The sequence below is a fragment of the Acanthopagrus latus genome, chromosome 22 (genome assembly GCF_904848185.1).
Source record: "Acanthopagrus latus isolate v.2019 chromosome 22, fAcaLat1.1, whole genome shotgun sequence".
Lineage (NCBI taxonomy): Eukaryota > Metazoa > Chordata > Actinopteri > Spariformes > Sparidae > Acanthopagrus > Acanthopagrus latus.
Genome location: NC_051060.1, coordinates 659,052 through 924,247, shown reverse-complemented (window position 1 = coordinate 924,247; position 265,196 = coordinate 659,052). Strand labels below are relative to the sequence as shown.

Sequence of the window (265,196 nt, the reverse complement as noted above, 5' to 3'; positions counted from 1 at the left end):
ATTACAGTGTCCATGGAAAAATGACTCTCCTGATTCAAATACACACAAATAACATGTGTTGTGGGTGTGGAGGTGCAGAATCAGAATCCAGAGAACTCCTTCTGTTGAAAAGAGGCAGATGGTTGGCTGAACCTGCAGGAAGATTGTGTTTACTGAAGTCATGTTTAGTGGTAGAAATAATCCCCCAAATTATCTGACCAGCAAACGTTGCTGTGTCAGTAACAGTTCAAAACACCCTCAGCCCCTATGCTGGACCTCAGTGAACATTTTGTATTCCCTTGATGCTTGATCAATCAACTCAACCCCCTTACAGGACTGCTAGGAATTATTACGCTATAAGCTCAATTTTCATGGAAGCACATCGGTGCCAGCTGCCTCACCTTCAGATTCTCCTGCTGGTTTTGGTATTGGTGTAACAGCAAGCTTAATTCAAATGAGGCGACACAGAGCAAGTAGCTGGTATTTGGGTGGAAATCTAGCCTAGCCTCCAGAATAAAAGGTTTGGAGTTGAAATTTCTCCAAACCATTAATACATTTACATTTGAACATGTCACAAGTGTCATACATCATTCATATTACATGTTTATAACTTGACTTTCATACTCAGGAGGATGGGATTGAAGTGAAGTTCAAGGCAAAAAGCTGCCAAACGAGGGAAACCATTTCAATCAAACACCCTCAAATCAGTAGAAGCATTTCAGTGAGCTTTAAAAATCTAAGTTTCACATGGTTGGAGCAGGTGTTACAGCATATTTTGTGACCAGCGTAAAAGAAGACTCCTCTGACTTACCATTGCATTCCTATAACATTTTTAAAACAAGGATAAAAACAAAGATACTGTATTTTTATTCCACACATTCTTCCTTGTCAAAACATGGCACCTAAATTATTCACAAAGCAACTTGACTGCTGACAGTTGTTATTTGGAGATTCAGGTTTGTTATGTCAGTAGTAGCTGATTTAGCCTGGAGCCTCTCGCCTGCAGGGGATGGGAGCAGCTACAGAGGTCTGGTCAGATCATTTATTTCTGATGTCACACAATAGATTCGTCTGATTCTCAAACTTGTTGTCATCCATTTCAACTGTTAATGACTCGAGTGACATCACTTGAGGACATTTATCAGACCTTTCATATGTTTCATATAAGCAGCAGGGCTCCCAGAAAGCTGTAAACAGACTTTGATGTATAAAAGCATTTCCTATTTAATGTGTGACGGAGTGGGATGCTGTTGTGAGGATGCTGTTTATTCAGTTTCCAAAGAGGTCAGAGGAAGGCTAAGGACCTAGAAATATTTGGATGCAGCATTTTTGTTTGATTTCCAGGTACAGTAGGGTCAGGGTCAGAAATATACACCCATCTTCTTTGCATCTGATCACTACTGGCAGGTATTTGGGTGTTGTCAGTTTACACAAGAAGTAACTGTGTGACATTTTTGACTACTCACTAGTACAAATTGTGCTAACTTCTGTAAACACACATAATGATGGTCACACAGCGTGGTGTAACACACAAATGTTGGTAAATTAGTATGAATGATTCATACAAGCTGCTTTGTATTGTAAAGCTTCTGCTTCAGTTTATTGAATCCCTGCAGCCGTCTGAGGTAAGCAGGACACATACTGTATATTGATAAATCTGCAGCCTGTGATTATTTGAAAGACATAGCCAAACACACCTCTACACACATATGATTGGTCAAACATTTGCCAGAACCGTGCCTGTTCAGGGACAGCACTTTGCCAGAGCTCATCAATCCTTTGCATCCGTGCCATAATCCAACTTTTTCAAAATGTCATGTTCTACTATGGTAATGCACAATGTTGCTATATCACATCAATTACAATATGATGTGACCATTTACAATTCAGTTCAATAAAATCAACTGTGGAGGACTGAAACTGCCAAAATCAGAAATGAAGAAATAAATAAATGGCTCTATGGGGAAATAAATAGATGCAAATTAAAGAAGAAATATGAATTTCATTTTTTTTTAATGTGTGGAACACAAACTATTTGTCACAAAAACATCCCTGAAGTTTGATTCAGTAATGAATTTATTACAGGTCTCCTGAAAATGTGACCAAATCTGCTGGATCATAAATACACAGGCAGCAAATTGAATGATCACATTGGTGATGATATAAAGTTGCGTGAATCAAATTTTCGTAGTAGCATGGTCTCTTAACTTCTTCTGCATGATTATGATTGATAACAGCTGATGACTTTTTTTAAGAAATGACAGGAAATATGATGAGAGTGGGGGGGTGACATGCAGCAAATGGCCACAGGTCAGAGCAGCACCTTGAAGCTGGACTGAAGTTTGCTGCCGATCACATGGACAAAGAAAAAAACCTTGTGGAGGAAAACTGTAGTCACATGAAACCAAAAAATATTTATGTGATGTACATGTTCTTTACAATGTGTATCTAAACTTTTGACTGTGACTGTATGTTCAATATTGTTTTGCTGCATTTTTTGGCATACTTATTTAGCCATTTACTTAATTCATTTCGGATTTGGCCAGTTTCAGTCCTCCATAAATACCAACGACATCTATATGAACCAAAGCTTCAGCAACTGAAGACACCCACACAGCGTCTGCTGCACATGCACCATTAAAATAGAACCCTGTATTGTGTGACTGGCCTGACCTAACAGGAAGTTTAAAACACAAAGTTTGAGGTCATTAAAGCAGGGACACACTGTGCAGATACTTCCTAATTAAATAATTACCTTGAAACAGAAATCCCCCATAAACATTGATATATCATAGTATTAATTAAATAATGAGAACAACCGGCGGCCCTAGGATAGACAATAATTATGTGGAAAGAGGACAAGTGGTGCGTGTGGCTGCAGAACTGATTATAAACACAATAAAGTTTCCCGTTTTTAAAAATGCATGACACTCTGGAGAGTAAAATTCACATTGATTAAAAGACACCCTGGAGGTGTGGTGGTGTGTGGAGCGCCTCCTCCGGAATAAAAGTTCCCCCTCAGCAAAGACTGAACCCTCTGCTGCCAAGCAGGGCGGGCAGAAAGTCAGCGCCACACTCTGTCTCGGCTCTGGTTCCATCAAAGTGGGTCATAGTTCTGTATGGGTGGAAGCAGGAAGGGCTGAGTCGAGGGTAAGAGGGGTGACAGCCTCACTGGTCACAGCTCGTAATCAAACTTGTACTCTTGAGCCAGGTAGATCCTGCGGAAGATGAGTGCAGCCAGAGCCAGAGTGAGCAACACAATGAGGACTGCAGAGCCTGCGTGGCTTTCATCCTGAGGCTGGCGAGCAGCTGGGGCGAAGGCTGGCCTGCTGGCTGGATCTCTACCCTCTCTCTGGCCCTGCTGGCTGTGCTGTTGAGCACGACGCTGCCGGGGGCTGAGAGGGCGATCAGTGCTGGGGGCTGCAGGGGCCCGGGGTTCCTCTACCCCTGTGATGGTAGAAGGCTCTGCCTGTGGGGGAGAATATAGGATCAATGGGACAAAATTAGGTATTAGAGGACAAAAAATTAATACTTATGCTTCATGTCCACTGGACCCAGCTGCATTGCATTTGGGTTGTGCTTCAGCTCCGTCAGCATCAGTTTTCCAGCACAAGCATTCATAATATAGTTTAGAGTTGTTTTGCCGACATCTTTTGTGATTAGGAGTACAAACAAACATTGTAGCTTTACATGTGCAATTTCAGAATAGTGTACAAACAATTAAGTATAAAATAATCTATAATGCGTTTTTTTTTTGTCACTTGGCCTGTTTTAAAACCACTTCTCACAGCAGTGAAAGACAATGGGATGCAACTGCATCAATGTGTGATCCATGAGCATCCTGGGACATCAAATTAAAAACCTAGTATAAACCCTTAGTGTCAGAATTGGTTAAAGCTAAAATTTATGATAGTTCATTTAAGGTGACCAGTCCGGATAGAATGAGTCATCTCTGGAGGACAGAAGGCTGTGAGGGGGATGACTAGAAAACATACATTCACCGAATTAGAAAATTGGCTTGAGGGAGCCTGCATAGACTGAGGAGAGGCAGTAAACAGTACACAGTGATCCAGCATCTCTCTGTACATGGTGAACAGCAGCAAGCCAGTATGGGATACTGTGGGCCAGCCTGCCTCATTCTGGAAGAGTTTTAAGTCCTCTCCCTCCAAGTTCAGCGGCAGATGGTGAGTACTATTTTTGACGTGGCCCTCCTCAGTTTATCCAAACTCAGAAACACTAATCTAACTTGACCCTCCTCTCTGCTTCTTCAGACTCTGTCACTGTGGTTCTGTGGGTAGCAGCTGGCGCCAAAATCAATCCTCTTAGGCAACAAAGCTCATCCACATCATCTGAACTGGTGAAAGGAAGCTGTGGAACTATAGGCATCAAGCTACCATAACACATCCACTATGATGTTTTATAGAGAGCGCTGGTGTGTAGCTGACTCAGTGCAACCAATACAGCTGGCATGGTGCTGCTATACAATCATGCATGATCATTTCCTTCCATCCACATTCAAAATGATTGTGGAACTCAGTGGGATGTCAGTAGGTGATGAAGCATAAAACCCAATTAAAAGGAACAATGTGAAAGATGGTTAATTGACTGCATAGTGACGGCATAATCTCCACTGTGGCACTTTAGAACACCCACTGCTTTGTTCAATAGTTTGGATCTTAAATGGATTGGAAACAATATGACAAACATTAGGAGGAGGGATCAGCAAAGCCTATATAATCCTAAATGTAAGCTGTTTTGCATGTCAGTGAATTAAATTTATAGTTTAGTGGTATACATGTCATCAGTGCTGTAAAACACAACGAGTAACAATTAGATGATAGGGTCTGTCCTTTACCCCTCATGTTTGTGGTGTTTGTGTCTTTGGGAGAAATCTTGATCCAAATTTCGGACAAATAATATGGTTTACTGAGCGGCTAATTGCATTAACAGACCAAAGCGAGCAAAAGATGCAGGTGTTATGGATTAATGAGCGACCCTGTGAGTGTTAACTGGTAGACAAGATGCCGATGGCCACAAACACCCCCTATGGGCTTCAATTTGGCTCGCCAGAAAACTATGGGTGACATCACGGTGGCTCTGTCCAATCATTTTAGAGTCCAAAAGCAGAGATCATTCCTCAACAACTACAAAGAAATGGATATGTGCAATGTCATGTCATATTCTCACCCAAACTTACAGTCAGCTATCTTTAAGGTGTGCAAGGACAAACAATAAAGGTTGCAGACAGTGATGGGAAATGTAAGGCTGTTGTTGACAGTGACAACTGCTTTCTTGTATACCAGGGATGAGAGATTCAGATCACACATATATGATGTTAGGTACCACAGTAAATGGATATCCATCTTCCACAAGCAGCCAAAACCTGTCTGTTAAGCCATGAGCTCAGTAGTGTTGAGTCAGATTTGAGTTTTGTTTGTGAGCTCACATTCAGCCCTGTCAGACTGTGGTCAGTGCCTCAATGTAAATATGCCACTTATTTAATGGTAAAGTAAAGGTGAACAACTACCTGTTCCCCGGGATACATTTTCATTTCACCCTGAAATTAACTGAGAGTAATGACTGGTTGGCAGATAGAAAAGCCATCTACACACAGAATAGTTTGTGAAGTGGTTGCCCTTGACATTGCATTTGTAGTAAACAGGCTAAAACAAGCACTGCCCAGTGAATGGTCTGTTCTGTAGGTGGTGGAGGCTGTAGACACGTTATTTGCTGTCCTGTGTAAGCCCAAAGTGACAGTTAAACACCTACCTGTTCAGCCTGGGGACTGTCAGCAGCTTCCTGGCCTGCAGACGTGGAGGTGTCTCCCTGGTTGGGTGTGGAAGGCTCGCTCTCTGCACCTCCGCTCTCACTTGCCTGCCTGGATATACTGGACTCTTCCTGCATTCACACACAGGGAACAACAGTTATCTACTCTGTGCCTTGACTCTTGTTACAGTGCTGGATAATATGACATCAAATATTTATCATTATAAACATTTAAGAACCACTGCAGAGGGTGGAGTTACCTGTACTATAATAGCTCGAATGGTTCCAGTATAATGTTTCCAAAGCTCCAAATCCATCAGTACAACATAATCATGTCATACTCTCACTTGCTTCTATTTAGATGCAGTTTTTCTATCAAACTTATATCAAGATTATTTTCACATTTCAGTCTATGAATTGATGATCTATTTTGACCAAACCAGAGGATGTAGAAAGACAAACTACGACTGTTTGGGTGAGTTTTTATTCTGTTTAAGTCCAGTTTGAATGATGTGTGTTTGAGGCAATTAAGCTCAATCAATCAATCAGCTCAGAGTACAGTTTATGTCTCTTTTATTTTTCTCTTGTTCCAGCTAAAACTAAAGAGAGCATCAACCTATCACTTCTAAAGGTATAAATTGGCAATAAGACAGGATGAGCCAGGGCCAGCAGGCTAGCACAGCAAATTCAGCATCTCTGCAATACATTAAATATCTTTCTCTGACATAATGTCAACTCTGTTGTTTCAGCACACTTTGCTGATGATGTTAGCTAAACGCTTTAAAAATAAATAAATCTGGCAGTATCTTACAAGTTGCCCCTTTAAATACACTGCTAAAAAAAATTAAGGGAACAGTTAATCGTCACAGTATAACACCAGGTTAGTTAGGTTCAGGGATATCAATCTGTCCACTGAGGAAGCACAATTGATTGTAAATCAATTTCACCTGCTTTGGTGCAAATTTAAGTGACAACCGGTGCAATGGAGAGAAGCAAAGGCAAGAAAACCCCAAGAAGGGCATGATTTTACCCGTGGTTGCAACAGACATTTGCTCACCCCTTATCCTTCCTGACTGATTCTTCTCTAGTTTGGTGTTCTACTAGTGTCCTTGTCACTACTGGTAGCATAAGGCAGTACCTGCAGCCCAGTCAGATTGCACAGGTAGTCCAGGGTGACACACTGATATGTAAAGTCACATGACAGTTCGCTGTGTCTCCCAGCACAACCTCAAGAGCATGGAACAGATGCGATTGGGGCTGAGGAGTGAACATCAGGATTGGCAGGTCCGCTGCTGGCACCCCATTCTCTTCACAGATGAGATCAGATTCACACTGACCACACCCGACAGATGAGAAAGAGCCTGGAGACGCCTGTAACATCATCCAGCATGACTGGTTTGGCAGCGGGTCAGTGATGGTCTGGGGAAGCATGTCCGTCTGGGTCGCACAGACCTCCATATCAGGGTCAACAGTATCTTGACTGCTGTTAGGAACTGGGATGAAATCCTCAGAGCGATTGTCAGACCTTAGACTAGTGCAGTGTGTCCGGGTTCCTAATGGTGCAGGACAATGCCTGGACTCATGTGGTCAGAGTGTGTGGGCAGTTGCTGGATGACAAACGCACTGATGCCATTGACTGGTTCTCTTGTTCCTCTGACCTAAATCCCAACTGTGCACGTTATGTATCGGTGCATTGCCAAGTACCGCCACAGACGGTGGATCAGCCTGTGATTTAAATTTTTTACTTAAATTTTGGGTTGATAATTTTGGTTTCCATTGACTGTCAGTCATTATGTTCTCAACAAATTATACAATGTACATCAGTATTTCAACTAGAATCATTCATTCATCCATATCTGATGTGTGATTGAAATGTTCCCTTAACTTTTTTTTAACAGTGTACATTAAAGTACACTGATAAAATGATTCTTTGGACAGAGAGAAAGAAAAAACAGTAGTCCTTTTTTATTAGCCTGTGCTGTCCACAGCTTGTCTGCTCTTCGGGGTTAAATGACTGAACTGTGAATCAAAAATGAATCATATAACAGCCAGCGTACGTACCTTGAAGTTGATTTGCTGGGCCAGTTCTTTAGCCTTGTGGTCCTCTGCGCTGGGGTTGCTGTTGGCAGTCAGAGCCAGGAGGGCAGAGCGCATGGAGCAGCCACACGTCTCACAGCAGAAGTCCTGGGACCTGCCAGAGAACAGACAGTGCACGGTGAGGTCATCCTGCTGCAAGAGGAATTCTCATTCCACAACAGACCGGAATTTCTTCAAAAGTCCCTTTTGACAGTATCAGGCCATTTGATGAATAACCAGGGCCCTCTGCTCTATGAAAAAAACCTGCTTCACAATGAGAACCGTAACAAAATAAATGACTGTTAATTATGAACAGCACCCATCAATTTTCTAGGACACTTCTGTACATCAAGTTTAGTTGCCAAGTTAACCTAAAAATCAAATTACAATTTTTTGTTGTAATTGTCAGCTTGTACAATAATGACAACGACATCACTGATATGTCATGCTACCTGAAAGCAATTCTTTCAATACAAGATATGTTCCACCACATCAATAGTATTGACTGAGACTGATGTAATGCAGTAGCATCCCATTAGACAGATGCAACACATTATCTACAACAACTGATTCATGCCTGAAGGAAAATTCTGGTATTTTTCAACCTAGATATTACTCTCATAATGTGCTCAGTATGTCTTTGGTTCATGCTACCTTTTCTGTCGTCACTTCCATTGTATAGAAAATTGTGATAACAACATATACAGTCAGGTCTAAAAGTCTGAGACCACATTAAAAATATTTCATATTTTCACAAAACCTGGAAATAAGCAAACATTTGACAATGCAGAAAGTAAGTGAACGTGTCAAATTAATATTCTAAGCAAAGAGGGGCTTTCTCAGCATCAAATCTTGGTTCAATCCAAGATTTCTCAGGGGCAGTGCAAAGAACTTGCTAAAATGCTTTGCAGAAATCAGGTTAGTTGTGTCCAAAGAATGATCAGACAAACCCAAAATGACCACACCCTCAGAAGATCAGTACATCACACTTAGCTCCCTGAGAGATAGAAAAACTATATGAATCATTCACATACTACAGTCCATATTATCCATTTCTAAGTGGGTCAGCAGGAAGTAGAAACCTCATCAACAATGACCAGTTTGGGTATTTTTCTGTTCTTTGTATCATCCTTCAAATAAGTTGGAAACCTGTATTGCTAGAACCAGTCAGATCATCTGACTGCTCATGTGTCTTGCTCCACTCCGTTAAGAGATGTTGCTCTGCTCTCAAATCTAATGGGACTCATAATGACACCAGACAGCCATTTTGTTCAACTTAATTAATTCAGTGCCACTGTGTTAAAATTAGTTATATTGTTATTTTTTCCCAACCAATCACTAGTGAGTGACATATCTGTTTTGCAGAGATCTTGTAAGGCACAATGCTCTGACAGGCATAGAAGTTAAGGTTGTTAATACTTTTCCATCTGTCTCTATTCAAGCTGTTCATCATTCATTCAGTCAGTACTTAGTTTGAAAAAGAGACTGGAGTAAAAGTTATTTAAAAAGTATGAACTGTTATATTGTTAGTGGCTTCTGTGTCAGTGCCTGATCTATGCCCCCTGCCTGATTGGTAGTATGCATGTGTACCTCACAACACACAAGAAAAAGAGGGGTGATCCATAATCAGTTTGGAAAAAAGGTAGGAAGGAACACTTATTTCACACAAGTTTTATTTCCTTTGGATGTAGTCTGATGAGGTGTACAATCTATTACTTTCTACTGTTCCCTGTTTTTCCAGCACATTAGTGATGACGATGGTTACATACAATAAAAAAAAAAAAAAAAAAAAAAAAAAAAAAAAAGAAAAGACAAATTCATCCTCTGGCAATAAAAAAAGAAGACAGCCCCCCTTTTCGTGTGTTTACCAGTGTTTACACAAAAATGTTGGTGTAAAAAATTGCATTAGTGAAGCTAGCTAGCTAGGTAGGCAGGTAGAAAGAGGACAATTCCATTCTCAATTCCGTTTACAGCACAAAGCTTTGATTTCTTGACGGTTTCTCCACCGGTTTCTTGGCAGAAATTATGTGAACAACTTCAGATCTTAATTTCAAATTAAAGCTCCCCATTGCCTGATTATAGTGTACGCATCTCTTAACTGTATGCGTTTCGGACAGCAAAGGAAGGGGTTAAATGTCATTTCCTGTGTCCAACATGTGGCGCTGTGACTGTGACTGTATATTGGCCATGTGTTCACAGCTGGACTCTTATCAAACAAGTTTGGTGCTTGTAGGAATGAGGAAGTACTTCCTTTATGATTTGGTGGTCTGCTCCTGCTGGTATTAAATAATGTACGCTGAAGTCAGAAGAACTCTCTGCAATCTACATAAAAACAAAATGGACTACAGGTGAAAAATCCCTTAAACTAATTTGTGGTCAGTTGTGTTTTCATTATTGATTGGCGGCGACGCTGTCGGAGGATGTGCTCACCTTTTAGTTGCATGTCATCTTGTAGTGTATAATATGGAGGAAAAAACCTATAAATGTCATGTAAATAGTATGTCTGTCTGAATTCCTGTGTCCAGTGGGTGGCGCTATGGATATGACACAGTCCTGATGCATGGAGGTATTGAGGGCAAGTTGCGATAATTAAACAAATACTTAAGTGTGCATATCAGCTTGATGTTAAGCTTTTAGCCAAACTTACCAAATTTCTGTCTGAAATGGAAAATGTAGGCCTACTTGTAACTCTGTAACCCTCTGTAGGCCCCTAGGCCTATTTAACATTATTAAGAATAAAAATATATATTTTTACTGCACTTTATGACTAGTGCAGTAATTAAATATTCAAGGGCTGTCGCCATAAATGTGTTATAATTCTGGCAATCAATTTGAAAACCTTAACCTTAAAAGAAAAATTTAGATTAATGCAATTTAATCACATTACCCTTTTTGACCCTAATCACCTCCCGTAACTTGATACGCTTGTTGTTTACCTTCCTGAGTCCTCTTGCACACAAACTGGGAGAATGATGAGCGAGCAGACATCCCCTGCTCTGCTGAACGGATCATTTCATTATAAATGGACCTTTTGATTAAACCAGTTGTTGCACCGTCGCAGTGATTAACACTCTTTACAACGAAGCATGTGAGCATGTTGCTAACATTAATGATGCTAGTGGTGTTTTCCCAGTGTGACAGAGCTGACACTTACTGCACCTTTACATCAGAGAACAAATGGAATATATCACCATATATCACCATATATCACCAATATATCACCACATTGTTGAAGACTCCTGTGACCGATAACTACTTGATTACTTTGAAACACTGTAACACTGGCCAACCGAGACCGTGACACTCCGTCTCTCTGTCCTGAACCCGCGGGTGCTCCTCCCCCTTCTGTGGGCCTCTATTAAACACTAAGCAGAGTCTCCCATGTATGTTCTCTCCATGTTGTCTCGCTTTGTCCTGCCGCTTACGGTGCTGCAGTCCACAGCGCGCATGGTGCGTGTAAATAAAATGATTTTTCGTACTCATTGCATTTCAGGCAGTCTTTTGCGATGTGTTTATAGCACATGTTCATATCGTGATGACGATGAAAATTCGATTTATTGTGCAGCCTTAAACAGCACTATGACATCCACCATGTTTGATGTAGGCGAAAGCTTTTGATAATGTTTCATCTTCAAGGTATGAGGATGATACTGAGTGAATTGAAAGTCTGTGGTGTTAAATCTGAAGGGGGAGTTCGTTAAAGTACGAGGCATGGAAATGGATCAAAATGGGGGTGAAATGGGAACTTTAAATCAAAATGGCCGACTTCCTGTTGGAGTGACAGTTTGGTTGTTTTTTTGTGTGTCTGGTCATGATATATATGCATACTGAATGTCATTCATGCGTATGCATGTAAGAGATTTTTAATATTCCAGGGGGCGCTATAGAGTCCAATGGTAACACCTTTCATCAGCTATCGTCAGAAGGGCATTGGCAATAATTGTAACAAGCTTCATGTTAATCCAAACTACTGATGTGGTGATATAAAATACTTCAATCTAAATCGGCCAAAATTTTTGCACAGAGCCTCAGGGGCTCATGGGGAAGTAGTAACCTGAGTTTCAAGTCATTTGTACACATCAGTGTGGAGATATGCAACACAATCTGCAGGAAGTTGGTATTCAGTAACTTGAGTATTGTTTGAAATATCAAAATTCTTTTGTCAGGAGGGTCCACAGATGCTGTGTGCAAAGTTCAGGCAGTGAAAATTGCGACCATTTGGGACAAAAAAGTCGTCACAACAAAAACCTTGAAGGTCAAGACCTGCTTGGGCCCTAAATATAGCCATTAATCTCAATCTAAATTACAAACGTTATCCATTAAAATCCAGCCATAGTCGTCAAACAGACTCTTCAATAAGTGACAACTGCCAGATCATCACTGTGAACAATCACAGAGAAATGTTGTAGATCAGTCCATTGGGCAGCCAACCAATAGTGTGATGCAGAGTCATAGTTAAGATTTGTTGGCTGATGTCCAAAGAGTGTGCTGTGGTCAACACTAACAAAGAAAGAGAAACAGGACAAATAATTCTGAGCATCTCAGGCATATAAATTGTACAATTCAAAAACTTGGCAGCCTGTGCCGTGGGTGGCTCATTGATTTACAGTATTTGCAAAAAAATGTACTGTCACCTGGTCCTTGGCCAGTGGTAATTTAGCATTGTGATTAAAAAGCTATAAAGATTTTTTTGATTGAGCTGCCCATACTTTCAGGGCTGTAAATGAATTCTACAAAGTGGCAGAAAAGCCAAATGCTTTGGGCATTGGCTGTCTGTGCTGCTGGCTGTCTCACACTGTATCCTCAGCTGACAAGTTTGTTTTTTGCTTTCACCACCTGTGGCACATTCACATCCTTGCTAAGGGCTGAGACTGTTGCGTGTACCTTTACCCCTTCAGGTCAGTCATGACAGTAGGGTTCAGTGAATATTGCCCAGAGAAGGATCACAGAGCTGCTTAGTGCAGTGATGAGGAAAAAACACAAAAATGCAACACATAAAAGAGATTTCTGTGAATTTGTCTTAGAGAAGCCAATAGTCCATTGCAAGCAGCTAATGGACCGATGTTACAGCTGTGAAGAGGAGGGATAAATCATGCACTGAGGAACACCACAGTATCACTTAGGAGCTCCTCAGGCTAAAGGTGACATGGATGGATCTGGATATATTATGGTACTAAATGATCCAAATCAGTGTATTCCTCCAAACTGAAATTGGATTTTATTCAAGTGACGTGAAGATGTTTAGTCATAAGACATTTTGTAAGGCACAGCAATCGCCTCTAGTCATCATGTCACTCGACTATGAAAGCTTAAAAAAGAGAGTTTATGTGTCCAAAAGCAGATGCCATGCAAATATCAGGTTACATGAATGATTGTAAGTGCTGATCATGAAAAACACATCCGAGCTTAAAGAGAAACGTCAAAACTGGAGATTTGATTTGTAAAATCTCAGACACTGAGAGGGACAGGAACATGTTTGAGACTGCTGATAAGACTGGCAGAGTGACAATCATGTTCCACCTCTCTTTTTGTTTACTTCTGTCTTGTGTTGTGTGTACATCCTAGTGTAACAGTGTAAATACTGTCAAGAAGAGAGTGCCCAAATGTACACACTGGTGTAGGAGTCTAAATTACAACGATATTCAAAACAGAGGTCATGGAATGAGACAGGGCAGCCAGTAGGACACAACCAGAAGAGGGGTATGATGTGTTATTTGCCCGGCTGTCAACAAAGGCCAGTTGGAGCATTTTTGCATTTGGCAAAGCACACCCATCCTTCATTTCATTGAAACAACTCTGATTGGGGTTGCTTACACTACATCTTGCAGGTCCCATACTCAATTGATCACAGCCAATAAGGGAAAGAAAGACTGACTTCCCGTTCTAAGTGAAAAGATGCTAATGATGCATATCATTCAAAAAATGTATGGAATTTCTGATGACATGGCAATTTTCCCTCTTACCTTCTTCATTTCTATAACAATAATGTACTGATATTCCTAAATTATCATAGGTAGATCTGTAGAAGAGAAGATTGAAAAGCTAGCTTTTCTTCTTCAGCTTCAAGATAAATCCAGTGTGGACTGACTAACAATGGCTAACATGGAGCTCCAGTTTTGGACAAACAGTCTTGGCTCATTAACAAAATCAGTGAAGCCCTGGTTGTCCTAGTTACTATAGTTCCACCACTGAGTTTCAATTAACATGAACAAAAGTTATTTCATATACAGTTTGTGCACTCCCTGTGGTATTGCTTCTGAGGATTTGGAGCAAAATGGATGATGTCACTGACAGATAGCGGATACATATTCTGAGAAGCTTGTCACCAATTATGAGCAATGAAAATAGTGTATAATATTGTTTAATTGAAATCTATTCAAACTATCCTTACTGGGTCAAATTCATTGTGTATTAGGCAAAAAGAAAAACTGAATTTGACAAATGTAATCCAGAAAAAATTGAAAGGCCCCTTCCCTCAGAGGCTGATCATTTTCAAAGCTGTATTGTCTTGAGTTTACTTTGTTAAGTTACCTTTAACAACTACGTATATCTCATAATATATGCCATGGCAGCTGGTCTCCTGCATATGAAATGTGCACTCAGGTGTCAGGGAAGAATGACATTTTTCATATTCTTTTCTGAGGGACCTCCACAGGGCCTCAGTGTGTTTGTCCTGTCACAAGCTGGCCAACTTCTTTGGCTGCTCCTTGTCAGCCAATCTCTACAGATTCTGAAAATATTGATCAGGAGTGTTTTCCTGCTGTGCAGAGACTGACAGTTCTCACAATCACTAGGGGCACAGAAACAGAAGATGAAAAAACAAAGTGCTGTCTCGGCCTTAGACCGAGAGGGAAATAAGTAGAAAAAAGGTTTTCCATCAAAGAGATAAGCAGCAATGTATTTATAGCAAAGTGTGTCTTCCGTGTCTGTCTCATCTACATGTGCTAATGAAACAGCCCACTGATCAAGACCCCAGTTTCATCTACTGTTGGAAGAGCAACTTCAGCTAGATTCTCTCCTGCTCTGGCTTTGTACCGTTTTCTCAGAGGGAAATGTGGTGTGAAATGAAGAGCAGCATGCCCATTCGTGCTCCCTCTGGAGACCAGGTACTTTGGTGATAATGAATTTGTCATCTTGCAATACCAGGATTGGCTTAGGCATGCTCCTTTCCCTTTGTGACTTGGCAGTTATTAGTGGCGGGCAAGTCAACCGAGGTTCAGCCGCTGATTACATCAAATGCTCTTTTGAGGTTTGCTGTGTTTATGCCATATAACTACAATCAGGCATGTAATGCTGGCAGAGAACATATCCCTAACCTGTGTGTTTGCTGTTCATCTATACGATACACAATATTCAAACACCACTCCCCATACTGACCACATTATCATTCTCTATCCATGGTGCAAACACAAAATATGCTCTGCAGAGTAAACTGGACAGAGTTTCAGAAAACACATCTTACTTTTTGGCGAGGGCCCTCCTCTCTTCTGGGGTATAATCAAGAGATCCTATTGCTCCTTCTCCTTTTGTTGGCATGAATCCAATAATAGCTATTAGTGCAGTTCGAACTGGAAGAGAAACAGACAAGAGGAGAACAAACAAAGGAGAGGAAAACATTTTTAAAACATTGCATGTTTAACATTGCTGTGTAAATCAGAGAAGGTTAAATTACATGACAGGCTGCACATGTCGTCATGCTCAGTACCCATGTTACATAAGTGGAATGATGCTTTGTTTTCTGAGCGTAAGCCTGGATTTACGCTGGCCTCTGTGAGGACATTCACCGTGCGCCTGTACTCACACATACTCCAGCTGGCACAAGCCACGTTTTACAATATGGTTAGGGTCAGGGGTGTGTTTGTGTCTATGTTATGACGGGCTGTGGTTTGTCTGTGCTCCAGTCTGATATACAGAATAAAGCATTTGGAATCCCAATATATCTGACTGTCTTCAAAAGATAAGCCATTTACATATATTGCCGTTTTTTGGCAAATCATTTTGCTTGTTGTTTGAAAGCATAACACTGAAAACACATATACCTTAACATAAACGGGGGAATTTCTGCTACTCAAATGCAGCATTTATTTTCTTTGGTCTGTTGCAGATTTCGTATTGTTTTGCCTGCAATGAGACTCTGCCACAGGTTGGGCCCTTGACAGGAGATGCACCACATGGCAATAGCTACAAGCAATGTTTAGTAAAAGCAAAGTTGATCATACTACTGTTCACTCCTGGCGGCAGTTAGACTCTCTAGAAATCTACTGAGTCCATCCAAACTACACACATTTTTCCATTATTACTGGCATTTGATTTCTTGCATATTTTTGCAGATTATTTCAAATGTACTATATAAATAAATATAAATATATAAATATAAATATATATATGTACATATATGGGCGGTCAGGCAATTAAAAAAAATCAATCTAATTAATCACAGGATTTGTAATTAATTAATCTAATTAATCGCATTTTAATCTCATATCTGATGCCCAAATAAAGAATTCAAATTCCAGGACATTACAAAATTGCATTGACTAATCAATTAAATACACTAAAAAGAGAAGATCTGAAATCTACATTTTTTTTTTTTTGGTAAAGTGCGTTTCATAAATGAAATTTAAAAGAAAATGGTCAAGCACATCCCAGCAAACCAATTAGGCCAGGTGCATTATTCAAAAATGCAATACAAATACACTTAAATAAATAAAAGTCGGAAATAAAGTAAGGCTGAGTCTCAAATAGGCACTTAAGCAGACTCTCAATTCAAAATGAGCACTAAAGCTGACTCAATACAGCAATTCAAAATGAATACCAAAGCTGACTAAATACGGCAATTTAAAATGAGTAGTAGAGGTATAAAGCTGTGACAACAGTGACATAGAATTTGCCTTCAAAATAAGAGCTTCACATTGCAACCCATTTAGAACTGGGTTCTTAGCGGGGGGCTTTTAATTTGAAAGTAGCGACCATCCTTAGCTTGCCGACACAACAACAAGCTAACACAACAAAACGACTACAGAGACCGAGGAGACGCTGCATCTCCTGGATCTCAGCAGCTGTCCAGTTGTTCATCTTAATGTCTGCAGATGAAGTCATGGACTGACTGCTGTGATCAGCTGTTTCTTGGTTTTAAAACTCCTCGGTTGTGGGTCGCACAACAGTGCAGATCATTGACACCTCCGCCCATGTCACGCAGAGGCCGGCACATTTCCGCCTCGTTTTTAGATAGCAGGCGAGGCGGAAATAAGTGTGTACCCTCCGAGGCGGAAAATCGGCGGACCAAAACAGACCGCCAATTTGCCGGCCTCTGTCTAAAACCACGGACCGAGCCGCCTAAAGGACGGGCAAATTGGCGGCTTGGTGCTCTGTATAAAAACGGCTCATGTCTGTTGTCACGCTGTTTAACTAGCGACACAGGTGGGAAGTGACGAACACGTGCGGACAAGTTCCTCGGTGCTAGTGCTACCCTGACGTGCCACTGCCAAGTAGCCTACGGGTCTTTCAATGGGCCAAAATTAAAATGCTCACGCATTGAATTACCACTCAGAATCTCAGAATTAATTGCGTTAATTTTTATAACGTGTTAATTTGCAGTGTAATTAATTAATCTAATTAACGCGTTAAACTGACAGTCCTAATATATATATACATACAAACACCCCAGGCTAGTCAAAAAAGCTTTAACTAAATATAGACAATATATTCAGAAAATAAATATGTATTCATTATTGGATCTAAGTAAATAATATGTAAAATTGATTAACCTAAATCTTTTCAAAACTGCCTTCAGAAATAGTGTTAAAATGACATATCTACACTTAATTGTATTAAATATGTAGTTGTAACATACATGTAACATATAGGCTGAAGCGTCAGCACAGTAGTAAGAATAACTACAGTTCGCCTGCCTGTGATGTGCAATTATCCGACCAGATCTCCTGCACTCATTCCAGACAGGCTGAGACACAACTTGTGCACAACACTTTAAGCACCCAGCAGGGGAAGTCAGATCCCTAAGGCATGGCCAGCCATGTGACATGCAGTATGTTGATAATAAGAGCTTCAGAGCAACCTGTCTCTGAATCAGTTCTGTTATTGAATTTTATGTATTTATTTATAATTATTTGTCTTGTATGTCTTTTTGTTTTTTTGAGGGGGGGGGGGTGTCATGTAATGCTGCTTTGTGGGTTGAAGTCTGTGTCTGACTGTGAAGACCATAAGGCTGTTCTGCACTGTCGGCTCTTCCATTCACTCAGATGTCAGCCCTCCTCTGCTGCGGCTCTGATACTACCTCCAGAGGTGGATCAGACCCTGAGTGAAACTATACCCCCCCTCCGCATCTGTAACTTTGACACAGATGGCGAGGCAGAGTATTGATATCCACATTGAAAGGGCAGTGTGAATGGGGCTATTGTTTAACAGCAATGTGCCAGGTTCTGGAGCATCCCAGCTCTTAAAGGGAATGGGCAACGATGACATAGATTAGTTTAATTTACCTTATGCCAAAAACACACCCATGACTTTCAGAGCCTTAATACAACCTCTTTGCACAGTGTGCCTTACTTAGCCAGATTATCTGGTTAATGAGATTATGGCCGTCATTTCTTCAGTTCCTTTATTGTTCAGGTTTATTGATGGCTTTTCAACAGTGCTAAAAAAAAGTCAAGGTTTTTAGAAATAATTAGTGAATAAAAACAGTCAGGAGAGTATGATTAGACTCTTGCTGTACAGATAACTGACCTGTGCAGTCCCCTTGGAGACCCTGTCGAGAACTAAGATAATGTCACGGTAATGTGTGTGTTATGGTGAGTGGTCAGTAGTGTCAATGTCACATTATTTTGTCATTCAAGATTTCTCTTTAGAATGCAGTAAGTAAAATAACTGTGCACTTGCCGTGACACGTAAGCACGGAACATCAAATTTTTTACGATACTTGTGCTGTAAATGTCTGCAACCGTTCAAATTTTCCAGCTCTACATATAAGAATAGTTATTGACACTTTTCCAGAGCCTCCAAACTAAACTTGAACAATGACCTATAGATGGAGAAACAACTACACTGAGAATGAGCAACATGAAGAGAACTTATTCATGATTATTAGGGGTACTCACTGCTCCAAGAGGGTTGCCAGGTTTCTGGATGGTGGCCAGAGATGCTCAAGCAGATCTTCTTCCCTACTTCGAATCTTCCATTTGGCTAGGAGAGGAGGAAGAAATATAAGGTAAAATGGGGATAGGTGGGTTGAGATTCATTAATAAAACAAACACTGCCAAAAGTTTTACCAAGCAGACTGACATGCAAATTTAAAAAAGTTGAGAGTGTTAAAAAGGAAAATGCAGGCCGATATTTTACATGAGTAGGATTTTTCAAACAATAAATGCTGAAAAAGAAACATTAAAAATAAAAAAGAGAAAAAGTAGTTTGACACAATCAAAAAGTGGATGTCACAACAAATCAGAGAACTCTGGCTTTCATCAGCCTGTCATTAGTGCAGGTGTCATACAGCTGTCTGAATATACTAAGACAGTCTCATATTCCCACAAAACCAGCACCATTCCCCCTGACAGTGTGATGACAGCCCAGGCTTTGATCTGACAACTGTCACTTCGTGTGCTGCAACCAGAAATGGCTGAGGGTTAAATGACTTGTCCATTTTCTACTCTTTGATCGTATGATTTGACATATTCCTGTTCCGCTCGAGTGGCAGAATAATCGAATGCAATTGAGATGTGGCCTTTGTCAGTGTCTTACTGTGAGGAGGATAATGCTTGGGGGCTTCATAGGGTATTCTGGGGGAAGCACGATTCTGCCGTGGTAAACCCCGCCATCGAAATCGGAATCTGGGGGCCCGCGTACGGAGAAGTGCCATTCAAAGAGGTTATCCTGCATAAAGAAAGACATGTCATATTGAGCCCATGTTACATACAGACATGTTCATCAGGATGGACACACCTGTGTGACTTCTTCTGCCTGGCTGACACTGTCAGTGACGTCCTGTGAAGCATTACCACACAGCTGTTGTGCTGATGTTGAGCATTTTTTTAATTGAGAAGTTTCCAATTAATAAAAAAAAGTCCATTTATATAAAAACATTACTATGTCTTGTAAATTATCAATCTGCATCTTTACTATTCATGCTTTTGCTTGTTTTTCTTTCATCTTTATTTCTAGCCTTTTGAAGGTATATCATCAATCTCTGTGGAGGATTCGCTTTACTGCCCCTAAAATTCACTCTCTGCTCCTTGTTTTCTGTCAAGCTTTTACTGCCTTTAACATATTTCTTAGTACCAATGAATACCAGGGCCCCACTGTAGAGCAGCTTGACGTTTTTTTAATAGCTCTTGCAGGAATATTTTAGATTCTGTAGTTCCTGTCAGATATAAAAAGTCCAAATCCTCTTCTCTGCCACAGTTGAATGAAGACAGAAGGATCTGAAAAGGATAATGTGGAAGCAGAAGTGGAAATTGAAGAGGGATAAACACAGTGCCTTCCTTACTTCTTTCAATGAGCTGATGTTGTTATACGAGTGTGTAATCAACTCTAATTTTATTTTATTTAAAAATCACATCTGATCTCAGCTGAATCCCAGAATTATCTGTACCATGTGATTGGCCTCCCACTAAGCCAAGTTGGCCGAATCATCCCAAGGGAATGAATAATTTAACTTCCTGTCATGATTCCTTTGTTAAATAATTTTCAAGGATGGAAAGAGTACTGAAAATCTGTACTCAAGTGCATTACTGAAGTATTACTCAATTACAGGTAAAACTACTGGTATCAAAATAACAGCGACCTTCAACTAAATGGGGTTTTCTGTTTCTCCAACTCCTCATTCTAAATTACTCCCAACTCCAGCTCTGTTCTGCTCGTGGTCACCTCTCCAAACATGGGCCTGCCATGCCGTTTGTATGTCATGGTTTTCACTGGCCAGTTTGTGATCTGCTTGTCTTATGGGCAAGAAAAGTACAGATGAAAGCTTTGGATATCATTTCAAATTGTACTCGGCACTCTATTATGATTTTAAAAGTAACAAAGTAGACAAAGATTTCAGAACAAAATTGTCTCCATATCACTGTGTCGTGGTGTAGACCTTAACTGCATGTCACTGTAAGCAAACAAAAGCTCATATACAGTGATCCCCCCCCCCCCCAATTCTGTAATTTTTCTATTATGATTCCTATTTGGCATGAACATTGGTCAAGGAACATCAGTTCCCAATATGCTTTGTTGTAATGTCAGTGAGTTAGTTCTAGCTTATAAATAGAATAGAAAATGTTAAAGTAATTTGGTGAAAGAAAGCTCATGTCATCTCTGTAAAAATGCTGTCACGCTGTCTAACAGTATCTCCAGTTCAGATATGAGGCTGTAAGGCCCTGGCAAATACAGTTCAATAAAGTAGAAGACATTGGTCTGTAAACTGTAATGGATGTTTACAAAGACTGTTGAGGAAATCACTGTTTCCTCAAAATAAGTCTGACTTGAGGGCTTTTATTTTGTCATGTCACAGTGTTCCCACATCTTTTTACTTTGGTGAATACAAAGTTATCAACAGTGATAGGAATTGGACAAAACTACAAAACTTAAGTAGAAAAATAAGACGTTGAAGTTGTATGAAATCAGAATGTGCCGACTTCTTGTATCAACTGTACATTTTTACGTAAATGTTGTGTTAGTCTACACAGTATTACAGAGGGTGTTTTAATGTGGTAAATATACTGGCACTATACAACAGCACAGTAGTATCCTGGTGAACTTACTTCCAGTGGCTGTGCGTGGTAGTGCTCTGTGGGATCCCTCAGTTCAGCAGCCTCTTTCATCAGCCTTTTTACTGCTGGTTATTCAAACGACACAAGGAAACAATTGAGGTCAGCACATGCAGGTTAAATATCATTCTTAGTATTTGAAGCAGTCCACCACCATGACTTGCAAGTGTGAAACCCTACAATTCCAATGCACATTTCTGATTTCCAGATGCAGAGAGTTGTAAATGTACTGCTTGGGTTACAGGATGTTAACACAGACAGACAGATGAGAAGAGCATGCAGATGGACTGGACTTCATGTGCTGGCAGTGAACAAAACTCTGCTGTCACACTCTTCATACAGCTGGGGTAAAATGACTGAAACAGAAACGTTTGTTTTGTGCAATCCCGAAACCTTGTTCTGAAACCACCTTCACATCTGTTTCTTCACAAGACACTGTGGAGTCTCACAATCTCCTTCTAAGCCTTTGGTGTGTGAACTGCCATTACAAAATGAGGCTGATTATCATAACATCCTCCATGTTTACCTGTTTTCATCCAACTGGGTGAATTAATAGTTTAGTTTGTTGATTGTCGGAACAGACAAACCAAGACAATTTTGGAGAGTTTTATTTTGTTCCTGTTGAAGTGTGCGAGTTCATTTTAGTGTGCTAAAAGACAAAAACTTGAATTCAGAAAGTGTAGGGTTGCATGAGTAAAATAAGTATAAGAGTACTCAATCTCTCGACATTTTGTGAATTAATTTTGTTTCTGATTTAACTAAAAACTTAGCAAATTTCCAGCGAGACAGGGGTGGGGGACACCTGCATAAATATACTGGCAATTGCTAGTTGTTGCATTGAGGGGTGGCAGTGTCTGGCTGGAAAAACAGATCATCCTAACATCTTAACATTCAGCCTTTATCTATTTGCAATTTACAACTATTTACTAAAATGTACTCTTCTAGGGCCACACAAAAAGAAAAACAACAACTATAAATGAAATAACCATTGGGAGATGATTTCTGAACAGTGCAAATGTCTATTTTTGCCTTACAATTTCCTTTTTCACTGGAGAATAATATTAAAATCATTAAGGTGTGACACTTGTTGGGATCTGTACCAAACACATGCTTTCTTAAATTTAATCTATAGGCCAGGGCATCTCCCCAGCACTGCAGTACCTCATCATAATGATGTTTTTTTCACACATTTTTCCTTCACACAAAAATGTGCAGCTTACTGTGATTTAGATGGCACTGGGCCATATTGTGATTTGACAATAATAAATTTGATCAATGTGCAGCCTTATTGTCTACTACAATGACTTCTACTTCTGTCAATAACAATAATGATAACTCACAAACTATGATTGCAAAGCACTCTGCAGAGAGAAAGAGAGGATGAATATAATCTTGGTATCAGCATACATTGCAAAGGTATTGACTTATATCAGAGCTGAAGCTGCTGTGCTTAAAAAAAAGATGAGCAGATGATTAGCAGATGACAGACAGAGTCTTGATCCTGCTGCATGCTGCAAATACAGCTGAACTTGTGACGCAGGCACAAGGCAGAGAAAAAGTAAACACATTTTTTTTTTCCTGTTTGTCTCTCAGGGGTCAATTTCTACCCATGGCAGCATTTTGTTGCAACACGATCTCAGAATGAGGCGCCGGAGAAACATCTGCTGGAATTAACCCTTGTGTCATGACCCAGCCCACAACACACTCAGGCCTGCTGGGTTAATCTGAATACAAACAACCTCTTCACTACTGGACACAGTTACACAAGTCTAGCTGCTGATGCTGGTGATGATGATGATGATGATGGTGATGATGATGATGACTGGGAGGGGGGGTTAGTCACCATCCTGGCCAGCAGTCAGAGGACAAGAGGTGAGTCCTCACAGCGGCCACATAAGAGTTCATCTTAGGCAACACCTGGGGTTAAAAATCCCCTCATGCTTTAACACAAGGTCATGAGTCCCAACAACAGGTGCTGATATAACAGGCCCAGCCTAATGTCGACAAAGTGCTCTTCACAGGTTCAAAGGAGCTGTTGTGTTGTGAGACAGCAAGGTCAATTTGCTTACTTTTGTTCTCTTATGGGCTGCTACTAGAGCTCCAGCTATCAGCTAACAGCCTGCTGCAAGAGGAAACAGGATGGGGCTGAAAATTGGAAAGTAATTGTGAAAAAGAAAGCGGAACTAAGAGGTATTCATGGAGGCAAAATTGGTTTGGAATCCAATCGAGTGCGGACTGCTTGGGTGCTGAGCTGGAAATGGAGACTGTGAAATGAACACAAGAAAAGGACGAAGGGCAGCAATGGGGATGGGTGGGAGAGCAAATAACAGGGATGAAGGCGAGGTGAGCTGAGAGGATGTGCAGGCTGCAGGGGGGAGTGAAGCAGTGGAGCAGAGAGATGGCCTGACACCACGCGGCTTTCAGGGCACGTGTTCGGTCTGATTCCGCCTGAGGACGGACACTCTTCGGTGAAGATGTGAATCAACCCCAGCAATCCCACATCAGATACACAGAATAGGGAACGAGTCTGTATGTGGGTGTGTGTGTTTGGCTTCCTCCACCTCTGCCTGTTTACACAAGAATACAGGGGTAACAGAGTGCTGGCAGTCTTACACAAGCTTAATATTATTAAGAGAAGGGGGCAGATGAGCAACCAATCCTATCTAAGGGGAAATTTCAACGTCCATGCATCAGCCTACAAAAGCATCGTGGCCCACAACTGATCAACATACACCTCATGTTCTGGCAGTTTTGCATTGCAAATAGCTTTAGACGACTGTCTCCACGGGTGATGAAACTCTGAAAAGTGTTTTCCAAGTTTTAACAGGAAATGAGATATGTCTGCTTTCTGTCTTTAATGCAAAACACTACCTACATTTGCCAGCTGTCAACAGTAGATGTCTATTTCACTGAGAGACAACTCCAAACAGAGAAGACAAGCTTGATTTCCATAAGAATGATGAAATAATGTGCTTTGGGAATGTTACTGCTTGGGCAGGATGGCATGTGCCTTTAATGTTGTATGTTTGATTCCAGCTTCTAATGTCATCTCAGCTCTCACTCCACATAAGTACGCATACATAATTCCACCTTCATCAATGACAATCTGTTGGTTTTCCTGAAAATGTTGAGCTTCAACGGAAACCCAAATTACAACAAAGCTGTTTGCCCATGTGGCACGGCACATAAGAGCCAACAAATTAAATAACAGACAGGAAGCTTAACTGTGCAGTGATCTGTGAACAGCTGAATATGCGGCTGCAGCGCTTCATAGTGAGAGCTCCATCAGTCATGAGCAGCAACATGACATTTCAAATTCACAAACGCTGAGCCAGCTGTAGGCGGGGCAGCCGACTGGTAAAAAAGACTAACTCACAATCAGAAAGTTGCAAATGTGACATACGTCGATGTAATCATGCTGTGTGTTGATCGAGCTGCTATTTGTACAAACCTTTCAAATTCTGTAATACTCCTTTACAGGGAAACACTAGGGGTGAATAGGGTAAACTAGAAGATATCACCATGAAATTGAAAACTAAAAGCGACAGAAATTTTGAAGGTATACAAACAACAGGATAATTTGGCTCCATACCATCTCCAATTTGTATTCCTACCCCTTGTTTTCCTACTTCAGAACAGAGTTACAAAGGGTAGTGGTTGAAATGTCCTGCAATAAAATGGGACAACCCTTCAAGACTCTCAACACTCATGACCACACTCTTCCATTCTGCTTTGTCTCTCATCTCTTGCATTACCATGGTAACCCTGGTATCACCACAGCGCCATTTGCCATTTCTCTGATCGAGACACAGAAGCATGGATGCCCCCAGTTCCATCAAAACTCCCTGTTATCAATCAACCAAAAAAATAATAAAATTACTGCCTTATTAACTGGTGCTTTATGCTACTACCCTGCCAGTCTGCACTGACTAGAGAGGTGGTTCCCAGTGCAGCAACTTCGCTGCAGGACTTAAATTACATTTCTAGTGCCACATCAAAATCCTGGACTGTCATGCACACATCAGCAATGATGATGTTAGCTCAGTTAGCTGCCAAGGCATCAGCAGACTACCAGCAAATGATGTACACTTGTTATTAAGGAAAGGACCATAATACATTGAAATGACAGAGAATTCACATAACCCTCAGTTTGAAGTGTGCCTCTGAAAATTTCTGTTTGGACACCATGTAGCCATAATACTTCACCCCACCCCTCTACGCAAACAAGAATGAGGACATCATACCCCTTGGTGTAAACGTGTAAAATGGAGAGGTAGGGCTAAATGGTACCTGAAAGGGGTGTATTGGGATAGGGGCTGTAATCAGAATCCTTTAATGTCCCGCAGACGGGGAAATTTGTTTGTCACAGCAGCGATATAACATTACAGAAACAGAAACATATTACAATAACAGGAACAATAGCAAAAAGTAAGCAATAAAATCAAAAGGGGAAGAAACAGACATATATACATATTTACATGATGTAGTGCAAAAATGTAATGTTGGCAAACACACCAGTATCCTCCTTAGAGTACCTATAAAGGCAGAAATACAAGCTGCTGATAGCTGGGAGAACCAAAGTGTCCTCAAGATGTTTGTGAGAACACACAATTGTTAAGCAAAAGAGAAGACGGTGGTGCTCTGACAAGAAATAAAGAGTGAAAAAGAACATTTTTGACAGCAATTAGAATGAAAAGAGAGGGTGGAGAATGAGGAGGTGATGTGAGGTACTTCTAATATGAGTTATTAACGATCAACAGAAGCTGCAGTCATTGTGACTAGAGAGTAAAATGTCATTCCAACATTTTCTACTCAGGAGGAAAATGAAAAATGCAGATTGATATGCTGGTTTTACGTTTGTTGTGACATGCTGTCAATGCAAATCAAGATGGAGAAGACGATAGCACATGTGTTGCATCGCTGCATGTAGGAAAGTAAAAGCTGTGGAGGTCTAAGCACTGTGTGCGCGTATGTCTTAGTCTTAGGCAGTTGGTGTACTGCATTTATTGTTGGGTTCCCATATACAAAAAGAAATACTTAAAGCAACATTGTGTGAAATTGGCCTTTTATGTGTTTTATGTGATTGCAACACCACTTGCCACCAGTAAAACACAAATACCACGTATTTAACAATTTGCTAACCACACACAAACCTCATTACATCATAACAATGTTATGTCTTGAAAATGTGTATGTTAAAATAAACATGTGTGTAATGCTGTGATCATACTGATGATCATACAATGAAATTACATTGTGTAGAAACAAGTGATCTGGGTAGAGTGGCTGTGAGAGAGACACCATTCACCCTACTATAAGACACTTCACATCACAATGACTTTAAGGCTGTTTTTTGAGGTAAAAAAGATAGGGCTGCACAATATATCGTCTTAACATTGTCATCGCGATGTACATGTGCGCAATAGTCGCATCTCAGGGCTTGTGATGTAGGAAGCAAATGAACTCCTCTAATTTCAAGTACCTGACACACACTGTGCATGCAGACTCTGCATGTGCAGCAATCCATCAATCACATTAGTTTTTATTCAGTGTGCCGAAGCAGACCACGCCCCTGCACATGGAGTAAGTCGCTGGTAACAAGATTGAGAAATGAGCAACGAACAAGAGAAAATCGTGAAAATGAAGACTTGGTGCCTAAAACGAAAGCAACGTCAGTTATCTGGAATTATTTCGGCAACAAGAAGGATGATATTGACCAAATACAAGTTCTTCGTCGACAGTACCTTGCATCTGACGCCACAACTAGAGGTAACACAACTAATTTGTTTGACCATTTATGTCGGTACCACATAGCTCTGTAGGACAAAAACAGGGAAGATCAGTGCAGGTTAACTGTCCACAAGATAGCGGCAGCGCAGCATAACATAAAGTTCTATTCAGGTCATTTGATGAATTCCCGTATTTTTTTCATATCACAATATATATCGCAGGGTTAAAAAAAAAATCGCAATGTCAGTTTTTTCCAACATCGTGCAGCCCTAATACACACACATATACACAATATGCCTTATGCAAATATTATCATCAAAATCAAATGTGGTGTTATCTTGAGAACAGCGACAGCCAGTTATTCATGTTATTATGCTCTTTTTAGAGATGTGTATTTTGTGTTTATTATTTTATGATCAAACTGTACAAAACCAAGTCATGTCTGACAAATCAATGTCAGAATTTGACACCAGGCTAATTTAAAGTTGTACTAGTTAGCGTTATGTCACGTGCATTGACTGAGTTCAGTCAGAGAGGAGATTACCAGTATCCAACTTCCTGTTGCACAGCATTGGTGTTGTCTTAGACCCACACCACAGTAATACACAGCTCATTTTCTATTCTTTCTGAGCATTACAATGACACAGAAAAGTGTGTCATTTTCAACAAAACTATTTGGTCAAGCACAAATTGCACTTAACCAGCATGCAGACAGCCTAATAACCCAACAACTCACAAGATTAATGTTAACTGTCTGAAGCTGACAAACTTTAACACCGAATGTTATCATTATATCTGACAAAATCCCAGTTTCCAATTAAAACTTCCATCTCAACCTCCAGGTTTTTCAGACATTGTTAATCATGTGTAATTAAGTTGCTTGCTATTTCACACTTTCAAATTGTGATGTAAAATTAACAGGATGAATCATTCAGCCCTATGCCTACTTTTCTGTTAGTTCTCAGCCTAAGTAGGAGGTCTGGAACATAGAGTTTAGCACAGTGAATGGCTCAGAGTGGCTGTGCATAATTTGTACATTCTGTATACATGCTGTACGCAGTAAGTACAACTTTAGAATATGGTACATGCCTGTGGCCCAAGGCAATAATGAGCCTAATGTGTGGCCTAAGTTGTCCTGACAGCACAGAGAGCAGTGGTCTCCTGAACAAATACCCAGCAGACCTTGGCACATGACAGCAGCACTGGGTCTCATTTCTATCAGCAGCAGCAGCAAATTAGGCATTTTATCAACACATTATGGCTGTGTAGGGGAGGACTATCAAGAAACACAGACGGCAGAGTGTGAATGCAAGCTGTTAAAAACTATAAGAACAATCTCCACATATGGTATGCTCATATGCTGTTCATCTGATTCCTTGTCTGAATACTGTGAGTGCTTGTTTTTTCTTACCTCATTAAAGAAAGTGGTATTTTTCTATGTTCTAAAAAATATTGGTGGCATGGGTCAGGTAGAAAGAAAGAGACACTTTGGTTGGGGGGAGGGTGCAGGATCAAGAGGAACAGGATGACTGAGAGAGCTATAGCTAAAAGCTTCTCAGGTTGAAAGATCCTCTCTATCGTCCTGGACACCAGTTAGTCATGATTTCTCCACTTGGGGAATCCTTCAGTGCCCCATAGAGTAGAATCAGAGCGCTCAGAGGTGTGATAGGCTATCAGGGCTGACCAGGCACTTCAGAATGAGAGATTAACCACTTGGGAGAGTCAGCTCAGTACCTCATGCACCAGTATCTTTTGGGATGGCAGCTGGGAGGTTCAGCTTTAATGGCAACACCAGTGACGACTCACTCTGAGCCTGGGACTCCAAGTGGACATGGGCAAGATATCTCAATGTCTAGACCACATTTCATGGGCGTTTTCTGATCTCTCATTTCAAGTCAGCTGTACATTGCCATAACTTCTAACTATTAACTTAACCTTAGCTTCTTAACATTTCAACTGAGTGCCAATTTAGGAATCCAACATATAGTTAAGAGCCACACAGGAAACCCTTTAAACCTAGAAAGACTTTGTGATTGGTCTCATAAAAGTGTTAACCTATTAAACTTCTTGAGCACTGAATTAATCTGTTATTAGATAAGGCAGATCACTTTATCTGTCTGCCGTAGTGCAACAAAGTAAGAGTTCCACATTAAAATGCCAAGTTGTCCGCTGGAATCACTAACTTCTGATACAAGCACTTCCGAGGTGCCTGTTGTTGTCATCCAACCAGCAGTTTTCTATAAATTGTCAGTCCTGACCTGACAGATTCACACTAGGGTTTGACACGATAGCAGAGTAGTAGCTCTGGCCAATACTGCATATTAATGGTTTATAGAAATAAGAGACCATATACGGTCAGGGGTATGGGTCGTCTTTTCCTGGTTTTAAAGGCTGCATTACAGTAAAGTGATTCCATTTTCTGAACTTAACAGACTATCCTACTTGTTCTCATACCTTAACCACTTAGTAATTACTGGATATCCACATTATAATCCCAATATGGTTGTCATGGTTCTGTTGCGACTGCCTGGTTGTTTTTGTTCTGTTTTTGTTTTTCTTCTTTTTCTTTTCTCCCTCCTTTTCTCCCTCACCTGCTCCCTCCCTGTGTGTGTGTGCAGCAGCAGAGTGGTACACCTGCTCCTCATCAACTCATTGCCCTCTGACTGTTTTACCCCAGTCTCTCCACAACTTCAGTGCCAGATTATTCCATCCCTAATGGTGACTACACTGTGCCAAGAACCTTAAGTTATCTCAACATACGACGTATTCTATGTTCCTGTGATTTGCTCTTCCATTAATGCTCAATTTGTTGCCTCGGCAGAAACCGCCAGCACATCCCCGCTCTGTTACCTGGACACCAACCTTCCTGTGCTCTTCCACAACCATTCCAAGAAACATTACGTGCTTCTGGCCTGCCTACCTGCCAGCCTACCAGTCTGGGCATCTCGCCAGCATGACGCACCATTACCAATAAACCTTTGACTTCCTGAAGTTATGAATCTGGTCTCTGCATTTGGGTCTACTGAAAACTCAACTCTAACAATTATTTTTTTGAATGAATTCTGCAGCCCTATTGGCCATTACAATCTGTCACTGGTCAGCCAATTAAAAAATCAATACCAGTGTCAATATCATCTGTTACAGTTGCTTTTGAAGATAATTATGAATTAAAGTCGCCACAGTGTGTAGTTCTCAAAGCTTTGTCTCAGCTGACTATTATACATTTTCTCTAACAATGTCCCATTTAAATCAAATTAAAGCAAGGCTGTCAGAGAGGCCTTTGGCTAGCTGCCTGATTCAATAGACTTCAGTACTGTCTAAGACTTTGCTCTTCTTTGTGTGTGTGTGTGTGTGTGTGTGTGGATCATTTTGTGAATATTAATTCATCATGTAAATGTTTTGCCTCAATCGCAAGACAGGGCTCAGGCCTCTTAGAAAGGTTAAGTATACTGCAATCTACTTGGCACCTGATGAAGTAGTTGCAGTTGGTAACATCTTAATAGTTAGGGAATAAAGCTTTGCAGCCCTTAGTGAATAATCAATCATTTGGACACATGCTTTGTTGTCAGTGCTAGCTACTTACAGCAATGTCCAGCTTTGAAGACAGTGTTCTTAGATAAACTGGCCCTGTTGTATGCTCAAGCATATTTAATAAAGCTGGCTTTAAATGGCTCTTGGAGGGACATTAAAAAAGGGCTGGAAACCTTAGTTGACAGATTCTATGTAGCTGGTCACACTGTGATTTATATTGATGGAAAGGTTTGAAATACGTAGGGGCATTCTGTCACAGACGGCAAGCTAGTGTTAATATCATTCTCTCAATCATGCTGTTGTTACTTGCACTTCCTTAGCTTAGCTTCCCCATTACAGCTATCCAACTATTTTTTTGTTTGAAGCCTCTGAGACTGAACACAGTTATGAGGTGCAGAGATGAAGACTCTTTAAAACACAGCACTTGGGCAAAAAAACCTGTGCTACTCCAGTTCCTATTGGTGGAAAAAGGCACCACACCAACAAATCGCAAAATTATATGGTAAACCACATGATTTGGTTGCTGAGGAACAGGGGGAAGTTGAGGGAGGGACGGTGGTGAAAGAGTGACAGCAACAATGATGGTGATAGAGACAATGATAGAGATAGCGAGTTTTGAGAGTTGAGAGATTTGTGACATTTAGCGTGTTTGGAGTGCACAGTTAATGTGTTACGTAGTGTTTGGTGTAGTGTGTTTAGTGTGTAGTGGAGTTGTTTTTTTGTTTAATGAGTCAAAACAATGAGGAGACTGCTGAATGTGGAGCAGGCAGTGCAGCTCTTCATTGAGCTGAAAGGAGCTGAGGGGGACCTGAGCTTGAGGCATTGCCTGCATTTAAATGTAAATAGTTACATATAACTTTGTACATTTCAAACACTTGTGCACACATTTAGCATACAACAATTTATATTAGCATTATAAGTAATATAAATGGTTCCTTAAACATATTTGTGGTTTTCACAAAAAAAATCTAACTTTTTCCTACTCGGATTTTATGTTTTTTGTGATTTTAGGTCGAGTGTGTAAAACAGTATGTCTAAATGAAAAAAATAACTATACAGTCACACACGTGAGGCTGTGCTTAAAACAATGACACCAAGCAAGGCAAGGTAAATAGGTAAATAGTTTTTAAGGTGAAATATAATGGCAAAATCAAAAATAGTCAAATATGGCCAATTATACCCTGGAATATCAAATTTCAAAACAAGTATCCCTGACGTCCCACTTTCAGACACAGCCTCATTTGGTCATGCATGAAAAAGCTACTTAACCTCCCACTTTTCTATAGGAGTACATACTTCCTACGGGCAATGCACTAGTTATATCAATTCAGGTTTGTCTCGGCGACAATCAGATGCAAAAACATCCATTGCCAGCATTTATTTTTGCGATTGGATTGTTCAGCTTTGTTGTCCTTCTTCTTAGCTGTTATGTATATTCCTGCATAAGCACATTGACTGCAATAAATAAACAGTCAAAATCCTTGCATCTAAATTTCCGCACCCTCTACACACTTCTGCCTCACAACATGAAGGCCATACTACTTCCTGCACTGTGCATAGATCATGCATTGCACATTCATCCAGTATGAACACACCTAGGCATGCTAAGCTGGAAGAGTAGAGGGCATTTCAGATCTCAGCACAGCATCCACTTAACACCACTGTCCCTGCCGATGCCTGGTTGCACTCTGACAGGCACTCCAGAACTCCACATCTGCTGCTGAATTTAATGTCCCATGCCCATATTCGGCTCTTACTTCCAGTAACAGTAAGCATAGATGACGTGGAAAAGCCCTTTCCCACACAAGTACCCCTGGCTTCTGTTGGGTCAGCAGAGGTCTGGTCACAGGCCCAAGGCGATAGGGTGATAATCCTTGTACGCCAAATCATATTATGCAACACATATTTTGAGCATTTGCCACCGGGAATGGTTTATAGTTTGTCCATATGAGAGGAGACACTATTGCGTAATAACAACAATCCCAAAGATGTGAAAGGCACAGATGAAGGAGGGAAAAGACTCCTCCAAAGTATAATTTTCCTCTTTGGTCTTTTGATTTGGCTGCTTCCACCACATTCGGCTAAAAGGTAACTCAAAAATACAAAGAGCGCTAACTCTCTCTGCGAGGAGGCTCCTGAGTTTAGTAAAAATGGAGGAGTATGATAAGTAGGGCTGCAACGATTTGTCGACATAATCGATTAAGTCGACAAAATTTGTCGGCGCAACATTTTTGCGTCGACGCATCTCATTTATTATTGTTATTATTATTATGATCATTTTTTAAAAAAAGATTTGAGCCGAAGCAAATCGCTTTAGCACCACTACTAGAATGCAGACCACAGTGTGGAGTAGAAGAAGAAGACGGTTCCACAGAAGAAGAAGAAGAAGAAGAAGAAGAAGACACTACAAGTTACCACTTCACTGTTGTTTGGTCCAGTAACATTGCTTAGTAGAAGCAGCAGCATTAGAAGAATATGAATGATGGCGGATCACGTTGAGGAGAGCAGGAAAGCAAACCAAGCCATCTTCACCGTAACATAACACCAGAGCAATACTGTTTACCCTCACCACGCCTCGCAGTTGCACCATGCCTGTTAAGAAGCGCAACATTGAAAAGGATCCGGTCTGAAACCGTGTCATGCGGCGCAGCGTAGCGTTTGGAATGTTGTGTAATCAAATATACCAGTAAAATTCATATCATAACGAAAATATACACCGGTTTTCGGTGTGAACTGGTATACCGCCCAACTCTAAAGAATAATATAAAATGGTGAATATGTGTTTAGATAGAAATAAGAGCCAAAATAGAGTATTCATAATTCATTTAACAACAATAATCATTTTTGTTTTGATCTAAAAAATTATCCAACCGGTTCCTCACAAAAGTGATGTAATCTAAATTGTGAGTTTTGTTATCTCTTGGTTGCACCCTTAGTATTAAGTAACAACGACAGTAATAATTAATAATGACATTTTCTATTCATTTTTTTTCACAGAGAGGGTCTGCTGGCCAATCGAGTGCTGTTGCCACTACATCTCATACTACCACTGTAACACAGACATTTCAGGACACGTTTCAAAAACAGGCCGCTTATGTGCCCTCATCACAAAAAGCCAATGACCTATTTTGCACAGCTCTGATACATTCTTTTATAATCATTTAATGTTGATTTTGCAGTGTTTTGTTAAGATTTTGGATTTGGACTATTTCAATACATAATAAAGTATTTAAATATAAATCTTGATGAAATTATTACAATTTATCAGTGTTTTTTCTACATTTTGAAAACATTTTAAAAATTCTGCGATATACCGATAACCGTGGTAATTTTGGTCACTATTACCGCAGTGTGAAATTTTCATACTGTTATATCCCTACTTGGAAGATATTGAAAAAACAGCAATTATTGTGTGTTGATTTATTTATGCAAAGAAATTTAATGACGGTCCCTGAATCAGTTTCCAGCAATTCAGTGGAGCTCTGCTTTGAATGAAGTTCCATTGTGAGAAATGAATGGACTACTTGCGGTGTGACATGAAGACATGAATCAGAGGCACAAAAACAGTGACAGCGGTGAGCGGTCATTATGTTTACCAATGATATGGTCATGAAACTCTAAATACCAAACTTGAAAACTGGACTCAACTGTTCCAACCTAACAGATCTAAACAAATAAATCATGCATGCCTGTGGGTACTGAGCACCCGCATGTGCGCATACGTGTGTGTCTGTCCTTGGAACAAGAGTACATCAGTGGAGCAAACATTTAGCTCACACTAATTCTCTATCAAGTACTCAGTGATATGTGGCAGGCTTTCACTATGTTTTCAATTCCTTGTAATGGAGCGCTGGCAAAAACAGCTACGAATGTGTTAGACCTTGACCTGGATTTCATGTTTGTCTTCTGGTTGTTGGCCAGGTGCAAACACACATTTAACTCAAGATCACCAGATAGACCTGTTACACAGTGGGACTCCCAGTGAAACTTTAAATAAGATTCTGATACGAACCATCCAGATGACAACAAAAACATTGATATACAACTAGCTACCACAGTGTGTGAAAAACCACCAAATTAATTTATGTAAAGTTACCTGTGTCATGTAAATTTGTCAGAAGGATTTGCTGCTTTAATAGAAACGAACTGGTCTATCAGCGAGTGTGTTTACATATACACTAGTATCTTGGGCTGAAAGTAACAATTATTCTTAAAGGTGTACTGTGTTGTTCTGGAAAATAAAATGAATACAATTCAGAAAGGTAACATTTACAATATAAAGAATTTAATAAAACAAAGCCAGAATTACAATACAGTAATTCTGTCTTCAGTGGGGAAAATGGTCCCAAGAATGCTGGCTGAGACTAGAAGGTTGACTACTTAATGGTTTGGCATATATAATCAAAGTAAAACAGAATGAAATTGTGTTGTCCTTTTGTTTGTTCATTCAGTTCATTTAGCCAGCAAAACTCCTTTCTCTTATGATTCAAATTTCTTCCACAAACTACATACTATGCCTTTATTTTTGATTAATCCCATGATTATTTTTTCAATGTATTGATGAATCATTTGGTCTAGGACATGTTGAAATAAAACACACAAAACAATGTGAGAATCGCAACTTTATAGTAGAACTTGGTCAAGTTATCATTTGGCCAATAAGATCAGCTGATACTAGCCTATCACAGAAATACAGGTATAAGTGTATATGTTGTCCCATAAGGAACAGAAGCACATTAGGGAGCACTTAAAATCTGTGGCTACCCAGACCTGGACGTTTGTCAAAACCTCTAAAAGATCCAGCAGACAGGGGAGGAGGAGACAAGAAAACATGACATCATCATTCCTTATGTCTGAGAACCTCAGGAGGATCTTTAATAAACATCATATCCCCGTTCACTTCAAACTTACCAACACACTGCCTCTGGCTACCTGCAGAACATTGTTTAACATGATGTTATTTCAGAAGTGGAAGAACGGCTTCTGTTCAGTGCTTTTCACACTGGCTGGAGGAAGTCTAACCCAGAGACTTCTACTCTGCTACTCATTCAGAACATAGCCGGCTGTTTGCGCTGTCCTGCTCTGACTCACGAGCTGTAGTGCTATGGCAAGTCGGCTGTGTTTCCAGCATCGAATCTCACAAGCTAGCCCGCGATTCCGGAAACACAGCCAACTCGTAGCTCTTCTTCTTGTTTACTGGCGGCTGGCACCCAGCTCAGTACCGCCACCTGCTGCTCTGGAGTGTACACGCTTCGCCTCGTTAGTAAATGAGAAAAAGAAGTTGCGCGTGCCTATGAACTGAACGGAACACACGCGCCCCGAACCGTGACAAGCGTACCGAACGGGACAGATTTTTGATGAACCGTTCCACCCCTAGTCTGCATGCACAGTGTGTGTCAGGTTCCTTTGAAATTAGATTTCATGTCATCAATTATAGTTCATTTGCCTCCTACATCGCAGGCTCTGCGATGGGACCATTGCACACACATACATTGTGATGGCAATGCGCAAACGATATATCGTGCAGCTCTAGTTGACGTGCTTGTTCTGTTATGCCAGTTCTGCTTTGAAGTAGACACGTTGCACTTTGTTATCTTCTTTTTTAAGTGTTTAATGATCCCAAACTTCGGTCACTCTCTGTCTTTTACAGACGGTTTCTTGGCTCTCCACCACTGCTTAATTCTGAACGTAGCGGTGTGTGTCCGCAATAACAGTCCGTGTGGAAAAATGTCCTCTGAGCTAAGCAGGCCACATAACACGGGTGACCGGAATTAAATGAATCCCAGAAGCAGGATTTTGCTTTGACCAATTTCTGTAGTCGAATTATTTGAGTTACTCGAGTAATCGTTTCAGCTCTAGTTCACAGCACTACCCTCAGGCCAGCAGTACAGAAGTGCTGAATCCAAGACCACCAGACTAATGAACTCTTTCATTTCCACTGCCATCAGACTCCTAAACAGCAGATAGGAGTTTACAATCCCGTATTCTACCTCATAATTGTCCCAACTCTTTACATTCTTACACATGCATATTTGCATAGATTTCAGATTTGCACTATTATCATTGTTGCTGCTTTTTTTTCCACATGTGCCATGTAAAAGAGCTTTATTTTGTATATTGTATATTTCGGTTGTATATATTTCTTTATAACATTGTTGGCATTCTGAGGACAGCAAAGGAAGAATTTCATTGTATAGAGGAACATGTTTCTATACTGTGCATATGATAATAACACTTTGAATCTTGAGTCTTCATATAGGTCCATGACTTTAGCTAGGTAATGTACGCAGACGGGTCCTAAACAAGTATAACGCTCCTCAACTGTGTACCACACACTCGTTCAGCCCGGAAGAAATAAAGAAAGCCAATGCACTTCCTGTGGACACTGAGCAAATAAAGGTGTTTTGATCAGATCAATAAATAATGCATAAAACGTAAATCGAAAGTAAAAACAGATGTAAAGTACATAGATATATGGATATCCACATGGAGTTAACGTTGTCTCTTGGAAAAGCCAACGGATGTTCCCTCACTAAGAAATGGAGCCAGAGCTGCACCCTGTTAGTGAAGTAGTTTAATTTCGGATCAGCTTATTTACAATTATTTCACGTTATTACCAATTATTAACGTGCAAATGGTGAACCTGTGGATTCCAGCTGTGTCAGTCATGTTAGCAAACTTGCCAGCAGCTGCAGAACAACAGAAAACTCGGTACATCTGAGAGAGAGCTTACCTGGACTCTTGAGGTTATATTTATTCTCCATGCTGACAGTCGCTGAGCTCTCTGTTTAATGATGAAGCCCTGCTGAGTTGCTCTTGCTTACTGGCTAGCTAACTACCAACTAGCTTGCTACCCTGCTCGACGTTAGCTACCACTAAGTAGCACCGGCTAGCTTGCTTCGTTCCTCAAATAATAGCAGGGCAGCTGACACGTTGGTCGTTCAGGCTCCCCGGTCCTCCGATATGAAGCTGAAATAGAAGATATTCGATTCCACTCGTCACAAGACTCTTTAAGAGTTGTTTCGCAAGTTAATTTCGGTTTCGGCTTTGAAACTGTTTATGAAATGTTATCCGCGTGACGTCATTTGGAGAATCGTAAACAGGAAGTGTGTGAGTACTGGCTAGCTTTCTTCTTCTGTGGAGATCTGTGGCAGCGCAGCCGCATGAGCCACGAAGAAAACTTTTCAGGACAGCTTGGCGTCTCGGTATTCAAATTCTCCATGCGGGGGCAAAACTGACCAGATGGAGCTGAAAAGTTAGAAACCACTGAATGTATACTAAGAGTATTTGTTCCCATCTCTGAAATGGACAGGATACAATTAGTCAATGTCCATAGTACTACAATAATTTGTTTCACAAACTCTGATATGTTAATAATTTTTAAGTTAAATTCTGTATGAAATTAAACATGTTTTAAAAATAGTCCTTGCAGTGACATGGGATGCATAGATTCAAGCAAGTCAGTCCTGATAACTTAGAATCTTCAACCAAGTTTTATCATAAGGATAAAAACTTATGTTCATTTTTCTGTTCTTCAGTTTTGTAATGTGATAAAAGCCTGCTTTCAAAGTTCATCTGGTTAGTTTAATGCCTACTTGACTCTTCTAGACTGTAAAATCCCTTAAGCAATTCAATGAAAACAACTTACATTTTAAGGTTAACCCATTCTAAGATACGCTTGAAGAAGAAGGATCAACTTGAATCATCTACTGTACTGTAGGTCACATTTAGAACATTTCAGTCCCTGATCACACTGAGTTGCCTAAATTCTTAACTGAGCCTTTATTAACTCAAATTAGGAACACTGTTAATGTATAAGCAAACTTCCTGGCACACACTGTATTGAATGATAACAACCTTTCTATATATCTCCATGCATTCTTCTCCCATTGGGGCGATTTGAGCGGGGGTGAGGGGCCATCCTCCATCTCCGTCCTCTGAGGCTGGGTCTGTGGGCCAAAGTTGCCCGCCTCAGGGTTTATTCTGCCCAGTGTGGTAGTGGAGAAAAAACAACTGAAATGAATTTTTAAAAAATCACCATCATGTTTACGCTGTTTTATTTTTGTTAGAGAAAAAATGCCCTAGGATTCCTGATTTTTAATTATTTTCTATAATCTGAGCATAGTGGACACAAATTCAGCCATTTAAGGGAACTTGGGATCCTAGTGCCATTCTGCAGTCTCAACAATAATAAACACTATATTAGGTGCTAGGTGCTTTAAACTCATGGCCCACCATTAAGGCTAAGTTACTGCCCTTCAAGAGAAAATGTTTGAGCACCCCTGCTGTAGTAGCAGAGACAGAGCAGGGGCATGGTAGTATAGTCATGGAAGAGCAAGAGGATCACAGAGATACTCTTCTGCCTGTATCATTCCCATGGTATTCATATAATATATAAACATCCCCAGACAAACCCACCAGGGAAACAAAATATGTTTGCAGTGGCATGACTACAGATGTATGTTTTTACTGTAGATGTTTGGTGTAACCTGAGATCATAGCAGGTACTACTTGTGTTATGTACATTTTGATGCTACAGGTCATGGCTGCAGATCAAAAGCAGCAGAATAGAAGCTACTGTATAGTCCCTATTCTTAATACATTTATACTCACACACCATAGCTTTGTCTATTTAAACTTAATGTTCCTAAGCGATGAGGGAAGCTGGTATACAACCAGGCCCTGTCAGCCATGCAGGGAACAAAGAAAAAAGACATTTTCTGTTCCATCTTTTGTTTAATGTTCCCTGCATGATATTGTTACTAAGATACAGTGGTTCTGTGACTGTGACCGCTATTTCCAGGTTGTTTATCGCGCCTTCCACCATGCTGACACCTTTCTGCACCACTGTCAGTCTGGCAGAGGTAAAACATCCTGTCATCCTCTACCTTCCACCAAACAGGTGAAGATGGTGAAGATTTTAATATGGCGCAAAACAAAAAACTGCAATGAAAAAAACTAATGTGTCTTTCTTTCTGGCTCCCCTCTGCCCCTTAACATTAATGCAAAAGTTATTCAAAGGCTGAAATGTCAAGCAGATGTCAGTGTTGGGGATGAAGCAATACTGAGAAATCCAGGACTCATGGAGCAGGTTGTTTTACAGGGATTTAACAGACATTCTACAGGTACTTTGGGAGCTTTATGGAGGTTAATGGGGGTTTCTTTCATCTTGATCTATTCATGGTTTTTCCCTTCAAATGTTAGTGAATCTGAACCAATGTATTAATATAAAAACAATTATATGAAGATAATTGATATAATAAAAACTAAATATTGTTATGGGACTGAATACAATGCCAGTTGAAGTATTGAAAAGTCATTTCGGATGTGTCTTTTTAATGATTGACCACTATCGCCTCAAGTGCACTGAACATATCTGTACATCAGGCCTGATAATGTCTTTGCAGCTCAAAAAATAATGCCTCTCCTGTACTAATGACATTCTGGCAATGCCTGAGCTTTATGTAGTCCCCTCAAGGGACCCAGCTCCATGTTGGGTGGCATAGATGAAAAAGTTCATTCTCTCTCTCTCTCTCTCTCTCTCTCTCTCTCTCTCTCTCTCTCTCTCTCTCTCTCTCTCTATCTATCTATCTATGTATATAAATATATATACATATATATAATCTCTCTCTCTCTCTGTTTATATATATAGATAGAGAGAGAGGGAGAGAGAGAGAACTTTTTCATCTATGCCACCCAACATGGAGCTGGGTCCCTTGAGGGGACTACATAAAGCTCAGGCATTGCCAGAATGTCATCAGTACAGGAGAAAGTAAAGGGGAAAAAAGGGACAGGTGGGGTAGAGAGAGGATAACTGGATACCTAGCTCAACCCTGACTCTCAGATCAAGATTGTGCATTTGATGTAAGGATAATGATAAGAATGATATATTTGGAAGACTTACTTGATCACATCTTATCTTGTTAAACACTTTAACTGCAATATTTCAGTAACAAGATTTTCTTGCAATATTTACAACTAAAACAGGGGGGAAATCAGCAAAGAGAACATTCTGTAACCGCCCCCTTGTTTGATAATCAGTTGTTTCTTGGATTAAAACTGATGGAAAATGACATCATGGCTAACGCCCTCAGACACAGACTATGTAAAAAGAAACAGAGAGAGTGCTCTCCCATCTTTTTATCCAGGTATTTATCACCCACCACCTGTGAAGAATTTATGAATGTGCATGTGACTCCTTAGAGATACTGTCCTGGAAACAAAAATGTCTTACATCATCAACATTTCCAGATAAAAGTATACAGTAGTCATGTTTTGGTCAAGTGACCTTCATCAAGCATTTCACACAGCAAGTACTAATGATCCTGCATTTCTTTGCACGCATTTTTTAAAAAGTTGAGGTCAAAGGGTTCAACGCAGGAACACAAAATAATTCATTCTCGATTTTGGCCACAAATTTGTTTTAAAAAATAAAATGTGAACCGGAGTACTTTGACTGGTCGCAATAGAGAGCCACTCTAAAATGTGCAGTTTTCTCACATAATACTACAGATATTGCTTTTTTTTAAATAGCACCCATAATATTCATTATTATATTATTCTCTGCTTGACAGATTTCCAGCACTTCATTGTTACTACTTGTACAAGATGACCATGTTTGGAAAGTGACACTTGCTGCAGAATTCTTCACTATACATAAAATCCAAGAAAACTGAATTTTCAGTCGCTAGACTTCAGGACGCAGTGCTTTGTCTTGTTTCAATGCAGAAACGCTTAAACAGCAAGCTAGCTAGTGCATTAGCTATCAAACTTGCTACCAGCTTGCTGACTAGATTGAATTTTTTTTAATGAGTTATTTTCATACTAAACAGGAAATAAAAGCAAATAATACTGGAAAAAGTAGCAGAAAATACTCTGAGGGCCGGATATGACTCCCAGCTTATTTGAAGAAGTATTCCCGTCACTGATGAATCCTGGGTTTTGCTGTACCAGGAACATGGCAGACAGCAAATATGTCATAGTGTGAGTGAGCTGTTTGCTAATTTCAAAATTGCCAACAAAGTACTCCATTGGTTTAAGACTACACATGAAGATGCATTTTATTGATGGTAATTTGAATGCACAGAGATCCTGAGGCCTATTGCTGTGCCATACATCCAGCACCATCAACTCATGTTGCAGCATATCATGCACAGCCCCATGTTCTGCACACAATTCCAGAAAGCTGGAAATCACACATCAGCCATTGAGCATGTTTAGGATGCTCTGGATGAAGCCGTATGATGGTGTGTTCCACCTCCTGCCGGTATCTAGCAACTTCAAACTGCCACTGAAGTCAAGTGACCGGATCAGCTCTATGCAAAGTAGATGTGTCGCCCTGCATGATGCAAATAGTGGTAACACCAGATTCTGACTGTGCCCCCCTAACTCTGCATATCTATAACCATTGTCATGTGAAGGCCATTTTTCAGTTCCTAATAAATTACGCATTTTTAGTGGCCTATTACCGTGACATGTCCAGAGCAGTGATCATGCTGTTTAATCAGCATCTTGATATGTCAAACCGTTGTGATGGATTATCTCAGGAGGAGGACTGTTCACTAACACAGATTTTAATTTTATTTCTGATCCAAATCTGAGCGGAATAATTATTTTGTTAAAGCAAAACAATAGAATCCCAATCCTAATGATGATCCTCATTTATTTCCTCCAGTTCCATAATTAAGTCTAAACACCATTGGGCCTACCAGTGAGTAAAACTGAGGAAAAATTGTGTTGAGGATTCTTTATGCATAACAGAATGGGGTAATTTTTCACAGTGCATGAATCTGAAACAGACCTGCAAACAAGCATTGCTTCTTTTTTGTATATTAGGTTTCAATATTAAAAAGCAAAGTTTTGCTTTTAAATGTACACTTGGTGACATTTATTATTTATTACGTACGGTACAAAATGTTCCACTCTGCTAGAAGCCCAAGTTGTTTTGTTTCGAGACTTTATTGGTTCTTGTTGCAGCACTTTTACAGACCCCTGGTGTTAGACACAGTGTTGAGGAGAGGTGTTCCAGATCTGAAGCCTGCATTTGGGTTAGGGTCACTCCAGGGAGAGGGTGGGTCATATTCGGGGTTATGGTTATATTTGTGGCTCTGATTTTATTATATATATATATATATGTATACACACATATACATATATATTTTATATAAACTATAATTAACTATAGATGGGTCCTTGACTACAAAACTCTCTACAATATAATGTCCAACTAACCACTGTACAAAATGAAACCTCAGATCTCAAGATCTTATTATTGCAAAGCATGAGTACGATGCTTGACCACTGGCTCATGTCACACCACATCAAGTGCAATCTAGTTATTCTGCATGTGTGCCCACGCACTTCAACCCTTGCAGTAGATTTCTCCAGTCATATACAAATGCCAAGGGCATTGAATCACACTGCTGCAATGTCAAAACCCACAGGAGTCATGCACATGCCATACACTGTAGACCAGTGGCCGCTGCCCTCTATCAGCGTGGCTCTGCATAATGTGTGTCCATGGCGCCAAGGCTGGAGAGAACTTGGTCCTCGACTGGTGGTCTATGTTTTAGCTATAGGACATCCTGTATCACCAAGTATGTATAACGCGAAGCCCAGTCGCCAAGTGAAATCTTGGTAGTTGACACTTTTGCAAATGACACGTGTTAACATTTGCCATGTTGATATTTGTACAAAAACTGTCATCTCATGTTCAAGTTTCATGTTTATTACCTGAAGAGGAGCAGAGAAGAGGTGGAGGGGATCGTGGTGGAGTTACAGGTCAGAAGGCTGCCAAGCCATTGACCACAGTTTTCCTAACTCTTATCAATTGTGACTCCCAGCACACAGTCACAGAAGCATGGAACACATACCAGGAGACCAGCCATTACACAAGGAGAGCTGGACAGGACCCCAGAATCAACCCAACAGCAGGACCAGTATCAGCTCCTTTGTGCAAGGAGGAACATGAGGGGCACTGCCCTAAAAAATTACCTCCAGCAGGTTACTGGTGTGCATGTTTCTGACCAAACTGTCAGAAACAGACTCCATGAAGGTGGCATGAGGGCCCGACGTCCTCTAGTTAGACCTGTGCTCACAGTTCAGCACTGTGCTGTGCGATTGGCCTTCGTGAGAGAACACAAGAGTGGCAGGTCCGCCATTGGTGACCTGTTCTCTTCATATATTTTTGGTTTCCTTGGTCTCGTGTTTTTTGTATTCAGCCTTCTGAAAAATGGTAATTTGTAAACCACCGACACCTGTGTTCGAGTAAAGACTGATAGGAGCTTATATCTAAATTTGAACTCACCCAGCCAGCATGTTCAACATCAAAGACCAGTGATGAGGGCCCTCCTACACAGACCGCTGCACCTTCTAAATGGGGAGGAGGATAGAGAGATGAGGGTGCAGCAGGTCTAGGGGGCATTCTGGGCATCAGGTACATGGAGAGGATGATGAGACCAGGACAGAAATGGCTAAATCAAAGGAGACCACCACAAGCATATCAGCACGACTTCCTTATGTGGTTGATCTTGACATCATAAGGAGTCAGCAAAAAACCTTTAGATCTCTGCTGGTATACCCCATAGACAGAAAGTCAAACAGTTCCACAAGTAGGTCCTTAAAAGTGCCAAAATGAAAAAAGAGGTGTGTGTGTGTGTGTGTGTGTGTGTGTGTGTGTGTGTGTGTGTGTGTGTGTGTGTGTGTGTGTGTGTGTGTGTGTGTGTGATTCTAAGTTTCAGTTTGATTTCCTGTATATTATGTAAAAGTATCCATTGAATGTACGGTCACAACGGTTATTATTTGGCCTTGAACATAGTGTAAATAGTATTTTAAAAAAAAAAGCAAAATAAGTTTACACAAGCAAGCTTTTTTCCAGAGCATTCAAACACATCCTATGGTCTTTATCCAGTTATATTGAACTTTGGTCACATGGTAACAAGTGGGTGTATCTGTAAGGACCCAGTCTGTGTCTGTCTGCTGATGAAGAACATGAAGTTTGGTAGAAAACTCTGTAAATAGCTAGCAAGTGGGCCTTGTCTTATGAGTTTTTCTTTGTCCAACTGTCAGTGTTGCAAAAAGTCCCCAAAAGTCATACTTGAGTAAGAGAAAAAATGTCATGTGAAACATCTAACTTTGGTTAAGTGAAAGTCATTAAGAATATTACTTGAGCAGAAGTCTTTTAGAATCTCATATCAAATGTACTTAAGAATCAAAAGTATTAATTTGGCAATAAATGCACTTAATTATCAACAGTACTATGGGCTGTCACACTTGACAATCATCAGACATTTTTCTGATATCTGTATCAGTGTTTTTTAACTTGGAAAAAATACACAACTTTCAGTCTGATGCAGCATGCAATCTGCCAAGTGGGAGAGGGATCCCTCGTCTGTGACTCCTCCAGAGGTTTCTTCCATCTTCTTATTCGACCTGTTGAAAGGTTATTTTTCTCAACATGGCAAGTTTTTCCTCACTCAAATCTGTCTAAGGACAGAGGATGCTGTTCATAGTACAGATTGTAAAGTCCATTGAGGCAATGTGATTGGGATTTTGGGCTATATAAATAAAATTGATCTGATTTGATTTGATACTGACCTCTTGCAGTAGCCACAGAGGTAATCATCCAAACAGCAGGCTTGTTGAATGCTTTTGAAGCACTCACTCTCCTTGAATCCATCTCATGCTGGTGATGCGAGTGAACGCCTCTGACACATTCACAAGAATAGTCCTGAGCTCAGAGCTCAACATAACTCACTTTAAACCACCATGTCACTGTTACTTTTGAGCATCATTTTTGTTTCATGGCAATTTATGTAAGAGGGTATAGCATTGAAGAAGAGAGGCATGTGTGTTTGCTCTACCCTGTTCAATAACATATAGTGCAAAAGGAGAAAGCATGAAAAATCTGTGATAAATACTCTATTTAATACAAGCTTATGGAAGTGTATTTCAAGACTTTTCATAAAATGTACCTCCAAATGGATTTGATTACACAATAAGTGTCTCTGTGGGCTAGAAAAAGAGAGCATTTCCCATTTTCACTGTTTAAACACAAAAATGTTCTGGAGCCATCTATAATATACATGCATAAAACAAGAATTAAGGAATGTAAAATGTGATGGTCATTGTTTTTTGTCTGGTTCTCTCTATTCCTTTTTGGGGTGTTTTTGTCCGTGTCCATCCAACAACGATGGTTGCTTTGGATTGGCAATGGACCCGGGCCACAAACCCAAAACATAAGCATTTGTCAATCTATGGATGAGACTCAACAGTTAGCTATCTTTCTCCAGAAACATGGCATTGCTGCTTTAATCATAGATTACTGGAGAATGTTAGTCTATCATGTTGTTCCAAAAGCTGTTTCAGAGGCTTTCCGTTCTGCCAAGAACAGAATTATAGTTCAAATAGTGAATATCTGTGAGTTCCGGCATGAACACTGTTTGATAAATTCATAACAGTCCTTAAAAATCCATATAAGTCAAACATCTTATTGTAAAACATTTTTATCTGTTAGGATTTATGTCAAAATAAAAAGGAGAAATTTAAAACTAAACTTAAATCGGTCCATGTTTGAGTGTCATGCGTCCTGCTCACAGTGAAGAACACTCGTTTTATCTGTCAAACTATTAAAAGAATTAACATTATCTTTAATCCCAATCTCATAGTCAGTGGTGATGAGTCAACACACTGCAACACCATCTGATTTTGACACGTCTGGGCCATATGACCAAATGTCAGTTGGTGTGTCTATAGATTAACCTCTAATGAAGAGAGACGGGAAAAAAGCTTTATGTAATGTCATGAGGTTGGCGCTCCGTCAAGAGCAGCAATCTTCCACCCACCAAATCCAGATTCCAGATTAATTCTGCGTGTGTTTGTGTGAGTGCATGTATGCGTGTAGGCGTGTGCAGATGTGTGTGTGTGTGTGTGTGTGTGTGTGTGTGTGTGTGTGTGTGTGTGTGTGTGTGTGTGTGTGTGTGTGTGTGTGTGTGTTTGACATGGGAAAATCTGTCGGTTGGTAAAAGAAGCTCGCACACAGTTTATAATAATCATTACAGCAGTGAAGCTGATGAAAGTAGTATACTTCTGCTATTTAAATACTGATAAGGGAATAAATGATTGCATTAGAAACAACACTATGCATGGCTCACACGATGTTGCTCATTTAAAATGCGGCTCTTTTTCTCCCACGGTGGCAAACTGTCGAGCTCAGGCCACTGGTTTCACCAGGGTTTATACTTTGCTGCCCTCTACTGGCTAAATAAATGAAATGCATAAAAAGGTTCAGTAGTCATCATGCTATTCTATTTCGTGTATTTACTTTTCATTCATTGCACATACTCTCGTTCATACATTGATATTGAAGTACGTAACATAAGTTATTCGTTTCTGGACAGTGGTGAATGATAAGAAATATAATATCCATAAATTCATACATTTAAATAACATGAAAAATCTGTAACATTTCTTCTTTTTGTTTTTGCCACATAAAATACTTTTGCTATCAACAATAGGGGGCCGCTGTAGCTCAGTGGGTAGAGCAGGTTGACTGGTGATCAGCAGGTTGACTGGTGATCAGAAGGTTGCTGATTCAAATCCCAGCTCCGGGCAGGGCTGAGCTGAGTGAGATACCGAACCCCATATTGTTCATCAGTGAGGGATGAGCAATGAGCTGACGACTTGTCCAGGGAGCACCCTGCCCTCCCCCTGAGACAAGGCTGGGATTGGCTCCAGCAGCAACACCCCGCAACCCCTTGGAAAGGGACGACATGACAATCAAGAATTGTATAGTTGCAAAGATTTGTTTGTGAATTGACAGATATCTTGTATAGTTATGTTTGTGTTGTGTTTTTATATCTAGTCCCTCTGCTCTTACTTGGGGAGGTGTTACGGCCTCCAAACAATTAAATAAATTAAGCAGTGGCTCAAATTGGAGACCTCAACATAAAAGAAGGACACCAGAAAATAAGTTGCTTTAACTGGTTTTATTACCCAACACTTCCCACAAGGAAATAAACATTCTTTAATGAAATCATACTGAAATGCAATATAAATACTTGACAAAAATGAAGAAGTCAGCAAACCAAAAGCGACCTGGAGATGCTGGCCAAACTCAGCAAAACGGAGGGGGGACCAGCCGACCCCCTATAGGGACTTCGAAGCTGGTCCCCCTCCCCACCTGGCAAAACCAAATAATAAACAAAAAACTAAACGAAAAGGCCAAAACAAAATAACACAAAATCAAAGAAAACGGTGTTTAACAAATCATAATGTGGGAGTGTGGTGTTGCTGGGTCTCAGCCTCCTGAGCAACTGAACATGCTGGCTTATAGCAGGCTGCTAATTGGGTGGTAGTGAATTAGATCTGCTGCAGGTGTGTCAGCCTGAATGAGGAAGGAAGTCATAGGGGTTTTAGGCCAAAGCGCAGTGATTGAATGTCTGAGGTGATAAGCTAGTGATGTCTGATAAATGGGTCAAACAGTAGTACCGGTCGTTGGTACATTCTGATCACCACATAATAGCATTGGTATGATTGGTATGATACAGTATACTATGTTTTGAATATACAATAACATGCAAATTCAGGTAAAATTGTATAATGACACAACTAATAATAAGGACTCTTCTACAATTTTCAAGTTTTCAAGTATTTATATTAGAACAGCATTCCACCATATTTAAAGGTCATTTCATTGTTTTTGTATGTGTAAATATCCATAATTAAACATCATGACAAATGAAAGCTAAAAAAAAGTTTTTGTTACTTTACAGTACATTTGGTCACCCCTGTTGGCAGAAATGACAGGGTTTTCTTTTGTTTGTTTTGCATTTGTTTTGTGTAGCATTTCCTTGTTTAGTGTGTGCGATGTACAGACATGCATGCAGGTCCGCACATAACCCCTCAACGCATGCCTGAAAGTATTAAACACATCGCATCAGTGCGCTGAACAAAATGATCAAATTCTGATGCAAAAGATGCAAGGGGAACTGATCTGGAATGATTTTGCTTGGCTAATTTAACAGTTGTTAGCATTTTGTTTTAATTTCACATTCAGAGTGTGCACGCACAGTGAGGTGCAAACAAGCAATTCCATCCTGAGATAATAAAAAAACAAATCAACCTTTGAGAGATTCTTGAGGGGTAACCATTTACCATTAATCAAAACCGAACAAATAAGAGAAAAGCAACAACAAGGACATTTACTGAAAATATAGAACAATACCATATAAAGAATCAGAATCAGAATTCCTTCATTTGTTCTGCAAACGGGGACAATCATTTGTCACGGCAGCCAAAGGACAGTTATATTGCAATAAACAATAAAAACAATTTAAAAAAATAAACAATATAATAAAAAGGTAAGAATCAGAAATAGACTCATATACATTGTATATACATAATATTGCACAGTATGAACAGTATGATCATAAACAGTGTGGCTGTGCATTGTTGTTAATCAACGATAAATATAGGTATGACAATTGTTCAGTTAGTGCAACAAAAAGAGAAATGAGTTATGTGTAGAGTTTTTATGGCATAGTTCACAAGTGAGGTCTGCTGGGAGCAGTGCTGGTTGTACAGTCTGAAAACAGCAGGAAGAAAGGACCTGTGATACCTCTCCTTCACACACTGGGACCTGTGATACCTCTCCTTCACACACTCGGACCTGTGGTACCTCTCCTTCACACACTCGGACCTGTGGTACCTCTCCTTCACACACTCGGACCTGTGGTACCTCTCCTTCACACACTGGGACCTGTGATACCTCTCCTTCACACACTCGGACCTGTGGTACCTCTCCTTCACACACTCGGACCTGTGATACCTCTCCTTCACACACTGGGACCTGTGATACCTCTCCTTCACACACTCGGACCTGTGATACCTCTCCTTCACACACTCGGACCTGTGATACCTCTCCTTCACACACTCGGACCTGTGATACCTCTCCTTCACACACTCGGACCTGTGATACCTCTCCTTCACACACTCGGACCTGTGATACCTCTCCTTCACACACTCGGACCTGTGATACCTCTCCTTCACACACTCGGACCTGTGGTACCTCTCCTTCACACACTTGGACCTGTGATACCTCTCCTTCACACACTTGGACCTGTGATACCTCTCCTTCAGTCCTATCTCCAAGGCTAAGCCCAGCCACCCTATGAAGAAAACTTATTTCTACTGCTATATCCACGATCACATTCTTAGGCTCGGAACGTAGATGGACCAGTAAATCGGGAAATCCTCTTCACCACGACGGTCCAGCACAGCACCCACCAAACAACCTGTTCATCTCTACATTTTTCCATCCCCAAGAACCAGAGATATTAAAAATCCTTTGCTTGGGGCAGGAGCCAATTTCCTGTTTTATTTTTAAGTTCTGTCCTCATGTGTCATGCCTGCTATTCATTTCCTCACTTTGTCTGTTTTCCCGCCCTTTTCACACCTCATCTTTTATCTAATAGTTACTCACCCCTCAAACAGTCTTCTGGGGACCTTATTAGTTGAACAGTTTGTTTTATTCAGTTATGCAAAAAATAAATATTTCTGTTTGTATTCTTACCTAATTTATAAAAGAAAAAAATCAAAAGTACAAAAAAATACAATAGACAGAAATTAAATCAATTCAAACTTTATTAACTGTAGGGCTGCAACTAAGAACTGTTTTCATTGTTGATTAATCAGTTGATCATGTTTTCCATTAATCTATTAGTTGCTTGGTCTGTAGTGTGTCAGAAAATGGTTGAAAATGTCGATCAGTTTCCTAAAGTACAAGATGATGTCCTCAGATGTTTTGTTTTGTCCACAGCTTCAAGATTTTCAGTTTACTGCCATAGAGGAGGAAATAAACCTGACAATAATTCATTTAAGAAGCTGGAATTTGACAACTGCGCCATTTTTTCTTAAAAAAATGACTCAAAACGATTATTATCAAAATTACGATGTTAATACATTGTTGCAGCTCTACTTTACATTATGTATACCTCCCTCCTCCCTCTACTCCTTCCTTGTCTCCTCATACTCCCTCCATCTCTCTCCCCTTTCTCCCTTCCTCTGCTTACTCCCTCTCTCTGTTCCACTCCTTCCCTCCCTCATCTTACTCTCTCCATCCATCTCCTCTCACTCCCTCCCTCTCTTCTCTCACACCCCCTCACTCCCTCCCTCTGCTCTACTCCTTAAAGTCAACAAATTTACTATTACTCTTCAGCAGGAGTTGGTTTTCAAAATTGCGAGTCCAATTGCATCAGAATCCAGACGTGCTCTTTGTGGGCTGAAGACAATTCCTGCAATGCTAAATAGTCGTTCACAGGCTGCAGAGGCAGGTAGAGGTGTATTCAACTTCACAGACAACTTGCAGACAGCAGGTAAGGATTTCAGTGGGTCCATCTGATGTGCTGAACAGGCCTGGTATGCATCTAGTTGCTTGGAGCTCTCCTGTGCATGAGATGACTTCAGGGAAGGGAAAAAGTCTTCCTCATCAGATGAGCTGGATCTGGTGGCATCTCCTGACAGCAAGGATCCTCAATGAGCTCCTTGATGTAGTCCATCTCTACAATAAAGAGAGGATGAAAGTAGCATTAGTACAGCTAAGGTACCATTACTCTAATGGGTGATTAATGTCATTTTCATTTCAAGAATAAAATTGTGTATAATGCAAAATCTGATGCATCAGTTCTATTTAATAACAAGTTTAAATATGACCATGTGTCAAAATATATTATCTCCATGTTGTCATACCCATTCTGATTGTAGCATCATCTTTTGTCTGTCTGACAGCACCACGGGGGCTGTGAGCCGACCCGTTTCACTGCCTAACATTCAGTGCGTTTACATGCACAGTTTAGTCGGATTACAGCCATAGTTCGACTATGCTGCTCAATCAGACAACTGCAATTGTCCGAGTAGACATGCCGGTGAGAAAATCGAATTATGCCCCAGGAAAAAAGTCTTGAGTCTGTGCAGAACGTAAAATCCGAATCCAATCTGATAGAACGTATACATGCACGAGTAATGCGACTATCAATCGAATAATCTAGGTGTTTTAATCCGATTATGAGAAATCCGATCCGGTCCGATTTTAGTCAGACTAAGGTGTATACATGCATCTTAAAAATCTGATCATAGTCGGACTAACCCAATAATTTGGTTTTCTTGAGTGTCATGTAAACACACTGATTGGATAACTAGCTGACTGACCTGAGATATTGAGAACGTTAAAATGTTGGTATCTTAGCTATCCTCACCGATTCATTTACTGCAATTAGTAGTTATTTCACTCACCACAACATAACCACATTTTTTAAGGTCTGACAGAGGATTCTGAAATGCCAATATTTCTTTTTGCTCGCGGTTTAGAGCGAGACTAACATCAGTTGTTTGCGCATGTCGTGAATACATTCAGTCCGGATACAATATCATGAGACAGTTGGGCTATTTACAATGCACTTAAGTAAAAGTAAAAGTTGAAACAAATATAAAAACTCAAGTGAGGTACAAATACTCTCAAAATCTACTCAATACTGTCAAAACTCCCAAGAGAATATTTGGAGTACAATGTTGAAATAGATGGTAAATTGAGAGGTTTAGCATCATAAAGAGGGACAGTTTCAGGTCTCTCTAAATTGTTAAAATGCTCCTCCTCAAATCCTGATGCCTACACTCAGTTACAGTGGACACAGGATTTAGGGGTCTCATTAAATTCAACTGAGTGGGAAAGAATATGGAGGGACCCTGCAGCCATTTCCAAATCTGTTGGATTTACAGTCATACAAATGAAAATCCTTCATAGAGCATATATCACTCCAGCAAGACTGAAAAAAATTGACCCCAGCTCCTCTGACCTCTGTTGGCGTGGGTGTGGTCAAGTAGGAACTCTGATCCACATGTTGTGGCACTGTCCTGCAGTTAAATCCTCCTGGGAGGATGTGGTCCACTCAGTGTCACTTATGCTGAAGTTAGAACTCTCTCCTTGTCCTCTCATTTGTTTGTTGGGATACAGGGCTGCACCACTCAGGTCAAAGAGAGATAGGAAAATAGCAGGCCCAGGCTTTTTGGTTGCTAAAAGAATGATTTTTGATGAATTGGAAGACACGAAAGACAAATTGTTTTTCAAAAGAAATTTGGTTACTTGAATTTTTTGATCTTCTTGGAATGGAGCGGATGGCTAATTTGATCAACGATTCCATGCATAATTTTGGAATATATTGGGACCAAATTCTGGGAATTATCACAGAGTTCCAAATTTGAGATGGTGGAGGACTCTTGCTGTGCAGCCCTGTAAGTCACATTGTCACCTTGTTTCCATGTAAATTAACTTGAACATGATTATGAAATGAACAATCGAATTGCAATGGTACAGTGCTGCCCCCCCCCCATTTGTGTATGTATGTATATATGTATATATATGTATATGTATGTATGTGTATGTATGTATGATTTTTTTTTATTTCATTTTTCATTTATCTATTTTTTTTAGCATATCTTGCATGGTTTGTTGTGTTTTGTCATGTCTTTTTGTCTGATTATTTTATTGTGGTTGTTGTTTATTTTGTGTTGTATAATAATAAAAATGTTGTAAAAAAACAAAACAAAACAAAACAAAGAAAACTCAGAGTTTCACCTCACAGGGTAAGTCAACTCAGAGTTCAGGGTTTGGCTCAGAGTTTGTTGAACCTCCTTTCTGGAACAGCCCTCTGGTCTCACGGTGGAAAAATTCGAAAATGCCACACTTGCGTTCTCGTTTGGACAGCAAATCCACATACTTCGTGTATTGATGATGCCATCGCCCTGCCCCTTGACCTCTAGCCTTCAACCTCTTAACCCCGCGACGTCTCATAACAACAACAACAACAACAGTGGCGGACTACATGCTTGTGTTCGTGCTGCAGAAGATTTTAAGCCTTACTTGCCTTGTGGTCAAGTGTAAGTCGCAGCAGCAGTTTGACCTGATTACTGGCCCACACAAACGATTCTGGTTTCCTTGCACTAGCCATTTTCGTCTTCTTTTTCTTGTGTTCAGTTTCTCCTTTTACTGTCTGTGTGTATACAGTTTTGGTGAATTTCAAGCACCATCTATAAGCCTGGAATATGAACTAAAGCGTGTTGAGTCGTTTACAATGGATCCATTTGGACACAAAAATTCTTGAAACAATGTGAAGGAAGACGGGGGGGGGGAGATTGTTTTGGTACATGTGGACATGGCGTTAGGCTGCAGTTTCTAGGGGGCCTAATGCACTTTGATCCAACTATATAGCTAATGTAATCAGGTCCAGGACTTGCTGTGCTGCAAAAAACAGACAATCTTCTCTCAGCTCTGATTGGACAGTCTGCAGACACAGATGACAACCCTGCTGCCATGCATTTACTGCTGCCATGTTGCTGTTTAATAATCTATCAAAACAACGTCAAACATAATGATGGAGGATCAAACCTAATCTTGGAAAGCAAGGGAAAATGAAAGCTTGGGTCACCTCAAGATAATCCTGTAGACAACATATCTGACAACCACGCAGAGCTCATCAACTTCCACTGCAGCATGGACATTAATACTGTCCACACACTCCAGCACTGCACAATATCCACAAGGAAGGAGGAGTCCACCAATTTTACTTTCTGAAGTCTGAGAAAATGATGGCAGTGATATCATCATAATTATCTCTGCTTAAGACAATCATATCAGAAAGTCTGTGTAACAAACTGAATGCGTAGAGTTTGAAAGATTTAAAAAGGTGTTGACCAAACCTGGTTGGTCTACTGGAGAGATGCTATTGCATTACACTGTTGTAAATGTAGGATCTTAGATTTTAGAGTTGGCCTCATATGGAGTAAAAGTCATGATATCCTGGACAATGCTGCAACATTTTTGTTAGTTTCTAAAAACTTCTGTATATTGTGAGACCCTAGTGTAGCAGTGCAATACTAAAGTCCTGGAGTGTACCTTTAAAAGTCAATGATTATATTATGTACAAATAAATGACAAGTCATATTCTTGACATTTTCCATTTTACTAGGGAGAGTGAATTGCTTTGCTCTTAGGAAACAAAAGCCTCTGAAACAGCATTTGGACCATATCACAATGGATAGACAAACTGCTTTACAGAAGCTCATTTCTGCAAGGAAAAGAGAATTCAGATGTTGAAATGTGAATAATATTAATCAAAAATAGAGATTCAAGAGCTCAATAAATAATTGCGGTATAATTGTGGGCTGTGTTGGTGTTGGGTATTACCAGTACTGCATTTGAATTTATTGATCAAAATTGAAAACTACTTTCTTTTTGACAGATGATTCCATCACTGACACAGGTCTGTGAGCAGTACCTAATTACTTTTGTCATCAGATACGCCTGAAGATATCAAATTACAGATGACGACAAAGACAAGTGACCACAGGCTTTAATGTTAAGCACATACAGGAGCACTTTCATAGAGAACCATCCATCAAATAAAGTGACACTGACTGTATCAGTCTATGATTGATTTGTGGAAATATTAAGAGATCACAGGCAGTTTATGAGAACATGAAAAATCCTACTCCAGCTACTGTGAGCCTCGCCTCACTGTTTAACACACTGTTGATCGAAAGACTTGAAATGTATGATGGCTGGAGTGTGTAACCTCTGTGACATGCCTGCTCCAGACTCTTCAGTCTGGGTCTACACTGCATGGACACCTGCTGTGGATTAAAAGGCTGTTACATAATTGCATATACATATTGACAACTGGTAATGTGCTTTTCAACATATATCCTACTGAGTGACTCAGATTTAATGTAGTCACTAAAAATGCATCAAATCAACATCAGTCTGCCTGTACCAGGACACACACCACCAGTACACGATGGTTCAAAATGAGCCATCACCTTCGTACACCTGTGGGAAAAACGGACAACACAATGTCGAATGTTCCGTTGTTAGGTTTAATTCCCTCATCCACTTCTGATAATTGACCACACTGCACGTGAAAGTAAGAGTAAGCATGCAGGTCATACCCTCCATTCCAGTAACCTGCACAGCTGGCGGCTTTTACCTGTGCTGTGGAGGTGAAAGATCCGCTCTCAACAGCTGGTAAAAACGTGCTGTGCGCTCCTGCTCGGACTGCACCCAGCGCACAGGGAGCAAATCCGAGCCATCTGACGCGGAGGATTTGTCGGCGGAATTGCTTCCCCCTCCTCTGTGAGATTAAATACCGTGGCATCCATGTATAGATTCTCACTACGTTTAAGGCGTGCGCGGAATGCGCGTCCTGTGCGGGAAAAGTTGCGGGAGCAGCGTGAAGTTGTGAGACTTTGGGCGCTGGACACCATGCACACGGATGTGGTGCTGCTCAACCTGCTGCTCTGGACGGTCGGTGTGTCCGGCCAGCCGCGTCCAAGAGGTCAGATGCTGCAGTCACACCGGCACGTCAGGTCAGTTCAGTGCGACAGAAATGTGAGAGATGTTTTGCTGCCTCCTGTGTGCCGTGAGATAAAATGAACCAACATTTGTTTGAAGCTCCTTCAGAACGAAGCGTGGGTGCTTTGGAAAAAGTCACGCTGTAGAGATCCTGCAGTGCTTCTGTCAGGAGGATTCTTCAGATTCGTTTTCGGTTTTTTTGACCTTGACATTTCATTCTTGAACTTATCAGTTTCAACTAGAGTCCACTGAGACGTGTTCAGGGACTCTTCTGCAGAATGAGTTTGCTCAGTTACAATGGAAATCAGATTTCAGACACTATACTTCAAATTCTCCTCGCCTCCCCTGACTTTTCTCAAATAGGCTTATTATTTGTATCCAGTCACACAGTGTGAGATGTTGTATGGTGACTGTTGTGTAAGCCTCAAATGCATGATTTCGGATTTGTCTTTTGTCTCACCACTGAGCCCAGTTATGAAATTAGCACATGACACGTTGCATTTGGTTGTAAAAAGGCAAAAGGATTTTCCCTCTACTGATGATGTAATGTTATTATTCATTCTGATTTAGGGGATTGCATCAGTTTGATAGTGGTCCATAAAGCTTCTATCAGCAAGTAATGCCTGGCAAAATAGCTGCAGATAAAGCCAGCATATATTTGAGTACGGATGTTTTGAGCAGCAGAGTTGTCAGAGAAGGGAGGAAGCACAGCTGGATCCATCTGGCCAAAAGTTATCTGTGGGAGCCTGCTGAGTACTAACTGACAATAGTGTGGCTTTAAAGTTGAGTTATAACACATGCATTTGTATTTCAGCAATATTACCATTAATACAACATAATACATAATATATTCATATTAAGGTAGATATGCATAATATAATAACATGTTAAAGGTATTCCAACAACATTTTGACACATGGCCTCAATACAAGATTGGGATAAAGGGGATCTCTCAAGGGTCCTTTCGTTTTAGTTTATATTAATGAATGAATCAAACTAATCTGGGGCCCCTGAGGCGATAGGGCTCCAAGCAGCCCAATGCTTTGGGGCAGGTTGGTAATCTTGCAAAAGAGTTTATGCTTATCCTGCTCCTCATGAAATCCAGGTTCCGGCTTATTTTGCTCTCTACATATTTAAATTCTGATCTTTTATCAAATAGATTGCAACATGAGTGTTGGTCATACGGTCAGTATACACAAATTCTTAGCAGTGATCTATGAAATGCTGTTATTAAACACTTTTAACAAAGATATGAATGAAAGGCAGGATATTTTAGAGTTTAACAAATAGACCTTATTTTTGAGAAATCAGTGAAGGGAACAACAATATCTGAGTTAACTTAGATTGAATGATTAGTTCAGTCTTATTCTTCTTTTTGCCAAATCAACTTTTATGTTGACTGAACATGAGAAAACAGATTAATGATATTTAGTTGAATCAGCAAGTGTTCAGACACGTTACCAGCATCGCAAAGACATTTGATTCCCTTTTACATTTTCAGTACTTCATGTCACACTGAGACAAGGTGCTCCTGTTGGAGCTACTACGTTCTGACAAAAGCACTTTTTCAGCAGGTAAAGTTACTAGACTTGAACATGGTTTGTGTTTTTCTCATTGTTGTAAAAACGTCAAAATTGACTAAAGTTAAAACCTATTAAAAACAAACAGGAAGTTTCCACCTCATTTCCTTCAAACTGTAAAAAAGACAACTCAGGACAGAGCTCTCCGACATATTTGATATTCAAACCCTTGTTTTTAGCTGACAGCAGCAAAATGTCACATGTGCCTGGTAGCAGAAATCACTTACTCCGATTACGTAACCCGTAATCTAAGTGTGTTAATGTGCTTTCTGAATTATTGCTATTGTTGTGGCTTTGGCAAAGGTTAGCCGGGCGGAAGGAAGGTCAGCAATTAAATGTCATTTTTGTTCTGCACAAATGTAAAACATGTCATACTGTCTTCCTGCTATGCATCTGTCAAAAATTATACAATTTGGGATTTGAGAAGCTTAGTTGAGATGAGTGGTCATTCACCTCACTTGACTCCAAAACTAAAGCCAGAACCTGCTTCACTAAAAGTTGATTTAACCGTAACAGTGACTTCACTACTCTAACTTCACTGAGTCAGTTCACAAGACTTTATATCTCTTCTCTACTGGTGTTATTGTTCCACATGTTTTATTTTTATTTTTAAGTCTTTAACAACTGTGTTACACACAGTCTATTTAAAGTAATCAAATCAAGCATTCAGCTCTCTGATATTCCTCAAATTATTTGTCTTAAAAGGGGCAATTTGTACATATTGCCAGAATTTAAGGTGAAACAGTCAAAAAATACACATCCATGTCAGTGTGTCAGAGCTGTCTATTGCTGTGTCTCAATTCAGGGTCTGCATCCTTTGAAGGATCCGACCTTTGCAGTCTTCGAAGGCAAGTCCTGGTTGCGTCACCAGATGTTTCTGCCCTTACATTTACGTCACGATTTCTGCCACCCAGGCCTGCGAAAGTGACAATCTATGCCACACGATGTCGCCATTTTCGTTCTGTCTTTCTTCTTTTACGGGTGCGCAAAGAATCCTGGAATATGGGAGGCCGCGAAGGATAGTAGCATTGCATCCTCTTAAAAGAGGTAAAAGAAGGCTGCATTTGTGGGCTGCATTTGGCGGAGCCTTTGAATTGGGACAGCCTTCGCGTGGGGTTGTGTTGTAATTGGTCATCAAATGCGGCCTCCGAAGGATGCAGGCCCTGAATTGAGACACAGTAATTAATTAATTCCATTATGCTGGATGTTGACAGCAGGTAACACACTATGCTGCCAAAGTGTGTTATACTACATAGCTTAATGTTATAGTTACATGATGATGATGGATTCATGGTATCATGTCATTACATAATTATGATTATTAGTATCAGTTACAGGTAGTAGTGTGGAAAAGCATATGTGTATAGCATGATACAGTAGATTTTGATAGCATAGTATACCTTGAATCCGGGATATGGCTACAACCCTTGTCAAACATCTGGAGCAGCAAATTTTACAGTCAGTGCACCACTAAAAACTAAAGAGAGGGCACAACAAGACGAAAATAACTAAGAACCAGTCAAACCTCAAATGGTAAAAAAAAATGAAGTAGTTTATATGACATTCATTACAGTGTGCCCAATTTGGGTTTGGTGGGTGCGTCTATGAATAGCTACAGTTGATAGTGTGTGTACAGTCAAATCTATCATCTATAATGGACATTTATAATGGATTTATAATTTATTCATTTTTAAATGACAAAAGATATATTAGAAAACATATACAAGCCTTACACTGATACACTTTTTCAGAGCTAAAGACCTGATTTGAGACCCAATGAAACATACCGCTGTGGAGGGGATTTCTGTGTATGCTGTCAAGCATACAGATGTTTAACTCAAATCAACTTGACATTAGGTTCAAAGACTATGAAGCAACCAGACAGTGTGCTGAAAGCTCATCAGCTCTTTGACCTCTCCCTGATCTATCCTCAACCACATGCTCAATGAGTTAAGGTGAAAGCGTAACAGCTTAGAAGAGATTTGTCTACCCTCCAGGTTTAAAAGAGGTAACTTTTCCCAATAAAATGCCATTTTTCAGTTGGTGCTAAACGCTCACTCAAAGTCAGTCAGCCAAGACTACTTTTGAGTACAGTGAGGAAGATATGACTTTGTGATGGCCAGTAATGTCAGATTGTCAAAAACAGACTTAAAGATTCAGCCTGCATTGATGAGTTTATTGTCCACTGGATGGAGCAATTGCTCACTGTTCTTTATAAGACAGAATGTTGGTTGGTGTATTTGGTATCACATGTTGTTCCTAATAATTAATTAGTTATTATTATTGTTATTAATGTTATTCCAGGACCACGATCGCAACTAAGGAAAAAGCAATAGAACTCACCCAGGAGACTGAGATGTGTGCGCTGTTTGTAACATTGTGTTATACTGTTGATTTTTACATGCCGTTAACTTATTATTATTTTTTTTTTATTTCTTGAGGTTTAGGCAACAAAACTACTATGCTTGAAACAGACCCTGTCACAATGTCCTCCACGCATTACAAAGGATAACATCTTCTATGTATGTCTATTTGGTCAGCTGCAATAATTGTCCTGCAGCGAAATTGTGTTCCAGGAACACCACCAGCACACTGATGCCAGATGTGCAATGATCACCTCTTGTGCAAAATGCTGGATCATTTGTGTTCATTCATATTACTCACAGACACTCACACAAATGTTTAAATGCCCCAAACAGCCAGATTTCTTTACTGTACATTAGCTGAAATCTAGCAAGAAACTGCACACTGAAGGTGTGTGTGTGTGTGTGTGTGTGTGTGTGTGTGTGTGTGTGTGTGTGTGTGTGTGTGTGTGTGTGTGTGTGTGTGTGTGTGTGTGTTTGAATTCAGGTCAACCTATCACTAAACTCAGCACCCCTGTGTTCTCCCTCTTCCTTCCCCCTCCCCTCTCTGTTATGGTGCTCCTGTAGTAAAATACATTCCCCCTTCAGCTCCAGTGAGCAGCCAACATTACACTACATAAACACGGGAAGATAAAGGTCACGCCCGTGGACGCTGCAGTCAGGTTGATAAACAGGCCTGAAGATAAAACTGATTATAATCCCAAAAGTTAAAATGTAATCTCTGAGCTCTCTGGGTGTTTATTCCCCCAGCTCTGCATATAACTCTCTCCTCACACTGAGCAGCTGCTGTGGCTCTCCCCTCACTCCACCTGAAACATGAAAATCTAAACTAATCCATAGTTTTTTTGGCAATCTTCACAAAAGTTGTGAAGATATCTCACTTAGGAATGGCTGTCTGACAATGACATACTCATCACAGCAAGGCAAAGAAAAAACACAAATTTCTCATTCTTGCCACAATCCCCCTGAAGGCAAATCTTACTGCCTGTGGTAGTTCAGTCGAAGGGCAAGTTATGGTTAGTATGAGTACGGTTATAATATCGAAGCAATGATGCTGATTATGTTGTCTGATATCCCGCAGGTAACTGGGGAGAAAGTCCAGACTTGTTTCTGAGGCTTATTTAAAGCACACTCCTGTCCTGTCATCTAGGATACTCATCACTTCAGCTCCAGATGTTAAGAACAAGCTTATACTTTGGCTGAAATTGATCTGATTCTATGTTCTCTCTTTTGTCATGAGTATGTTATTTAGGAGGATAAAATCATGTCAAAGACTACACTTTGTTTTTCCGGCACGCTTATCTTACTTTAAGATACTCTCAAGGTTTACCCCTCTTAGCTTCATTGCCGTCTAACACTGCATATAATGAATGAATGAAATCACAAAATATTTTCCCCCTTTCAGATCGAAAAGAGAAATGCCTCCAACAGTAGCACCCCATGGCAAGAACAGCAGGTATGTGTGTGTGTGTTTTTTTTAAAAAACTCTTCTTTATTCCCATTAGAATGCTAACAGAGGCTAGACAGGAGAATCTTATAGTGGAGATTAAAGCAGCATAACTGGACTTAGAGGCACACGGTCAACATTTTAATCACACTATTGTCAGCAGTATCTAGTGAGGAGGATGGGCAACTTCCGTGTATTTTACTAAGCCCAATATAATCCATTCTTATCCTTCAGAATTAGGAAGTTCATAAGATTATTGGGCTGTGCTGTATAAACTTAATACGATGACAACAAGCCACAATGCACACAATCAGTCTACTGGATCAGTGTGAGGTGTACATAACAATTGAAAAGCTTTTTATCAGTAAACCCTTGAAGAGTTGCTAAATAGTGCAAGAGATGTGAAATATGGTTTTGCGAGAAGAGTAAATGCGATGCAGCATGGCAGCACAGCACAGTGGTTAGTGATGCTGCCTCACAGCAAGAAGGCTTCAGACCTGTCAGGGCCTTTCTCTGTGTTGTGTTTGCTCATCGGAAGACATGTAAAAGTTGGGTAAATTGTAAACGTGAGTGCAAATGTTGTCCCCTTTATGTCAGCCCTGTGATGAACTGGCGACTTATCCTGGGTTTAACCCGCCGTTGCCTAATGTCAGCTAGGATTGGTCCCAGGGGAAAATTCAGTTATTATCTAATCACCCTCACGCTACTCAAATATTGAGTAATGTTTCATAGTCCACAAAACATTTCTGGATTTTTACAGCAAAACAGTGTAGCAGTATTCTGCTAAACAGCTGAAGTAAGTTGGGACTTGTTTTAGAACATAAAAACAACCTAACACTATATAAAATGGCTACATACAGCTTGGGAGTAATCCAAGCCTCTAGGCCTAGCGCTGCTAGGTTAAAAGCAATGGCTGAAGAGGGCACACAAGCTCAACAGCATGAAAAGGTTGTAAAAGTAATTGGGATCCCTGCTTCTGGAGACTATAATGATGGCTGAATTGTATGAGGCCATGTTTTACAAGTCCATCTGCTTCTCTCTCTCTCTCTCTCTCTCTCTCTCTCTCTCTCTCTCTCTCTTTCTCTCTCTCTCTCTCTCTCTCTCTATAATCCATCAGTCATCTTGCAGAGGTGTTCTGACCTGTTAAGGTAGTAGAAAATACCTCACATTTCTGCAACTTTTGGATGTTCTTATGAAAAGATTAGGGGAAAAAAAGATTAATTGTGAAACCTACCAGAAAAGTACTTAATCTGTTACAGTTTGTGTTTGTTTTGTTTTTGTCTCTCGTATTAACTTCTTATTCAGTGCTTGTGAGATCAACCCTGTTAAAGGACAGTATGCTTTGTGATCCTTTCTTGGTGTCATTATTTTCAGCACAACCTCACATGTGTGACTGTACAGTTATTTTTTTATTTTGACATACTGTATTAACACAGTGGACCTAAGATAAATATAATAATATAATAAAAAACACAAATATGTTTAACAAACCATTTTTTATTACTTATAATGCAAATATAAATAGTTATTTGCTAAATATGTGCATAAAGTGTAACAATTTACAAAGTTATATGTAACTATTTACATTTAAATACAGTCAGTGCTCAGGTCTGCCTGAGCTCCTTCCAGCTGAATGAAGAGCTGCACTGCCTGCTCCACATTCAGCATCTCCTCATTGTTTTGACTCATTAAACCAAAAACCGACTCCACTACACACCAAACACTACATGACACACTCCAAACATGCTAAATGTCACAAATCTCTCAACTCTCAATATCGCTGGCTGTCTCTACACCGACCGTCGTTGCCTGTCATTCATCCGCCTCTGTCCCTCCCACAACTTCGCGTTCCTCATCAACCAAAGTTGCCTGCTTGCGAATACTTTCGTGACAAAAGCCGGTTTGTACCATTTCTTCCTTCACCAGACACAAAGCTAGCGTGAGCAATAGCTAGCAATGTTCGCGAAAAAGCATGGTGGACGTTATTTACCCTAAGTCCGGTTTTGGACCTGCCGGTGCATTCGTCGGCTCGGGAGGTGGGCCGTGTGGGTGGCCTAGCGGCTAGCAGCTAGCTACACATGAACATCCACAGATTCCAATTCCACTTTGTTGTCCGTGCATCTCCGGATCTCCTCAGACCCGAACAGACTCGGTCCAGTCTCGTTTAGTCTCATTAATCCACAACAGTCAGTTTAGATGCACAGAATGGGACCAAACCGCCTGCAAAATCCCGGTCCAGCTCACGCTGCTGCAGGTATAAATCTGCTTGTTTCATAAGGTATGTTGTAGAAGTGAGCTATGCAGAGATTGGCTCTGGTGAGCACGTGACTGTGGTGGCTACGCTTAGCAATGCTAGCGGAATTGGTAAAGCATTTATGAAATAAATTATTAACGGTATCATTGTAGTCCAAACAAATGCGACATTGCACACCCTTGAACCAAGCAGCAGCCATGTGGAAACTCTCAGGTCAGTCTGATCCTGATCCGCAGAGATATTTGAAGAACAGACACACACACACACACACACACACACACACACACACACACACACACACACAGATTCCTTGCTTTTATAGAGATAAGAAAGGAGGGAATAAGTACAAAACCAACAACACCAGACCGTAATCATTTCCCAAAGGAACTGCAGAGGGCCACTTATGGGTCCTCCCCAGGTGGTTCCACCAAATGAGATAAGCCTTTGTTTGCAAGAAAATGTCTAAAGGGGCCCCAGATGTTATCAAAAATGGGTTGCTTACCCCTGATTGCATACGTAATCTTTTCTAAGGGCAGAGTCGTTACCTATCCTTGGTCTATCTACCTCTTTCCAAGCAATTGCAATGACTCTTTTTGCCAACAGCAGGCATATATCTAGAAGAAAATCTATCTTATGTTACACTTAGCTGGATAAATGCCCAATAGAAAAAGTTTTGGTTCCAACTGTAAATTTATCTCTAAAATTTCCTCAATACACTGTTTCACTTCTTCCCAGAATTTCTTTATTTGAGAACACTGCCACAAACAGTGGAATATCATGCCCTTTTCCTTATCACATTTTATACATCTGGTGTGTCACTGTTGAATTTATTAAGTTTAACTGGAGTTATATAAGAACGCATCAACCAGTTCGTCATATATTTTGGAAATCAAGCCTTTCCCTGGCAGTCTCTCACCATCATTTCTTCAAGTGTTGACAGGTTAGGAATGGACAGGGACTGTTTTTGTTGTGTTCTAATAAAATCTCTCAGTTGTAAATATCTAAAGAACTGGCTACGACTGGCTATGTTGTGTTTGGCAACAATTTCATCAAAAGACATCAGATGTTTATAATCCGGACAATAAAGATTTTTCTAACCCCTGTTCGGCCCAAATTTTAAATCCCCCCTCACTTCCTCCTGGGGGGAAGAGATCATTTCCCCATATTGGACTAAATAATGAGAGCGAGTCAACTACTTTGAGATATTTCTTAACTTGTTGCAACACACTAATTATGTTTTTAGTGTTTTCTGCCCAATAGTACCATAGAGGGTTTGGGCATTTAAGCCCTCCTCTATCAGGCTTGGCAAGGTTTGGGTTCAAATAGACCCTTTTTACAATGTTAAACTGTACATTAAAAAGGGAAGTGTCATGTAAGCATTAGTATAACTTCAGAATTGTTCAGCATCCTCTGTAGAGACCTTGAACCCCATACATTGTGGTCTGTAAATAAACTGTGAAATTGTTTTTTTCCTTAAATTTCCATCAGTCCCATCTTCAAGAGTCCAGATATAACTAAAGCCTGGGGTTCGAACACGGAGCGACTGCTGAGGATAGAGGACCATGACTTTACAATGCGACCAGGATTTGGAGGTAAGGAGCAGTGCCAATCGGTTGTCATGCAGGCAGCCAACAGACTGGGATCTCTCCTTAAAGATGCTCCTGTTTTAATACAATGTCTACAGTCCTATACCCCATGTCACACAACCTAATCTATACACTCATCTAAATGTGGGATGTGGGAGGGTCCAGCATTGGTCTGTGCAGATGACATAACAGACTAGAATTTTGTCTGAGCCACGTTACTGTGGACCAGTTATTGATTATTATTAAGCGGTCACGGTCTGCAATTTAAGCTTTCTTACTCCCATCTTAATCTGCCACATTACCAGCATTCAAAGTCTGAGTCTATGCCCTTCTTAATTCTCCCACTTGCATTGCCCCTTATGCATAGTCTATGAAATCCCATATGGAGTTCTTGAAAAGCTTAAACATTTCAATAACTTCTGTATATGATACTCATCTGATAGTATCAGAGGTGAAGTATTGGCAAACTGAACCAGTGTGAATGGATGAGCCGGCTGTGTGAATGTCGATCGTACTGTCTGATAACTGCACAGGTCTCTCACTTAACTAAACGAAGGTAACATAACTGTAACTGTCTTTAGCAACTTATATGAGGGAAATAATACCGCAGCTGTATGTGGAGAAGTGTCCGTCCTCCAGTCCGTCACATTTCTGCCTGAAAAACAGTGTCTGTCACCGACAAAAAACTTTAACTCATCGAGTGTTTGCGATAAAAATAAATCACCAGGATGGTCAGTCCTCTGGACTGAGACTCCAGTGAACTTTTCCCCTGAAAACAGCCTCCCTCCCCACGAGTGAGAGAGTCAGACAGTCCAGTTTACTGATGGTGATTATGTAATTGTGTAATTTAGCACAAAAAACATAACTTTGTCACTTTAGGATGTTTGGTGGGTCAGGATCTCAATCACTACACATTATAACAGCATCTATATGATTATAAACTGTCAGCGGGTTTAGATTAATGGGGGGTACACTTGGGAAACACCTTGAAAACACACCGATGTCATCATCATGACGTCGTGTACCATCACGCCTCTTCAGGAGCTGCAGCGCCTGCTTTCTGTGTGAATTACATAGCGGTTCGTCTTTAAGGTGGAGATTCTTCGCTCTGTGTGAATCACCAACGGCGGAGAATTGACAAACCAAATCTCCGGAGACAATGCAGCATCGCCATGTAAAAAGGGCTAGTGTGAATTACACAGTGGTTCGTCTTTACTCCAGTGGTGCTTCATTCTGTGTGAACGACCAACAGTTGGGCGAGCTGTGGTGTCAATGCGGCATCTCTGTGTGAAAGGGGATACTTATAGCTCATAGGGCTGATTTTGGACTGGAAGTTGTGTCTGCCTTCTCACACCACGAGACAGGTTTGTGGATCTGAATGTCGCGATTTCGGTTTCAATACATGTGTCCTTACAGCCCTGCTATGTACACACACAAGTTAATATAGAAAAAAAACTACAGGAAAAAACTAAATTAAATCTATGTATGTATGTATGTATGTATGTATGTATGTATGTATGTATGTATGTATATATATATATATATATTCGATTGACTTTGCGAATGGAATTGACTTTCAACAACAGACAGCTGCAGGCCTTCTTGTCCAAAGCCTTGCTGATGTGATCAGGGTTGGTAACTGCTCGCACCAATGGGCAGGATGAAGAAATCCTGCATGGTGAGCTTGTTTCCTGTGTGAGGGCCACCATTGGTCACACTGAAGGCTGACATGGGCAGATGACCTTGGGGTTTTTGGCCTGAGGCTTAACTGGAAAGTATCCAACTAAAAAATCCCACCCCAGAGCCACTCCTCAACTACACAGACATCAACTGCCTTGCTGACCAGCTGGGAGATGTGTGTTAGACATTCCAAAATCTCTTGTAGCTTTTTCTGGTCTGAATAATACATAAATAAGCAACTCTGTGAAATGTTACAATCATATAAACAAAAGCAAAATCGCCAACATAAAAAACTGTACATCTGTCTGAAACGGGTACCTGGTACCACAGTTACCCTTTACTACTGTTGGTGTGTGCAGTAGTTTTAACAAGGACTCCTGTGCCACCAGGTTGACACACAAAAACAACCTGGTTAGGTTTAAGGCCTTGGCAAGTCAATCAATCACAAAGTTGTGATTTTGGAAATCATGTGAATATGATGTATTGTAAATACAAACTAGTCCTAATTCCATGATCATTCATTAGGAGAATTCAAAGAATGTTTCCCTGTGTAAGCCCAGAAAAGTAAGACAAAAACAAACAGTCTGCTGTATAATGTCGGTTAGGATTATAGTACTTACTCCACTGGCTTTGTGACATCTTTTTGGGAAATCTGCAACCTGCTTTCATGGGGATTTGGATAAAAGAGAGCAGAAGTCATTGTTTAAAGCAAAAGGATTGACATAAAAAGGAGTCACAACCTTTGTATAAACACAGATAATCCAGTTCCAAATGAGGCACCTGGTCTACATCTGCACGCACTGCTGTAGTGCTGTGTTTTAAAATGACACTCATATCAACACGACTGTAAATAAAAGCTTCATGCATCTTTGTAAACTGTCGCATATTCTTGCAGGGCCTGCAGTCCCAGTTGGAGTGGATGTTCAGGTTGAAAGTTTGGATGCTATTTCAGAGGTTGATATGGTATGTCTGGACCAAAGTGTCAGTCAGATAATTCATGCATATTGTTAGTTGAGATAGTATTGTAACAGACTGTTTTGTATTTCTTTGTTAAAGGACTTTACTATGACCCTGTATCTGAGGCACTACTGGAAAGATGAACGTCTGGCCTTTAAAAGCAACCACAACCAGAGTATGACCTTCGATAGCCGCCTGGTGAAGAAAATCTGGGTACCTGACATGTTTTTTGTCCATTCTAAGAGGTCCTTCACCCATGACACCACCACTGACAACGTCATGCTAAGAGTTTACCCAGATGGCAAAGTCCTTTACAGCCTCAGGTAATTCCCCTCCGACACAGTCAAAAACAGATCATCTCTAATCTTCCGCAAATTAATACATGATGAAACACATACGTGCTACATTTACATTTTCAACATGATTTTCAACAGTTTCAGGTTTGAGTGGTGCTCTTTTATTTCTAAGGGTTAGGGGGTTAGGGTTAGGGTTAAGGGTCTAAGTCTTCATTTTCTGAAGTGGCTTGAAGTTCTCATGAACTCAAATTGATGTGTAACCTGTCAAGCCCGAGCAGAGCCCAACTGGGCTGTTCTTCTGAGCACCTATGGCAACATGTGAAATACATAGTTTGGTACCTGAGACAGTTTATTAGATGATTTGCTATGGTTTGCTCGAGAGTTGGACCTGCAGCTGCATCGTTCCTAAGGGATTAATTCTTTATTCTGAAATTTTACTTTTTCAGAGAAATCTTTCATTTATGCTATGTGCCAACTTAATTTACTCAGACCCAGTGACAAATATGCTTCAAAAAGACCTTGTAGTTGCTGAGATACGCTAGTAATTATCGAGTACAGACACAAAATAAAGGCTAGTTCTTAACAGGTTAAGTGTTTTTGTGAGATATATCTTTGCTCTACATCTAACCAACAGTCCAGTATAAGGCCCAATATGTTGTACTTTTTCTCAATGGTATCGTATTTTAGATCTTATGATTTCCTGTAAAAAAACAAACAAACAAACAAACCTACAACAAACCTAAAGCCCCCCCCCCCCCCCCCCTCCCCGCCAAGTACCGTGTTGTCTGACTGGCCTCTGTCTTTGTGTTGGAGAGAACGTTTGTCCATGTGCATGTCCATGCTCCTGTGTGTACCAAATTTACCTCGGCCTGCAAATTTGACACTTCAGTTTCTCAACATGCATGTAGACATATTTCTCTGTTGTCTTTTGTACTAGATATAAGCTGCACATGTACTACTTTTTAACTGGGGCAGGTTATGATGTTAGTGGGTGTTTGTGGATGTAATTACCGTTGGCTGTTCCGCCAAGACAAAAATGGCACCAGCTGCCATGGTACAAGATGTGTATTTAAGGGGATAACATTCTGCCAATTACGACTGCTAATACTGCTGAGCAAGACCTTTTAATTTTGGGAGCGATAGGAGGCTCCAGGCCAAGATAGTTGATTTTGTAATCCACATTACAGAGCCTGGCAGAGATTAGCAGCTGGCCATCTGCCCCCTGTTGTGACCATCATCATGCTGACTTCCTGACAGACTGGTCCAAATAAAACTCAAATGGTGAAAACAACATCTACAACAGTATCTACTTTCACTGTTGTGATGTTAAGTATCTGGATGTTAACATAGAGGGGAATGATACATGCTATTGATAGCAGGAATCTAATGATCAATAGAAATGATCTGATGAATCCACATCTCAAATAAAATCAAATAAAACTCCTGTTATCGTAAGTCTGGAGTCTGGTTGGGACTCAAACATCCTGAGCCTGATATAGAATGGGGTATGTGCTACCTGGTGAATGTATACCAAGTGTGTGAGGGAAGAGTTCTTGATGGTAAATGATAGATATAACCCTACTCATCACATGACCTGGGTTAATCTCTGAGCGGTTGGTGCTGGTTGGAGATTTTCCAGACTAAGGCAGATTGGCAGATTGACGGGTGATGATGACAGTTTGTAGACCTGGCCCGCAAACCGTGTGGCCTCCTCTCGTCCTGTGAGCTGGATTATGTATTTTCATTTATCATCTCCGTGCTGGAAACCAAATCTCTACTGAAGCCCCAACCCACAAGGTGTTTGATGCGAATATAGAGGGGTTATTCTCTGCTCAAGGTGAGAAATACATCATGAGCCTTTCAAAAGTCCTTGGGCTGTATTTCCAGTGTTAAGCACCCCATTAAAACAGCAAACATCTTAGTCTCACATCCCCCATGAATACTGTAGCCTTTACCACTGGCTTGCACCTTACACACAACTGTTTTTCATTTATTTCAGCATTGATAGAGAAAACAGACTTTGATTTAGGTAATCCTCAGTTATATGTATATATATATATATATATATATATATATATATATATATATATATATATATATATATATATATATATATATATATATATGTCTATGAGACATGGACCACTTCCTGTCTCGCTCCTTTTCCCACTTGTGATAGTCTTAGATGAGAAGCCAATGCCAAATAGAATATTAGTTATGTACTATAACTCCTTATGCTATTACCAGTGCAGCCCGCTGTGGGCTGTGGGCCCACTGGTCCCTTTAAGTAGCAAAATACAACACTGGTTTGGAGCCAGTTGTATCACTTCAGGCAAACTTATACACAAAGTGAGACAGAGATGGGTCCATGTAGTATATGGGCATGGATTAAAGTCTTCAGAGAAGGGATGGACCCACTGTTGATAGCCTCAGCGTTTGCACCTAGTCATTAAACACCAGTTAATGGGAGAGCTTTTAAACTTGACAGCCAATTGTGTAACTTCCTCACTCACTCACTCACTCACTCACTCACTCACTTAGTATGTCAGTGAAAGACTGGTGTGTTCATAGGGCTGTTGTGTTCCCACCACATGAGAATACGTACTGCTTTAATAAATGGTGACAAAGCTGATGAGAGTGTCTTGAGAGAATCTGAGATTTTATTGTCATGATAGCAGATACAGTGAGCTTGTCTTGTGCTGTAGAACAAATGCAATAGTAATTCTTATCTATTACATTTTTTTCAGAATAACTATGGTTTGACTATGCTCACACCTCAAACGGTCACATTACTACAGCGGACTGTTTTGTCATTGCAGGGTGACGGTCACAGCCATGTGTAGCATGGACCTGAGCCGCTTCCCTCTCGATACTCAGACCTGCTCTTTGGAGATAGAGAGCTGTAAGTGACTAGCTTAATGTGACTTTTCCTCTTCTTCCATTACTTACAACTACATGCTGACAATTCCTTTGACGTCTGTACAGTAGTACTGCGTAGCTGCAGATGCATAGGATTATTCTCCTTCTGTCCTGTTTAACATCTGTGAACATGCTAGATTAAGAAAATGTTATCAAATTATTGTAGATGACTGCAGACTATTTTATTGCTGCATTTAAACACTTTGGTGTTAGTGACAACAGAACTTGTGTCACACATTTCTCTTCAGATGCATACACAGATGATGACCTGCTGCTCTACTGGAAGGAAGGGAACAGGTCATTAAACACAGACAAGGGAATTTCTCTCTCCCAGTTTCTGATCCAGGAGTTCCATACCACCACAAGACTGGCCTTTTACAGCAGCACAGGTATTGACAGAAAGTGCAGAAAGTGTCTTTTGATATAGGCATATAGTATTGCCGCCAACGCAACCTCTAACTTCATCTGTCCTCCAGGCTGGTACAACCGTCTGTACATCAACTTCACTCTGCGGCGTCATATCTTCTTCTTCCTGCTGCAGACCTACTTCCCTGCCACTCTCATGGTCATGCTGTCCTGGGTGTCCTTCTGGATTGACCGCCGGGCCGTTCCTGCCAGAGTGCCACTGGGTGAGACTGCTTGGCTGCGGTTAGCTAATTGGGGCAGTGGTTAGTTAGACGATTAGTGGTTCAGTTCTTAGTTTAGGAAGTTCAGTTCAATCCAGTGTCTAAAGATAGAGAGTCTCGTATGATTCATGATATTGGGCTATAAACATTTAAAAAGATGATATCAATTTATTAATAAAATGTTCCTAATTTCCTGCTGCTGAGCTGATTCGGACAGTTTTTTGCATGATAATAATTATGTTATGGTAGCCGACTGCTGACTATTATGACATTATTTAATTGAAACAAATCGAATTTTTTTTTTTTTTACATTTGTATGCATGTCATGTATGACAAACACTTAAATGAATGTTTTTAAATAATAAGAAGCAAAGTTATTATTTATGGCAGAATGGTAATTTTGAATGAAAAAAACATCCTTTTTAGTATTTTTTTTTATCATATATCATGCATACACAGGTGGAAAAATGAACTGATGATGTAACAAGTGTGAAGGTAGGATCATAGTGTTACATACATGTTTACTTCAACATAAACATTTTCAAGACAGTCACATTGTTATGACAGAATGAGTTTTGTTTGCAGTTAGCACCTGCGGTAGATGGGGACTTGGTTTTAAATATTTTTAAAAAAGAAAGATTACTTGATGCAAACAAAAAAATTTGGTCCATTCAGCTTGTCCTTGCATAAACCAAGTCTTTGGAAGCCACAAGATACAATTTGATTCGACTTGAAAAGGTGTTATTTACGCCCTCAACGTGTGGTTGAGCTCATGGACAAACTTCTAATGGGTTCTGCTCAAATCAATTTGGGATCTCAGGGCTTCCAGAGACTTAGATTATAGCAAACAAGCTGTGTGGAGCCATTTTGTAGTTTTTTCTGTTGTCTTGTGTTTTAAGTTCCCACTTACTTCAGTTGTTTAGGAGAATGCTGCAACACTGTCCTACCGTTAAGCTCTAGAAACGTTATGTGGATCATGAATCCTCGGCTGAGGTTCCATTAGCACGAGTGAGCGTAGATGATGACAAATGAATCATTTTCATTTTTGGTTGAACCTTTCCTTTAGTATTTGCAATCCCATAATTTCTATATAATTGTATTGGTAATGATGGGCAACCATTTAAATCTCAAATGTTGTTGGATTCAGGTTAGTTAACGATTTTGCTCTTTTTGTGAGTCAGTGTTGGTATGCTCCTGACACCAGAACCAGAACCAAACAGGTGGATGGAGCAGCATCTTGAAAGGAGGAAATAGTGCTCTTCTTTCAGACACATGTGCCCTCTTTATCCCTGTTTGTCACTACATCTTGAAGGTCAGACATGACTGGTTTCACCTGCTTTGAACTTGTTGCCCTGCTTCAGGTATAACTACGGTGCTCACCATGTCCACCATCATTACTGGAGTCAACGCTTCCATGCCCAGAGTGTCATACATCAAAGCTGTGGACATTTACCTGTGGGTCAGTTTTGTCTTTGTGTTCCTGTCGGTGATAGAATACGCTGCAGTCAACTACCTGTCTACACTACAAGAACGCAAGGAGAGGAAACTCAGAGAGAGGGTTAGTACCAGTCTCTCATCTTCATGCCCATAGATGCCCTGTGGTACATGTACATCTACTGACACTCTTTATATTTTTAACCAGGTTAGTATCATGATGGACAGTGATATTTGGTGGATGGTTTGCTTGGTCAAATATACTGTAAACTGCAATGAAATTTGTGTGGCCTAACTATGCATAAGTTAAGTTCAGAATACTGTTGATGTCATGGCTCTTTATTATCAGGACAACATTTGAATTGGATTGGATTTTTGGATTTTATGACTACATGCAGTATCTCACAAAAGTGAATACACCCCTCACATTTTTGTAAATATTTTATCATATCATTTTATGGGACAACACTGAAGAAATGACACTTTGATACAAGGTAAAGTAGTCAGTGTGCAGCTTGTATAACAGTGTAAATTTATTGTCCCCTCAAAATAACTCAACACACAGCCATTAATGTCTAAATCACTGGCAAAAAAAGTAAGTACATCCGTAAGTGAAAATGTCCAAATTGTGCTCAATTAGCCATTTTTGCTCCACGGTGTCATGTGACTCGTCAGTGTTACAAGGTCTCAGGTGTAAATGGGGAGCAGGTGTGTTAAATTTGGTGTTTTTGCTCTCACACTTGCTGTGTCCCAATTCAGGGTCTGCACACTTCGGAGTGCACATTTGAAGTGCAATTACGTCACAACGCCACGCGAAGGGTGTCCCAATTCAAAGTGTTCTCCAAATGCACCCCACAAATGCGCCCTGCTTTTACCTGTTTTTGGAGTGTGCACCGCTACAACCCTTCGTGGTCTCACATATCCCAAGATTCGTTGCACTCCAGAAGAGGATAAATAACTAAATAACCTCAAGTGGCGCAGATCTCACATTTAGATCTAAGTATTGGGTCTATACTTGGTTTTTACTCCTTTGAACATCCAACGCCAGATATGTTAAACTTCAAGGTAAAATACAATGGTAATGCTCAGCTTGATGCCTTTGGAAGTAAAGCCTTAAAAGCCTTCACTTTCAAATGATAGATGTTCAGACTTATATGTTATTGTGACTGTGGAGATGTTCGAGACTCGTTTTACTTCATATACATAAATGAACCAAGATAAGATAATAATAATAATAATAATAATAATAATAATAATAATAATAATAATAATAATAATAATAATCTTTACCAAACACTTTAAATAGGAATAATGCCTTTAAAATCAAAATTAACGTAATGCATCAGTATGTTAATTACCCCAAACTGTAAGCTAGCTAATCATGATAATAATGATAACATTATGTGGGTTCAGTAACAGGTTTACCTCTCCATGGTCCTCTCAGCCGATATAAACCGGAGCCACCACCTCTTCCTCCACAAGCAGGAGGATTAAAAAGGAAGTCAGGAATTCCTGTAGCTCGAACATACAGTATCTGACAGTCAGACTTTACTCTTCTTGTCACTTTCACGGACTTGGGCTGCAGAAATATTGACGTACAGGTAGGGGCGGGAACATCTGGTGACGCAAGGCTAGACCGTCCCATTTAACAGAAGTTAACACGGCCTGCAGGGCACATCGAAGTACACTCTGAATAGTTATTCACTGTCACTAATGTAATGTAATGGGGAGTCACAGTCCGGAAACTTTCAGTAGCCCTGGAGGTCCATCCATAGTAAGCACTACATAGGCTATTTCAGACAACTCTTTAACAACTCCTCATAGGGTCTCTTCATAAAGTCCGGGAATTACCATGTTGCTTAAGTGTTTGCGGGAGGGGGTTTTATTTGATGTCGTGGCTCGAGTGTTTTAATCACATAAAAAAATCCTGTGCCTATGAACCGAATGGTACACACGCACCCCGAACCGTGACAAGCGAACCGAATGGGATGGATTTTTTTGATGAACCGTTCCACCCCTATCCCCTCCTTTCAGAAACTGGGCCGCAGGGCAGTATTCAAACATGATAACGACCCCAAACACACCTCCAAGACAACCACTGCCTTGCTAAAGAAGCTCAGGGTAAAGGTGATGGACTGGCCAAGCATGTCTCCACACACCCAAGACCTACTGAGCATATGTGGGGCATCCTCATATGGAAGATGGAGGAGCACAAGGTCTCTAACATCCACCAGCTCCGTGACGTCGTCATGGAGGAGTGGAAGAGGATTCCGGTGGCAACTTGTGAACTCCATTCCCCAAGAGGGTTAAGGCAGTGCTGGAAAATAATGGTGGCCACACAAATTAATGACACTTTGGGCACAATTCAGACATTTTCAGTTAGGGGTGTACTCTTTTTTTGTCACCAACGGTTCAGACATTAATGGCTATGTGTTGAGTTATTTTGATGAGACAGCAAATTTACACTACAAGCTGTACACTCAGTACTTCACATTGTAGCAAAGTGTCATTTCTTCAGTGCTGTCCCATGATAACAAAATACTGACAAAAATGTGAGGGGTGTACTCACTTTTGTGAGATACTGTATATGCAAAACTAATGACATTCCATGTTAGTTGCTACAATAGTGAAAACATTGCCTGTTGTTACTGTGAGCATGTTAGCATGCTGATGTCAATATTTAGCTCAAGTGTGCCTTAAAACTAGGGTTGGTAAGTTATTTTAGAATAATTAGTTTTATTTAATTTGGCTTGTATGTAATCATAAATGATAAGCAGACTTGCATTTGTAGAGCGCTTTTACAGTCTACTGACTGCTAAAAGTGCTTTATAACATAAGGTTGCTCATCAGGAGCAATTTGGGGATCAGACATGCAGCCAGGGGAACCAGGAAATTGAACCAGTGACCTTCTGATTACTGGACAACCCACTCTATATCCAGAGCCACATGATTGCTGTCTGTCTAGTAACATAGCTGCCTGCCTTCCCATGCACTCTTTGCGCATGACTGGAGTCTACCACAAGGCGACGATATATTGCCAATGCTATTTGCACACTAATTGCAAAAGAAGTAAGGAAAAAGTGCAGCCAAAATTTCCAACTACTAACATGCTAGCTTGATGACGGTAAGCACAAACTAATAGCTGTGTTTGTTGATGCTGTCATTACATTATAATGTGTGGCTATGGGGGAGAGTGGGGCTGTGAACATGAAGTGTTTAGTACCTTTTCTATCCTTGCAGCTGCCGTGTACTTGTGGCATGGCTCATCCTGGCATGATGTCAGCCAGCTACAGTGAGGTTGATGCCAACACAACAGGGAATTATGGCTTATCAGAAGAGAATGGGGTGAAACGTGAGAGGATGCTGGTGCAGCTGGCGATGGAGAGCGACCAGGTTACTGGCCATGTTGGCACCAGCACCTACAGCAAAGCCTGGATTGATACACATGTCATAGATAAGTACTCCCGGGTCATCTTTCCTGGATCTTACATCCTCTTCAACATCATCTACTGGTCTATCTACTCATAATGCAGATGGGACTCAAAGAGACCTGTGGGTGACCAAGGTCTGAACACCTCTAGCAGGTGTGTGAAAAATCTGCTTCCCCGCTTGTAAAAGTGGTTAACAGATGCACTCAGTAGAGTGGAGACTTGTGCACTAAACTTGCAGATTTAGGCTTTCAGTGTCTTGTGTCACATTTGTAAGAAAGAGGAAGGAGCAGACCAATCCAAAGATAGAAGGAAGTCTTCAGGCAGAACCCAGAACCAGACACTCTAACATGAGCTAACTCAACGCTCAACACATTCTACTAAACCTTCATCTTCAGTCGCTGCAAAATGTTGAGAATGTTTAACAATAAACCTGTTAATGATGCTATTACAAACACTTACATAAGCATCTTGTAAGGACGTATTAGCTATTAACTAACTTTTAGTTCAAGGACCTTAATATAAGCTAACCTTAACAAACATTACTGAGGTGAGCACGTAAAGGCAACAATGTGTTATTTCATTCTTTGTTGTGGACCAACTGAAGCAAACTAAACAAGAGTGAAATGAAGAGCCAGAGAACTTTTTGACCTTTTGACTGTCAAACCAGTGTGGGCCTCAGTGTGCTGGTGCTCTACTAAAGAAAACAGCAAGTAGCTCTGTATAGTTGCCCCAGTGATTCTGTGGAAAGCACTTTCCTGATATATTTTGCAATGTGCACAGAGCACTGATCCTTTAAACAGATACGCTGAATTGACACCTATGGTTAACCTCCAAAGCATTATACATAAAAACAAGGACATCCTGCTGTGTATTGAGAAGACACTTTCTGTAGATAATATACATGGATGTTTTGACAAAGGGTATGACTAGGTTACTTGGACATATCTGGATTTTGCTTTTGATATGCCAAAAGTTCCTTTTTTGTGTGGCTCAGTCATTGTGTTGTTGTGTTACAGTTGCACCATTATTAACAAACAGAATCAATGGTTATTTGTACTTAAACCAACATCTGTTTGTGCTGTAAAAGGTTTTAAAAAAATGTTCATGGTTTAATGTAATTGACCTTTTTCTAAGCTTGAACCTACATTTAGACATTAGTGTAAATCTCAGATGGAACTGGAGCTATTTCTACTTTAACTTCTCCATCTCTTGTAACTGTTCTCATCGGCATAGTGTCATATTAAATCACGTGTTGACTTTGTGCTAAGTCAGTGTACGGAACTCTTGATTAAAACGTTTTTCTTACAGCAGTTGTTCTTTGACTGTTTACTGCAAAAACATTACTGACTGACAAATGGGACATATTGCCACTGTGATACAGGACATATGACATGTGGGAGTCAACTAAAATCTGTTTGATCAACAGATGAAAAGAGGCCTGTCTCAAGACCAGCACTCAAAAGTTTGGTTTTGAAAAGCATCATTATGTTGCTTCTATCTTATATAATTCTGTTGTAACATCTGTTGCAGCTTATGTCAAATTTCAGACAAGGACAAACCAGCAGACATGGCAGACAAAAACTGAGAGCTTAGTAAAATCTAATATTTCATTTTAAACAAACTCAAATATCCTCTATCCTCTGGTAAAAGGGGATTTATAATGTGACCATGACATGAAAAAGTCTGCTAAGATACAGCTGTGGCTATAGAGACCACAAAAGCTAACTGTATTGTGCTAACAATTCAGCATCTAATAACTGCAGTCTAATATTGGATCATACATTTGCAAGTATCAAGTATTTTCTTAATGAAACAGTTAACCCAAAAATACAAACATTCAGTCGGTATCTGCTCACAATATATGTTTCTACAAACCACGAGTATGTTGCAACTTAAAGTTCTTTTAGATACACTTTTCAGTTTTTAGCGTTCAGTCCCTTGCTGGCAGCCTTAAGTCAGGTCATAAACATTAAAATGGCTAACGTCTCTTCCGTTTACCAAATGGAAAGTGCGGGTGCAGTGTGTCAGGCTCACAGCTTTCTTCCAATAAATACATCCAGGGAGAATTCATTGTTCACTGTTGCTCAGATTCTTTGTAAAGTAAATGTAATAAAGAAAACAAGGTGCAGATAATTCAGTAAACTTAAAAGTAAACTGTAGCGTAGCAGATGCTAATCAACTGCATTCATTTAACAAACTTGGATATAGGACTGTAGGTGGATACAAATGTATGACCATGTCTCTTGACCTAGATTTGTGTAAATCAGACTGTTGAACTTGGTGTTGAGATGGTCCTCCAACAACGTTTTACTATAACCTCTCATCTTCATTTTTTTTACAAAGATCTTTATCAAAAGATTCATCAGAGTTGCAAATGCTTCTTAACCTTAGTAGCTGACTACATGGAAGACTTTTCTTTAAAGCCAGTGGATGATTACTTAACTGAAGGAAAGTATTTCTGTCAGTCTCCTTTTTATATACTACAGTCTGAAGACAATTACTGTAGTTTTTCACCAAAACAACCAAAAATGAAATACGCTCAAGATCATAGTGTAATGTGAATTTTATAGACTCCATTCTTGAATTAATGAAAGAATGGAACTCATTTAAATCTTTCATACTTTCACTCCAAATGAAAAATAAGTTCTCCATGTACCTTTAATAGCTTTTCTGACAAAATTAGAATAGGGATTGTTGTTATAAATAAAATCCAACAGAAATTTCCCCATAAACAGATTAGCATCATTTGGAGCCACTGGTGATCGCATTGCAGCGCCTCGAAGTTGAAGAAAGTATTGCTCTTGAAACATAAAATAACAATTTTAATTAGTTAAAGATAACAAAAACTCAGTTGGGCGATGTGATTCCACTCTTTCATTCAAGAAAAAGCACCCACCGTCAAGGTATCCCACAGTACAGGCTGGACAGTACATAATACATAGAAGGTCATTAAAGTTCACATGACCGCATTTCAACTTGTTCAAACAGTAACAGCTTCAAAATCATTTTGATGGTTCCTGTTTTTACACTATGTCAGGCATGTTCAAACTATTCCACAAAAGGCTGTGTAGCTGCAAGTTTCTGTTCCGACCAGCAAAGATCACACAGTTTGACCAATCAGCTTCCTGAAGACTGAGATCAGTTGATATGCGTCAGGTCTGGTGTGCTGCTGCTTGGCTGAGAAGAAAACCTGCAGCCACATCGGCCCTTTGTGGAATAGTTTGGACATGGCTGGACTATGTAATGTCAGTGAGAGGGCAGGATCAGTGTTACATACATGTTTAATTCAAGATGCTGGTTTTCAATACAAAAATGCCAATTTCTACAAAACATTGATTTAAGAATCATTCATCAACATAGTGATTTTTTGATTAGCAGCCTACTCCGTGTGCTCTCCTGTCAGCTTCCTGTCCTCCCTTAGTTTGGCCTCAGTGAACTCCTGCTTCACCTTCTGCAGCAGCTCTGGGTCAAGCAGCACATCCAGGGCTGTCATGGCCAGAGCCTTCGCTGTCCTCAGAGTAAAGAACTGAGCTTGGTCATCACCTGCATCATAGACACATATTTCAGACATCATCCTAACATGTCTTTGCTGATTTATAAAATAGCAATGGAGAAAGAGAAAGAAGGGACAAAGACATAAGAAACATGTACAAGCATCCAGTCCACCTGCCTCATAAATACGTGATTTAGTATTTTAAATCTTGGTCACAGTGAGTAAGAATACTCCATTAATGTGAGGTGTTGACTGCAGTTCAGTTCATTCTGAATTCTGTCAAGTTTCAGCCTCTCAGACAGAAACAAGAAAAAACATTAAGAGATTTGGCAGCTCAGGAAGAGAGGGTCAGCGCTGACATCACACATGGGGGGGTGGGTCACACTTGTTATTAGCTAAGGATGCAGCACTCCTGGGATGACCAAGAAAGCAGTGCTGGAGAAATTAAGTCCACCTGTGAGGGTAAATTGTTTCAGTGCTCGTTTAATAATATGGAACTTTGGTTTCCACCTTTTTTCCATTCAAGGGGCTGAGAGAGGCCCACGAACCAGGCGGCTGCTATGGCCATCAGCTACAAAGAGCACACGAAATCAATTATAAATGGAATCTCTATGGCTGATAATTTCTGATACTAAATATTAAATGACTCGGATCGGATCGGGACATCCCTAACCAGAATCTCTGTTGTGTTCACCGAGAGGCTCAACTGAATCCAAACACACATACACATCCTCAGCGCATCCCATTGCTAGCTGGCTTAAGTATACTGACTATTTGGGAGTGAATAATTCTGAAATACACTAGATGTATCCATTAATGATGAGATTTACTAAGTCACAGGTGTATCGTCTTGGCATACCAGAGGCTGAAGTGTATTCCTCTGTGTGGTTCAGGGCCTTAGAACCAATGTAGAAGTATGGATGGATCCCAGGAACTGCAAACGACACATTGCCAAAATCTGTAGAGCCTGCAAATAATCGAGACGGGAAAACTTGACACCACACACACTGAGCTGTATTATACATTTGAGTGCACACTGTGTTGCACAGTAAAGTAAGTGAGATGCAGTTCACTCATGTTTCGATTACTGAATCTAAATACGCAATGTGTGTGCATCACAGGACTGTCACAGGGTGTCATATCCTCTTACCAGAGGCATTGTTGAGGACTTCTTCATCTGTGGTGAATTCCATACCGAGAGCCTTGCCATTAACCTCGTACAAATCTTCTAGTGTTTTATTTCGCAATATGTTGTCAAAAGCATTTCTTGCATACAAAACTTCCACCTGAGAAGGAAAATAACATTGAGTGTCCAGGTAAATCAGTTGACACACTTTGTAATAAAATCATATGTTCTCTTTTACCTCACAGCCAGTTGCTACTGCAGCTGATCTAAAACACATCTCAGCTTTTGACTTCAGGACTTGAAGCTCAGCACGTGACGGGGTTCTCAGATAGTACTCCAGCTCAGTGTAGGCAGGGATGATGTTTGGTTTCACACCACCATGCTTTATGATACCTGCACAACACAACATGATTCAATCCAAGCTTAATAAACTCCCTATGCAACACAAGACTACAAAAGGTTCATCAAATGATCACCATGAACTCTCCAGTCTGGCTTCATCTGCTGTCGGAGCACTGACAGGTTGTTGTAGCACAGCACAGCTGCGTCCAGCGCGTTGACTCCCTCCCAGGGGTAGGCTGAGGCATGTGAGGCCTTACCATGATACTTTATAGTCACACTGGAAGACATGAGACGAGCAACACTTCAGTCTCTCTACTGCTCTGCTTTCATCAGGAAGAACATCAGATTATGACACAAGGGCAGGGCTGGTCTTAATTCTTACATCAGTAGACATTGAAGGTGTCATTGGTAATAATGAGCAGCAGTAAGCGGTTAGTTCAAGGAAATGTGCCATGTGCAGTAGGTTGCACAACACGTAAACATCAGGAAGAGAGAAAAGAGTTTTTTCTCATTCTAATAATTGGGCACCACCTCGAATTCAAGTATGCTGTTCATATAACAAGCCTCTGTGTACTGGTCAACAAGTCCAAGTCCAGCATTTAACTCCAATTTGATAATATTACTCAACTTACTCGTGTTCAGCCACAAGTGGGAGATAAGGAGCATCATCCTGCTGGGGGTGAGCCATGAACACTACATCCATATCATCAAAGACTCCCTCCTTTAACAAGTCTATTTTACCTCCACCGTCCTCCTCAGCTGGCGTCCCCAGCACTGTCACCTGCGGAGATAATTAATAGTGTTAAGAGTTATAGTCTGTGGAACACAATGTCATCATGCAGTGCCTCAGGTAGGTGTCACTTTGCTTCTGTGTGGTGGAATATTAAATGTGTTAATACCATGACTCTGTAACTGAATTGTTTTTTATTAAGTATAACACCTCGCCATCAGCTCATGGAAATGAAGGAGGCACTTACTGAAACTCACGTGTCACTGGATTGTGTCAGTGACATTAGATCAAAAGTCTGCTGCGTTGGCATGTGAAAGGATATGGGGCCACCACACCTATGATGTCATTGCTGCCAAAATTATGATGCAGAATTTCTGATCCAAGGCAAAGTCACTGACAATTGTAGCAATTTTGTTAAGGCATTCAGTGAATATGGAGGGTGTGAAATGGATGATGAGATGCATAGCACAGATGATGTGCAGTTTGCTGATGTCTCTGCAGTTCTTCAGGAGGAGCAAGAGGAAGAGGAGCTAAACTTTTTTTGCCACCTCACCATCGATGTGCCGCACATACTTTCAATCTTGTTGCCACAACTGATCTTGACAAAGTTACCTCACAGGGTGTTTCTTGAAAATTATACAGAAGTGCAATGTCAAAATGTACTGCAATCAATCCCTGTACACAGAACAGGCACTGTGCTTAGGGCCCCTACAATCCATGGGGGGCCCCATTTTGCGCAAGGGGACACATTTTCTGCAAATGCACAAAGGCGTAGAGCACCAAGACAACCCGAAGCAGGAGAGAAAAAAAAGAGACGAGTAATCTGGCAACGCACACGTTGCAGCAATGATTGACAGCACGCAGTATCTGAGCAGTCAGCGGTCAGATGCACCAAAAGGCAGTTGGATGCAGGTGGAGAGATGGCCTCCAAACGGCTATATGAATCAGGAGCAAGCAAAAGAAAGAATAAGTCAAAACAAGAGGTGGCTCATGCTTCACTTGAAGGTGGGTATGTTGATGAAATGAAAAAGAAAAACTTTGTGGCTTAAACACCCCAGCTGCTAGCCTGCTAATCATGAGACAGAAGAGAGGATAATTCTGTCTAGATGTGGACTGGAGATTAAATTTTCCAGCAGCACTGATTACCAAGTATTGAATGTCTTGTTAACTGCATACATTTACCTCTGCTGAAAAAGGAATGGTTCATTTAACAGTTGGTGGTCGTAAATTGGCTCAGGTTTATATCAATTTATGCTAGCAACAGAGGTTTTGGGTTATTCTTATGGAGGTAAACTGTCACCATCTCTTGGTGAATTTAATTCACAAGTCATATAAGATTAGATAAAATCTCTCTATAAAAGCAAAAAATCTTTGTCCATCTGTGTGTGTATGTGTGCCTCAAATATCTCCGCAGATGTGATCTGAGATTTTCAACATGGCTGCTGCGTGGTTCAAGGGTGTGCAACGTTGCATTTGTCTGGATTACAATGATACCGTTAATAAATTATTTCAGAAATGCTTTACGAATTCCGCTAGCATTGCCAACCATAGCGACCATAGTCACATGCGCACCAGAGCCAATCACTGCAGAGCTCAAACCCACAACATACCTTAAGAAAACAGCGGATTTATACCTGCAGCGGCGAGAGTTGGACTGGGATTTTGCCAGCCGTTTGGTCCCTTTCTGTGCATCTAAACTGACTGTTGTGGATTAATGAGACTAAACGAGTTCAGACCGAGTCTGTTCCGGTCGGAGGAGATCAAGATACGCGAGGACAACAAAGTCGAATTGGAATCTGTGGATGTTCATGTGTAGCTAGCTGCTAGCCCATTCCCACACAGCCCACCTCCCAAGTTGACGGACCGGACGCACTTGCAGGTCCAGAACTGGACTTAGGGTAAATAATGTCCGCCACACTTTTTTGCAAACATTGCCGTCACGCTTGCTTTGTGTCTGGAGCAGGAAGAAATGGTAAAAACAGGTTTTTGTCACGAAAGGGTCTGCAAGCAGCAAGTTTGGTTGCTGAGGAACATGGGAAGTTGTGTGAGGGACGCTGGCGGTGATACAGACAGCGATAGAGATGGCAAGTTTTGAGAGTTGAGAGATTTGTGACATACAGCGTGTTTGGCATGTATAGTTAGTATGTTATGTTGTGTTTAGTGTAGTGTGTTTAGTGTGTAGTGTAGTGGTTTTTTTGTGTTGTGAGTCAAAACAAGGAGGAGACTGCTGAATGTGGAACAGGCAGGAATGAGCTGAGGAGCCCTGAGCCGGTAATGCCTGCATTTAAATGTAAATAGTTACATATAACTTTGTAAATTTCAAAAACTTATGCACGAATTTAGCAAACAACAATTTTACAACATTATAACTAATGCAATTGGTTCATTAAACATAATCGTGGTTTTCACAGTAAAAAATCTAACTTTTGCCTACTCAGTCCATAGTGTTAATATAGTATGTCAAAATGAAAAAATAACTGTACAGTCACACATGTGAGGTTGTGCTGAAAATAATGACACCAGACACGGCAAGATAAATAGTTTTTAAGGTGAAATATAATGGTATAATCAAAAGTAGTCAGAAACAGCCAATTATATCCCTGATGTCCCACCTTCAAACACAACCTCATTTGGCCATCCATGAAAAAGCTACTTAACCTCCTACTTTTCTATAGGAATACATGCTTCCTACAGGCAATGCACTAGTTCATATAAAAGCAACACCTTACATGCGTTTAGTAAATGTTTTTTGTTTTGATGTTTTTCACCCTAGCTTATGTGCAAAGTTGATATTTTGGATAGGTTTTTGTTGCAAGCCTTTGTTGTTACATTACTGAGAAGTAATGATTGTTTTTCAATATAGCATTGTTTCATGGGGGTAAAATGATATTTGGTGGCATAGTTTAAAAACATAATATTATTTTGCCATCATCGCATTTAATTTGAGTTTCTGTTTTGTATCGAAGGACCGATATTAGTGTGTCATTCTTCATAGAAGAACACAGTTTTAATGGAATGTTTCATGTCATCCTTTTATGTTTTTATCCTGTAAAATCAGGAAAATGGTAAGGGGAAATGCAGGTTTTCTTCTGGTGCTTTTCATTTTATGATGATGAGTTGCAACACCTATGCACTTAATCACCCAGTGAAAAAAAATGTTAGATGTAACAGCAAATTCTGTACAGAAACAGAGTATTTTATGTTTATCCATTTTCCCACTTTTGACACCTAAAGAAATAAGGAAACTGAGAAGGGAAAATTGGTCAATTCCGCTCCCTTTTTAATTCAGCAAACATCTTTTGCGTTAACATACTCTTAGAGTTCCTCCAAAGCAAATGATATATATATACACATATATATATATATATATATATATATATATATATATATATACACATATATATATATATATATTTATTTACTATATAAATAGTAAATAAATAAATAAATAAAGCGCTGGAAGTAATCCAAGTATTCAGAGTACGTTACTCACATTAAGTAATGTAACGGAATACGTTACATTACGATTACATTTTTGAGCATGTATTCTGTAACGGAATATGTTTTTAAAGTATCCTTCCCAACACTGCTTCTGTATGACCGTCCTAAAGAACCAGGTGATGTTAGGCGAGGTGTTTTGGTGTTCCATGTATGTGCGGTTGTTCTGTTTCATCAGCTACCATGTTCATTTTACTGAGACAGGACACTGCTGTCTTCCCCTCTACAGCGGGAGGGTGTACCTGCACCTGTGCAGGGAGCTCCCGTGTGCTCTCCAGCACAGCTTTGAGCCCCACAGCCGCAGCAGCTCCGACCTCAGCGATCAGGTTGTGTCCACACGCGTGTCCGATACCAGGCAGGGCGTCGTACTCACACAGGAAACCCACGCTGACCACGTCGCTGCCTGCGGTGGCTCCCCAGGTGGCTCTAAAGGCAGTCTCAAGTTTGAAGTGACTGTCGACCGTCCAGCCTTCCTCCTGACTGAAAAACGCGACCAGTCTGTCATGAGCCTTGGTTTCCTCATAAGCCAGCTCCGGACAACTCCATATGTCCTTACTGAGCGCGTGGAGCTTTGCCTCGGCTTCATTTATACAGCAGCCGACTCGCTGCTTCAGCTCCAGCAGCAGCTGTGCTCTGTCAGACATCTTGTTTTCTCTTGAGGAAGAAGCTTGTTACAGTCAGCACTGAGCGCGGGACCGGAGGCGGTTACACAGCAGCACGTGACGGTGCTGAGCACGGAAAGTTACTTACTAAGGTTTTTCTCCAAAGAACTTTATTGAACAAGGCCTGTACACAGAACACGTGCGCATATATAAGAGCATGAACTGTATGAAATAAAGCAAAGTAGAAAAGATCATATTTCAGCTCTCATTGGTGTTTTAATCAAACATTTTATTTCACCTTAAGATATAATAAAAGAAAAACAAAGGAAGAAAATGACACAACAGCAAGGCTACATTAACTCCAAATTTTGATTAGTTTAAAATTTGATCTGATGATTTACATCACGTATGTTAAATATCATCTATGGTGGGTCTGGCATTATTGTGGCTGTGTCTAGGCACCAAAGGTAGGTTTTTGCCATAGGAGCCCCTAATTGGAGATGGGGGCCTAATTGGGTCATGGTTCTGCAGTCAAAGCTGTTTTTAAATCAAATTGAGTTAAAGTCAGACTTTTGATAAATGAATAGTTACCATCAAAGCTGAGTTAATAGTGATACATACATACATACATACATACATACATACATACATACATACATACATACATACATACATACATATCTTGTTACATTTTTATCAGGTTAAAATTTGTATGTATTTTATGTAAGTTTGGCGTCAAGACAAAGTCAAGTGTCACAGCAGTCGAGTCCAAGTCAAGTATTCCTATAACTAAAGTCTGTCTCAAGTTCAAGTCTTAAGTCAATAAGTGCAGTGTTAAAAATAAAAAATAAAAAACTAGACGATGTGCTTCAAATCAATCCATCATTTGTTTAGAAAAATTAAGGCAGCTTTGCTTCGTAGTTTTAAATTGATTATGAATGAGTTAATGTTTGAGTTAATGACATGCTAGCAGAAAGTGAGGGCCACCACCATGATTATAAATTAGGGGATGGCTGGTTATTTCACTGTGAAGAAGCAATGAAATGTTTTATACACAATTTATTCAGTAGTTATTTGTTGTAAAGTACACAGTATAAAATGTGTCATGGAAATTCTGCCATCTAGGGGATATTTTATAAATTATCTACATGAAGCAACAGGGAGAAACACTTAATAATCATCACACTTCCTTACCCTTATTTGTTACATAGCACATTATTTAACATGATCAACTGTTGTTCCTTGGCCAGATATTACGTTAACCTTAAATTTGTTATAAATCATTTTGTGTTTTATGGTATTTTCCCCTGTGGCATCATCAGCTGCCTTTATCTTTTCTATCTCTAGTTTTATGTTCCTTGGAATTACCATCACTTAGTTTTCGTTATTTAAACCCTTGTGTTTTTTTAAAATGACGATACATTTACCTCGTAACCTTGTAATAAGGGGATGCTATATATGGCAGCAGGCTGGTCATCCGTCTATATATAATGAGTTTTTCTATGTGTTCTGTCTTTACTAACACGATCCAGGTGAATAGCCTCACACTTACATTATTTAAGTCTCACAAACAATACAGCTTAATAATAAACAGTGCGTTGAGACAGGTTAGACACAGAAATACTTTTAAAAAATCTCTTACACTTCAACTGACATTTCAATTTCTTTCAACTAACATAGTTCAGATGACACCCTAACTCCTTTCAGGAAACTTTCAGCACTAGACCATCAGCTCTGTTCAATGCTTACACTTCATCCATTTCTTTTTCACTCCTTTCAGGTTACTTCACACTCAATTTTTGACAGCAATTAAAAATAAACACACAAAATGACGTTTCAGTAAACTTAATGTCTTGTACGTATATTTCATCTTATAGCTGTTCCAATACTGTGCCTTACAGCAGACTTCCTTTCAGGCATTATATGTCAGCTTTTTTGGGCCATGCCTTGTTTAGCAATTGCATTTAATTTTTATTAATACAACTTTCTTCTTTCAGCCTTCTCAGGTAATTGTTTTCAGTTGGCTTCCAACTTTTTTGCTATGTATTTCAGCTCTGAGCATTGGTAGGTAATGCAGTTCAGCTTCCAACTTTTTTTACATTTCAGTTTCCAGGTTTTTCAGAAGTGTAATGCAATACACTTAGGCATCAGATTTCTCATTTCAGATCTGTCTTTGCTATTTATTTCAGATTTTTTAATTCACACACAATTTCTGCAAGAAATGCATTTTTTAGTGAAACATTTTTGATAGAAACTCTTAAGAGCCCCCCGTCAAGAAATGTTGGATAGCCACGTGTAGGTGAATCATTATCTCCCACACAGCTACATTCACTGAGAATATTTGTTCCCCGAGTTAAGCCCCTCAGGCAGCACTTTCTCCCAGACTGCTTACAAATCCTGCTTCCTAAATATGTACCGGCAACCATGATTGGTGTAAAACGTGATCCAGTATGTGAATGATAGAGAATTGTGTACAAAGCATGGGAAGATTCCTAAACTCAGGGAACAAAAGTCTCTTTATCGTCCAAATACGGGTCAAGGGATCCTAAAGAAGCAGGTCATTCACAGTTCATACATTCATCGACATTGTGTAGAAGTGGCAGCTAAATGTTTCACATATGAAGTTTGACGTCACATATTTCTCAATCACCATGTTCTGTTTTAAGGCAAATGCTCTGAAGCAAATTGAACCATGTGTATGTTTGGCAGCAGAAAGTAAGTGTACCAGCCACAAACACAGAAAGATAAATTAGGAGGTAGTCACAGAAAATTCAAACATCTTTTTTTACTGTCTTGAAAATGTTGAAATCTGATTGTGTTTACATAGTAATACATTGCATATACTGAAGTTCAGCACAAGACCTGCAGCAGATAAGAAAGACTGGAAAAGTCATATTTTAGCAGAAATCAGTTCAGGTACTAAAGAAAAGTATGAATAAAACTAAACTAAGCAATAAGTGGACAAAAATTAAGACAAAAATTATATAACAATAGGATGAATGTAGCAAAGATGCCTTTCTTACAGCAAAGTTTCAGTAATATTCATCTGTATTTGCAGGAACAACAAAATACATACAGATATTCTGAAGAAAGCCAGGAGTTGGATTAGATGGAAGATAGCGGAAAAAATTACAGATTAACAATAACATTCAATACAACATATATTCTTATCAAAAAGTCCTATTTGCCACATGAAGTCTCTGTAGATACAATGACAGACAATTTTATAAGGCCGCATGTCTAAAAATGTGGTCTAAAGCCATGACTCAATAAAATAAATCATACAATTTTTAGAAGTTTTTTTCAAAGTGTCTTTTTGGATAAAAGCAGGTTTGAGGCAATAACTAAATTAAATTAGTGAGTAAAACAACGATTAAGCATAATATAACATTTAGATGTGTGTATGGCAAAGAGATTTACAATCAAAATCCAGAGGTACAAATTTCTCAGACAAGAAATTCCTGTGGCTCTCATTGGTAACTAGCAAGAAAAAAAGTGTAAAAATAAAGTCTAGTCTAGTCCCATATTTATAAGATAGGACTGAAGTGAAAGGCAACAGATCTGATTTAATCATAACAAAAATATATATATTTAGAGAGGAAAAAAGATGTAAACGCTGTTGTTTCATAAACAAAAAATGCTTTTCATTAAAGAGCAAAGTTCGAACAGCTAAATCATTTTTATTTCTCCAGTCACACTGCTCAAACATGAACACTGCTCTGCTGCCTCTGGTGGAGGAACAGGGGTGGTGGAATAGTCCAGGCTGGGGCAGAGCTCTGAGGTAGACAGTGTCACAGGTCTGCAGAGGAAGCATCACTGACCCAGAGAAATTCAGTGCTGGTGCACTGCTTTCCAAAAGGTCTCAGAGTTTTCCAAAAGCAATCTATCACTGTCAACAGTGACGGACTGATGAGTCACTTCCTAACATGTTCAGATGGTTTGATGACACTACTACAGGCTTTAAGGAGAAGTGTCACGGCAACACAACAGGTTTAATTCACTTTCTGCCATTTTAAATTCAATACATTTTGGTCTTCAGCAAATGAAATCAAGGATTTAGGCTAATGCCCGTCAATTACAGCATGACTTTCTCCACAAAGACTAAAGGTAACATGTTACAATAACCATCATCAACGAACACTTATTTAGTTGCAACCTTTGCAACCTTAAACCGTCACAATTATTTAATAAAGCCAAAGTTATTTAAATAACTATCAACTAAAGTTTAATGAGTCATTAATGTTTATTGATGATGGTTATTATGAAGTGGTACCTGGCTAAAAAATAAATACAATATTAATGCATAAAACAAACCTTTCTACTAAAGGTTGATGAACTGGGCATAGAGATAGTGATTAAGTTGACTTAACATGACTACTTGTGGCATAGTCAATGATTAGTCAAACTCCAGTCCTCAATTACATTTCAAATAGTGAAACTATAGGTAAATGTGTATTAGCTTTTTAATAAAGTGGTGAGGAAATACATAAGCACCAGTGTTTTGTGTATTTTTTAGTCCCTTTAAGAGGTCATCTGTTCACACAGCTGATCTGTTGCTGACACGTGACGGCTGTTTTATGACCTGGGCTGCGTCAACGACTGGGCAAACCTCATGTAAGGAAGCATATGAGCTTTGTCTACTTTCTACTTCAGCCAAAAGCATTACATTATAAATTCATGTAGCAAAATGAAAGTATATGCAGAAAATGGTGGACCAAATTGTATAGAAAAAAGAGCAACTTTAAAAATAAGTCTCACCACTGGTTGTTTAAAAAGAAAATACTGCTTAATGTCACTACTACTGTCAATTAATTAACTGGACATGTACACAAACACATGTTAATGTTTTCTTATGACTCAATGTTAAGTTCATAACTGAAACCAAGTGTACTTGTGCTGGCTAAGAGTTTTTATTGTATGAGGAACAATTTGACATTTTGGGAAATATGCTTATTGTACCCATGTAAGACCACAATTTGTGTTTTTACATTAATGATTTTTTTGTATTACACAAATTAGATAAAAATTCATTATCGTCACACTAATGTTAGCTTGTTAGCTTTAGAGAAGCTGAAAATCCAGTACAGATCAGGCCTAGTAGTTTCCCCATTTCCACTCTTGTTGCTAAGCTAAAGCTTAAAACGTAATGGACAGATATGAGAGTGGGATCTGATTTCTCAACTAACTGTTGGCAAGGAAGTGAATAAGCACATTTCCCAAAATGTCTTACTGTTCCTTTATAGATATGTCTTTAAAACTTGCCACGGAAACACTGTCAAAGTTTCTCAGGCACGTGTGTGGTTCAGTTAGAAGCAGCCTCTAAAAGCAGCACGTTGTGAACTTATATAATAGTGGCCTTAAATGTGGATTTCAACTCAGGCCCTCTACACACAATGGGAGGTCAAAATGATATAACAATGAAGATGTCTCCTAAAAGTCCCAATTATATCAGTGTATACTCTACATGTAGCCTGGCAGACACAGTGGCTTGTCATTAATTAACACTAATCATGACCTCAGAGCACCTCTCTGAGGAAATACTCCCTTTAAAATACTATAAACAGATTCCCCCCAATATTTACAAGTTTGGCATGTTTAAAGATGGTGTTACAGGGAGAATTCTGTCCAAGCTGACACTGGGGACAGTAGAGATGGCGGGGTTCAAGAAGAAAGACCACTTTGCTTTGCACTGAGGCAAAACAAGGATACTGATTGAGGCTAAATCAAGATTGTTTCCTTATACATATGATGGTGTTAAAAACTGATTGTAAAGAATGATGTAAGTTCACCTTTTCCTTAAGAATGCCACCTGAAAGTGTTTGGTTTCTGGAAAGTCACTGGGTAACACTGAATCAACAGCTATTGTGCTGCAGTTATAGTAAATACAGCTTCTTTCCCTTGTGGCTAATATGAAATGTGCAGTTTTCTCCATTTTCAATTAAAACTTCAAGTTTTGCCTGCTGCAAGATCAGTTCAGTCTAACTGAAACAATCTAATGCATAGTTCTTCAGGATCACATTCATCTATGACTCTATCTGATATGTTTCATCACTTTGGCATTTTCAGACATTCTCACCCAGAAGGCAGTCAATACAATCTTGGCTAAAAACACAAATACTGTATCTCAGTACTCAGCAGTCTCAGTCTGACCCCCATGTGTCTCTCGTTCAGTCTGTTCAGCGGGGCTCTTAGAGGACAGACTCTCCAGTTTTGCATTGTGCGTCTCCCTGAGCCTTCTCATGCTCTATCATTTTCTGACTCACGTCCTGATCCCTGCTCTGAGCCTCTTCCTTCTCCCTCTTCTTGCGCCTGCCCTCCACCCAGGGTATCAGGCAAAGCACGGCTCCTCCTATGATCGGGGGGATGCCTGCTAAGTAGAAGGCAACGTTGTAGTTGCCCAGCCTGTCCCTCAGGAAACCTGTAACGGATGGGGGGGGGGGCGGAAGGAAAGACAGATAAATTATTTTTCTGCAACAATAGAAACTACTACTTTGTCACACATTCAGGTCAGGTTATCAGTTGATTTAGGGTGTGAGGCTTTGACATACTGATAATGTCGACTGGGGGTAGAACCATTTCATACACCCTGACAGTAAACATGCACTAAATGTGCTCCCATTGAGTGCAGGAAACGTGCACCCAGTGGGAGCTGATGGGAGAGGGCCTCCACTCTGGTGTTCATATCTATGTTTACACCTCTCATACAAAGCTTTGGCAAGCACTAAGGTAACCTGTAGTAACCGCAAAGAGTTGACAATAACCTGCTTTCTTAAAGGATAACGTCACCAATTTTTACACATTCAAGTGTGTTTACAGGTTTTGGCTGGTGGCTAAGTTGCATTGTGGGTAATGTAGGCACCATATTTCAAAGGTGCACAATGTAGTTTTAAGAAATAAATTGTAATCAGAAGAGAAAGATCTTATTTATTTTTTGTGCCTAAACAAAGTATATGAAACAAATAACACCTTTAGATCATGTGTTTTTAAGTTGCCCATCATGAGACCCACAGTGTTACTGTGCAATGCAAGACCATTGGACTGTTTTTCAAATCATGGCGCCCACAGCATTACCCATAATGCAACTTAGCCACAGAGTGACATCACTGGAAGCAACGTTTCGGACCCCTGCTCTAGTCTATATACGGTTAAATAACGCAGTATTAACATGGATTAATAATGCATCAGGCTGCATAACTCCTAATAACACAGTCATTCTTGTATGTGTGTAATCATTTATGGAGAGTCACTGGGGTAGTTCTAATCCTGTTTGCAATTATTCAGCTGATAAAGTTTCACTGAGCAACAGCAACCTCTGTAGCTTACCCTGCCTTTTCTGGAGAGGTAAAATTTAATAACAAGCACACAGACAGACAATCTCTATCAAAGGAAAATGACAGCCTTGTCTTATAGACACTCTGCACATGATACTCACATGAGCTGATCTGCATGTTACTGACTGATTTACATCAAGGGATGTGACCCTACACAGAGCAGCTTTAGTCAGTTGCACTCCAGTGTTGAGGAGGTTAATCATTCCCATGTAATCTGCACCCCTTTGTTTAGTAACTACAAGGTCCCAAAGCAAACAGTAGGTGGTGCAAAAGACCTATGAATAACAAGTGGACCTTTATCTTAGGACAGCGCTTAGAATGCTGCAGGAATGCTTTTTGTCATCTATAGGTTTAGCAGATGAGATTAAGCTTGGTTGCTAAAAGTTGCATGTTGCTAAGAGCTGCATGTTGGGCAATTTGAGTAATTAGCATAATGAGCTAATTAAGGGGAGACAATACAGGTGAAGAATAAGGACATCTTTTAAACTAACATATATTACCATGAAATTCATTTTGAGAAAACAGCCTTTAAACACATGTATTGTATAAGAAATCTATAGAAGGAAATAGACAAAGTGAAGTAAAATGATCACATCAACATTTTCTGGCAGTGCTTTCAGTGACTGTGATGCAGATGTGAAAGGTGGTGTTCTTTCTGAATTCTATGTAAAGTATCTGTTGATCACAGCAGGAGAAGGTTGTTTTCTGTTTTGCCTCCACAGAGAGGTCAGAGGACATCTGGAGCTGGAAACTAGTGTATTGCTCAGGGGCTCAAGAAAAGTCTAAAAACTACCATGCTTGGTAACATTCTATCATGACCACTAATAAATGCTAAATTTATAGTTTAATTAACTATATACAGACTTAGCTAACCGTTAAGAGATAATTTTTAACAGACAATGAAATGCTTTATAAACTATTTATTAGGTAATTGTTAAGGTTTATAAATATCACAGCAACTTTGCATTAAATAATGTCTTAATAAATGGTTTGTTAAGCATTTAATTTTTTGTTAAAGAGAAACTCTCACCAAAATGCAACCTAGGGTCTTTTTGTGAATGTACCCGAGTCAAATGTTTGTTTAAAAGCATAATTACAACAAAAGTGCCACTTTTAAGATTGACCCTATTTTCGTTTTGGGTCAAACTCATTTTCAGAGGGAGAGCTAGGGGCATTTCTATGATGACGTCAAAATCGCTAGTTTAAAACACTAAGAAGTCTCGACACAACATGAAACTTTGCTCGTAGTATCGCCAGGGTCTCTACACATGAACACGAGCATTGAGAAAATTGTTTGTGTGAAAATTGTTGTTTACCAGTTGTTTTTCCACTGACCGCCGTCCTGCCAGTCTAGAATCTCCAAACGCAACATTACATGGATGATTCTGACCCGAAAACGTAAATACGGTAAATCTAAGTGCCTCTTTCATTGTAATTATAAATATACTATTTCTTAATGATAGTCATTATAAAGCATTATCCCATGCTTAATTCAAATTTTCAACATTGACAAGATCACATATTACTTATCACACTCATTAATAGCATTAACACATTATTGAGACTGCTCCTGTATTACCTGCGATGGGGGGTCCCACAGTCATGGGCACGGACATCAGACCCAGCAAGAAGCCGATAGCCTGGGACACGTCTTCAGCCCCAACCAGCTCAAATGCAATAGGGGCCATGATGCAGATAAAGCAGCCATCAAACAGCCCCATGAGCAGGCAAACAGCGATCAGCCCACCGAAGATGTGGCACAGCGGGATCATCATGGACATCAGGCCGATGACAAAGAAGGAAGTGACCTAAAAGGACAAGAGGTAGGAGTGTACCTGTTTATTTTATGGTTTATTAACTTTAACGTTGCCATTTTTTAGTCGTCCTATTAGTGTACAGTTTCCTGTATGTTTAGGTTGCAATAATGAGTTTTAATATCACATGACCGTCACATGATTGTCTAACTGCTGTTTCAGAGTTTTCAGCGTTCACAGTAAATAGAGGAAATCCAACCACAATCACATGTACTCAATAATAATGTCTGTGTGTGCTTTTTAAATGACCTGGTCCCTTATTATTAAATGAATAGCAAGGGCCTTTAGGGTAATACCAGAAATAATCATTTTTGCCTCAGCCTGCTGGAGAAGTATGTGCCTGTCTGTGTGCGATTGTCAGCAGCTGGAAGGCTGCCAGGGAGACGGTTTACAGCTATCGAACAAGAGATAATAGCGTATGTGTCATTGGCAGACACTTAACTTTAAGTGGTATTGAAAAGTGGGGACCACACCAGCATATAACCTGTAACTATATACTATAACTATATTATTAATACTGGTTGGAATAAAAATGTGGTTGCATGAAAGTGAAAACTAGTCTAAATGAAATAGAAAATGAAAGATTCCTCATTCGCATCAAAGATTTTTTTTCTATTATTGTGACTATTATAATTTGACTACTGTAAACATTCTGCAAAAATGATCATCCCAAACCAGTGAACAATAAGCATAACAACAAGAATTTACATCACAACAGTGATTAAATTAGCTCTGAGAACCAAACTTAAAAAGCTAAGAGCTAAAATAGTACTTGGAGTACAGCCATAGGATATTGCAGTCAGAGTTTTTTCAAGAAAATCCATGACATGAAATGGGAGGGCCTAGGTAACCACTATTATGAAACCAAAATATATGAAGTGTGCATTTTCTCTCTTCTGGATTCAGATTTTTTCTCAAAGGAGAGAAGAGGACAAGTGATTTACAGAGGAGACATGGTTGATCCTGTAGCAGACAAAAAGGTGCTGTTTCATTTCTGTTGGATTTATAAGATTAACATAAATTGGTGACTATAAGCAAAGAGCCTTCAAAGGGCTTTGAAACATGGTAATGACCAAGTATGGTTCAACCAGTGTAAGTTGGAAAGTGCAGAGGTGACAATTAATTGCCCTTTAAGTCCTTACAATTTGAGGCCAGGCACTAACCTGCAGGTAGACCTTGTTGACTCCATTCACATAGTCTGCCACCCTGCCGAAAATGAGACGGCCCACACCAGATGTGATGCCAATACACATGAGCAGAACTTCCTTACTGGCATCTGGTCCAAAACGCTCCTCCACGTGCTTCATCTGTAAACATAAAGGAAAATGATAAACACAGCTGTCTCATGGCTCTAATCCAGTGTAATACCATGGAGAATAGAACTTGAAAATGTAGAAGAGGAGATGGAAAATACAACTGCAGTGGTGGAAGTTAGTTATTCATGATTACAAAAGTGACCTGAAAACAAATTATGTACGTACAAAATCATGAGATTGTGAAATCCTTATACAATACTAAAACAGATCTAGAGGTCACTGTTAGTGGACTTTAACCTGGAGAAAGTTTGAGCTCTAACACAAGGCACACAAGATAGTATTCAGCAAAAGAGTGGATACTGCAGAGCTTAATTGCAAGAAGAATAGTTTTTCTAAGGTAAATAGTTAGTGGGCTAATATAAAGCCTTGTGGGACACCTTTATCAGTCATCTGCACTTGACCTGAAACCTTCTCCAACACCAGTATCAACTCAAACCACAAGCTGTAATCGGAATCATAAACACCAGCGATGTCACTTGTGGCTCAGTTGCATTGTTGGTAAGTTAGGCAGCAGCTTTTGTAAAGAAAGAAGAATGTGGGGAATAAAATTGGAGTCAATCTATCATATTACATGCAGCTTACTCTGGAGGCCCAAAAAGCTTTATACTACTTTTTTCAGCAGTAAACCCTAGGGCCTGGAAACACATGTTAATGTGTGTGTAAAATTGGTGTAGTTACCCTTTAAATAAAAGACAGTGACAGCAAAAAATGTGATTTTTCATGCTGAGGATGTGACACTTGACTCACAAGGAATCCACAGTGTTCTGCACACTTTTTGCAGAAATCTGGTTGTAATTGTGTGTTAGGTTCTGAGGTGTCTGGCAGTGTTGCAGCCGACCTAGCAATTCCATGAAATTCACATTTTTCCAAGCAGATTGGAGCCCTGCCAGCTACTTCTACCTCCAGGCAGGCCACAGCAGTCCTACTCAAAGGCTTTGTCTGTCTGCTGCCTCAAACCCTCCTCATCAGTCCCTCGACCCATCCTACAGGTCACACATCCATCAGCAACGACCTCTGGATGACTTATTGTCTTTGTCACTATACCACAACACCATTCTCTGTGGTCAGGAGTGTCCTGCTCAGAGGGGATTCCCGCATACTAGAAGCAGTGCTGCTGGCCTAACAACTGGGGCATCAATGTGTGTGTGTGTGTGTGTGTGTGTGTGTGTGTGTGTGTGTGTGTGTGTGTGTGTGTGTGTGTGCGTGTGTGCCTGTCCATTCATCCCACCAGCAGAGTAACTGACACACACCCCAACAGGGGCTGGATATTTTCAGAGACACACCAGATGTGACTGGCATTCTCCCAGCTGGAGGTCTGTTTGAGACAGTCACATGATACATTTACTCCTCCCTCTTAGCTTATCATTACCCTTGACAGGCATAAAGAAGTGGGTAGTTGATACATTTCATCTAACTGCCTTGCTGTTTCTTAAGTTTTAAATGTCTTCAGGCTACACAAACACAGAACATACAGTATATACAGTTATTTATACATAAACATGTGCAGTTTTCAAATTTGCTTTGAGGTGAATGTAAACAGCACCAACAACATGGTAATTATAATACGGTTGCCATCTTTATATTAAAAGTAAAAATGAATTTTCAATCGTTGGCGAAGCAGAACTGGTCTGTAGCTGATACAACTTTTTTGCTGGGGGATCCTAAACGATGAAATGGATGAAAGGCTGGAAACAACAAGGTTTCAGACCAATGTCTGAAAAGACGAAGTATTCACCAAATCAAAAACGCAAAACTTGCTCCAGGGACACACTGTGGATCAGTCTTGAAAATTTTTAATTGTCTTATAATTGTGTGAATAAACCTTTCTTCCTAAATTTATGACAAAAATAACCCTAACCCTTCTCCGTTATATGTTCAGCAGATTAGACCACTTTGCACTAGAGCGTGGCCAATATATCAGGTGGCCAATATCCACTCACAGGAATTAATAAATGAATAAGGAATGTTATTTGTATTTTTTCTATGTTTACGGCTCCTGATCTCAGGAAATGGGAATGGTCTGCTGTGTTACTGCTGCCCTTTTTATTTTAAGGAATATTCCAGTTGAATTCAATATAACATTTGTTTTATGCTCCAGAGCTGCAAGGTATTACTTAATGCTCTTCACACTAACTCTCCTAATGTTTTGTGCATATGTGAAATGTATTGCTTCCCTTTATCTTGCTGCATTTTCTTGGGAAGGAGACGGATGTTGTTGTTTTTTTTATTTGTAGGAATCTGCTGTGGTGCTATGTGTTAATGATATAACTGCATCAGTCAGCCACAGTTGTGGCACATGTTGCCAAGAAGCAAGATAATGCAAAAGATGAGGAATACACACACACACAGTAGAGGCACCATATACCTACTTCCCCTTGATAGGATTTGTTTGGTCATGTCTATCACACAGAGACTCTCTGCTGTGATGTCACACAGTCAGATTAGTGAACAGACATGTGGAGGGAATCTATAATCCCTCTGTCATGATGACCAGCTGGGTAAACACTGGTGGATGTTTTAGACAGCCACTAGAAGGCATTCCCTATTGAACTCTAACTCCTTCACACACTGTATCAGTTATGCCTGTTATGTATTCGAAGCCTCCTGTGAGGTGGCAGGATGGTGCTGTGTTGCTTGTTTGCTCATTACAAATAAAAAACAGAGCGCAACTTTACTCCTCCCCTGTCTTTAAACAGATTAAATGATCCTGTAGATTCAGCAACAGTTATCTTGCTTCACTCCTGTATCAGCCTGTACCATGCGAATGTTTATCCTGGAGCTTTGGCATTTATAAGCTTTGGCTTTTGGCTTTGGCATTTAAACATAAACTAATCAATCCTTGCAAACAGTCCGTCTCCAGCCAGTCTCCAAACACTGCTAAACCCTATCTTTTATTCCTACATTACTACCGATTATCATATGTGATGCAATTTTCCACCAATCTCTTATGTGACTGGCCAAAATATGGAAAAAATCATCCATATATTTATTTGTGGGAAAGGTAATTCTATGATAAAAGGATTGATGGAGAAGTTTTGCTTTTAACAGAAGCATAAACATGTAGCAGAGATTGCATCTGGTTGTTTAGACTGTGTACTTTTTGAGGGTGTGTTTGTGTCTTTGATCACTTTCAGGATCACAAGCTCACCTTCATATGATGCAGTTGTGAACCTGGCAGGTGGCCTTGTGGCAGAACCCAACAAAATAAAAATGCACACTCACAAGCACAAACACACATCAGTTCCATGTAGGCAGAGCGGTTTAACCTCTAGCTGTTTTTTTAACTTTCTTTGATCTAACCTGAGGGGCAGCTGTAGCTCAGTGGGTAGAGCAGGTCGACTAGTGATTGAAAGGTCGCTAGTTCAAATCCCGGCTCCGGGCAAGACTGAGCTGCTTGTCGAAGTGTCTTTGAGCAAGATACTGAACCCCATATTGCTCATCAGTGAGGGCCCTGCGATGAGCTTGCGACTTATCCAGGGAGTACCCTGCCCTGAGACAAGGCTGGGATTGGCTCCAGCAGCAACACCCCGCGACCCCGTGGAAAGGGATAAGCGGTTATGAACAGTGACATGACATGATCTAACCTGTGCACCTTTATTTCCCACAATGAATTGGAGCAACAGAACATTTTGCATCCAGCATGATTGATTTAATTAATGGGATGATGAAGAGCAACTGTGATGAGAGTATTTAGATCTAAAAACTTCTCACTCACTCTCACAGCAACATTTCTTGTGGCTGCAATTCCAATTTAGGAATCATAATGACAATTTTAAAAGGAAGAGGAAGATTTCTGATAAATAATTCATTTGTTTGACTGTCACTTGATGGACACTTGGTCTTTTAGATTGCTGAATTCTTTGCTACTAATTAATTAGGCTTGTGATATTTGATATTTTTCCAGCTTTCAACCAATCACATGAAAAGACCGAATCCAAAAATGAGCCCCTTCTGCTTTTTTGGGACTGGGTCACAGTTGCAGCTAGGAAGCATATTTCAGAATTCCCTCTTCCCAGCAATGCTTTCCAGCTGCCCCTGTGGATCCCAGGAAGTTCCCAGGGCAGATGAGATGTGCAATCCATCCAGCAAGTTCTAGGTCTGCTCTTGGGTCTCCTCCTAGTTGGATGTGCCTGGAAAGTCTCCAGTGAAGGTTCCCAGGAGCCATCCTTAGCTGGTTCCTTCCAGTGCAAAGGAGCAGGGGCTCTATTCTGAGCCCCCTCTGGATCTGCAGTTCTGGAGAAGTTCCTCACCCCATTTCTAAGGCTGAGCCCAGTCACCCTACAGAGTAAACTGATTTTGGCCATTTATATCCATGCTTTAATTTTTTTGGTCTCTACCAAGCATTGGAACACAGATTAACTGGTAAATTGAAAGGTTTGGCTTCTGACTCACCTCCTTGTTCACAACAACACTGGGGTACAACATCCTGCCACTGCACAAATCAGCCTGTCCATCTCAAACTCCATTGTAACAAGCAAGATCCTGAGATACTTGAACTCCTTCACTTGGGGCAGCAACTCACTTCCCGTCTGAAGGGGGAAATCCGCTGTTTTCCAGCAGAGAATCATTGCCTTAAATTTGGAGGTGCTGACTCTCATCCCAGCAAACCATCATAGTCCAGCTGAACCGAACGTCACAGTGTAATGACACCAACAGAGCACCTTGAATACCATAAACTAGATTGGCGATCAACACCAATTCAAAACATGTATGACTCTCACTTTGGTTAAACAATTTGGGTAGATAAAACTTCACCATGCTCTCAATCTATCCACATTCTCCCATGTGACCCCCTCCTCAATGACCTCCACTGGCTTCCTGTTGATGCTCGCATCCGATTCAAGACAATGGTACTGGCCTTCAAGGCCGTCAACGGAACTGCACCTGTCTACCTCCACACACTGGTCAGACCACATGCGCCAGAGCGAGCATTTCAGTTCACTACATCCAAACAAAGGTCACTCAGTGAAGTCACAACTCTTCTCTGTTCTGGCACCTCAGTGGTGGAGCAAACTCCGAGTCAATAGCCACCTTCCGCAAAAGACTCAAGACTCACTTGTTCAGACTTCACCTTGACCCTGCATAGCATGACTCCCTATTAGTGCTGTATATAGCCCATAGCTGCTGGAATTAACACTCCATTAAGGTAAACACAGGGAAAGGAAAAAACAAAGTGCAAAAAGGAGCATCACCAAATAACTCTTTAACCGTGTGTTTTAGGGTAAATTCCTTTAGGAGCCTCACTGAGCAACAGCTCACACCAACATTCATTCGCTCTGCTCTCTCTTCTTGGCTGTTTAATGGTCAATAAACATCCAGCACCACTCAAGCCCACACACTGCAGCCCTGCAATCAGAAACAAGCTCATTATCAAAGTAGAGGCAGATTTCAACAGAAACGTACCATCTGTATGCTCACAGTGGGAATTTGTTATGATTTACCAATACTGATCCAGTAAAGGGACGACATGTGTTACACGTCCGGCTCATAAAATCACACCTTAGAGAGGAAATTCTAATTCTCTGCTACTCTGCTACTGACAATACAGCACAACCAACACTACCACACCTTTTATCAATTTACTTACAGAGCAAACACAGCCATAACGGAAAGGCTAACATCTTATCTGATATCAGGAATACTTGGAAAAGTGTGTGCGTGAATGTGCTTGTGTGAGTGAGTGTGTCAAACTACCTACATTGGACTTTAGTCCTTTACAAACTTCAGATACGTGCTGCTTGATTTGGAAAGAGCAAAAACACACACCGAACCGTGGCAGTGACTCTGTGGCCGAAACACTTACTCATGCACACAAACACACCAGAGAGAGCCGTGTTTTTTCCTTTTTCTTTCCATACAGGGTCACAAGGTTGGGGTTTGACCTAAAATGCAGGGAGGGGGGCTCTGTGTCTAGGGAAGGACGGGTGTTGGGGCTATAAGGCCAGAGGTGGCTCTGTGGCTGCAGGCTGGCCCCTGCAGTGTCCCAGTCTGAGTAGCAGACACAGGAGAAGTGTTGGGAAAACACAGGCTGGGATCCCCGGGACAGGCTCATCTCCCTCCAATAACAGAGCCATCTTGTCCAAATAAACAGTCACCTCTTGAGTCCATCCAACACATCCAGGCTCTGCTCTCCAGCCCTCCCAAGAAGATGTTTTCCACAAAACCCTATTTTCCCATCTCATCGCAGAAAATAAAGGGAGATGTGAAAGTAACACCTGTTTACAAAACTGTGCCCTGACTGAAATGTGAGCTGAGTCTTCCTGTCATATATGGTTATATTAGTGTTATATACCACACGGCACAGTATCTCACATGGTAACATTCTGCTGTGAGAGAACTACAAAGCTGGTGTGACGCACAATATGTGGAATGCAGTCATTTCAACAGCTGCAGAATTTAGTATATGAACAGTATAACTCAGTATAAGAGTCTGAGGTATATTACATTGAGATGCGAACAAATAATCACTACTGGGTCAACTGTTCCTAAATGAAGACTTCTAACAGGTTGGTGCAATAACCTGCCTCAATAGGTATCCAGCCATCCAAATGTTATACTGTATGTGAAAACTACAACCTGATATAAAGGACACTATGTCTGACTAGATGTGATTTTTAAAACAGAAAGAACAAAACAAATCTAACATTTTAGTATAAGAGTTTGAAAAGAAGGCAAAAGCCAGAAATGGAACATCATTATGAAAAGAACAGTGACAGATAGTGCCTCAAAAATATAACCAATAAGAGTAGTTTTAGTATTGTGTGACTGTCCATTTATACAAAACAGTTATAATTGTCATCATCAAAATAAAAACAAAACAAAAAAAAAAACATGCTGTAGCATTCCTTATATAAAAGATTTGATGGTCTCAGGAATGCCTTGACACTATTCTGGCTGGGGTCTAGGCTTCCAGTACTCTCAGCTTCACATGAAGAAAACTCACATTGGTGTATGTTTTCTGATAGCTGTGTTGAAGCTCCCTAGTTGACCTTTCGCCCTTATCCTTCACGTGCCAACATAAACATTGAAAACATGGAATTTGGATACTTGGAAATTACACCATGGAATTCCTCTGTTGGCATTTACACGCTGCTATTCATCATCAGACTGACCTTTGGCCCAAAGACTGGGGTGATGATACCCAGCAAAACAAACAAGACATGGTGGTATGTGCGCAAATAAATGAAGAAATAGGAAGGAAAAGAAACTTACCAGGTGAACATAAGGCACAAAGTAGCCATAGAGGGCTGCAGGGATACCAAAGGCCCAAATGCGATATCCCAAAGACCTCCAGATATTGATGTTGAAGATCCGATTCATGGGCGGGCAATGGCTGCCTGTGCTGGTGTTTGAGGATTTGACTGGCAGCAGGGGCTTGTAGGTGAAGCCAGCCAGCATCAGCACGAACATAAGGATGCAGAGGACACGCATGGTGTTCTGGAGGCCCACTTTTTCCAGAAGGCCTGACAGCAAAAAGGGCAGGGTGATGGTGAAGATGCTGCTGCCTGCAGTCACGATGCCATTCACCAGGCCGAGGCGTTTCTTGAAGTAGTGGCCCAGGATGACCAGGCTGGGCTGGTAGGCAAAAGAGCAGCCGCAGGCAAACACTATGCCATAGGTGAAGTACATGGGACCAAGGGACCTGTGAGGAGCAACAAGTAATACTTTATCATAAAAAACATTCATTTATGGTGAATCTATAGTTACTTAAAATTGAGTTAAAAGATTTTTCACTCTTAATAAAGAATGAAATGCTTTATAAATAATTTATTAAGCAATTGTTTATTGGAAAGTTGCAACTGACGTTTATAATAATGATAATAAATAATACATTGTTAATAAAGCGGTTTGTGAATTAACTATTAACTACTGTTCTTAAAAACCTTTCTATAGGTCACTAAAATCCATATTAGCTGTTTATATAGGGCTCATTATGCAGTATTTTTGCTACAGGGGCTCCATCAACCAGATAACTCCAACAAGATTAGGAAAGTAAGAACTATGGGTGTTCCTTGCAATTTAATCAATTCATTATCTACATATTCAAAGGCTGTAAAAATAATTATCCAACAGGAATTATATACTTTTTGAAAGCTATTGAGAATAAATGTTTTAAAATGCGGTTTGATTGAGGGTCATCCCCTCCCAAACTGAAGTTGTGCTGCCTACTTAGCCACCAACAGCTTAAATTAAGCCGTTCAGTGCCAGCAGCACTGGTCATAAGAGGTGCTAAGAGGAAAGGTTTACTTGCAGACATTATAATAATATTTGTGGATGGTTTGGTTGTTGTGTCTTTCTGTAATGACAGCCTTGTGTAACTGAATGTTGTAATATATGCAGTAGGGGGATGGACACCGTTCATTTCATTCACCCGCAATTGGCAACTCTTTTGGTTCTGGAGCAGTGGTCAGGGCTTCAGATTCTAACTTGCACAAACCCTTATCAGAGCAAGGATCAATGAGTCAGACAGGCTAGAATCACATATTCAACTAAAAAGATAAATATGTAACACCCTGATTAATATAGCTCTAGAAATGAATGAACTGAAATGCTGATGAAGCATTGTAAGGTACAATGTCTTGTCCACTCAAATTACATCAAATAGCACATTCAACAAGATAAAAAGATTTATGCCTGGTGGTGAAAGTCCATAGAGATATAGGATGGTGCCTCCAAGTGGTTTCAAAGTCCTGTATTTGGGTAAATAAATCTGAATATCTCTTCTGCAAATGAGTTGCCGACACAAGTCACATGACTGAGAAATTTGGCACCTTACGCTGTCCACTGCAGAACCTGGCTGTCAGCCTGGCCTGTGTTTGCAAAATGCTATTTGACAGTCACTTGATAAGCAATAATTTCGCTGATTTATTCCTCATTTATTGAACTTATTGAACAACGCTTGGTTGGGATCTTATATTGCTCTGCATTTGTGTGAGTGCCTCCTCACGTGTTGACGAGTGCAGAATTCCAGGAAATTATTAACAAGGGAGTGTGAAGTGCAGAGCTCTTATCCACAGAGGGTTGATAAAAGCTAAAAGGAGTAGGCTTTGTGTTGGAAGATCAGCTCAACTCATAAATTAAGTGATGAGATTTTTCCAAAAGGTAGCATTCATCTGATATCTAATTAATTGGTAATTAATCCCTCCACCTATTTATTTTACAATCAGTAAATTAAAAATGAATGGTAAAACTTTACAGTCCTTACTCAAAATGCAAAAATGCCATAAGTTCTTATAAGATGCTTATCAAAATTAATAAGACTGTATATGCATTAATAACTTCATAAACATGTGAGACAGTAAGCCACTGATCAGTACTTCAGCACTAAAGAAACTGTTTTTTGTCTGATTTTTAACTAATTTATCTATTATGTCTTTGTTAAACCTTCACTAAGCTTGTTCAATTTCTTTGGTAAGATTAATACATACTTTATTATGTATTTAAGGACTTGTCCTATCATGACATATGATTACAAATATGTTATATCATCAAGATATTTAGCATCCAGTCAGTGGAGTGGAGTTTGCCCAGTTGTCATAGTGCTGCAGTTGTATCTTTATTTAAGCACAAAATTAAACAAAGAGGCAGCTTCTTCTGCCGAGAAAGATCACGTGATCAAGACCGTGAGCAGCTGCTAAAAACTGGCCTTTGATAAGATGATTGTACACTAACTTGTGGAGTCCATGCCAGGTTGAGTGCATGCTGTCAATCAACCAAAAGGAGCAAATACTGAATACTATGAAATTCTAGAATCCATGGACATTTTTTAAAGATTAAACTTTTCATTCCAACTGTTATCATTCGTAACAAAACATATGCATTCATCTCTTGGCCTACTGAATTTTTTATTAACCAAGGACTTAAGTTTCTCACTACCCCAATCACCTTATAGGAGTCGGTGTCATGTATAAGCACTGGTGACACAATATCATTTCTATCTGAAAAACTGGGGTTTTTTGCCTTACGTGACAAAGGAGCTGGCCAGTAGGCCAACAAGGCCAACAGCAGCGCCACCCACAGCTGTAATTCTGCAGCCAAGGACATCGGTGAAGACGCTAACGATGGGAGAGCAGAAGAAGATCATCCCCATGGAGAGGGAGCCCACCCACGCTGCAAGAGACACAGAGGGAAAAAACCCAGAGTGAATGAATGTATAAAATAATCTCACAGCAAGCTGTAAGCCAGAGTTTTTATCATTTCATATTCAAAACATAACAGTAACACCAAACAAAGCTGTCTCCAGGAAGACATGACCACTAAACAAAGCCCTGTGATGCAATAACAGATCACTGTTGCTCTTGTATCCATGCACATGCACGCACACACGCACACACGCACACACACACACACACCTTTTTTAGATCTTGATCATTAATCATACTGAACATTGTTTACATCTGTATCCATTTGTCTTTCTAACTTTGAAGAAAACATGTTTGGTAAAAGCTACAGAGAAACCACTTGGCTTTCCTGGAACACACACTGTGTGCACAGGAAAGACTGAACACTTAGGTGTGATTTCTCAACACTAAGCAGGGAGATAGCATGGAGATATCAAGCTCATGGGTATCACAATACTGTAACATTGCATGCGACTCCTTAGCAGACTCAGAAGGATTATCCAGACAACGGACATCTAATTATCTTGCTATCATGCAAATGCTTTATTTTAGCATTCCCATAATACTCTGCTGTAAAAGTGAGCAATATAAGTAAAATGTTGTCATAGTGACTGTAATGTTGCATAAATTATTGAATATTATGCAATGCAACACATTTTATGGAAATGTATCTTAAAATGATAAATTAACCAATAACATAACAAAGATGATGTCTACATTTGGCTGATCCAGTGATCAGAACCTTAAATCAAAAACCCCTTCAAGACCCTAGGAACATCATCTTGAACCACCATTACTTCCTAGTTGAGCCTTCAAAGAATTCCTAAACCTCCCTAAGGACTTTTGGAGCATCCTTAAGTGCTTCTGACAGCTCTTCAGAACCTCCAAGTTTCAATCTCTGCAAGAACTATTTAGATCTTCCTTAAGAACTTTTGGAAACTCAAAAGAATGTCTTCAAACCCTCTCAACAAAATCAACTCCAATAACCACAGAATTCTCTTCAAGTGCCCCTGAAATCTCATCAAGAACATTCTTCACCTTCTCAATCACCTTTGAAACCTTATCAAGAACCTTTGGGACCTTAGCACGTCATGAATTTCACGGACATACCAAAGGTCTTACTGAATCTTGCCAAGAACCTCTAAAATCTGAAGTCCATCAAATCCTCTCAACAACCTCTGGAACCCCCTCTAGAGCTTAGGAAAGATCATCAAAAACATCAGTAGACCCTCCTCACATACTTGAATATGTGATAAATAAATAACTTCATCACACTGATGCATATATCTGATATTAGCATGAGGCAGTCATACTTGGTCTAATAGAATCTGAGATACTATACAGATGGCTAAGTTGGTATCAATTGTACAGCTTAATCTCTACTGGTCGACTACTCTCTGTTGTCTCATGCCTGAAGGACGACAATTTACAACATCCAGTTAAGTTGATTGGTCAGGAGGAGAACTACTCAGCCTGTGAAAACAATTATACTTTGCCTCTGGAGTAGTTTTGAAAAATTTGGAAAAATAACCCCTAACAATGTCAATGGGGTTATCTCAGCCTGTCCTTGAAGATAACACATTTAAAACAGAAAGCCTGTCTAACAAAATGGGGTGTGGAGTTTGAAAGACCTGGGTGTTTACCAGGTAGGGAGGGTCTAATGAAAAGATTTCATTCATTTCTATGAATGTATAGAAACTAACTAGTGAGAGAAACCCTTTAATGTATTCTATTCACCTTGGTCACTGACCAACATCAATAATAGTAGATTGTATTTTCTTAAGCTGAAAAATGGAACTAGGCTTCAAAGTGTGCCTCATCTCTTCTCTTCTCTTTTCTTCTCCCCTTTTTTCAGTATATTACATACTGCAGATATTGTGTGAAAACACCAATGCAGTAATGGTGGTAGTAATGGAATTCTGCTACTTCCCCTGATTCTTGTATAGGTGTTAGTTGAATGATCTTCACATTAACTAAAGACTGACAACAAATGTATTATGTCCTCATCACAAACTAACAGATTTAGCTTGAAGCGTAATATCACACTCATAATATTCTGCTGGCTATTTGGAAAATTACTTTTCTAATATGTAGGGTTTTTTTTTTTTATAAATGTGAGGGCTAACATGGGTGAATCGTGCTCTGCTTTGGGCTCATATCCGTAGTGTTTTATTTGAAAAGAAAAATGAAGGTAGTGATCTAACGGAACTTTTTTTTGTCTTGTGCAGCAAGATAAAAAAAAAAAAAACTAAAACAGAAAGCTTACAATTAGTTTTAGTTAACATTAGTTAGGTCGCTAACGTAATGCTATCTTAACACGGTTCTGACTTTTCAGCTTACAACAGGCACACTTGTAAGGTGATAAAGACAACATTAACGAGCAACATTCAGTGTCCAGCCAATCTGCTCCAATGAATGGGCTTTTCTGTCTCTGGTATGACGTTTCTGGTCAAATGAGATGCTTTTGTCACATCAGATGAAAAATAATGTTATCTGAGTCACTAACATTCAATGTGCTTACATTATAGTCCACCGTTACAATATCAGGGAGTGAGTCCACCCTCCTCTTCACAGGGCATAGTGGAACGCTATCACTTTAATGATTATTGGTGGCGTTGGATTGCCCAGAATATTTAACACCCGTATACTGTTTTCAGGTCTAAAGTGACCAGAGCAATTATAAATGCTTTTATATTTGACTGTAAGTCAGATCTGCCTCAGCAGAGCTAAAAGTCTGACCATCAGGCCAACCACAGGAAACAGTGTTTGCGTAATGCTTGGTCAGCAGTCTTCTCTGCCCCTCAACGGTTAAATACTGCTGTCACATGCTGCAGCATACCTCCAATATATGTAAATATGCACGTAGATTTACATCGAAACAGATGAACAATTCTGGGATACTAACAGAAAGGCCTAATCATTGTAGGATTTATCAAAAGAAAGCAGAAAGTAGTGTTTTTTAGATAACTGTAGGCAGACACAGAGAACTTATAGCTCTAAAGTTGCCACTAATTTTATGACAAATGGTCAGACAAGAATGAGCTGACATATGCTTGGAACAACATATGTCACTCTAGAAACATCATGGAGCCTTTAGATTTTAGGATTTTATTCTTATCAAGCAAAATAAGCAAATATGAAGATTGGGAGTGGGGAAAAAAGAATCCATGTTGACAAAACTGCAAACTGTGCAAACGCTAGCGCAGCGCCCTTTGACCATAAAGAGGATGCGGAAGCCAGGAGTGGGTGACATATTTTGGTATGAACGACTACCTGGGGCACTTTGAGGTCTCCTTTAGAATTACTCATCCTACACTGGATAAAGCATACTGTAGGTAGGGTGGAACATGAGAACAGGTTAATGACAAGTCTGCACATGTAGAGCACAGCTAATATAGACAAAGCTGTTTTTTCTCAGTTCTGAAGCCAAGTCAGAGGAAACCTGTGGAAAACTGTAGAGCAGCTGGAGTCTGAGTGTTTTTGTAGTCTGTTTTTTATATGAGTAAGTGGAGCTCACTGTGTCAACCCCTGCTGTCAGAGTATTGTACACAGTATTGTAGGATGGAGGTTCTGAAACAGTGAAGGAGCTCAGTATAAACACACCATGCTACCCCAACAAGATGAATCATGACTATACTGCTGCCTGTTTTAAGTTAAACAGCAACAACAACACCCTTGTTTTAAGTGAAACTCTTGCCAAAAACCAACCCAGGCTTTATTTGTGAAAGTATATAAGTCAAACCTTTGTGTAAATGCATAATTATGACGAGAGAGGCACTTTTAAGATTTACAGTAGTTTTGTTTTTCTAAAACACTGCCATGACGCGCTGCCGTCATAGCAGACAAAAAGTGTCGATCTCCGAGTGAGACCCAACAGGTAGGAGGTCCACCATTACTCTCTGTCCTGTTAGGTCGCACTCGCACTTTTTGTCTGCCAGGACGGCAGCACACCGGAAATGCTACCACTAACGTGAGTTGTCCAATTACTCTCCTTTTAGTAAACTCTGTGTGCACAAACAATGTTCTCAATGCTTGTGTTCACGTGTAGAGACCCTGGTGATTACTACGAGCAAAGTTTCATGTTGTGTCGAGCCTTCTTAGTGTTTTAAAAATAGGGATTTTGATGCTAGCATAAGAGTGTCGCTGCACTCCCCTGAAAATTAGCTTGACTCATATACATTCACAAATTATGTCGAAGTTGCTTTTTGGTGAGAGTTTCACTTTAAGTGAACCAAGAGATTACAGCCAGGAAAGCAGCTCTTTCAGGCTACAATGCTAATAGAAAAGAAGAAGTCAAGAAAAACAAACTGTAACCAAGTACAGCTGAAACTAGTTATAAGGGTTCATCCTGAGGGGGATATGAATGTCCAACTTTCATATCAATCCTTTCAGAGGGTGTGGAGATATTTCACTGGATAAAAAAATAAACTTTCACATAACGCTGGCATGAAAGTCAGTGGACTGTGAATCCATCCACTGCTGTGACACATTTCTTTCAAAACCAAAAAAGTCAACCTCATGCTAACACAAGGTGAATAATCAATGGATCAATTAAGTCTAGAGGATACATTTTCTGATGAGGACTGTTGAGATGTCTACAGTGGAGGACCAACTGAGAGCAGCATACTTTACACAGAATCTTCTGTAGATGTCAATCAGCTCAGTCCCCTGCCCCCTCCATTCTGTTTTTCCTGTTCAGGGTTAGGGTTAGGGCTCAGTGAAGTGTTAAAGAATTGCTAGCTACTCAGTACAGTAGTGTGACACATAGTTAATTTCAGTTTATCCTATGGTCAAAGGCTTTTCAAACGTAAAAATTACTGACATGGAATCTATGTTTAGTTACCGTCCACTCGCTCAGTGACATGTTCTGCTCTGGTTTCCCTGTCTCAGCCAACCCACTTTCAAAGCTTCTTCGGATCTATGTATTCCAGCCATTGCAGTCAGAAAAATGCACCAAATTCAATGGGGTCCACTCCGCCTGGTCTCATATTTGTGGGGATATCATCCCCCTTTAAGCTACATAATGTAATAAATGGCAGTGAACAAGTAGAGCAAAGAATCCCTCAAGGACAACAGGAAATTGCTGCTGTGGTTCATCTGCTGGTTCTCTAGATTTAAAAGCATTTATGCTTCAGACAAAGAAGAATTCCAGGTTGAAAAATGTAATATCAGGATTCTCTCTGTCCCAGTGACATCCTATGTTAGCCCGCAGGCCCCGCTTGGACACTGACAGACGAGGCAGAGTTGCCCTAAGTCCTCTGTCTGCTTTGTTAAAGACTTCATGCTGGAAACCCCTCTGCTCTGAACCTGGTCACCCCACACTGACTCCACCTAGAACAGTGAAAAATGCATAAAACCCTGTCTCCTGTAAACCAGACAGAATGGATTCAAAGAAAATCAGGTCAGATCATTTGTATTCAACATCTATTTTAAAAGTGTCCAGTTCCTTTCCAGCTCTTCCTCAGTAGTAACCACTCCCATGAACAATGGTTGCACTTTTTGTCTGCAGTACCCCAACAGCAGTATCAACTGTTACTGTTCGTAACTTCACCCTTACTATATTAAAAGTACGTTAATAACTTTGGGCTAACTATTTCTGCTGTTCTTTACTTAGGCTATTTTAACAGCTTATTCATTACTTGTGGGTATATCAAGTGTTTATTAATCTTTAGCCTAGTTTGAGCTAACTTGCAAAAGTTTATTCATAATTTTGTGCTATTTTAACAGTTTATTCATTTTAGCACTTTTAGCTGCCAATTTCAAGTGTCCATTATTTACAATGAGCTAACTACTTTCAGATAACCTCCAAAACTTTATTCATTAGGCTACTTTCAGCTAATTATTAACACTTTTTTCAGCCTATTTCTTTCAGCTATTTTGACTGCTTATTCTTGACTTTGACTTTCCTTAATATATACATAGTTTATTAATTACTTGGCTAAGGGCTTTCCAATCAGGATTTATGGGCCCCATCACAAATCACCAAACACCTTTCAGAAGGATGTTTCTTCACTTTATTGTCATCTATTGAGGACATAAATAACCATATTTGCTTTATAATGATTCAAATAAATATGTTCAAATCAAAATGAAAAGTAAGTTCTAAACTGTAAAACACAGAATTTAGAGTAAGCAAATGGGACAGAGAATTTAAGAAAAAATCTCTGTCTTTTTAGCTCCCTTAGCTGTTAGCTCTCATACTGCAGGGCTCGAGACAAACAGCGTTACGTTGTCCCCCCAATCAGGATGAAGAAAATGTAGACAGATAATCCCAATGTTAAACTGAAATGACTACTTCTGACTACAGCAGACCAAGTCTTCTCCAGTTGTCACCATAGTAATCTCTCCACAGCACTGTGTCGGCACTAGTTATAAACACTGGCTGGCCTCTCAGTACGAGACCTACAGTATCATTACATTACATTAGAATTATTGTTACTAATTTGTATAGTTTATTCATGACTTTTAGCTAACTGTTTCAACTGTTTATTAATTACTTTGAACCATTTAATCTCTTACTTTTACTGCAACAGAGCAACTCTCATTGCAACATATGCTTTTTTGTGTGACAACTCTGTGACTTGGAGATACATGTACTGTACCAGGGTTGTAAAGTAACCTTGATTGGTAATCACTGTCTGAGAACATCAAATAAGACCAAGTGTGTAAAACACAGGAAGGCCCAAATGGGTCACTGATGACTTCACATCAATTTGTAAAAAACATTCAGAAGCATGCATTAAAACAACTGGTTGAGCAGTTATCTATTAACCAAAATGAATGGAACCAACTAATGGACAGGCATACTTGGCTCATACACACAGTGGTGTGACAGACCATTTTGCTGGCTTGGTCAAATAAACAGCTTTTCCCTGTAGAACATTCTAGGAATCTGTTGACCAAAGACGCTCGGGCTGAAATCTAATACCAATATGGAGAGTGAAGACAGGCTTCATTTAACACCAGAGGCCACTTAAAACTCTGCCCCATCTCAGGCTATCACACTGGAATAAACAACTGAGGAGTGAAAGGTTAATAAATTAAGGTTGTTAATATATCAACTGTTCTCACCGCCAACAAACCAGAAACAGGACAAGCTGTTCCACTCTATCACCACGTCAAGATGAAACTTTGTAGTTTGTTAGTAGTAGATTCTCATTTTATTTCTTAAAGAACTATTGAATAATATCTGTTTATTTAATTAAAGTCATCGGATATGAGCTTAAAATCAGTAACGTGTAGTGTGGCAGATTTAGAAAATACCCTTAGAATTGGCTATCTGATAATGTTTCTACATTGAACTACAGGTCCCATGCCCATACCTACTGTATGTCGTAGATTCATAGTGGATGTCTATTTTGTGCAGGTGCTGAATGCCACCTAAATTATATGACATAGGGTGCTAAAATTTCAGCACCAAGTGATATCAATTTAGCTCAGAACATAAATTAAAATCCTGATCATCTTACAGCTTTTCAAAAAACAAAACAAAACATGAGTCTGGAAGCGATTTGCACCTTTTTTCATCATCCACTGTCATCGGTCTTTTCTTTGTTTGAAAAGAGTTTGTTTGTTTGGCAGTCAGCATCTTGTGATCCTAAGGTTGCTGGTTCGATTCCCCTGGTTTGCATGTTGAAGTGTCCTTTGGCAAGATCTTGAACCCCAAAGTGCTTCTGATGTGCTGGTCAGCACCTTGCATGGCAGTCACTGCCATCAGTGTATGAATGTATGTATGAATTACTGCAAGTTGCTTTGGACATAAGCATCTGATAAATGCCCTGAATGAATGAATGAAATTAATTAATATTTGCTGTTGGCCATGACCACTAACAGTAACTTTAACTGTTTACTCTGTGAGGGAATGTGGAGAATATAGGAGCGTTATTCTAAGTGAGTCCAGATGTAACTTTGTGACCACTTCAATTGAGTGTATTTGGGTGTAAGGACGATGAGAGACTGCCTCTCTCTGCACCAGACAAGCGACTGATTTTCAGTTGCCACGACAACTACCAATGCTAGCAGAGACCAGGACAAACAAAACTGTCATGTCGCCACCACCACCACCACCACCTACTCTCTCTGGCCGACCAACCACAGCCAGGTGAACATGTCGCTAACTGTGCGTTCTGTGTGTGTTTTCCGGGAAAATCAACACCGGCACCAGTGTACGTCTTTGATATTATAGTAAATGCAAGGACTACAAACAGTACCATGGAATAAGCAGTTCAAGCAAACACAATGTAATAACGCCCTATTGTCCAAACAATCTGATAGTCAAATTGGAGCTTTCTTAAGTATTTAGCCATGACAATGATCTTTTGGTTGAACAAAACCTAACCCTATCTGCAGCTGCCAGGAGTTGGTAATGCACCAGGAATACTACGTCAGAAGTTGGCAACCACAGAAGTAGTCTGAAAGTTGACATTTAATTTAGTTTTATATGGATTAATTGTGTTATTTTTTGTTAAGACATGAATTGTACATTCGAAAAGGCTTGTGCCTTTATAAGAACTGACCACTTTCAACTGCAGTAAAATGCTGAATAGTTAACTAGACTGACATATTGATTTAACTGCTGTTACATAAGAGACCACTGTTTACCTTACAATAGAAAACCCAACTATCCAAAACAAAACTGTATGAACATGCATGCTATAGCTGTATTGATTTCTCTTCTTTGTTCTTAAAATTGACCCACTGACTTGTTTTTAACTAATCCAAGTTGAATATTTGAACCAAAAGACAGGGCACCTTTCTTTTTTTGTTTCACTGATTTGTCTAACAAAGGAGCTTCCTTATAGTGTTCTTATTTCACTTGAAGTTTTCTTCAGACTTGCTCTGTCTCTCACTTAACCACACACTTGCTACACAATGTGGTATTACTAAATGGAGCCATGCTACATTTTTAAGCTATACACTCAAGCCTGTGACTCAAATTTTAGGATGACATTTGACAAGTAGATTCTACTATAGTCACGTATCATCATTCCATTTTAGCAACAGCTTAAATGTATTTTGAGCACACAATTAAGTCATTTGTCCAAAAATATTTGCAAACAGCATGGCTTATCGGCAATTTTAGTAAACATGAAATATCATAAAGGGCAGGATACAGACAGAATGGATCTCCACGGGCAGAGGTACAGCTCAGCACATTCAACTTGTGCTGCAGTGGAACCTCCACCGGGCAGCCTCACCAGCCAGCTCACATTACAATCACAGCTTTAGACCCACTGACCTGGGGTCAGGGAAGTGGACTGTGATGTACTGAACTCAGTGTTGGCTAGGAAGTAGAAAATAAAAATAAAGAGCCAAGTAAAGGTGTAGCTCATGTGCTTCTTAGGTGGCCTGGTCTTGGATTACGTTCCACCAGAGCTTTGATTGCGTGTCTCGGCTAGAGAGCTAGAAAAAAAAAGAAAGAAAAATCCACTCTCTTTTTCGAGAAAAAAAATGAACAAAAAAGAACAAAGCAGAGCAAGAGGCCAGGTTAATGGGTTTACAAGCTGTGGCCTATGTTAAGCTGAACATCTCTGGCACATAGCTGAGGCTCATTACTAATGTCCCTCCTGAGGGGAGAAACAGTAACACAAGCACAGCCACAAGAGCTCCAACGTCTCCACAACTGACTTCTCTCTGCTCTGAATTTTGATTCACTTGACAACATAAAAGACAGATACATACTGTGAAAAGAAGTGTTGAATATTATGTTGAATTAAATTCCAAATTGCTGCATGTGTCACCAGAGCAACAACTTTCCTATTATTAGTTAATGCAGTGCATGAGAGTATGTGGGAAGAAAATTTAAAATGTAGTCAATGTGTTTTTAGCTCACAGGATTTCCTAAATCTAAACAAAGCCATGTGCCACAGGCCCTCTGCCCCTGCATCATCGTGTTACACACTTGACCCAGTTAATCATTTACTACAGATGCTGGCCAATTGCAATTCATGATGAATGGTCTGCTTTGTTTAAAGACACTGACCAAGGTTTTATTGGAATTACACAGAAAACATATACTGCAATGACAGAAGAATAAAACACACAATGCTGTAGAGGCAAAGAATAATATTCCTCTTATTTCATAAAATAACATTACATGTCCATTTAAAATTGGCATAGTTCCTATTTAAACACCCGATATGTAATTTCTGCCCCAATAGGGGTCAAAAACAAGAAAAGATGTTTGCTGAGTGTTGTTTAACCGTGGCTCAGCGGCTCAGAGCTGGCCAGCTCTGGAGGAGAGAGTCAAGTGTAGAGCCAGACTTTCCTGAGGAATAAACACCCACAGTCACATTGGACTCTGCTCTGCTCCGTTTCGTAATAAGAGAGCTCAGGGATTACTTTTTAACTTTTGGGATTAAAAAGTGGATTTGTCCTCACTCCCTTTTATTAGCCTGACTGCAGCAGTGATCAGCTGAGGTGACGTTACAAAGAGGACAGTGGAAAAAGAAGATGGAGAACCAGAGTCTCTGGTGAGTGCTGAGTTCAATGAGAGGTTGACTTGAATGCAAACACACAGATCCACACCTTTGGTGTGTGCTGTTGCACACTATTCTATGGTTAATGTACATTAAAGTAATTTGGCTGTTTGGGACAATTAAAACCTGAGTAACCTATATAAACTTGCATTGCTGGTTGTGAACACAATTTTAACAACCACCATTGCCGCTGAAATGTATCTGACATAATTCTGGCACAAATATTCACAGATGTTTTATTTTAATTCACGTTACATTTGGTCTCACTCCCAAACTTCCTTCCTCACTTTCTCCTGAAAGGTATAGCAACAGGTGACCAAATGTGAGGCACCTGGCTTTGTACATTGTTGAAAACATTTGGGATGATGTTACGACCCAACTCAACAATATTCAGCATATAAAAAAGGTCTGGTCATTTTTAGACATTTTAATGCATAATTTTTCATATGATATCTTTAAGACTAAATAGAGGACATTGATACTAGTTCAAGCCTGGTATTTCTGCAGTCTAGGGTGGTTTAATCATTACTGGCACAGGTCCAGGGTTTCAGTCCCATCTGTGTCTGTTGGGTCTGATAAGGTTTAGGCTTCTTAGACTATAATAATTTCCCCTGAAGTAAGCAGATCAAGGAAAACCGGTTGCAGCCTGAATAGATGTTATAAAACAGAGATTCCTGCAGGTGAAGCCTGACCTTTTTCTCAGCATGGTAGCACCTGGGGAAATTCTTGCTATTATTCTCCACTCAAAACTCAGTCCCTTTCCCAACTGTAGACTTAATGTGGAACAACCAATCCTGTTAAAGTATGACTTTACAGCTGTTGCTGTTCAGTCACAAAGACACCAGTCATAGCCCTAATCAGGGCCTCACATTGCTCTGGATACACATCTGGGCATGAGTGGACCATATAGAATCACAACTATAACTCAGTCTCTTGCTCAAAGCAGCTGGAAGCCATTTATACTGTGCTATAGGAGGATCTGGGGGGGTTCTTCATGTGCTTTCTGCTCCCACACCACAGGAAGTGAAACCTTATGCCTGATGACATAGCAAAAAGGTCTGGGAGTAGCCACAGAGTAATTTATGTCTTTGCATAACACAGAGAGAAAACACATCATATGCATGTTTGGAATAACTTCTCTCTGGAGTGAATTCAAAAGGTCCACATGAAAAATGTTAAATGGGAGTTGTGTTCCATGTCAAGAGAAGGGTAAGGGGGTGGTGTGTCAAGGCTGGTTGGTGATTGGGGGAGATTTTTTTCCACCCCCTTTTAAGTGCACAGTATACAGATGGCTGCAGTTGTTATGCTCCTCTCATTTGGTTTTTACTTATTATCATCAGAATTGGTTGGCTGACTGGCATCTGTGTTAAGTCTGAACATAGTAGTAGCATCAAAGCTTTACACCTATTTTTTCATCAAGGTTACTGAACTGCTAATAAAAGGAATCAGTAGATCAGTTAAAGATATACCATGTAACATTTCTGCATTAAAATGTCTTGTTTATATGTTTTCTTTGGTTGTGTATTTACATAATACATTACATAAAAAGTGTAACCCATAATTTACTTAAAGTAGCAGTGCGTTTCCCTTGGTCGTCTGTCATTATGACTTCTGGGAGAGAGTCAGAGAGTTTGGAAGGCAGTTGGCAACCATGAGAACATGATGTGAATAAACTAATTCACATCTTTGACCCCGCCAGCAAACTTTTCTGCCTGAGTCATATACATATATTATCACTGGTAATGGTGGTTGTTTAACAGTGAAGACTCCTATGATCCCACGCCACTTACATCTTTGGTTCTGGTTTGTTCGGGGGACCCCTAATGGCATAAATTACACACTGTGTTTCAATCAAAATATTATTAACTTTTTTTTTATATCACTTTTGTAGATATGTATGTAGTTTATCGATGGTTACTTGCATACTTTAAAGATGGGGTAGGCAATTCTGTTAGGGTTAGGGTTAAAAGCATTTTTTTTTAAATCATTTTGTATAAAATTTCTCAACATCCAGACATCATTCAAAACATTAAATGATTTGAAAAAAAAAGAAACAATTCCATGGTCTAATCATCCAATCAATTTTAGCGGCTTGAAGATTTTGCATGGACAGACTACCTGTATATCAATTTGCCCTCACCTGACCAACCTTGCTCACCCTGTGCTGACTCCACCCATGACTCATTGGGCACGAATGGGGCCTGTAAACACGCTGCTGGAGCTATTGCGGACCGTTTACAACAAGAACAGCAGAGAAAGTACAGCCACACTTCTCATCACCAGCGGTACCTACAGCAGCTTGTACTGCCAAACAGAGCAAGAAAGGAAAGACCGAACTGGAGAAGTCTACAAACAAAAAAGAGTTAGATAGCTCAAGAGGTGAAACGAGAGTCAACATTGAAGTGACTGTTCAACGATGGCAACAACTGATGGGCTGCGTTCATTTGGTTGAGGGAGATGTAGTCAGTGTAGGTAACGTTAGCTCCTTACATTGCTGTTGCATGCAGATGCCAATCATTAGCACCATCAGCTTGTAGCTATCATTAGCTATCTAGCTATGATAGACTGCTGCTGTATGCAACATTGATACATTTACATGTAACGTTACCGTTTACATGCAGGCCAACGTTCACATGTACTGTGGATTTAATCCACATAGCAGGGTTCAAACATGCAGTGCTACCCTGGGTGGTTAGAAGGCAGCTAATTATTTTGTGCTACACGTGAGAAAGGCCAAGTCCATTGTTCGGCGGTCAGGGGAACATTGCGTATATCTGTGAACTAGACATTTTACAATGTGCTGATGTATCATATTCCTGTGTCCTATAGTTATGAGAGGGACACATCAACTTCCAGCCTTGAAGAGTCATTTTATGACAGAACCATGCCCTGATGTTTCCACTATTTCTGCAGAGTCACTCTCTGACAGGTGAGTGTAACTTGATGCTGATAGCAACATGGATCAGACCACTGTTATTCATGTACTATGTATCTTTGATAATAAAATTCATATATACATTTGTCCTTCTTTCATATCAAGTTGGTCTGCTTTATGTGCATGAATGTGCTCCTTAGCAGAGATACAATACAAAAGGAATGGCATCATTTCATTAGCTGCACCGGCAAAATGCTTCAAGAACTGGTCCTATCAGTCACGTGTCAGGTTTGAGACTACTGCATTTTTTTTTTAAAAGAAAATAGACTTTGAACTTCAATGCATGATCTGTCAGCTGACCACAGCAGAATGAGGGAAACACAGAATGTACCTAACAATCCCAGTAAATAATTGCTTGCTATCCATCACATAAACTTCCCATCACCCAACTAACTCCAGACTTCTTTTTTTTTCTTTTTACATAGCAACAGTCCTGTGCTTTACATGGCAACAGGTTCTCCAAGGTCCAGCAAGTAGAGCGTGTACACACTACTGTCAAAATGCATAGAAAAAATAATGAGAACATGAAATTATGTAAATTGGTAAATAAGTGTGTCACTGCATAAAATGCAACCAAAAGTGTGAGTAAATTGAAAATAATTTCAAGGTCCTTGAAAAGCTGAATTTACTGTCAGACATGTAATTGTGCAGCTCTTTCTACCCCTGAATATCCTTCCTGTATATTAGTGATTTATGCTAATTGTACTGTATATTGTCTGAATGATAAAAGGTTCACTATTTTGTAGTGTTATTTATTTACATGTTTTTCCAACCTTACCTTAACTTATTCAGTTGTAATAATTAGTGCATCATGTAAAGTGTAAGAACTGTAATGGGTTGGTTGTTTATGCTGGAAGTGTAAAGGAAAGGATTTGTCATTTTCAAAACGTTATTCAAACCAGTTAGAGATAATGCAAAACAAGAAGTAAATACAGAAGGACAAATAAATAGGTGTCAGGCAGAGTTCAGCACTTGATGTGATTGCTCTAAACATAGTCCTTGAATTCTGGCCTGTAAAGCAACAGATGAGCAACAAGATTAGATATTTTTATGGAATAGAGCTCGACTGTCTTCAGCATACTTTCGACATATACAATGTCAACTGTCAATACTTGAGACATTCCTGGACAAAACTGTACAGATGTCCCAGTTTATATGATTATTATTATTTTTTTTTTTCGATTTAATCTAGTCATGCTTTTGAGTTGAAGCACCAACCCCATATCATTCTTTACATTTTTGACAGCTATCTTTACATTTGTGACAGCTATCAGTGCTACTAATGGCTATGTTAGTTGTTTACATTCAATATGATAATATAAGGTGTTCACTTACAGGTGAATGAGACATGACAATTGACTCCATGTGCAGTATTCACCAGTTGTTTGACAGCACCATTCATGGTTTGGGAGGAGCATCTTTGGAGAGAGACCTGAGTGCAGGGGGCGGGGCTTACTGGCTGGATACTAAAATCTAGGCTGGGCTTGATGGTTATTCAAACTTCCCAACCCCAATTTTTAAAATCACAAACTATATCTCAAACTTTATTTGTTCTGGAGCATAATTAACACTCATTGAGTAGACTTTCTGCCCAATTATTACATGTAAATCAAATATTTTCTCACTTGTAGCTCATTTTGCTCCACTACGTTCATTATGTTGCTAGAAAGTTGTGGACTGTAAAACCCAAACAATGACCTAAGACAGCCTTAAACGCTGCGTAGCTGAGTGGAACTTGAGAGTAAGTACTGTTTTCTAAATAAGTATTGATTTTTAAATGTTTAGTATTGCATCCTAATGCAAGGCAATATGTCCACTTTACCTATGTGGTTGTTGTGCCATGCAATTACAAAGACCAGCCTAATCTTGTCCTTCAGAATCCAGTTTCATATGTTGCTGTATGTGATGTATGATGTGCACGTTGAGCTCTGAGATGTTCTATACAAACTTGATTATCTACAGGACTTAATTTGTAAGGTGAGGTATTCACGGATGCATGAGAGAGTAAACGAATCAATGTTTTTCCTGACCATGATGGGCTTTAGAGGGGAAATGTAAATGAATGCTTCAACATTACCTATGCAGGTATGTCTGCCTTTTTTCTTCTCACATGCCCTTAGAACCATGTCAACATAGTGACACATGTCTCTCTGACATCACTCTCAGAGTTGAAAGCTCATATGTTGTAATGCTGTGTTCCAGGTTGCAAGTCAAATAAAAGTAGAGAATCTGAAAAATCAGCAACTAACAATGATAATGCAAGTTAAAAACCCAGCGCGATATTGGGCCGTATTTCAAAGTAAAACAACATTTAAAAGCCCATTAGTTAACATTAGACAACAGCTCACAACAGCATTTAACCACTTCCTAACTAACATTATGGCTTGATATTTCAGAAGAATTTACATATTTCCTATTGTATTGTAATTATCAAACACTTGCACTTTCAGTATGACATGTTAGTGTGACATCAGAGGAAGATGTCTGCTGTGTGAATATGGTCTATTGCAAATGTAGAAATAGTTAAGTTAGATAGTTAAATATATAATATTACATAATAACGCCTCCAATTTGCTGCTTCGAGGTGGTGCTGAATCAAAACGTATTGAATGTTTAGTATCTAGCTAATATGTCGGTGCACTGACCTATTGATCCTGTGTGCAATGAACACTGAGTCAGTATCAGCAGCAGATACACTCCTGTAAATCCCCCTGTCAATCAGCCAGGCTGTCATACTGATTTCAGCATGCCTGAGAGTGGACCTTTACAGCCATTTGCCCGTGTGTTATCCAGCCCCATCAGACCACAGCCTGAATGGCCTGATAATGTGTGTCATGTGCAGGAGGCCCAACAATTGGTCCTTGTCTGCCACTGAAGTGCTGCTCTGCTACCAACATGTTTACCTGTTCTTGGCTTTATCTCTTGACAACCTTCACCTAATCTGAGGCTCAAGCTCACACACACCTGAGATCAAACGGCCTGTCAAATATTGACCTGTGTATACCTTAAACTTGTCAAGGTTTGTTGGACTCAATAAATCCACGTAGTACTATATTTAAATTAAATATTCCATTCTACTCAAGTCTGCAGGATGTACAGAAACAGGCATGTTATATTCTGACCAAACAACAATTAGATTATTTAATAGGAGACAAACATGAACATCTAATTTGAAAACAGAGCAGGATGATACTTGGAGGGATGAAGCACAGAAAATGGCACAAATGCTACTTTAAAGTAAAAATGTGGATCAGTTGAACATGCTTTGGAAAGAATAGATTCACCTGCAAATTTTCTGGCCTTTTTCATGCTATGATATTGCAAAAATGTGACTGATCAGTTGCAGTGATGGTTCTGGAACATTTATTATGATGTCCAAGAACAAGACCAACAGGGCGATACCAGATTGTGTTCATTAGATGTCCAAGTCCGCAGATTTTGTTACCTTCAGGGAGAGAGATATGTACAGTATTGTCAAACTGTTCCTTTAAGAATCTCATTGTCCATGGCTTTTGGCAGTGACTTAAAATTTTCTTGAACAACTTTTAACTTTTCTTTCTTTTTTTTCCATTAAATTGACCTGTTGCAGAAACCTGACAATTTGCCATGGTCATGTAAAACCTTCATCAGGTTTTATAAAGATTTGCAGTGGCAGCAGTATAGAAGGGGCAAGGCAGAAGATGAATACTGACCAGCTCCATATAATTAGTTTTTTTTTTTAACTAAACCAACAAAGGCATTTTGCATTGAGGTGAAAATAATTAGGACAAGGCAGAGGAAATACAAAGTTCAACAATATAAACAGTGAAAATAGAGCTGAATGCCTCACAGAGAGAGTCCCTCCTCTCTGATCTGATCAAGCTTCAGTGGGTTCTGCCTGAAGGGAAGGGCTGCCTTACAGATTTGAGTCAGGGACTGTATGAGGACAGATTTCATTATCAAAAACTGTGATTTATTCCGTGACACAAAGTGTACCAGTAGCACCATAAGGAGACAAGCATATACCTATATAAGAGTATATACCTATATAAGAGTATAAGAGTTGACGTCCAGTATGCACAAACACGCCTAGGACAGGGTCATATTTCCCGCTGATAGATTTATAGCTACTGCATTTAAACTATATGTCACTGAATGCTGACGGAAACAGGTTAAACTCCAACCACTACTTGCACATCAGCTGCCCAGATATAGTGAAGTCTGCAGTCAAACAAATATCCTGGCTACCTCACACTCAGCATGACAGACCCTCATAGAGAGTGATACTATCATAATATTTTCAACTTATCCATACAGTCAGCGAGTCAGTTTCACATCCAGGGACAAAACATTGGCTTTAGTTTTTGGTTTCCCCTCCATGTTTTCCTTTCACACTGAAAGAAAATACTATTCAGCCAAAATACGGTCATGTGAAATCTTGTTGTTGACATGAATGTCATGAGTTCAGGTTACTTCAGATTCAACAAAACGGCACAACCAAAGACTCTAAAGTCCCTGTTTAGTCCAGAGGTCCCTGGCTGCTCTGACATATGACAACAGGTAAGTGGATTTATGGCACGAGGCCCGGGACTAACCCCATCTGGCATTCCCACAGGCAGAGAAACAGAGCCTATAATGCAGATGTGAAGGCCACTGACCTGAAAGTCCATGCCAGTGAATGGGCTGGACCTGCACGCCCCAGCATTACTCATTTTGATTGGTCGATTACGATTTATCATTATCTTTGGCTCTAGAGAAGACAACAGCTGCCATGTGAGAGCTGATGACGTCTGTCTACCTGTCATGGTGAACCTGTGTGGTACAGAATATGTCCTTTTTAAGAGAATGTCCTTTCAATTGTCTTCTTGCAACAAGACCAAAGAAGTTAGACTAATATATTCTTACAGCACAACAAACACCCTTAACTGTTGGAGCACAGGAGCAGGAGCACACAGCATTTGAGCAGCACCAGCACAAAATTGTTTTAAACAGCAATAACAACACTATTGAAGTTGTGCATAAAGGGAAAGTAATTTTCCATGACTTTTTAAAGGGCAGGCTGCAGCAGCTTTCTTTAAAAAACATGTTATAAAAAACAACAACAATTGATAAGAAATAGTTTAAACTGTGTTTAAAGTGTTAAATCTATATTGTTTCCCCTTTCTTACAGGGATACAGGCTAAGAAGTGGATTTACTCTGTTTTTTTAATCATTTATCTTCATGTGATGAATTAGTCCATTATGATTTCTCGTGATGCAGACTTTATCACTCAAAAACATCATCATTAATACAGGCCTGTCTTTGGCGTGAGCGATGTGTTACAGCACTGAAGGTCTGACCAGCTAACACTGCAGAGAGCCTGCTGAGACAAAAATGTGCCTTGCAGCAAATTTAAATGTAAATTTTTAAATGTCCTTACATTTAACGGTAAAGAATCCATCTATAGCCACAACCAGCTTAGTGTTTGTTAATGAAAAAAGCTCCAGGGGGCTGCAAAGAAGGGATTTACTGCCTTATCAGAACAGGAAATTAAGATTAAATCATACATACTACAGGCAGTAATTAAGTAAATCTGGTAAAATAATACATATAAGAGACTAATGCGACAGTTAATGGGGATCCTACTAAACTAAACTGGGAGGATCAGGATCATCTGACCGCACAGCATCCCTTGATGAAATGTCACAGCTAAATAGCCATTAGGTCAGAAAATAATCCAGGGTCATATTCATTGTCGAACGACAGCCCAGTCATGGTCACTAGAGTGAAAGGACACACATAGGCCTTAATAATTTGATTAAAACAGGACTCAAGGGAGATTTTCATTTCTAAAGGAATTTCAAACAGCAACATAAATTGACATGCTGTGACACAAGAAGTGTTGTCCTTAATACACTGATCACCAGGAAATTAAAGTCTAAAAGTTTTATCTTTTTCGAACAGTTGGATGTTGAGCTTCACTGAGTAGAATGGTGTACGAGCAGAATTTGAAACTAGAAGGCTGGTTTAACATTCATTGCTTAATGTGTACATTATCTCTGTCCTCAATGAAAACTTGATGTTAAGAGGCGGGGCTATGAGCATGATTTGTGACATCACAAATAGTCTGGAAGCCAATCCATCTTGAATCCTTCAACACAACAACATAAGTCCATAAGACTTCTGTTTGGATTTGAGTTTAACAACTATGTATAAAGAAGTTTATAGAATATTAAATTAACAACTTTAAAAATCAGTTGGTGTGATTCTGGAAACAAAGGTAATTCAGACCAACTCCCCACCCCTTATCATGGTTTCATGTACCAGTAGGCCACTTTAACAGTATGTGAGTTTGCATTTGAGCTGCATGTTGCAACATGTGCGTTGGTATGCCCTCCACTGGGTCTCACAGCACAGGAAGCTCAGATGGGTTTTCAATGTGTAACGTGTCAGTCCCAAGGCAACATGAAGGCTGTGCTTGTTTCAACATCGAGGTGCAGACACCATGAAGAACCAAAGTATGAAACTAGCAGCAGAAACATCTATTTTTAACTTATTTAGCCATACGTGCAGACAACAGACGGAGGGTCAGAGGGCTGCAGTGTTAACGTGGATGGAAGGGAAACTGCTGTCTTAAGATAAAGTGAAGGGCAGATAGAGGAGGTCATGTCCGAAGCCAGGATATGCTCTCAGTAGTTCCTCTTTCAAAACAGTCTGAAATGCTTGTGATATTGTTATTTTTCTAGCTTATTTAGCCTGTAAAATGCATATATATATACATACATATATATATATATAACTGGCAATGATGCAGCTCTTACACCAGATTACAGATTAAGAGGAGGAACAGTGCACAAGTTGTTCACATAGCAGCAGTTCTTACAGTGCTAACAAGTAGCCCCGGTTCAGTCATCGTCTGCGTGAGGTGAGAAACCATGTTCCCACACTGTGACAGGATAAGAGATGGAGTACACTGAACACACAGTGAAAGGGGTATACAGATAATTAAACTGGTTCATCAAGAAAATAATCAACAATGAAAATAATTGTTAGTTGCAGCCCTAATATCTGCACATTGCAGCAACATTAAGGTTAAGATAAGATGGCTATGGGAAAAAATATATATATTTTAAAAAGTAACATTGTAGTAACTACACTGTCCGGCCAAAAAAAACCCAAACACACTAATTTTTCTTTGGACTGCCTTTAGCTTTGATTATGGCACACATTGACTGGGGCATCATTCTGATAAGCTCACACAATGTCACAACATTTATTTACAGTTGCATTAATTTTTCACCAAGATCTTGTCTTGGTGATGGGAGAGTCAGGTGGCTGCGGACAGTCTTCTCCAGCACATCCAAAAGATTCTACATGAGGTTAAGGTCTGGACTCTGTGGTGGTCAATCTATGTGTGCAAATGATGTCTCATGCTCCCTGAGCCACTCTTTCACAGTTTGAGCCCCATTGATCATGGAAATGTCATCCTGGAATATGCCAGTGCCATCAGAGAAGAAAAAATCCACTGATGGAAAAACCTGATCATTGAGTACATTCAGGTAGTCAGCTGAGATCTGACCAACTGAATCAACCCCAGATCATAACACTGCCTCCACAGGCTTGTACAGTAAGCACTAGGCATGATGGGTCCATCACTTCATCTGCCTCTCTTCTTACCCTGATGCGCCCATCATTCTGGAGCTGGGTAAATCTGGACTCATCAGACCACATGATCTTTTTCCAATCTTTATGCTCCCTAGCAAACTGCAGCCTTTATTTTGACTAGCCTCCCTGACAAGTGGTTTTCTTAAGGCTACACAGCTGTTTAGTCCCCATGTCTGAGTTCTCTTCACACTGTGCCAGTGGAAATGCTCTTACTTTCACTATTAAACATAGTGGTGAGTTCTGCCATTCTTTACGGTTCTTTACGATCACAATCATTCAAGATTTCATTTCGACCACATTTTGTCCTTGAAGATGATGGTTCATAACTCTCCTTCCAGGTTTTAATGATGCATTGGACAGTTCTTAACCCAATTTTAGTAGTTTCCCTTAGTTGTTTTCTTTGCTTGATGCAGGGCAATATTTTGACCCATCTGAAACAGAGTAACATCTTTTCCATGACCACAGCTAGATGTGTCTTCCGACATGTTTGAGAAATGAGAAGCTCCTCACCGCATCAGTTGGGGTTAAATAACTTGTTGCCAGCTGAAACATTTTAATTACTACAGTAATTATCCAATGGAAGGCTCTTGCCTATCTGCCTAGCTAAATCCAGGTGGTGACGTTTTTTTGGCCAGGCAGTGTACAAAGGTCTGCAACTCTCCTGCATGAAATTTATACTCGCTACCTGTCCATCCACCACCCTGATACCCCCATCCTCACTTTCTACCTTGGTACGTACTATGTGGCACACTACTTAATGGAGTGTAACTGAACACTAGCTTTGGATGCAAAATGTGAGATGCAGAATCATCCTTTCGACGAATACAGTCATCTGCTACATCATGCATCATTTCAAAACTCAGCCCCAGAACACAACCTACTGAAACCCCCATAAGTGACAACTTTTGACAGAATGAAGCAACACAAAGTCAAATTCCTTTTTTAGTATGTGTGATGTTAAAAGTTCAGGTATCCATCAGAGCCCTGGAAGCCTTGTGAAGAGGAAACCTAGGACCAGAAACAGCAGTCCAAGATAATACGGCTGTGTGAACAGTAAGATGAGTGATTCAGGCTGAAATAGGCTTTTTTGTCTTTTCAAAACGAACTTTCTGGACTCAAACCTGACTGAGCCTTATCTTGGAGCACATATGTAATCTACAAGAGTGACTTGACAAGTTCTGACTACCCAGAAACTCACAACAGTATTGCAGTAAAGACCAACTTTGACAGGGACAGATCAAATCCAAAAGGAACCAGGTTCAAAGGTCTAGAGAGACAGAGTGATTACATAACAAACTGAATTTGAACCAGCTCCAAAAGGCACCATGTGTTCTATTCATCACTTACCTAAATCATTACATTTAGTAGAATCTTCTTGATTTTTGTCACTACCACTCAATCTAGGTTCACTGGATTAAGACAGTCCTATTTAGGGGTAAGAGGCATATGAAATAGCCAAATAAATGATAAAGTAAATAAATAAATAAACTCATGATGCAACGTTCAAGAAACTTTATTTTCTATCACGCAGAAAATTCACTCCTATGAGACTAATAAAATACACAACAGTTCCATAAATCAATAAAAGCATATTTGCAAAACTCCATTAAAAGAGTAGTGTTTATAGAGGTTCAAACCGAGGGTCGCTCAAACACAGGAGTGCCCTGCTGCTACACAAATCCACACAATATTAAATTACATATAATTAGAGAGTACTATTATTTAACTGAAGTTATCTTTAACAAGTAAATCTCCATCCAGTGCCTCGATCTCACTTGTAAAAAACAGAAAAGGAAGTAAAACTCTAGTGGTTGTTGCATAAGCAAGTCATAAGTGTCTGTGTGAGTTTCAGGAGTTCGTGATCAAATGATCTGAGTCTGTCTTAAAACTGAAGTTCTCACCTGAATTCCAAGTTCCTCTGAATCACAAAACATTTTGTTCTCAAGACAAAAAAGATAAAGAAAAGATAAAAGGCGGATGCAAAGGATGGTTAAACAATATGAGCAGAATGCACTTTGAAGGCATAATTTGTCAGAAATGGTGGCTCAAAGGTAGCCCCAAAACTACAGGCGCAGCAAAATCAGTAACTGCTGCTCACTACACTGCTGTAAATTTCTTTGGCTGTAGCAAGAAGCTGCCATTAGAAAGTAGTTTTTTCGCCCTAATCTTGCCATCACCAATCCCAGATGAGAGCCAGATGTGCACGAGCTCCCATGAACGACGATTAGTATGTGTGTACTGTTCAAAGATGGGGGGACTATTAGACTATTGCCTCTTGTGGTAAGTGGTATTACGAGATAGGATGGACTGGGGCTAGCTAGTTTGCATGCTAACGTCAGCAGACATCTCTGCAATACAGTAGATGGACGTCAACACTGTTGTTTCTTAACATTCTGTTTAAAAAGTTTTTTTTTTTTTTATGTTTTACAGATGCACTCTGTGGTTTGTTCATTTCATCAGAAGGGAAAGATCTTCACTGACAAACTTGTTTTTCTGCCTAAACAAACTAAATAAACAAACTGGCTTTATTTTCACGACTGAATAAAGTGAACAATCAAACTGACCTTAAAGGACGACAATGTATGCTGTTTTACTTTGCTTATATGTGGCGGACCCTGCCACCACAGTGTTCCGGAACCTTATTTTCCTCTGAGAACAGCTTGTTTGTATAATTCTTCTCCAAAACGACATTGTGCCCCTCTAAACTATAATGCTGATCATATCTTAGACTCTTTTAAATTCTCTCATATTGTTATGAAAGCTTTTAGCCTACACACAGGGTATTCTTGAACTTTTAGGTTCTCGACAGATCAGCAAAGGGGTTTCCATACAAGTTCTACTGTTACATACTCATCTGCCAACAGCTGCGCCAACAACAGGTGGTTACAATCACACAGAACAACGTAACAAAACATTATTTATGGGTTAAGGCTTCTCGACCCCACCCACACCCACATAAGAAGGGAGAGGGCTGTGACCTTTTTCCTTGACTCTGACCCTCCAATGTGCTCTCTGCACTGACCACTTGGACTTTTCAAAGATGTGAAAATAGAGCCACAACTCTTCTATCACTCATATTCACTGCCCACGAGTCAAGATCGGGCTAAAGATAAGGTCCTGTTTTTTTTTTTTTTTATTGACTGGGTTGCACCATGAGAGACATTACATATTGTCTATTAAATGGTTCACTCAGTGACAAGGTGAATTACTTTACTTGGTTCATTCACAATTTAAGCACCCCAACAAAATTCTGTCTGTTTTCAAATGTCTCCTGACAGCAAAAGCATGTTGCAAGTACGGTTAACTTTCACTCTCACGCCGTTTTGTGACAGAAACCAGTATAACTACATCAAAAAGGTCGCCACATTTAGTGCCATAGAATTCGCTGGCCGCCAAAAAGCATCGTATCACTTCTCTTTCCAGCGCGCAGTCTTTTCCCTCAGTTGCCTTCTGTCATGCAGGAAAGGAAATATGATATTGCTCGCTAGCTGACATGAAGAACTTACAGTTGGCTTAAAGGGAAACACACCTTTCTGTTGTAAAAACAAAGAAACGAACAAAACAATTAAAATGAAACAGAAAACATGTGTAAAGACTAAGCATTGACTTTCCGCTGAGGCTGATAGCATGAGGCTGTGGAGGGTCAGCTCGGTGTGTCCGTGAGTAACACCGGTCACGTCAACTGTAATTCTCTGGCGCACTGAAGGTAGTAGCCCTGCGGAGGAGTTAGCTCAACGCTACAGTTCAGACCGCATCTTCAGGACACGACACACGACAAGATAACACTACGGAACTTAGCATAAGAGCTGACGTTAAAATAATTATTTTACATGCGCATTTGAGGTCATTTACAGGAAATTCAATCGGCCAGCCTCTCGCTATACGTCACCTCAGGTTGAGGTCCGGAGCGTCTCCACTCCTCCTCACTCACCTGTCCTGAAGCGGAGGTCTTCATCGTTCTCGGAGCCGAACTCTCGCAGGAGGGAGAGGAAGAGTATACCGAAGGCGTTCTGGATCCCGAACACCGAGCCGTTACACCACATGGCAGCCAGCATAACTATCCATCCCCAGCCGCCCTCGGGGTGCACAAACTCGACCTCCTCCGGTCCGGGCGTCTGGACGACCACTTTGCTGTCCCCGTTCTCCTCCTTCTCCTCCTGCGGCCGCCGCTCCTCAGCGGGCTCACCGGCGGGTGCCTCATCCTTCCCTGCAGTATTACCCTCTGGCATCTTGTTGCTGTCTGTCACTAAGTCTCTGTTAGGTTTATATTCAAACTGCCACAGCTGTTCTGTGCCGTGGTGTCGTCTGGTGGTATGTAGCCTGCGATGACAGCTTAAGACAGATGACAATTCAAATAGAAGTTATTGACAGCTCTCTGGTTAGAGTAAGGTTGGATCCATGAGGTGAAGCTGAAGTTAAGAGCTGTATGGATCAATCGACATCTGTTCCTACAGTAACTGTCAGAACGCCTCTGTTGCAATATTATAAATAGAGAGCGGAGGGGCGGGACTCCGGGGAATCCTGCAGATGATTGGTCGCTGTCATTTACCCGTGACGACCACGTATTAAAAGACAGACTAATGTCGCTTTAACATGTAGGTTTGCGCAACTACTAAGAAAAAGCTAACTCATATTATGCAGCCTTCCCATTGTCCATCGCTCCAGCAGCTCCCCCAGTGTGCTTGTGAAGGTTTCACTTCACTTCCGACCTGCTAAAAATAGATAAACTGCAAGGCAAGCAGAGAGACAGCCGTGCAGACGGATATGTGCAGTGAGCAGAATATTTAAAGGATAAGTTCACCCAAAACTAAAAATCCAGTCATCATCTCCTCCGCCCATGATGATATAAAGTCAGAGGTTTCATAGTCCACAGAACATTTCTGGAGCTTCATAGCTAAACAGTGTTGCTGCATTCTGCTAAACAACAGAAGTAGCTGGAGACTTGATTTACAATGGGGGGAGGACCAGTCCAGCCAAACAGCTCGAATGCAGGTCTGGGGGAATTAACATCTTTTAAAGTCAATTTGAGATCTTAGGTCTTCTAGAGGCTTCCACTATGTCGACTGAGCTGTATTGAGCCATTTTATGTGTTTAATAAGGTTGTTGTTTTGTTTGTTTTTTTACATTAAAAAAACAAGTCCCCATCTACTTCAGTTGTTTAGAAGAATGATGCAACACTGTTCAGTTGTGAAGCTCCAGAAAGGGTTTCTCTGTTGTGAATGAAGAAAATCTTACCACACTCATGGTTTTTATGAGTGACTATGCATTTGTCTGTCATTTCTCTCTTAGCGCAATGCATGATGGTAAATACTGCTTGGTTAATGACCATCGGTTGTATACTACTTTTCGCAATGCATTGTGGGATACTTTAAATCCACTCTATAGGATATAATAATTTCTGCTAGACATCCGGACAGCACTACAAAATGACGTAGTCACTATGTAGTGCACTATATAGGGAGTAGTGAGTGATTTCAGACAGCCTGTGTCATTACAGTTCTCTGATGGGAAGCAATAAACTAACAAATTGCATTGTGTTCTGTGAGTTTGTGCGTTCTGCTGTCAAACAGCAAACTCTTGTGGTGTTTCAGTGTTATGACTTACCCTAAAGTTCAAATGTAGTGTTATATCTAGCTTCAACACAAGCTCTTTCTACTGAAACATGCTTTTAAAAGAATGACTTCACAAACCTACATTTAAAAATCATTGTAAAAATAGCGCTCTTCTGCCATCTGATCTCCTCCCTTTGCAGTCAAAGCAGTCATTTGTGTTACATTATTATTGTTTACTAAGATTTAGCAAGGGATAATTTCATCTAGAAATGTGTGTGATTCAACCTGTGGCAATTAACAAAGCGGATGAGTTTAAACACAGTTTAAGAAAAAGTCAAGTCCCACTATATGAAACAATCACAGAAAAAACTAAAGTAATTATGGTTACAGTGAGCACAGGAAGTGAAAATCTAAAACTTAACGCTCTAATCAGCCCAACATAGTTTACACACCATTTTATTTCCTTTAAAGTGAGTGCATCCAATGAAAATATGTTTTTTACACAATTCAACTTACAGAAGAAACCATCAACTGCCCTGACTTCCCCTGCAACTGTAAATAATACAGAACATTTGTTGGACATTTAACATTTTCTGACACATGCTTGGGTGGTTTAACTAGAGATCTGAGACAAAACTATCTGAGCGTCACATGGAAACAAAGGGAAAAACACATTAGGTTGCAAAAATAAAAGCATCATGTTTGCCTGACAGTTCTTCACACATCCATCACTGGCATTAAAAGCGGCCAATGATAAGCATATGGTCAGTTTTGTGTCCAGTATCAATGGAATGGACAGGGGTAGATACTTGACTTTATTCTGTGTTCTCGGCTTCTTTGGCCACTTTGGGTGCCTGTCCATCCTGTTCTTCAGCAACCACATTTGCCTTCCTCTTCCTCAAGCCCTTCATCTTACGTGTGCGCAGCTTGGACAGATCCTGCTTCTGCATATGTACCCGGCCAAACTTGGTGCCAAAGACATCATGGGAAATGTTCTTCTTCTTCTTTGCCTGTAATGTTGAAAGGTGAAGCATTAACAACATGTCCGTTTGTGACCTTCTCTTTTATTGAGAAAGCTATTTTTGCAAGTTGTTTTGTCATACTTTGTGCATTTTTGGGACATTCTTAGGATTTACTCAACAATAGACCTACATTAAACTCGGACAAGGACAAAGTCAATTCGTACCACCAATACATCAAATGTACCACAGGCCCAACTATGGCTGACATCTCTCTCCAAAACATGTATCATTACCTAAATTGCAATTTTGGGGATAATGCCTGTTATATTTCTATCATTTTTTAGACAGTGGTTTGTGTGGGGATGGCATTTTCCAGGCTGCTAGCCATGTGACAATGTTCATGAGTCACTTAGTCCATCATTCGGTCGGTCAGTTGTAGTTGTAATGTTAGCATCAACTTAGAGCAATGATAGGTACAGCGCAGGCTCACAACAGTTGGGCCAATTATGATGATGGATAGTGTTAGATGTTCTAAAATAGTAACTGTGGAGATAATAAATTTAGGAAATATTAATATATAATCTGTCCTCTGGTGCCACCCTAATGACAAACTTGACCTTTTTTCAATCCACCAGTCAAGAAGTAAGAACAGCCAAGTTGCCTTTTCACCCATCCAACTATTTTGTTTGGCCTAATGGGGCCATTCATTTGCTGATATACTTTATTTTTTAAAAAAATAAAAGCTTAGCTATATGCACAGGTGAATATGCACGTGAATGAACTAGGCAGGAAAAAAAGAATGCTATCTTTGTAAAAATTTAAGACATTTTCTCCCAAGCCCCTGTTAAGTTCATTGATGGCACATTTTTCTAGTGTGCACACAGTGTGTCTCATTTTCATGTAATTACTATTTTCCATCAAACGAAAGCTGAAGAATTCTTATCCAGGTGATCTTTACCTTCAGAGCCTTTGGCCGTCTGTGAGCTAATTTGTACAAGTCATCTGAAGCCAGATGTGTTCTTCTCAAGACTAAGTCGCAGGATGGCCCGATCTCTTCCAGCTCTATCCGTGGTGTTCGGCACCCTGACTTCTTCAACAGAGACCTGCAGTGACACATAACATCCATATTGTTATGAGGGATGTTAGATGAGACAAAACTATGTGACTTTTGAATACCAAAATTCAACAGTTACTTAAATTCCAAACATGAGTTGACTCAGGTAAGGTAAGGTCAGTCCACCTGGATTTGTGATATTATTTGTCACCCAGAACACAAATTTGTTACACTGACTAGATGCAAACATGATTTTGTTTTAACCAGTTCTAATTTCTATACCTGTAGCTGCGCATGTAGATTTTCCCATCCAGGGCAGTGAAGTGCAGAACATGTTCCAAGCCTGCCAGACGCACGGCAGACACAGTGGGACCTCTGAAGAAGTCTGAATGGACAAGAACTGATGTGAGATGTAGAAGAAAACACATTTCCCAATCAACCAAATCTAGAAAGACATTCTGTGATATACAGTAACTAGTATATACCTAAGAGTAGACTTTTCAGACGTTTGTGTTCATTGTCTGTATCAAAAGCCTCCCCTGCAAACACAAGCATTGGTTTGGTCCCTTCAGGACATTTGCTGGCCTGCAACAGAAGAACACACAAATTACTTTGTAGGAGACTGTAGGATTTTTACCTGTGTTCCCTCAATCACTGTAAGAAAAAGGCAGACAAAACACGAGTGGTATGCAACTACAAGAAGAGAAAGGAAAAAAGGCAGACCGGAATATGGTTTTTCCTTTCTCGAGTCAAGGATGTTATACAGAGCACAGGACACAGTGCTGGAGGCAGAGCCCCATTCTGTTCTATGAAAGCTGCTCAGTAAGACTTCCCAGGTATAAAACACCCAGATCTTCTGTATGGTGGAGCCCATAGAGCATGCTAAAGACTTCAACTGGTTGAGCTGGCAAAATTTCATTTTAGTGCCTGGCTAACATGAATGGGGATTCAATTATTTAATCGTGTGGCTCTTCTTGACTTATTTTATTGGACCAAATGGCTCAAATTCTGATAGTCAATCAAGTCATTTTGCGGGGATGTGTTGGTCAAAAGAATGCATCCACCGTTATACAGATGTGTCTTTCACAATGTAAGCTTATGCGAAAAGTCTTTTAAGGCCACATTGTGTGTTGTTTACTACATTTTAAAAAACTTTATTTTCTGTTTCCAATTCATGGTCATATTAACTGTGTCTGTGTGGTCTATGTCATTCAAATGGATGAGATAATATTCTTATTCTGAACAGTAAAAAGTCAAACCTGCTATCCCACACTATGCAGGCAGTGACAGAGTAAGGGTGGGATTCCACTGGGCAGATATACCACTTTTGAGGAGTATTCTTATGTTCTTAGAGGGTGTGAGAAGAGAAGACATAAGAAGACAAGAGAAGATGAAGATCACACTTACAAAATCTCATGACAGGATGTGGTTAACCTAGCCTAGCTTAGCATAAGACTATAAGAAGAGTCCGATGTGGGAAAAAAATTGCACCTACCAAACTAAGGCTTAATAATTTACTCACATTTCATTTGGTCCAACTGTATGCGAGCAAATATAAAGAAATTTGGGATTGGATGAGGAGTTCTGTGCTGAACTATTAAAAGGTCCCAGGACATACCTCATCATAAAATCACATACGGACTATTTGGGTAAAAAAAAAATGTGTACTAGTTAGTGAGCTTTAAGAGGTTTTGCTAGGCATATTTATCGGACAGTGTCTCGCTTGCCATTTCCTGTTGCTTCCAGTCTGAAAGCTAAACTAGTCAGTCTTCTGACTTCAGCTTGCTACTTAATTCAGACATGAAGATGATAACAATCTCAAGCTCAAGACAAATTTCCAATATATTGCACTATTCTTTTAAAGTAAAATCTGCCCCAAGACTCTTTGTTTAAACAAGGCTTAAAATCAGGAGGTACAGACCAGATCAATGTGACCTCGCTTTCATTTCAGCCATTACTGTAACATTTAAAGAAATATAGCTAAACATGGTCTGACCGAGCTGTCGTTTTTTTTCATGTTCTGTGTTACTTTCCCAGCATCTCTGATATGTACACAACAGTGGCATCACAGACTAACTGCTAGTTTTGGGTAAACTTAAGCTGTCTTTTTAGTTAAAGTGTTGTAATCAATGAGATAGAATGAGATGTAAACAAACATCCTGACAAAAGACGATGGAATTGGGTCTATACAAAACTGAAGGCGACCACAGTACAAACCCCACTTCCAATAAAGTTGGGACATTGACTAAAATGTAAATAAAACAGAATACAATGATTTGCAAATACTTTTCAACTTATATACAGTTGAATTACACTATAAAGACAAGATATTCAATATCCAAACTGATAAACTTAGTTTTTTCGCAAATATTCACTCATTTTGAATTTGATGCCTACAATACATTCCAAAAAGCTAAGACAGCCTCAACAAAAGACTGGGAAAGTTGAGGAATGCTCAAAAAACAGCTGTTTGGAACATCGCACAGGTGAAGAGGTTAAGTGGAAATAGGTGAGTGTCGTGATTGGGTATAAAACGAGCATCCCCAAAAGGCTCAGCTGTTCATAAGCAAAGATGGGGTTCACCACTTTGTGAACAACTAATTGAGCCAACAGTCTTACGGTTTAAGAACACGTTTCTCAACGTAAAATTGCAAGGAATCTAGGGATTTTATTGTCCAGAGTCCATTATATCATCAAAAGATTCTGAGAATCTGGAGAAATCTTTGCATGTGAGCAGCAAGGCCAGAAACCAACATTTAATGCCTGTGACCTTTGATCCCTCAGGCAGCACTCCATTACAAAACATGACATCATTCTGTAAAGGATATTGGCACGTGGGCTCAGGAACACTTCGGAAAACCACTGTCAGTTAACACAGTTCATTGCTACATCTACAAATGCAAGTTAAAACTCTACCATGCAAGTGAAAGCCATATATCAACAACACCCAGAATACTGCTCTGTGCCCAAGCTTATCAGAGATGGACTGACAAACGGTGCAAAAGTGTTCTGTGGTCTGACAAGTCCACATTTCAAATTGTTTTTGAAAATCATGGACATCATGTCCTCCGGGCCAAAGACGAATAGGACCATCCAGACTGTTATCAGCGCAAAGTTAAAAAGCCAGCATATGTGATGGTATGTGGGTGTGTTGGCATCATGGGTAACTTGCACATCTGTGAAGGCACCATTAAATGCTGAAAGGTACATACAGGTTTTGAAGCAACTTATGCTGCCATCCAAGCAACGTCTTTTCCCTGTTTACTTCCGCAAGACAATGCCAAACTACATTCTGCACATTACAACTATGTGGCTTCATAGTAAAAGAGTGCAGGTACTATACTGGCCTGCCAGACCTGTCCCCCATTGAAGATGTGTGGCGCATTATGAAGCACAAAAAAGACCCCGGACTGTTGAGCAACTGAAGTCGTACATCAAGCAAGAAAGGGAAAGAATTCCACCTACAAGGCTTCGACAATTAGTGTCCTCAGTTCCCAAACGCTTATCGAGTGTTGTTTAAAGGAAAGGTGATGTAACACAGTGCTAAACATGCCCCTGCTCCAGCTTTTTTGGAACTTGTTGCAGGCAATGAGTGAATATTTGCAAAAAAACAAAGTTTATCAGTTTGAACATTAAATAACTTGTCTTTGTAATGTATTCAATTGAATACAAGTAGAAAAGGATTTGCAAATCATTGTATTCTGTTTTTATTCGCGTTTTACACAACATCCCAACTTCACTGGAAATGCGGTAGATTAAATGAAACCATGGGGGGGACATAGAGGGGTTTTTCTTTGATTTGACTTTGGTGCCGTGTTAATGAGATCAGATAATCATCCCCTCTAGGATTATAATCAACTGGGCTATTATAGTTTGTCAACAAGACAGCAAATCCAATTTCCCTCATCAGATAACAGATGTTAGGTGAATGACAACCATTACCTTAATATCACTCAGAGAAACGTATTTCTCAATTCCAAGTTCAATCATGTCGAGCACGTGAAAGTCAAACAGACGACCTGCAAACAAAGGAAACAGTGACAAACACATCAATTGGCATGTGGTTCCTCAAAACTGATTTGATTAACTTAAAAGGATGTAGCTTAAGTAAAAAAGCCTGATCAGTTAACACGGCCAAGGGTTTTTCTCTCCATCCAGTATATATCACATTTAATTACAGGCAGCAATAGTTTTAATGTGTTTGCTAAGATTAGGGGACAGTAGGCTGATAATGGACCACCATGTGTGAGTGAGTATTACAATCAGCAGGAGATAAGTCTTCAACATCTTCAACATGTAGAGTGACATATAGTGACACACTGCTGGTCTAAAATAGTGCATATGCGTAGAAATTGTGAGTACAACAAATGTCCCCACAAAAGCAGAAAATATGCAATTATAACTCACGTTTGTAAGTCAATCAAGAGAGGGTTTTTCTAATGAAGATTATACACTGTACAATTCATGACACAATCATATCTGTCAAACTAACAGGCATGAAAATGGGTCAGGGTTAAAAAAAAAAGTGAGAAGGATACGCCTGCTCTCGGGGGATCTGGGGGCATGGTCCCCCGGAAGAAAATTTTGAATATTTCATATTTAAAAAGCATCAATCTGATGGATTTTGAGAGAAAAATCAAGCAGAAATACAAGACAGTATGAATGTATAATAAAGTGTCTATACATGGTCGCATTATGCTATAGTAGGAATGAGACTGACAACTTCTCTCATGACATGCGCAACAGCACAACTTTAATAGCGCAATCTGCCGCAGAATGAAAAAAGCAAGCCCTTAAAGAGCGTGTTTTGACAAGACCAACATGGGTTTTGAAAAAGTTGTCTCTCTGTTTGGAAGAAAGGTGCTGGCTATAGTGTGTTGATGCGTCTTCCTGTGCACTTGTGTTTGATGTGTGTGTGCCTGCAGTGCATGGCTGCCCTTGTTTGCATAGTTAATAGCCGTTTTTATACTGGGCAGTAAGCTGCCAGTTCTGCTGTACTTTTTGTGGCTAGGTCCGCGGATTTAGAGAGAGGGCGATACATTGGAGGTCTGTTCTGATCCGCCAATCTAAATTCGGGACATGTTCGTAGTTCACTAATAATCTCTGGTATACCTCCATGTCCCATCCATCTCTCACGTAGGTCACCTATTTTGGTTTCAAAACAGTGAATTTCACCATAAGGTGAGTGATTTTGATGTCTGAACTAAGTGAATGATATGAAGAGAGAGGGAAAGAATAGAACAGGAATTTACCAAATATAAGGTTGTTGGGCCGTTTCTTGTTGTGGGAGCCGAACAGAAACAGAGAGCTGTCAGTCTTCTTGGAGAAAAATTCCTGACAAAGAGTTAAATGATGAGCAATCAAACTGGAAAACATGTCAGGACATTTGATTGCAAAAAAGCATATGAGGTGTCCTATGTTTTTTCTTGTACACTTACCAGTGATGTTGAGTCCTCAAACGGCCGCGTTATGTTCTTCCTGGTCAACAGAGAGAGTTTACACACTGCAGACACCTAACATTTCATAACACTCACAGATAATGTGCCATACTGACTGTGCTACTTTTCACTTTACACCGAAGATAGACATTTGCGTGTCTAGTATATAACTAGTATATCATTTGAAAATATATAAAAATTTTGCTCAATAAAACAAAGATATATGTACACTGAAATAACAGAAAACCACTTACTTCTTGTACAGCACAGCATTTGGCTTCTTCAATGCATACTGCAGAAAAAAAGATTTCTTGTTTGAATCCATAATTTTGCCAGTGGGTCCAGATTTGTCATTTAAATAAATCACAAATGTGCATCACTCTGATCATCTGTGTGAATGAACCCTGGGGGTCCCACTATCCTCTCCAATAAGAACCACTGTCCAGGTGTTAGACTGTCCTGTGTAGGGCTCTAACCTGGCTGCATACATGAGACCATCAATGGTCCTTTTCCATTATTTCACAACTGCAGGATCTTTCGTGTAGTTTTTGCTAATACAACAACAACTATGAATCACAACCCTTGTACAGGCTCTTTCAGCAAAACACATGCATTTATAATATCTGCTTAATTTTTCAACATGTTTGTCTTCTCAGCTTTGCCAACCAGGTCCCATATCACATTGAGGTTAGCCTGTAGATTGAAGCAGGAAGTGTTATATTTGTTTTAGACTTTAGGTTTAATACTGGGATTTAGATTGAACGCCATTGTTAAAAAGTAGTTTGCTAGCTTAGCACCTGGAGACTGAGAGGATTATTAAACCTTTATGCTAGTCTGTGTGATATAATTTTGTTTTGAAAGGTCTTTCATGTGTTCAACATCACACTACTTACTATGTCCTTAAGGGCCTGTGTAATGGTTTGACTGGTGTTCCCTCCTTTCATGATCATGGCAGTCTTCACATCCTCAATCAGCTTGGGTGCTCTGCTCTCCAAGAAGCGCTTGGAGCGCTTTGTCTTTGGTTTTCTGAGGAGAAAATGAAAATCAGCCAAACAAGAGGCTGTCAGAGTAACAACATGACAGGTTTCAAACAGAAATGAGCACCTTGGTAGACGAATAACTGCCCCAAATGTACTGTTCATTCACCTCATTAATTTCTCCCTTATTTCCTGTCTCCCTCTGCTGTAAAACAGCGGCAAAAAATGCCATTGAAAAATCCTAAAGTAAGAAATGTGAATGTTACACATGGACCTGACTCTAAGAAGCTTTTTAATCATTTAGTCTTTAATGTTAGTGGCTTTTGGTTTGTCTTTGTACTACTAAAACTGACAAGCTCACCAGTTTGATAGCCTGTTCACACTGAGCTACAATGACAACCAGCGCAAAACGTGTTTATCCTCAATCAACTTGACAGCTCTAACTGATTTCTATCCCTTGCCAAGTAATGAAACACTTGGTGTATATTGTGCTGGAGAGAAAGTACAATGCTGCCACAAGAACTGGCAGATCTGCGAATAAGTTATAATTATTTTGATCATTAGCTGTGTTTTATAGAGCCATGAGCAGATATATTGAGTCAAAACAACTTTCTGTTGTTGACTTGGGCAATCCCAAGAAACTTGAGAAACCTTTAAGAAATTTGGGAATATCTTCTGGAGTAAAATTAGCATGACAAGGGGAAACAATAGTCCCATGATGGTGTCTCTTTCTTAACCCCAACACGGATCTCTGACCTTCACTACTCTAAAAAAAAATGAAAGCACATTTCGTTTTGTTGTAAGCCAAAATAAAATCTGGTACTCTAATACAAGAGTGTACCGCATTCCTCAAAACAAATACACATGTATGGTATATGATTGTATCAGATGACCATTCACTATCACCATAACTGTTGGCTTGATAAAGATATACTATCACATGAATTAATTCCTGCTCCTTCCAGTGTGTAATAATTGTAGTAGTTGCCACCTGCAAACATACTTGGGGTGCAAGAGGAGAAGCTTTAACTTGGAGACACGCCGCTTGTTTCTTCTATCACTGAGAGGAGGCTGGTTAGTTAACCGACAGCTCTACATTAGTTTGGCATTGAATGATTTACAGGCAGTACAAATAGCGAACGACCTGTGACCATCGAAAATTTGCTATATTCAACACTAATTGTCTGTCTAATCATTCGGCTAATAAATGTTAGCTGACTGGCGTTATGCTAGGCTAACGTTAGCAGTCTTAACAAAGTTGGCTTCACGAACACTACACAAGCTTATTGAGTATAAAATATACATGGACACATTTACACAGTGAGCTACTAAGAATGAAAAATCAAACTTACACCACACCGTCTAACTGCGTCATTTCTGTGTCTTTATTCGTGTTCCTGACAGCTGCAGGGGAACTCACGTTGCGGATCTTAACACGTGAAACTTAGCACCGGAAGACAACATTGGTGGAGTTCTTCTTCTTCGGTGGAGTGGTGGTTGATATCCTGCTTCAGGTAAGTTGCCGCCATCTAGTGTCAACACTTCACAACAAAAATTGTCCACTAGGGGAGCTACAGGCTAAAATACCACAGAGGTTGAAACGTTGTCACGTGTCCGAGCAAGTCGGGACTCCACTCGATACGAGAGTCTCAAAAGGGTGTCGTCATGTCCAGGAATGAGGAGGAAAGTCAGACTGCTAAGTTATGAGCACATATTTATATATTTCTTTGGTTATATATGTTGTAATAAAATGAGCACTATGTAGTTTTGGGGAATACATTTAAAGCAGAATAGAAAGATTTGCATTGACTGATTGATTTTGTTTTTAAATGAAACGACTTGATGGAGCAGGAGCTGGGGACAGGGTCCAATGTGGGATGCTGGGATGCAGCTGTAGATGGAGGACAAACCACCACAGCTTGCGCTCAGCTTAGCCTCTGACAACTTATGAAACACCTGCTCTAACTGCTACACAAAAACAAGAATTTACTGCTCTCATGGCCAGACGTACCATTGTGCTGCAGTAGAACTTTGCCAGGAGTCCTTCTTTTTCTCAGCGGTTTTGAGAGGTCATGTTGTTTGTCTCAAACTTGAGAAGATGCATGTTTTCACATATGGCAGCCCTTTAAAACCCACTGCAGCGTCAGGCACTGTTTGCCTTCCTGATTGACCCAAGTATGTACCTGCCATTTAGCTATGGTTGTTTGGTTTTTATCTTCTCTTCTCTTGTCCATCTGCTTGTGAGGGTGTGTGTGTGTGTGTGTGTGTGTGTGTGTGTGTGTGTGTGTGTGTGTGTGTGTGTGTGTGTGTTGGGGTCTATAACATACATAGATGTATAAAAGGCTAACTCCTGTTTTTTGTCTCATTTCTATATCACTCAGTTGTTTTACTGATTCAATCGTGTTTTTGTAGATAACCCTAAATCTTTATTCTACATTTGTAATTTAATTTGTAATTTTATATATATATATATATATATATATATATATATATATATATATATATATATATATATATATCAAAAGAACCCTATTAAGTAATCAGACTCTCTCTGTTTGACTTTGTTTATATGTGGCAGACCCTGCCACCTGTCTAGCTTCAAACAATGTTCTTGGACTGTAATTTACTGAACGACTAGTTTATTCAAGTTTGATTGTTTGATTTTGTAAATATTCAAATTCTGGGTTAGAATTTTTCTTTCAAACTACATAGTGCCCTTTTAACATCTTTTGCTCTGTTGCAATCACTCATACATGCATGCGCACACAGGTTTCATTTATTTGTGTTTATTTATAATATTTAAACTGGATGTTTGACCAGAATGCACCATCAACAGTGCAGGCTTCACACCTTACCTCCTCGGTCCAGGAGATAGGGAGAAGTGGGGCTATTAGTGGAACTGATTGTGTTGAATACAAGGTCAGTCTAAAAACATTTTATGTTTACTGACATCACTTATTCCTGAGGTAATCTGATTTTTGTATGCGTGATCATAATGAACAGGTCTACAGAAATGGATGACAGCCTTTTCACTTTAGTTAAATCATTTGATTACTTACAAATATATATGTTTTATCTAGACATAAACTGCACTTTATCAGTTTTACACTATAAAAGATTTCTTGGGTCATGTGTGCAATCTGCACATCAAAGTTTTCAGTCACATGAGAACTGCTGCCACTCTTCAGTGTGTGAGAGAATGAGATTTAGCTCTATCATTTGATGAACAGAAAAATAACTAATTCTGCAGCATCTGTCAAATTCTTCTCGAGTGGATCATGTCATGCATGCATGAGTGAAAGCATAAGAAACCCAATGATGACATAGATTTCCATGTTTAACATTTGGATGTTTGCCTTTGTGCTTCCTCTCATATTGTTGTTTGTTTTCTCTTTGCATTTTGATAGACACCTCGTGTTTCTGTGTGTCTGTGGATGTCTGTGGATGTAACTGTGTCAGTACACTCACTGTCCATCAGGTGGTGGCAGCTTCTAGCACATGACAATAAAATGCAGCAGGACAGTGTTGTTCTATGATGAGTGGTGACCTCTCCTGAAAACGTTCTGATAACTGTTGGATGGTAACTCCATTAGTGTTGAGGCGACAGATTTCCTGCCTGTCCTCTCCACCTCCAGTGGTATTGTCAGTGGTAGAAAGTAACTTAGTACTCGACCTTTGTACTCTAGTACAATTTTGAGGTAACTGTACCATCATTTTACTGTATGCTACTGTGTACTTCTCTCCACCATATTTCAGTTGCAGATTTAACTTTTTAATCCTCTACCCTTGTTTGACAGTTACATTTACTAATTTTAAGATCAAGGTTTCATAACAAAATACATGCTCAGGTCAATATGATGAATTATAAATGAAATGTTGTTATTGTAAGTACCCAGAAGTGTATACAGTACTTAAAGGGGAACTATACAGTTTATGAGGTATTAATACAAACCCAGAAATCTATTTTTTTCCCGTAGTCCCACAGTTTGAAGCTAGAAAGTTTGAAGTTAGAAAGGTGGCAGGTTCCACCACATAAAGACCAAGCAAAACATTATGAAATTGTGTCCTTTAAAGTGATTATGAGCAACTTTTCTGTGTTCATGAAACAGTCTGGTGATTCCTCTGATGATTATAAATGATCTGTAACAGCAAACGAGACCATCAGTGAACAGACTGCTGTTTGCGAGCACAGGCATTAATAACTATATATAGTTATTAATGGCTGTGTTTGGATCTGATCACATATAAATACATTACCTCATCACGATCCATCCTGCGGTGTCACTCTCGTCCAAAACAAGTGCTAGTGCAGCTGACGTGCTAACAACATTCTTTACAACAGCAGGTGCTGGTGTCGTAGAATCAACAAAAACTTGATTAAAGGTCCTTGTAGTTACTTTAAGGTCAGTATGTTTATTCAGTTTATTCAGTAATGATATCAAAGAGAGTTAGTTTGTTTAGTTTGTTGTTAGTCCGTCCACTACAGTGAGCTCCTTTAAAGTTGGCTCTATTTTGAACAGCTAGAGCAAACAATGTTGTGTACATAGTAATGTGTGAGTGATAATAATCCAGTGATATTATTTGACACGGAAAGGAGTCATTCTGCTGCATGATGAGTTTTTAAAAAAAAAAAATAGAATTCAGAATTGAGCAAAAATCACAGTTTTGACTGTGTGTGGTTGTGTGTACTGTGGTGCAAAGAAATTAGCATGCTAACCAGCTAGCCCTGACCCGTCCTAGTCCAAATTTCCTGGACAAGTGCTGTAAACACCATCGTTTCCCTGGTGATCCGTGCTCCTGGTCCAGGTGGCTAGCTGCATAGCTTACCGAGCTAACTTGCTAATGGCAGCTTTAGTTAGCAGCAGTTAGTGGTTACACTAGAGATATGCTTCCCCCTATTAGTTTTCAGGATAATTCTGAGAGATGGAGAATTCTTACACCTTTTGTGCCTTTGAAGTGCAGTTTACTGCTGCCATTACTTCTGTACCTCTACTTAAGAGTTTGTCAAGATACTTTAAGGTTTGGAATTCAAGGCTTTTAAGTGGACTAATATTACCCTGAGATATTGATCTGAATACTAGTTCAAAACTGAGTTGAAAGAACGTATCTCCATTGTGGTGAAAGGGTATTTTTCTTTGGAGCAGAAAGTGAAACGTTCCATCATTTATGTTCAGTTGAACCAGGGATTCCCCTGAGCCAATGTCAACAGACATTCCTCTTCGTTTTGTTTCAGCCACTTAGACGGAGAGTACAGAGTTGGAAGATGTACAATAGACGCAATAAAGAAAATGAATGATGAACATCTAAGCACTAGAGGCTGAGCTGTCCAGACTTCTTGTCTGTAGTGTGGGTAAGACTCCAGAAACACTTCAAGTTACCAGAAACACTGTCACACTGAACACTTGAGGCGTCCTTACATTTCAAATTCTAAATAGAGGGAAATTAATTACCTCATGTTTATCTGCCAGATGCAGTTAAAAGATACAGTATGGTCTGAAATGATAATCACAACATGCAAGTTTGTGACATTGAAAAATGATTCACAACTTCTACTCCACTTACTTTCAGAGAGACACTGTACTTTTTACTTTACTAGTGCACATTTATCTGACAAATATAGACACATTACTTTTGATTACGATTTTACCTAAAAGTATACATGATACATCTCTAAAATACTATTTATTGTTAATAATGTATAAATCACAGACAGTCGTTTTCTATTTTGTCCTGGATGAATCAGTTTAAATTATATCAGTATTTCTCTTATTTCCAGGCAATAGATGAAGTCAGCAAACTTACACAAATAAAAACTGAACAGGTATTCCAGGTTTTGATTTATCTGAGATATCGAAACCCCAGATATTTCAAACTTTTGTTAAGACATCAAAGTGAAAATAGAATATGGGACTCCTTTTCCATTTCTCCAAAACCACACAGCTCACACAGCCTGAATTTCTGAATGTGTTCTTATCAGCCAGCACAAGCTCTTAGCTGTGCAAATAAACAGATCTGGCCTCTAGATCAGAAAGATATAACATGTGTTTGAGGGCCAAATGTTTGATTTGCATGTGTTTTGATAAAGTCAACATTACAGCACTTATTCTTTGAAATAAACAGCACACCAGCCTCGTTAATAATTGAGTGAAGCCCCTTTGCCCACATTAATATCTTCCCATTCATCATCCTGTGCCATTCTGATTAGCTGATTCCAGTCAGATCACTTATCATGTTGCTTCTGATGCTTTCATTTCAATCACTCTGTTATAATGTGGCTCTCACAACTCCAACTTCATGTTAGAGCAGTAATAAATTACAGGAGTTCCCTTTTGTGAAGCAATTGTTACAATAGTGGCATAATCACATTGCATCGCGATGTGTAGGTCTAGCTACCCGGCTTGTTGTGCCATGTATCACTGAACTTAAAATTCTCGGCTCATCTGTCTTACTATCATGACAAATAGTCTCTATTACAAAAGGCCCCCTCAACACATGCATTCACGCATACACAAAAGTCTGACAGTTTGTTTAATCGGTCATCTGTTGTGCTTTGGATTTAGAGTCCTCTTCAAAACAGAGTTTGAAGAACAAGGATTCTAATTTGTAATCAATGTTCTGGACAGAAAGACAAACTACACAGCAGTTGCACAGATAAGTATCTTTTTATTGAAGCATCAAGCTCGTAGCACAGATATATTTAGCACATCTTGACCATCCAAAGAACAGCAAAGAAAGAATTAGAACAGCAAAGTTTCTCCATCAGTACATCCTGACACATCCTGCAACTGCACCCTCTCACCGGGGAGGCTTTCCCTTTCCCTTCCTCTGCACTCTTTCAGATGATTCACAGAGAAAGGGGAAGAGAAAAAAAGATTAAACATGATTTAGCCAAAAGGTCATCCCTTTTTACAACAAAATAAACATTTGGACATTAAGGGGAAGAAAAGAGAATATTGGTCCGCAGCAAAAATACAAAATATTTTGTATAAAATTCTTCAACCTTTCAACTGCAAAAATGCATTTTGAGTTCACTGTATAAAAAAATAAAACAAAATAGCAATGATCCACATCAACAAGGCTAAAATGTACTTCATCCAAGAACAGGTAGCCTTACACTTTAAATGCCTCAATGTGTGACTTCATGAAGGACCTGTAACAGTCAGGGCAGATCACCTATACCAAGTGACCGCAGGTTTCAGAGGAGCTCATGCAAGAGCAGTCATTGGTCCTCAGGAAAACAATGAAACCACTCCAAAATGCCATGATAGGCAACTAGAGGGAAACAATTCCCAGCATCAAGTTCACTTCTCTTACATGACCTGCTCCAACCTGCTCATTAGGTGATGAATGCACTGTTATAGGTGCTGATGCGATCATTGCAGATATCTCAAAGAACAGATTGTACTGCATCACAGGGCTGAGAACAGGTTAAGACCCCAGCCGTGTCCTCTGAGTCAAGATTCAAACCGCATTCTCTGGCAGGAGAAGCATTGTGAACACCCCTGAAGTGGAACAGGCGGAGAGGACAAAGCTTGGACGTTTGAAGTGTTTCAAGAAGTAATAAATAAGAAACCCAACCTGATTTCAGCACCTGTCCACAACTTGAAATTACATTAACCACAAGTTGACCCCACCCCTTAAGGTAAAAAGCGTCCCCACCTATTCAAAAACACATCAGGATGCGGCAGCTGCAACTACGCTTTCAGCTGGTTAAAGAAGAGGAAGGTGAAGCAAAGACCCACTGAAAAAGGAGGAAGAGACGGCGCTACACTACACTGTCAAGCAACACGGCACTAGGAGTCACACGCACCATAGTGTCACAGGATATTCCCCCTCAATGAACAAAGGGCATTGATCCAAACAAAAAGAAAACTGCTAGGGGAGTCACATTTTCGACCAATTCACTGCAAAAAATGTCTGGGCACAATAAATTTAATAAAATGCAGTTTATGCAGCGGTTACATGTGGAATGATCTGGGATCACCCTGGCATGCTCAGACTGGTGGGCCTCTATTGTGTGCATACAGATTTCTGTATGGGGCGGAAAGAGACAGAGAGAGGATGATATTATGTGGGAAGAAGAAAAATGCTTTGCTGGGCAACTAAGCAAAAAGTGTCTGATTCATTATTTCCCATTCAGAGTGTGTGCAGCCTGGAGGGCCGCCTCTCGTCATGTCACGGTTCTGGGGCCAGCTGACAGTCTGACTCTGGCAGGGGGAGACCTGCTGCGAGCCAGACAATGGCTGGTCAACAGAGGTCATTGTACACTCTTTGCATGCATGCATGTGTGTGTGTGCGCATGAGAAGAGGAGGGTGGGGGTGTGCTCTCCTGGAGTCATACATTCAGCTCAAACCTGGTCCAGGCTTTTCTCTAGAGACGTGTACATTCGAAAGACGAACAGGGGGGTGGGGGGGGGGACTGTGCTACATTCACATTCAACATTTTCCATTTAACCAATTGGTGTGAATGTGGAAAATTAGAGTGCTGAATATGACTGTGGGGGGACCCTATAGGATAGAAGCTTCCTATAGATACAGCACGCTATACAGAAAGAATCCTGGATGCAACAAAGTGCAGATGTTGAATGTCTTAAATGATTCATATTCTTACATTACCAGGCATACAACTTTAAAAGCCTTTCTATTCAGGGGAACACAAGGACTATTTGATTGCCGAGGTGGAGGAACACAAATGGATGAATGCATGCAGGTGGTGGGAGAGTGCTTCAAAGCCCAGCAAAGCAGAAAGTCTTTAGTGCAGTTTACAGCAACCAGGAGCAGATGGACCAATGAGCTGCACCTTTTATCTAATAATGCAACATTAAACAGCAATATGGCATTTGCTTTGAAATAACTCAAATATGTCCTGACAATGTGAAGGCCAAAAGCTTAAGACGTATACATTCAATCAGACTCGAGACAGAAGGTCGGCCTTCTTTTAGTACCATGAGTCAACAGGTTTTAAAGTGCACTCAAAAATTGGTGATTATGAATTCAAATTGCCACATTTGAGGGCAAACTGAATGTAGAATGGCTGCGAATTTGAAAATGTAAGAAAAATAATAATAATAAATAAACAGAAAGGCTGAGGTCAAAGAGGCAGACTGATCTGAGCATGTCAGGGCCCTGGCCTAGTGCGGGCGGAAACCTTGTCTGTGGGGGATGAGGGGGGACACCTGCAGGAAGGGACCGTCATACTGGGCACAGATGGACAGCCTCAAACAGAGCGTGTTTAATTCCTCTACATGCACTTCAAGATCACAGCAAGAGTGAGCTAGAATATCGAAACAGAGAAAAGAGCTTTCATGCAAGAGATCTAAGTCACAGGTACAACAATGCAAACAACTCAAACTTGAGGTTAAACTAGGGCTCGGAACTGCATCGCCACCAGGAGGTTCTGGACAACGACAGCAGCAGTGGAAGGAGAGGACGGGGTTGAGGAGTGGGGAGGAGGACAACAAGCTCTCTACTCGGGGGTGAAGTCGGCCGCAAGGGGTGAGCCCCGAACGGCCGCCTTTCTTTTTACGCCTCTTCTTCATCCTCAACCCTCAGCTCTGCTGGTTCTGCTGGCGGTTCTGGGCGTAGCTTGTGAAGACAAAATTGTAATCGTTGAATTGAGCCAACTGGCGGTCGAGACGCTTGTAGCCCTCGAGTTTCTGAGCAGAAGAAAAGACACTGCGACATTTGGAGCTCTGCGGGAGCAAACAGCAAGAAAAAAAGAGAAGTTCCTCAGTGACATATCGGATTAAAATCACACGGAGAATAATGTCTGTGTTGCATTTAAAAACACACCTGATTGACAAAAAGCGTAGTCACAAATTTTCCTGGCTTGAACACCTCCACCACCTTCCTGACCAGATCATCATACGATGTCTGGGAGAGGTTGGTTTCGAAGCTGACATAGGAGAACTCAGGCTCCGGGGTGATGTGGATGGTCCAGTAAGTTCCCTGGAGAGAACAAGCAGGGCCACATTACAGTTGTGTTTAAACTTGTTAGAGGGACCGCAAACTGCTTAAACATAGAGACACTCACGTCAGCCTTCATTCCATTCATTGAGTATCCACAAGGGTTGAACATTGTGGCATCGATCACAGAACCTGGTATCAGGTCACGAATTCCACTCATCTGCAGCGAGAGAAGAAGACGACCATGTCAGCATCAACTCACAATCTCTTAACCCTCCACGTTAGTGCCTATTTAACTAGATGCTCAAACCAACCTAAACTACTTTCTGTCACCTTCATTTGCTGATGACTGTCGAGACAAACACACTGATGTATCTACTTACACGAGTGACATCACTTGCGGAAACACCGTCTTTCATGTAGAACTGGTCCATAATGGCTGGATCGAGGTCACTCATCAGAACTTCCAGCGTCTGATCCGCATGCTTGTTCTCCCAGTACTCTGGCAAGTCCAGGGTGAACAGGTACCTGTGGGACACACAGTGCAAGGTTATTCATTTTTAACCATGACAAGACTGTAAAGGAGGTTCTGAAGAGCTTCTATACAAGTGGAAGAACCCAGCCAATGGACTTGACTTTTTTTAGTACCATCTCATGATTGTACTACACAGCAGGATCTATAATGAACACCCACCAAGGGTACAGTGTGGTTATATTTTCCATTTGGTGAGTAAATCTCAAGGCTATCCACCACAATGTTTGCACCAAAATAGTCATGCAATAAAAAAACTATGAAGAGTGTCTGTGTTGTGGTGTCATTCATGGACACACTGCTTTTGTTCTGCTGTCTGTGTCAGAGTGTCACACAGACAGAGGGACTGTGGGTGGTGTGGTGAGCTGCACCTCTTAAACACAGGAATATATACACACTCTAATGGCAACAAGGACAGGAGAAAAGCGAACATTTTGCATGCTGAAATACACACATGTCCTTACTGTCAAGTTCTTTCATGAAGCATTTTTCATAATTAGCTGCTAAACACCTAACATCCCATTCTTTTCTCCATAGGCAGATCTGCCAAACTCTCTATATAAAATTCCCCTTGTACCACTGATACTTAAAGATGTTTTACAGAAGTTTTTTCTTTTGTTAAAAACAATGAAACACTTGAAGCTGCAGTTTTAAGAAATAAAGTGGACTTAGCCAGAAGATTTGAATGATACAGCTCCCACCTTCCTCTCTGCTGTGCTGCAGCTTTGCCCTCAAAAGCACAGAGAAGCCTGCTGTGCAGGCTTGTAACCACAGTGACAGAGGAAGCCAGATAACCAAGATGGCACATTCAAAAACAACCACAACAAAAGATTGTTCCATTTCTGACCAATACAACTAAATTACAATGAGTGCCTCATCATGAATGAAACATATCAAGCAGGGGTCTTTACTTGTCCAGCAGAAAAGCAGCTAACTCTGCATCGCTCGAGTCCTTACAAATCCTGCAGCTCCCTCCACCTCTGAAATGACTCTCCGATATTTATCCTAGTTTTCTCTCAGACTCGGTCGAATTCTTCCTTTTTACACGGCTTTCCTTTGTCAGTCCTCTTATTTCTTCTCTGACTTGGCAAGACGGTACACGTCATGATGATGACGTCGGTATGTTTTCAAGGTGTTTCCCCAGGTGTCCCCCCCCATCAATCTAAACCCGCGGACAGTTTATAATCATATGGATGCTGTTATAATGTGAAGTGATTGAGATTCTGACCCACCGAAGTGACAGTTATTTTTCACACTAAATTACATAATCACCAAGTATGTGTGAACCGGGAAAATGATTTTGGCGCAGTGTGCGAGCAAAGGTCACAAGTTACCATCACAACCTACTTTGTCTGCGACCGTTCAAAAATCACAATGCTCTGGCTGCAAAGCACCAATCACAGTTGTTTTCTATAATGACGCGACCAATGTCTCGCGAGAGGTGACAGGTCAATGGACTGTGGTGAAGTTAGTGTCAGGTTGGATATTCAGCGGACATTCACTCGGGTCCCAGCCACGACGTTATCAAGGTTCGCCCAGTGTTAGCAGCAGGAGGACGGTTAGCAGGCGCAGCTGTCGAGTGGGGCTGACAGCTGGAGGCAAATCCGTGGAGAACGCTGCTTCCCTCCATGCTACTTTCCAACGTCCGAGATGTACATGCCGTTTTTTTTATTTTTTTTTATCTATCTTGAACCACTGAAACTAAATTTTGTTCCCACTACACTGTAAAGTGTAATTCGACTGACAATAAAAGAAAGTCCCAGACCAAGTCATTTAATTACTTGGCATTAGGGATGCACGATATTGGCAAAAACTTAAATTGTGATTTTTTTTTTTTTAACCCTGCAATATATATTGCGATATGAAAAAAATACAGGAATTTTAATCAGATGATCTGAACAGCACTTTGTTATGCTGCACTGCTGCTATCTTGTGGACAATTAACCTGAGCTGATCTTACCTGTTTTGGTCAGTGTTATGAATATGGCTTCTGTCTGTGTTTTAGAGATATTCTTATTGTTATCTTTTATTGCTTGCTTTTATTGTGCTGGGACCTGAGTACATATTTCATTCTATCATGTTCAAATGTGAATTGAATGATAAACAAAACTTTGAACCTTTTGAGCTCTCCATCTTAAAATGGAACATTCAAGCTTCATAGTTACATTAAGTAACTATGAATGAGTAATAAGCAGGTTATTCAATGACTGAAATCTACACATCTACAAAAATATACCTGCATTTCAAAATGATAAGCATTTATATTTTATATGAGCTCATTCATGCGCGCTTGCACGCTCCCAGAACTCCAATTCCCCACGCTGGCTTACTTTCATTTTTAAAACTTGCGTCCATCTAGTTTTCCTTTGGGTGCTGGTTGGTATCAATCTACAGCGTGTCGGCTCGAGTGCGGAATGTCATTTGCAAAATAAGACCCATGCAGGACTCTGCTGTGTAGTACCGACGTACATGGTCAAACAAATTAGTTGTGTTACCTCTAGTTGTGGCACAGAACACATGTTTGGCCAATATCCTTCTTGTAGCTGAAATAACTCCAAATAACTGACATTGCTTTTCTTTTTGGCACCAAGTCTTCGGTCTGCTTCGGCACACAGAATTAGAACTAATGTGATTGGTGGATCACTGTGCATGCAGAGTCTGCATGCACAGTGTGTGTCAGGTTCATTTGAAACTAGATGAGTTAATTTGCCTCGTACATCGCAGAGCCTGCATCTGACTATTGCACACACATACATCGTGATGACGATGTGCAAACGATATATCGTGCAGCTCTACTTGGCATAAATATTTTAATACAAAATAATTGCACCCCCCCCAAATATCATCCATGTCATGTAACCCAGTGACTACAAACCAACATCAAATCGTGTTCCTACGTGGGCCGAATAAGTGACGCCTCTTTTTATTGTATTTTAGTGCTTCCTCTATTTTATACGAATATTAATATGTACTTGGACAACTGACATGCTTTGTGTTTAGTACACAAACACAAATACTGTAAATCATTTTGTTTGTGCTGCCTATTTAAGTGTGAAGTGTTCAATAAATTGATAAATAAATATGTTTTTGTGCTCCCATATGTCTTTGGGCTCCCAGATATTTTACTTTAGGAGTACATGTACTCGTTGGGAAAAATGTCAGCGTTGAGCCCTGCACTGGGTGGACCCACAGACAGTAGTTTTTACAATCTTAGCAAATATAACCAAAAAGTAGTTACAGAATACAGCTTTAAGCCATATCTACTGTACATGCATTTTGGCAGGTAAAATGGATGCCTGGTTGGTGGATTTTCTTATCTACCTTTCAACTTGGCCAGCTGGCCAAAAATGTTGTTTAAGGACAATCTGATGCTTCGTGTTGACTAGAATTTGTTTCATGTTTTTTTTTTTTTTGCTTTTTATTCACAGAAACTGGAAAATCACTATAGCATCTTTCAAGGATAAAATCAGCAAGGAGCATAGTTCAGAGTTCATTTTAGCTACAAAAATATCCACGGATATTGGCAACACTGTGGACCACACATGAAGTTTTACACAATAGAGGATATAGAATAGGGCGATGATTACCAGCAGTCAGAGTTCAAACGTCCCATACAGTAGGCTGCGCCATCTGGAAGAAGCAAAAAGGAAAAGCTTTGTTGTTTTAGTTGCTCTTAAGGTTACTATTCACATGATACCAACTCAAATATGGAACCACATGCATCATCTACTGGATTTCACACAGCAGATATGCTAAACTCTGAGACATTTACATTCCAGTTTGTGACGAATTCAAAGATTTCTTGGCTAAACATCAGTACTGGACAACATTTACCTATTTGATTTGCCCATCAGCAACAAGATAACTATCACTAATAGTGACAGAGCTACAAGCATGTGACATCCCTGCCATCAGTTTATAAGGCCCAGAATTGACATTTTTCTTTCAGGTAGTTGTATAGAAGGCTTTAAAAAAGGTTTTTAAAAGCAGTTACTTAAAAAAAAAAAAAACAAAAAAAAAAAACCAAAAAAAAAAAACACAACAACCTTCATGTGAAAGGTTATATTTAAGGTTGTCTCCAAAGTCTGTATGAAGGGGCTGAAGCTCTTTAAAACACTTCAGTTACTTTATGTTCAATCAAAATGTCTTTTTCAACGATCATTGTAGGTATGCGATTGTAAAATTCTGGGTTGATATCAGTTTATTTGAACTGCATTTTCAGGGCATTATTTAAGTGGTGCTCAAGAGTACATGACATTCCATACTTGGGAAAATCTGGCTGAGAAAGTCCACTTCTTCCTGGAAGTTTCGATGAGGGAACTCTTGATGGGTTGGCTTCATGAAGTTCTTTCGGGAGTAGAAGAAGTTCTGTAAAAGAATAAAAAAAATATGCAGCATTAAAACACGAGGTAAATGCAACAGAACCAATTATTACCAATTAGCAGAGAGCATGATGTGTGTGTGTTTTTTTTTTAAAAACATACTCAAACTGTTGTGTGTGCCTTACCTCGATGGCATCAAAACCGCAGTACTCCCTGGCAAGTTCCAGCAGAGGCACCAGTGCTTGCAGTAAGAGGGTGGTTCCGCACGTCTTCAAAATGAAACGTCTCTTGGAGACAAACATGCTACTCTCACTGTGGACCAAAAGAAGTACAAGACAAGTGTAAGACATCTGAAACATAAATAAGATTTGTACGCTGACTGTATCATTTATTAAAAGAAGTGATAATTATCTGCTGGCTGTCCCTCCACTTATGTACCACTCTGTTCTGTCAAGTACAGACGTAAAAAGTCAAACGTTTGTAGGTACACAATAGGTTAAATCCAACACAAGGACAAAATGTATTTTTAGCTCAAAAGACAACATGTGTTTGTTCTTCTCCCTTTTAAAAACTAAACATTTATGCACTTCTTGAATCAAACCAATTAAGAGACAATGCATCAGAATTGTGCAACTTTCCAGTTTAGCCTGTCTGGTCTAACTTGAAATGGATGCCTTTGAGCAAACCAGCATGTGAAGTGTAGGTGAAGAGGGCTAGCAGCATGCAGCTAACCACAGACTGGTTGTGTTGCAATAGAGGTGAGAGCTGTGCAAGAGCGTCATCAGTGACAAGTTGGTACAGGTTATGCTTTCTTATATACAAACTACTTTAGTACAAAACCTCAGTTTAATCCGCTACTGCTTGCCCTGTTAAGGCTAATGTATAATGCCGTTAATACAGATTCAACACTTCCTGTATCTGTTTCAAATAATAATAAAAAAAAAACAACAACAAAAAAAAACAAAACTCTAGCGTTTCAATGAACAGAAACCCTTCATTTCTTAAAGCGGTTTTTATTGTGACAAATTTGCATAAACATGTTGTAGAAAAATCATTGACCTGAAATGTTCCCACACAAACAGGCAGACTACTGTAGGGATGGCCTATATTGTATAGGTTTATTACACTTAAATGCTTGCTGTTCAGCAAGGTAAATCACAACTGAATTCTGAAGCGTAAATGCAATCCCCAGAAGTAAAAAGCTAATGCTATAAAATGATCACTACCAGAAGTTAGACACAGACCTTATTTGTCATTCCTGGGACGCTAGAATCTGCCATCTTTTCCCAAGTTGCTCTTGTCTCATTTTATATTTCATTTTTGATAGTGAGAAATAAACACATGATGATTCACTGTTGTCCTGATTAATAATGCTGCCATTTCACTTTCATTAACAGACTCTCATTGCATTCCACTCAGGATGGCCGAGACACGCCTTACACCTGGTAGTACAATTTGGTTTTACTCTTCCAGTCTTCGGAGTATTACTCTGGTTTGTAAAATTGTAGTCCAACTATAGAATGATAGAATGATACATCACTTGGAAATATGGATGACGGCAGAAGGAGCTAAACCTAAACCAAAAATTCTAAATGTGTTTTGACTTGCCACACAGACGCTTCAGCTAAATAGTGGAAATAATTACAGGGGAGTGCACCATGTTGTATAACAACTTGCACCATGACAACTTGTTGGTGCAAGTTGTTATACAACATGCTTGTACGATGTACATTTGGCTTAAAGAAATGATAAAATGATTAAGAGTTTGTTAATCCTCCTCTCTTGGTACATGTTACTTGTAGTACAAGGCAGTCCATATTAGACTCTAGGAGAAGGAAAAATAAATTCCTATCAGATAACTGTGGTCATTTCGACTGATTACAAAAAAGGGAAATCACCTCCAATAGTCATGACAAGTTCTTTAAATTGGCCAGTACTGTTTCATAATTTGCACAGCAGAATGTGTCTTACTGGTTTCAACTGCTGATAAAGCTGACTTCTGTTCTGTAATAAGCCAATATTAATATCATGATGGCTATGTGGCACATAACATATGTACCCATGGCTCTAATTCATCACATGGGACAGAGACTGTCAATGGCAAGCAGCTTACAGGTGACCTAACTAAATCCTGTCTGTCTTCTAATCTGTAGGAAACAGGAGACAAACTTTAAGTAAAGGCGGAGCACTCACCTGAGTATATAAGCTTCCTGCTTGTCAGACTTTGTCACACTTATGATCAAACAATGCACATTCTCCAGAAGTTTGTCCCACTCAAACCTAAAAAAGAAAAAAAAGGCAACACTGAGCATGTTGGAATTCATTTACCATATTTCCAATGAGGAAGTGGCTACATGACAGTAAACATTTACACACCGAGGAGTAAGTGTTTGTTTTGATCTTTCAACAAGGATGTTACAGGATTATGTAATAATACTCTTCAGTCAAAGTCATCCCAGGGAGGGATGGAATCTGTTGGTGCTAGGAGATACATCAGAAAAAATAAAATGCTGCAGATGGATAAGAAAGACCCTTTCACTAGTTTGTCTACTCAAAGAATATGCATGCATAGATTTTACCTGAAATTTACTGTCTCAGAGGAGGTTCAGATAAAATAAAATGCTGCAGATTGAGATCACAAGGAAGTGGTTCAGACTGACAAGAATAAAGTACGTGTATGTAGAAAGTGGCAAGGTACTGTGGATTTGGTTAGTTTGAATACTGGCTCCAGTTCTAATCATTCCTGGGCAAACTGAAAGTCACAGTCAAGGCATGCAACTTTCCTCATTGACAGGAAGGCTGCTTCTGCCACTGCCACCGCCACCCCTCCCACCACCAGTCAAAGACAGCTGCAGTGCAAATGCAGCTGCGTCACCTTCTCATTACAATCCTGGAAGGGCAGACTGGATCCATTCAGAGTGGCCAGTAAGAAGTACAGCACAGCCTGGGCAAGGAGAGACAGACTTCTGAGGAGGGCAACACTCAATGGGGAATTTACTAGCAGCCAACGTTGCATAGTTCATCTTCTTAGAGATGACAGGGCTGCATCTCTCTGAATGAGAAATGTGCCTCAATAACTAGACTGTCAGCAGTGATTCTCTAACTGGGAGGGATGACAGGTGTGAGCCATTACCTTGCTGACTAGTTAAAATAATTTAGCTCTTCAGCCACCTGTCTCATGCTACCATGTGCATGCTAACAACTGAGAGGATATGGCAGGAATTTAAGAAAAAACGCTTAATATCAAGCAATGGGTTTAGCACATGGCTATGGTGGATGGCTTGACATACTGCTAGAGAAAGTATCTGCCTAGGCTTGCTGCCACACACTCCAATACGCCTCCATAATCAGATATAACAAAATATAGACATAAATGAAAAATGATCGATCCAGGCAGACTTCTGGTAAACACTGCAATGATAAACTGATCAGTTGTCAACTATTGTATTAATCCCAAACCAAACCATTATGATAGCGAATCAGTTTAAGTGACTTTTAAAATAAAAAATGTAGGAATTCTGATTCTCAAATGTGAGTATTTCTGGTTTCTCTCCTCCAGTAAACTGAATATCTTTGGGTTGCTGACAAAACACAACATTTCAGGAAGTACTGTCACTGTCGAGGACTTCTCACAGTATCGCCTTCAACGCCTGCGAGGAACCTGGGCAAAATCCTCGACGATGGACTGTCCTGCATCCTCAACATCACTGCTGTGGCCCAATCCTGCAGAATTGCCCTCCACAACATCCACAGGATCTGGTCTTGCCTCACAAAGAATGCAACCCAACTCCTGGTCCAAGTGCTGGTCATCTCCTCCCTTGACTACTGCAACTTACTCTTGGCTGGACTCCCAGTCTCTGCGCCTAAACCGCTGCAGCATATCCAGAACGCTGCAACGGTTATGCTGCCGGCTGGTTGTGCCATTGCTGAGAACAAACAAAGCCCGCTCAGCAAAGTCTCAGCGACTCTTCTCTGTTCTGGCGCCTCAGTGGAGGAACGAACTCCCGACCAGTGTCAGGACAGCAGAGTCACTCTACATCTTCCGCAAAAGACTCCCATCTCCTGACTCACTTGTTCAGACTTCATCTCTACCCCGCATAACATGACTACCGCACCACCCTGCCACCCTTAGCACTTCAATAATAGTGCTTATGAACTTAGGGTATCCTTCATTAATAGCAGCTATGGTCAGATGGGTCCTTGAAAATTGTTTCCATTTATTCATTCGTACGTTATCAACGGTTTTGTTTTCTTTCTTTTGACAAATGTACATCTAAGTTGCTTTGGGCAAAAAAACCAAACACAAAAAACAAACAGCCAATTTATCATAATAACCACCAGATTAATTGACAATGAAAATAATCGTAAATTGCAGCCCAAGCTGCATGTCACTCTTTCCTCTGTGGCACCACAACTGCTGACAAGACATCACTTCCAAGAGCCTGTACACACAGCTGTTGCTGACAATAGATTACCACTGTTCTGAGTTGCTGGGTGACCTGTAATCTGAGTCTGACTACATCTGTCATGAATATTGATGAGCTGCTGGTGTGTGTGTGTGTGTGTGTGCGCGCGTGTGCGTGTGTGTGTGCGTGTGCGCGCATGTGCGTGTCTGTTAGAATGACCAACCGCCCTTTGGGAATTCCTCATTCATGAGATCGAACAAAGTGTCACTGCTACAACATGTCCTCTTAATGAATTAACACCGGCACTGTATATCAGCCATAGCTGCACTCATGGTTACAGCAGTACACCAATAAAAAAAAAGTAGTAAAAAAGTATTTATCAAGTTGAAGCCATCAAAACTGAGTATTTTGTGAAATTATAATTAAAGTATTTGTTGTACCCTCCTGTTTTCATTCATCTAGGGGGTCAAAGTAACTGATAATGGTGTAATGCTGATATGACATGATTTAATAATCATCTCATGTTACGGGCTAAAGGCCAACACACTGGCTAAACGTGTCACACTATATCCCAGTCATGACAAGCCATTTGTTGGGCTGTCATTACGATCGGTCATTTGCAAGATATATATTGTCATCGTTGTGCAGTTTCAACATACTGCAGTACAGGCTATGAATGCAGGGGTTACTTGATAATGAAGATACATGGAGCCATAAATATATTTGTAGTATGTATATATGGTAGAGTTTGTTATACATGTTCTAGATCCATACATGGGACATTTTTACACTTTGCTCACATTTATTTAGTAATTCATGCAGCTTCTTTTCCATCTTACAATTAAGCAGAAGATTGACAGACTAATAATTAGACACTTCAAGCATTTGACCACAACTGGTCAAAATATGTTGCTATCGTACAAATTAAGATGTGAAAAATTTGCCAAGCTTAAACCCTAGTACAAATAGTTTCATGAAAATAGCATAGTTTCTTGCTCTTACATGGACAAGCCTCACAACAATTTCATCTAGTTATAATTTTCATGATTTTCTTTTTTAAAGCACAAAATGACGTCGAGCTTTAGCAACATGCCAGCTTCTCAGTTTATACCAGGGGGACAATGTCACTGGAGACACGGGTCAGCTCCTGTTTCTGGATGAAATGTACACCAGAGGCTATTTCTGGTTGCAGGATCAGATCTTCTTCAAAGAAAGAGTAGTCTCCAGGAATGGACCAGAGTAGATTGCCAGGTACTATCACAGTTTCCATTCATACCCAATAGACAGAGAGACATGGATTCCTGGATTTTGGGCCATTTTTGATAAATTGAAAAGATTGGAAAGCAAAAGAGGACAGACAGCTACATTAAATGGCCCTCAGGACAATTTGCTTGACAATCACTGGCAACAAACTGTAAGCTGCTGTTGAACCCTGAGGAAGGACAGAGAAGGTAATGTGAGTGAGCTTCACATTTGTGAATCAGTTGCCCTTGTGGACTTATTTGGACATTGGCTGACGTCCAGCGAGACTGATCCACTGACAGTGTCCCTCTGAGCCGTTAATCTGCCCTCTGGCTGTAAATTAATGCCAGTCCTCATTCACCCGACTGGCCACGGACACTTTTCCTTAACAAACCTGTGATCCCATTAATGACCAGAAAAGCCACTCAGAACAAGTCAGATTTAGCCTTGAACCTTGCTACAAGAAATTCACTTCACTACCACCACTACTGTAATAGAGAAGAGCCGTAACATGTAAAAGAACAAAGTGTTAAACAGTTTTAAAAGGACAGACCGAGGTGTGGGATGATGAGCTCCATCCAGCTGCTGAAATTTTTTAACTACTCCACCACTGAAGAATCAACACCAGTCCCTGTCAAAATTCCTGAATGGTAATTTAGAATAGAATATACATTTATTGTCACTGTTTCACAAAACTACTAAACACAAATAGCAGCTCTTTGTTCCATTTTATTCAGCACCAAACAGCAATATGGGCACCCAAAAGTATTTTGATCTATCCATATATGACTAACTGTGTTCCACTTGGCACAAGCTTCTCAGCCATCTAGGAACAGAAACAATTGGATTTGTGGTGCTGAACGGGGGCAAAGGTCAACAGCCTTTTAACCATCCATATCCCTTGCGCTGAATGTCTCACTATCCACATTTTCTTTTAAAACGCAGCCAAACGGCTTTAAGCAAATCGCTATGGGAGACCCTTTAACCAATCAGAGGAAACGGGCGGGGAGTGTCTACATGGCTAGAAACGTGACCGGAACAAGGGCTACATGCAATTTCAGCCGAATTTACAGCAGTTCTTGGGTCTGCCATGCAATGGAAGACTATCAGCAGTGAGGACTAAACCTAAAATGAGCACCTCTTCACAGGCCATAGGATTCCATTACGAAACAATCCGTGATCGTTCTCCGTCTGTCTTTACACTCGTGCAAATTTTGACTGGGAATATTTGAAATGCCGTCTAACCAGCCGCCGCGGCCGCAACCACTCCGCCTCCCATTCCAATCCCATCCTGTAGACCAGAAACTGAAAACTGTGTCCCGAGTTGTGTTGGTGTGCGTTTCCGTGATGGCAGCCAGTGTCGAGGCAGCACGCGGTGACGACGGACAACCACATGCTTGACACTTCACAGAGGCCCCCTCGTTGTTGAATGACGCAGGAAAAAAAAAAAAAAAACAAAACAAAAAAAACCCCCACACATTTACAGTAGGACAAAACACAAAGAGCCATTTTATCAACTCAATGTGACTATGTTAAACAAGTAGCTTAGCATATTTTAGCGCTGTGATGTCATGCTAATACAATCAAACCATGTCCCAACACCAATGCGGGGGAAATAAAACGCGTGCGCACCGATAAGAGAAAAGGGTAATCAAGCCCGCCTAATGTTGACACTAAAGTGCGCTGAAACATATCGCTAATGAAAGAAAAGACCTATTCAAATGATACCACAGACCATTTGAGCCGTATACCGAGTTAGACTTCAGCAGAGGACCGCTGAATATTTAAGTATTTTCTCTCTAAGACTAGGTGGAGTTAGCTAGCTGTAAAAGGGATAACTTGGCAAACTCTGTCGGGACGGCTTTTAAACAATAGCTAAACGTTGATCATTGAACAGTGGCCATATCAGTATATTAAAATGTTAATTTCCATACATCTCCTCGGAGAGAAAGATCTATGACTCAGCTTTGAAGTGCCACCGTTTAAGGGGGAGGTGGCCATTTTTGAGTGTCGGTGTTAACTTAGCTAGCTCACTGCTAGTGGGCTCTGTAGTCAGAATGTGGCGTCCTCTCTAGCCAACTAAGGATAAACTACTTGTTACGGAGAAGAAACTGCCCGTGAAAGACAAGACTATTACCATATTTTAATGTTTAACGTTAACACTACATGTCTTGAATGAGTTGAGGGAATGAAGCCAAGCATGTGGCCGGCTTTTCAGCCTACATTTCCATACTCTGCTGGGGACGGACGCGACACCTGACACATTCAAATGACACAAACCTTGGGATGGTACGGAGGTCCCCGGTTCCTTTGGTCTCATCTTGCCGCGAGAACCACACCTCCAACAGCTTCTCAGTCCCCTCGAAGAAATGTGCACCGTTATCTTCCATCATGAGACAACAGACACCCAACAGAAAATATAAACCGTCGGTTGTAACGTTTACAGCTTAATAAATCCTTCCTCGATCAATTATAATTTATTGAGGTACAGTCCTTTAAGCAATCCAGATGTTGATTTTCTTGAGTTACCGTCTTCCCTTTTGCAGAGAATACCGTGAGCGAGTGCTAGCTAATATCGCCGGCCATACTGTGTAAAGCACTGAATGGCGATGGCTTGGTGGCTTTATATGGTAGACGCGCTCACGTCAGCGCCGTGTTTAGCCAATCTGGACACAGGGCTCTGGCTCGTGATTTGTGGTTGGTTAAGGCAGCTATCAATCATGTTAAGAGCAGGGGTTCCTTCACGGCCTCCTCACGTGACGTCTTGGGTCACAGCCTGGACGTAGCGTGTCCTGGCTCTGTTAAAATATGAATACAGGACACCAAATGTAACTTTTGAATAGTATTATAATATTTATTTGATAACAAGTGATGATCATTTCAGTCCCAATTTGAACATTAGGGGCTATTTCACGTATTAATTGCAAAACGATTACATTTTAGAACTCCAATATTTACAAGGCAAATTTCTATGTAAAATAAGTGGTTTTCTGATATATGTTGCGCTTCTGTGCGGATTACGTATCTGTAAATTTAATTACTGCTATACACCCCTGTATGGCCGTAATGCATTATTTTATATTTGTACTCCATGCTGACATAAGTAAATCCACAATTGTGACTCGGAATTATGCACTTAAAAAAATATCACTACACATTTTATAGAAACTGCAATAAAAATGAGCTCGTTGCTTTTTTTTTTCTTTTTTTTTTTTTTACATCATGTAGTACCTTTGAAACTGTGTAACCCTGTCTATATTAATATGTCCTAACATATAAAGATGTCAGGATAAACATTTGTGCCATTGGAATGTCCATACTACTACTACTACTACTACTACTACTCCTAATAATAATAATAATAATAATAATAATAATAATAATAATAATAATAATAATAACAACTACAACAATAATAGGAAGGTAGAAGGGGCAGGAGGAAGTTAGCGTTAGTTAATTTAACACATTATACAACAACAAGTCAAAAACGTGTTTCACAGCAATTTTGATTCACATATTTATAAATTAAACCCAATGAATTGTCCTTGATAATTACCTTGATAATAATTGCTATATATGGTAGATAATTCAGGGATTATAAAGCAATTCCAAATAATTATAAAGATTCTACGTTATACCGTTAGAACTGACACTTCTGCTTGCAAAAGTGTTAGAAACCACGGATGCCTGCCTTTTTGAAGAGCGTTCGTGAGTACGCAAAGTACAACAAACCGCAGCGAGAAACGCGGGTTGTAGTTTCGTCCATCTCCGTTTACTAGCTGGCGAACCGCAGCGCCTGCTCAAAAGGACTACCTTACCCAGCGAGCCCTGCGCGCCAATTAGAAACGTCAACGAGCCAGTGAACATTAAGCGGAGCAGACCAAAATCCCAAACAAGGAAATGGTGGGGGAATAAAACGACCAGATTATTTAATTAATGCATGTAATAATTAATATTTTATTTTATTGTAAATTAAGACGTATTTATGGGTTAAAATGGATTACGACTTCAAAACAAAGCTGGCGGCCGAGAGAGAGAGAGTAGAAGATCTGTTCGAATATGAAGGTTGCAAAGTGGGTCGAGGCACCTACGGGCACGTTTATAAAGCTAAGCGCAAAGACGGGTAAGATAACCGTGAACGTTATTGTTTGTACTGACATAAAACTGACTGCAGGATGCATTTCGTGAACGCACGGCTCAGTTGTGTGTTGAACGGGGCGTTAGATTTGAACCTCCCCGAAGCGATAACCCGTGTCTCTGTGTTTTTGTTTTCATGTAACGCACTCACTCACTCACCAACGGTCTCCCCCCTCCTCCCTTTCCTCCTCCCCCTCCTCCCCCCTCTCCACCCCCCAAAACAACACAGTAAAGCAGCGGTGTTATTTCTTATTTTGACAAGTCTCATCTTCACGGTGTCAACCAGGACAGCCTGCTTCTATGTGTTTAAACGCACTGGTGGACGCTGGTTTCGTCATTCAACGCGATGGTGACATTTGGGCGTCTTTTCGCGGCCAAGCTGCTCCCTCAGTTTTAACACTGTGCACTGCCAAACTTTTTATAGACTCAAACATCAATGTAATCCGTTTGCTGTACCGCTTTTACAGTCCCAATGTGTGTGCAGCATGTGTGAATACAGTGTAACTTAAAACAACAATGGAAAGATGGACATCATATTGGCAGTTGTGCAGTTGACAGTCATGCTTGAGAGTGCTATTGTGTTATTACTGAACTGTGTAAGGTTGCTAAAAGTTAGATTAATAACTGTAAATGTGCAGCTTGGAATGTAAAGTGGCCTTACCAGAGAGAGAGAGAGAGAGAGAGAGTGCATGATTAGTACCTTCTTCTCCTTGTCATTTTATTCATGTATCCCAGTTCTTCTGGGTGCTGCTAAACCCAAACAAGAATTCTGAAGTAGTTACGCAGTGATTCCATAGTCTAGATCAGTAGTGTTGCCTATTATGACCTAATTAAAAGGATCTGGTATCGACCAGATGAGTCCATTATTTTGTCATATTTCATCGACACTGTTACAAAATTGTAATTATACTTTTAGTTACTGATATGAAATAACTATAATTCAATTTTATAAACCTTCCAGAAGTATATTGCGAAAATTTGCACAAGCCTTAAAGACAGTCTAAAGGGATCTGCTATCCATCAGATGTGACTACAGTTGCAGCAATATATCAGTTTCAAGGTGGACTGTGGTATGAAGACTGACAGTTGTCTTACCGTGTGCCTTTAAAGGGACACTATGTGGTTTGGAGAAGAAATTCAAACTAGGGATTTTAATGTTTACAGTATGTTCTCAGAGGAAAATACGGTTCTGGAACACAGTTTAAAGCTAGAAAGGTGGCACGATCCACCACATATAAGCAAAGTGAAACAGTGTGAAATTCTGATTAAAATCCTTCCTCAAAAATACACTGTGCACCTTTCAAAACTTTAAAATCTACAGTATTTCATCTGACCATATTTTTTGTCATTGAAAATATGTGTATTTCAAGTTCAAGATAAGTATTCAGTCTAGACAATCTCTATTTTCCTTTCCTTACAGTCTCTGCAACTGGAAATAATACTAATAATTATGTAATACAGTATATTGTTATACCTTGAAAGCGTTACTTTCTGAAATGGTTACACCGTAAGTCTCATATCATTGCAACCCTTAATTTGACCGTTGGCTGGATATGATTGGATCAGTTCTGTGTAGTTATAGCCTCTTGTTACCTTTTACACAAAATGTTGAAAAAGAGAAGTGCACTGGTACTTAAGAGAAAACAACATGACTCCCACTCTGTTATACCTTTCCTCCATTCATCTTTGATTCACTGAGTTGTAAATCTGAGTCAAGGCTGCAGGCACTGTCTTATCATAGTCACCTCAACAACACTGGATAATAGAGATGTGATGTGAGGCCAAAACGTGAACACAGGCAGGTCACGTGCAGTCATTCAGTAATACCTGAGAGCTTGTTTAATGCTGTGAGGTAATGACGTCCTCAAAGGCATTAGAGATTGTGTACAGGGGATACAGCGTATGTGGGATATCACATCTTAAGACAGTACTGAGGAAAACAACAAATACAGAGATGGATTTCAGTAAAGCACAGAAAGTTTTGCTTTCAGGGTAATCTTTTGTCAATCTTGTCATTTGACTTCAGCTCCTTATGACCTCTGCCAAAGACATTATGTTTTCATCTGTGTTCTTTTGTTTGGTGGATAGTTGGTTGGTTTGACAGCAGGATCACGCATAAACTACTGAATAATTTCCATGAAACATGGATTGGGAATAGGTCTAGGCCCAGAATTAATCCCATTAATTTTTGGTGCAGAGCTGGATTAAATGAAGGATCCAGAATTGTGAGCTAGGGCATTTTTAAACATTTTTGTTAATTTCACAGGAATCAATGCATGGATCTTGAAAAAAAAACATGGTGTATTAAGGTGGCTGGTATATATGAGTTACTACAATTTGATGCATATCATGATGTAATTATATTATTCTTACACAGATTATGATTCTATTCTACTAGGACAACAAACAATGCAGTGTTGTTGTCCCAGTGGTTGGCTGTTACAGGTGGTTTACAATTTAGAGTGATACAGGAACATCAACATTTGATATTAGATTAGGCTTAATTGAATTAAAGGAGATTGTTGGGCTTGGCAGAGGTATATAATCTACTGAGTGCAGTTCTAGTTGTTTAATATCTTAATATGAAACGTCTTGATTCTTGTTAAATGCACCATCAGATCAGACCATGATCTTGCCAGTACATTCATTTATACTTCACAACAAAGACTGAAGATGCTATTGCATACTGCATTTTTTAATACATAATATTGTGGTTATATATTTCCTTTAAAAAAGACCCCTTATGACTACAAGTGGAAAATGGAGAGTTGCTGCTCTCAGCCTTCGTCGCTGCCTTGATTGTATTCTCTGAGGATGTAGCTGAGGCCTACACGTATTTCTAGTAAGCTTCATTTGTGATGCAAGTAAAAACTGAAAGGCAGCAGAACCACTTTCTGTCTCCAGTGCACACAAAGAGTTTGTTTTCCTGATACCCTAAAAAGTCTAAAACACCATTTTTTTATGTCTCCTGGCTTCACACCTGAGACTTAAGGGATATATAACTCTAGAAAGTTCATCCCAGTTGGCATGAAAAGGAGAAGCATGCTCTTGTCAAGACTTGGAGATGTATGTAATGTTTTCATAAAGTTTCTCCATACACATAGGAGCCAAGATGATATCTGTTGCTCAAACAGAAGCACCTGGGTGTGTGTGCATCTCTCTGCTGCAGACATGCTCACAGTGAAGAATATTTAAAATATATGCTCATATTTTTACTTTTAGTTTGATTTATTTTTACATTGTCAGCATCTGAAACTTTTTATATATACAGAAAATACAGTCCAAAGCTGTCTCTGTGGGTTTTGTGACATGCATTACTAGGAGCAGGTACCAGCACCTGTGGTTATCAAAGCATCCGTAATGTTCGGTTAAAGTGTCATTTCTAAATCCTTTTCTTGATAACCATGAAATATAAATAACATTCATTCAAATGCAGCCGTCACACTGCAGAATAAATGAATGTCTTGAATGACAATAAGTTTATCCTCTCTGGTAATATTTTCACATTTAGTTGTTTTGAATTCCGGTCTTTGAATTTTAGCCCTGTCAGTGTTCACGATCAGTCTACTACGCACGGACTATAATAATATCACCCAAAACATTGGGTCCTGTATGACTGTTCAGGTCCAAAGTAAACTTTGTTCAGACATCTGCAGTGCTGCCTGTCTCTGGTGGTTTTTTAAGCATAGGTTTATGCTTCTTGCATTGCATAGAACACACTGAGAACCAGTCACCAGGCCATCCGCAGACCACAGTCTGCCAAATGGATGTAATTGCAGTGGCCTGTGCTGGCATTGCTGGCACACACTTAGAAGGTATGCAGTTGCACCAACCAAGCCGACAGTCGCCCATCGGGTGATGTTTGCGTGTGGTTGACTATTGGCTGTAGATTCTGTGGTGTGTCCCTCTCTGTTTGATCTATTAGTTCCAACATTTTGAGTCAGCATTAGAGGTAGTGAGAGAGAGAGTGAGAGAGAAAGAGAGAGAGAGAAAGAGAGAGCTCTCTGATTGGCTGTTTATTGCTGTTAATTGTAAATTTCAGGCTGAAAATGAAGAGCAAAATAAAACAAGTATTGTCTTGCTCGAAGAAATATTTAGACAGAATTTAATAAAAATAAAAAAAAAATGAAAATGGTAGATTTTTGTGTGTCTCTTTTTGTTCTATTCTTTTGAGTGCAAGAGTAGCCGTCCTAACAGCAAGCAATCTGAAGATGGCTCCTTTGGCTTTCGCCAAATATGATTGCTATTATTCATTATTTTCTGACATCATAAAGATCAAATGATTGATTAGTACAGAAATTAAATTTACTGATTATTTTCAAATACCACTTTTGACAGAAAGTTTCTTAAAGTGAACTAAGTCATTTTCTACCCCCATAACCAATGGAAAGTCTGAAGATTTGTAGTCCACTTAGACTACATACATTTTATCCATTAAGCTCGCCCAACGTAATCCAAGTCTCCAGAAGCACCAATATCCCAAATTGGTTGTTGATTAAACCTTATTTAAAGCTGAAATCCTCACTGTAGCAGATAAGCTAAAAGTGTTAGTACCCACCACGTCTGAAGTTGGTATAAATAACATCTTTATAACATAACATCTTTTATAACATCTTTTTTTCCCCTGAAGTTCAATCAGCACGGGGGTGCATAATGGATACATTTTCATTTTTGGGTGAACTTGTCCTTTATGAGAGCAGGCTCAAAAATGGCAAATATGATATTCCATTAACTGCGAGCAACTACTGAAACTTGATATTTTGTCTGAATGAAGAAATACCACATATCCATCTTTAGTCTTCATGTTTTGTGGTTTAACAATCTTTCTTTCCTTCTGCCCAAAATCCATATGAAGAAATTTATTTTGTAGCCCAAAAGATAAAATGTTATGAGCTGTTTTGAGCATCTGTGCAGCTCAATTAGTATTATAGATGTGTGCCCGAGAGCTCCAGTTAATCCACAACCATGTCCAATGCAGATGAGGTTGAAGTGGGCACTGCGAGGACCTGTTTGATCTGCGCATGCTGCTTACTGAATGAAGTGGTTATTGGATGCCGTCCACAGGTTGTGTTTACATTTTTAACATGCCTTTTTGCTCTGTTTTAAATAGAATGTGTTTCCGTTTAGCTCTCATTGTTTCCTCTGCTCTCAGCCCAGGTTGTGTACAATGCTTATCTCATCTTAATAATCAATGCCAGTCTGCTGAACGGGCTCTGCCTCAGCCTTAGTCTCACATTTCACTTACTAACTGGTTTTCATGCACAAATGTGATTCACAAGGGCACACAGCTATCCTGTAAAATGAGAGTAAAAACAAAGAACAGCCACCGCCAAGAGCTGCAGCGAAAGCGCTGTGTAGTTTGAATCCTGCATCTGTCTTTGCATCAAGGGTGAAACTCTAGGCCTAGGGGGAGAGGCACAAACGGAGCTCTCCTGCAGGGAATGGATGACTCTTTGTTGCCAAAGGCTATCTCTAATGCTAGGAATTCCTCCATAGCCTTTCTATGCCCTTTGCTGTCCTTCCGCTCCACCCAAAACACCTTTTGCATTCATAATCAAAACCTTAAAGGCCAAAGCTGGAGTCAGAGTTCTAGAGTAAACCTGTCAGTCTGTGCCATCTAGTAATGTTTGTCCCGTTTTCTCTTTTTTTATCTCTACAGGAAAGATGAGAAGGATTATGCACTGAAACAAATAGAAGGCACTGGAATATCGATGTCTGCGTGCAGGGAAATCGCTGTAAGTTACAACATTTTTGCCACAATTCAGCATTTATTCATTTTCCTACAACACTTTCTAAAGCAAGTTCTCAGATTTATGGACATTTATTTGCTGTGGACAAAGGTTCTCCTCAGAAAAGTCAAAGTGACAGTCAGTCTAAAACTAAGTGCAGAGATCTCGTAGTGCTGACACAATGACGGATATGCTGGCTTTGCTTTTTTAATACTGAACCAAACAAAGGCGCCATAATGCCATCCCAGTGTGTGATTTGATTTTTCAGCGGCTTTGGCGTCTAGTGTCACATGTAACATTAGTGTTGGGCAGCACTTTTTAAACAATAAGAATGGTATAACATTGCAATAAAAATCATGTATCAATCTTGTAATATGGCTGTTGGTCTTGTTCTCTGCTCCCACTCCTTGTCTCCCCAATTTGCAGTGATTTTAAGATGCTGTAATTCTTTGTTAAGCTAGCTGCTAACTGCTGCTAAACGCTGAATGGTGGTGCGGCGAGATGGGAGTGTCTCGCCTTGGCAGACGTGTGTGACGTGTCGGGAGCCCCTGCTGATCAGTTTGCTGAAAGGAGAGGCTGCCATGTTGTTATGCTACTAGCATGCTGATCCTACTAGTGACTGTTCTTTCACATCAACGGATTAACGATAATATAATAATGTTATATTTCATATTGTAAACTGAGGCATGAGACCAAACCAATGACCGTGATAGCTATGAAAATATATCACTTCCAGGGTTCTCCCGAGACAATGGAATGGTGGCGCAGTGCCGCTATACTGCTAGCTCAGCACCACTATACTAATACCAATGTTAGCTGCTTTGTAGCAGGTGAGGGTGAAGAGCGAGCGTCCCCCCGCCATCAGATGACAGCGACCACCCCCCCACCCCCCGGGATGACGGTGCGCCGCTACACTCAAAATTTCTGGGGAGAACCCTGCACTTTACAAAAAAGTGTCTGTTGTGTTCCCTCTGTAGCATTTAGCCATAAAAATAGCATGCCCTCTACTGACCCATTCTACTCTGTGATCTGCCATTTTGCCTCTGCCACAGTAGGTTAAGCACACAGTGAAAAAAGCAGAAATGAAATCCAGTGGCTCCCGAACCAGACCCCCTCTGGTCCCTGACTGTGCCTAGAAATTCTGTCCATAAAAATAATGAACAGAACTGGTGACAAAGGGCAGCCCTGCCGGAGTCCGTCATGCACCGGGAACAGGTCTGACTTACTGGTATGCAATGCGCACCAGGCTCCTGCTCCGGTCATACAGGGACTGTAAAGAGGGCCTCCGACCCCATACTACTGGAGCACCTCCCACAGAATGCCATGAGGGACATGGTCGAATGCCTTCTCCAAGTCCACAAAACACATGTGGACTGGTTGGGCAAACTCCCATGAACCCTCAAGCACCCTGCGGAGGGTATAGATCTGGTCCAGTGTTCCACTGCCAGGCCGAAAACCGCGTTGATCGTCCTGAATCCGAGGTTCGACTATCGGCTGAATTCTCCTCTCCAGTACCCTGGAATAGACTTTCCCAGGGAGGCTGAGGAGTGTGATACCCCAGTAGTTGGAACACACCCTCTGGTCCCCCTTTTTGAATAGAGGGACCACCACCCCGGTCTGCCAGTCCAGAGGCACTGTCCCCGACTGCCACACAGTGCTGCAGAGACGTGTCATCCCAGACAGCCCCACAACATCCAGAGACTTTAGGTACTCAGGGTGGATCTCATCCACCCCTGGTGCTTTGCCACCGAGGAGCTTCCCAACAGCCTCAGTACCTTCGGCTTGGGTGATGAATGAATCAACCACTGAGTCCCCAGCCTCTGCTTCATCTATGATGTGTCAGTGGGATTGAGGAGATCTTCAAAATATTCCTTCCACCACCCAACAATATCTCCAGTTGAGGTCAACAGCTCCCCACCTCCTCCGTAAACAGTGCTGGTGGAGGGCTGCCCCTCCTGAGGTGCCAAATGGTTAGCCAGAATTTCCTCAAGGCTGACCGGTAGTCCTCCTCCTTGGCCTCCCCGAACTTTTCCCAGACCCGAGCCTCTGCTTCCACGACCGCCTGTGCTGCTGCACGCTTGGACTGCTGCACGCTTGGCCTACCGGTGCCCATCAGCTGCCTCAGAAGTCCCCCAAGCCAACCAGGCTCGATAGGACTTCTTCAGCTTGACAGTATCCCTTACTTCCGGTGTCCACCACCAGGTTTGGGGATTGCCGCTACAACAAGCACTGGAGACCTTATGGCCATAGCTTCGAACAGCCGCATCAACAATGGAAGCAGAGAAAATGGTCCATTCGGACTCAATGTCCCCAGCCTCCCTCTGGATCTGGTCAAAGCTCTGCCGGAGGTTGGGGTTGACAGAGGGTTCCTCCAGATGTTCCCAGCAGACCCTCACGATACGTTTGGGTCTGCCAAGTCTGTCCATCTTCCTCTACTGCCAGCGGATCCAACTCACCACCAGGTGGTGATCAGTTGACAGCTCAGCCCCTTGCTTCACCCGAGCGTCCAAGACATATGGCCGGAGGTCAGATGACACAACCACAAAGTCGATCATTGACCTCCGGCTTAGGGTGTCCTGGTGCCAAGTGCACTGATGGACACCCTTATGCTTGAACATGGTATTAGTTATGGACAAACTGTGACAAGCCTGTTCCTCCCAATCACACCTCTCCAGGTATCACTGTTGCTGCCCATGTGAGCGTTGAATGATGGAGTCCTCGGTTGGAGCACTCTCCAGTGCCCCTCCCAGGGCCTCCAAGAAGGCCAAGTACTCTACACTGCTGTTCGGCCTGTAAGCCGAAACAACAGCGAGAGACCTATCCCCAACCCGAAGGCGCAGGGAAATAACCCTCTTGTTCACCGGGGAAAACTCCAACACATGGTGGCTGAGCTGGGGAGCTAAAATCAAGACCACACCAACTCGCCACCTCTCACTGCGGGCAACTCCAGAGTGAGTCCAACCTCTCTCAAGGAGTTGGGTTCCAGAGCCCAGACTGTGCATGGAGGCGAGCCCGACTATCTCTAGCCGGTACCGCTCAACCTCCTGCACTAGCTTAGGTTCTTTCCCCCCCAGTAAGGTGACATTCCATGTCCCCATGGCCAGAGCCACCATCCAATTGGGTCAGATTGGGTTGTTAGGACCCCCGCCCATGACCGTCACCCAAATCGCATAGCAATGGCCTCTTCTGAACCCTCCTGCGAGTGGTGAATCTACTGGAGGGCGGGCCCACGTCACTCTTTCGGGCTGAGCCTGGGGCCCCAGTAATGCCATTCCGGGCGATGTGAACAACCTTGTTTTTATGTCTGTCATCAGGGGCATTGGAACCGCTCTTGGTCTGATCCATCACCTAGGACCTGTTTGCCTTGGGAGATCCTACCAGGGGCATACTTTATCATAGCATACTTAGTTATAGCAATAAAATACACTGCATTCTTTTAGCTTCATACTATGTGCGCACTCCAAGTGTTTGGTGATGTTGCTTACCCCAAATTTCCACTGGACACTGTCCGCTGTGTTACAGCTCCGATCCCGTCATGCTCCGCCAAGCGCCATCCGGGCACCCCCACTGGTTGCATTTTGAGTCAGCCGTAGCGCAGTACAATAGACGGCTGGCATCACGAAGCCGAGGAGTTTCTGCGATAATCACATGATCGCTCACAACCGCAGTTATAGGTCTGCATTATTAAAACAACAACAACAACAACAACAACAGGAAGTGTTCCCGACCGAGGGCTTAGCAGAAGACATTCTCTTTTTTGAGATTTGTGTGCTGGTGTCAATATGGAGTGTTGTAATTTGAAAAGTGACCGAATGTAATGTTGTTATTTCGGTGCTTGACTTCCTGCCTGCTCGGTGCTAAATTCAGCTTAATTGCTCGGTCATGCTCAGAAGTAGATACAGAAGTAATGGTTATCTGTTCCAGAGTATTTGTAATTGCATAGCTTCTGTTCTGTTGAAGCTTTATTATTACCTTATGGTAATAAAAAGAAGATTGAATCTTTTAACATCTTGTAAAGTCTTTATTTTTTTAATCAAAATTACATGTTGTAGTATCGATAACAGTATTGGCAAGTATCAGTACCGATAAGGAGTATCGGTATTGATAAAATCCAAATGATATATGTCCCTATCCCTCTTGCTCATAATGGTCATTTATTCAGGCTTTACAATATATTAGTGATGCAGCCCTTGAAATAACTGTTATAAAGGAAGATAACTGCTATCAAAGCATTTTGAATAACAACCTTTTAACCTGCCTGCTGAATACTGCTGGCACCGGTGCTAAATACTGCATCAGAATTATGGCTTCTTCCCTTATAAAGAAGCATTATTTTAATTTTATATTCATATTTTTTTGACTGTTTAGTAACCAGTGTTGTCGATTTCTAGTTATTAAAATGTTTTGTTATATCAAACTCAGTGACATGTTGTCATGCCATCTACATTCATACAGGATAAAACAATATGGCACCAAACCACCAGAATCTGGAAATTCTGATCCTGATTCTGAACATGGCACCAAACCCCAAAGTTAACAGTTATCCACGATTAGTGTTTGTCTTTATTATGAACCATGTGTAAAACTTTCATGTGGTTTTGAGCCAGTACTATTTAGGCTCTGTAGAATTTGTGGTGGGGGTCGATGCAGCCTGGGGGCAAGTGTGCCTTCCACTCATACAGGCTGCATATAGAGAAAGAATGTTGGCCATTTCACAAGCTGATGGTGTGTTATGTAAGGGTCTCTGGTTTCAAGTCGAACTTGCCCACCTGGTGTGAGGCTATGGGACATGTGGCGCAAACACAGTGACACTGTGCAAACATGCCCAATGATACATAGCAAGCCTGTGGTAGTATAACTTAACCTATCATTATTAACTATTAACCATAACCTCCAGGTGCACATTAACACCATTAATTTGGTCTGTATTAGTTGAGAAGATGTTTCACAGTTCCTCTTCTTGCAAGAAATAATTGCCTAAAGTTTTTTGCTCATCTGAAATCTGAAAGACAAATTTCAGTGTTTGAGGAAATATGTGGATGGTGACAAGCTTTTGATAGCTTGACATTTTGGAATGAGCTTAAAGGAACAAACAAGTGATTTTGCATTATGAAGGCTATTTTGTTTCAAGCTCCAAGTTTGCAAGTTTTCCTCACTGCACAGAAGAGTAGAAAGCTGTGGCTGTCTGAAGAAACACATTCCAATCCTCCCCCAAACACAATGGTGAGCACTGGAAATGACTGGCAGTTATGCAAAGTGTTCACAATTAGTAGTACACAGGCTGTTATGCAAAGACACTCATTCTTCAGATCCCTGAAACACCAGACAACCACTAGAAAAGGAGACAAAGGTCAGAGACACAGCCAAGCTGCTGAAGAACAACTATTAGGTCATAGAGCAGGCATGTGGCAGGTACAGCTGTCATCTTTCAATGTTCAGAGATTTTTCTGACATGCAGCAAGGGGCCACAGGGTGGACTTGTACCCAGTCCTCCTCAAAAAATCTCTGAATACTGATTTAGATGTCAATTACCATGGCAACCATAAAAGCTTTGAAGCATTTGGTCAGCCCTATAATCTGTTGCAAGTTGAAAGTCATTAGTTAAGAGTAATCTAAATGCTTTTCCAGTGCATCTGCTCAGGAAAACATCGCTGCTCGCAAATGGGTGGCATGTCTCTGAACTTCACACACATCTAGCACACTTTATAAGAGGCAAGTGGAGTAGTCTTGAACCACATGGTCAAGAGACTTGCATCAGTGAAATGAACATAAAGGGAAATACCAACCACAAAGTTGTTTTAGCAAGTTTGACATCACAAACACTACATAAACAAAAACTGACGTAGAGGTATTGGTAATTCTGCTTACTGTTTAATGCTGTGTGAATTAAATGTCAGCTATGACTTGCTGTGCTGTAAGCATTTTCTAAATTAAATGTTGTGCAAACCTGTCATTACACTATGCACATATCTTTTGATGTCCTTTATCAGACAATCAAATCCTGTTCTAAAACAAGCAAATGTTTCATGGGGTGCTTACATGCCTCCAGGCTTTGTTTTAGGCAACTTTACTGCATTTATAGCAGCCACCTGTTGGTTTGTTTTGCCACTCAGTTGCGTGACAGCAGTGCTCAGCCAGCAGACTGCACTTCCTTGTGTGCTGTTGTTGTGTTTATAGTAACATAGGTGTGGAAGAGTCTCATTTTCTTACCTTTAGAGGAACTACTGCCTCTGTACAGTCACTTGAGTTGTTTTGCTGGTATTTTATTTTGTAGCTAAGTGGTGACATCATTGGCTTTACAACATAAACTGTGATGCAGATGTAGACGTCATCTGCGCAGCTCAGTAAAAAGCTTGGGATATTAACAGCTCACAAAAATAAGACAGAACACACTTCATGTAACAACTTAAATAACTTCATGTAACAGCTGGAATATTGCAACATTGATCAGTCACTCAAAAGAAGATGACAACTTAATTGTCAACTCCTTTGATAATTGATGAATCATTTTTCAAGCAAAATTGTCAAACATTTGATGGTGCCGGCTTTACAGATGTCATTTGTGATAGTAAATGAAGAGTCTTTGAGTTTTGGGGAATTGGTTGAAGAAATTGAAACAATATAAAGACTTCACTTTTAGCTCTGGACAGTTGTGATGAGCTTTTTTTATATATAATTTTTGACTGTTACAGACTAAATGATTCATTTATTAATCTAAAATGGCAGTCTTAACCAGGTACAGGTAAGATAAGTAATAGGTCCATTAGTTTGAAGGTGTATCAGACAAAACACTGCTCAGTGGTTTATAACATTATGAGGTACTCTGAAACATTATCACAGAATGTAATCTTGCTTTGTCGTTGTCACAATCACAATTATCAGTGCACCTTTTAGATTAGCCTCTGTAGCACCCTGCCAGATGAAGCTGCAGCAAAGATTGAGCAAGATTCAGCTTTATTTCTGAAACAACATTAAAAAAAAAGTCAGCACCACCTCTACTACATCAAGTGATGTGCTGTCCCCTTTTTGTTTGGAGTATGACCTCTTCTTCATTCTTAGATATACATATATATTACCTTTTAGTGTTAAAATATTTCATACAGCTGTTTAATTAACTTCCTTTTTCCTTTGACTGTTTGGCCTGTGTCTCTCTCTGCCAGTCTGTCAATTGTGCATCTCAGCGGGTGTCAGGGCGAGGCGTGATGAGTCAGACTGCTGACCAAAGTCTCACATATTTATTGTTGTTGTCCTTGATTAAACTGTGACTTTTACTAAAGGAATGAGCTGGTAGCATGATAGAGCTCTTACTCAGTGTTTTGTTATGAGCACAGAGAAGCAGAGAAGCTTGGTAGTTAGAGCAACTCTGTTGAACTGCCTTGTCTTTCTAACATTTGAAAGAACAATTGTCTCTTTCTCAAGCCTCTGATGATGTCAAAGTAGGCCTGTTTTTGATATCCGCCTTAAAGGGCAAGAGAAAATAATGTGATGTGTTTTGTCATGATGTTAGCCGCATTCTTTTCCAGAGAAATCGAATGAGACCATGACCGTGTCTCCTGAGGCGAGCCAACAGAAGCGTTGCTGGGACATATTTGCTTTTCCTGAAACACTGAATGCTAACAAATAATTATTATTATCTACTGCTGTTTTCTATTCCTCTGTACAACAGTAGACAGAACATCTGGCTTTGTGTATCAGGACCATGTACTGTTCTGAAAATGTTTGATTTCACCACGCATTATCGATGTATACACAGAGTGCATCTCGCCATGTCCTCTCCTCCTTGTCTGCTCCAAACACGCCTATTAATTGAGTGATCTGGGCTATGTTGTGGTGGAGGCAGGTCTCTGTAAAGATGTAGACACAACAGTGCCTGAATTTGCTATTTTTTGCTATGGGCAGTGATAATCTCAAAATTACTTGTCAACTCAGCATGGCATTGTCAACGCCTCCAGGATGGTGACAGATGGACTCATTGACTCTCGATTCATTTTAGGCAGTATCAGTAGGCATTTCCAATACTGTTATTGCTATTAAACAACCTGAAACCACAGGCAAGAAGTGGCATATTATCAGAGGTAGCTTTATGCACATTAGGTTACTACTGCAAGAGAATGAGCCTGAACATACAACTGTACTTAAAGCTATAGTCTGTAACTTTCTTTTGGTTATATTTGTTTAAGTTGTCATTATGATCTGACAATAGAATAAGATACAGGTCAGCTGTGTAAAAATCCATTGTCTGTGGGTTCACCCAGTGGCTTTAAGAATCTACCGCTGCTGGTTAAATACAACCAATCAGAGCCAAGGAGAGTGTCTGAGAAGTGTCAATTACTCTTGTGCATACACTGCTGGCAGCCCCCCTCCCTTACGCAGCACAGACAGGGCAGTGCTCCTCCCCTACGCAGGCACAGTGCCTACTCTTACCTGGCCAGATACTTTCATGTCTAAACTGTAAACAATGGCGAAGAACAGACAACAACAACAGAACCAAAGAATGCCCCACCATCGCCAAAGTCAAAGAGAAGACATAAGAAGACTGACAAAGAAATTCAGTGTAAAAACAAAGTATTGGACATAGTCAGCAAGAAAACAAGGATAAATATTGGAGTGTCAATTTAGAGGTGGAGGGAGCTGCAGGATTTGTAAGGACAAGAGCGATGCAGAGTTATCTGCTTCTCTGCTGGACAAGTAAGGACCCCTGTTTGATATGTGTTTCATTCTATGTTTTAACCACAAGGCTATGGTGGCAGTGGTTACAGTAATACTCACAATACCACATATGGCTGTACAATGTTGCAGTCGAGCTACGTAGTTTGTTGCTAAATTCAGCTTGTTAGCTTGGATGCTAACTCTGGTGTTTATGGCTACTGGTTTGCAAAAGTGTCCTTCAAGTGACCAGGCAGTTATTACATTCAGGATAAGGCTGGGTATCAGTCAAAAATTACCTTCACTTCGATACTTTTTCAGTACCAATTTTATGATATCAATTCTAACAAAAAGAAAATTATATAATACATTACTGTACAAATCTTGAGTTTTACTTTTCAGCTTTGGTATTTTTCCACTCCAAGCAGTTTTCTTACAGATAAAATAGACAAAGAAATAATTTCCAGTGCAAAAGAACAATTGCAAACAAGTGGCAAGTCAATATGTAATGCTCACTGCTACATACTGAGGACCTTTTCACTTAGCAGGACTTATCAGGCGGACTTAAATGCTGAGAGGAGGATTGTTGCAGTCCGCTCTTCTTGCAGTCAAACGCAGAGCAACTTTCTGCTCTTAAATTGATTCAGTGCACAGTCAGCTGCTTCATCAAATTAATTGTGTTGCCGGCCTTAGCAATGATGACTTTTTTGCATTTATTACATCGTGCACGATTGGCATCAATCTTGCTAAAATGGAGCCACACTTTTGACCTTGGTGGCATCTTTTAACCGGTTTGACAACACACACACAGATACACGTGAACCCTGCCTGTGGGCGTAACCACAAAACGTCTCTGGTAACCATGTATGTATTTATCCTGTGTTCCGCAATCACATGTAATGTTACAGCCAATCACTGGCAGCATTATCAGATCTTGATCACGTGATTAACCTCTGGGGACCGAAACTTGGCACCAAAAGACAAGGCATATTCGATACTTGGTACTGTCGAAGCATTTCAGTCAGTGCCATAAAAGAACCAAAGTTCGGTACCTAGCCCTATTCAGGACTCTCTGAAGTGGTTGAATTGGTTCAGAGAAATAACGTTACTCATGCTTCAGAAAGGCAGCATGGTGATGAAGATTACCTGAATGATTAGCTGGTAACTTCGTCTACAGCGATGTGAGGAATAGTTTGTATTCTGGCTAACTCCACTTTTTTTTAAGAACTCCAGACTGCAGCTTCTATGTGGATGATTGACATTTAGTTTGTTCTAGAATGGCTTAAAAGGTCAGTATCTGCACCAATATTGATCCAAAGGATTGGTGTTGCTGTTTAAAGATCTATGAACATGAAGACTTACACAGTATAACACTGAGCAGCAGTTGGTAATGCTAGGAGGAAGGACTCCCTGGAAATTGGGACTGCAGTGTTTAAGTTATACAGTAATCTACCAGGTATGTGCGCTTGTTCGTATTTGATTGGCCAACACAATGTGTTCCTGCCAGGTTCAACATCTCTTTCAGAAAACACTTCATTTACGAAGGCCCGCGGTGTGGCATTCAAAGTGTGGCCTTGTTGAAATGAATAAGCTGCATTTTACTAAGCAGTGCTAATCAGCCTGAATATCATGTCTTAGTCTTTGCATACACTTTCAGGTCTGCTTCAGATATCACAACTCTTTTTCTTTGTGTTGTGTTTTTAATAAAGACAATGCTGACTGTGGAAGTGCTCATCGTTACTTGTTGTTAAGGCTCAAGAACATGTCAGGAATGTGAAAACTGTGCAGGACATACACCTTCATGTAGGTAGAATCCTCACATATGTTGAGAAGAGGACTGCAGGTAAGAGCGTGTCCTCCCACCATTATTTCCCTGCAGAGCAAGCCTCACCTTGCTTGTTTCCTGAACATTACAACTACTAGAAATAAGTTTTTCCCAAAAAAGTCTTCTCTACTTGCCCGGCAGAACAAAGGAGTCTTTGTGCTTCCCAAACCACCACCTCGCTTCGGTTAGCAAACTGTGCAGTTCAGCAACTGGCATGCCACATGCACTTGAGCTGAGGCGGGAAGGGTGGAGAGAGGTTTGGCTGCAATGTGCTTTTGGGTTTGCAACATGAAATGGCCAGGGTCTTCTGTGCTCTTTCCTCATCTGTGTTGATGTGCCCCTTTTAGGAATTGAGAAGTATAAAGTATGTTTGATCAAGTCAATGCAGGTCACCTTTATGGACAAGATTGGTTCTTCTGTTTGATTAACTAAGACATGAAGAAGTTGATTATCCAGTCAAGCATACTTTTCAAATACCACACAGTACAGTGTGATGCAGGGTGCAGAGTGACAGCAGTATCCGATGATGGATGATGACATGACAGCTTTTTCATTTACTGTCATATTTCATCATCTGAATACCAGTTTTCTGACTTTGTTGTTGCCAGCACAGCTGCATAGCTTCTTAGAGGAGTGGATAGTGTACTTTCTGTTGCTATTTTGGGCATTGAGCTGAAGTAAAAAATCAGCTGAGATGAGGATCAAACAGAGGCATAATTTCATGTCTCAGAAATATTAACAACAACAAGGCAGGTTGAGCTGAAGTACAGCAATAACACTGACCTGACCCTGCTCCAGCTGATGATATTGAATTTGTTAATTTTGTTGCTGATCCTTTTTAACATGAATCAGAATTCAGGGCACCTCATCAGGATGTCTGGGCCTTGAATAACTTTTTTCTTTTTTCCTACTTATCTTGCCATCCTGCTTCTTCTCTGGACATTCCATGCAGTCTCTCAGTCAGCTCAACAAGGGCAGCAGGTTGCGTAACATGGCCCACTGAAGAGTCACAGCAAACCCCTGTGACCAAAGCAGTCAGTGTTTAGATGATGCTGGGGGCAAACATGGGCAAATCCTTTGCTAACTAGTTGTGGGAGATGTGTTGATTTGTGTAGGTTGAGTTCAGCAGGGTTAGAAGCAGGAACTATTGTCGATTGGAAAATGAGCTTCAGGTTGTCAGCTATAGACTGTAGTGAGTGTTTTTAGTATTTCTTGTGAATGCTTGAGTAAAAGACCATGGTTGTGCATGTCATAACTTTCAGTTCTTTTTCAATATTGTTTTTGAATCATTTTAGACAGAACTTCAGTTTTAAAATTCAGTATTTATTTAATTTAGAAACTATTTCAGTTTGGTCACCTGAAATACAAAAGGTGTGTAAAAAATGCCTCCATGTAGGTTCAAATGTCTTCCCTGATAATTGTTAGATGTACCTAGTATTGACAGTTTACAACTGATTTAACTACTCAAGTATGACATTAATTTTGACATTAGCTACTGTACCTACATTTGTTTCTAACCTAAATTTGTGATATATTGTGGAGTTTGTTGAGTGTTTGCATAATGGATAATGTCCGTTCATTACATAAAGCATAGAAGACATTAGATACCATTATCAGCATTGAATTCCAACTGAAATGTTCCCATTGACACATGTAACAACACTTTATAATAGCCATCATTGATACATGTTAAATATACAGTTAATTAAACATTAGTTAAAATCTATTTTGCTGTTAATAAACAGTGAAATGCTTTATTAACCATGTGTTACCCACATTCTCTGAGGTTTGCCTGGGTTAGTGCCTTGCTTTCCCCAACCATCAAAAAATTGTACAAAGAATGTACATGTTTTGCACCAGTTCGCTCCCTTGACCAAGGCACGCTATGTTGTTCATTGTGTCAAATGTGATAAAAATAAAGATTCTTCCTCTTCTTCTTCCCAGGTCTCAGTGTTGCATATGAAACAACAGAAGTCGTAGCAAGAACTAAACATGGTGGCAGATTAGCTTGCTATCAGCTCATGTAACCTTGCTGCTGGTCTTGGTGGTCTCTTGAAAGTCTCCCTTATGCTGTGATGGATATTTACAGTTTGGATAATAATTGTATTGTATTGTAATGTTTGTCTTTTCTTCTCATCCAAATAAGTTTAGTAAACTTCAGTGGACTTGTTTTAAAAGCTGCCAACAGTCATCAGCAGTTGCCCTTAGAGAGTAAACTATTATTATTAATGGTGGCAATGATGCCAAAACGTTGAAAATTAAATCAGAAGCTAGAGTCACCCTTGATGTCTTTGTATCACCACATTATGATTCTGTTTAAAGAGAAAAACATGAAGTCGTTTTCTTAGTTCAGGTGCCTCCACTTTTCATCACAGGGCATAGAAACTCACTGTTGGTTTAATTACTATTGTGGAAGTCCATTCACTGACCTGTTCCTGTTTCATATCTGTTCCCTCCATTAAATTTGACCTTTGTGAATGGAAACATTGTTCATAAATTTCATTATTCCAATGAAATTACTCTTGTTTTCCCTGTCGGTCACAATAGCATTTGTTCAGCTAAATGTCCTGACCTCATAAATATTTCCCGTTTTTTTTCCTCTCTGCCACAGCAGCTCGTGTGGGCAGCTACAGTATGAACTGTAGGATGTTATTTAGTTCGTTTATGATAGCCATGTGAAGATAAGTGTTCAATCACTCCCTCAGTGATAATGTTCCAGTGCCAGAAAATTACAGTCATAGATGGTCTGAATGGCCCCTTCACCTCAAAGGCAGAAAAATTTAATTGCAGTCCTGCTTTGAAATGAGGCTTTGTCTCCTCTGCCTCAGCCTCCATAAGGTAGCTTGTGTTTTCTTGTCCACAGCAGCCATTCTTCGCCACACTGCTGATCACTGTGCAAACAGGAACATATCTTAGTTGTATTTGTAGAGGGTGTGTGTTGAAAAACTGGAACCCGTGGTTGCTAGGGTTCACATAAGCACTGATGTCTTGCTGTCAGTAAATGGGAGATGAGATGCGATGAAATGAGGGAATGAGATCATTTCCTCAGCAATTGTTTGATTATGACTCTCAAAGACAAACTAACACCTTAATATATTGTGTAGAAGAGGATGTATGCACTTGTTAATTTGATATAGCGACAGAAAGTTTGTGTCTAACTTCCATTCTTATGCTTCATGGTATTAATTCTGCTGGTTCCTTAAACCATCGTCCCTGTAACTGCAGCTTGCAGTCCATCAGAGACGCAACGTAAATAACACGTAATGGCTGCTGCTGCTGCTGCCGCTGCCACTTCTGCTGCTGCTGCTGCTGCTGCTGCCGCCACCACCGCCACTGCCTCTTGCTGCTGCTGCTGTGATGCACTGATTGTACTGATGTCTCCGTGGCCTTCACTTTGTGCATTCAGGAGGCTGGGCATACATATTCCCCAGCAGACAGAGCTGCAGTGTTTGTCTCTAACCAGTGGCAGGCGGAGCCCCACACAGAGCAGTGTACAGTGGATTTACTGACCCACTGCTCACCAGCAGCCACATGAGAGTAGCCATTAATCAGTCTTCAGGAGCAGGATGATCCAGGGCAGCACTGTTTTTCTTTTGGGCTCTTCTTTCCCACAAAGGTGGTTATGTTGTGAAGGTACAAGACAATAACACACACAAAGGTTATTTATTTAGTGTTGTTTGTCATCGCTGAAATCCCCTTTAAGCCAGTGATCATTTTGGGAGCGGATTCCGTTGTAGTTTAGTTGCATTTTAGTCACTGGCATAAAGCTTTAGGGTAGATTTAGTCAAAAGCATTTAAATTGCCCATATGACCAAATTACTAACCCTAACCCTATTGAAAAGGTCAAAGTTACAGTATCCCGTCACTTTGAATCTTTAATCTTGAATCTTTGTTTTGATATAATAATCATATAAAAGTTCAGTTCAAGTTCTAGGAAATTAAGTGAGACAAAAAATATTCTGGGTAGCACACATTCTGAAGAAAGTAAACTGGGACATTTTGGTAACAGTGGGTTAGTTCACAGGGCTGAGTGAGACATGCTTGAAATGTGGCCTCTGCTACAAAGTAACAGCCACTTTGGTTTCAGCTCTCAAAACCAGAGCTAACACAAGATGGTTTCAGTTAACTCCGAACTGAAAACAAGGGTTGCTATCTGTCTTTTTTCTGATCTCAGATGCAGGCTCCGGAACTGCCTGTCAGTGTCATTTGATGGTCAGTGACCTGAAAACATATTTGGGTCTTGAGTAGCCTCTTAAAGGTGGACTGGCAGCCCTGGCCTGAGTCTGGCTTAGCTGCAAATATTCAGAGCCTGTCCAGTGAGTGTTTTCTCTCTGAGGCCTTCACAAAAACATGACCTATTTTACAGAGAAGTAAGGGTGACACACAGCCTGTTCTTTTTTATTCCTGCCATGTTCCTATTCTTGCCTTTATGTTCTCATCTAACCACTAATTTAAACACATTGATCAATATTTTTATTCATGGTGGTCTTATAATAAGTGGTCGGTATTAGATTTGGGTCTCCCTTATCAGTCCGTGTGTCTCTTCTGTGTCAAAAATGATCAGCATCATTTAGCAGCAAAAGGCAATTCAATATGATGACAGCTTTCAGCCGTCTGCTCAGTGTCCCCTCTATTCCTGAACATATTGAAGAATGGCCTAAATGGACTTTGACTAATTGCGCATAAAAGTGAGTCACAAGATTTTGTGCACATGGAAAATGTTCCCATAGGGTGGCCGGCTGGCTCTCTGCAGCTGAGGCTGGATTACAGATGTGTGATTATGGCCTGTAGTGCTGTTTTCCCAGGATGTGGTTTAATTGTTTGATGTGATTACACCAGCAGCTTGCAAACATTCAAAATTATGAATGTGTGTCCTTGAGAAAATGTATTTATTTACAGCTAAGATAAGTATATGTTGTACATACCATAATGCGTCAGATGGCTTTAGACCTGCTTGTCACTGTTATGTGAGGCCATGCAGTGAAGTTGTGTCTCGGTATTAACAACATGGGAAACAGTTTTGTGATGGGTCACTGACTCACTGTCATGGTGTTTGAGCTGGTACTGCTTACGCTGCAGCTACTTCTTTACTCTTGTACCAACACACCTAGAGGGACACAACGATTGTGGTTTCAGGGCTCCAGACTGCACTGATGTAGTCAGTGATTTTTGGAGACAGTCCAGTTGAATTATATCCATTGCTGTGAGCACCTGTGCAACTTGCAAATATGTGCCCTGTGACTTTATTTTAAAAGTCATCATGATCATCATCTCCCAAAGAAAGGAAGAGGACATGAGACATTTCCATTTAGCAGCTGCGTTTGTCAGAAAGGACGTACAGTAATTCATACACACATGCACAGATGGTTGTGGCTGCCATGCAAGGTGACGATCAGCACACCAGGAGCAGTATTTTGCCCAAGGACACTTTGACATGCAGAGCAGGGGAATCAAACCAGCAACCTTCCGATAACAAGACGCTGGCTGTACCCCCTGAGACACTGCTGCCAGTGATGGTTTCTGGATGACCAGATTATCATTGTTTAGCAAGCACTAGTTGTCAGATCTATTTTATAATAGAAAACTATAATCAGTAGCTACAAAACATTATCTTAAGTGCATCACTGAACACAGCTGTATTTAGAGATGTCCCAATCCGATCTGCAGGATCGGGATCGGGCCGATATTGTCATGTTTCTACTGATCGGAGATCAGCAATTTTGAACATGGACCCAATGATTTTTTTTTCTTTTTTTTTTTTACGTCAGAACAAAATTTGTGTGTATGTCTGCAGTGTGGAAATATTTTAAATTAGAAAGCGAAAGCAGTCCAATGGCAACATGTAACATATGCGGTATGATGCGGGGGGTAAAAAAAGAACTGCATTTAATACTACACATTTGGTACGGTAAAATATTACAGCGAAGATAACTAAATGAATCACTCTGGATAACCAGCTCATCTCCATGGTAGAGCATCAGGGTTTTCTTAATCATCTGGAGTTTTTGAATCCCCAGTATGCCCTACCATCTCGGCATTACATTACATTGACTCCACTTTTGAGTTACAATGTGCACACTAGTTTTGTGGGTCTCATACAGCAGAGCGTGTAACACAGGCAATCGATGAGATGTAGAACACGCGTGAAATGGAAAACTAATACCTCCACGTCATTTTACGTGACAGCGTAAGGAATAAGAAAAAAGCAATGGATGGTATGGAGGTACCAAGCGTGGGCTCACAGACTCACCTGCTAACACAATGCAGAATGACAAAGAGCTATATGAAAGTATATACTTTGTTTCAACAAAATTAACAAACCTATTAAGGAAGAACTTGGATGCAGGTACTTTTTTTTCTCAATGCAGCTGTATAATATTACGGTAGTTAAGGCTAAGCATCGGATCGGGACTCAGTATCAGCATTCACTAAATATTAAAGGATCGGGATTGGGGTAAAAAAAAAAAAAACTTGTTCGGGACATCACTAGCTGCTAGAGCAGTTACCTGATGAACTCGGTGCTCAGTCCAACCCTGATGTCTAATTCTTGGATTCACCTGAAAAATGACCTAAAAACAAAAAGGAAATTCTCATATCGCAGTACAAAAAGTGGAAACATTGTTTTAACACCTAAACACAGTTTAAACTATATGTTATCAATTGATGTTTTTTATGATATCGTCACTGTAGTGTCAAAACCACTTACCTCCAAAATGACATCCATGTGTTCAGCTTTGTGGCTGTGTTTTCTTCAGATGGTCCAATGGCTTTGTCAATGTCTGTTTTGGCTTGAGAAAATGGAGTGTCTCTCAACTCAAAAGTGAGAATTCCCTACTTTAATCAAAAAAATTCAAAACCACTAAATTTGGAAGTGTGTGATCTGGACAAGACAGCGATGATATCTCGTTTTAGGAGGTGCTGCAGCCCGTGGAAAAATATCTCTTAAATACACTCCTTCATTTTTTTCCTTTAAGACAGAACAAATGCTTTGTTTTTTCTATAAGTTGTCTTTTTTAAAAAAAATTAAATTTTTTTTCAACCAAAGAATTAATCAGTAATGCAGTTAAAGTAGAACAGAATAGCAACTTTATTGTCATTCAAATCAGGTATACAATGAAACTGCAGTGCTTCTCCGGTCAGTGCAGTATTGAATATCAAAACAGGAAAAAATAAAAATAGCATAAAAGAATAAAAGGATTAAAAAGGAATATACAATATATACACCATTTACACTCAAGCATACTCTTTATGAGTTCAGGGTCCTGATGGCCCAGGGAATGAAAATGAAATGGAAATGAATATGAGTGTCATTCGTTGCATGACAATTTAAACAGTACTTCTAAATATAGTGCTGGTGCTCCTGAAATTTTGTTTGGGAGCAGTAGTGCGGCCAGTGGATAAGTGGGTCTAAAGCCCTGGGTTTTGTCCTGTATGTAACCATGTCAGCAGTAACCATGTTTAAACTTCCTCAGTTGGACCATTTGGCTGCACACTGCCACATAAACACAACAAATGTCTGTAAGATGTTTGTGAAGTTCTTATAAATGCAGCATGGACAGTCATTTTACTGGACATTGTATTAGTGAAAGTAAGTTAGCGATCCAGTGCATCTCTATGGTTCCGGTTTTTTTGTTTGTTTTTTTTTTCTTTTTGGTGTCACTGTGGTATTTGCATGTTCAGTTTCTATGCACACTCTGTCCCCCAGCAGAAATGCATTGCTTGAATTGTTTGAGTGTAGTTCCTTTCTTCTTCAAAAGTTTGCAGAGCTGATTTTTCTTGGTAGTTCATGGCTTACATTGACTTACATTACATTACTTCTTTATGTGGATGTTTTGTAATATTTTGAAATCTTGGAATAAATAACCATTCCTTTAAAAACTGTTGAAGTGCAGTCACTTCTTAAATAGAACAGTTTAAAACAGTAGTGCTACAGCAATTTAAAGAAATCTAGAAACAAATAATTCCTTTAAAACCTACTCACAGAACTCATTTTGCTTGCTGCACCTCACACTGAAGGGCAAATGTTAGAAACATATATGGCAACCTAAGTCTGGTGTGAATGGCACCCGCTAGGAATTAACCTGTGCAAGCAAACTAGTACACAGTTACTGGGTTAAACGCATGTTTATGATCCCATGCCAAAGGCTGGCCTTGTGTGTGAATGTGGTATTTGTGCCAGCGATCATCTGAGGTCTCAGTGGGTCTTGTCCAGCACCCGGCCCTCATAATTGAGTCGTGGTGCCATAGAGCTGGGGGTGTACAAGCCCTAAGTCCAGGGCTCATTACCACAATGCCCCATTATAGCCTGTGGATTAAGGTTGTGATTAAACACAAACCTCATTTCCCCATCTACAGGCAGGCCAAACCAAACAGCCCGCATACAGTTCCTGCATTGTTCGCCTCAGATTGTCCCTTCCATTGTCACTTTACTCACTGAGGCCTTGAGGGTACAACACCATTTGAAATATTGTACTTCTGCACAGCTGAGGCACTTATCACTGTTGGTACTGTATTTTGATTTTGGTTGTCTATTTTAGATAATCAGAATATATAAGCTCTGGGCAATGATTAGGCACATTAGGGATCTGCTTCCTTTTTCTCGAAACATTCATACACAGTAAGTTGCTTGGTATTTTCCATTATTCTGTTGAGGCATTTGGTCTCCCCCTGCCTGCTGGTAGACAGAAGGTCAGTGTCAAATTCAGTAACACAAGTGGATTCTTGTGTCCTTAGAGTTGTCTTGGTAAAGTACAACAAGAACACAGAAAAGCTTTTTGTGGTTTCAGATGTGCAGCCTGAGACTGTGTGACCAGGCAGACCAACCATTTCCTTATGGACTAATGTTTCTTCTTTCTGCAGTTGTTTTGGTACATGATGTGTTTATTTCGCAGTCCAAGGTTATGATCATGTAAGGTACTATCCAAAGTGACATGTGAACTTGGTGATTTGCTCTCATCCAATGTGTTTGCTTTGTTTGGGAATGATAGCCCAACCATTTGATATTCATGTCAAATGTGGGATGACAGAAAAAGGGTTTCAGAAACAAGCCTAAAAGTCTCAGCATGTGTTGGAGAAAGTGTTGGGACATGGAAAAGTGTCAGAAAACCCTCCCTTCTTTGACTTTCTGACATCACAATTGGGAGGTTGCAGTTACAGTTTATGGATTTTTCTGAACCCACAACCTGACAAGCACTCACACTTACTCACAACAACTACTGGCCAGGTGCGTGTGAGAGAATCTAAGCAAACTTTAAACCCTTCTCAGGCTCTCCTTTTTTATTCATTCCATAATCATATCCATTTTCGTTTGTGAAACTGTGCTGTAGTGCAGACAGTCCAAAAGAAGTTGCCTGTTGTACAACCCATCATATGTGCTCTTGGTATGAAAAACCAAGAGCAGTAATGCGGACTGCTTGAAATGGAGCCCCTTAGGGTTCTGTGTAGTTTCTTTATGGTTGGCCCAAGGCAGCTGGATTAATTTAAGAAGTGCAAGAGCCAAAGTAGCCAAAGCCAAATTTTTGTGTTATTAATAACCCCTCCTCCCAGCAGCTAGAAGTAGCATGCATTTGGCAACTGTAGGTTAGATGATTAAACCGACTCAGATGTGGGCAGTCATGACATTAGGCAATACTATTCAGGTTTTTTAACTTGTCCCCATTGTAAGGCATCCACTACAAATCCCATACATTGTATATTAACGGTGTCACAATTTCAATTTTAAATTGAAATCAACCTAAATTAAGTCACAATCTCGAACTTCGAATTTAAAAAATGGGATCATAGACGCTTCCACACCCCCATATCACATCCGGTCGGCTTGCCAAGCAGAAAAAAACACACGGTAAGTGTTGAAGTGCTGCGAGTCAACCTCCTCTAACTTAGCTACTAGCTAAGCCAGTGGCTATTAGCTACAGCCAGCCAAACGATAGCATGGCGTTACACCATTCCTGTTGGGCTCCCGGACCATGGTCAGGAAGCACAGGGGAGATGATTTCCTGCAGGGCCAAAGTTTGTGTTTACCATCGGGGTGAACCACTTTCACTTGTTAAGCTGGTTGGGAAATAATACCTGGGAGCTTTGCTGTATCTGGAGGAGCTGTCGCCTTTATTCACAGCCAAACTGCAGCTTGTATTGTACACTTTATTGCCCTCACTACTACTGCTACTCCTTTTGCTTCTCCTCCCTCTACCATTCATTCACTGTCCACACCTACACATACTCCCTCACTCTCACTCACCCACTCACACCTTAAGAACTTCACGCACACGCATCTCACGCACCACCATATTCCTGAAAGGGGATCGCAACTCTTACAACAATGGCAAGTGGAGACCTATCGACAGAACTTGAACCACCTCTTTTACTGAAGTCGCAGGTGTGGAAGAATTTTGGATTTCCAGTGAGTTATGTTGACAAAAAAGCCACAGTTTGCAAGATCTGCAGAAACTAGATAGCAGGTTATTTTGTTTAAGTTTCCAATTGACTGTTATTGTTACATTATGTTGTTAATAAATGTTTTAAATTTGACAATGTAGTGTGGTACATTGTGAACAAAGGTCAGATACATTGCATAAAAGTCTAGTTCAAAAATTGCATAACAACCTGTGATTTAAAAAAACTAAATGTAAAAATTGAGAATCGAATTGAAGGGTGACCTTAGAATCGAAAATTGAATCGAATTGAGGATTTGGAGATCACCCCTATTGTATATTAATACACACACAAGGGAGAGAGAGACCTAGTTATCAGAGCACAACAGGTAGGTCCAAGTGAAAATACAACAGAATCAGTTGCCCCATAGCCGGGGATGCAGGGATCCTGTGGAAATTCTCCGCCGCCTCCTTCTCTGTGTGAAAGTCTAAGAGGTGGCGAGGGGTGAAATTTCGCTCTGGTGTTGATGCTCCTCTGGAGATGGTATCAGAGATGCAGTATTTGCAAACCAAACCAGTGTGAACAGATAAGCTGGCTGCACATATTGAGGGTGTATTGATCTGACAGTCTGATAACTACACAGGTCCCTTACTCAACAAAATGAATAGAAATATCCCACAAAGCAACATTACAGGACCATAGAAAAGTAATGTAGTAATTGTCTTTGGCAACTTGTATGAGGAAGAAAATACCATATATATAAGTGGAGAAGTTTTTGTCCTCCTGTCTGTCTTCCTGTCTGTCCTCCTGTCTGTCCTACCGACTCTTCATCACATTTTGGCTCAAAAAACAGCGTCTGTGCCCAGCAAAATACTTCAACTCACCAAGTATTTGTGTTGAAAAAAAATCGTCGCAATGGTCAGTCCACCAGCCTCCTTCCCTGCGAATGACAAGAGTCAGACAGTGTCCAGTTTACTGATGGCGAATATGTAATTATGTAATTAAGAGCGACGTAACTTATGATTATCCATATGATTATAAACTACGGGTTTAGGTTCACAGGGGGACACTGGGGAAGCACCTCGAAAACACACAGACGTCATCATCATGACGTGTACTGTCACGCCTCTTTAGGAGCAGCAATGCCGGCTTTCTGTGTGAATTACACAGCGGTTCATATTTATGTTGGCACTGCTTGGCTCTGTGTGGAAGACCAGCGGCGGAGAATTGGTGAATTGTCGCTGCGGTGTTAATGGAGCTTCTATGTATGAAAGGAGCTAGTAGGTTAAACGACCAGTGTAACGACCAGCAAACATGACACAGAGAACAACCACATCAGTCTACCAAGACCATAACAGTCAAAACACATTGGCAGCAGATCATATACTACTGTGTGATTAGATGTATTGACCTTGAAAAGTGATAACAGAGAAGGAGCAAGAAAATATCCTCATATACACGCACAGCCCCAAAACGTCTGTTAGTTGACCTTAAAGAGCCTCAAGTGTGTATTTATGCCTGCAGCAAAGGCAAAACAGTAGACAAATCAACTCTAAACTGTATCAATAATATGACTGCTGAAAGCCTTACACCATATCCAGGAGATAATGTCAGTAAATAGGAATAAAATGCAGACCTCTGAGCATTAGCATTGAAGTGACATGTCTGCATAGAGCCCAAAGGAACACACATCCAGCCACTGTCTGTTCACCCTGCTGCTATCTGACAAAAGACACAGAAGTATCCACTGGTGTACCACCAGACTACAGAGCAGCTTTTTTACTCATCCTCAACACTCCATCATCTACAACTTACATTTTGTTGAACAACCCTGTGTCATAAAATGACAATTCAATTATATGTTGAACTTTATGACCCTTTGAACTTTTGTTTATCCCATGGAAATGTGGCACACAAAAAACAAGCATGGGGAGACAATTTCTAAATCATGTGTAGTCCCCTCCCTGGTAATACTAATAACGTGTGCGCAGGGCCATAGAGTGGATAGGAATCATTGAAATGTCTTTTTACTATAAGTGTTGCACTATTGGGGCATTTGCGGAGATACAGTGGTTCGCAAGTTAAAAAGAATGTGGAACAGTCATAAGGTAGGGGGGCCAATGGCCCTTTGAACTCTCTATTACCGGAGTCCTCGGATGCCCCAGTTTGCCATTTTTCCAGATTTGAAGCTCAGTCCTCAATTCTTTGTGCAAATCGGAGGTCTAACAGCTAATGAAAAATTAGCTGTTCTCAGAACAGTTTTTTTTTGTTAGTGTGTGAGAGAGCATGTCAGTCAAGATTCTCTGGAACTAGAGCCTTTCCCTGTGAGTTGCTGACCTGGTTTGAAGACTGGAGGTTTTTACAAAGCTTTAGTTACTCATCATGTGGCTCATATTGGAATTTGTTGACACCAAAGCATTTGTAGCATTTACATATCTATCATTGAGTTCTCTCTGTTACTCAGAGACAGACAAGATCTGAGCATCTGCGCTGTTTTCTCTGCACTAGTACAGTAAGGGTCATGACAGCCTGTACAACTTAATAATTCATTCAGTGGGTGGGTTTCACTGTAGATTGTTTCAGTTCTTTCTCCCTCCCGACTGAAACACCCTGCAGACATGGAGGCCTGTCTAAAGGACATGATTGATTATAGATCGTCTGTGGTCAGCAAATGGCACAGCGCAAATGGGAGAGGGTGAAGCCAGTGAACCCGTTACAAAGACAGGGAAAACATGCTGCTTGACTGTAGCACACACAGTGCGCAGCATTAGCATCACGGTGAAGCCCTCCATTATGCATGCAGCTGTCTCTCTGCTAACTTCCATTTGGCCTTCAGCTGCTGTTGCATCCAGGGACTCACTGATAAATGAAAAGACAACAGAAGTTTCTATGCAGTACCTTTGAAGCTGGTACAATGGGTTAAACTCATTTTAAACTGGGACATCTAATTGTTGCAGTTCTATTACTGGACTATTTAACTGTATGTTTCACCAGAGTGATGATCTTGTACATCGCTAAATGTAATGATTTTACTTTGTGTGAAAGATACCCCATCCCTTACCGCCAAAAGCCAATCTTCTGCTCTATCACAGTCGAAACAGGAACCCTTTCACCCAACTTATGCATGTGCACAGTTGAGATTCATGGCACTCTGGGCTGAGCCTTAAAAATAAGTTTCTTTCATGAAACTGTGTACAAGTGTAGAAGAATGTTCTCCTTGGGAAAAAAAGTGTTTTAAATCTTCTTTTGGTCGCAAAAGTCACCAAACAGTGGCAATTGAAATGGAAATCATGGCCTTCCTATTCCCATTCAGTATAGGCACCAGGTCTTAGGTCCTAGGCTTATACTGTTGTCCAGGGGTGTTGTCAAAATGGTTGCTGAGTGAAGAAACTTGCCTTGCAGGAACTATCATCACAAATCTTATTTAATGTTATCTGCTTTTTTTAATGTCGTAGACATTGACATTCAAATTCTAAAATAGCATTTGAAGGCAGCACAGACAGATAAAGCCTGTGTCAAAACAGCATTTGTTTCTTGGCAGAAAAGTGCAAAAACTTTTAAACTTGGGTTAATTGAAGGTGAAGTGAAGGTAATGCTGACTACAGAGCTAACAATATCTTAGCAGCTAAGAGGCCATTTGGTTTTTGAGGAAAATGCAAATTCCTTAAACTAAAGGTTTTCAATCCATGAGGTTTGCCACCCTCAAGTATGGGAGGGTTGAAGGGGAAGCACTGAAGATGACATGAATCAAACATACTGCATGAGGTCAAAGGGATAGGTGCACTAGTCATTGTAGTTTGACCTACTGGTTTGTGACACACAGCGCCTAGAGGCTGTTAAGCTACTTTAAAACCTGTTGAACCCTTTAACCATGACTGATTGCTGCAATTTGTCTCAAAACATACTCATTTTATGAGTAATAACTTTATTATTATTATTATTATTATTATTATTATTATTATTATTATTATTATTATTATTATTATTATTATTATTATTATTAACTTTTTTATGCCTTGTAGAACTTGCCTGAGAATCATGTTAAATCATGTTTTCTTTTGTATCATAGTAATCAAGTAATCATTTTGCATTGAGAGGACATAAACTGACAATACAGATAAGTTAATATGTTTCACTTAAATCCCAGCAATACTGGCCTAAACAAGGAAACATACAATTGATCAGTTGTTGGATGTCTCATTATCATCTGTCTCTTTCTCTCTGTCTTTTATTTATAATGTGTATCCATGCTGTGGATGAATTTACTCACAATAGTCTCATGAGTTTTGTATAATAGCCTCCAAATGCTGTTTCATTACTAATCTCAATATTTCTTGTTGTTATGGCTCCAACACACGCTGATTTTCAAGGGAATGGAGTTCCTTAATTGGCACACATGTTTCTGAATACAGAGGACACAGTTTGTGGTTGTCCACAGTTTTATTTATTCTAACATTTTTTTCACACCATGTAAAGAAATATTGGAAAGCAAATACAGCTGCGATTTACTGGCTGTCATATTGCCACTCTGGCTTTTTATTACATCAAAATCACATGAGCATACATTTTGAGAAACTGGCATCAATTAAAAATCATATTCAGTTAATGTCATACATTTTAGAGTGACCCCCTTTCAAGTGTTTCCTACTTTCGTGTTGTGTCTTTCAGCTGTTACGAGAACTGAAACACCCAAATGTGATCGCCCTGCAGAAAGTGTTCCTGTCTCACAGTGACAGAAAGGTTTGGCTCCTCTTTGACTATGCTGAACATGACCTTTGGGTGAGTCTTCCTACATGCAACAGCACATGTGTGTACATGGTGTCACCTGATATCCTTTTCAAAATGGTCCTTTCACAATAAACTTTACAACCCTCGCATAGAAAAAGAAAATCCTGATATCACTGTACCTTTAGGTGATCCACTTAATTCTATGCTGTTTTATACAATTATACTGTATGTGAAATGAAATATATAATACTATGATATATGAAATATGTTGGATTTATTTCCATTAGAAAACCAATGACACCATCTATATTCAATGCAACAAAAAAGAGGTATTACATTAGAAGTTAAGAGAACAGATATAAAAGATGAAGTTCACACCAAGTAACTTGATAATAATGACTGTGGCTCAGGAATAGAGCCAGCGCCTTATTATTGGAAGGTCGCTGGTTCAGTTCCCCCGGTCTGCATGTGGAAGTGTCCTTGAGCAAGATCCTGAACCCCAAACTGCAGTGCACGGCAGCCGCCACCATCAGTGTATGAGTATGAGTTATTTAAGTCACTTTGGACAAAAATGTCTGATAAATGACCTAAATGTAAACTATCTATCTAACTAGCTATATCGTACAAAATAATGACTTAATTTTAAGTGCAGAGCTCCCATCTGTAGCTATAAAACAACTGGCCAAACAACCTCCAACCATGTTCAGGCTGCTACACAGCTAAACAATTATATTTTTCAGTTACGATTAGTAATTTGTAAGATGTATTTTTGTCCATCCGTGATAGTTAGTTAATGCATGCATTCAACAAATGAAACAATCATTGAACGTGCAATGCATGGGAATTTTGTTGAAAACATTCTGAATTTGCAGAAATAACAGTTTTTTTATGTTATGATGTGTATACAATGTGTTGCAGAGATATTTATTGAAGATAGCATGCCAACCAGCTAGCTATGTTCCGTCCTAGTCTGAATTTCCTGTGCTAGATATGTAAACAACAATGACAAGCACCCAATCTGGACCACTAGATGCATGGCTAACAGAGTTAACTAGTTAACAGCAGCTACAGTTAGCAGCAGTTGTCAGTAGCTCTGACGAGACGATGCCTCCTATTTCTTTTGAGATACGCGACATTGGTCAAATTGAACAAACCCGTGTTGATTTCCAACACTGGTTTACAGTAACCACCACCATCTGCCATTAAGGTCACAAAATAAAATTACAATGAACATAAATCACATTACAGTTTGCCAGGCAACCAGTTGTGGAAAACTGTTTTCTTGTAATGTTGTAGCGATACTGTCAGAACTGACAGGACATGCTCCAGTCCACAAGCACAACTGAGATGAAACCTCTCTCTGCCTCATAGCACATCATCAAGTTCCACCGCGCCTCCAAGGCCAACAAGAAGCCCATGCAGCTGCCCCGTGGGATGGTGAAGTCTCTCCTGTATCAGATTCTGGATGGGATCCATTACCTCCATGCCAACTGGGTGCTCCACAGGGATCTGGTGAGCAGCTATATTAGCTTCACTGCTCCAGTTTCCCCTCACAGACATACACTTGCTCCAGCACACACTTCATCCTGTAGCTGTTTCCGAAGGCAACACTGTTAACGTCACAGAAACACTGTTACCCAGGAGGGGTAGTTTTCTTGTAGCAGTAATTAGATCAGGTGATAAAAACAGAGACTAGGAGCTAAAAAATATCTTGAAAATACAACAACCAGGAAAACATGGAAAGGAAGGAAGGAAAATGTGGGTGTTGATTATTTCTGTTTTAATCCCTAAGTTTTTTACGAAGAATTTCTTAGATGTGTTACATGCAAATTAAAGACCTCCCTTCAGAAAACAGTTTGTGACACTACAGATTTTACAGACATGGTACCGATTGGCTGTTCAGCTATGTGAAGTAGTGCATGAACGGAGAAATGGAAAAAGAAAAGGAAAGCCTGTCACTGTAGTATCCATGATTTCACATTTCCACATTTTATCTGACATGTCTCTGTTAGATGTGGTTGTATTAGCAAGAGTGGTGTCAAAACACTGCTTTATCAAAACAAAGGAGGGTTATTTTGTCTTGTGCAGGTGCAGAATGAATTAATTCTTTGGTCGTTGGCTGTAGTCTTTGTGGTGTGTTCAAGTGCAGCTGAGACCCAGGTGGCCAGAGGTGTTGTGACAGTCGAGCCACATCGCCACAAGTTCAAGTATGACGTTGGTTTGTGTGTGTTTCTTGCCCGTTATATTTAGTAGCCCTCCCACTATTAAGCTTATTAGAAGTTTGCTAATTACTACTAGTTTGTTTGCCAAGATTTTCCTCTCCTCTCCTTAATTTTATTTTTTGTTCATGTCATGCCTTGTTCATAGGAAGATGACTACTGTTATATTGTCCTGTTGTCTATAAATCCATTGTTCACTGAAGCATAACAATGATAATATCAAATTGTAATATAAAGCAGCTCAGATTTTTAAAAGTATTGATGGGAGGCCAGAGAAATATGTATTTTTTGCTTTCTCTTAACACAGAATTCATCAGAACTAAAAATGTTAACATTGAAGTTCATTGCGTTATCTCACACATTAGCTGTTAACCTGTGCCACATTTCTTACAGTGAGCCATTCCAAGTGGCAATATTATGTTTCTGGCAGTGCAGGTCCTGTTATGTCTGGGTGTGGTGTGTTATTATGGCTCTGATTGTCTGGGGGTTTGATTGTAATGCCTGAGGAGCAGAACGTCCTGCACTCTGAATGTTGTCTGACTCTTGTCTACCCTTTAACCTGGCTGCAACACACTGGTGGTTCCTGTGAGATTCTCTCCGGCTCGGTTTTCCCACAGTGCTTTGGTTAGAGGGAGATTTCATTCTCTGTAGCTCAGAGTCAAACTGGAGCCACAACACAGGGCTTCTTATTGTGTCTTAAAATCTCAGTTAAGATGGCTGAATGGCAGGAATTTAATCAAAATTGTTGTGTGCTCACAGGAAAAATGTGCTAAGCTAGTTGAGATTTAGTTCACTACATAAGGGTTAGCTCACTAACAATCACTTCATATCTGGTCAGTATTATCAGTTACAGTTTGTATGGTCATTCCTCAGCTAATGCTGATATACCCTTGTTTCTTTTACAGTTGTTATGATAAATGATTATTATAAAAGCTATTGCCTTACATTGTCCTATAAGGAACCTTAAGGCTCAGAGTGTGAACAGAGGGTAGTGGTTGAAATCTCCCCCCTGTGAAATGGGACAACCTTAGCCTCAAGCAGATGAGGCACTGACATACTATCAAAGAATCAGCTCTAACAAAGTGGCTCGCTAATTCGGTTACAAACACGCTTCATTTCCTGTAACTGACTTGGTTTGACTCGGTGCAGCCAAAAGTGCTAATGGAAAAATGCCAACAGCTCTCTGGAGACACTCAGGCTTTAAACATATTTTTTCACTTATGCAGTTGTACATCCTTACACCTGGGAACACACTTATGTCAATGTGGTCAAGATCAGATCTGACACTTTAGGCAGCTTCTTAGACAACATCAGATCTGACACATGAGATTAATTAACAATTGGAACAATCTTTTCTGTCAGTGTCTCATGTACTGTAAACACCCACGGCCCATCTGCATGTGTGTCTCTTATCTGTCCATGCATCTGTCACTCCCTCACAAAGAACATTTGTGCCTTTGCTTGTGGAGAAAGTAGTATAATTAATCAAAAACATCAGATTATGTGGCAAAACTTTAATTTGATTACCAACATCACTGCTTTGACGTCAGACAATCTGGAGGGAAGCTGTTTTCAGAAAGTGCTCATGAGAGAATGAATGATGGAGATTATACAGTCTGACTGAAATGTAGCTAAGATGGTGGTTGATTCCTCTTTATACACCTCTTAGAGGATAAACTGGGTTCAGAAGTCAGAGGGCAGAGCAGTCACAAAGTTCAGGCATCCATCTATCTACAGGGCTCTATCTACTTTGACTTCAGTCGTCTACTCTTATGTAATCCCCGGCAATCCTCGTGGTCATGTGGTGGCTGGACATCATGTTATGTAAACCTGCAGGAAGCAGGGAGTGTGCTCAGTATATGACACTCAGGCTCTCTCTGGTGATTTGTAACAATCCACAAAGCAGCTCTGTGGGCTTTGAATGGTCTGTGTCACTTTATCAATCACTGAACTCAAAGCTTTTTTGATTGTTGTTGCTGTGTACTGTGCCAAGAAGAGCTGTTGTTGAGCTGAAATGACAATGTATTGAATAGCAATTGTGCTATGTATAAGCGGAAAATATGAAATGATAAGATTGTCAAATCATTTCCTTCATGCATCAGAAAACAGGGTCAATCAGAAGGTTTTTTAGTGAGATGAATTGCCTAGTTTTGTGTTGTTACATGAGAATAATTAGAGGGAAAATGGCTAAATTATATTTTGTTAAAACCAGTTAAAGGGATATTCCAGTGTAAATTTAATCCATGGTCCAACACACCGTGACACCGAGTAAGAGATCAAGTTTTTTGACTGCTAGCTTACGTAGTTTTAGCAACCTCAGCAAAGACCGTACGATAACAATACACTGCAGTCTATGCCTCCACCAAGAAACCACCATCAAAAAGCCACTCATAGCCACAAATAATGCTCAGAACAGCACCAAACTTCAGCAACAGTACAGATAGGGTCCCAGCACATTCGAAGCATCAAACATCTGCTAGCTTTGCCGGATTTCTACTGAAAAGAGAACACAGCTCACCACTCTTCTGCAGCAGCTTGCTCGTAGTAGGGAAGCCCTGATGAGTCAATTACCAAGTGAAGTTAGAAATGCTCAATTCCGTTCTTTTCCCTGTCAGCTCTCAATAATAACTGTTATAAACTGGTAGGCAAGACACATATAAACTTTGATTGCATTTCCATGGAATAAGTGCGGAACTCTACTGCACTCAGTAATCGACTCGTCAGGGCTTCCCCACAATGAGCAAGTCGCTGGAGGAGAGTGGTGAGTTGTGTTGTCTTTTCAATAGAAATCCGGCTAAGCTAGCAGATGTTTGATGCCTTGAACTATGTGCTGGGACCCTATTTGTACTGTTGTTAAAGTTTGGCGCTGTTCTGAGCATTAATTGTGGCTACGAGTGGCTTTTTGATGGAGGTTTCTTGTTGGAGGCATAGACTACAGTGTATTGCTATTGTGAGGTCTTTTCTGAGGTTGCTAAAACTACATAAGCTAGCAGTCAGCTAACTTGATCTCTCAAGGGTGGGTCTTACTCGGTGTCACGGTGTATTAGACCATGGATTAAACTTACACAGGAGTATCCCTTTAACACATAAATTAAAATCAAGCATGAGTATGCCTCCGGCCATATGTTGCAGCAAACTTACCAAGGAGTCAAAGGCCTTTGGTTGCACAGCTGAATACAACAATCGATCCTTTGGCCCTGAAGTTGGTGGATTTAAAAATATCCAGGAGGAAAAGATGAATTATTTAAAGTTGAGAATGAATCCCATTTTCCTCTGTATTGTCTTTATCATGATAAGTTCAGAATTCCTGCACTGAAAGTGGTGTCTGTCCAACATCCAGAAATGTTGTGGATGAGTATTCGAATGGTTGTTTAATTTGAATGCTATAAAAGTAGTAGTAGAAAGTTCACTGAATTCTTGGTTGGGAGGGCTGACTGTCGCTGTGACAACAGTAACTATGACAACATAATAGTGGAGGAGTCAAGCTTTTAATGATAATAATAATAATAACAACAACAACAACAACAACAATAATAATAGTAATAATGATGATGATAATGATAATAATACATTTCATTTATATAGTGCCTTTCAGGGTACCCAAGGACACTTAACAATAACTAAGAGACTTAACAATAACTAAACAAAGAATAAGAAATTTCACCCCTCACCACCTCTGAGACTGAGAATTGATGCAGGATTGTTGTTACACCCTGACAAACCTAACTCTCTATGACTGACTTAGCCAGGCTTCAAGGTTAATGTTTTACATTAATAGTAAAACAAAGTCAAACAAGCAACATTTCTGTTTACTGCCACACACAAAATTCGATGTATACAGTTTAGCCAACAAAATAGCCAAAAAACAAGACATTGATAGAATTAGGTTCAGTCAGCTTTATCTGTTCAAGTATGTATCTATGTTACATGCAGTGGTCATCTTATTTTATGTGGATAGTGAAAAATGCATTTCACTACTTTCTAGAGCCCAAGTATACAATGTTAATTAGCATGAAGTCCCAACATTTTCATCTAACAAGAGGACAGGAACATTTCCCCATGTGAGAGGCTGGAAAAATGCAATTTCAGTGAGTCATTCTGCTTAAAATTAAATTAAGTATTCAGGTATCAAAGTATGAAGTTAAATGTATTTTTTGTTGAGTGACTAATCGCTGAATTTACAATCTAAATCTAAAGATTGGATTTTACCAGATGTTATCCCTCTCAGTCTGCACTCTATTTAAATGGTCTCACTTAGTATGCTTCACCCACATGTTTTAGTGCACATTTTAATTTCTAATACCAATAAACAATAGGAATGAGTAACTGCAGGCCCCATTGTCCCTTATCCATGAAAAAGATATTAGATTGTATAAATGAATAAGGTCTTCAAAGTCTGAGAAATGTCCTATGTGAAAAAGGACTTTAAAATAACTTTCCTTCTTTTTTAAACAAATTTAATGGAAAAATAAAATGTTATTATACAGGCTTTTGATAGACTTGTGTGAAGAATGTTAAGAAGAGGAAGAATGACCTCAGTAATAAGAGCCTCCTTGCAGCAACATGAGGAGCTGTATGCTTGTTTTGCTCCCTGAAGGTCACACCAGTCTTATCTGTGCACCAACACTTCCGCCCCTGTATAACAATTTTCATTACAGCCGATGGAATTCTCCTTTGTCAAACTCTATGTGACTCTGCACTGATGTATCGCAGTTAGTGCCGTTATTTTGCTGTCTCAGTGCCAGGGCTTCCTGCCATTGTGGCCTAAATCCTCCCCTCTACAACTGGTAGTTTTTGGTTCTTGTTGTTGGTCAGATTATCAGCTTTGTGCAGGTGCTTGGCTCTTTGTCGCTTCCCTCTGTGGGTGTGAGCATTAAACCAAAATACAGCTCACAGTGAGCATGTTGATGCTTAATGGAAAATCTATTCAATGCTTTGTGCTCCTTTCAGGGATTATATGAAAGCTGGAAGTCTTACCATGAGCACCATACAGACATGTAGTGTGCTGTGGTCTGTTTAGCTGTTGGGGAGGGGCTTTTGCCATTATAGCTCCAGTGTTTCTGCCCTTACATAACTGTGTGTTTGTGCTGGTGTGTAGCATGCTCCACACCATAGGTATGAGGCATGTGCTTTGCATTGCACCATAGCCTAACTCCCATCCCCCACTTGTCCTACCAGTCCTCCACTCCCTTCTCCATGGCCCCACCCACCCCCACGCCCCTACAAGCGTTATGTAACAGCCTGCAGTTAGTACCAAGCCCACCAGCCTGCATGGTTAGCTGAGTCAAGATGCTGACTTAGCAGCTCTGCAGGCCAAAGCAAAAGCCATCTCACTCAGCGGAGGACTATACCAACGGTCTCTGCTGGGAGGGGGAGCATTACTGAAGGTTGCTGCAGTAAGTCCAGACCAACCTACATGTAATGTATGTTCAGTGTTACTGGCTGCAATCACACTGCAGCAACACTCACAGATGCTGATGCTGCAGTTGTCAAGACTGGCACTCATAAGGATCTGTGTGTGTGTGTGTGTTTGTTGGGGGGGGGGAAGCTATTGAAGATAGTAATTATTGAACATGAAGGATTCTTTGTTTTAGTACAATTAAAAATATTTATTGTTATTAATTTGATTGCTGTAAACATTCTGCAACAACAATTTGAATCAATTCATGTTGCAAATTTTCCTTCCTGTCTCTTATCAGGACTAATTTAAACTCAATCCTGTAAAAAATAAGTTGGTGAGTCTCAGATTATTCGTACAAATAATCACAAAAAACATGAAATTTAGTGCAGAGGGCCAAACTTGAAATATTCATAACTAGATTTGGTTGATTATTGACCTAGTGGATTATCAGGCTGTGTATTCATACAAATCATAAATACAAATGGGCAACTTTGAGTGTGTCACCACTCTGTAGTCTCACCCAGTGTCCCACCTCCCAAATCCCAGCCTCGGGCTGAGCTGAGTTGCATGTCGAAGTGTCCTTGAGCAAGATAATGAACCCCAAATTGCTCCTGATGTGCAGTTGGCACCTTGCATGCTGGCCTCTGCCATCAGTGAGAGCCCTGCGATAAGCTGGCGACTTGTCCAGGGAGCACCCTGCCCTCACCCTGAGACAGCTGGGATTGGCTCCAGCAAAAACCCCCGCGACCCCTTAAAAGGGATAAAGCGGTTACAGACAATGGATGGATGGTTGTCAGTCTTCTTGATTACATATTATATCAAACCAGCATACCGGACCTTCCATTTACCTCAAAGCTAAATATTCCATAACCATTAACATCACCATTAATAAATGGTGATAGACATGAATCCCTTGGTGATTCCAGATATTTTTGTTGCATATAGTTAGTGTCAAGACTAAGGAGCACATTCGCGAAAAGACGTCTGTTTTTTTAGATAAAACTATATCCATACAAATAAAAAACCCTAGATTTTAACAGGGTCGTGCCACACCTACTGTCATGCATTTTCTTTAGAAAGTCACATTAGATGTTTTATTAAATTCAATACATTATTTAGAAACATTTTTTTTCTCTTTAAGCTACAGGGAAGATTTCAGCTTATACAGGCGTTCAAATCCATTTGGGAGTTTGGGGCTTCTGGAGACTTAGACTTTTTTTTTTACCTTTTACCTTTTATTTCCAATCTACTACAGTTGTTAAGGAGAATGAGCCATTTGCTGTAAAGCTCTAGAAATGTTTTGTGGACTATTAAACTTCATAAACTTATATGGACTGAATTTTCAAGTGATGTGAATTTATCCATTATTAGTGCACAGGTAGGGGTTCATTATGTTAGTACTTGAACTAAACTAGTGGTTTTATATGGTTCTGTCAGCTGTGACCTTTTGGCTTCAGGACAGTCTGTTTATCTACTTGCCCATCCTTTTGTATAAGTTTGCTTCAGGCTCCTGGACTGGCCTAGATTTTAACACAAAGATGTAAATGTTTTTTTAGAAGGGGGCTGTGTCCCTAAGGGTTGAATTTAGCAGTCCTCAGTGGGATTGAGACTGTATATTTTCCCTTGGCCCTTGATCCATTTATGAAACTAACCAACTGTAACTGATTGATTTTACTAGATGAATTGAAGAGAAAGTTAACATTTTTTGTGAAAAAAACAACATTTCAGAAAAACACTAGTTCACATCTGTATTTCACCATAACAACAGCAATATTCTACCATGTTTAATGCCACTGTACTTCACTGTGTACTGCTATACCAATATGTTTTCAGTGCTTCATCTTTCTTAAGTTAAATGTAAATGAATGATTCTAAAAATGCATGGTCTGATGCAGGTCAGGTCTTTCAGTTTATCAAAGTCTTTTCAATAGCAAAACAAACTAGTTGAATGAATATTTAATATCAGTCTTTTTTGATAGTTTATCAAATCATTTTTATACAATTTAAATGTAAAACACGTCACACAACATTACACATAACAATACTGCCAGAAGGACACGAGTACTCATTCAGATAAAACTGATCAGAAATGTTTTGCTTATGAACAAGAACAAACCCAAGAATGGTTACTTAAAATGGATCTCATTTGAGATGCTGTAACTGCAATGAAAATCATTTAATGCATCACATGCATACATCACATACTATTTGCTTATTCATCAACACACAACTAGCTCATGTTAGCAAACTAACATCCATCACCATCATATCAGAAATATCCTCCGCAGTCCCTAGCTCTTCAGATCTAGGTCCATGGTCCAGTATTGCAAACTTTGCCCTCACTCTATCTTTAGCTGGTTCAAAAACACCAGCCTGTGGGAAAATTACTGATATTATACCATTGCTGTAATCATATAGCACAATAGAAAATAAATGAGAATCAAGTATAAAAATAAAATCCTTTTAGGCCCATGTATTTCTCCATTATCATCTCACCATCCCTCCCCCAGGACACACCCCAACACACCCCAGACAAGAAGATTAGCTTTTTACTTGCTTCAGTCCCTCCTGCAGGTGATCTTTCTTTTTTTCCCTCTCCGCCTGGCATTTCCTCTTTAGAAACACATTGCAACACCATTAGTGCAACAAATACAGTCCAGTACCTTGCCAAACATCAGTTCAAAATAGATTTTTATGCTAGGACTAGTGCTACCTAGTGCTAGCTAACGTTAACTAGAATGAGCTAATATGACCTAATTCTAAAAGTTGTCCTCAGCAAAACCCAAAAGCCATAATGCAACTGCAAATGGAAATTCAGTCATATCCAATCATTTCCTTGCCAAACATCATTTCCAACTTGATTTGTATCATATTCTAAGACTAGTTACTGCAAGCTAACGCTAGCTAATGTTAGCTAATAACAGCTATTTTTAAAAGTTGTCTTCAGCAGAATCCATGAAAAAGAAAGATAACAAAATCTCACTATAGGTTAGGGTTTGCCTCAAAATGATGGCTAAATTACATGTAGACTACTAAATTAACATTTAGCACATTATCAATAGCCTGGTATTATAGATAGCCTTTTTGGTAATGATTGTCTCCTCAGCTAATACTGAACAAGAATGACAATTTCCTCAGCTGGAACTGAAACTAGAGCGAGAACTCACCTGTTCTTTGTTAGTTCATCAATGAAATCAATAACCACTAAATTGGTCTAAATCTGGCTTTGATTTTACAAGACATTTTGTCATCTTCTAAATACTGGGGTGAAAAAGACAACCTGGCACCATAATGCGACAGTATTTGATTGGTCCTTCTGTAAATATTCCAAAAGATGATTGGGCCACAGATAGAACCTTGTAACTCCAAGACTGAGTGTAACTTTGAACATTTTGAACCTTTTTGTTTTCTGAATAAAACACCCAAAAATAATTTTGTAAAAAAAAAAAACAAAAACAAACAAAACACCTAAATAATGTTCACAAGTTACGCAGAGTACGAATATGTAAATAACTCAATTTTAACAAAAATGTCAGATAGAACCTTATTATTCTAGGGTAGTGATCGCTACCTCAGAATGATAAGGTTCTTTCTGCGTTCAGATCAGTTTCGAGATATTGAGGTTTAAAGTTTTAGCCTTGCAAATAGCAAAAATTACAAATGGAGCACATTTCTTTGTAGCACCAGAGTTACATACACCATAAATGTATTCTACATCTGAGAAATCAAAATTCTACATGAAGTGTAAATTAGGGTTTTTGAACTGGTCAATTGTAGATAGAGCCTTATAGTTCTAAAAAAAAAAAAAAAAACAGAAAAAAAACAACCTCCTTGGAATTATAAGGTTCTATCTTAAAAAGCAGAAAAAGGAACAATGATTACCAAATAATTTTAACAATTTACTTATACATAATGTTAGAATGTTCAATTTATATAATAAAAAGTGTGTTGTTATTGGTTAATGTGCTAAATCTTCATGCATTCATTCAGTCTTCACTTCATCACTTTATCAGTTCAACTCTATATATACATACCATATACTAGATTTTTGTTTTTAATTAGAAACATTATTATAATCATTATTATTCCTCACATGTTGCATGCTCATTTTGCATTTTGAAAAGGCATTGACACTCACTCAGATCTTTTATAGACAAGGAGAACTAAAATGTGTTCAGGATGGGCATATTAATTCAGCGAGGCCTGTTTAGAATTTGAAAGAGGAGCTGTTGAGCCTCAACTCCTCTGGCCTTTTAAGAGACATTTGTCGTTGTGTTTGCCAATCGTGCCGCGTCGTGTTGTAGGCGTGAATAATAGACCTCATTATTAGTGCTGTTTCTATAGCAACAAGATGCGTTTGCCAAGCAGATCTGAGTCAGCTGTGCCAGAGGGTTTACATTTGCGCAGACACCCGGGGAGACCAGACAGACTGTTTGACGACAAGCAGATTCTGCATCCTGCTGCATGAGAGGACAACTGTAAAATTAAAAAATACGGGCCTTGTCATTAATGTGCAGCATTATGCCTGTTTGTTTGATACCCCTGGGCCATTCAGTGAATAACATCACAGTACTTTAAAACATGATCATATCCTTTGAGATATACTATGGAAGCCCTATAGGGCCATAAATACATGCATTTTATTTCCTCCGGTTTCCCGAGACAACAGGATAATTTTTTAGAGATCTCGAGATAACGAAACTTTGTTTTCCTGAGATAACAATATAATTAATTCGAAATCTTGAGAAAACAAAACGATAGTGTAGTATATTAAATCATTGCAGGAACCATCATTCAGTGTAGCAGTCTCAGAGGAGCAGAAGCATATCAATCACCACCTCACATATCTTTTCAATCAAGGCCTGACACAGGATGAAATAGCATTATGCCTTGCTATTACAGATAATATACACATTAGTGAGCATGATCTAAAAGGATGGTTAGCAAGACTTCAGCTATATTGGTGGCGCAATCTAAGTGAGCCTGATGTCGTCATTAACTACATAGCTATTAATTATATTGGTATCTCAGGAAAACAAAGTTTCATTATCTCAAGATCTCAAGAAAATGATCCCGTTATCTTGGGAAAACAACAGTTGTTATTTCAAGATTATAACTCGAGATCTCGAGAAAACAAATCAAGTTTACTCAGTATCAAGGGAAAAAGGAGGAAATAAAATGTATGGATGCATGGCCCTTTAGGGCTTCCATAATATAGACCTCCTCATGCTGCTCACTTTTTTACCAATAAAAGACCTTAATAAAGACATTCATTAAATATAGCCACAAGCGGCAATCTGTGGGTTCTAACCTCTTTCGCCCCAAACCCGCCGCCCTGACCCTCATCCCCCGTAGTTGATGACATCGGCCACCATGTTCTCCAAAGATCTGGGCAAGACATACCCATGATAAGCCCCAGATTTCTCCAAATTGGTTTTTCACCTACATGCTAATGGCATTTATAGCATCCCCTAAAGAGTGAGCTCAACATGCTTTGTAGGCAGATTTCCAGTCCGTTGTCAACCTACCCACCAGGTTTTGTGATGATAGGGCAAAGGATGTGGGAGTTATGGCCAATCATTTCTAAGCCACTCCCATTGCGAAAATACATTGGTCTGTGGCGGCCATGTTTTTTGACCAGTCTGACTCATTTATAGTAGAAATTTGTCTTTTCATCCCCCAAAGTCGTATAGCAAATTTGGTGTTGATAGAGTCTGTCTTTCAAAAGTTTTATTCATTTTACTTATGGCTTTGCGGGGAAAGCCTTTCGAAGTTTACACCCTATGTTATAGCGCCACCATCTGACGGATTGGGATCAAATTTTTGGAGCAGCATTTGGATGTCATTTATACTCAATGTACCAAGTTTTGTGTCTCTGGGTCCTTCTAGCTCACCATAAATTAATAAAATGCAAACAATGATTTAATGACGAATAGGCCATGCCCACTTTCACCTATCAACATGGCACTCAAGATATTAGTTAATACTCGCCCCTAGAGCATGCATACCAAATTTTGTGAAATTCCATCCTATTGTCTTTGAGATACGCATGTGTAGATTTTATAGCGCCCCCTATAGATTGAGCTCAACATGCTTTGGTAGGCAGATTCCCAGTACAGTTGTGAACCTACCCGCCAAGTTTTGTGATGATAGGGCAAAGGGTGTCGGAATTCTAAGCCCTGCCCAAAATACTTTTGTCCATGGCGGCCATGTTTTTAACCAATCTGGCTCATTTATTGTAGAAATGAGTCTTTTCATTCCCTGAAGCCGTATACCAAATTTGGTGTTGATAGAGTCAATCTTTTGTTCTTTTGTTCTATTCATTTTACTGTTTTTCACATTATGCTAATTAGCAAATAATCTAAGTAGGTGGAGCTTTATAGTCCAAGAGGCTTTTTTGTAGAGCACATGGAGCTGGACTTGTGTGTCAAATTTCAACTCAATCAGACTTATGGTGTGAGGGGTGTGGCCTTCCCAAAAATGCATTTTCAAGCCTTAGTTCTAGCGCCACCATGTGGCTGACTGGGCTCATATTTTGATAAATAAGTTGATGCACATCATTACTTATCATTGGGCCAAGTTTCAAGTTTCTGGCCTATTCCAGCTCACAGAAATTTGAGCTCAAGCGGCAGACAACAAATAATCCCTTCGGGGTTAGAACCCTAATTGACATTTTAGGTTGTGGCAATGGATTACATGTTTATTTGTAATATGAAACCTGATGCACTAAGTGGAGAACCCACTGAAAATGATCATCCAATTGATCAGTTTGTCTCAAAATATGTTCAGAGTGTTGCAGCCTCTTTTAGCGCATTGTTTTAAGGCTAATAAATTCAGCCTAATTGCCAGGAGAAGCAGGCAGCTGTTGCAGACAAAATGCTTGGATAAACCGAACATGTGCTGCCTGCCTAGCACCTGCCAGCAGACAGACAGAGTTAGTGAGCTAGCTAGTGAACATAGTGAATAATTTTAGCAGCTAAAGAGCAGGATATTTCCCTGACAGCAACCCAGGGCTAAAATAAAATTAAATATTAGATTTACAGTAGTTGTTGACTATGACACCTACTGTGGTTCCATATCTGAGTAAATAGGAGAATCTTTGATTACTTGTTTGCAAAAACTATTTAACAAGGCAACAATGTTGCTGGGCACTGACAAAATGAATTGTTCTAGCTTTAAAGCTGCACTAATTAATGCTTATGTATGAACGTGGATCCAATGACTATGTGTAATGTGAAGGGGTCACACTTAATGACTAATACAAAGAGAATTTTCACAAACACTTCAGAGCCTGCAGCTCTACAAAGCATTTTAGCATCTTTCAGCGCATTGTTTCTGTTGTACAGCCAGCAGCTACTTTATGGTTCAGTGTTCTTATCACCCTGAATTTGGCCACAGCAGACAGCTGTTTTCAGTAAAAGTAATTCTGATAAATCCACTATTTGCTCCCTGACTAGCACCTAGCAGCGGACAGACAAGTCAAGTCAGAGACTAGGTAGTGAACATTGTGAAGCTAAAAGTTAAAGAGACAAATGTGGTAGAAAGCAAACAGAAACACAGGTCAGTAATGATTTGCATTTGTCAGGTGTCCAGAAGCCCAACACCAAATTAATGCTGATGTTGTGTCACATTTGCCAAAAGTGTAAACATTCAAAAATGTGTAACATGTTTGCAGTAGGGGTCTAGCCAAAATGTAATATTGTGAGGTATATAATTATAACTCAACTATAACAGCCATGTGAAGTGATTCTTCTAATCAGCATAGCCATCTCATTGGCTGGCTACATCCCTCCATTATATTTTTACATAGCACAGATCAACTAGTCACTTAGGTTATATGAAGTTTGGAAACAGACATCAGAGATCACAATCTCTGTACTTTGCATGAGCACATCGTGTGAGCAGACGTTGTATCAGAACCAATATAGCACATATTTAAATGAGATTTTAACAGATACAGATAATCAGAAAATGAATATCTGCCCTGAGTCAACTAGGGCTGATCATAGGTGTACCTAATACATATGGATCACATTACTATGCTCTTATTTGTCACCATGCCCAGCACAAAACGCTGGCAACTAGTTTGATTAAATGAGAACTTTGGTCGATTTAAACATGCAGTTTCATTGCTCAAGCTACCCTTGACTTGCCAGTACCGAAGACGTGAAAACATTTGGTCCAACCATTACAGGGCTCCGTGAACGAAGAGTTAGCATTGACAGCTAACAGCATGTCAAGTCAAGGGTAGCTTGAGCAATGAAGCTGCATGTTTAAATTGACCGAAGTTCTCCTTTAAGTTAAATAGAGAGTGCATTTAAGCCTGCATTTGTTAGGTGACCATAAGCAAGACCCTAAATGCTTGTTTTGTGTTTCTTCTTGATAAAAATGTAAATCAAAAACTGATGTTGCTGCTAATGGCTAGCTCAGCTTTTACTCTCACAAGTTCCTCACCCAAAAGCAGATGTACTGGGCCAGGTGCCTGAGTATCTTTGACCCCATTCCTGTGTGAGCTCTCACACAGAGTTTTAAGGGCCCTCTCACAAAATGGCTGACTGACATGCTCATGTGGTTGTGTGGTTCAGTAAACAAAAGGGCAGCCAGCACAGGCCACTGAACTCAAAAAGTATGTATGTATTTGAAAATGTGTAATTTGTTTATTTGGAAAACAGCATCACTGATAACATTGTGTGTATTTTAAAAGTAGTGTCCCGTGTGGCTAATAGATAACTTAAAGTGAGCACTAAATGGTTTGTATATCATATGTCTCTCTGTCTCCTTCAGAAACCAGCTAACATCCTGGTGATGGGGGAAGGTCCTGAACGAGGAAGAGTTAAAATCGGTAAGGTAGATTAAAAGAATATTTCTGTAAACTATTTGACTGATTTGTAATTGATCCAAATGATAGATCCTTCATCCATCCATCCTCCATCATCATGATAATGGATCAATGAGGCTGTGAATTGTTTGAGTGACCAATAGCTGCAGTGTTTAACCTTCCCTCTGAGAGGTTGATAGGGAGCTCTGATTGGTGCTCTTACATAAGTCAGCTGGCCAGACGACTGCTGAGGGGTAGTGATGCAATGCTGGAGTCTATTTTCAATCGACGTGAGCACAGAAATAGTTCTAGGCTATTGTTTCAGTGCAACTAGATCTTTTACAGTGTAACTGGTGCTGATGAATATTCGCTGCACTGTTACTGCACGGGCTGTAAGAGATGTCAGTAAGTCAGTAAACAGAACTCCATAAAACAACTGTTGAGGTGTTTTATTGTTTTATATCTTTATTGTTATATGGAGTTCATTAGATTAGATATGGATGCTCACATTCACCAGCCAAACAGATTTGACCTCTGTTCACAAAGGATCCAGCCTCCATCCATCCATTTTCTTCCACTTATCCGGGGCCGGGTCGCGAGGGCAGCTGCCTGAGCAGGGACACCCAGACTTCCCCACCCCGGACACTTCCTCTAGCTCCTCCGGGAGGATCCCAAGGCATTCCGAGGCCAGCAGAGTGACAAAGTCACCATGTTCCGTGGGGCATGCCAGGAACACCTCCCGAAGAAGGCGTCCAGGGGGCATCCAAAATAGATGCCCGAGTCACCTCAGCTGGCTCCTCTCAGTGTGGAGGAGCAGTGGCTCTACTCCGAGCTCCTCCCAGGTGACACAGCTCCTCACCCTATCTCTAAGGGAGCGCCCTGCCACCCTGCGGAGGAAACTCATTTCGCTTGTATCCAGGATCTTATTCTTTCAGTCATGACCCAAAGTTCATGACCATAGATGAGGGTAGGAGCGTAGATTGACCGGTAAATCAAGAGCTTCGCCTCTCGGCTCAGCTCTCCCTTCACCACGACAGACCGATACAGCGACCACATTACTGCGGCCGCTGCACCAATCTGCCTGTCAATCTCACACTCCATCCTTCCCTCACTCGTGAATAAGACCCCAAGATACTTGAACTCCTCCACTTCAGGTAAGAACTCTCCCCAAACCCGGAGGGAGCAAGCCACCTTTTTCCGGTCGAGAACCATGGCCTCAGACTTGGAGGTGCTGATTTTCATCCCAGCTGCCTCAACATGCTGGAGGTCCTGGCTCGACAGAACCAACAAGACAACACCATCCGCAAAAAGCAGCGATGCAATCCAGTGGCTCCCAATCAGACCCCCTCCGGCCCCTGACTGCGCCTAGAAATTCTGTCCATAAAAATAATGAACAGAACCGGTGACAAAGGGCAGCCCTGCCGGAGTCCAACATGCACCGGGAACAGGTCTGACTTACTGCCGACAATGCAATCCAGGCTCCTGCTCCGGTCGTACAGGGACCGTACAGCCCTTAGCAGACCCCATACTCCCGGAGGACCTCCCACAGAATGCCACGAAGGACACGGTCGAATGCCTTCTTCAGGTCCACAAACACATGTGGACTGGTTGTGCAAACTCCCATGAACCCTCGAGCACCCTGCGGAGGGTATAGAGCTGGTCCAGTGCTCCATGGCCAGGACGAAAACTGCATTGTTCCTCCTGAATCTGAAGTTCAACCATCGGCTGAATTCTCCTCTCCAGTACCCTGGAGTAGACTTCCCCAGGGAGGCTGAGGAGTGTGATCCCCCGATAGTTGGAACACACCCTCCAGGCCCCCTTTTTGAATAGAAGGACCACCACCCCGGTCTGCTAGTCCAGAGGCACTGTCCCCACCTGCCACATAATGCTGCAGAGACGTGTCATCCAAGACAGCCCCGCAACATCCAGAGACTTGAGGCACTCAGGGTGGATCTCATCCACTTTGCCGCTTCCTGACTACCTCAGTGACTTCAGCTTGGGTGATGAATGAATCCACCTCTGAGTCCCCAGCCCCTGCTTCCTCGATGGAAGGTGTGTCAGTGGGATTGAGGAGATCCTCGAAGTATTCCTTCCACCGCCACATTCGGGGGATCCCGTAAGCTGAAACAACAGTGAGAGACCTATCCCCGGCCCGAAGGCGCAGGGAAACGACCCTCTCATTCACCGGGGAAAACTCCAACACATGGCAACTGAGCTGGGGAGGTATAAGAAAGCCCACACCAGCTCATCACGGCAACTCCAGAGTGGAAGAGAGTCCAGCCTTTCTCAAGGAGTTGGGTTCCAGAGCCCAGACTATGCTTGGAGGTGAGCCCGACTATCTCTAGCCGGTACCGCTCACTAGCTCAGGCTCTTTCCCCCCCAGCGAGGTGGCATTCCATGTCCCCATGGCCAGAGTCACCATCCGGGGATTGGGTTGTCGGGGCCCCCGTCCACGACCGCCACTCAGACCACATGGCACCGGCCCCTTCTGAACCCTCATGCGGGTGGTGAACCTACTAGAGGGCGGGCCCACGTCACTCTTTCAGGCTGAGCCCGGCCGGGTCCCACAGGCTTAGACCCGGCCACCAGGCGCTTGCCTGCAAGCCCCAACCCCAGGCCTGGCTCCAGGATGGGGCCCCGGTAACGCCATTCCGGGCGACGTGAATAACATAGCTCCTAGGATCATTCGGGTACTCAAACCCCTCCACCACGGTAAGGTGGCGGTTCAGAGGAGGAGTCTTCACAAACGAAACATATCAATTTATGAGTTTTGTTTATACAGCACTCTTTTTCATGCTTTCACTTTATGTTGATGTTTTAGCTGTTTCTTGTAGAGAATGGCACACTCCCAAACATGAGGCCAGAGATTATACAAAAATGTTGACTTAATTCAAGACATTAAAGAAAGTTAAAGAAATTCAAAAAATGCTCACAATCATAAGGATAAAAGTTATTTATTCCATATTAACAAAACTACTATTATATTGAAGCAAGCTCAAGAAGTCTCAGAAGTTGTGAAACGTATGTATTTAATAGAAGAATACGAATATAACCTGTAAGTTAGTTAGTTATGTATATTTTGATCTATCTAGTAATTTTAAAACAAATGATAACATTGGTTATCAGGCTTTTTAGATATAAAGAATAGAAAGTCTGTGTTGTTAATGCGATACTCCTGATTAATGGAAGTTTCCTTAAAAATTAATATTCCATCAGTATTTAAAACCCTCATACATGATGGAATGTAGAGTGAAGTGTCATAGTCCACAGAACATTTCTGGAGCTTCACAATAAAACAGTGTTGCAGAATTCTGCTAAACAGCTTAAGTAGATGGGGACTTGTTTTAACGTAAAATATACACCATTAAAGAGCTCCACACAGCTCCTCCCTTGAAAAGTCTCAGGAATCCCCAAGATCTCATATTGATTTGAAAAGACAATAGTAAAACCCCTAGACTGCGGCTTCCATATCAAATAGGTGCTCACTATTGCCTATAGCTTTGTAGCTGTAGTGAAGATGCTGGCTTCAAAAAGAGTGTAAAGTCTTTCCGAATCAATTTGGGATCTCAGGGCTTCCAGAGACTGGGATTATAGTAAACAAGCTGTAAAAGTCCACATCTCCTTTAGTTGTTTAGGAAAATGCTGCAATGCTGCTGTGAGGCTCCAGAAATGTTTTTGTTGACTACAAAAATTCTCTGACTTTACATCCACATGGGGGGGGGGGGGAGTAGATAAAGACTGAATTTCCATTTTTCTTTAGAATTATGTTTAGATTCCTTGAAATGTATTACATAATATGGTCCAGACCTGTTGGACTTGTTGCAATTGCAAAGTGTCATGATGTTGTGAATTTGCAGTATACAAAAAAGGTTTGATTGATTGTTTGATTGATTGATTGATTGATTAATTGATTGATTGATATTGTTATATTTATGAATATTTATGAACTATAGATAAAAACACAGGTTGCATGAACTTTTATCGTAGAAAAAGACATGGATAAGGTGGAAGTACTTTTCAGCTTTAAATAGTGTCTGAAGGTATTTCTTTCAGGCTGCATACAGCCCTGACAACCCTAACAAGCTGAGTAACAAACAAGGTGAGACAACCTGTACATAAGCTGAGAGGCGAAACCAAAGGCAACACAAGTGCATTACTCAATGCATCCGATCGCTCTGAGTCAAAGATGATAACGTAAACCCACTCAGACGATTGAATCAGCATTTTTATCATCTCGTCTCTTTGCTCATCTTGATTTTGCCAGCTGGATTGACAGAGGATGCTGTGAAGAGAGATCTTTGCCTGAAATTGTTAACATGAGGGTGACAGGTTACAAACACACACACAAACACAAACGTACAGATTAATATCTGTACATCTGTGTTGCCACTGCACACAATATAAATTCTAATGAACAAACTTAACAACCAAGAGTCATACAGGCAGCAGGAAATAAAACATAGGAATAGTCTAAGGAAGGTGCCTGAGTACAGAACTGAGCAGTAAGAGCGCAAAGCAGCTGCCATATGCGAGAGAGATTCTGCCGTGTGAGCGCTGCAGGGCATACACGCATATTTCTCAGTGAACCAACCTGACTTTTTACAATTTAGGGGTGGAAACCAAGCAAGGCACTAGCCTTCTGATGATTGGTAACTTTTAAACAGTCACACCCATACAGACCTCCAGATTGACAGCCTCTGTTTACTGAGCAACAGGAAGACGTGTTGGCCAGAGGCTTCAGAGTTTTAACAAGAACTATAGTTTTTAAGAGATTAAGTATTTCCCTCAATGCAGCCTAAATTAATAATCCATCCACATACATGTAACAGTTTGTCAGTGACACAGTGTAAGCAACTTTGCAGTGTTTTGTCAAAGTCTGATCCACACTCAAATACTGCTAGCCTCCTGTTAAGCCTGTGTTCTTGTAATATCACCAAGCTGTGCAGGTTAAGGTTGGCAGATGGCACACATTAACAGGAAACGACTGATAGGAAACATGCAATTTAATTCTCATTTACTCTTATTACTCATTTACAATGTAAATCTGTATCTTTTTTATTTATTGTAACCTGTCGTAGCCCACCTGCAGTAAAGTTCACTACTACTATTGTAAATAGGAATGAATATGCTGTATGTATAAATGTGCCTTATTTTTTGCTATTTTTTAAAGAACTAGTGTTTTTGACTTGGGTCGTTAGAGGATGTGTGATTATTAGTTCAGTAAATATGTTTCTCCGTTTCTCGGTTCTGTTGAGTTCAGCTAGGACAGATGTTTTTTTACATTAAATATTACTTTGGGCAGATCAGTTCAAATTATTCAGCCCTGAAGCCTGACTGACAGCAGAAGAAGCTTTGTTGAGCAGCCACGTGTGGCCATGACAGCAGCTTTCGGCTTAAGGTCATCCTATACTCTTCTCACTAATAATGTCTTTGTTTTTCCTCTGTCCTCTCCCCACATTTCCTGTAGCTGACATGGGTTTTGCCCGACTCTTTAACTCTCCACTGAAGCCGTTGGCAGACCTTGACCCCGTGGTGGTGACATTCTGGTACAGGGCCCCTGAGCTGCTGCTGGGGGCCCGGCACTACACCAAAGCTATCGGTGAGTGTGAGTGTGTGTGTGTGTGTGTGTGTGTGTGTGTGTGTGTGTGTGTGTGTGTGTGTGTGTGTCTGTGCTAACTCATGACTGACTGATCGCTGATTGCTGCTCGAATCAAAACAGGTTTGATCAGATGAGTACTTTTTAACAGCACACCCAACACAAGTAGTCTGTCTTATCATTTTCATTTCTGGAACATTAGTGTCAGTAACTCAGGTCTCCACCCTGTTTTCTATTATATCTAAATATGTCTGAGGTGTGAAAGAGACAGACAGTCAGATATAAAAATTCCCCTTGTGTTTAAAGAAACTGTTTGATATCTTGGGAAATACACCTTTCTATTTCTTTTCTAGCATTAAATGAGAAGATCTAACCAATTTCATGCCATGGTAAAAATTAGGCTACGGCCCTTAGTCCTTTACAGTCCAGTATCTTGGAGCTATTCCAGGATTTCAGACAATGCACTAATGTACTTACATTTACATTAGGGCATTTATCAGACGCTTCTGTCCAAAGCAATGTGCAATAAATACATATTTAATACAACTTCAAGAACACTTAAACTAACTGTGTGTGTGTGTGTGTCTGCGTGTGTGTGTGTGTGTGTGTGTGTGTACATGCACCAGATATTTGGGCGATTGGCTGCATCTTTGCAGAGCTGTTAACGTCCGAGCCCATCTTTCACTGTCGCCAGGAAGACATCAAGACCAGTAACCCCTTCCATCATGATCAGCTTGACAGGATATTCAGTGTCATGGGATTCCCTGCAGGTCTGCACACACTACACACCACTTCAACTACACACAGACAGCCTGCATTAACCCTCTGAATTAGCTCAGCTTTTGGTGGACATGTGGTTTTGGTTGACATCCACTAATCACAACAGCCAATCTCCTCTGTGAGTGTATTAGACAAAATGGATTAAAAGCCTACTTAGTCTAATATCCTTCATAAAATACATAAAACACATAATACATACATAATACATAAAAATTACAGTGCCTATAAAAGGCAATCACGTCCTTGGATGTTTTCATCTTTTATAGCTTTACAAAATGGAATCATGGTTAGTATAATTCAGCTTTTTTGACAAGAAAAATTACAAAAAATAAACCCTTTTATGTCAAAGTGACCTTTCTTGTAAATTCTTTGTCAAAATGATTCTATTGATAATCGCAATAACTATTTCAAACAGCCATCAAATTCAGAACAAAAATATATTTACAAAAATCAATGGAGGTGATGAAGTAAAACACCAGATATATTAAAGAATTGTGGCTGTAAAACTGACTTACTGTAAAATCTTAATTACAAAGAATTAAAAAAACTGAAAACAATATGTCACATGTACTTAAAAAAGTTGTTGTATGTTTATGAAACAATTTGCTTGTGTGTGGGCTTTCCCCACAGATAAGGACTGGGAAGACATCAGGAAGATGCCAGAGTACCCAACACTGCAGAAAGACTTCAGGAGGACAACGTGAGTAGATGCTGTGATTGTCTGACCCTGATCACACACTCACAGACCAACACACTACATACAGTGTTTCTTCCGGGTCTTAAAAAGTCTAAAATTTAACAATCTCAATTTTAGGCCTTAAAAAGTCATAAAAACATCCATATATTGCATATAGGTCTCAAATTCCATTTAGTTAGGTCTTAAATATGTGTGTTCATTTACCAAGCTTGTTGTACTGTTTTTGTTTTGGGCCATACATTGCCGCCATATTGGATGTGGCAGCTTAGCCCTGTGAACTAATGCAAGTCAATAGAGTGAAAGTTCCTTCTACAAAGTGCTATAAATTAATGCCCCTTATTTACTCATTCACACACCAATTATATTCAGGGAACAGATAGGAACTTAACTTTTCTTGGTTGGTACAAAAAATTTAAAAGATCAAAAAAGTCACCAGGAGTCTTCAAGGCTGAGTGCAGTATAACTTTATTTGCTGGCAAACAAAGCACGAGATCAGACACGGACAAAATCTGTGAAAAAAACTAACTGACCCAAGGGTTCAAGGCATTGAGCATCCTCTTTTAAACACAAACCTTGGAGTATCTTCTCAGGCTCCATGGCCTCAACCAATCCCTATTTTTCTTTATTTCTGCTGACACTGCTATTTTTCTATGGAAAATCCCCTTTCTTCCCTCTGTACCTACGTGGAGCTTTCCTGCACACGACTCGAGGAAATTCACCTCCCTGCAGAACTGCACATAGACCAGTTGCTCTTCGCCTCGCTTTGTTTTTTTAAACAGGTGCTTTTCCTCTATCTATATCATCAGCAATTAGAGACTCTGGCCTTCAGGCTTTTTGATAACTCAGTCCCCTTCTTGATATATCCCATTATATCTGATCACTCTTGGCACTGCATTTTTAAAGAGCAATAAAAGTGTATATTTGGTTCGCACTTTACATCATCACACAACATTAGCTTTAATCAGTAGATGCACACTTCAGCAACTCTTTAGCACTTGATTACCCTTCATTTCTTACTCTCATCATTATAACCGTTATTATCAGTTATCATTGGTCACTATCTACTTACTGTATTGACCTGAATATAGGACGACGCCTCTTTTCAATACTAATCTTCAGAAAAAGATTCTGATAACCAAAATTGACTTTGAGGACCACGATAAGCTTGTCTCATACTGTTAGCGTTTTTCAGATGGTCTTTTTGAACACGCCATCTTTGGACGTTACGCTCCGTAACTCCGTATTTCTTGGCTGCCTGCCTGTTTGACACCGCTGGTGCGTAGACCACCGTTATCATAAAATAAGCATCATCGCTCCGCCTCAGGTGTCTGTGAACTAGCCCCACTTTTGATCCACTTTGCTCTGTGCAATCACTGAGCCTCTCCATTTTTCATCTCCTGTCACTTCTTCTCTGCTGTGAATGACAGATAACCCCAGCCACAGTGTCAGTGACGTCTCTACAATAAGCTGGCGCCCTCTGCTGTTGCGGTCATGTAGCGACCTCAGACAACTATCAGCATGTGTCAACGGAGAGACCCCGGTTATAAGACGACCCCAGAATTGAGTTGGTTAAAAGCCGTACCTCATAATGAATTTGAAGTGCTGTGCACGCTCTGTAAGAGGAACCTCAACTTGGGCACATTTAGTTTGAAAGCGCTGGTGTCACACACAAAATTGCAAAAACGCCAGTTAGCTTCTAAAAGTCTCCCGTGAAGTCACACTATCACACACACTGTACGCCTTAATTGCCAGTTCCAGGTCCAAGTTCATCCAGGTCTGCTCCACCCAAACTCTGCGCCACCTCTGCTGTTTCACAGTCAAGCGACATTCAAACCATCTTCGGCTCAATTTCTTTCTCTCTCTCTCTCTCTCTCTCTCTCTCACACACACACACACACACCCACACACACACACCAAGGTTATTATAGTTAACTAAATTAAATTAATTTCCTAGATAAAAAATAAAAACTGCTTGATCATTAAACTAACTAAAAGTAAACTGAAATATAAAGCAAACTGAAAAACTAAATTAAAATTAAAGGTGCAAGCAGTGATGAATGGGCCCTCGCAGTCCATGCACGTCGGGGCATGCTGCTGTCAGGGTGTGTCGTGTAGACGTATTCAGGGCAACATGTTTGAGCAATTTGGAGTAGATGGCAAATTGTATGTGGAAGTTAGAATGACTTGATGGTTTTATGGTGAAGCATCAAAATGGACTGCACCACCACGGCCACCAGGTGTGACATAGGTGAAAGCTTTTGATAAGTTTTGTCCACAGATGCTACTTGCAAAGTTTGGTGGAAATTGGTCAAATGGCCTATGTTTTTCATTTTTGGCGATTTTGTGAATAGAAATTTACCAGAAAAGTTGGCATGGCCTACATTACACAATTCAGCTGAATTGGCAACACGCAGATATAAGTTTTAAAACTGTGGGCCATATTATGTGGGAGTTATTTGGCAGCACCTGTTGGTCATTTTTGGTGTGTGAGTTACCCGATGACAAGTAGAAAAACAAGAACGTTCACATCGCCCGGAATGGCGTTACCAGGGCCCTACCCTGGAGCCAGGCCTGGGGTTGGGGCTCGCAGGTGAGCGCCTGGTGGCCGGGTCTTAGCCCGCGGGACCTGGCCGGGCTCAGCCCGAAAGAGCCACGTGGGCCCACCCTCCAGTAGGTTCACCACCACCAGGAGGGTTTAGAAGGAGCCGGTGCTATGTGATTTGTGTGGCGGTCATGGCCGGGGGCCCCGACGACCCAATCCTCGGACGGTGACTCTGGCCATGGGGACATGGAATGTCACCTCGCTGGGGGGGAAAGAGCCTGAGCTAATGCAGGAGGTTGAGTGGTACCGGCTAGAGATAGTCTGGCTCACCTCCACGCACAGCCTGGGCTCTGGAACCCAACTCCTTGAGAGAGCCTTGACTCTCTTCCACTCTGGGGTTGCCCGCGGTGAGAGGCGGCGAGCTGGTGTGGGCTTGCTTATAGCTCCTCATCTCAGCCGCCATTTGTTGGCGTTTTCCCTGATGAACACGAGGGTCGTGTTCATCGGCCCGGGGTTATGTCTCTCACTGTGGTTTCAGCTTACGGGCCGAACAGCAGTGTAGAGTACATAGGCCTTCTTGGAGGCCCTGGGAGGGGTACTGGAGAGTGCTCCAACCAGGGACTCCGTTGTTCTACTGGGGGACTTCAACGCTCAAGTAAGTAGCGACAGTGTTACCTGGAGGGGTGTGATTGGGAGGAACGGCTTCCCCGATCTGAACCTAAGTGGTGTTTTGTTACTGGACTTCTGTGCTAGTCACAGTTTGTCCATAACGAACACCATGTTCAAGCATAAGGGTGTCCATCAGTGCACGTGGCACCAGGATGCCCTAGGCCGGAGGTCAATGATCGACTTTGTGGTCGTGTCATCTGACCTCCGGCCATATGTCTTGGACACTCGGGTGAAGAGAGGGGCTAAGGGGTGCTGTCAAGCTGAAGAAGGAGTCCTATCGAGCATGGCTGACCCGGGGGACTCCTGAGGCAGCTGACGGGTACCGGCAGGCCAAGCATGCTGCAGCACGGGGGGTCACCAAAGCAAAAACTTGGGTCTGGGAAAAGTTCAGGGAGGCCATGGAGGAGGACTACCGGTCAGCCTCGAGGAAATTCTGGCAAACCATCCGGCGCCTCAAGAGCGGGAAGCAGGTCTCCACCAACACTGTTTACGGTGGAGGTGGGGAGCTGCTGACCTCGACTGGGGATATCATCGGGCAGTGTAAGGAATACTTCGAGGATCTCCTCAATGCCACTGACACACCTTCCATAGAGGAAGCAGGGGCTGGGGACTCAGAGGTGGATTCATTCATCACCCAATCCAAAGTCACTGAGATAGTTGGGAAGCTCCTCAGTGGCAAAGCACCGGGGATGGATGAGATCCACCCTGAGTACCTCAAGTCTCTGGATGTTGTGGGTCTGTCTTGGCTGACACGTCTCTGTAGCATTGCGTGGCAGTCGGAGACAGTGCCTCTGGACTGGCAGACCGGGGTGGTGTTCCCTCTGTTTAAAATGGGGGCCCGGAGGGTGTGTTCCAACTATCGGGGATCACACTCCTCAGCCTCCCTGGGAAAGTCTACTCCAGGGTACTGGAGAGGAGAATTCGGCCGATAGTCGAACCTCAGATTCAGGAGGAACAATGCAGTTTTCATCCTGGCCGTGGAACACTGGACCAGCTCTATACCCTCCGCAGGGTGCTCGAGGGTTCATGGGAGTTTGCCCAACCAGTCCACGTGTTTTGTGGACTTGGAAAAGGCATTCAACCGTGTCCCTCACGGAATTCTGTGGGAGGTGCTCAGGGAGTAGGGAGTCAGAGGCTCTCTGCTAAGAGCTGTACGGTCCCTGTACGACCGGAGCAGGAGTCTGGTTCGCATTGTCGGCAGTAATGTTGGAGGGCTGCCCTTTGTCACCGGTTCTGTTCATTATTTTTCCAATTATTTTTCCGACTAGAAAAAGGTGGCTTGTTCCCTCCAGGTTGGGGGAGAGTTCTTGCCTCAAGTGGAGGAGTTCAAGTATCTTGTGGTCTTATTCACAAGTGAGGGAAGGATGGAGCGTGAGATTGACAGGTGGATCGGTGCAGTGGCCGCAGTAATGTGGTCGTTGTATTGTTCTGTCGTGGTGAAGAGAGAGCTGAGCCAAAAGGCGAAGCTCTCAATTTACCAGTCAGTCTATGTTCCTACTCTCACCTATGGTCATGAACTTTGGGTCATGACCGAAAGAAGAAGATCCCAGATACAAGCGGCTGAAATGAGTTTCCTCCACAGGGTGCCGGGGCGCTCCCTTAGAGATAGGGTGAGGAGCTCTGTCACCCAGGAGGAGCTCGAAGTAGAGCCCTGGAAACGCCTTGGGATCCTCCCGGAGGAGCTAGGGGAAGTGTCCGTGGTGAGGGAAGTCTGGGTGTCCCTGCTGAGGCAGCTGCCCCCGCGACCCGGCCCCGGATAAGCAGAAGAAAATGGATGGATGGATGGATGGAGTTACAGGGGCCAGTCTATACCACGCCTATGAATTTCATTGACATAATAGTTATGGTGTGGGCACAGTGCCAAATATTAAATTAGACTGCCACCATAGTGCCACCTAGTGGCCGATTGGTAACAGTTTTTTTCAGCTGTCCTGAGGAGGACTTTGGCAAAAAATGTAGCAAGTTTTATCTTAATCTGACCAACTGATGTTACTTAAAGTTAAAGAGCACCACCTAGTGGTTGGCACCAAAGTTTTGCTCAGGTGCTCATTGCGAAGTAGGCACCTGAGTTTCATGTCATTCAGACAGACCAATGTGGAGATATGCAACACTGTTTTTTTTTTTTTTTGCAAAACGTGAAATCGCCAGGGAGGAGTTCGACAAAGTAGGTTTGCAACATTTCGCACATTTGCAGAAATGGGCATGGTCTATATCATGAGATTCAGCACAATTCAGTGAACGTGTGGATATAACGTTTTTGAATGTGCAACAAAGTATATGAGTGTTATGAGCCAAAACACACTTTCCTTGAGTATAGCGCCACCTAGTGGTGGAAATTGAGGACGACAATAGATTACGACATTTTTTCGGCAGGTGTGATGTATATTCCAAGTTTGGTGAGTTTTGGGGTATGTTCAGGCAGTGAAAAATGCGATCATTTGCAACAAAAAATGGTCACTACAAAAACAGTAGGTTTGGGCCTGTTCAGGCCCTAATCAAGCTAATGAAAATGTAAAACCTATAATAACCCTGACACATTCTTCATTGTTTGAGTTGCTCTGTGAATGGCAATACATTTGGTTATTTTTTAAATTAATTCTGAGACTGCATTTTTCCTTACTTTTTTGTTACTTTGTGTAGGTCTTAAATTTGGTTCAGAATGGTCTTAAAAAGTCTTAAATTTGACTTGTCAGAGTGACTTTTCTATTTTTGTGTTTTTTTGTCTAACAGGTATGCAAACAGTAGTTTAATCAAATACATGGAGAAGCATAAAGTGAAACCTGACAGCAAAGTTTTTCTGTTGGTAGGTATACACACACACACACACACACACACACACACATACACACACACACACACACACACACAGATAGCTGTGCATACACACATAAGCCTTGTCTTAACAGTTGAGTGCATATGACAAAGGATAACAAAATAATCTATTACTAACCGATCTAGACACTGTACACTGAGCTGTATTTGCTAAATGAGAGACTAGTCAGATTGGTTGATTTTCTTTTTGTTTCAGGACATTCTTTTACACACTTCCTGCCTGAAAACAACTTTTTGCGGGACCAACTAATTTCTTACAAGGGGGAATAAAGCCTCAATCAGACACTTTTAGCATTTACATGACACTCAAGAAAACCAAATTACTGGGTTAGTTATTTTTAAGATGCATGTATACACCTTAGTCTGACTAAAATCGGACCAGATCGGATTTCTAATACAGTGCGTTTACATGCACAGCTTAGTCGGATTACAGCCATAGTTCGTCTGTGCCACTCAATCGGACAACTGTATACTTGGACAACTGCAGTTGTCTGATTGAGTAGCATAGTCGAACTATGGCTGTAATCCAACTAAGGTGTGCATGTAAACCTACTGAATGTTAATACATTACAGTGACATTATTTATTGACGTAAAGAAACCTCACTTCAGTACAGCTTATTGTATCAGTATTAAGGATGTCACAATTTCGACTTTAAATTGAAATCGGCCAAAATTAAGTCACAATCTTGAACTTCGAATTAAAAAAATGGGATCGTTGATGCTGGCACACCCTCATGTCACGTCCGGTCGGCTAGCCAAGTGGAAAAAAACACACACGGTAAGTGTTGAAGTGCTGCGAGTCAACCTCCTCTAACTTAGCTACTAGCTAAGCCAGTACAAGGAATGCCGAATGCTAATAGCTACTGGCTAAGCCAGTAGCTATTAGCTACAGCCAGCCAAACGATAGCATGGTGTTATACCATTCCTGTTCGGCTCCCAGACCATGGTCGGGAAGCACAGGGGAGATGATTTCCTGTGGGTTTGTGTTTATCTTCGGGATGAACCACTTTCACGTTTTGGTCAGAAAATAATACCAGGGAGCTTTGCTGTATCTGGAGGAGCCGTTGCCTTTATTCACAGCCAAACTGCAGCCTATATTGTACACTTAATTGCTGTCGCTACTACTGCTACTCCTTTCGCTTCTCCTTCCTCTCCCATTCATTCACTGTCCGCACGTACTTATGCTCCCTCATTCTCGCTAGCCCACTCACACCTTACGCACCTTACGCACGCACACCGCCATATTCCTAAAGGGGCTATGCCACTCTTACAACAATAGCAACTGCAGATGCAGGAGGCCCATAGACAGAACTTGAACCCCCTCCTCTTTCACTGAAGTCGCCAGTGTAGAAGTATTTTAGATTTCCAGTGAGTTGTTGACAGTGTTCGCGTTGTCGACAAAAAAAACACAGTTTGCAAGCTCTGGAGAAACTAGATGGCAAGTTATTTTGTTAAAGTTTCCAATTGACTGAATCAATCAATTGAAATTGATTTCCAATTGAAAATATAAGTCATTGTTACATTATGTTGTTAATAAATGTTTTGAATTTTACAATGTAGTGTGGTACTTTGCGAACAACGGTCAGATATTATATTGCATAAATGTCTAGTAAAAAATGGCATAGCAACCTGTGCTTTTAAAAAAAATGGATGTAAAAAATGAGAATCTAATCCAACTGTGACCTTAGAATCGGAAATGTAATCGAATCGAGGATTTGGAGAATCATGACACCCCTAATCAATACTGTAAGCAATCCTAAGTATAACTGGATTAAGATATGACCTGTACTTAACACTAAAAGCCCACATCATTTCAAAAAGAGATAAAAGCCAATACGTAATACATCACATTTAGGTATTATTGTGTTTGTTTTAAATGTGATGTAACTGGCTGTTGTTGAATGATTATTAATGAACCAAGTGGTGTGTAATGCAGTCAGAAGTACAGAGACTCAGAGAAAAAAAAAACAAGGCGTGAAGTGGAGTGGAAAACCAGGTAGTCATACATCAAAGCTCAGTCTGAGCCAAATAAAACATTCAGGGATTGGCATGTTCCAAGACCAGGTGCGTTATGGGAAGAAGGTGTTGATGATTGAGATGGCAGGAGACATGCAGGGACAGGAATTAAACAACAGGACACGCAAGTTTTAACACAGACGGATTAAAGAGAAAATACGATATGGAATGACAAACAGGATGTTACAGGATGAGGACAATGACATGTCTCATTCACACAAGCATTGATAGAGAAAAGAATGAAGAATGTCACAACACAAGGCTTCAAGTCCCATAAACATAATGAATTGACTATCATTATATCATTGGTGGCATTTGGACATTTGAAATATATAGAAAATATGACAGACATGCAGAGGGAATGGTTTGCCATGAAGAATGAAAACGTAGATGATCCCTGACTTATATGGGAAGCGTTTAAGGAATCGTTACAGTCATGAAGATAAATGAGAGAATGTTATAATATTATGGCCTGCATTAAGTGATGTGACACTGTTAACTGCAGCACAGGATGATACTGGACAGAAACCTGCAGGAAGACTCTGAGGGAGCCTGGGAACTGTTAGAACTACTGAACAGCAGCTGAAAAATGATACAGAAACATACATAAACATAAAAAAGTACTCTCAGTAACTTGACAAGCAATGACAGTGATGATATGGTGAGAAAAAATATTTTTTTAATTTTATTTTCTATTCTATTTTAGTTGTAAGGTTTGTTATAGTTGATTTTGGTATCTTATCTTTATCGTATTCCGAATATATTCAGGCATTGTAATTCTGAAGTCAAAAAAGGATACAAATTCTCTTAAAGGTAATAATACAAACTTATAGAAAATAAGATCCAGTGTTTGAAGCTATAAATGCGGCAGGGTCTGCCACATATAAAAAAGTACAACAGTATGAAGTCCTGTAAGGTCAGTTCACATATAAATCACTTCTGATCTGCCCCTTAATGGAACTGTTCACTCAAAAATGAAAATTCGGTCATTATCTACTCTAACCCCTCATGCTGATGGAAGGTCAGGTGAAGTGTTGTAATCCACAGAACATTTCTGGAGCAACTGAAGTAGCTGGAGACTTGATTTAAATTGTAAAAAACTTCACTGAATTTTGACTTTCTGACCTAAACTTAACAATGCTGAACTATGAAAACATTACCTTGTAACACTGTGTTATCCTGTTCTGCCTTCAGCTCCAGAAACTCCTCACCATGGACCCCACCAAAAGAATCACATCAGAGCAGGCACTGCAGGACCCGTACTTCCTAGAGGACCCCTTACCAACCACTGAGTGAGCCTTAGTAAACTTTGGATTCAGCAAAAGAAAAACAGGCCGAAGTGATTTTCTCCTCAAAGTGCATGTTGATGAAGGTTCTCAGTCATCCAGGTCATGCTAAATCTAAGTGCTGCCAACTGGACGTATTTCAGTAGCTTTAGCCAGTTTCAGCTCTCATCCCAAGAGGCTTCTTCAGTTCTAACTAACTGGAGGGGAGCTGCAGGCTTTTAAACTCTGCTTGGCAGTGTCATTACAGAGTTGTTAAGGCCACGTGTGGGTCACTGATTTAACCGGCCTTATGTGGGTTGCTAGAGCTAGGTGTGCCTAGGTGTGAATGGTTGTTAAGCTCTGATTCCGAGAGGCCATTCACACAGAAACACGCTTTTGTGTAAACGCACATTTTTGCATCGTTTTGGTTGATCGTCCAGTGTCGGAAAACGCACTTTTTTGAAACCAGGTCTCAGGAAAAAAGATCATTATTATATGTGTGGATGAGCCCTGAGGCCTAGTCCACACATCCCAAAACAATCTCCTCCCCATATTCCAGCCTATAGTTGGCACTTGAAATTCACCAAAAATGGAGAAGAAGAGACGGAGAATGCCCATAAAGCTTGCACGCTGTATATAAACAGACAGTAGACGGAGAAACCGAACACAACGAGAAGAAGACGAAAATGGCTAGTGCAAGGAAATCAGAATCGTTTGTGTGGACTGATAATGAGGTCGAACTGCTGCTGCGACTCACACTCGACAACAAGGCGAGTAAGTTGCAAGAAACACGAACACAAGCACTAGTCCGCCATTGTTGTTGTTATTGTTATGAGATGTCACGGGGTCAGAGGTCGAAGGCTAGATGTCGAGGGGTGGGGCGATGGCGATGGCGTCATTGTTTCGGAAAGTGTGAGGATTTGTTGTCCACACAAAAACACAAGGACTGCTTTTTCAGATTTTTCCACCCTGAGACCCGGTTTCAAAAAAGTGCGTTTTCAGGCGTTGCGTTTATAGGATCCATGTGGATGATCGGTCAAAACGATGCAAAACATGCGTTTCCACTAAACAGCGTTTCCGTATGGACGGGGCCATATGGAACGGGGCCATGAAACTCAGGGCTCACAGTCCTTAACAACTCTCACACTCGCACACAGAGTTTAAAGGCCTGCAGCTCCCCTCCAGTTAGTTAGAACTGAAGAGGCCTCTTAGATCACTTAGATCGTCTTAGTACAGGGAATTATACCCTGTGTTTGTCCTTTGATTTGATTTGGTATAGTGGAATCAAGAGTGTCACAGATTGTAAATGCAGAAACATCTAAATGACTGATTGTCTGTGCTTGCCTCCAGTGTGTTTGCTGGGTGTCAGATCCCCTATCCAAAACGAGAGTTTTTAAATGAAGATGAACCAGAGGAGAAAACAGAGAAGGTAACTATCATGTCCAATGGCCTTTTCATTTTGGTATTGCATACAAGCTGTCAGAACACAGACACATACTGTAGTGGTGTGTGAAAAATACTTTGGAGTTATACCCAGACTACAGAGAATACTCAGGCTTCATCACTGATCTAAGTGAACTCTTATAGCTGAAGACCAATAGTTTCAAATGTTACTGCAACATGTTGAAATGGTAAAGTGATGTGTGTTCTATGATTCCAACACTGATTAATGTGATGGCAGTGCCTACACACAAAATAATTGATTTTTGATCCTTCATAGCATATTGTAGTTTGTCATTGCCAATTAATATATTGGAAGAACCCATGAAGGAATGTAGCTAAGTACGTTAACTCAAGTACTCAGTGCAATTTTGAAGTACTCATACTTATTAAACGTTTTGCTTTTTTGCTTTTATAACTTTTTATTTATTTCTCCTGTTACACAGAGTAGAACATTCCTTGACATAGGGCCTTCCTCCCACAAAATGAAATAAATAGAAAAAAATAAATAAATAAAAGCAAATAAAAGAATATAGTAACAGCTTACAAAAAGGGCCATATTTTAGAGCGTGAAAGACATTTACAGCAGTGTAGGGTCAGTTATAGAGAGGCACTACACTTCGAGATAATATAGTGTTCTTTTACTCAACTACTTTTATTTGATACATTTAGTAAATAGTTATTTTGCAGATTGCAGACAGCGTCAGAGCCGATATAGAGAGAAGTGTCATCAGAAATCAGATTTTTTTTTTAAAAAACACTCATTTTGAAAATGAATAAATTGTGAATATCTAATCTTATTATTGACCACGCCGATAATCAGTTGACCCACAGTATACAGTATATATGTAGTAGTATAAGTATAGTTTACTTTTACCCATACTTTTATACTTGATACTTTAATTTTCGCTCCATACAGCTTGTCCAATAAATCCAAGTCTCTGGAAGCCTGTGGTCTCAGATTGAAATGAACAGAGATTATTTACACCCTCAATGCACAGTCAAGCTGATGTAGGATTCTTGCCAACACTTTGAGCTTAGCAGCTACAGTCAAATCTTTTAAAGTTGTGCTCCAATACATGCCTATTAGCTAGCAATTAATGTGTCAGTTATTTTTGGATGACAGTTGATTTTATTAAATCCATATCTCTTCAACTAAACAGCTTTTCTAAGCAGAATATTCACAGTTTGTGATGATATAAAACAAACAAATCCTCACACTGGATACAGTGTGACTGGAGAATGTTCAGCGATCATGCTGATATGAAGTTGAGTTGTTGATTATTTTTCTGTGGATTTCTGAACTAACCGTTCTAGCTGTAGCACAGCTGTGTTCTAAGAGCTTTCTTACCTCATCAACTGACTGTCAGTGTGTCATATAGGACTCTGACATGTCCGTTCCCACAGAGACCTCCAGTTATGTTTCAGGCTCTGTGCTTTTATTGTAGAATGCTGAAGTGGAATTGTAGGCAGCCAAAGGACAGTTCAATTTAACAATAAAGAAAAAATAGACAATATAATAAAAAGGTAAGAAATAGAAATAGAACTGTATGTACATAATATGTACAAATATAAACAGTGTAATGATAAACAGTGTGGGCAGTGTATTGTTATTAACAAACAATGAATATGGGTATGAAAATTGCCCAGTTGGTGCAAACCAAAATGAAATTGAGTTATGTGTAGAGTTGTATTGCACAGTGCACAGTGAGGTCTACTGGGAGCATTGCTGGTTGTACAGTCTGACAGTTTGCTAGCTTTAGAGCTTTTCAGCAGCGTAGGATGATCATTTAGAGAAGTACAGTGATTTAGATGATAGTTTGATCATCTCAGTGTGCCAGGTGTATGTGGACAGTTTTACATTCCACCCACAAAAGAGCAGATTTTGTTACAGATTAAATAAATGTTACAGTGGGACTGAAGTCAGCAGCCTATCAGAGTTATCTCAGCTGACAGAGACAGTGCACCAGGATTGGCGCCCAGTGGTGGAAAGAAACTAAGTACATTTAGCAGAAATACTTTTAACTATATGTAAATGTTTTTGCAGTAGAAAGACCCAAACACTTTTTAAATTTGTGCCACATGACTGGAGAAAACAGAGAGAACGGCTGTGGTATTCACTTGTGCACAAAAGCCAAACAACCTACAACAACCAGAATGCACCAGCCCAATTATCACTCCCACTGATGTGTGAAGTAGTCAGGTCAGTCGTGTTCAGTTGGGTGGTGCTTGGTTTTGGCTCAGCGTCCACTTTGGAACAGGAACCAGTAAGCGTCCAGCTGGTAACAAACAATAAGGTATGACAGCTTAACAGTAACACAACAGTAAATATGTCCCTGAAATATTTTAGGAGGGAAATGGACAATCAACAGGAATTGTGGTTCATATTTAATCAGAACTGCCTTCTTTTACAGTTTAATCAGTTTTTTTTTCAGCTTGTCACGATACAAAAACAATGTAGTTTACACACAAACAAACACAAAACATACAAACATTGTTCATTTGCATATACTAACAAAACTGTGGTGATACAAAGCTTGTTGATTCCTTAGTTCCTGATTGTGGCTCATCATTGCATTATGAGAGGCGGGGATCAGCATGCGAGAAAGCCACTACATATTGGCTTCTTAGTTGCTGTTGTGCGATCTTAGTGGAAATTGAGCAGTGAGACAGAGATTGACAATTCCCCTTGCAGCTTCTGCATCACATTAGCAGCTGCTGTCCTGAAAGCATCACCTGATGTGTTTGCAGTGCTTCACACGAGAGTCACATGAGAAGGAAAAGAGGAGCAACAAAGACACAAATTGAATCCAATTTAACAAAATGTAACAAATAAGTTAGAGGCGGCTAAGCTTCTGCTACTGTAACAGACTGAGGTGAAAGTATTAATCATTGTACAAATAGTACGTTTATACTAAAATATTATTAACTTTCACCCAGTTCTCCTCCTTCAATTTCATCAACATTTGTATCTATTTTTTAATGTCTGTAATAGATAATATCTCACTCACACCATTTGGTTAGTTGTTCCAAATTTTGGCTGTCACACATTGATAAAATTTAAAGCCAAATGCGCCAGAGCTGCGTAGCTAATATTTTCATGCAACTAACGTGAAGAAAATGTTTTGATCATCAGGTAAATCTCAACCCAGTAGGCCACCTAAGATGGTGATTTCTCTTGGCTCGTTGCTGGTGACAATGATTTGGTCATTTGCAAGTCTACTATTTAGGCACATACAGTTGTTCCAGTTGTACCCACATGTGGTGAGAGAGTGTTCTCCACTCATGGCTCAGTCCCAAGGAAAGCTGAGCGAGCAGTGCACATTCCTAAAAAACATCTCTGGTCAAAAAAGTCTGCAGTGTGACCAGCCTCTTTTTAAAGTATGATAACATTTGTGTAACAGATGGTAGATGACCATCACAGTACGCTCAAGAACCCCCCCTCCCCAATGAGCCATCTGAGATATAAATGTTTCTATGTCTCATGTTCAGTTTTTCTTTATTTTGATGTTTTGAGGTTATGATGTTTTTGCCAAGTTAGATTACATCTCAGTTGGAAAGTGGGTCAGAGAAGCAGAAAATAGTAGGATAAAGATGAAAAGGGTTGAACAAAAAGACTCTTATAAGAAAGTAAGCAAACTGATTTCACACATTTTTTTTAAAAAATCAGATTACATTCCCCCATTCCCTCCAGTCACTTAATCACTTTGCTAAGCCTTTATCTGTGTGTTCATCTGCAGAACCAGACCCAGCAGCACCAGCAGACGACAGGCCAAACTCAGGCCCAGAACCAGCAGCAGACAGCAGCCCAGCAGGCCCCCTCCCAGCAGAGCTCGGCCCAAACCAATGGGACGGCTGGAGCCACGGGGGGCACCACCGGTGGGGGTTTACAACACGGCCAGGACCAAGGGCCCCCCAACAAGAAACCTCGTATTGGGCCCTCTGGGGCCTCCTCAGGCACTGGGGTGCTACAGTCAGAGTACCAGGTTAGTGGGCTTTTACAGGTTTTACTCCAGAGGGAAGTTGTTACTGCTGACCCAAAGCAGCCAGGAAGGTATCCTACCAACAGTATTGTGTGTCTGTCTTCTTCCTGTGTGTCACAGTGATCCACTGATGCCCAAAAGTGTTGTTAAAAACACATCAATGAGCCACTCTGTGACACTTTACCTTGAACACACACTGTAGTTAATTGTGATTTTACCCCATACACAGCTGCATTCCCACTGCTGCAAATACTAGCAGCAAACCAAATGTGGATTCATCTGCAGGAAAAAAAACTCTATGACTTCTCTGTTCTTTTCTTTGAGTTAATGTCACTACAGTGTTGGCCTGTTTTGGGGAATTCCTGAGTCTTTGACAGATTTACTTGTCACTAGGAACCAGTGGGCATGGGGGAATAGAGCTCTAGACAATGTACGGACATCTAAAGGTGTTACGAGATGGAATGATGGAATGTCTCTTTACATGATTTGTTAACACTAAGAAACACATAATATAGCCCAGTCTTATCCTTAAAGATGCTGGAAGCATAGAAGTCAATACAGTGAGAAGGCAAAGATATGCATGAGCACAAAATATGTAACTAAGTTGACTCCAATAACAGTGTTGCCTGTTTTTTCCTAATACTGACTAGATTCTACAGCTAACAGTAGCCACTCATTTGTGAAGTCTTCGTCTGTCGTGCAGTTTTAGCCACTTCTTATCTCACATTTCTTATCTTTAATTGGTTCTTAAAATAGTGTGCACAACACACTTTGACAAGCAGTCCATCAATTTGCATTTATGAACAGGAAAATGACACAGGACACACTGCATCAGCTGAGCTAACAAACTTAGAATGGTTACAGTCAATAACAATACTTTTAGCCACAACTAATTTCTACATTCCTCTGTTATATATCATGTTAACGTAACGTCTTTGGGGTTTGTGCTGTTAGTCTGACAAAACAACCATTTTGAAGATCAGCAAAGAATCTGGGATATTGTATATACTTAGTTAATAACAACATAATGACTGATTAAACGTTTGCCTCTTAAACTAGTAATGAAAAGTGTTGTGTGCAGCCTGGTTAGGTCATAGATATTTATTGTTTATGCTTAACTTGACATTCCTGTAGCTGTGTTGTATATCCATCCTCACCATCTCTGCACAACAGACAGGAGTGGAGGTGTAACTTTGGTGAACATTTCTACAGATGTTGACAGATGTTATGGAATATCAGCAGTTAATTCTATGTGTGTATGTGTGTGTTTGGCATCTGTTGAGGGAGATATATACACACATACACAGTCAGTATGATACAGCAGACAGAAGCAAACACTTAGCTGACTGACAAGACCGCACATTCCACATTGTCCAGCTGACAGAGCTGATAGCAAATCACCGAGGTGCCTGCTTTCTACTCTGGCATGTGTTGTATCTTTGGCTCAGTCTTAGCGCAGTGCCGTAGAGAGGCAGATATCTGAGTGGTGGAGAGAGTGTGATGAAATAAGGGCAGGGCCAGAGAGAGCATGTGTCAGTGAGTGCACTGTAGAGCACAGTGTGATAGAGGTGACTGTAATGACCTCTCCTGCCTTTGTATGAGCGTGTGAGGCCACATGGGGGCGACACTGTCAGGCGTACATGTACACATATCACATATAGATATATATAGCAGTGGCTGAGGCTGCATTTGAGACACCTGGAAGCTGTGAGGCCTCAGCAGATGTATAAATACACCAGTGGAGCAGGCTGACATACCAGGAGGGTGGCTAGCTGTCCGTTAGCACCGTCACTGTCCTATATTTCCCCTTATCGATCCAGGCACCACAGGCTATCCCACCATGCACCACTGCCCAATCATTCTCCCTGAATGACATAATGTTGCACATGTGACCTGAACTAAGAAGTGTAGCCATGTAACCGGTTCAGCTGAGGTCCCCGGTCTTCACACATCCTGTGACTCCACTGATTGCAGCAGTGAGTTTGGATATCCAGCTTTACACTTGGTCACTTTTCAACTCCTTTCCTTTGCTGGTGAACATATTTTATCTTGAATGAGAGTCCTAACAGTTTAGAGTAGTTTCACTTCCATAACGTTGGGGGCGAAGAGGAAATCGAATGAGCAGAGGCCAAGAAATCCTCACCTTTAATGGGTCAAGCTTGAAAATCATTGGATCTTAAATTTTTTGACGACTCACAACTTGAGACTCCACTTGGACTCAAAAATTAGCTGGTTCTTACATTAAATGTTCACCAAATGAGTCACATATCACATGAGATCCTTCCCACCTGGTTAACGGCAGTCTTTAATATTCCACAGCAACAGTTTGTAACCCAAACTTCGTCATGTTTTGTTTTCACCAAGGCAGAGTTGAGTAACCCTGGTGATGTCTCACTAGACAAAGCCTTATGGACAACAGTTTGGTCAAACTTAGAGGTGTTTGTAATAAACACTGATTATAACTCTAGTTTCGCCACAACAACTGATTTTCAAGATCATTGAAATGATTGTAGACATCGGCACACAATGCACTTGCTAGTGAATGTCATTAAATGTTCAGTATCAGAAGTAAAACGCACAGTAAGAGAGAGGGGACTGATGGAGCAGATACACACACAGATTATCTGTCATCATACATTTGCATTAGAAATTAATGAAGTAAAACCTGTGATGGAATGTAACTAACTACTTCTTTAGTCAAGTGCTGTAATGTCAGTACAATTTTGAGTTACACGAGTACTTCCTAATTCTGCTACTTTAAACTTCCTCGGCACTACAGTTATTTGATGACTTTACTGACTAGCTACTTTGCAGATTCAGATTAATTTGTGTTGATAGCCTGTCACTTGTGACATATAACCAATCCGATAGTGTTGTTGGCAGGACACCGAGCAACGCAGCAGGGGATGCAGCAGTTGAGCTAAAGTATCACATCTTTAGATTTATTTCATCGGCAATTGGAGAAAAAAAACAAAGAAAAAGGAAAAACGCCAATATTTGGAAAAAAGCTAACTATCTACCTTGAAAATCAAACTGTGCCTACATTGAGGTTTAAAAGTTGTTATTCTCTCTAATATTTAGTTTTTTGGAATTATGAGCCATTGATAAAATGTGTGAAAGGTTAACATGAGTAATGTCTCTCCTACTCATCACATTCTACAAGCTTATCATATGTTTTATGTGAAATTGTAGTTTGAAAAGTAGCTAGTAACTAAAGCTTTCAAATAAGTAAAAGTTACAATGTTTCCCTCTGATATTTATTGGAGCAGAAGTAAAAAAGACAGAAGCATTAAATGGAACTAGTGAAGTAAGGTTAAAGTAACTTAGTGTTTATCTTTGTTGCCAGCAGTTAGATATTAGACCAATGTTCTGTCTTTACACTGAATATAAAGCTAGAGCTAGGACCTATTTACCTTATCTAGTCCAAGGACTGAAAGCAGAGGAAAACAGTGAGCCTGGTTTTGTCCTAGGTAAGCTTTACAGCGATTCTGAAGCAGTAAACTGTGTATCTTGTTTGTTTCGTCAGTACATAAAGAGACTATATTGAGAGTTACGTGCTGCGGCTATTTGTGGTGACCAGCAGTAGCAACCACTTCCTGAAGTTTGTTGTCGGGAGGTTACCGGCCACTGCACACTCCATATAGAACTGCATGTTCTTAAATCAAGGATTTGAGTTTAATTGAATGCAAGTCGCATCACTGAGCTGCCTACTACTGTGTTTTTTCTCTGCCATCAGCACTCCGGCCCTCGCCTTGGTTACCAAAGCAACGTCCAAGGTTCCACTCAGCCCCAGAGCACCATGGGATACTCGTCATCATCCCAGCAGAGCTCCCAGTACTCCCACCAGACCCACCGTTACTGAGGCTCCCAGTCACTCCTGAACCAGCAGAGGAGTCAGCTCCTCATCCTTCAACCAGACGTCACCGTACACCTTTGGACCTCCCTCCGTGCATTATATCATTCCAACTCTTTTTCAAGCCTCCCTCGCCTTTGACCTCTTTCATGACAGCCTTCAACAGCACTGGAACATGGAGGCGAACAGATATAGGAACCAAAAACATCTATCAAGACATTCTGCCTCGTTGGGCTGGTAAACCCTTTCTAAAACAAATGAAAATAATGTAAAATAGGTGTGAAGGCGCCACACACACAGACTCAGAACCATGGCACTTACAGATGTAACATTCCTCACGAGGAGGAATTGCAGCTGTGTTCATATATGTACATTATATAGCACCTTTTTCTATTTGATTTTTTTTCTCACTTATTTGCTAGAGTTTTCAAGTTTACCTTGATAGTTGATGTCATTGTAAATATTGTCCTATATGGAAGCAATCGGATGAAAGGAAACACAGGAGGAATAGCCCTTTACTGTCATCTCTACTGTAATATGACCTTGATAATCAAAAGAAAAGCTGAACGTGTTTGAGTAAACCCCCGTCCTTTTAAGAAAATCAGACAGTCACATGTTTCTACACAGAAAAAATCAGCTGTTGAGCTGATGAAATTGCAGGGAAATATTAAATGCGCAATTTAACTCAATCTTCTTATTAAAGGGTTTCTATATTAAGACCTCTCTTTATCTAGATTTGGATTTGGAAAGCAAGACAGTAGTTGTTTTTTTTACAACTGTAAGCTCTGTATATTCTGACTCACTCCACTACCTTTAGAGAAAAGATACATTTGACAGCCAAGCTTTGTTTCCTCTGATGATGATAGCATTTTCAGAAGGTTGCCTCTCGTTGGTGGCCAGCAGCTCCGGAATGTTTTCTTGCCCAGGAACTGCCTGTGGACACTTTACTCTGACACCCATCTTATCGTGGACCTTCAAGACTTTCAAGGTTTCCACGAACATGCTCATAAACGTGCAGGGCAGCTAGTATGGCCCCACCTTATATGCTTCTTGAGACTGTTACTGCCTGATGTCAGATTGTTTTTTTAAAGGTTTAATGTTATAACTGATGCCCTGTAAGTGTGTGTGTGTGTGTGTGTGTGCGTGCGTGCGTGCGTGTGTGTGTGTGTACAGTACTTTTTATGCATGTTGTTTGTTGTTTATCCTTTTATTGACTAGAACTGCACTGACTGATCTGCAAAGAGCTGGAACAAACGTGGGGTGAGTTTTGTTGTTTGAACCCTCTGACAGAGCCCTAGGCAGACATTGTGTAGAGACACGTTCAAAGATGGGGTGGGTTCTTTAATACATGCCAATGAGGCTGGAGCAACAATAATCTTACGTATTGGTGTAAATGTGCAGTGTAAATCCTCTCCAACAAGTCTCAAAAGAATAGCTTGACATTTTGGAGCTTTGGTGATTCAGTTTTAATGGACACCACTCTCAGCTATAGCTACAGACGGTTAGCTTAGTTTAGCACAGAGACTGGAAACATAATTTCTCAAAATGTCTTTTTTCTTGTATTTCCCTGTCATGCTACTTCACAGTAATACTTTGTACTGCACTACATTACAAGGGGAAATATTGTTTTAACTACATTCATTTAAAGGTGCAGTATGTAATAACTTTAGTTTAAAACAATCAAAACAATTATGAATATTATCAGTTGAAAGTAAAGATATAACATTCCCTGCCAGCATTCTCCGCTGGGTCCCCACCTGTCCCAGGCCTGAAAACGTTCCTCGCCTGGTGGTCCAAAGCTCCTGTGCTAGGGGAGCAAATACCACCAACACTCCCCGTGCTCCAAGCTCTAGGTCCGAACCGGTAGCTGCAGCGGAAACTGAGCAACAAGCTAACGTCAGTGACAGTTAGCAGCAGTGAACTGTTACTCTGTTGATATACTGCACCTTAGAAGTAGGAATTCAACGGGTGTCCAAGTCTTACATATTGCACATTTAAGCATTTGATCTAAGTTACTTTTAGACATGTTTTGATACAAAGCATTGCTCATGCCGTCATTATAGCTTTTATTCTCTTACAAAAAGGAATTTCTTAAAAATGATAATAATAAAATAACTGCAGCAAGAATATTACAGCCTACTGAGTATACTCTAAAATCAAATGTTATTTGTAGTATTTCCAGTACTGATACTAAATTATATTTTCTTTTATCAAGTTCAAGTAATTTTTGATATGGGGGCTTTCATAGTGTTAAAGGTAGATATAACCTATTGATAACACTATGAAACAGGCCATTCCACAATACTACATATAGTACATTTAGCTGAACGTACTTAAAAGATCACTTTCTGAAAAAACATTTTTACATTGCTGTGTTATTATTTTTCCTTAACCACCAGCCTCAGAGTGAGGCTTGCAGTCTCCCACCCCACCTCTCTTTTTTTCCTTTCCCACAACTTGCTCCATCCTCACTGGTCCTGCTCAGTCACATGAACAGTCACTGTGCAGGTTGTATTAAAGAATGCACCCGATGACTCAACTGTAACTGTAACTGTGTTGGCTCCGGTAAAGATGTAGACACAGGGAAAGAAAAGAGCTCTCTCTGGCAGAAGTGTTAGCTGTGGTATTAGGAAACACTGACACCTTGTGGCTGAAAAGAGAACAGCCTCTGTCCGGATACTGCAATTATAAGTAGATGTGTAGATTTTTTTTCCCCAGTTAATTTTCACCACACCATCCAAAGATGGGTGTTTCAGTGTAAAACTGATGTGTCCAAAACTTCTGATGCTGAGGAAGCCATCTGCATGACTTACAGCCTAGACTGATCATTATTGCATCTCCCATAAAGCTTCTGGTTCATTCCTTGATACTAGGATGTGTCTCAGTTCCAAGAAGGAGAATCTTTCTGCCAAATCTTGTGAATGACTCCTCAGTGTGCCCTGCTGCCTGGTTCCACTGGCTTTTACTCTACAGCAGCTAAGCTGTCAGTTCTGCTAAAAGTTTTCACTTTCTATTCCACTTTTGCAAAGCAAAAACAAATCCTGACCCTTTAATCAGGAACATGGCAAGAGTTTAATTCTGAATTAAGAAAACACATACATCACATTTTCTTTTTAAGAAATGTTTTAATCCCTTAAGTTGACACATTATCACTTTACAGAGAGCTGAGGTCATGATCTCACATCCGGGGTAGCCTCTGTTCTGTCACCGGTCTGTCTGAAAACATGAAGTACAGATCTAGGCTTTACTGTTCATATTCTGTGTAAATTGTAAGACAACAACCTACAACAGCACTTTTAGAAACTATTACAAGTTTAAACCTTTGTAACCTTTTAGTTGAACAAAGATTAATTTGTTTGAATACATACAAAACCACAACAATACAGCTCACAATACAATACACAATACAGCTCATGTAAAAATACACCAGTGCTGCAGCAGCAGGTACATCAGCCATCGATACTTTATGTCATTAATAGAATATGGTATATATTTGTGTTCTAATATATTGTTTGAATTTTGTTTTGATCTCAGCTACCTGTACTCTATATGGCCTTTTCCTTCATGATAGAGAAACAGACACGTTGAGCATATAGAAAAACATATGGAAATTTGACCTGAACAACAATATGCAGTCAGATTAAAAAAACCTGAACACCCTTATTTGGACATGTAGATATGTTTGCGTCCCATGTAATGTTGCCAGGCTGGATTTGTACTCCCAGCAAAAAAGAGTGCATTTCAACAAACACATTTCATCTCTACATTGATAGATGCAATTCATACTAATATATTTATTCCCTAACACAAGAATTGACAAATATAGCCTATATGAGCATATATGTCTGACATAGAAGAATCTTTTCTTATCAGTGGAACAGAACCCAAAAGTTTTGGTTTGACTTCAGCTCTCTGTGAAGTTGGTGTTGCTAATGATTTAGCAAACAATGATTTATCTGTATAACTAGCAGATTGAAGCAACATTACAGCCAACATTCTCTTTCCTTTTAGCTAGTTTTGGTTTCCAACTCCTGAGCATTCTGTACCTGACTCTTTGGCCGCTAGATATGTCATAGCATACAGAAGCTAGTTGCTAAAGTTGTCCACCTGCCATTTGGTAGGCAGCTTGTTTTTCCACAGAAAACAGTTAGAGTGTGTGGGCTTGAAAACCAAAACAACACGCTACAAGAGGTTAAAACACCCTGATCTGAGATCTGAGGAGAACTGTAGAGTCAGGTGATAATTCTCCAGGTTTATCACTGGAAGTGACCCCACACACAGTTGTTAATTAAAAACAAAAACCAAAGGTTGCTTCAAAGGTGCAATATGTAAGAATTTTAGTTGACAACATTGAAAAATGTACTAAAATAAAGAACATTTTTGATGTTATGATGGTAAGGCATTGTTACAGATATGATACATACCTGCTGAAGATAGCATGCTAACCAGCTAATTCCAGCCCGTCACCGGTCAAGGCTCTTGTGGTAGCAGTGTAATCACAGCCACTCCCCCACTACTCTGAGCTCCCAGTCTGGGCTGCTGGCTGCAATGCTAACTGACAAAACTGTCTAATGGCAGCTAAACTTAACAATTAATCTGGTGGTATGCTGCCCTCCATTGGACTGGAGTATGAATGCACAGGGTGTCCAATTCATACATGCTACACCTTTAAAGACAAGCTTCAGGTAATGAATATCCACCCAAAATGTCCCTGCAATGCATTCTGGGAATGAGCCCCTCTCAGTGTGTGATGCTGTAGTGTTCTGGTTCATCTTGTCTTCTCTCTTGTTCTGACAGTCTGGCAGGCAGATCCAGGGAGAGACAGTCTGTTCACGTATATGTGATGGGGATCAAAACCAGCAGCTATTCAAAGGTTTTCTCCTCCCAGTCTTCAGTGTGTTTATATAGACATTTAACTGAGTAGCAGCAAGGAGACACAAAAACACTTTGTTGTAAATTACTCTCTCCACATAAGCGAGGTGTCACAAGTATTATTGAGCGTGAGGTTCCAGTGAGAGACAAATTCCTGTCAGACAACTCCTATGCAAAAGAAAAAAAAAAAACAACCCAGACTCAAGCTTTCATTTAGGCTGCTTAGGTTTTGCAGTTGACAGCTTTTATTATATTTTGATGGGTGATATGTGTCATTCCTTATGTAATACTGAGTAGACAACACTCCAAGACAGTGCTTAGGTCCTTTTTTCACAGCATTTTGAAATGTACTCTAAATGAATTATTGTAAAGAAATGCATATATATGGAAAGAATACAATCATATTTATTATTTCCATACATCTATGAATATTACCAATTTTTTAATCTTTCCTCTGCCTTAACTATAGTAGCTATAGAAAGGGACCTCTGCCAGACAAAGCAGACATCACTAGACCATATTTCTTGTTCGATTGGAGTAACTTCCTCTCTATATGCTCGCACTTCATGAGAAATCATGTCTAGTTACTGAATGTGTTAACGCCACCTCATTGTACAGTAGAATGAAAGGTGATGCCGTCGTTTGGGATCTCTCACCGGCTTCTCGTGGTTGGTTTGTCTTGCAGATATTCCACAGTGTCATTGTTTGTACAGGAATTATATAAATCCACGTTTTTATTTGTGTGGATGGTGCCTTTTTGTAGTTGCTCGTCTTCTAAAGATGTCATGGGAATTTGTTCAGGATTTTTAAAATATTATTTTGTGTTGTTGGTATTATCATGCCTCCTCTGTTAGCTCTCTGGGTCTATGGCCTCTTTTTTTCCTCATTTTTTGTCATTTGTATGTAGCAATTTGTTATTTACACCACGTGAGGTAACACTTCAAAAACTATAAAGTAATGTTAAACGTATGGTTAATTCATTTTTTTAGATAGTTTTGTCAATGTTAAACTGTTTTATAAACCATCTGTTAAACAATCGTAAAGGTTTATCAACATCAGCTGCAACTTTAAAAGGGCCAGCCAAATAATGTTTATAGATCAGCTACACAGTATTTATTAACCATTTACAAAGTATTATCAACATCAGTTGTAACTTTACAATACATAAGTGCTCAATATATGGTTTATAAAGCATTTCATTGTTTGTTAACAATGACATAACTTTGAAAGGATACATTCACACAAATCTATAATTAGTCCTCCTCTCCTCCTCCTGATGATATAAAGTCCTCCTCTCCTCTTCCTGATGATATAAAGTCCTCCTCTCCTCCTCCTGAGGATATAAAGTCCTCCTCTCCTCCTCCTGATGATATAAAGTCCTCCTCTCCTCCTCCTGAGGATATAAAGTCCTCCTCTCCTCCTCCTGAGGATATAAAGTCCTCCTCTCCTCCTCCTGATGATATAAAGTCCTCCTCCTGATGATATAAATTCATCCTCTCCTCCTGATGATATAAAGTCAGGTGAAGTGTTAACTCCACAGAACAGTTCTGGAGCTTCACAGCAAAACAGAGTTGTAGCATTCTGCTAAACAACTGCCAACTTCAGCTAACAGTGAAGTATAAAGTGTAAAAGTGTAAATAACTTCTCACGTCAATTTGAGATCTCCTGGCTATTCGAGACTTAGATTACACTGGACAAGCTGTATGGTGTCACTCTATGTTTTTGATTCAGTTGTTTTTTAATGTGTTCACCTGACTTTCCATCAGCATGAGGGTGACTAGATAATGTCTGAATTAACACATTTTTGTGTGAACTTGTCCTTTAACTACATTCTAATTCATTTTAAATTTCATGTAGATGAATGATGTTTTTTATAAAGTGTTACCGGATGTGTAAGCTAGCAGCTAAAGATATACATTTTTTTCAGTTTGTTGTGTCTCATCTCTAGAGACTGCAAACAATGGAGGTTTCACTCTTACTTTCTCTTTTAATAGATATTGTCCTCACACATTACTGAAGTTATAAGTATGTTTTGAAATGCTGTACATAAAAAACACTTTAAGAATTTGTCATTGAGATATTGATACAATAATTGTCTTTTAATGCACTGTTGTTGCTCAAATATTTAGTGGTAAATAAAAAAAGTATTTAATGTTTTTTTAATGTCTCGCTTTAGACACTAAAGTTGACAGTGCTATGAAAGTTGTAAGGCAGATGATGCTCCTCTGCGTGTGTAGATGTGGACAGACACACATTAGTACACGCCTATATTAAATCTAGTTCACCTCTAGGTTGCTTCCATATTTCCTCCTTTTTGGTAGTATTGCATGTGCCTGTCTTTTTCCCATGGAGAACATAAGCACTTAATTTGTCGTCCTCTCAGAACAGCTCGTTCAGACAGACAGACGCTTCTTCTGCAAGTCAGCGTCTCTGCGATGCCTTCAGTGCCTGTTGTGCCATTCAAGTAACAAGCTTTGTTTGACTTGTGTCGCAAAACATGGTTACAAGAATCCTCTCTCCCATCAGAACATCTTTTGGTAAGAGGTTCCTTACTGTGGAAGAAACTTAATGTTTTAAATCTTATTTCATTAAACATTTTTTAATAGATCTACAGGAACTTTACTCTCCGAAGCTCTCGGTAATCTACATCAGCAGAATGCTTTGCAGGATTGGGGCGTCTGTCCACACTTCTACATTCTCTCTGTATTGTGTGTGTGTGTGTGTGTGTGTGTGTGTGTGTGTGTGTGTGTGTGTGTGTGTGTGTGTGAGGTTTGAAATATACATATTGCCTAAATGTATTTTCTTTTCATAGCATTTACACATAAGGCAGCAATAGCTCAGCGCAGGAAAATAAAAAAGAAAACATTTATTTAGCTGCTTTTAGCAAACTTCACTGTACAAATGACTGTTAAATGAGAAAAAAAAGTCATGTATATTTATTTTATATCCTCTATTATAATAAAAATCTCTTTTGTCTCAACCACTTTCATGTTTACAGTAGTTGTTGGGAGTGTTGCAGCTACTGTCTGATCTGTAGTTGATGCTGCTCCTGTTCACCACTGGATGTCACCCAAGGGTGGTTCCCCATTGTGCTGGTGTGGTTCAGTAACTGGACTTGAATCCTGGAGCACGGTCTGCTTTAAAAGGCTCGATTAAAAACAAAAAAATTCAAAAATAAAAGTGCTTTTAAAATGTTTGTAAAGGGCATCTTTTAATCTAAAATCTAAGTCACCATGAAGTCACAAAGAAAAATGGATCATTTGTGCCCATGTACATGAATCCTACCGATTAAATTCCATCACTATTTCACAAACTGCTGTGATACTGGGTTGAGATCTTGTGAATTCTAATTGCAGCCTTTCCAGACAACAGTGGTTAGATTTCCATTGGACCTTCCTCCACCTTTAAAAACACTGAATTATTCAGAGAAAGTGGGACATGTAAAAACATGCTGTTGCTGTTGAATATTTTTCAATGTGTGTCATCAAATCTCAGACAGAAATCTTGAAACATGGGCAAATAAACCAAAACCAATCTATCTAGTTAGACATCTAAACAGGTAAGTGGGAATATTTTGTACTTTGGGTGAAGTGGCCCTTTGATAGTATACTCAAGGGGTACTTTTGTAATTGCACAAAAGGTGAAACGCTTCTTTACCCTTTCCCGAAAAGTTACCTTCCAGAGAGCTATTGGATTAATTAATGGCCTGAAATACAAATTCCACAGACACCAACACTGTTGGAGAAAGGTAGAGAAAGGTAATCCATCACTGTGAACCATAAGAGGTCTTTATTTTTTGTCAAAGTCAGCAATAATGGATATTATATGAAACTTGTGGTTAAAACACTGAACTCAGTGTTCAGTGCACAAACATCCTGTTGCTCTGACACAGCAGAGCCTCAGTCAGATCAGTAAAGACTGCACATATTTAATAAAGTAAGCCTGCCCCTGCTATTCACACTATTGATATTATAAGGTAACACACACCCATTGACAAACAGGGAATGTCTTTGGACAATTTGAACATGTCTATCCACCAGATCTAGACATTTCACAAGATGTGACAAGTAAGCGCTACATTCAGTTCTCTTTATTGGCTGCTGGTCTAACAAGTGAAACCAGTGCAGGCAAGCTGAGACTTGGCATCGACCTCACGAGTTCTGGCACAAGCAGTGGATTGACAGCTCAGCCTGCAGTGTTACTGCTACCACTTGAGGTAAAAATTTATGACTTGAAGAGAGCTCAGCAGAATGTATTAACACAGATGATCCCATTTCCTCCTCTGTCTCCAGGTGCTGCTGCTTGGGTCAGCCATGAGGAACCCCACACATGCAGACCTTAACCTGAACCCTAACCATGTTGTACTGAATATTCAGCAGCAGACCAAGACCAGATTCTGCACTTCAGAACTTGTAACTGCCACCACATTCAGCCTGTCATACCAGCACTGTGGAAGACGAATGGCTCCAAAATAGTCGTGGGGTTTCCCTTAGAGCTAGGAAGAAATGCTTTGGTCTACTTAGAATAAATAGCATCATTTAATTTAGTTGCTTTTATCGACAACACAATTCAGTGCCATACATACATGTAGGTACATGCTAACAGAACATGACAGGACATGAAGGGAGATATGACACAACATAGCATGACAGACAGAAGACAAGACTTACAGATCCACAGGTCTAGCATTGCACTTGTATAACACTGCTGGAGTCATTATGAACAAAAATCTATATAGCAGAAGAAGAAATACCCACATACCTATATTACCCACAATGCAACTTAGTCACTGAGTGACACTGGAAGCAGTCATTTGTATTAAAGGAAGATATTTCCCAGTGCAACAGTGTGACTGAGTTTTTGGACAACAATTGAGCAAAGAGAAGGGAACATCAATTTGTACCAGTGAAGCATCAACTAAACTTACTGTTTGTCCACTTTGAGACCCTGAAAGTACAAATGAGAGTACAAGAAAGAAAGTAGAGTCAACAAAATCGAGATCACAACACTTGTTTTGCTCCGATTTATCACAAGTTGAATTAAAATATCTAAACACTACCAAGATAACCTGTCCACCTGACTAGCGTGTCATATCAAGATGCTGATTAAACAGCATGATTATTGCACACGTGTTCCTTGGACCCGTCACAATAACAAAATCAACACATTTGTGCTGACAGTTTGTGAGCACTATGCCTTTTGTTGGCGGAGAAAAATCTCAGAGCTTTCAAATCTTCAACTCATGAAGAATGGGTGTGAAAACAAAAGTTTGCAAGTTTTGCATTTATATCTTGTGAAGTTGGCTTGCAAGAAAACATCAAACAAGACCCGATTTCACTAGGAAAAAAAAAAAACAGTTCAGATGTGTCAAAACCTGGACAAAAAAACAGTTCTGTTTTTTTGTCCAGGTTTTGACACATCTGTCTCTGAGACATCTGCCTCCACCCAAATAAAATGTAGGTAAATGGACCATCATTTGTAATACTCACAGCTTTCAAGTTACATTCTGAGAAACTCCACATTAGTGTCCCCAATATTAAGACTCTCTGTGTACATGTATTCACAAATTACAAGAGAAAACCTTCCACCTACAGTAGTACCTAAAGACATCCAGCACATCCACAAATGTCAGCATTCATAATGCTACCATGATAACAAAATATCTTCCATATACAATGGCAAAAGTGCATATGTATGGGTAGTTTCATGATGTATGGCTTATTGTCAGCCCATTAGACAGAACATTTTGTAAGGTGGCAGGGTCCACCACATATAAAGAGTATAATACAGTATAAATGGTGTTGTCCTTTAAGTTCACTTTGTTTATTTAGTCATGAAAACAAAGAGTTTGTTTGTGTAGTTTGTTAAGTTTAAAAATGGTCAGTGACTGTCTTGCCCAAAACTACATAGTGCACCTTTAACATTAAAGACATATTGAATTAGTTTAGAAGCTAGGAGGCATCTTAAATGTTCCTGATGTGGCTCATTTTCAGGTCTTTTAACAACAATAAACTCTTCTATTATACTTTAGAATAAAGCTTTTACTTTCTGTGCTAATGTATATTTAATCAGATTCCATCATAAATGGTGTCTTTTTGAGTTGATTGTAGACTTTTCAGGATTTTATCTTGGATTGTTTCTCTGTTCAGGGCTGAGCGGGACTGTGAGTTTAACACAGTACCAGTTGCCAGCTCTCTCTCTGTTGACCGGCTTGTTGCCTGGCGTTAGATGTTACACTGATGTCTTGGTGTACTCCTCCTCAGACACGGTTGTGTAGTGGAGCTACAGAAGCAGAATAAGTAGAATGGCACACTTTTATTCACTCCAAAATGAAAATTCAATCATTGCCTTAAACCCCTTACATTTTGCACCGTCACCATGAGAATACTGTAAGCCTTTTCCTTAACTATTAGAGTTATTTGTAAGATAAGGCCTCAAAAAATGAACTAACATTATCTACAGAATATGAAGAAGAGATAAAGAGAGATTAAATTGGGCCGGAGCCCCCCAGAGCTCAGCTCCGCCTCCTCACCTCGTCAGTACAGCCAGCAGGAGCTGAGCTCCCTCCGCTTCAGTGTTTCATTGTAATCATGGGTGTAACTACCATTATATGACTTTTTAAAATCATTAATTTGGATCCCCAGCAATACATCAGCCTGTTCAGTCAGCGCTGTTTTCAGAGCGCTGTGTCAGAGCTTCATTATTGAATCCGTTCCGCTCGTTTATTGAGATAAAACCTGAACCAATGAAACTCCAGTCCATGAAGTCTCTACATTGTGAAAAGATGAGGAGGGCAAGTAGTTTTCATTTGATTAACCGCCCTCCTCATTAGCTAATGGTTAACCTAACCTAACCCTAATCCTATATGAATTGAAGGTGAGGTGTAGACAATGCAAATAATTGATGTGTATTGATGAGATGGAAATAAATGTTGCTAATATGTGAACTGATTATCCATATTGTGAATACATCTTACAAATTACAGTGTAGATTGATGGTGAAATGTAGGCTTAATAAGTTACTTAATATATATTATATGTAATATATATATTAGTTGATAATGATGTAATGATAATGTGTAATAATGTAATAATGATGTGGTTAATTAAGTAGCAGAGGGCATTGTTAATCACTTTCAGCTGTATTGGTGTTGATGGAATTAACAACAGGGGCACTAGAGTGGCAACAATGAGAAGACCTGGTTTTGCATGTGGAGGTAATTTCAAGTTTCTGACTCTTGATCTTTTTTGGCTGGTTTTCCACAAGTGCTGGTTTTGGCCAGAGTCATTATCACTACTGACAGTATGAGGCGATTCCTTAACCCTACAGAAGTTACACAGGCTGTCCAACTCCTCCAGGATGGCACATCCACATGTGGAGTAGCAAGGAGATTCAATGTGTCTCCCAGCACCACCTCCAGAACATGGAGGAGATTTCAGGAGACAGACAGCACTGCCCATGCCCTACAGAATGACCTCCAGAGGGCCACTGGTGTTAAAGTCTCTGCCCAAACAATCAGGAACAGACTTCATGAAGGTGGCCTGAGGGCCCGACGTCCTGTAGTGGGCCCTGTGCTCACCGCCCAGCACCATGGAGCTCGACTGGCATTTGTTAGAGAACACCAGAATTGGCAAGTCCACCACTGGCGCCCTGTACTTTTCACAGATGAGAGCAGGTTCACCCTGAGCACCTGTGAGAGACGTGAAAGAGTCTGGAGAAGACAAGGAGAATGCTATGCTGGTTTGGTGGTGGGTCAATTATGGTCTGGGGAGGCATATCCATGGAGGGACACACAGACCTTTACTGGCTAGAAAATGGCAGCCATTAGGTATCAGGATGAAATCCTTGATTGTCAGACCCTACGCTGGTGCAGTAGGTCCTAGGTTCCTCCTGATGCACAACAATGCCCGGCCTCATGTGGCAAGAGTATGCAGGCAGTCAGCGGTGCTGCCAGGGATTTTGAGCCCCATGAAAAGAAATGTAATTGGGCCCTTTTATAGGCCGGCAAAAAAGAAATGTGATGCCATATTATATAAAACTATGCAATTTAATGATATTTTTGACTATCATTCCCATATTTGTGAAAAGAACAACATGACAGTTACTTGGTTTCTGCTCACTGTCTCCCTTGTAGTCGCACATGCAGGTCTAATTTATCTCCACAACGGCAGACTCACAGGTGGTGGCACTGGATCTGGGTTGAATAAATACATAAATGGGGCTATATGGTTGTTGCAATTCAATCTTCTTATTTCCAGAAAATATAAACATTTCTCTGATTGTACTGAGTTGTACTGTCACACAGTCTGCATGCACCAGAAATGTTCTTTTCCTACTGCAAAGCAGGAAGGTGAGCCCCAAACTACTGACCAAACATTCTATTTTCATTGATAGCTGAATTTGAACTATATTATATATATACACATACTAAGGGTGTCACCGAAATTAAGTCACAATCTCGAACTTCAAGTGTTGAAGTGCTGCGAGTCAACCTGCTCTAACTTAGCAACTAGCTAAGCAAGTAGCCATTAGCTACAGCCAGCCAAACGAAAAATCAAGGCTGAAAATGGCATAGCAACCTTTGTTTTAAAAAAAATCTAAATGTAAAAATTGAGAATCAAAGGGAACCGTGACCTTAGAATCGAAAGTTGAATAGAATCGAGGATTTGGAGAATCTTGACACCCCTAACACATACATATGGTGATTTTTATTTCAGAACTGTTTTTAATACATGCAAATCATTCTGAAATAATCATGGATTATAGTCTATTTTTATTGCATAACTCTCTTTTAATCCTCTGAAAATGATGGTGGATCATCTGGCATTAACATTTCTGTCCTCAGTTTTTAAGATTTATTTAAGCCATAAGCGTCACAGAAATCTTGAAACTGGAATGAATCCGCTGATACCAAACATGTCATGCTAGCTTACAGGGAAAGGAGCTAAATATCGCTCCAAATTTGAATTGTTTTTACCGCGAGGTCCGCGACCTCAATGTGAAATGATGACTTGTAATGGTAACTTTGAGTCAACACTTAATGAGGGATGAGATGAGGACGAGGAACCTGCTGCTGCTCAAACTGACGAACTAGATTCATGACTGTCTGAGAAATGTGTGAGGAGTTGCTTTCTGCTTCTTTGCACCTGCAGCTGCGGAGTGACTGAACCATTATGTACTGTGAGGGGTGAGAGGGGCCTCAGACAGCCCCCGCTATCTTTTTTTTATGCAGAGTAAAGTCTCTCATCAGATTTATTCTGCCAATTTTAAGTTAGTTGTTACAATAATTACTTAGAAAAACTGCAGGCAGTACCTGGAGGATGAAGGAATAGATACAATTGAGTGGCCCTCACAATCACCTGACTTAAACCCAGTAGAACACCTCTGGGACATTATGTTTTGGTCCATCAGGTGCACCAGGTTACTCCTCAGACTTTACCGGAGTTCAGAGATGCCCTTACACAGATCTGGGAGGACATCCCACAAGACACCATCTGTTGTCTCATTAGGAGCATGTCCTGACGTTGTCAAGCATGCATACAAGCACATAGGAGCCACACACGATATTGAGAGGCATTCTGGGCTGCAGAAATTATATTTTGGACTAGCCTGCCTCATCACTATTTCACTTTGATTTTCGGGGTGTCTATACAATTAAGCCCTCTGTAGACTGAAAACTTTTATTTCTTTTATATAAAAGATGTGGCATCCTTTGCATTCCTAAGACATTGCCCTGTCCATATCTGTATAGATATCCAACATAATTTTTTTTTCACACTGAGATCTGATGTGTTTACAAAGTGTTCCTTTAATTTTTTGAGCAGTACACACACATGCACGCACACACACACACACACACACACACACACACACACACACACACACACACACACACACACACACAGGTAGAGATTTAGAGTCTTGCCTCATCTCACCTCAACACGTACACAGATCTCGGCAAATATGTACAGTGTATGACAGCATTTCATTACAGTTTTTATGCCTGTATATGTAGAATATGTCACAGACATGAAGAGAATACACACAACAGGTGAGGTGCAGTTTCTTCCTGTGCATTCTCTTTTTCATTTTTTTTCTCTCCCGCCCTTCGTCTCATTCCCCCTACCACTTCCGCACTCTTTCAACGGGGGAAAAGGAAAATCACAGCGTCATGTTATTGATAATTCTCAAAGGCAAACTGCAAGGTAAACAGACGGAGCAGGCAGAAGTTATGCTGCCAGTGTGGACACGTAAATCAGCTGCAGCAGCTCAGCAACACAGCTGATGCACTAAACAAACAGCCAGTGTGGACCACAGGTACCTCGCTGTTGACTTTGCTTTTACAAAGACAGGAATGACATCCAGCTGTCCAAAACCTCCTATGCACACAGAGTTGATGCCTATACTGCTTTGCCTGAGTTCCTCCTTTGCTGCTGCAATATTTGCTAGGGCCACTAGTGATTGCCATTTAACAAGAAAAATTAAGATGTGTTGTACATTCAACATATATGATCTTTTTCTTATTAAATGTTAACTGAAACATGCGACACAGAAGCACAGACATAAAAAAGAATGCACATTATCTTCAAAACATAAATTACATTAAAAGCAAAACCATAAATTCAATCTATTTAGGACAAGACACACTTATTTTGAATCAGGGGACAAAGCAGGGAAGCTTCTAGCCAATTACATCAGACAGAGAGAGGCAGCCACTACTACTCCCACTATTAGGTCGTAATCCGGGGACTTAGTCACTGAGACAGTAGATTTGTAAAGAATTCTATATTGATTTATACAGCTCTGGGTCCACCTCCTCTGAACGGGAAACTGAAAATTTCTTAGAGCCACTAAGGCTACCAAAACTGACAGAAGAACATAGGACATATATGGATTCAGATGTAACCATGGAAGGACTATGAGAGGTGACTGGTGCCCTTCCTACATGGAGGGTACCAGGGCCTGATGGCTACACAGCTGAATTTTTTTTTATTATTTTAGTATTTAGTATTTTTTTGGCTTTATTGATAGGACAGCTGAAGACTTGGACAGGAAACAGGATGAGAAAGGGATTGACATCACTCCAGGCCGGGAGTCAAACCCTGGTCCGCTGCAGTAAGGACAAAGCCTCTGTACATGGGACGCCTGCTCTACCAACTGAGCTAAATGACGTCCCACACAGCTGAATGTTTTAAGAGCTTTGCAGCAGAGTTGGCTCCACCGCTGATGGAGATAGGAGGCACTGGAGGATGGCATACTGCCACCAACCATAAGGCAAGAACTGATTAGTTTGGTTTCTAAAAAGGATAAAGACCCAGTCGACTGTAAGAATTACTACCCAGTTTCCTTAATGCAGTTAGATGCTAAAATAATCTCTAAAATACTTGCGAATCATCTGAATAGGGTATTAACACCCATAATTCATTCAGATCAGGTGGATTTTATCTGTGGTCTTAGCTCCTCTGATAATGTAAGACACTTTATTAATATCATGTGGTTAGCGGCTGAGGTCCAGTCTCCCATAGCAGCTGTTTCCCTCGACGCCCAAAAGGTATTTGATATGTTGGAATGGGGCTGTTTACTGAAGATCTTGGAGGCGTATGGGTTTGACAACACTCATGAGGTGGATTTAGGTAATATGTAACCACCCAGAGACTGCTGTTCAAACCAATGGGCTTATCTCTGAATATTTTGCTCTGGCCCAAGGGACTAGACAAGGCTTGACCTTATCGCCTGTATTATTACGCTCAACTATAGAGCTTCTTGTGGCAGCCATCAGAGCAGAGCCTAACTTCCCAGGTCTTCCTGTAGGCGGAGTGGTGCATAAACTTCTGCTATATGCAGATGATATATTACTGTCTGTGTGAGAGTCAGCCAAATTGGTACCCAGTCTCTTCCAAATCATAGACGCATTCTCAAAATCTTCTTCTATAGTTTTTCAGCCAGATGCATTTCAATGGCCCAAGAAAGGCATCTTATTTCCTCCTCTGTTGAAAGATCTGGTAAAAGTTGATTTATGTCCTGTGATGTCAAAAGATGGGCATCACTTTATCGATGACGAGGAAGGGTCAATGTAATTAAAATGAATTGTGTGCCCAAATTGAATTATCTCATCCATTCTCTTCCACTGGAGGTTCCCATTTCATATTTTAAGTGGTCTGACAGAATAACTAAGACATTCATCTAAACAACCTAGATTACATATTGGTAAACTACAGAAGCCTGCTGATAAGGGGGGTCTGGGATAACCTAAGGCACCTAGCTCATCAGTTGCCCCCTCCAGAGAGAGCCCCTACCTGGTACTGTATTGAGAAATCTGCTCTCGTCCCTATATCACCTTTGCAATGTCTTTCTAATAAATTGGCTAGAGAAGCAAAAACACATCTAATAATCTCTCACCTAAAAATGTTATGGATTAAAGTTTCCCCTGCGATGAGCTGGCGACTTGCCCAGGGAGCACCCTGCCCTCGCCCAGAGACAGCTGGGATTGGCTCCCGCAGCAACACCCCACAACCCCATGAAAAGGGATAAAGCGGTTACAGACAATGGATGGATGGATGGATAGATTAAAGTTTCCCGGATGTTTGAGGTCGATCCTTATTTGAACTCCTTTTCAAGTATCTGGCTGAATCCAAAATTATGTATCAATAAATCCACTTTACTTTCGAAGGTCTGGTGGCGAAAATGTATAGCCACACTGGGTGACTTGTTTCATAATGGAATACTGAAATCTTTTGATGATTTATCGCAGCAGTTTGGTATTGGTATTTGATATCATGTTTTTCTATAACTACAGCTCCACCATTTACTCTCAGGACCCAACACACTTATTCCTAAGGATGCATGGTTATTAGAGGATGACTGGGCTTTCACTCCTCTCAAGAAGGCATGGGAAAAGGATTTGAAGCTGACATTAGATAACAAGGACTGGGAGAGTATTTGCAAGAATATTAAAGCACTGTCAAGAGAGGCAAAGATATGATTAATTCAGTAGACTTGGGTTAACAGACTTGCCAAAATGTTGGAAAAGCAAGACTGACCAAGGTCACTTAATCCATGCTCTATGGTCCTGCGATAGGATTCAGGAATTTTGGCCGAGAATACATGCAAATATATGCGAGGTTTTAGAAACACAAATGCCATTTGGATCAGTTCTACTGGGAAGGGATAAACATGTAAATAATTAGGTCCAGACTAGTATTATGATAGGTAGACAGATGCTTCTTAGACATGAGTGGGTGGAGGAGATGCCATCCTTACAGGAATGGAATGAAGAGATGGCAAGAGTGGCTGCATTCAAAAGGATAAACAGTTCGGAGGGCTGGGGGTTTATCTTTAAATATCTAACTTTTCTGGAGGGAGTGTGACTGGGGGCTTATGATGGGAAGAGTCGCAAACAATGCTGTCTTTAGTTGACTGGTATTGCTGTTGTTTTTTGTATGTTTTCTGAACCAATGCAATGACAAAACATACTTAGTCTGTACTAGGTTATTGCGCCTCTTCAATTTGTCTGTCTGTATTTATACATATGGAGTAGAGAGGCCTTGACTTTATGGAAAGCCTCTGCACAGTGCATAGAATGGACTAAGTTGACAACTATGGAAAAAAAGCAAAACCATAAAGAAAAAAAACATGTCCGCAGGTACATGCGGGCCAGCTAGCAATAGCAAGACAGTGACAAATGACAGCACAAACATAGATTGAATCTGTTTCCATCCTGACAGAGCCGATTAACCATTTCGTAGCTGCCGTTTTGCTTTGCCACAACAGAGGCTGAGACACTTCTCTATGTACCTTTTCTATTCAGTGCAGTTCTTGTGGGAAAGTGCCAAGCCCATCCACAGAGTGTCAGTTTGACCTTAAGGGTAGGAGATCAGTGCCTGGAGCCCAGCCATCACACCACTCACTCCCAGTCTGCTCTCAGAGCAGCCTCCAACCACAACTTGATGCTTACACTCCACAAACCTTGACATTTCAATTGCCTCTTAGTAACAAACTCTTCACTCTCCTCGAAAACAGGTCCGGTTTGTTTGTTACCTCCTATTGAGTGTGACAGTATTTTTGCAGATTTTAGCTTGCTTTATATAGACACAATCAAAAAGATTGATTTAATATACTTTTATATTGTGTATTAAAGTTTTCACAAAACTATGCAACTTCCTCCCTGTAACTTACACACTATTACTTTCAGATGAAACCTTGTATTTCTAAATGATCTTCTTACCAGGATTTATGAAAAACAGTCTTGTGATCACCCTAGAACAGTCAGTTCCTAGTTGATACAATGGTTTTATTATATCCAGAGAACTTTCTTTCTATTACAGTATGAGCATTGTAAGATTAGAGTGCAGCATTTGATACAATTTTGGATAAAAGCATCAAATATGTTTAGATAAATGGATTGAGGTAGCCTGCTATAGGGCTATTTACACTGCACTTAGCCCAGGTCAAGGGGTTCTTGTTTGTCCTGCTCCAGAGCATGGTTAGCCCCTGAGTCTGCAGGGCTGTCCCCTAAAAAAACAACAAAACACCAAGTTAAAAGGTGTCAGTGTGAAATTGGAACATTCTCAAATGTTAACATTAGCTGTGTGTTCCAGCAAACATTTATCCCAGGGCTGGCAAAAGTGCTTAGGTCAATCCTGGGTTAACAGTGTGTGTGTGAAAAGGCACTAAGTTATCTAAGGGTCACATTTAGCCTTTTGCACTTCCAGTGCACTTCCCATTACAGTGAATACGATGGCTCAGACGTTGGCCTGTGTCCTCACTTTTGCCCCGAGCCCGTCATCCTTTGGGGCAAAATTCCGTGGGCTCTGCGTGGGGTCCGAGACGTGCGGGGGGACTTGGCCCCCGTTCATAACTGCTTGCAGTTCTAGTTAATAGTAATTTCACTGTTAACAAACAATTAATTACTCTATAAACCATTTATTAAGCAGTTGTAAAGGTTTAAAACATCAGTGGCAACTTTATAGCTGCTATCCAAATAATGTTATGAGATTATCAACTATTTATAAAGTATTATAACCATCAGTTGTAACTTCAAGATAAGCAGGTGCTTAATAAATGGTTTACAATGCATGCCATTGTTCGCTAACAGTGATATGACTATTTACTAGTTTAATTAACTATAAATTTACCATTTATTAATGATGGTTATCATAAAGCATTACCCTAAATGTTGATATTATATTATGATATATGTTGTTACCCTGGGCCGGTTGGATGGTTAACAACAGCTGACATATCAAATCTAATTTATCTTATTTGTGTGGATCAAAATATTGCTCATCTAAATACATCTCTGGTGCCCAGTTAGTATACAGCTGTGCTCCTTTCATCACTTACAAAGTATGGTCCTAAATGAATGTTTTTAATTTTTGTAATCTTGAGGATAGAACAACTTTCTATTCTCTCTCTCCCCTTTTTGTCCTTACCAACACTTTGTCAGGCTTGTTAGCACTGAAGTGGTAGCATAACCTGCCCAAAATGGTCAGTAGACAAGCACAGAAGTTTGCTTAACAGGGGAATAATGACTGGAGACCCACTGCAGAGCTAAATCTAAACTGCTGACCCATGACAGGCTGTCCTCAGACCGTGAGAAATGGGCCTCTTTCCATGCCAAGAATGTGGGTGGCCGGCCTCACTGCTCCAAAAAAGCCTTTCTGAGGAGTGTGGCCTGTTGCAGCACTAAAGTGCAATGACAGGTTTTTCAGCCTGGTATCTCTAAGGCTGCTTGTTTTGGGCACTGTACCCATTTTCTGTTTTATTTGTCTTCAGATGGACCACAGGTCATTCGTGTAATCTGTGTCTACTGTATGTAGAGAATGTGTTTCCACTTGTTAGACAGCTTGTGAAATGAGCCAAAAATGAAAAATGCAGCCATATTCAAAAGGTGAAGTCAGAGGAAATTCATGAGAATTCTGATTCCGCTGCCTTTTTTAAATTTTCTTTTTTTGCCAATTCACACAAACACATCAGTATCACATCGCAAAGTGTATTGGTCTTTGTGTAAAGTAATGAATCCTCTGTAAGAGCACTGGTCACTGAGGATAAGAGGCTGCACTGTGCTGTCAGTTCGCTGCTCACACTGAAGGGGATTTCAGCTCCCTGGGATTCAAACCCAGAGTCAAGGGGTCACAGTCTGTGCAAGATAGCAGGGGCCACAGGTCGAGTGTGTGTGTGACTGTGTGTGTGAGTCACTGCATTATGCCGACACACAAGTGTTGCCATATGTTTCCACCCAGTTCAGTGAAGAACAAATGCACCCCATCTCATTTCCATTAACAATCTGTTGACGAACTGCTAAAGTATGTATTTTAAGTGTAACATGAAAAAATCTAAAAAAGACATATTATGCTAATTTATTATATTTATTAGGTTCATTGTTTCATTTTGGGTTACTAAGAGAATGGCTATACATTCTTAAATGCTCAAAACCCATCAGTTTTCTTGGCTGCAGCACTGTATTCCCCTGGTGTCTGAAACTCTGTTTTAGTTCCTCTCGTGCTAAGTGGCTTTTTGTAGTGGTATAATGTTTAAATGGTATCGATTGTCATTATGAATTTCCACCACTAAGTGGCACTATAATCGAGGAAAGTGCGTTTTGCCTCATAATTCCCATATACTTTATCGCACATTCAAAAACCTTATGTCCACGCGTTCCCTGGATTGTGTTGAATCTTGTGATAAAGGCCACGCCCATTCCTGCAAATTCGCAAAATGTCACAAACCTACTTTTTCGAACTCCTCCCAGGCAATTTCACTGATCTGCATGAAACTTCGCACACAGCATCTGTGGACCCTCCTGACAAAAAGCTTTTTTTTTTTTTTTTTTCTTCAAGTATATTTCAAACAATACTCAAGTTATCAAATAACAACTTCCTGCACATTTCGTTCCAATCAGGAAGTCTTGCATATCTCCATATTGGTGCCTCAGAATGACATCAAACTCAGTTTACTACTTCCCCATGAGCCCCTGAGGCTCGGTGCAAATTTTTGGCTGATTACCACTAGGTGGCACGCTTTAAATTGAAGTATTTTATATCGCCATATCAGTAGGTCAGATTAACACAAAACTACAATAATTGCCAATGCCTTTGTGACGATAGCTGACAAAAGTTGTTACCAGGGCACTCTATAGCGTCCCCTGGAATATTAAAAATCAAAGCCCTGCTTGCACATACATGAATGACATTCGGTATGCATATGTATCATGACCAGACACACAACAAACATTGGGGTACCACTCAAAAAGGAAGTCGGCCATTTTGATTTAAAGTTCCCATTTCACCCCCATTTTGATCCATTTCCATGCCTTGTGCTTTAACGAACTCTAACTCCTACAGATTGAACACCGCAGACTTCCACTCAGTATCATCCTCAAAATGAAAAGTTATCAAAAGCTTTCGCCTACATCAAACATGGTGGGTGTCATGGTGCAGTCCATTTTCATGCTTCGCCATAAAGCATCAAATCCTCATAACTTCAACATACAATTTCCCATGTACACCAATTTCATCACACATGTATATGATGTCGCCATGAATACCTCCATGCATAAATACTGTGTCATATCCATAGCGCCACCTACTGTACACAGGAATTCAAACATCCTCTTTACATGACATTTATAGGTTTTTTTCCTCCATATCATACACTACAAGATGACATGCAACTAAAAGGTGAGCACACCTCCAGACAGCACCGCTGCCAATCAATAATCAAAATACAACTGACAACAAATTCGATTTTTCACCTGTAGTCCATTTTGTTTTTATGTAGAATGCAGAGAGTTCTTCTTACTTCAGCGTACATTTTTTAATACTGGAAAGAGCAGGCCGCCAGATCATAAAGGACCTACTTCCTCATTCCTATCTGGACCAAACTTAACATGTTTGATAAGAGTCCAGCCCTGAACACATAGGCCAATATAGAGTCATAAGGCCCCCACACACCACCCAGATGTCCAATTGCCTCTCCAACCGCTCTCCGACCACTCTATTGCCTCTTGTCTGACCCGTTTGGCAGAAAATTTGTATTGAACACACCGCTTCAATGGTTGGGCCAGTGTGTTCCTGCCTATAGTCACAGTGCCACATGTTGGACACATGAAATGACGTTTAAACCCTTCCTGCACTGTCCGAAACACGGACAGTTAACAGATGCATACACAATAATCAGGCAATGGGGCCGGGTACGTGGCACAGCAGTACGCTCCGACACGCGTGGCCTGCGAGGGCCCATTCATCGCTGCTTTAATTTTTTATAATTATTTTCAACCATATGGCATGGTCTTCTTCAGCAGATAGTTTGCTCTATTGGTATGGAGTTTTAAATGCTAAATCAATGGAGAAAAGCAGGATTAAGAGCACACTCATGCCCCATTGCTTTTAAAAAAAAAAAAACACGTAAAAATCAAGAATCATATCGAACCGAGAGGAATCGTGACACCCCTAGTGCTCACACTTATCAAACTGGTCAGATGTGCTTGGGCATGGTAGAGATTGCCTAGTCTGAGTGTGCCCTTAGAGTCTATGGTCACCTTGGGACAGCCATGCTCACAACGAACATGCCAGCATAGTTCAGGAAATTCAGCAACTGGCAATTGGCTGTACACTGCAAATTCTTATTTGAATTTTAGGTGTACCCCTGGTCCACCTGACTCACCGCAGACATTTGTGCTAAAGATCCAGTGGGAAACATGAATGACTCTCAAGAATGTATGGCAATCCATCCGTTAGTTGTTGTGATAGTTCAGCCTGATTCAAAGTGGGGGACTGATTGTCCCTTAATAATGCTCAAATTTCAACATAAGTACTGATAGCAAAAACTGAAAGAATTGAACAAAAATACACAAATATAAAGTGATAAATACACACTGGTGTACTCATTTGCAACCTGGCAGCCCTTCCTCTGCCTATGTAGATAAGCAAAGTTTGTGTACAGCCCTCCAGTGAGAGAACACATCATGTTTGGTCTTTACTTGCAAGATTTTGCCACTAAACTTTTAAGGCTTGCCCCCTTCCAAGAATTCAACTACAGGCACAGTAAAAAGAATAGAATAGATGCCTCATTTTTAGATAAACAAAATTACAGTCCTATTGTCTCATGAATGACAGTTATCCTGCAGAACATTATGTAAACTATCATTTCAACTAGGGATGGGTTGATTCACTGTTATCATGTCCGATACCGATAGGACAACATTGAATATCTGCCCATACCAATATCAATCCCATACAATCATTCCCCTCTCAACAAAGCTATAGATTATATTTTGTATGGAAGCACTTTGCTTAACCTAGCCTTATAAAAACATGCTTAGACTGTAGAACAAATAGTCTACTTCTCTTAACGAAGAGATACAGAGAACATCATGAATCAGCTTTGCTGTTGTGTTGCTTCTTGTTAGTTTGACTTCTTTACACACAGAACTTTTAGCATTTTGTCCACAGTACCATCCAAGAATCAAATAAACCATTATATAGTCTTTTAAAAGCTTTTATTCTGAAGCAGTATTACAGGAACAGGTGTGTTTTCAGCAGCAGTAACTACAACCGACAGCTGAAATTGATCACACACAGCTGATGATGAAAGAACTAACAGGATGAGAGAAACTCAAGAAATGAACTTAGAAGCTGCAACACTGCTGAAATCTGAACACACGACTTTCAAAACCTCTTTCTCTCAGGTTTCCTGCACTGACGGGAGGTGAATATTGATTTTAGGGGGAGACGGGTGCTTGTCGCGGGTTGGCTGCAGTCATGAGACGTCACTGCTTCTCTGATGGAAAAACAAACCAGTGTGGCTCAGTTTGACTCGACGCGGCCATGAGGAAAACATTGGGCATACTCCTTCCCACGGAGTTTCTGCTGGGGTTTTATCAAGTTTGTGGTGTGAAGGTTGAAGTTGAACATTCCTGCTACACATTGAAACACTTGCTTTGCCTAACTTGCACTCAGCTGTTTAGCTTCTTTCTTCTGTTAACTTAAAGTAATTTCACACAGCTGACCTGATGACCACTCCCACTCTAGGGCTGTGTCCAATATCACCTACTCATTCCCTACTCCCTAGTTACTACATAAGGAGTCCAACATGGTGGACTATATAGTGAGCTCAACAGCAGAAGGAAAAACGCACTTTCGGACCCTACTCCGGC

The 265,196-nt window shown here is 40.4% G+C and overlaps 7 protein-coding genes and 1 long non-coding RNA gene across 11 annotated transcripts; 2 read left to right on the top strand and 6 right to left on the bottom strand.

Annotated features, from left to right (window-relative positions):
- Positions 1-1,551: 1,551 nt before the first annotated feature.
- Positions 1,552-37,988, bottom strand: ube2j1 (ubiquitin-conjugating enzyme E2, J1). Its single transcript, XM_037086650.1, has 8 exons — positions 37,582-37,988; positions 21,582-21,655; positions 19,576-19,707; positions 18,936-19,020; positions 15,284-15,389; positions 7,807-7,936; positions 5,749-5,877; positions 1,552-3,448 (listed from the first exon to the last, which is right to left on the bottom strand). The coding sequence occupies exons 1-8, from the start codon at positions 37,610-37,612 to the stop codon at positions 3,155-3,157; spliced, it is 981 nt and encodes a 326-aa protein (XP_036942545.1). The 5' UTR covers positions 37,613-37,988; the 3' UTR covers positions 1,552-3,154.
- Positions 37,989-55,231: 17,243 nt separating this feature from the next.
- Positions 55,232-56,000, bottom strand: LOC119012009. The gene is made up of 2 exons (XR_005072328.1): positions 55,883-56,000; positions 55,232-55,529 (listed from the first exon to the last, which is right to left on the bottom strand). It is a non-coding gene; the product is annotated as an uncharacterized LOC119012009 (long non-coding RNA).
- On the top strand, positions 55,521-78,108 carry LOC119012008 (gamma-aminobutyric acid receptor subunit rho-1-like). 2 transcript variants are annotated; one of them, XM_037085448.1, is made up of 10 exons: positions 55,521-56,261; positions 61,596-61,646; positions 65,380-65,483; positions 68,053-68,120; positions 68,214-68,437; positions 71,230-71,312; positions 71,578-71,718; positions 71,806-71,958; positions 73,317-73,513; positions 76,630-78,108. In XM_037085448.1, exons 1-10 carry the CDS (start codon positions 56,053-56,055, stop codon positions 76,915-76,917), a joined length of 1,518 nt encoding a protein of 505 aa, XP_036941343.1. In that variant the 5' UTR covers positions 55,521-56,052; the 3' UTR covers positions 76,918-78,108. The 2 variants fall into 2 exon arrangements, with proteins under 2 accessions (XP_036941343.1, XP_036941344.1); XM_037085449.1 differs by lacking the exons at positions 55,521-56,261; positions 61,596-61,646 and adding an exon at positions 64,757-64,831.
- A 1,571-nt stretch (positions 78,109-79,679) lies between these two features.
- LOC119012151 (peptidase M20 domain-containing protein 2-like) lies at positions 79,680-86,837 on the bottom strand. Of its 2 annotated transcripts, none has more exons than XM_037085689.1 (7): positions 86,258-86,837; positions 82,414-82,562; positions 81,916-82,058; positions 81,678-81,832; positions 81,464-81,599; positions 81,173-81,280; positions 79,680-80,363 (listed from the first exon to the last, which is right to left on the bottom strand). In XM_037085689.1, exons 1-7 carry the CDS (start codon positions 86,651-86,653, stop codon positions 80,200-80,202), a joined length of 1,251 nt encoding a protein of 416 aa, XP_036941584.1. In that variant the 5' UTR covers positions 86,654-86,837; the 3' UTR covers positions 79,680-80,199. The 2 variants fall into 2 exon arrangements, with proteins under 2 accessions (XP_036941584.1, XP_036941583.1); XM_037085688.1 differs by having other exon boundaries at positions 86,252-86,834.
- Positions 86,838-89,376: 2,539 nt separating this feature from the next.
- On the bottom strand, positions 89,377-133,420 carry slc16a10 (solute carrier family 16 member 10). Its single transcript, XM_037085687.1, has 6 exons — positions 132,162-133,420; positions 107,038-107,182; positions 104,285-104,714; positions 96,920-97,063; positions 95,522-95,750; positions 89,377-93,029 (listed from the first exon to the last, which is right to left on the bottom strand). The coding sequence occupies exons 1-6, from the start codon at positions 132,457-132,459 to the stop codon at positions 92,800-92,802; spliced, it is 1,476 nt and encodes a 491-aa protein (XP_036941582.1). The 5' UTR covers positions 132,460-133,420; the 3' UTR covers positions 89,377-92,799.
- Positions 133,421-134,222: 802 nt separating this feature from the next.
- rpf2 (ribosome production factor 2 homolog) lies at positions 134,223-143,723 on the bottom strand. Its single transcript, XM_037085690.1, has 10 exons — positions 143,566-143,723; positions 142,130-142,262; positions 141,491-141,528; positions 141,237-141,276; positions 141,051-141,132; positions 139,741-139,817; positions 136,284-136,383; positions 136,081-136,183; positions 135,703-135,847; positions 134,223-134,792 (listed from the first exon to the last, which is right to left on the bottom strand). Exons 1-10 carry the CDS (start codon positions 143,586-143,588, stop codon positions 134,598-134,600), a joined length of 936 nt encoding a protein of 311 aa, XP_036941585.1. The 5' UTR covers positions 143,589-143,723; the 3' UTR covers positions 134,223-134,597.
- Positions 143,724-148,856: 5,133 nt separating this feature from the next.
- On the bottom strand, positions 148,857-165,229 carry amd1 (adenosylmethionine decarboxylase 1). The gene is made up of 9 exons (XM_037086281.1): positions 164,902-165,229; positions 159,167-159,253; positions 157,159-157,285; positions 156,917-157,019; positions 156,239-156,281; positions 152,503-152,647; positions 152,247-152,339; positions 152,006-152,161; positions 148,857-151,905 (listed from the first exon to the last, which is right to left on the bottom strand). Exons 1-9 carry the CDS (start codon positions 165,012-165,014, stop codon positions 151,762-151,764), a joined length of 1,011 nt encoding a protein of 336 aa, XP_036942176.1. The 5' UTR covers positions 165,015-165,229; the 3' UTR covers positions 148,857-151,761.
- Positions 165,230-166,478: 1,249 nt separating this feature from the next.
- cdk19 (cyclin-dependent kinase 19) lies at positions 166,479-240,201 on the top strand. 2 transcript variants are annotated; one of them, XM_037087002.1, is made up of 13 exons: positions 166,479-166,744; positions 172,418-172,493; positions 197,998-198,069; positions 199,429-199,569; positions 214,462-214,519; positions 219,963-220,094; positions 220,718-220,861; positions 221,502-221,571; positions 227,510-227,582; positions 230,823-230,920; positions 232,244-232,322; positions 236,074-236,319; positions 240,053-240,201. In XM_037087002.1, the coding sequence occupies exons 1-13, from the start codon at positions 166,617-166,619 to the stop codon at positions 240,176-240,178; spliced, it is 1,443 nt and encodes a 480-aa protein (XP_036942897.1). In that variant the 5' UTR covers positions 166,479-166,616; the 3' UTR covers positions 240,179-240,201. The 2 variants fall into 2 exon arrangements, with proteins under 2 accessions (XP_036942897.1, XP_036942896.1); XM_037087001.1 differs by having other exon boundaries at positions 197,998-198,108.
- Positions 240,202-265,196: the final 24,995 nt, after the last annotated feature.

Bases quoted from the DNA above. Each gene is read 5' to 3' on its own strand.
- LOC119012151 (XM_037085688.1), bottom strand. From the start codon at position 86,653: ATGTCTGACAGAGCACAGCTGCTGCTGGAGCTGAAGCAGCGAGTCGGC. The intron at 82,059-82,413 runs GTAAGTTGAGTA...CATGTCTTCCAG, and splicing joins CCACTTGTGGCTGAACACGA to TGTGACTATAAAGTATCATG. The intron at 81,833-81,915 runs GTGATCATTTGA...TGTGTTGTGCAG, and splicing joins GCCAGACTGGAGAGTTCATG to GTATCATAAAGCATGGTGGT.
- ube2j1 (XM_037086650.1), bottom strand. From the start codon at position 37,612: ATGGAGAATAAATATAACCTCAAGAGTCCAG. The intron at 5,878-7,806 runs GTACGTACGCTG...GTGTGAATGCAG, and splicing joins CCCAGCAAATCAACTTCAAG to GAAGAGTCCAGTATATCCAG. The intron at 3,449-5,748 runs GTAGGTGTTTAA...TCTCCCCCACAG, and splicing joins ACAGTCCCCAGGCTGAACAG to GCAGAGCCTTCTACCATCAC.
- cdk19 (XM_037087001.1), top strand. From the start codon at position 166,617: ATGGATTACGACTTCAAAACAAAGCTGGCGGCCGAGAGAGAGAGAGTA. The intron at 221,572-227,509 runs GTGAGTAGATGC...TTTGTCTAACAG, and splicing joins AAAGACTTCAGGAGGACAAC to GTATGCAAACAGTAGTTTAA. The intron at 227,583-230,822 runs GTAGGTATACAC...TTCTGCCTTCAG, and splicing joins ACAGCAAAGTTTTTCTGTTG to CTCCAGAAACTCCTCACCAT.
- slc16a10 (XM_037085687.1), bottom strand. From the start codon at position 132,459: ATGCCAGAGGGTAATACTGCAGGGAAGGATGAGGCACCCGCCGGTGAG. The intron at 107,183-132,161 runs GTGAGTGAGGAG...TGTCTCTTGCAG, and splicing joins AGACCTCCGCTTCAGGACAG to CGTGGGTGGGCTCCCTCTCC. The intron at 95,751-96,919 runs GTTAGTGCCTGG...TTGTCCTTTTAG, and splicing joins TCAACAAGGTCTACCTGCAG to GTCACTTCCTTCTTTGTCAT.
- LOC119012008 (XM_037085448.1), top strand. From the start codon at position 56,053: ATGTATAGATTCTCACTACGTTTAAGGCGTGCGCGGAATGCGCGTCCT. The intron at 71,313-71,577 runs GTAAGTGACTAG...ATTTCTCTTCAG, and splicing joins CTCTTTGGAGATAGAGAGCT to ATGCATACACAGATGATGAC. The intron at 71,719-71,805 runs GTATTGACAGAA...TCTGTCCTCCAG, and splicing joins GGCCTTTTACAGCAGCACAG to GCTGGTACAACCGTCTGTAC.
- amd1 (XM_037086281.1), bottom strand. From the start codon at position 165,014: ATGATGGAAGATAACGGTGCACATTTCTTCGAGGGGACTGAGAAGCTG. The intron at 157,020-157,158 runs GTAAGGCACACA...ATTCTTTTACAG, and splicing joins GCGGTTTTGATGCCATCGAG to AACTTCTTCTACTCCCGAAA. The intron at 152,340-152,502 runs GTAAGTAGATAC...CTCTCGCTGCAG, and splicing joins CCGCAAGTGATGTCACTCGT to ATGAGTGGAATTCGTGACCT.
- rpf2 (XM_037085690.1), bottom strand. From the start codon at position 143,588: ATGACGCAGTTAGACGGTGTGGT. The intron at 141,529-142,129 runs GTAAGTAGTGTG...TTTTTTCTGCAG, and splicing joins CACAGGCCCTTAAGGACATA to TATGCATTGAAGAAGCCAAA. The intron at 136,184-136,283 runs GTATATACTAGT...TTGTCCATTCAG, and splicing joins TCTGAAAAGTCTACTCTTAG to ACTTCTTCAGAGGTCCCACT.